At 37.5% G+C, this 243,793-nt stretch overlaps 6 protein-coding genes across 13 annotated transcripts; 3 read left to right on the top strand and 3 right to left on the bottom strand.

Annotated features, from left to right (window-relative positions):
• The first annotated feature begins 1,262 nt into the window (after positions 1-1,262).
• On the top strand, positions 1,263-32,830 carry LOC129240999 (purine nucleoside phosphorylase-like). Of its 2 annotated transcripts, XM_054877107.1 has the most exons (3): positions 1,263-1,733; positions 26,958-27,092; positions 31,248-32,830. In XM_054877107.1, exons 1-3 carry the CDS (start codon positions 1,618-1,620, stop codon positions 32,119-32,121), a joined length of 1,125 nt encoding a protein of 374 aa, XP_054733082.1. In that variant the 5' UTR covers positions 1,263-1,617; the 3' UTR covers positions 32,122-32,830. The 2 variants fall into 2 exon arrangements, with proteins under 2 accessions (XP_054733082.1, XP_054733084.1); XM_054877109.1 differs by lacking the exon at positions 26,958-27,092.
• On the bottom strand, positions 12,928-13,741 carry LOC129241000 (uncharacterized). Its single transcript, XM_054877110.1, has 2 exons — positions 13,012-13,741; positions 12,928-12,952 (listed from the first exon to the last, which is right to left on the bottom strand). Exon 1 carries the CDS (start codon positions 13,737-13,739, stop codon positions 13,068-13,070), a length of 672 nt encoding a protein of 223 aa, XP_054733085.1. The 5' UTR covers positions 13,740-13,741; the 3' UTR covers positions 12,928-12,952; positions 13,012-13,067.
• A 7,972-nt stretch (positions 32,831-40,802) lies between the features above and the next one.
• LOC129242875 (purine nucleoside phosphorylase-like) lies at positions 40,803-42,059 on the top strand. Its single transcript, XM_054879771.1, has 2 exons — positions 40,803-40,962; positions 41,023-42,059. Exons 1-2 carry the CDS (start codon positions 40,925-40,927, stop codon positions 41,903-41,905), a joined length of 921 nt encoding a protein of 306 aa, XP_054735746.1. The 5' UTR covers positions 40,803-40,924; the 3' UTR covers positions 41,906-42,059.
• A 7,046-nt stretch (positions 42,060-49,105) lies between these two features.
• LOC129241483 (supervillin-like) lies at positions 49,106-153,195 on the bottom strand. Of its 2 annotated transcripts, XM_054877826.1 has the most exons (9): positions 152,827-153,195; positions 148,106-148,264; positions 61,908-62,049; positions 57,991-58,534; positions 57,711-57,868; positions 55,558-57,573; positions 55,360-55,476; positions 55,157-55,287; positions 49,106-50,399 (listed from the first exon to the last, which is right to left on the bottom strand). In XM_054877826.1, the coding sequence occupies exons 2-9, from the start codon at positions 148,259-148,261 to the stop codon at positions 50,160-50,162; spliced, it is 3,504 nt and encodes a 1,167-aa protein (XP_054733801.1). In that variant the 5' UTR covers positions 148,262-148,264; positions 152,827-153,195; the 3' UTR covers positions 49,106-50,159. The 2 variants fall into 2 exon arrangements, with proteins under 2 accessions (XP_054733801.1, XP_054733800.1); XM_054877825.1 differs by lacking the exons at positions 148,106-148,264; positions 152,827-153,195 and adding an exon at positions 71,169-71,428.
• On the bottom strand, positions 102,543-109,834 carry LOC129241485 (uncharacterized). Of its 6 annotated transcripts, none has more exons than XM_054877829.1 (2): positions 108,728-109,834; positions 102,543-103,996 (listed from the first exon to the last, which is right to left on the bottom strand). In XM_054877829.1, exon 2 carries the CDS (start codon positions 103,605-103,607, stop codon positions 102,561-102,563), a length of 1,047 nt encoding a protein of 348 aa, XP_054733804.1. In that variant the 5' UTR covers positions 103,608-103,996; positions 108,728-109,834; the 3' UTR covers positions 102,543-102,560. The 6 variants fall into 6 exon arrangements, with proteins under 6 accessions (XP_054733804.1, XP_054733806.1, XP_054733805.1 ...); XM_054877831.1 differs by having other exon boundaries at positions 102,543-103,965; XM_054877830.1 differs by having other exon boundaries at positions 102,543-103,961.
• Positions 153,196-208,288: 55,093 nt separating the features above from the next.
• Positions 208,289-212,857, top strand: LOC129241482 (uncharacterized). The gene is made up of 2 exons (XM_054877824.1): positions 208,289-209,094; positions 212,377-212,857. Exons 1-2 carry the CDS (start codon positions 208,711-208,713, stop codon positions 212,785-212,787), a joined length of 795 nt encoding a protein of 264 aa, XP_054733799.1. The 5' UTR covers positions 208,289-208,710; the 3' UTR covers positions 212,788-212,857.
• The last annotated feature ends 30,936 nt before the right edge of the window (positions 212,858-243,793 follow it).

Below are 243,793 nucleotides of genomic sequence, written 5' to 3'. Positions count from 1 at the left end.
AGGAAGGCCTCCTCTGCGTTGGAATGATCAGGGGGAGAATGACTTGGTTTCACCTGGTGTGTCCAACTGGCGCCGGTTAGCACGAGAAAGAAACGACTGACGCGCTTTGTTAAACTCGGCCAAAATCGCGTAAGCGGTGGTCACGCCAATTAAGAAGAAGAAGAAGAAGATTGAGAATCGTTTTATGATCGCAGCTCATTTTTTCCACCATTTAACGACTGTTTGGGTAACCGTTCTCATTCAAAAGTGATTTGAGACGTTCTTCATCGAATTCAGAAGGCCTTCCACTGCGGGACGTGACATCGATGTCAAAGTCTTAATTTTTGAACTTTGAAAACCATTTCCGTGCTGTCGACTCGTCTATGACACCTTCTCCATACACGTCGCAAATGTAATGGGCTGCTTCGCCAGCTTTTTAACTTCGATGAAAAGCACAGAAGAGCAGGTGTCGAAAATGTTCCATTTCTAAGCTTCACAACTAAATAAAAATTACATAACTTAAAGATACAATTAAGATAGTTTTGTAGAGCAGGGCGAGTTCTATCGAGTAAATACTTACCATTCGCCAAACAGCAAACAAATCGTTGTAAAATAGCAGAAAATATAAAAACGCTATGAAATTAATTGTTCCTCAACCCAATGCATACATGCGTATCTAGCCATCCGTTATGTGAATAAAATTATAAAGAAACTAAAAAGAACTTACTGGACTTCGGAAATGAAATTATGTACTTGAATTCGAGAAATTTCGTTATGCGCAACATTATTCGGTTACCTGTGTAAACCTAAAACTACACTACAACAGTCTCTTTTTCAAGAGTCTCTCTTTTAACTCGTAAATTACGCTCAGCTGTATGTATGAATACGTAGGCTGGTTCTCTTTTCTCTTAAAGCCAACAAAAATCAACACCAAGGAGATAAGAGCGCGTGAACCAGTGAGCGAAGTAAGAAAAACTAAAGTGCAAGAAAAGTAAAAGTCCCTATCACCTACCCAATATTTGTACTGTATGTATGTATGTATGCATATATAAGTACGAGTATAAGCAATTCATAGTAAGTGTACTCGTATATGGTTTGTATTGACAAAGTCTTAAGAACAGTTTTATTTCCACCTGCTTTAATAGATGTTTTTTATAGAGTTGTTTTTTGTTGTTTTTTTTTTTCTTCCATGCAGCACTGAGGTTGTCAGCAATCCGTATGAGTACGCACATCGGCTATCAACACACAGCGAGCATACATAAATTGCGCCGACGAGCGGAGCTGACGATCATTTAAAAACAAGCCTTTAGCCGGTGATCACCGAACAGCTCAAGCAGCACGCAAACAAATATTTATTTAGTGAACGCCTATCAGATAGGAGCAAAATATATTTGTGCATAACACAGAGGAATAGGTTATCGAAACGATTGTGAATTAAAAAACAATAACAATTAAATCATTAAAGTTCAGAGTTGTTTTTTTATAAAAGGGACATTACACCTGCTTCAGTAATAACGGTGAATACATAATTAAGTGAAACTACAAAGTAATTCTAAATCAAGCAGAAACCACCAGAAAGCTGAATAAACGAAATACGTATCACCTTATAAAACTAACAAAAACTAACAACAACTCACAATGACTGGTTTCAACCTGAAAGGCAGCAGCCTGCTGAAGAGCAAAGCCATCAATGGCAACACCAATGGCGAGACTAACGACAGGAGCAACAACTACATTGCAGAAGAGTGTCCCAAGTGAGTAAAAGAATAAATTCCAACTCAAACAAATGGATGTGTGCACAAATATGTGGAACAAAAACAAAAACATACCAAATCATCGAAAGATGTAGAAACTAAAAATTAATGAGAAAAGTATAACATTTACAATTGGAAAAAAACTCAAAACGCACAAAAAAAAAAAACAATAAATTACGTAAATTATATTAACCTGTTTGCAAATTGAATATTAGCTTAGAATACAAGAAAATAGCTTTCGATGACACTGGAGGGCCAAATCAAAAGTATTTGATATTCATGTGAATGTTGGAAGTAGTGCTATTTTCTTCGATTTGGCGCTGTTTTTAAACACGAAAACTCATATAAGTTTACCAAAATGTCGCGATTAATATTTTCAATGCTTTTCATTTAGCCAAAAAATTTTTTTCTTAACTAAAACTTTCCGTATAATTCAAGCAGCCTGAATTCGTTGTAAATACGAAAATCTAATTGATTTTCGGATGAAATCTTTGAACTGAAAGATGTTTAGATGTGTCCCTCTCTGACTACGCATTTGGATTTCTATTGTTTTAGAGAAAAGCTGTTTATAATACTGCTGAAATAATTTGTATTCTATACCCACAGGAAGTGGATGCCATTTATTATGAAACCAATTTTTTTTTTTCATTTTCTCTATTTATTGAATCTTTCTTGTATAAGAAAGGGCTTCCAGTCTCCGATTCTTCCTAGCTGGGAACCGGAAAGTCCTAGTTTCCAGTCTCTTTTAAAGCTTTCGTTATCCCGCATGTCGATTGTGCAAAAATTTTTTTTCGGTGTAATAACATGGATGGATGGAAGCAGCCGAAAAGGATGAGTTCCCAATTTTTCTTAAAGCTTCCGTTGCCCCTCACGACGTTTGTGTGCGATTTTTTTATATGATGGAATTGACTGGAGAAAGCCAGAAAGACCTAGTTTCCAGTCTCCCTTGAAACTTCCTTTGTCTCACGACAACGTCTCTTGACGATGAGGCCGTACTGAAAGCCGGAATTCCGTTGCCTTCGTGGACGGAGTCTACCTTAAAGCTTCCGCTATCCCTCATGTCGATTGTGCCAGATTTTTTTTTCGGATATAATAGATGTAGATGAAGGGAACCAAAAAGGATAAGTTTCCAATCCCTGATTTTTCGGAGCTCGGAGCTGGAAACTCCGAGTTTTCAGTCTCTCTTAAAGCTTCCGTTGTTCTTCACGTTGTTTGTGTGCAATTTTTTTTTTATGTTATAGAATTGGAAGGAGGAAGTCGGAAAGGCCTAATTTCTAGTCTCCCTTGAAACTTTCTTCAACTCACATGACGATGAGGCCATAGTGAAATCCGCAATGCCGCGATTCCGTTGCTTTTGTAGACGGACCCTCGTGCGAGATGAGATAATTAAGATAGTCATCTTTTTTCTCAATCTTGTGTAATCTGCATTTAGGGGTAGATTTTGTAGGTCTTCTAGCTTTTGTAGATACCTTTTGCACAACGGTGCTATTTCATCGGCTACACGAGGTACGCAAATGTCTCTGTGAATCTTTGCATGCTTTATATACCATGGAGCTCCCGTAATTATCAGCAAGGCTTTAGATTGCGCTCTCTGAAGTTTTTCGATATTTGAAGGCGTAGCAGTTTCGCACATTTCTATACCATATGTCCATATTGGTTTTAGCATGGCTTTGTGTAGTAGCAGAGGCAATGCTGATTTCGAATTAAGCATCCAATATAGGTTTTTCATTTTAAGCTTGCTATTAGTCCCTCTCTTTTCAATATGATTCCGCCATGTGAGTCTTCTATCTAAGTGAATTCCAAGATGTTTGGTTCCATTTATTTTGTGGTACATTCTGAAAGTTTGCAAAACTTCATTAACAATAGCCCTGCCATACACTTTTTATACGTCCTTGTAAGAATTTGAATTGCACTTTCTCTTGGTCACAACTGGGCAGTTTTGCCGAGTTCGGAATTGAACTAATTTTTTTTTTTTATTCTGAGCGTGGTAATTCATGTTGTGCCCCAACTCATTTTATGGAGTTGTTACGCCATAGTCCGGGTATATGAAATGTCTCGTCTCCTTATTCAGCTGATGTGTGCTTAACTCTTTTCTTTTCGTTTCGCATATCGTGGCCAAGAGAGAAGGAAATCGCAAGTTATTGCAGAATTAATCTTTTTCAATCATTTTTCTTTTGAGGTAATTCATATATAAGGAGCGCCAGAACTCCAGTCGCAAAACAGCTCCTCAATAAGAAGGTCGTATAGAACCATGGTTTTCTTGCTGCCACCTTCTAAATTTGGTCTATGGTCAAACAAAAATTAGACAGCTATTTTTTTATATTTGAATGCTTTCAATTTTCATGGAAAAAATACACTTTTCCATAAATTTATCACGAAATGTGTATAAATCGATATAATTTAATTTCTCTTCCAAAATGTCCAAAAAATGTTAACGAATTAAAAAAAAGAGATTTCTTGATTTTCTTGATGGCACCTTATAAATTTGTTTGACCAAAAAAATTATATATTAAGGGTGGTTAAGTGTTAAGGGCCGGTGTTAATTTTGATAAAATACAATTTTACCATACAAATTATTGTCATTTCTATTTATTATGATAATATTGGTATAGCTCAATTACGTATGAAATAAAATATCGGCCAAATAGCCACCACGGCTTCGCCGGCACACCTCTATCCGATGGTTCAAATTTTCGATGACGCTGAGGCATAGGTTAGGTTAGGTTGTAATGGTTGCCCATAGAGTAGGGCCCACTTGGACGAAATAGTTTGGTTCGTCCTTTGTGATACCATTGAAGGACAAAGAAGGGGGAGGAAGGAAAGGGATGGGGAGTGGTGAGTGCTTGTGTACTACGAACGGTGACTAGTCCGCGGTTGTGTTAACCTCATTATGCTGCTGATGTAGTTCATCAGATCTTTGTTATCAACACCTGCTATATCAGCAGGCGCAGAAAAGAAGTGAGAACCAAGATACCTGAATCTTAGTCCCGCCAAGGCTGGGCAGCTAAGGAGCAGGTGCTGAGATGATTCCACCTCATCGTCCATACAGCTGACGCAAAAAGGACTCGAAGTAATTCCGAGTCTCACGGCATGTGTACCTCGCGGACAGTGCCCCGTGATGATGCCCACGAAATTTGAGAGATGACATTTTGTCATCCCCAGGATATCCCTCGAACGCCTCCTATCCAAACGTGGCCAGAAGGACTTCGCGACCCTATACGTTCGTGTACTTGCCCAGCGTTCGCTGAGTTGGTGCATAGCCCATCCTTCCAGGAGTAGAGCGCAGGTTGTCAGGGGGATCCCGATCCTCTCCTTTCGCGGACACATTGTCTCACAGGTCCCTTGTCTGGCCAGCTCGTCGGCTTCGCAGTTTCCTGCAAGGTCACTGTGACCAGGTACCCAAATTATCTTTATATCGAAGAATTCTGATGCAATCGAGAGTGAGACCAGGCATTCCCTGACCAGCTTCGAATGCACCATAATAGAGCCTAGAGCCCTAATGGCCGCTTGGCTATCGGAGTAAATATTTACCTTCTTAACAGTTATTACGCAAGTAAGTAGCCAGTCAGCTGCTTCTTTAATTGCGGCCACCTCTGCTTGGAACACACTGCAGTGATCCGGTAGCCTGAATTTGAGTTTGATGGGGAGCTCTTTGCAGAATACTCCTCCTCCAACCCTACCATCCAGCTTCGAGCCATCCGTGAACAGGTTAACGAGGTCCTGTCCCCAGGTGTTGCCCCCGCTCCACTCCTCCCTTGGTGGAATATGGGTGGAGAAAGTTCCGCTTGGACTTAGAGAAGGCACACACAGGTCCGTCGACGAAGGCATGAACTCAAAGTTTCTGAGGATGCTTGAGTGCCCATATGTGAGATTGAGCTTATAGCCCAAACCCCTCAGTCTAATTGCGGTACGAGCAGCGGCAATTCTGCCTGCGATGTCTATAGGTACCACATTTAACATTACGTTAAGCGCCAGAGTAGGAGTAGTTCGAAGCGCCCCACTGATTCCAATGAGTGCAGACCTCTGGACTCTCTCTAGCTTTTTAACTGATGTCGTCCTCTCCAGTGAGTTCCACCAGACAGTGACGTTGAGGCATAATTGAGCTTCTATGCCGTTAATGTGCCGAATTATCTCATCCTTTAGCTCTTGCATTGTTGCTGGTTTATCGACGTACACATTTTCTTTCAAATTACCCCAAAAAAATAAGTCCAACGGTGTCGTTGACGTTTAGCTGTGGTTCACATTCAACATCGATCCTTGAAATTTAACCACCCTTTATATATAATTGGCGCTTACATCCTTTTTGGGTGTTAGGCCGAGCTCCTTCTCCTATTTGTGGCGTGCGTCTTGTTGCTGTTTCACTAATGAAGGGAGCTACAGTTTTAAGCTGCTCCGAACGGCAAATGGTGTTTTTAAGAGGAGCTTTTTCATGGCAGAAATACAATTGGAGATTTGCCCTTGCCTGCCGAGGGTGACCGCCATTACAAAAAACTTATTCTTCAATTTGGTGCTTCACGGAGGTACGAACCGACGTTCTTTCCAAATTCTAAATGGTAGTCACGCACTAATTCATACGCCTACGGCGACGCCAAAAAAATTTAGCTGTTATTTTTTTAATATTTGAATGCTTCTAATTTCCACGGGAAAAATACATTTTTTTATAAATGTAGCACAAATGTTTATTAATGTAAATTTTTTAAATTTTATCAACAGAATCAAAGTAGTGATATTTGCGAAAAAACAATAAAATTTGGAACGTGTATGCGTTACTTTTCGAAGAAGTGAAAAAGGTGAGAAAATACTTTTCACATTATGCTTTCGAAGGTCCACAACGGTCAAGTTTTGGTTGAGTTATTCAAATTTTCTTGAAACTTATCTTCAGAAAAAAAAAATCAAAAATAGCATAAATTATCTCATTAGTTTGATTCTGCTGATAATTATCGTACAATGCAGATCTTTTAAGCTTCAACGCTTCTATTCTCTGAGATTATTTTTTTGGACAATTTTTTTTTAAATTAATTTTATTTTCAAGTGAAACTTAATATTTTTTCGAAATATTTTAGGGGAAGTGAATGTACGCTGAAGTGAAGCAACCGAATATGCACAGAAACATACACAAATTTAAATAATTTTATGATCAAATAGCGCAAGGTGTCGTTATTGCATTCTCATCATAGTCAAATTATTTATGCTCGCGTTAGGACGGTCTCTCAGCAAACGAAAAACTATACGAGTATGTATGTGTGTATGCATGTATGTGTGTAAATTGTACGACACATTACCATGCACGTATTTCGGTCATGTACGCTCACATACACTTTAGATAAGCCTACACACATACAAACGCACATATTTGCATTTGAAATTGTACTGCTTATGCATTCGAATACAAAACAATAACACCACAGAGAGTGACAAGCGAACTAAAGACTGATGTAAGAGAATTGGTGCAAATTGTGACAGGTTTTTCTTTAATACCAAAGTTGTTTGACCACAAAATACGTTACACACAACGGCTTCTTGTTTCTGCGTCTAGATAAGGTGCAAGGTTGTAACAACTGCAATTGGCTTTAATATCTAACAAACTCGTACGTATGCATGTATATATGTACATACTATATATAGGCAGGTGGGCTCACAAGTGATTTCTATTTTGGTGACTGCGCGTTTTCCGAATCAAATCTCTTGCGCGAACGTAGGATTCAAAAAAAGCTCTCAGACACAAACAAGGCTGGCAGCGGTCAACAAAAAGTTCGTCTGTTCGTAAAATTCCATTAATTGATTCACAGTACTTTAGGAATATAATTGAAGACTTTTTTCTCTCTCAAGTGTATTTCACTTTAATTGATTAGGCACGAAATTTCGTAAAATTTAGCAAGCACAAGTTCCCCTCCCACAATCACAATCACGCATGATAGTTTATGATTTTGATATTAAAAGTTGAGCTGGCTGAATTTCATTTAAGTAAATTTTCAAGCAGCGGATTTATAAGCAAAACTCCTCGCCTCGTTTTTTCGCAGCCTGAATTTTACGCATATATTATTCACATGTACAAGGCCAAGGTACAGGTAAAGGTATTTAAAGGAGTTTTTTTATTCATAAGACTTACGCTATAAAAATAGGTTGACAAGTATTTTTCCGTTATACAGGGTGTTGTTTTCAGCTGCATGAGAACTATCTATTTCGATAACTATGGTTTGTCAGCTGGACTGCTCGAATGGACCATGAATTCGTGGTCGCGATGGATATAGGCCGTATTTCGAATTCAAAAAATAAATGTCATGAAATTATTTACCAGTATTTCTATTTTGTATTATAATTTTAAGTTCTCAAGCTTTTAAAATACTAAATTTTTATCAATATCGGTACATAAGCAAACCTGCTAAAATGGAGATTAAGAATATACATACATGGCCGTCGAGGTAAATCCTGAAAACATTTCGAAAGCTCTGGAGCAGTAGCGTTAAGTCTAAAACCGCTGATAAAGGGACATATTTTTAGTGTATTGTTTCCTGATTGACATTGGAGTGCCGGAGTAAGTGCTAGTGAAACGATGAGTCGAGAGCAGGACAGAAGAGCTGCGATACTAGAATCATTTCACGCCAGAAAAAGCCCTAAAGAGGTAATTGAGTGGTTTGGCTACAAAAAAACGCAAGTTTACGAAATTGCAAAAGTTGCTGGAAGAGAATATGTGTTTCAGCAGGACTCCGCACCTGCTCACAAAGCAAAGAAGACTCAGGCTTGGCTCCAGAATAATCTACCCTACCACTGGTCACCAGATTTTTGGCCACCTTCAAGCCCAGACTGCAATCCTCTTGATTATTACGTGCGAACGAATTCGCGAACAATTTGAAAAGTATACACAAGACAACTGGAGCTTCATCTACACAGATGTATCTAAAACCAATAATGTTGCCACATTCGCCGTAGTTTCCAACACAGGGTTAATCATATCAGGTGGTTGGCTCTTCGGTGGAACCTCAGTCTTCACAGCCGAAGCACTGGCAATCAAAATAGCTATTGAATATGCTACAAAACTGAAGGGGAATTTCGTAATATGCACAGACAGTTTATCATGCTTGAGTGGACTCCAAAGCGTAAACACCTTCAGTAGTCTAATTCAAAATATTAAAGCAGCACTAAATACTCATCATAAAAAGATCAACTTATTATGGGTACCGGGTCATGCTGGGATCCCAGGTAACGAGGCAGCAGATGCGGCCGCCAAACAAATCCATCTCCAACCCTGCCTTACTTTTGCAACATTTGAAAAACACGATTCGATTAGGACCGTTGCAGCATATATTCAAAGTGAGAAAGATAAGAATTGGAAAGAATTTTCAACCTGGTACAGCAAAGTTAAGCCCCACTTTCCAAATAATAACACTCGGAGCCAAACCACTACCTTTATACGGTTACGCATTGGGCACATCCTCTTGACACACGAACACCTCCTCACAGGGAAACCCAAAAACACATGTCCTCGGTCAACGGTCGACCACTTACTAGATGAATGCCCCAATCTCCGAAGCCACAGGATCAAAATATTTGGCGACATTAAATCCTCCGCACTTCTTGAAAAACCTTCTTCTGAAAACATTCACAAAATATATAACTTTCTGAAACAATGTAAGTCAATAAAGATTATTTAAACTCCATAATTAGAACTAAATCAGCACAGGTATTATATATTTAAAGAAAGAGTCGTAAGCCCTTTCAGCTAGTACTCCTGATATAAGCATTTTGATATATCTAATAAATAATAATAATAATATTAGGCGAAGTAAGAACTTATCTACGGTTTGCTCCTTGTTTTCACAATGTTCTTTTTTTAATTTTTTTTAATTTTTTTATTTTTGTATTTTTGTATATATTTTATTTTGGTATTTTTTAACTAAAAGGAACAGTAATTTGTTTTTGTTTTTTTTTCATCGACAATGAAATTAGCACAACAAATAGGAGGAGAAGCTCAGCCAAAAGCACCCACCCCTCGTTGCGCAAATTGTTATTATTTCTATTAAACTGGCCGAAATTTCTCATAACGCAAATTGAATAAAGAGAGTACACCAACACACATACACATTTGTTGCTATTTGAGCAAGTATACAGTACGAGTACACAAAAACTGTCCTCCTAACCTTCGCATACTCGGAATTTAGTTATTCGTATTATAGACTGAATGTTCAAAATAAAAACAAGCTTTGTCTGACGCAATAACACAGGTTTAAAGGAGAAATCTACTGCTACATACATACATACATACATATGTATTTGCGAAATGTTTATCAAATGTCGCGTTAATTGTGTTACCTATTCATAAAAATCTACAAATTCGAAACAAACAACTAAATTACAAAAAAAAAGAAAAAATTGTATCTATGTGTATGTAGATGTGCGTACGAGCATAAGTACACATTTGTATGTATGTTATATATATATTATTATCTATTTAAATAAGCCCCTGGTATATACATACATACATACACACATACAAAAATGTAGCCAATTAATTTGATTAGTGTGCATAAAAAATTACGCTGATAAAAAATAAATGTCGGCCATTGATGTCACGAGCAAAAATGAAGATGAAAATTAAAAACAAAAAATTCAAACAACAAAAATCTACAAACAGCTTTACAAAAATAACAAAAAACTACAAACAACACAGTTCACAATACATATGCACATCAAATATGGAGCAGAGAACGTTAAATATAGAGAAGTCTCACGAGCTACGAATGGTGTGAATTGTCAAAAATGAAGTCTAACCGCGGCCGTGGTTTAACAGAGCTGAACTCTAACCGCGGCCGGGGTTTAACAGAGCTGATTGCAGTGAATTCTCTCTTCCTACATTGGCTCTGCACACAGAGAACGTTCTCTGTATATCATAACGTTCTCTGCTTTTGCTTCTGTAGAAAATCAAATTGACGATTAGCCGACGGCATTTTGCAAAGAATTTGCTTGTTCATTTCTACATATGTTCCCTTGATGAATGAAAATTTATTCAACTAAATGATTATTGATGAATAATTTGAATATTTATTATATGCGCCAACATTTCAAATCAAAGTAACTTTAATATTTTGATTTAATTTAAAAAAATGCACTATAAAACGACCTCTCACATCTTGGTATGTGCATTTTAGTAAATTGAAAATTATACAAATTTGATGAAAATTTTTACATACAAGTGCTTTGGTATTTTGACATATGTATGTAAATATATGTATATCAATATATACATACATATGTATATGTATTATGTTAGCTATGCTTGTGCAAAAGTTCAATTGGATCTTGAATTCTTATAGTGTTACATATGTATCATATTTACATTTGAATATGCATGCATTTGTTCCTTTGCAAAAGAAATTTTTTTCAATTTAGATTTATTACTTGGAATAATATATGTATGCATTTTATAGATAGTATAAAACTTTGAAATTTAAAATAAATAACAGAAAACTTCAAAGAAACGTATGTATTTGCATATACATATATATTTGTTATTTTTGGACAAAAAGAAATTGGGCATTGTTATACATACATTTGTTTGAAATAAAATTGACCGACAGCATTTTGCAAGGCATTTGAGGCATTACGTTTTTATTTCCGTTCTGTAATTTTTCATCCACATCCTATTGCAGGAGGTATACAAGCATGGTTTGTATACAAGTTTTGATATTCAAAATAAATAAAAGAATAATTTTAACAAACCCAAGATATCCTCCATATTTACATATTTTATAGGATAAAAAAGCATATTCGTATGTTACCGTACGTATGTATATTTGGATTAGTAACAAAATCTGTTTAAACTGTTTCTTACTACAAACATATGTATGTACATGTATGCATACACATGTAAGAAACAATTAAGCAAAAGTTCAATGTACTAAAGCAACCATGACCTACCTCACGTATTGGCATATTGATGCCCTATTGTATGTATGTCCGTACATACATATACATATATTCTCGACTCCCAGCAAAACTATGCTTATTAGTATATACATACATATGTATGTACATACAACAGCACACACAAAGCACTGGCTTTATGCCTCTGCACGCGTATGTTTCCAAAGCTAAAATTATAAGCCGAGCGACTGCAAGAACAAAATACATTCATAGGCGCTGTCGCAGCGGTCAGATTTTTTTAGTCGCAACGACGCTGAAAAATCCAAAATATTCTATAACACTAAGTTCGAGCTCATATGCTCATATGCCCATATGCCAATTTTCTCGCCAATTCGAAAATAGTCAATATTGTAATATTTCGCGTTGAATTATTTGCCAATATTTGGTAAATCTTCAATTTTTGTGAAGTCGAGTGGCCGCGGCTCCGTACATATGTATGCATCAATATATGTATGTAAATATGTGTTCTAAATTCTCGACAGCAATAGCAAATCGAAATATTCTGTCGCAAGTGCTCGCAGCCTCATATGTACATATGTATGGCTATGGCAGTTTGTATGCATGTATTTATGTACTATATATGAGTGTTTTGCTTTTGCACGTCCATAGGAACAATTTTTCATATGCAGATATTTATTTTATTGAGCTGAACGAATATGTGTATTGATATTCTAATGAAATCCTGTCGAATTGTATTATTGGTATATGTTTCTTTAAGATCCTCTTACCAAATAAATATTATTACCTTAAGAAAATGAAATACTAATAAGTTTTTTTAATTTTAATTTTTTATTTTTATTCACAGAAATTTATGTATATGTATATATATTACAATGGTCTAAATAATAGGTAATTACATTTCCTGAAATGAAAAAAATATATAATTATTTTTATTCACAAGTAATTTAAGTATTCTTATATGTATATGTATATATATTACAATGCTATAAATAATAGGTATTTACATTTCCTGAAATGAAAAAAAAAAAATATAAAATTTTGAAAGCACGAATTACGAAATTGTTCTCATACTATAACAATTTCTCACACGACTTCGATATTGACATCGATTAAGTCATTGCGATTTACCTGATTTTTAAAACACTACTCTCAATCCATCATGATTAAGAAAAAATTGTAGTGCTTTAAAAATCTAGGCTCGGGTGCTAGCTGAAAGAGAAGAAAAAATAAAAAAGAAACCTGTAAAATAGACTAAAAAATAGAAAAAACCTGAAACGGGAAAATTCCTGTAAAATATATAAATAAAAAAAACCTGAAATATAGAAAAGTGGAAAACCCTGAAATAAAAGAATAGGTATCATCATATGCAAAAGATAGCTAGTAGATTATTAATTACCTGTGTGAACGGCGAATCTCTTTTCGTGGGGCCCTGGCTTACAACCTACTTATAACCTACAGCTTTTTTAATTTATTTTGTAGTTTTCTTTCCTTGACTTTATTAACCTCATTTCGCAAGAGCCACTTTGCATTCTTGAATAAAAGGACAGTTAAGAGAAAATCTAATAGCTTCTCGCGATGATCTCTACACTCGCCAGATCCTACAAACCAGTCGGGAAACACTTTTTGTGTTTTTTCTTTTAGAGCGGACAACATTAAACACCTAAGACCTGCAATGTGGGCATATTTTGCGAAGAGCTGACGGTACCACACCATTTGGAGTCGACACACTTCGAAAACCCTGTCTTCAGGATTGACAAGCCTTAAATCGCTGTCATCCGTGAAGTTTTTTGATCTTATCAGGGCTTCTGAATGCAACTTCAGCTCCCCTTTTGTTTTCGTCATGGCGTTCGTGCACTTTTCACATTTTAACTTGCACAGCATTTTCTGGTAAATACCATAGCCTGTGAAGTAACGCTGCACTTGTACCTCAGCTTCATTACTTTCTTCAGCAAAATGTATGTCTTCCACATCAATCTCTTCTAAAACGAGATCCTCATTTCGCTGGTCTCCTACCTCTGTCTCAAGATGACGATCCTCGGGGCCTATATACCAATCTAAATTTAAATCGTCATCATCTGTACAATTAGAACCTTTCTTCTCAAATCTCTGGCGTAAAATTTTCATTGAGATCAGTCGCGCAACTATGTATTTGAAAATAAATTTGAGGGAGCTGTGCTCAATGAAAAGTTCCTCGCATAACATTTGCATCGCTGAAATCGTTATGCGGAAACCTTCGATGCACTGCACGCGTGCGTTTTCCGGCAACTGGAATGACCGCAAAAAATCTAGATGTTCATTCAATCTATCAATTTTTTTGCTGTCACCCCGCCTAATCGGACATTTTGAAGGATTTTTCGACTGGAATCTTTTTGCATCCAATTCATCGAACAGATCATTCATTTTTTTAACGAACATCTGTGTGGGCTTAGCGCATTTTATCACGTACTCGTCACTGCCTAATAAATTTTGGGACAAGGCCATGTCGATACCAGAGGCTACCGAATTGCTCAGGACCTGAGTCGCGCGTGAAACGCTCATTTTATCCATAAAATTGGGATATATATGGGCCTCCGTTAGTTTCGGACAAATTTTCAAATGGGGATTCATTTGATCTATATCAAACAATTTTTCAATCACCTTGAAGCTTGTCACTCCATCTGATGTTAAGATGTCATATTTCATCAAGGTATTTCGGACGGACTTTATCAAGTGACAGTAATCGAACATGCAAAAAATTTTTGTGCCTTCGTGCACGTAAAAGGGGCTATCCTCATAAATCCCCAAAGATTTAAAGATACTACTGTTGGAGGGCCCTTGATCGCAAACTATACCTTTCAAATTTAACCCCATTTTTTTTAGCTGTGCGACATTTTTGTCCAAAATGGACATCAATGTCTCCGTACGTATACCACCACTGGAGATATAATACGAAAACACGTATTTCCATTTGGAGCACAATCCCTTAACCATAAAAAATAAACATTTATTCCCAATTTTGTTTTCGCGTTGACCTTCCCCATGGTCTACAAACCCATCGATAACATCTCTAGCTTTATTATAGCTCAAGTCCGACTTGATGATAATTTCATCGAATAATAGAACGCTTATGCGTTCGGTGTCGGACATATTTGAAACAATTTTTTCTAAATTATCACAGACATTGGCATCGAACCCCGGAACAACATATTTGATGGGGCGCCAACGCGAAAGGGATGATTTATGGGGCAAAGCAAAACCTAGATCGTCACGCATAAACGTATATGCTTTGGAGGACATATAATTGATGTTTTGGGCCAATGTCTTTTCCTCCTCGCTATAACGATTTTTTTGGCCACTGACGATCATTCTTGCGAAAGTTACAGCATCACTGCTTGAAGTTTCTTCCGCAAGAACTGCACGAGTACACAAATATTTATATTTTTGCAGTAGCTTCTCATTTTCTGCTTCTAACTCTTGAATTCTTTTTTTTAATTTTATTTCATTGCTCCGATAATAACGAGCAGCCTGAGCAAATCGTTCGCTACTGCTTGTGATTTCTAAGTCCTCACAGATGTTTTTGTTTTTGGGTACCTGCCTTGTTTCCTCTAGCATAGAATATTTTTCGAATTCTTCTAACGTGAGATCATTTGCTACACCTACACCTACTGTACGATTTACGTACACTTTAGTAACGGGCGGGCAAACCCAATCAGAGCCAGTACTAGGTGAGCGACTTCTAGTAACTGGCTCTAATCTTAAAGATGGAACAGCCCCATCTAAAACTTTATAACGAGTTACTTGCTCTGGACTAAAGTGGCGCTTACAAACATATAGCTTGTCAGAATCTGCTGGTTGCACGTTGCAAGCCAGGGCCCAACTAATTCGAGCCTCTCCTCGTCGAGGAAATTCATACAACGTATGACCCTTTTCCACCACGCATCCTACCACGCAACAGCTCCGTTGCTTTTTTGGAATTGTACAGCTGTATGTAGGGTCATCGTCGTGCCCTATTAAGAAAATTTATTTTATAATATAATATAAACGTATAATAATTCAAAGAAGGTTATAGGCATGTTTTTATGATGGAACTCCCTTCCCACAGCCCCCAGGCCGCGCCACCACTCTCATTCATCACTAATAATCGAATATTGCTGAATGTACTTTAAATCTCTTCCTATTAGTCCCTACTCCTACTACTACTATTTTTACCTTACTTTCCTTTTAATACTTTATCTTTACTACTATCTGTAATTTTAATTTTAATTTTGATTTTACTGTTTATCTTTTTATGTAAACTATTCTTAAGGTCAATCATTGTAAAAATAACCTATGGTTGTATGTTTTGACTTAGTAATAATAAATAATAATAAATAAATAATATTTGCTTAAATTTAATCTAAAAACTCTTAGTTTTCCCTATTTCCCACTATTTATAGCACACTCTAGACTTCACAATCCGCATAAGCTGTTCAAATGCAAAGTTCAAAAACGGTTTGAGATAGAAAATTAATAAAAATAATTTTGCTTGATATTTTTCTGATTGGTTGTTTTGATTTTATTCAACAAGGCATAGTAACGGATGCCGGGTATTGTTATATTATGGTTATTATATTAATAAAAAATTATTTTCTATGAAATATATGCACATACACATTCAAAAATAATTTAAATTTCTTAACTTCCTCCACTTTCCTGCCTCAAAACTCTAATGCTACCAGTTAGCAAACCTCACCCTCAATAAAACCTATCCACCCTAATATTATATCAAATGTATGCAATAAAACCTATCCACCCTAATATTAATATATATCAAATGAATGCAATACATCAGTAGGTATGTGTGTTTGATATTATTGTAGGTTCGCTTTAGCGAAATATAAAAACACACATACCTACTTATGTATTGCGCAAAAACTTACCTAAACGAAGGGTGGGGATGGCACCCTTTTTCAAACATTGTCCCCCCACAACACATGCCTCAAAGTGTTTTACACACACAAATGAGTTGTGGGGTGGAAGATGTTCCGTCCTGGCAATATGCAAATTCTGCCTCCATTTGTCTGCTAATATGGGGTCCTGTGGGAAAGAAAATAATTTCACTTCACTGTTTTTTAAACAACACCCGCGCACACGACACGTTCTGCTCATTTTTAAATCGAAAAAGTTTAAAAAAATTCGGAAAATCGAAAGCGTTTGAAAATTGCGCGACGTCAATCAAAAGTTTTTCTCAAACTAAAGTTCATTAGACTCTTTTGGTTTGACATGGAAATTTTGGCGCAAATTACGCAAAATCAATTCAAATTCAAAAATGAATTTTCATGCAAATAAAGAGACAAAAAGCACCTGTAACCTAACTTTGGCACAAAACGGAAAGTTTCCAAAAGACAAGCTCTTAATTCTCAAAAGCTGTTAAATTTCTGCAGTTGAGCATATTTCTGTTAACGTTCTGTGAAAAATGTCGCTCAGATGTCGCTGTTGTGTACCACGCGCGCAAAACGAGTACCCCTGAAAAGTGCTGCCATTTAAGTCATTGAGACTTCTCTATATTTAACGTTCTCTGTATGGAGCATCAAGAGACAAAAAAAAGTTAGTGTGACTACGCAAAAAATTAACAGCAAAATTCAATGTTTGACATTGTCAATTTTTTTTTTTATTCAGAATTGCCTATCGTTCGCAAAGGAAGCTGATTTTTTATATCTCCTTTTCTTCTTTTTATATCCTCTTCTTCTTCATTTAAAAATATTAATTTGGGGAAAAATAAATCCATCTTTTTTCTCGGTAGATGGCTGCAGTGATTGATATCTCGTAAAGTATCGATCAAACAATTTAAAGTTTCAAGGTGAAATTTCACATTAAAATTTTTTTTTTGTTCCATTCAGTTTAGTACACATATATATATATACATATGCATATGGCCAAACACCCCAAAAGCGGGTGTCCATATACATATAATTGGCGCTTACGCTCGTTTTGGGTGTTTGGCCGAGCTCCTTCTCCTATTTGTGGCGTGCTTCTAGTTTTAGTTCCACAAATGGATTCAACTACAGTTTTAAGCCGACTCCGAACGGCGAATTCTTTATTTTATGAGGAGCTTTTCATTCCAAAACTACACTCAGAGGTTTGCCATTGCCTACCGAGAGGTGGCCGCTGTTAGAAAAACTGTTCTTCATTTTCGTGATTCATTTCACGGATATTCGAACCAACGTAGCCGAAATCCGAATGTTAATCACGCACCAACCATTCGACTACAGCGGCCACATCACACATACGTACATACACACATCTTAGAAATATAGTTACCAAAAAACTTACATAGCTACATTGTCGATTTTTTGTGTTGTTCGAATACAAACAACAAACGGCTTTTGTAATACAATTTTCTTTCACATCGCATTTACTATTCGCGTTGCATTACAGAGTAGACCCCAGACATTTATGTAAATCAAATTTTGTTTCGGCCACATTGGTGCTGCAACAAAAACTGCTCGCCGCTATGCCTGCTTGAAGGTGTGTCCACTCGGACGACCAATGCGACTGGCTATAAAAGTGGGTGTGTGGCTGATAAACTTGTAGTTTTATAGTCTACGATTACATGCATATGTATGTGTATGTGTACATATGCACACATATAAGCTCTTCCACTTGTGTTTATTATTGTTTATTGATTTTGTTTATTACAATTTATTTTCAGTTCTTCGATTAAAAGTCGAAATTTCTCTTTCAAGTCTTAAAAAAATAAATGCCAATGTTAAACAGTTTTTTTTCAACTATTTTCATCTTGTTTTGTGTACTTTACCTGATCTGATATGACCTTATCAAATGTTTTAAAGTTAAGTGCATTATAAATGAAATATTATTGCTTCCTTATCTTGGCATATGACAATGATCATGAACTTTTATAAAATTTTCGGGTACGTACGAGTACATATGTACGTATATATATATGTATGTATGTATATGCCTGTTCTTATATAAAGTAATATATACAGCTGTGAACAACTAATCAGAGCCATGACTTTGCCATATGAATTTTGTTTAATTCTATCGGCGCGCTATTGTTCACAAGGGCATTATAATTTTGTTCATACGAACGGGATTTAAAGTGCTCATGTTAAAAATGAAGACACCAATTTTTGAAAAAAAAATAAACAATTTTTTTCAGCATAGTCTCCTTTTAGATAGGTACACTTCTCCCAACGCTTGGGCCATTTTTTTAACCCCTCCAAATAAAAAAGAGGTTGTCTGTAAAGTCGGTTTACTGACTATAGTTTAACGTCACAATGTCATAAGAAAATACTGATGGAATGGTTGCAGTTTTCAAAAGAAAATTTTAATTTTATTTGTTTGATAGATATTTTGTATGGATATAGAGAAGGAGGTAATTGGAATCGCAATGGAATTGATCAAGTTACATTTACACAAACGTGGAAAATTACAAAACATTTATCAAATTCATGAAAGATATGTTCAATTTCGATTGTGATTCAGACGTTAATAAGTCAACATCATCGATTTGACTTTTTCAAGACTTTTCCTATCATCGTCCCATTCTCAACAGAGAAATGGTTCATTGCCATGCACACAGGAAGAAGGCATATGCAAACACAAATATGTGAATTTATATACATATGCGCATATACATACATATACATGCTCACTCAAGTAGGAGAGAGCCAAATGTTGAACGTTGCCGAATGCGGGGGCCGATTGTGCCTCTTTGCCCTTTCTTTCCGCGCTCTCGCTTGCAGTTAAGGCAAGGTAACGACGCATGTGCAAGATAACGACGACTGAGCAAGATAACGACACATTTTTTCGATTTTTGTCGATTTTTCCACAATACGCCTTTGTCTCCTCGGCGATGACTTCCGCGTTTGAACTAAATTTTTTTCCCGTGAACCATTTCTTCATATTAGCGAACAAGAAAAAGTCGCAGGGAGGCAAAATGGGTGAATACCGGGGCTGCGGCAGCAATTCATAGCGCAATTCATGCAGTTTGGCGGCGACGACTCCGGATGAATGAGCTGGTGCTTTATCGTGGTGAAACAGCAGCTTCTTTTTCGCGAAATGCGCTCGTGTCTCCCTCAATTTTTCGTGAAAGCGTTCCAATAACTCACTGTAGTATTTTTGTCCAGTAATCGTTCTATCTTTTTCTAAAAAATCCATGAGGATGATGCCGTTCGCATCCCAAAAAATCGTGGCCATGATCTTTCCGGTCGATGGGACGGACTTCGCCTTCTTTGGAGCAGATTTACCGGGAGAAGTCCATTGTTTTGATTGTTACTTAGTTTCTGGTGTGTACTGATGAATCTAGGTTCCTTCAGAGGTCACCGCTCAATGCAAAAATCGCTTCGGATCTCGCTTAAATTAATTCAAACACTGCTTCGAAGTTAACAGCCGCATCCGCTTGTTGTCCACCATGAGCAATTAGAGGTGGCACCTATCGGGCCGACAATTCTTTCATCGCCAACTTATCATGTAAAATACTAATTGCCATTCCGGTCGACACACCTATCAGCGATCAGCGATCAACGAGAATCTTGTCGTGGAGTTTTTAAATGATTTCCTCGGTAACCACGTCTGCCGGGCGTCATCGAAAATGGATGTTCGCCCACGTTTAAATTCGTTGAGCAAATCTCTGATCTAACTGTGGTCATAGATGGCGAAGCGTCCCCATACATAGCATCCAATTTTGCTTTTATCTCCTCGCATTTTTTTCCAACCAAAAACAAAATGCGAATTACCGAACGAGTCTGCTTAGCAAAAATCACGAAACAAGTCGTACTCGAATAGCTGACAAATCCTAACTAATTTATCCATCAGTCTGAAATTTGTTTTGCCGTCGTTTGTTGGATGGCAGCACACGAAGCTAACGCCAACTTCCCTCAGGAACGCCCTCTGTCATCAAATACGGGTACTTATTGAACCGCCCTCGTAGAAAATTTTACAACAAGAAGCAAAATATATTTTTGTGAACTTTCAAAACTTTTGATTTTAATGAAAAGCATAAATAAAATAAAAGCATGAATTCAAAATAAATAATTAAAAGCTTGAACGGTAATAGGAAATTGAATTACCTTTAATTAGACATATCACGCGTTTTACGGATTCTATTAGAAATATTAGAAATCTGTGTAGTCTACCTATTTTTCCTTAACCCAAACCGGTTTTTGGCGATATCTCGGAAACTGTTTAACAGAAAAAAAAATTATGTGGTATTTTGTACTCAACGGCTGATTTTACAAAGAAATAGGCTTGGGTGAAAAAAAATGATTAATTATTTGTAAACCAGTGTAATTGGCAATTTATTTCAATTTTAGCAAATTCGTGCCAACTACTTGTGATTGCATATAGAAAAATTGAGACAAATAAAAGTGTCATTTAAGAATGTTGATATGAAAACAGATTTATGCACATACATACATACATACATACATATGTATGTACATGTGTGCATGTATGCAGTTTGTTGGTTGAATCTGAGTTTTGTACTTTAATTGGATTTGATTGATGCTCGTGCAGTGTGACTAGTGCGTGTCTTGCTTTACTGTACCCTGGGCTGCTAATGAGATTGGGCGTGAGCAGAATAAAGTGTAAGCGATGCGTCCTAATAGTCAGCAATACTTGTTGTTGTTACTTTTTCCATTTACTGCTACAATTTAATTTTTAAAATTATAGTAATAATAATAATTTCCATTTGTGGAACAACAACAAGGCGCACACCACAAATAGGAGGAGGAGCTCGGCCAAACACCCAAAGAAGGTGTACGCGCCAATTATATATAGTATGTACAATATATATGATATAATAACAACAATTTATATTAATTTAAATTAATTTAATAGACAGAAGCAATTTCAAGTATTAAATAACGTTTGAGAAAAGCACAAAAAAAGAAATTAGCCTTTGAACATCTCTGGTTGGTTTATTAAATAATACGCGTATCTAAATCATCAGCATATAACTATAATTGATGTGTACACCCTCTTTGGGTCTTTGGACAAGCTCCTTCTCCTAAATATCATATTTGCAATGTGCGTCTTGATATTTTTTCACTAATACAGTTATTCGTCGCCTTCGAATGGCAGCAAGAATGATAGGAAGAAGATTGCGCCCATCAGAGAGTACGTGACGTCACGTTTTTCCAAGTTGTGCAGTATTGCCAACTACTTGCTCTTCCCAATAAATTGAGTGCTTTTTTATACCGAAAAAGCGTAAATTTTGAAGTTTCGTGTTTGTTTCTTTTTTAAAGCTACCGCAACTTTAAGTTAAAAAAAACTATAAAATTTGATATTTTGAAAGTGAAAATTTAATTTTTTGTTCCTTTTAAGGTTATGTTTGAATATTAAATTATTAAAATTTCTTTCAACTCTTCTTAACATTGAAAACCTTTTTACATATTTTAAAAAGCGTTCGAATTAACTGAATGCGAATTGAAACCATAGAGGTGTAATCGTTTCTTCCGGCTATCAAGCCTTAGTGGGACGTAGGGCATCAAGAGCTGTATTCATTGTAAAAATAAGCCACAAAATACCAGAAAATACTAAAGAAACCATGCTGACATTTTTACAAAAAGAGTACCTTATCTAGTTACATAACCTCAAATTTAGCAAAAAAGTCGTTCCCTTATCAAAGAGTCTTTCTTAACAAAAAAAAAACTCATAAATTAAATTGTATATAAGCATAACACATTTATTTAAAAAAAAAATACGCACATTCTGAGGACAATTTGTCACACATACAAAGTTCTTTAAGTAATTCAATAAAAATTTTCTGTTTTATTTCCTTTAAATGGGCATTTTAGTGCGTTTTTATATCCAAAGCTAGGCAACACTACAGTAGTCAGAGAGAGAGTTGAGTGCCGAAAGCAGAAGAACACCCACAACACCTGCAATCGCGGGCAATGCCACCAGATGTTAAAAAAAAGTAAAGCTAAATAAAACTGTGTGAATTATTTAACTAATTATTAAAAAATGTATATTTTACAAAATTATAAACATTACATTTTAATGAAGAAACAACTAAAACTCTGAGACTAAATAACAAAAAAAAATGCTAAATCAAGTTACGAAAATATTAATCTGGCCATACTGGAGCTAAAATCACGTAACTCGTTGTCAAATTCGCTGAGAGCAAAGTAACGGGACCACGATAGGCGCCATCTCATTATTATTTCCCTCAAGGAATGGCAGATGGTTTTTTATGAGACCGTTATTAGAAGAAAACTTGTTCTCCAAGTTCTCCCTCTCCCTCTCTCTCTCTCTCTCTCTCTACGCACTTCCGAATGCTAGTCACGCCATAATCCATTCGGCTACGGCGACTGCATAATTAACATATCGGACTGTAACTTCCTTCCTTCCACACCATACATGCATACGAATGACTGTTGGTACGCCCCGCTACTTATTTACATAATCTTCCCCATGACGTGCTGTTATGTCAACCAACTACATACATATATAAAAAGCTAATATGTCATTTTCCGTTAGACGCTTTATCAGCTGAATAATAATACAATCGAATATCATTTTATTTTGATTCTTAATTAACACGCAATTCATTTAAATTATATTCAAATTAGATTGTTTTACTATACTTCCTAAGCGAACATGTGTAATTCTCCTTACTTACATACGCTCCATTCCACAAAAAACCGCACTTTCTTGAATAGAAATAATGTGTAACGTGCTATTTTTGACAATTATACTTATATAGGGTTTGATTGAAAAGTAATGAGCCTTATTTTTTTAAGCAGTTTTATTAAACCTTTTGACTTATACAACTAATATTCTTCAAAATAGGGCCCTTGAGCGTCAATGCACCGCTGGTAGCGGTCCTTCCACTGCAGGAGTCGAAACGCCTCCCCTTCAGCTTTCTTGTCAGCCGCGGGAACAAGAAGAAGTCCGGAGGGGACAGGTCTGGGCTGTAGGGAGGGTGGGGAAGCACCGGTACCCCCATCTTGGCCAATGCAGAGGTGCAGAGGAAGGCGGTGTGCGCCGGTGCATTGTCGTGATGAAGGGTCCAATTGTTGACGAGGTCGGGCCGAATCCGGGCGACGCGTTTTTTCAGCCGAAGGAGCACTTCTTTGTAAAATGACGCGTTTACAGTGCTTCCTGGAGGTACAAACTCCTTGTAGACGATGCCTCGAGAGTCGAAAAACGTTGCTCCAACGATCGCTGCATTTTCGCCACTGCAAAATCCTAACACACTTTTAAAACAGCTTTCACGCGCGGAGCGATGTTGACTGCACCGCTGTTGCCAGCGAACTGGGACCAGTTTCTAGTGGAAGCGGAAGGTCCAGCGATCATTTTCCCCCACCAGCCGATTCGGTTGATCGCTTGGCAGACGCTCCGCGCGGGAAAGCTCATTACTTTTCAATCAAACCCTGTATTTGTACCATTATTTACCTTCAAATATTTATTGCAATTAATTTTTTAAATCATTCGCAGTTTTTTCCATTTGAGTAAGAAAATACTTTTTTGCTACCATTTTTACAAAAAGGATTTAATATTTTCCACTTTGTTTATGTATCTTCTTAAATACAACCTTTTGTAAGGGCTTGTCAAAAATCGAATGTGACTAGTGAGCAAACCTTTAATGATTGAATCATGACCGATTATGTGTTCGTAAATAGATCGAAGCTTTGAGAATATTTACGTTTATAAACAGAACTTCAAATTGTATTGCGACTGCAAAGTCAGGGAGGGAAAGTTGAACGAAAAAAAATTATGAGTTGCAACACTTTATTCGTATCAATATTGTCTATGTAATTGGAATTTCAAATAATTACAGTTTGGTGCATGTGTTTGTACATTTGTATGTATGTATAGAAAATTTGTTTTCAAAACAAATCAGTTCTGACCTTCGTACACACAACACCAGAATAATGAGCTATAATTTGAGATTTGGTGTATTATTACATATTACCTATGTGCATATGTATGTAGATGCGTCGCTGTGTAATTTTGTAATATTTCAAGGAAACATACTAGCAAACATGTTGAGTTAGGCTACCTAGATCGTCGCTGATACACTCTTCGTCAAAAGCATCTTCCAACTTTAAATATGATGGTAATCGTTCAGCAGTGGCTAATCTTATTTCTGAACCAACTCGCCGAAAGCAGCTCTTTGAGCTTCTGCAGGCTTTTTTCTGAAAACAAAAACGAAAAAAAAAATAGTATTGCGAAAGGCTACGTACTGGGTTAGGGCCACGCAATTTATTCGCCGAGTAATTCGCTGTATTTTTTTAAATATTCATTATTTTTTTTTATAAAATTAAAGCCCATTGTCTAACAAAACTACAGTCTGTTACATAAGAGCGTGGTCACAGTTAAATAATAACAACAATTGATTTTTCGACAACTCGCAAATTTATTGATAATTTGGTCGTCAATACTCAATGCAAAGTCTCAAAACTCAGTAGCAAGTCCAATCTCCTGCATTGTCAATTATGGCCTGGCATCGGCCGTCGGGGCATACTTTCTACTAGTTTTTCTGCATATTCTACCGGAAAATACCTCCAAATTTTCTGAATTTGTCGAGAAAGTTGATCTAAATTATATGGCTTGCGACTGCGAAGCTGAATTTTAATCGAAGCCCACACATTTTGTATGGGCTTTGCATCCGGTGACTGAGATGGCCAATCTAAAGTGACAACTCCGTTTTGCGCCTTCCACTCCCGCCTTCGAAACGCTCGACTCCGATGTTTCGGATCGTTGTCCTCTTGAAGGATCCAGCTTTCATTTTTCTTGACATACCATTGCTTAGCAGATGGTTACAAAGCCTTTGAAGCACTCTACTGGTGGAAGTTGTCCAGGCGTGTTTGATGCTCGGAAATGTCCAGAAGGAAGATTCATTAGAAAAAATTACGTTGCTCCAATCGCGGTCCAAGTTTTCCTTCGCCCATTCTACTCGTTTTTCAACGTGTTTTGCACTCAACATTGGTTTTTCCAAAGTACTGCGATATTTTAGTTTATTGGCAAGCAAGTGCCTGCGAATCGTTCCGTAAGATATGTCAACACCTTTTGCTTTCAATTTCACAGCAGCTCCACGTAAAGTCAACGTTGGATCTTTCGAGAACAATGCGAGAATCTTTTTTTCCACTTTTTTTGAGACTTTGCTTGCACTTCCGCGATCAGGAAAATCATCAACGTTACCGACATTTTTATAGCGATTTATTCACTTGCTAACGAATTGCTTCAACTTTCCCATTTATTTCGCAGCAGCAGTTTGCATTCATTTGGGTCCTTTTTCATGCAAACATGGCAAAATTGCCTCAAAGCGAGAGGCGGAAACAGCACTCATTTCGAAAAACCACTAAATTTGGCAGACAGCTGACTTGTTTCAAAAAGCATGAAGGACTGAGGTGCCCTCTATAACATAGAAAAAGAAACAGGAGGCTCTGTAACAGTGACCACGCTCTTATGTTACAGACTGTATACACAGTAGAAACTCGATACTTGCGATACAATTTTTTTCCATTGCCTGGCCAGTATTTGTGACATTAAAAATGTTTACCTCGATACTTGCAACGTTTTTTGTTTTGGCTTTTTTCTTTGCTTTCCATGTCATTTTCGTAATGATGTTTTTTGAATTGAACCAGTTGAATGATTTTAGGGGAGGCATCACAGTCTAATTCATTTACTGACGAAATGACAGTTTTGCGTTGACTTTTGCATGGTGTGGTCTCATGACGGCAAAGAGGAAATTTACGCCGCTTACAATAAAAGAAAAAGCGGACATTCTGAACAAATTAAGTACAGGAAATTCCATCAATGCATACAAGATAGGAATTACAAACAACGATAGCTGCAGATTTTGCAATGAACTAGAAGAGAGGGAAACGCTAGAACACCTTCTATGTTCCTGCCCTGCATTAGCTAGAACCAGATTAAGGAGCTTTACAATATGAGAAGTTAGAGTACCTCTCGGCGATAGAGCTCCAAAGTTTACTTAGATTCGCAAAAGACGCAGACGTATTGTGAAAATGGACGGATCCAGAATAACGCAACACAGATCCCCAATCTTTACGTGTCTCGGCGTTTTTTGTTTTTGTTTGATCTCAGAATTTGATATTTTAACAACAATACACTACACTATAATTATAACAACAATAACAACAAAATTACAGGAAAAACTCCACTAAAATGCCTAAAGCACAAATTTAAACGCTCAAGGATTAAAGCAAATCCCACAAACACGCATTCACACACACACACACACACGTAAACGTACACTAAGCAACCACCAACGCACGCAATGAATTCATTTTTTCTCTGCTGTGCCGCCAAGCTTCTTTGCAAGCGTCAAGTGGAAAATCAAATGTTTTAGTTTTGTTCACATGATCTCTTTTGTTGTAATTCCAGTGGTTCCACCAACTCAACGGCCGTCATCATCAACAACAACAACCAACAAAATACTTCAAATATTGTGGATAATCCCGAATTAGCAGAGGCTGTCGCTGTCGAAAATCGTATCAAAATGGTTATAAATGAAGAGAAGTTCGTAGTCAATGTCAAAATTCTTCCATTTTTGTTCTAATATATATAATTTTTGTTCTGGAGCTGTTTTGTTTGTTTGTTTTCTTCTTTTTTTGTTTGTTTTCTTTTTCTTTTTTTTCTTATTTTTTTTTTTTTTTTTTTTTTTTGTTTGTCTGTTTTTTTGTTAATTTTTTTCTTGTTTCTTATCTTTTTTTCTTGTTTGTTTTCTTTTTCTTTTGTTTTTTTGTTTTCTTCTTTTTTGCTTGTTTTCTTTTTTTTTGTTTTTTTTCTGATTTGTTTTTTTGCTTGTTTTTTTCTTGTTTCTTATCTTTTTTTCTTGTTTGTTTTCCTTTTTTTATTTATTTTTTGTTTTTTTTCTTTTTTATTTGTTTTCTGTTTTTTTTTTGTTGTTTTTTCTTTTGTCTTTTTTTCTTGTTTTTTTTCTTATTTGTTTCCTTTTCTGTATTTAACTCAGTAGCACACAAGTTTTTCTCATTTATAAAACCCTTTACCAAACGTTTCCACTTCATTAATTGTTTATTTAAAATGTATCCCGTCCTCCTTAGAAGATCTCCATTTATTGTATGTACATTAGGGCGGGCCAATCTTTTTTCGACATGCTGTCTAGCAGTTTCGAAACTCTACATTAAATTCTAAGCAAACAAGTCCGATAGAGCATAGCTCTTAAGTCAATTTCGAGGCCACCAAATTTTAAAAGAGGCCAACTTTAATGATAAAAGTCAACATGAAGAAGGGCCCGAGCGCCCTTTCTTAATTGTTGAATAACTCGAAAAGTATTTGTCGGATTCACTTCAAATTTTCACACAATATTTTTAAGATATTATACTTTAAGAAAATGCGAAAAGAAAAGTGAAATTTTTTGAATATTCTGAATACCAATAACCCCTTAAATTTTGTATAATTTCAAAAATAAATTTTTGACATTTTTTTCTAATAATTAATTTTAATATTTTTTAATTTAATATTTTAATATTTTTTAATTTTTAATTCTAATATTTTTTAAATTATAATTTTATTATTTTTTAATATATAACTTTAGTATTTTTTAATTTATAATTTTAATATTTTTTAATTTATAATTTGGTTTTGTTTACAATTAACACATTTTTTACAATAATTTTGGTTTTTTTACTAATAATATTAAATAATTAAATGAAATACTCATTTTTACTTTAAACAGTAGGTGCCTTTTTTTACTTATTATCTTCATGCCACAACTTTCTCCCAAATTTCTCATGAATTAAAGGTAGCTTCTTTTAAAAATTAGGTGGCTCGAAGTTTTTTCCCCTTTTTTCCTTCGAATTGTATGCACAGTTCGTATCTGCTAAGCAAAATGTCGAGAAAAATCGTGTCATATAAATTGACCCACCCTAATGTGCATATGTACTTAAGTTTACGTACTTGTTTTTACTGCCAGCTGCACTCTTAGTCTTTGTCTTCCATTAAACCAGTACTAATTAGTTTCTGAATATGTTTTATGAACCAAAAGTGCTTTTTTAATCACATTATTGGCGTATTTGCTAACATCCTGCTATTGCGTATCTATAATCTTTATGGTCCTCATGTGCTTGTTGTTTACTAATTCAAATGAATTTTATTTGGCCGAAATTGCTTCGGTACTTTTTATAATTTTTATGATTTTAGTGGTTTTTCGATAGTCGAAATTATGCTGATTTGCAAATTCTGAAAGATCTGCTGAAATGTAGTTTTATTTGCAAATTTCACAATCCTCCCTTAATCTTCCAAATCTACTACGCCCTCTTCAAAGTAATCGCTCCCTTCTTACGAAAATACACTTACAACCAATGTTTTCTGAAACTCTCGAATCAGTTTTTATTTCGGTTTCCGAAGCGAGCTGCAATTTTCGTTGAATCTCTTTTAAGTGCTCAAGACGGTATTCGCGGGGTGGTTTTTTTAGTTTGTTGCATGTCCAGAAGTCGCACAGAGTGAAGCTGAGTAAATAGGGTGACTGTGTTGCGAAAATCAAGAGTTGACTAGCCACAAGTGTGGCCTTTTTTTTGCGAATAGCCTCACGCAACTAGCAACTAGCAGCAAAGGACGCACGCACCCAGATAATGCATGAATGTATGGCGGCTGCCGCAGCCGAATGGTTGATGCGTGACTACCATCCGAAAATGCTTAGGTTCGAATATCCATGCACGAAACAGCAAAAATGATAAAAAAAGTGGTTTCTAATAGCGGTCGACCTTCGGAAGGCAATGCAAAAGTATGTAATTAGCTGCAACAGTATCGGCACCATATCTGGGGGGGAATAAGTTCGTAGCATTTTTGCCGAAGATTTGATCAATATGTTAATCAACTATATATTCGCCGTGGCTCTTTACAATCTCTTCCCACCTCTCGACCAGAAGCCGCCTTTGCTGGTGTTAACAAGTTGTTGAATCGAAGATAACGCTCTTCAAATGGTTTGACAGAGAGCGGAAGAGCGCAAAAGATGGTAATGGGTCGGTGCAGGGTCTGGAGAATATGGCGAGTGCTAAAGGACCTTCCATTCGAGCTCTTGGAGTGCGGCTTTGACGACTTGTGCAAGGAGTATGGTGAAGGAGTATGGTTTGACCATGTCGATCACGTCTGTTTAGTCGAATAGCCTCAATCACGCGGTGTAGCTGGGCAATGTAAAGCTCCTTGCTGACCTTGACATTCTTTTCGAGCATGTCCCAGTGCACCATGTCCACCATGTCCACCTCCCAGTCCCACCAAACATATATCATGACCTTCTTTAGATGAAGATCCGACTTGACTATCGGCTTCTATCGTATCTCCTGGAGCCACCCACTCCTTTCTTTGCTTCATATTGATGTATAGGCACCATTTTTCATCTCCTGTGATGGTTCGGTACAAAAAGCGCTGTTTATGATCGCGTGTTGCTCGATGGCGGGCAAGATGCTGAGAAGCAATTTGAAGGCGATTTTCTTAGTTTTTTTTTTTCATTGAGCTCGTGAGGACCCAGGCTCCTAATTTTTCGGTAAATTTTATGAAGGTGATTGGGAATCGTTTTCTGATCGCAGTTCATTTTTTCCCCCAATTCAACATTGGTTTGGCGACCATTCACCTTCAAAAGTGATTTGAGACATTATTCATCGAATTCAGAAGTTCTTCCGCTGCGGGACGTATCATCGACGTCAAAGTCGCCATTTTTGAATATTGCAAACCAATTCCGTGTTGCAGACTCGCCTATGAGAACTTCTCTATATACGTCGCAAATGTCCCGGGTTGCTTCGGCAGCTTTTTGACTTCGAAGAAAAGCAAAGAAGAGCAGATGTCGAAAATGTTGATTTTTGCCTTCTGGGTATTCCATTTCTAAGTCAAAAAACTGATAGAAAATTAAATAACTCAAAAATACAATTAACACAGTTTTGTAGAGCAGAAAGAGTTCCATCGAATTAATACTTACCCTTTGCCAAACAGCATACAAGTCGTTGTAAAGTAAAAGAAAATATAAAAACGCTATGAACTTATTCCCCAACCAATAGAATACCAAGTTGCAACATGGACATACCAAAAATTTGTTTTCATCAAAGACGTCACAGGGGCACTATTTGTTATTTGTTGAAATATTTTGATTTAAAATGTTAGATGACTCATCTTTAATTAACTCCAGAACACTTAGTGTGAAAATAGATAAAAACATATGGCACTGGCAGAGGCAGTGTGCATGTCTTCAACATATAAAGGAACTAATTGGAATGATAAGACTCTGTTTTCTTGTTGTTATGATGGAAAAAATATTGAAAACATCTTTTTTTTTACTTTTTTAGCGCGAACATTATTTTCGATAGCCAAATACGTAGATGGGTATGTAGAATATTGGAGTATTTTTTGTTGGCATAAAAATTTCGAATTTAGCGCCAAACAATTACTCGCTATTGAACGTCCAAAACAGTTGTGTTGTTAACCAATTACTTTTATGGCATTTATTTACGCGCATAAATTCATATTTTTATTGCATAGACAACTTTTTGAACCAGTACGAAAATGTTATACCATCAAAAGTTTACTCGTACCTCAGCGTGCATTACATCAAGGTTTTTTTGTTTTTGTCTACTCGTAATTTACTTTCATACGGATGCAAATTATCCGCTTAACATTTTACTTATCACACCACCTTCAACTTCTCCTTTTCTCTCATTTCAGCTATTCATACGAGCTCATCAAAGAGGTGGCGGATTTCTTTTTGGAACGCACCAGCATACGTCCCAAGGTCGGCATTATTTGCGGCTCGGGTCTAAACTCTTTAGCCGACCACATCACCAACACACAAGCCTTCGATTACAAAGATATACCACATTTCCCCGTCTCCACAGTGGAAGGTCATGTGGGACGCATGATTTTTGGCTATTTGGAAGGTATGCCTGTGGTGGCCATGCAGGGACGTTTCCACTATTACGAGGGCTATCCTTTGGCCAAATGCTCCATGCCTGTGCGCGTTATGAAATTGGTCGGTATACAGTATCTATTTGCCACAAATGCAGCGGGCGGTCTTAATCCCAAATACAAAGTTGGTGATATTGTGATCGTGCGCGATCACATCAATATTATGGGCTTTGCTGGCAATTCACCACTGCAAGGACCCAACGATCCGCGCTTCGGACCACGTTTCCCGCCCATGACCAACGCCTACGATCGTCATCTGGTGCGCAAGGCACGCAAAGTGGTGCGTGAGATGGGTATTGAAAATGATGTACATGAGGGCGTCTATACGTGTCTGGGTGGGCCCAACTACGAGACGGTAGCCGAATTGAAGATGTTACGCATTATGGGCGTCGATGCGGTTGGCATGTCGACTGTGCACGAAGTGATCACAGCCAGGCATTGCGATCTGACAGTATTCGCATTCAGTTTAATAACGAACAAGTGCGCGACCGATTATGATAGCAGTGAAGAGGATGCAAATCATGAGGAAGTCGTGATGGTGGGCAAATCACGTCAGTCCACTTGTGCGGAATTAATGTGCCGTATGATACGCGATCTCGCCGAGGAAACGTGTCTGAAAAATGGCAGAAAATGAACGAAGCAGATGAATGACGTCGGAGCAAGGATAATAGTGTATTAAGAAAAGGAGAAAGTGAGAGAGATAAAGAGCAAGAGAGCAAGAGATGAACTCTAACTGCATACGAGTATGTGTGTATGTCTGCAAGCACTGGTAACTCCTAAATATCATATTTGGACGTTAATCATAAGTAGTCTATTAGTTTAGTAGGTTTACGCTATATTTTTAGTTTTAATATATATTTCGGCGTTGTGTAGATATGTACATAGTGTACGAGTATGTGTGTATTCAAATATTTGCACTTAAACAAAACACGATTATATTTTTACATCTTTTACATCTCTGTTATATGTACGAGTATGTATGTATGCATTTACAGGAGAACGCTGCTACTTTTTAGTAGTGTATTTTGTTTTTATATTTAAGGGGGGCAGCTCCTCCAGACAACGAGTTTTTCAATAATTTATGAGTATTTATTATCTTAAAATAAATTACATATTAATACGAGTATTCATTCTTAAATGAATACACAAACATTTGAGTTTAATAAAAAGAAAATGGCGGCGCTACAGCTGCTCAAACGTGGATCCTTTAATTTGCGCCGTGGAATGTACAGCCTCTTGCAATCAGCCAGACAAAAATTTTTCATTAAAATAAGTTATTCCGCTTTGCACTTATCTATTTTTAAGAAAAGAAAAATAAAGAAAATTTTAAGTGAAAAAGAAAACCATTAAACTTGTTTCTATAAACAAACTGATTAAAACAACATTTTTAGTAATAATTAATATAAAATTTGAGGTCTATGCAAATGCCAATATGTTAAAGAATATTCCCGCAAAGTTTTAAGTTGTGTCAGAAAAACGGAACCGCGATTATTCATGAAGTATAAAAGATATATTTATATTTTTTTTTTACAAAACTACGAGTCGTAATTTCTCAAGCAAGTAGCCTTCATCGTTGTCGAGTATAGCCTGTCATCTTCTCGGCATGCTTTGAACCAGCTTTTCTGCGTAGCTCGTCGACAAAGAGGACTAGATTTAGCGAACTTAACGCACGAGTTGCTTTAAATCATGGACTGGCCTTCCGGCAAGATGCGTTTTCATAGTTCCCCACACATTTTCAATGGGGTTGGCATCTGGGAGCTGGGAAGGCCAGTTCATTACTGTGACACCATTTTCTTATTTTGTTGTTTCTCATTGTGTTTTCAAAGAGAGCAGTGGTTTTGATGATGTGGGACGGTAGGATACGTTCGCCTCTTTCAGTCGATGTTCGATGGTTTTGATACTCACATCTATTCACTTTTTCAGCAAGAACTGATCGAGCTTGGCGTAGTCTCAAAGAAAGGTCCCGCTTAAAAAGTTGGACGATCATTTTATTTTTATACACCCTATACCGCTGATTTCATATCACAACCAACTTTTTTGATTTTTTTCACTTTAATCACTTTTGCAGTCGCGGCGGAAGATAAGTTCGGCTCTTTCGAATGTGTGCATAAAAATTCCGCCTCGAAATGCTTCGCGTACTTCTCACTCATTTTGGTTTGGTTGCGTTTACGGGAATGTTTCGAACGACACTAACCAGAGTTAGCACTGAGTGGGACTATTACGCAGCAAAAAGCAGAACGAAATATATATATCTTGAAGTAACAAAAAAAAATCGGTTCTTTGAGAAGCGCACGGCCTAATTCTATTAACGAGCCTGTTAAGACTGTAGTGGTATTTAAGAGCCAGATCAATGAGTCTGGTAAATTTGCTTAGCACCAAAATGGCTGCACATGAAAAGTAATCATTAGAAGATCGCATGTTCCCTTTTTGCATTACGCGCGTTGCTGTTTATATTTGTGGCCTAACAATGGCGAAATGAGCATTGGTGGTTGGAAACGGTTTTTTTTTTTTTGTTTTTCCAATAGACTTTTGCATTCGTTTGAACCAATTTTCAAAGCACTTTATCCAGCCACGTTTCCAGTGCGTTCTTTTTGAAAATTCTATGAGATCCAAGGGGAACAGAACTCTTTTTACCACGCGAATATCAGTTAAAATTTTATTGATGCCCACAGATGCCTCAATCCTAAGGTATGTTGCGTAGTTGATTAGATGCGAAACTCTTTTTCTAGTGAGCGCCCTGTAAAAATGCGCATTTTTTATAACATTCGTCAATGATGGCAAACCGGGAGAAAACCTGGAATAGGTATTTTAAAAAAGAATTTGAAGAAAAAAATGGACATTTTCAGTTTCCACACCCACCATTGAGGTTAGTATTTAAGGCGCGGTTGCCCTTAAAAACTTATGTGTATAATAAAGACCTCGTATAATAAAACTAAGCACTTTTTAGTATAAAATACACAAATAAGCAAAAACTTCAAAAATTAATATTTAAAGGAAACTTTTCAAAATTGAAATACAAAAGCAAAGCGCATTCATTAGAGGTGGTGACACTAGACCAACAACAATAAGTCTATTCATGTAAAAATAATCCAGTAACTTGCCGATAACTTAGTTTCCGAGAACTCTCTCTCAAAGAGAAAAATTAAAAAAAAGTACATCAACGCTGTCAGATGAAGAACATTCCATTAGCATTTCGCAAATTGCAATTCGTATTAATTTTTACTTTGCGATCAGCTGTTTTTCTCACTTGCAAATTCTTACAAGTAAAAATTTAACCAGTAAAAACTTGCAACTTTCCCTCAAAATGAAATTTCATTTTGCTCTCTCACTTTCCCCTAATTTGCAAGTTTTTTGGGTACCTGAACACCTAAACGTAATAATTTGTAATGAACAGATCTAATGTTTTGTACGTTTGTTTGCTACCACCTTTCATTGGTTTTCGCGATTATCTCTCTTCTTCTCATTTGGCGCGATAACCGCTTACGCGATTTTGGCCGAGCTTAACAAAGCGCGCCAGTCATTTCTTTCTCGTGCTAACCGGCGCCAGTTGGACACACCAAGTGAAGCCAAGTCCTTCTCCACCTGATCTTTCCAACGCAGAGGAGGCCGCCCTCTTCCTCTGCTACCACCAGCTGGTACCGCATCGAATACTTTCAAAGCCGGAGCGTTTGTATCCATTCGGACGACATGACCCAGCCAACGAAGCCGCTGGATATTTATTCGCTGCGCTATGTCTATGGCGTCGTAAAGCTGATACAACTCACCATTCCATCGCCTGCAATATTCGTCGTTGCCAACTTGCAAAGGTCCAAAAATCTTGCGCAGAATCTTTCTCTCGAACACTCCAAGCGTCGCTTCATCGGATGTTGTCATCGTCCAAGCTTCTGCGCCATACGTTAGGACGGGCATGATGAGAGTCTTGTAGAGTGTTAGTTTTGTTCGTCGAGAGAGGACTTTACTGCTCAGTTGCCTACTTAGTCCAAAGTAGCACTTGTTGGCAAGAGAGATTCTACGTTGGATTTCAAGGCTGACATTGTTATCGGTGTTAATGCTGGTTCCTAAATACACGAAGTCCTTTACAACCTCAAAATTATAACTGTCAACAGTGACGTGGGTGCCGATACATGAGTGCGCCGAGTGTTTGTTTGAAGACAGGAGGTACTTCGTTTTGTCCTCGTTCACCACCAGACCCATTCGCTTTGCCTCTTTATCCAGTTTGGAGAAGGCAGAACTAACAGCGCGGTTGTTAAGGCCGATGATGTCAATATCATTGGCATACGCCAACAATTGTACGCTCTTATAAAATATTGTGCTTGAGCGATTAAGTTCTGCGGCTCGTACAATGCTCTCCAACATCAGGTTAAAGAAGTCACACGACAGCGAGTCACCCTGTCTGAAACCTCGTTTGGTATCAAACGGCTCGGAGAGGTCCTTCCCAATTCTGACGGCGCTGCTGGTGTTGAGCAACGTCATCTTACATAGCCGTATTAGTTTTGCGGGGATACCAAATTCAGACATCGCGGCATACAGGTAACTCCTTTCCGTACTGTCGAATGCAGCTTTGAAGTCGACGAAAAGATGGTGTGTGTCGATTCTCCTTTCATGGGTCTTTTCCAAGATTTGGCGTATTGAGAATATTTGGTCGATGGTGGACTTTCCAGGTCTGAAGCCACACTGATAAGGTCCAATCAGTTGATTGATGGTGGGTTTCAGCCTTTCACACAATACGCTCGCTAGAAACTTATAGACGATATTTAGAAGACTAATCCCGCGGTAATTGGTACAAATTGCAGGATCACCCTTCTTATGGATTGGGCAGAGCACACTTAAATTCCAATCGGCAGGCATGCTTTCATCCGAACATATTATGCATAGGAGCTGATGCATGCGCCTTACCAGCTCCTCGCCGCCATGTTTGAATAGCTCAGCCGGCAGTCCGTCGGCGCCCGCGGCTTTGTTGTTCTTTAGCCGCGTTATCGCTATTCTCACCTCGTCATGATCGGGTAGCGGAACGACAATTCCGTCGTCAACGATTGGGGTATCGGGATCTTCACTTTCTCGGTGACATGCGCAACTGTCACTGTTTAATAGGTTCGAGAAGTGTTCCCTCCATAATTTAAGATTGCTCTGTACGTCAGTCACCAGTTCGCCGTCTTTGTTCTTACAGGAAAACGCCCCGGTCTTGAAACCTTCTGTAAGCCGCCGAACTTTCTGGTAGAATTTTCGGGCGTTGTTCCTGTTGGCCAGCATCTCAAGCTCTTCGCACTCACGTGATTATCATATTAAGAAAATATCTGTCAGATTATAATAAAAAAAATTTATACGAACAATATTTCGGTTTTTTATTATCGTTTTAAGTTCTCAGGCTTTGAAAAAATCACCCAATAAATTGCAAAAAGGAGACCTTCTTCTTCATGTGTGATTCAGTGATTTTTTTAATTTTTTGAACTATTTTACTATTTTCACGTACCAAAATGTACCCGAGATGTAAATAAACGCCATGTTAGAGTTGCATTTTGGCTATTGTAAATTAGTCAATCAAATTTACTCAAGCGCAGTTGTATGGCAAAAGAGCCCATAGCCCCATGCAAAGTATGATTATTTAGAGCTTTGCTTTTAGAAATTTGCTTTTTCATCTGTTTGTCAGTACAGTTGCTCCACTTCTGTATACCAATTGGATGGTGCATTATATCAAAAAACTTGATTATCATTAAACCATTGGCATATGTAAGTATGTATGCCTTTTTCTTATTGTAGTGAGTATTATTTGCCCAATTGTGTTATTTGCAATTTTATGAATATTTTTCGTGGTGCTTAAGCAAAAATATTGTTAAGGGATTATTTAATTATTTAAACATAAATATGTACGACTAATATAATATACATACGAGTACATTTTTAAAATACATCCACTAATATTTGTATGTACGAATTTATTAGAAAGGGAAAACTGTTTTCGAGCAAATAAATTTTTATTACATAAACTAAAGTTCTATCAGCATTTTGATTATTTAAACAGCTTTTTGAATATTATTTTCACTCGTTTCTCTTCATTCCACTTCATTTAAACTATACATATTAGGCATAATTCAAAAATAAAAATACATGGGCTGAAAAGTACCGTGCCTAAGCACGTTTTTTTTCGGTAAAAATTTGCTTTATTCATCAAAGTAATTCCCATATAAAAAAACCCAGTTATTCCAGCACCGCTCTAATATTTCAATAGCACTTTTGTAGAACGATTTATCTTTTGCCTCAAAATATGCCCCAGTTTCAGCCAGTAACCTCTTCATACGAACCACCACCAATTTTTTTTTTTTTTTTTTTTTAATTCAGTTTCTACCACTTCTACCACGTTAGGTATAAAATCTACCACCAAATCCACCACCAAGGAGATCAGAATGCTGTGAAGAAAGGAAGGAAGAGGAGGTTCTACGTTACCAGAATTACCCGGGTTTTTCTCGACCAAGAGCTGCCGACCCAATAAACCAGCCGTATCTAGTGAACCGTATCTCAGGAGGGGATGTGTATTTGTTGAAGGCAACGGAACGATGCCTGATTTACGGTTGTATTAGCCTCTTTGTACTACTGATGAAATTCGTCAGGTTTTTAATATCCATGCCTGCTATATCAGCAGGCGTGGCAAAGAGATGAGCGCCAATATGTTTAAATCTTAGCCCCGCGAAAGCAGGTCAGTTAAGGATGAAGTGATGAGATGATTCCACCTCTTCCTCCATGCAACTGACGCAAAAATTACGCGAAGTAATTTCGAGTCTCGCAGCATCTATACCTCGCGGCCAATGTCCTGTAAGGGCACATACGAAATTCGAGAGCTGAGATTTTGTTAACCGCAGAAGATCTCTCGAGCGCATCCGATCCACTCGTGGCCTTGCCCAGCGCCCGTTGAGTTGACGCAAGGCCCACATCTCCAGGAGCAGACCGCAGGTAGTCAACGAGATGCCAATCCTCTCGATTCATAGTTCTTTTATAAATCGGAGAAAATACTATATATTTGAAATTTTACGAAATGTTGGAAGAAAATTATTGTACAATAATTTCAATGGGACTGGTAAAAGGTGTAGAAGTGGGGTTTATGTAGGAACTCAGTAACAATTTGCTGTTCGAGTTGCGCTATCTTTGCTTTGGACGTTCTCTGCCTATGCGGTTGAGTATTTTACTGCCTAAAAGTATGCTGCATTTGGCAAGAATTATGGCTGCTGATCTCTACACATTGCCTCTTTAGGGTGACACTAAATATTATATTAGGAATAGTTGATTTTAAATATTTTCCTATTTTTCCTACCTTTCTTATGACTCAATGTGAATGTCAATGCCAATATTGAGTTGATTTCATTATGTAGCCCTTCAAGTGATATTCTCTTCATAAATATTTTGATGGTGTAAAAAGCAGAATGATATAAAAATTAATAAATTATTGGGTTGGGGGATGAGTTCATAGCGTTTTTATATTTTCTTTTGTTTTACAACGATTTGTTTGCTGTTTAGCAAAGGGTAAGTCTTCACTCGAACTCTTTCTGCTCTACAAATCCATTTTAATTTTATTTTTGAGTTATTTAATTTTTTATTAGTTTTGAGGCTTAGAAATGGAATACCCGGGAGGCAAAAATCAACATTTTCGACAGCTATTCTTCCTTCCTTTACAACGGGGTCAAAAAGCTGCCGAAGCAGACCGGGTCATTTGCTACGTGTACGGAGAAGATGTCATAGGCGATTATACTGGACGGAAATAGTTTGAAAAGCTCAAAAATTACGACTTTGATGTCGGTGGCACGTCCCGCAGCGAAAGGCCTTCAATGAATTCGATGAAGAACGAAGGAGAACGGGCGCCAAACCAGTTATGAATTGGCGGAAAAAATGAACTGCGATCATAAAACGATCATTCTCCAACACCTTCTTTCAATGGGATTTACTGAAATATTGGAAGCCTGGGTGCCTCACGAGCTCAACGAAAAAAACAAAGAAAGCCGCAATCAAATTGCTTCTGAGCACCTCGCCAGCATCGAGCAACACGCGATCATAAACAGCGCTTTTTGTACCGAATTGTCACGAGAGATGAGAAATGGAAGCAAAGAAATGAGTGGGTAGCTTCAGGAGATACGATAAAAGCCGAGAGTCAAGCCGGGTCTTCATCCAAAAAAAATCATGATATGTGTTTGGTGGGACTGCGAGGGCATGGCGCACTGGGAAATGCTCGAAAAGAATGCCACGGTCAGCAAGGAGCTCTACATTGCCTAGCTACACCGCGTGAATTACGCTATTCGACTGAAAAGCCCTAATCGACATGGTCAAATAATACTCCTTCACGACAACGCCAGGTGCCATTTTGCACAAGTCGTCAAAGCCACACTCCAAGAGCTCGAATGGAAGGTCTTTCAACATCTGCCGTATTCTCCGGACCTTGCACCAACCGATTACCATCTTTTCTGCTCCCTGTCAAACCATATGAAGGACGTTACCTTTGATCCTGAAAACTGGCTCAACAACTTCTTTGACACCAGACCAGGTGATTTTTGGCGGAACGGCATCAAAAAATTGAACGATCGGCCAATAATGCCGCTGCTCGGAAAGACACACCAATCAGTCATACGCCTAGGATGCATTGACTTTGTATACCTCGGGTGGGGCTTTCGAGCCCTAAATACGGCGCTTTTATATGTTATCTGTCCACTCATCCGTCGAGTAGAAAATGGAACTTTTTGTCTAGGAAAATTGCCATCATTTTCCAGTTACTCCAAAGTCACTACTGAAAATTGATTGGTTGGTCATTATTTGCCTTCAATTTCTGAGTTAATTGAATATTTTGTGGCTTTCGTACAGAAATCTCCTCAGGCTGGTGCGGCTAATGCTGAGTTACTAAAATCTTGCGTTAGTGGATGTCCTTACGTTCATACCAGATTATCAACAACAACAATCGTATTCTCGTATAATAATGGGCTTATCTTAAAATGATGATCATCATTAATTGCTATAGCGCGGACCGCTGGACGCATAGTGCCAGCACAAATGATTTCCATCGGTTTCGGTTTTCAGCTTTTGCCTCAACCTGAGCCCATGTCAGGTTTTCCTCTATACAATCAAGGGCATCTTTGCATGTTGCTACATCGCCATGAGCCTTGGAAATATCTTGAAATAGCGCATGTGACTTTTTCCCACCAAAGGGTGATTTTTATAAACAGACCTTTTTTCTTGCTAACGGCCTTGGTCTATCTGCACTCTACCCTTCATGCCACTTTCGTCATGGATTCTACTTGTTCGTTATGGCACATTTGTATCCAAGCATTTGAAATCAATTTTTTCACTAAATTTCAGTAGCAAAATATTTCCGTTTCTTTTCGAAGCTTCTCTTCTCACTAAATATCAGTAATTATAAACTAAACTAAATTACCTGTGTACCATTCCTCCGTTTCCCATTCACAATGGCAATGTGCTCGGCAGCCAAAAGCGATGATGATACGTATGCAGGAAAAACAAAGAAATTATACAACAAGAATGTACATAAATTTTCTTCTTTTAGCATCACCTATGAACAGATCAAAAGTATGGCCGATGATCTCCTGTCGCGCATTCGAATCAAACCTATTATCGGTATTATTTGTGGTTCTGGTTTGGGTTCACTAACCGAAGCGATTACGAATGCCGAAAACATAGAATATAAGGATATACCGGGCTTTCCCGTATCCACGGTTGTCGGCCACGCTGGCCGCCTCGTCATCGGCATGCTGGAGGGTTTGCCGGTATTGGCCATGCAGGGACGCTTCCACTACTACGAAGGCTATCCATTGGTGAAGTGCTCGTTGCCGGTGCGCGTCATGAAGCTGATGGGTATTGAGTACTTAATGGTGACCAATGCTGCGGGTGGCATTAACCCCGGCTATAAGGTTGGGGACATTATGATCATACGCGATCACGTCAACTTTGTTGGCTTTTCGGGCAACTCGCCACTGCGCGGGCCGAACGATGAACGCTTGGGACCGCGTTTTCCGCCCATGACCGATGCCTATAATCCGGAGTTGGTAAATCGTGCCTTGGGCGTAGCGAAAGAGATGGGCATACAGGACGTGGTAAAAGTGGGCACATATTGTTTTCTCGGCGGCCCCACCTATGAGTCGATCGCCGAGTGTAAGCTGTTGCACACGGTGGGCGTGGATGCGGTGGGCATGTCAACTGCCCATGAGGTGGTTGTGGCTCAGCACTGCGGCCTGAAGGTGTTCGCATTCAGTCTTATCACGAACAAAGCATCGCTGGACTATGAAAAGAAGGAGTATGCCAATCATGCGGAGGTGGTTGCGGTGGGTAAAAGTCGGGAGAGCACTTGTCGTGAACTGATGTGCCGCATGATCAAGTCCATTGCAGCGGAGAAAGGTGCGGCTCGTGGCGCCTCGTGCGGTTGTGTGTGAGAAAGGAGGTATGGAAAGCAAGTGGATTGAATAAAAAAATTTAATGTTTCACCAGTGTAACTAATTTTGATCAAATAACAGCGGAATTGAAAAAAAATGCAACATATTGACTGATTTTCCAAATATAATATACGAAATAGACTACTTTCACGAATGTCGATTTTTTCTTTAAAAGCAAGGCAAAGGATAAAGCAAATGTGGGTACCGGATGCCACTATTAGTCCGGGAGCCAGGGGTCATTTTGACCTCATCATTTCATGCCGACTGATTTTAATACTGAAGCCAGACGCCATCCAATGGATGACGAAACCAACCGTCAGCTGGTCCAGTAGCGGTGGGTACGTGCGTGGGAAGCAAGAAGGTTCGTACATCTCGGCGGCGCGCGGAATTTTCAATGCTTCGGCTGATGGTCTTCCCACCGCTATAAAGGCAGCTGACCATCATTAATATATTTTCATGTGTCATAAGAAAATACTGATGGAATGGTTGCATTTTTCAAAAGAAAATTTTAATTTTATTTGCTTGATAAATATTTTGTATGAATATAGAGAAGGAGGTAAATGGAATCGCAATGGAATTGATCAAGTTACGAGGGGTGCCTTTTATATGTCGGGATTTGGCAACCCTGGTGTCCTGGTGAAGAATGATCCGTCTTTGGCGACTGGTTTTCCTAATTTCTTGGAAGACAACTGGCAAACAAATGGTTGTGTACCACTCAGAATTTACTGTTCTGCGTTGTTCTAGTGGTACGGTTGCGACATGTCCAGTTTTTCCGAAAAAACAGGCGACCGTTTGCTTGGAAGTGGTTCGTGCGCGAACAACTTTTGTTGGATTTGGCTCATCTTGAAACACCCATACAGTCGACGGCTGGTTACTTTCGGGCTCTTACGCGTAAATCCATGATTCATCACCTGTCACGATGTCATAGACGTGTTTCGAAGCGCCGCGATCGTATTTTTTGAGCATTTCCTTCGACCAATCGACAAGAGCCTTTTTTTGAGCGATTGACAAATTGTGTGGGATCCAACGCGAACAAATTTTTTTGACAGTCAAATGTTTATGCAATATTGAATGTGTGCTGGTCCCACTAATGCCTAAGATTGTCTCAATCTCACGATAGGTCACATGACGATCTTGCAATATCAGTTCACGCACAGCATCAATGGTTTTCGGAACAACAACTGATTTTGGACGACCTTCACGAAGATCGTCTTGGAGTGAACTACGACCACGATTGAATTCACCATACCATCGATAAACACTGGTCCGTGATGGAGCTTCATCGCCAAAAAATGAATTAAGTTCATCCATGCAATGTTGCTGAGTTAATCCACGTCGAAAGTTGTAAAAAATAATCGCACGAAAATGTTCACGATTTAATTCCATTTTTGGACAGAGATGAATCTTTTAAGTTACTGTAAACAACACAAATAGCGCTGGTATTTCAAAACGTTCTGAGTACGTAAAAGCCAAAAAATGTCAAACTTTGCGATACAGCTGTCAGTTGTCAGATTGCAACACCAGGGTTGCCAAATCCCGACATATAAAAGGAACCCCTACATCAAATACAGCCAGCCATTAAAAGCCTCTATCAAGTGAACCGGATACGAACAAAGAAGCACCGCAAATTTGCTTATAAGTAAATATAAAATTCCATCATTTTTTTTAAGAAACTCATCAACTTTATTCAAGTGTAATAAGCAATGCCGGGTGGGGCCACAAATCGAGTTTTGCCTTTGAACGCAATAACAGTTAATTATAACAAGAATTTAAGCAAACTGAATATACCATATGAATGTATGTATGTATGCATGTATGTATGTATAATTTAACTTAAATCTTTTAACATAAAATATAATAAAATAAAATAATTAAAATAATTTGAACTAAAATTCGGGACGTATTAAAAAATACATTTACAGAACATAAAAAACTAATACGTACATACGGAAAACACGCACACACGTGTAGAAAATAAGGTAAGAGCACATACATATACGCGAACGATATTGGCAATATTAAAATCAGGGTTAGTAAATAAACGAGTGCAATTTATTTCGTCAACATTGGTGGAGATAAAACAATTTTTTTTTTGGTTTTTGTTTTTTTTTTTTTTTGCAATAATGTAAGCTGTACAAATAAGCAATTAAAAATATGTATCTAATTAAAATATGCACAATCGAATATGGTGGGTATGCAGTGGGTGAGAGGATGACTAAAAATATGTGCACGCGTTTATGTAAGTTTGTATACATACAAATAAATAATAGAAATGCTAAGTTGCTATGAAAAATCATTAAGGGTGGTGGCCAGAGGTCTAGAAATTTCAAAAAATCTATTTCTTGTTTTTTCGATATTTCGAAAGTACCGTTTCTTAAGAATATACTGTGAAATTCTCATGCGGAAATTCCCATTAAGTAGGCAGCGAGCGGTTTTTGTTGTTGTAGTAGCATACACATTCCCCATACTTACATACAGGGAATGCTGCTGGAGTGACAGTCCTTGGCCGGATATAAAGCCGGGTCGTTTCGGTAACGTTGAACCGACTGTCGTGGAAACGAAGCGGTCACGCGCGCTCCTGTATCTCAAGCTTTAAGGGGTTACATACGTCCAGAAATTTCAAAAAATCGATTTTTTTTTTAAGATTATTATTTTTTATAGTTTTAGGCGTATTCCTGTGGAAGTGGATTGTAAAAAATTCCCAATAGATACAAAGTTATGGTAGAAAATGTAACTGCCCGACGACAGTTTGATGCGCACAGGTAGCTGCACTTGAAAGTTTAAACTCATTTTTCTCGAAACACTACTTTTTTCGGCACGGTCTGCTTGATAACTCATACAGTTTTTAGTATTTTTAGATGCGGTTTTTGTTTTTAAATATTCGAAAGTGTTTTCTCTATAGCTCGTCTTGCCGGATTTTTGATATTTTTATTAAAAAATTTTATAAACATAATTAAAGTGTGACATTTATGACGTAAAACACATACATTTTTTTTAAATGCTTTAACCCTTTCGGACCTATTGGGACACATACGTCCCAGCAAAAGTTTTCTTATAAGTAAAGTCTAAATTTTCCATTAAAACGCATTGAAAACTGTCCCGTCTGGTACAGTGAGGTCCGGTAACGGTTTTGTGTTTTTTTATGCTAAAATAGTAAACAGACGCCGCTCAGTTTGCTGCTAAACGTGACTGTGCTTGAATCAATTTCTATTTTCTTGTGAATATTCGATTTTTTCAGTGAAAATAAGTGTAAAAAATAGTAGGTTTTACTAAAACTAAGTTCGAATTGAATCACCGTAATTGGGTTAATTAATGTAGCATTATTTCAGTTTCTAAGTCTTATTTCAATTATTTTTATTTATGGGATCTATGTGTCCCGTTAGGTTTATTTATTAGTATAACTATGTCCCGTTTAGAGCTTGTCGACATTCGCTAACCTTTCGAAATTTTTATCATATTTAATCATAAACCTGTTTTGATTTAGAAAAACTTTGAAATATGTCGAGAAAATTAAATGAAAAGGATATATTGGCCCAGCTAATGGAGTGTGACGAATCTGGTGACCTTGGTGACGTCAGACGGCAGTGACGATAATTACGAGCCCTCTGAAGAGGAAAGCTTCTTATCAGAAAAATCTAGCGAAGATAATGATGTCCATTGTGAATTCATGGATTTTACATTCAGAGCTACGTCGTCAAAAGATGCCGTTGATTGATTTTATAGTAATTTTGGCAGAAGAGCTGATTGCCGAAGGTCAGAAAACGACCGCCAATATTCGCAGTGGAAGGTCTGGTTACATTTCCAAAAAGAAAAAGACTTATAGAAAGTCCGCTACTCATCTGCCAATCGAAGGAAGCACAAGACGACGATGCGCGGGTTGTCGCCTCAAAAATGTTGAAAGGCGTACTAAAACAACATGTGAAGAATGTGAAGTTGCACTACGCAAGAATTGTTTCGCTCCTTATCATAAGCATTGATTGCTATAATATCTGAATGCAATATAATTTCACTTAACTTTTGTTCAAAATGAAATATATGGTAATTGCACTTAAGGGGGGGGGGGCTGGTTTATGAGGTCTAAAAATTGCATCTCTGCGATTTTTGTTTTTTTTTAAGGAAAAAATTAATTTACCACTGCAAAGTTTTTTCTATCTTTTAATGAACATTTAGAAAGTATAAAAAATTTTTGTACTGGTTAAGGGGGTCTTCTGGTCTCGAGGCCCTGAAATGAAGGGTTTTTTTGGGGATTGATTGTGACAAATTCTGTGAATATTTAAAAAAAAATTTTTTTTTATTCTAAAGGTACATGTCTTGGCTTTTAAAAAATGGTTTTGACTTTGAAAAAAATTAACACCCGCGACCTTGAAATGGCGCTGAAGACGTCCACCTCCAAACGAAAAAATTTTTTTTTGCTCATTTTTTGAACTTTAAAAGGTTATAAAAATGGAATGAAAAAAAATTTCAAAAATCGTACACGGGGAAACTTAGCGGTAAGTTTTCCGAACCTTTTAAGACCAAAACCATTGAAATCGGAGTATAACTACTATGAAAAGTGTGACCAAAATGCTTAAAAAACACGATTTTCGGGGAAACGCGTTTAAAGATAAAGTTTATGATAAAACGGCCGGAGGAGGGTACACTTCGGTGCCCAGAAAAATGTGAAAAAATGCGATTTTCAAAAAATCCTTTCTGTGGCATATTCTCGCATACACATACAACAAAATTATGCAAAAAAAAAAATCGATTTTTTTTTTCGCTGGAGACCAGAAGACCCCCTTAAAATAAGTTGAAAAAAATGTTTAACATAGAAATTAGTAGAGCGCTGCAACTCTGGAGTTTCCAACTGGCGTACAAGATACAGCTCGTAATTATTATCTAAAGCAAAAAATTCAAATGGATTTCTAATTATCATGATTTTTTATTCTAGATGAACTAAGAAAACTGAGAGAAATTCCAAAATTTCAACTTTTGGCCTTCTCTTTTTGCTTTTCTATAAAAAAAATTCACTTCAACTTGGTATAAAAATCTTGAAAAATTTTTTTTTTATCTATTTTGTTAGTTCAAATAGAAGAGAATTTAATACTGAAGGGAACAAGCTATGATTCATTTCAAAAGGTTCATTAGTTTTTTTTCATTCATGTACGCCAATTTAAAGAAATCATAAAAATGAAAAGTCGAGAAAAGAAGATAAAGTTTGTACTATATCTGTCCGGTCACAGGGGTGTACTTCCTTTTCAGATTTTCTATTTTCAGGACCTGTACTGAAGCTAGATTTATCACTAAACTCGAAATGTTCCGGTTCGAAAGGGTTAAGTTGCAAAATTTTTCGAAATTCAAAAATCCGGCTCAACAGACTATAACAACTATAACAACTTTATTTTACAAGATTTTTTTTTACTTTTTACAGATCCAGCAACATTTCAAGGAGACGTGATGCAGACCGTGGAGCAACTTTTTTTCCATTGTACTTTAGGGCACGTGATTTTTTATATACTAATTTTTCAAAGAAAAATTTAAATACATTTTTTTATAAGGTTTAAGAGGAGAAACTAGTTGAGACTAATCAAAAAATCAACTTTTTTTATTGCATAAATCGTTAGTATAACTGCTCAAGAATATTTGGTAAAAATTTTAAAGCGAAATTCGCATTATTCCCGATTCTATGAGCACTTAAGTGAGCGCCCGTCGGTTCAGCACCGTAGCGCTTACTATACGATGCTTTATTTCAAACGTGTTTTTCTCGAAACGACGTTCTTTTCAACTGGTGGGCATTCTAACTTAAAAAGTTATGGATTAATCGTTCTAAAACTTTTCGGGATTTTTTCTTTATTCAATTTTAATTTTTATGAACCTAATTCTGGGATTATATTACGAGTATTATTTAAAATATGGTTTTTTAAGCAAAATAGTTGAAAAAATATGGTATAAAAAAACTACTTTGTGTTCAAGCACCTCAAAAGCAAGCAATTTTCAATATTTTTTCTATCACAATTAAGTTCATATTCTTAGAAAACATGTTTTGAACGAAAAAAAAAAATTATTGTAGATCACAGAGAAAAATTGCAATTTCAGGAATGCCCACCAGCAAGAAACTCGGATGGCAATCGTCCATGGACAGCACGCTCTAACGCCACTATTTCTGGCGGAAATGGCTTGAAAAAATTTAAAAGTGTACTTAAATATATTAATAAAATATCCTCTAAACTTAAACAATTTCTGATTATTCCTTCCGTGTTCAAAAAATTCTCGAAAAACTCCAAAATTTCAGCCTGCTAAACTGGTTTCCCCCCTTAAGTACTAATAAACAATGTATACAATTTTTTTACATTTATTTCTATTGTTATCCCTTCTAAAAACAGTTTTTCTTTTAGCGCATTTTTGGCGCTACTGGACGGTATGTAACCCCTTAAACTCATTTATCTCGAAACGACTTTTTTCGGCACGGCGGGGATGAAAAAAAATTCTACAGAAGCACTGGAACTTTGACTATGTTGTTCGTCGGCAGTAGAATCATAATTTTATTTAAATAATTTCCTATTTTTTACACTAAAAAACTAGTGAAAAAGACCCGATTTTATGAACCTTTTTTCAAAAGCGCGCCATTTTGTCAATTTTTATAATACTTTTTTCGATTTGTTCTATTTCCGACCATAACTGCACTCTTTCTGATTAGGAATCTTCTTGAATTTTGTGTTTCAGTTGAGCAGAAGTCTCGCAATCACCTACGCCGTCCGGGCCCGATTTTTCGAGAGGAGCATTTTCAGCGTAATTTTTATAATAATAAATATTGTTTTTAAAATAAATAAAAAACTTTTTTGTATGCTCAATACATAGATGTAGTAATAAACACAAAAAGTTGAAATATCGTTTTTTAATTTTTAATGGCAAAAAAAAAACAAAAATCGTGAAAATAGGTGAAATTTTCGCGCTCTAGACCACCGGATCCACTTAATGAATTTTTAAAAAGTATTATAGGTGATTTTTTGTTGTTGTTGTTGTTGTTTTTTTTTCTTTGTTAAAGTATGAGTAAAAATATGTGTTTCTTCAGCAAGATATGTATGTATGTATGTATATGATAAGCATGTGCGGATAGACATTTTAATTTCTTTTTAGATTTCATAAAAGACGAGTTTTAGTTATGTTAAAATATTTTTTTTTTCTTTTTTTTTTTTTTTGAATTTATTACTTTTGCTTGAATATCTCGTCCCCTTAGTATTAAAATAGCCTATAAATTTTTTGATGTTTTGAGAAAATGAATTTCAAACTTTTTGTCGAAAGTAGCTCTCACTCAAATCTCGTTATGTCTGTAAATATTTATCATTTTTTGACTGACGTTTTGAGCCACTTTGTGGAACTAGAATTTGACAAAATTTTGACCACGTATAAAATCGACGATGGGGAATCCAAAAATTCAATAAAAAAAATAATAGCCTATGAGCACATAGGCTATTATTATACTAAGGGGACGATCTAACTGATGGCAGCAGATAAATCAGTTTGTTTAGTGTCAATTTTTTCTTTGCTTGAACTTTTTATGGCTTCATTTTAGCAGCTTACGTATTTATGTAAAATAGCTACTGCTCGAAAATTTATATATGTATGTGTGTGTGCACATTGCCTATGTAAAATTTTATCAAAAAAGCCAGTGCAGTGCGTGCGCATGGCTGCAGATATGTGTTCACATACGCGCGCGCGTGTGTGTGTGTGTGTGTGTGTGTAAGCTAGTTCATATGTATTTGTAAGTGCATACACATTTTTTATACGATTTTGTTATAATATAAATACGAGTATATTTTTTAATTATGTACGTAGATGAGGAGGCCTATATTAATTACCATAGAATCAATCGTGCGCATGTATACGCATATGTATGTATGTATGCATGTACATATGTATATATGTTTATAAAATATGTAAAAAGCTAATAAATATTTTTTGTTTGTTGTATATGTACATATGTATATGTATATGCATATATCAAAAATGATTGTGTGTGTGCTTTCATGTGCGACTGCGTGCGCGTCTGCTTATTGCATTACAAAATTTAGAATTAGACGCGTAAAAGCGTTTGCGCAAGCAAATATTTTAGAATATAAAACTGTTTTCCCTTTTTTTGTTTTTGTTTTGTGTTTTTAGTATATTTTCCTTTTCTAGTCTTTAAGTATTCACTTATTGTTCTTCTTTTTAAGTTTATGTTTCTGTTTCTGTTTTTTTTTTTTTTGTTTTTGTATAGTTAAAATTTAAGTAAATATATCTAAAACAAGCCCCGCTCCTTCTTCAGATTGGTTTGCTTCCATAATGGCATCTGTTCGAATTCGGTGGTAGTCATGCCAAGCGCCGACTGGAAGTCCTCGGCATTCAGATACAATTCTAAGCGCGTCGGATCAACACCCTCGGGCAGTGGACGTCCCTTCAATATGGCTAGCGGGTATTCTGTTTGCGTAAGTTCTTTCAAAACATCAGTGACGGGAGTGGGCTCATCGGTGCGGCCATCCTGAAAAGCGAATAGAATTAAATATTTGAAATTAAAATAAATACAAACTAATCAAATTAAAATAAATAAAAAATTATTTATTTATTTATATGCAAGAGTAATATGTGACCTGGTCTAAGAAAAGGTACCTTACGTGCGAAAACAAGTTTTCGAGAAAACAGCAGTTAAAGTTTAAACTTCTAAAAACCCTTGCAACTTTTTTAAATATTAATATTTTTCAATCCGGTTCGGCTTATTTTCTTCAGCATAGATCACAGTATCAATAAAATCACAGAAGCAGTGAAAAACATTTTTTTTATAAATAAATAAATAAGAAAAAGTTAATGCAAATCGCAGAAATCGTTTTAAAAAATAAGTTAGCTTTTGTATTTTCGTATTTGTACTTTTCTTTTTTTTTACTTTTAACAAACTTTTAAACAAATTACGACTTTCTGGTTTTCACCATTTTAAAGAGCCTTCCACACACTATTCGAATCAACAAAAAAGTGAAAAATGATTTTTTGACACGTAAGGTACCTTTTCATAGACCAGGTCACATATATACAATATATATAATTGGCGCGTGCACCCTTTTTGGGTGTTTGGCCCAACTCCTCCTCCTATTTGTGGTGTGCGTCTTGATGTTGTTCCACAAATGGAGGGACCTACAGTTTCAAGCCGACTCCGAACGGCAGATATTTTTTATGAGGAACTTTTCCATGGCAGAAATGCACTCGGAGGTTTGCCATTGCCTGCCGAGGGGCGACCGCTATTAGAAAAAACTTTTTTCTTAATTTTTTGATCTTTCACCGAGATTCGAACCGATGTTCTCTCTCTGAATTCCGAATGGTAGTCACGCACCAACCCATTCGGCCACGGCTACTAGTAATAGTAATTATGCACTGCAAGAGCAAACTTCTATTCAACATAGTCGAAAGGTCGTCTCACAGCTTACAATGCAAAGCAAAAAGCCGTCGGTCCTGTCGCGATACATCACACTCGCCAAAGAATTGACTCCGCTACTTATGAGAACACCAACATACCCTCAGCGAGTTTCCCTTAAATCCTGTTTCTAATATATAATAAATTATTCTGGTTAAAAAAATTTAAATAGCATCGGCCGAATACATACAGCCCTACAGCGAAGCTACAGAACCTTTTCGTGCAGAATGGGATTTCATATTCACTGACGGATCCAAATCGGACACCAGCACAACATTTGCTGCGACAAATAGCGACGGTGCCACAATTTCTTTTGGTGCACTGCCTACATACTGCTCCGCTTTCACAGCAGAAGCAGCTGCACTGCATAAGGCAGTAATGTTTGCCGCCAAAACGAGCAAAAAACATCTAATATACAGCGACAACAAATCCGTCATTGAAGCCTTGCAGAGCCCAAAAAACGATCTGTTACTCATCAATATGATAAGAAATATTGTAATTATATGAAAAGAAAGACGCAATAAAAATTATGTGGGTTCCTGGTGATGCTGGAATCAAAGGCAACGAAGTTGCTGATGAACGTGCAAATAAAGCACGGATGCAGCCATTACATTTCTTTAACCACCTCACTCCTAAAGACCTACGGATGTATGCGTCAAATTACTTAGCCGGAAAACTCACGCATGATTGGGCCACATATCATCACTACTACAAATTAAATAATCCCCCTTAGCTAAACTAAATATATAAAATTATTGTTACTTTCATCCGGCATAGCACAAAGTTTTTATTTGTTTTTTAATACTTAATGTAAATTATCTCTAAATTATCTAAAATAGTCTTATAAGTATAAATCTCAAACCGAAGGCCTTAGTAGCCAGAGTTCGTGTTAAATTTTAGTGTTTTGGTTGTTTATAAAAAACTAGCAAACCCGGCCCGCTTCGCTGGGCAAAGACATGGTGGGTCCACGTTTTGGCATATATTTCGAGACCCTAGTCACCAATAGGTATGAAAATTACCCCACATTAAAGCACTTATCGACAGCTTTCATTTGATGCCCATATTGCACATCCACAACCAAAGGTTACCCGGGCCCACGTTTTGACCTATATCTCGAGACCCCAGTCACGGAGCGGCATGAGAAATACTCTGTACTAAAGCATTCACCAACAGCTTTCAATTGATATCCATATTGTACAAACACATTCTAGGGTCCACGTGTTGGTCTCTATCTCGGGACCCTAGTCACGGAGCCGCATGAAAAATACTCTGAACTAAAGCATTCACCAACAGCTTCCATTTGATACCCATAATGTATATACACATCCGAAGGTTACCCGGGCCCACATTTTGACCTATATCTCGAGACCCCAGTCACGGAGCGGCATGAGAAATACTCTGTACTAAAGCATTCACCAACAGCTTCCAATTGATATCCATATTGTACAAACACATTCTAGGGTCCACGTTTTGGTCTCTATCTCGAGACCCTAGTCGCGGAGCGGCATGAAAAATACTCTGAACTAAAGCATTCACCAACAGCTTTCATTTGATACCCATATTGTATATACACATCCGAAGGTTACCCGGGTCCACGTTTTGACCTATATCTCGAGACCCCAGTCACGGAGCGGCATGAGAAATACTCCGTACTAAAGCATTCACCAACAGCTTCCAATTGATATCCATATTGTACAAACACATTCTAGGGTCCACGTGTTGGTCTCTATCTCGGGACCCTAGTCGCGGAGCCGCATGAAAAATACTCTGAACTAAAGCATTCCCCAACAGCTTCCATTTGATACCCATATTGTATATACACATCCGAAGGTTACCCGGGCCCACGTTTTGACCTATATCTCGAGACCCCAGTCTCGGAGCGGCATGAAAAATACTCTGTACTAAAGCATTCACCAACAGCTTCAATTTGATATTCATATTGTACAAACACATTCTAGGGTCCACGTTTTGGTCTCTATCTCGAGACCCTAGTCACGGAGCGGCATGAAAAGTACTCTGAACTAAAGCATTCACCAACAGCTTTCATTTGATACCCATATTGTATATACACATCCGAAGGTTACCCGGGTCCACGTTTTGACCATTTGCCCGGCAATTATTCGAATTTTTCTCACCTTTAAAACCTTCCCTAGACCTCCACGAATAATTCAAGACCAAGATAAGATAAATCCGTTCAGCCATTCTCGAGTTATAAGCGAACATAGGGACAGATTTTCACATTTATATATATAGATAGAAGATTAATTAAATTCAAATAAATAACTTCAATAACAATGTTTGTAGTCGCCGTCTTTCCTTTACAATTTTAGTGGCAGCCTGCAAGGTATTTGGCTCAGCATTTCCTGCATTTTGTGCTGTGTGTCTTAAAGGAAAGACCGGCGACAGCTATTTTCACAGTAGTCACGCCATCGAAACACGGAAGTCGAACAGCAATCACCAGCAGCAAATGGAATGCCATCGCAAATTTCATTGATTTCATTCACTATCAAAAAAAAAGTGGGGTGAGTAAGTGAATGTGTGCTCTTAGGACCCCGCCTTAGACCTCTACCTCGAAGCAATGTGGAAGCAGTCTCGGAGTTGCGGGATGGCGCGATTATTATGTATCTGCAGCAACTGCAAAGCTGCGCTCATGGCCTTAGACAGCCCTCCAACCACTTCAAGGGTAATTGAGTCCTGTAAATCCAGGCTGAACTACGTCGGTAGACGTAATATCCCGATGCTAACATGGGCCCTGCGGCACGTGGGTATCGCGGGTAACGATATCTCTGACACTTTAGCTAGGATGGGCTTGTTTGGCCCGGATCCCGTTCTGCCACTCCCTTCTGCAGCCATCAAAGCCACTGTTAGCAAACGGGTTACTTTAACTCACAAGCGAGCTTGACGGACTGAAAGAGGCTGCTGATGGACAAAACTGATGTTACCTGTCATGTCCGACCCCCAACTGTCGCAGATCCTCCTGTCATTAAGCAGAAGATACTATAGGCAGCTGGTTGAACTAATGGCGAACCAATATCTATGGGCGAATCACATAGAAAAGCTAAGCATCTCAGACAGATCTTTTCGGAGGTCGGGTAGATTTAACGAAAATTAAAAAGGGAATCCGAGTGCAGTACAATGGACTTAATAGTGTCTGAGTACTGTACTTGCAAGACTGGAAGACTATTTTTATTGAACGTGCATCATTTATAACCGGTCAAACTACAATTACTATTGCAATATTCTTTAAAAAATGTTGCGAAATATTTTAAGATCCTACAATAACAACAGTCGAAGCTTTTTAGAAAAAAACTGCTTATCACCGTAGGTCCTCTAACATCGCCAAGCGATTCAAAGATTTAAAAAAACAAAAACATAATAAGCTCATAAAACAAGTATTTCTGAGGTGAAAAAAGACTGTATTTCAAACAACGGTTCCGTGTAAAAAGGGGATCTGCAAATCTACATATTTGCTGCTTTTTACCAGCTCCTTGCAAGAAACACCAAAATGAGTTTTTCTTAATAGCGGCCGCTCCTCGGCAGGTAAGGATGGAATATTTCCGAGTGTATCTCTGCCATGAAAAAAAGCTCTTCATAAAAACCTTCTATTCGGAGTCGGCTTAGAAATGTAGGTCCCTCCATTTGTGGAACAACATCAAGACGCACGCCACAAATAGGAGAAGGAGCTCGGCCAAACACCCAAAAAGGATGTAAGCCAATTAAAAACGCATCCCTATACATAATTTTCATTAACTGATTCTTTTTCCTAGTTTTTTCAAAACGATTTTTTTTGCAGACGAATTATTATTTGCATTGCATTATAAAAGAGTCGAGCTTACCTGCATGTTGATTTCTTTGACATCCTCATGCTCGATCCAATCCGGGAAAAGAGCTTTAAAAGCCAGCGGCTCCAGGCCGGCCCACACAACATAGCCTTTAATGTCATGGAAGTCCTTTTCGCTATTTTCACCTAATTTGAAGAAAAGTAAATAGCTGCATTAGATTTCATGGATTCACATAATTGAATGCAAATCATACATACCGAATTTCGCGCACCAGTATGAGACAGCTGTCTCTAAAGCAGCGCGTCGCTCCGAGATCCAACGATTCACGCCAGCGCGATTCTCGTTAGTCGGACTGCTGCGCTCCTCGGTCGTAACTACGAAAATAAAGTGTATATATGCATAAAGAAGGTACAAATAAATGTAATGTTGCATGAGAATGTGAATTTGCCACTCACTTTTGAGATCTTCCAGGGGCCACCAGCCCATCCACAACCATATCTTATCACCATCGTCCAACATGAAAATCGTCGGTTGTCGTGTATTGTACAGTTGCGCCTGTGTGAAAGGATACGGGCTGTGCAAGTCCTTGCAACGCAGCGCGTATTGTAGCTCCGTCGCACTAAACACGCCTTGAGTGCTGGAAAATTGGAAGAGACGCGGTGTATATGCAAAATCTTTGGTTGTCTCTTTGAGTAAACTGTGATAAGCGGCGCTATCAAAACCAATCAACGACTGCGCGAACTCGTCGCCTTCACTGCCTTCTTCCACCATCTCCACCTGTACCTCCTTTACATTAGACACAAACATATCTTCCGGTTTCTCTGACCTCAAATGCTCCGCCGACAGTTCAGCCATTTCACGTGTATGCTTAGCGCTTTTGCACCCATGCCACACATAGATTACACCCTTATCGCCGTGAATAAGCAGCATAGAAGCGCGTGAACGCAACTGACGTGCATGACAGTCAACCTCAGCGAGGAGCGTCTCTTCTGGTACATTGCCGGTTAGCTGGTAGAGACGCCAAGTGTTGCGACGCCGCAAGCAGTCTTCCTTGCGTCCTCTGTGTTGGAATAGCAGCTTGAAGAGACGTATGAAAGCCGGTGTTTCATCGCCCTGTGCCACGCGCTTTTGTGCACCCTTCTCCTTGTCCAGTTCTACAGTGAGCAAAGCAGCGGCCCCCTTTTCATTTGCGCTAGAGTCGTTGCCCTGCCAGCAGAAATATACGCAACGATCACGTCCTACTGTGGCGCGGTTGGATATTTTACCACTCAACTCGCGCACCGTAACCGAGATCTGATACATCCAACGCACAATATAACTTTCGGTGGAGTAGAAGTGACCATAGCTACTGGATTTTGCGTTATCGAAATTGAATTCATGTATCTGCCATTTGTCGATGGATTTTGTGATGACATCGAAGTGACGCATACTATCGTTGTCATAGTAGAAGTTGCCACGTCCCAAGTTAGCGTTCTCCAACACTAAATTGGGCTCCAGGTAGGGTTCGCCTTTGTAGAGCGCTTGACCATCGAGCGCTTTCACAGCGTGCACACCATTCACCAGATAATCCTTTTCCAGGTCTTCACGCTCTACTTCCGGCCAATCGGAGAACTTCTCTTTAAACAGTGACGTTTCCATATTTTGTGTAATTTTGCCGAGTATACACCAATTGTCGCGTTTCTCGCAACGCCGCAAAAATTTATAAGAATCACGACTACCAACAATCGCAGCATAGTTGACGGGATTCACATAGCAGCTCGAGTAGTCCACAGTACCCGTATCGAAATGTTCCTGCGCTAGCTTTATGGCGGCTCTTTTGGCGTCTGTTGGCGCCGTTTTACCATTCCAAACATACATTTCGCTACCAAAATCGAATATGATTACCTTATTGGGATCGAGCATCTCAACTTTAGGTATGCAACCCCAGTATTTTTCCATCGGAATCAAGGAGTCATCTTGGAATTCATAGATTTTATTCGTCTCAATGAGACTTGATTCGAAAAGATCATCCTCATCGGCATGCCCACAGTCTGGTATTTGATAATCCTCCGGCTTGCCGAGCAGTTCCCAAAATATCTTCCAATGCATTTCATTTAAAAACTTTCCATCTGTAAGTATTACCTCAGCGGTAGCTGTGCAGCCGAGATCTTTATTCTCAACAATATAGGCGCATATCTTCTTGCTGCGCGCAATCTCGATGACATTGGCGAAAGACCCAACGTAACGGTACAGCTGTCCACCATTGATCAGTATGAAACAGTCGCCGCGATTGACCGACTTATAGGTGGGCTCGACCAAACGCGTCTGTACATGTGTGCGTCCTTTGACATGCAGAAGCATGAGTTTTTTGTACGGCACCCACATCTGGTTGAGAGGCAGCGAAGAGGACTTTAACGCAACTGATTTGAAGTCCTCAACGGAAGCTAGACCTGCGATAGCTTCGGCTGCCAAGTTGCTGCTGCGGTGGCCATCTAAAATGAGAAGCGCACGAAATAAAAATTTTGAGTGCGAAATTTTGCTTAACAATCAGATCGACAGACAGACGCTTGTCATACACGTTATAACCGTTCACCGGTTCGACTCACAAACTTCAGACTTGAGTACTTACATGACTCGAGTTTTATGCGCCGCATTTCACGTTCTGCTATGCCCGACTTCACTTCGGTATACTCAGAAGTGATGTCACTACGTTCGGCCAAACTCTTTAACGGATTGCGTGCTGCTCGCCTGCCCCTCGGCCCCTGTATGGTACGTTTTGTAACCAAACTGTAAGAAAACGCGCAAAGAATTTCGTTCAGATAAAGTTTTTATGTTTTCGAGTTTTGACTTTTCTATTTGTTTCACTCTGCTTTACTTCATTTCGAAATCAAACTGAGACAAGTACTCACCGCTGCGTCGTTTTAATGCTATCAAAATCCAAATCGCTCACTGTGACATCCTCACCAACCACACCACTTCTTTGTATTGGGGTTTGCTTTTTTGATGCAAAGAATTTCTCGAACGTCTCCTCATCATCCAACTTTGGCACTGCAACACGCGTGCCGAGTGCTGCTGTTGCTGTTGCTGCTGCGCTTTTTATGTTCGCCTTATTTTTGGTTTCTTTTTCATTACAGCGTCCATCCGTGTCAGAGTCAGAATTAGAACTGGAATTTGATGGCTCCCCATTGGGCCGTTCGGCCGTTACACTCAGACTGCGTTGCAGGAAACTGTGATGGCCATTGGTACCGTTAGTGCCGCCATTTGTATTGGTTGTAACCATCATCGATGGACTCTTGGCGAGCCCAAGTTGTGGTTGATTAGCACTGCGTACCACATGCATGGGACATTTTTTGGGATCGGCATTTTGGCCCCGTTCAAACTGTAATTCGATAGGCGATTGTGCTTTTTTCTGAAGGCGACCAGCGACCGTGAATTTGGATGCATCGGATTGCTCTACACGTAAGAGAGGACAAATTAATGCAATAAAGGCCTATTAGGGTACATTAGGTATTAACATAATTGTGAGGTAAATGTTTGTCACTATTACAATAGATGTATATAAAGGGTAATCCATGTAGTAGTTACTTTTAAAAATTCAAAAAAATTAATATAAACAAATACTGTTTTTTATTATTAATTGATTGATTTATTCGCAAGGGCAAACATTTCCATTTTTTGTGATACACGATTTCATTTACATGGCTGCCTCGGCTCGCTTTCGCAGTAGCGCATCCTACTAACCCAGTTTCCCAAAGTATTGGTAATGGATTCGGGTTCTATCTCATGAACGGTTGCTCGATATTCGCCCTAAGAGATTGAATCAAGGCGAATTGATTACTGATGGTGGTGCTTTCCCAAAACAGTTACTTTAATTTACGCAATTTTGATAAGTCTGACGTCAAGTCCCTTGCTAGTGCAAAACAAACGAACAAAACACAAAAAAGGAGGAGAAATTACGTGCTTGAAAAAATTCAGTGAATGGATTGGCAATATTGTGAAAGCACAAATTAATATAAAGTCTACAAATGCAGTGTGTTTGCGTTTTTATGCGGAAGACGCCGTGACAAGAAAGTATATTGCGTATGATTTTTTCTGTTTGGTTGTTTCCATTGCTTTCCCTTACTCTTCCTCTTCACCACAAACAAGTGATTCCGCTTTCTTTTGTTCGTTTATTCATGGGCTCTGACGACGCAGCAAATTCGGAGGGCGCAACCATGTATTCTATCATCCTTGAGCTTCAATCGCTAATGGAATGTGAGCATAACACCGGTCTTTCACAGAACCCCACAAAAAAAGTTGAACGTCATCGAATCGTGGCTCCGAAGTGGCCAATTGGCATCGCCAAGACAGCTCATAACACGATTACTAAACTTGGTGTGGGAAAGATTGATTGTGGCATGGGATGTCTGATTTGACTCGCCACTCTTCCAAGCCCAGCTGAAAAGAACTTGTTTATTATGCCTCTAAAGCGCTCACCGTTAAGCGAAAAGGCGTTTCCAGGAGTATTTTCAAAGGGAAATGAGAAAACGATGCCTTTGCTCCAAAATTTGCTTCAAACCCTTACACCCTGAAAATATATTGGTTTCCCGACAATCGCGTACAGGTCTTTCGATCTCCAGATACCGTTGTTTACATAGACGGCAAATACGCTTCGTTAGAAAAAATGACAGACTGCATGTCTGTTGGAATAGTGACCGTCATCACTTAGAAAGTATTTGACTAATCCAATTCAAGTAAAGCGCATTGTATGGCCTTATAATAATTATAATAATACGCAAACTTTTTTTTGCCTTATTCACTCCTCTCGGGAGCATAGGGCCTCGACAAGACTCTTCCATCGTACACGGTTCTGTGCTGTTGTTTTCGCACCGTCCCATGAGATGTCGGCACCTGCTAGTTCGCGCAGCGTCGAGCTTCTCCAAGTATTTCTTGGTCGACCGCGACTTCTGCTCCCTTCCGGGTTACAGTCCAGTGCCATTCTCGTGATACTATCTGGGGGTTTTCTCAATGTGTGACCTATCCATCACCACTTTCTGCGTTTGATTTGCCTAAGGATAGGTTACTCGTTCGTTAATCTCTACAGTGCGTCGTTACTGATGGTGTTTGACCAGAATATTCTGCAGATGATGCGGAAGGATCGTAGCCTGTGTGTGATGGTGTTAGAAACCAGTCATGTTTCGCTTCCGTACAACAATACGGACTTCACGGATGAGTCGAATATTCGTAACTTAGTGCACCTGGAAATTTGCGAACTCCCCCATACTGTATGCCGCCCTTGCTTTGCTTAGCCTGATCCACCATCTGTCGTGATGATGCAGCCGAGGTAGCATAAGCTTTCGACGGATTCCACCGTGCATCCGTCAACCAATATCTGCCTTGCGTTATTATGGTTAACTCTCATAGCCTTGGTCTTTTCAATGTTGACCTCCAGTCCGGCAGTGCGTGCCAGCGCGACTAGTTTGTCCGCCTTCGCTTGCATGTCAGAGGGTTTGTGAGAGAGGCGGCAGATGTCATCGGCGAAGTCCAAGTCCTCAAGATAGCTGGTGAAACTCCATAATACACAATATATTCAATAAAATGTATAGTCAACACCATTAGCTATAATGGCTTCATATCTTCGAGTCATATTTTCGATTAATCTCTGCGCAAGGTGTCAAGTTGTGGAGGTAATCGCCTCTAAATCAGCCGAATTTGCCTTCAGAATAGCTGGACCGTCCATATTCGTTTTTCCTCAAGTTTTTGCTTAACTATTGCCTAAATATTTTTAATAGGACAGCCATCAGGCGCCCGTGAAGGCCAATCTAACATTTCAATTCCATTTTGCTGTTTTCACTCTACACACCTTCGGCTTCGATACTTAGGATCGTCTCCATGTAAAATCTAAGATTGGCTAATTCTTCTAAACATCTTCGTAATTGACGGTAATAATGCTTTTTCGTAAATTTTACTCATAAAACCGTATTCAAATTGGCGGTAAACATAAATGAACCGCCAAATTGTTTTTCGAAAAGAAGACTCAAACAGGAACCTTAACTGGATGCTCGTTGCAGTTCATTGAAGTTGTCGATTATCAGCAGTACATCGGGACTGATATAGGCAACTATACGCCCAAAATAAAGATTCATCCGTGAATGTCATGCTTGCCCAATTCGGTTCTGAATTTGCTTGAACCCATGCAAGTCTTTTCTCTATGTATGATAATGAGAACAGCGGTTTATTCAATGTGCTCCGGAATTTAACGTCTTCTGCTCGTAAGCGTCATCGAATCGTGTCTTTGGATACATTTACATCATTGTTTCCTTAAAACTGCTTCTTCTTCACTCAACGATAAGTTCGGGTTTGTCGCAAAGAAATCAATGATGCTCTGATATTGCTTTGGAGAGGTACTTTTTTTTGGCCGAAGTCGTCAACTTTTTTATCTTCGGTTATTTATGAATGCCTTCAACGCTTTCAATTTTGCTGCAGATGCCCTAACATTTTTGGATCGTTTCGGTGTGTTTATAGGAACATTGCTTCAAATCGTTTTTCATACGCGAGACTCATTTCGTAAAAACAACGCACGCTTTACAAAGTTCTCACACAACTAACAAAATGCGCAAAGCGTATTGCGAAAAGGATACGCCTATTTACGGCTCTCTGAGCTGGATTTTTGCTAGTCACGCTTCCATTAGACAGTCTGTACCGCGGATTTTTTGTACTATTGTATTCGCGCAGAAACACGAAAATTAATTCCAACAAAAAGTTCAATTTTTAAACTCAGTATTTGAAATAAATGATAAATAAATTTGATAGAGTAGGTGCTTATATGCTAACTGTGATTACATACCTATACGATCTTTCCACTTCTCCGAAGAAGTTTTCAATTTGCCAAGTCTATCTGAAACTTTGCCACCTTCTAAGCAGGTCGGTATAAGAGGAGAGGGTGGCAATGGCTTGTCCGAGAGTGAGTGTGCCAAAGAAAGTGATTCCTGGAAAATAATAAATAATAATAATTACGATATGAAAGCAAATAAAAAGCCATTGAAGTGCCAAGCACTAAAATCAAACATGCGTATGTATGTATGTCGTTCGACGAAGATATTGATGTGGGTATACAAATTGAAAAATATGTAGGTATTATAACCTGCCATAAATAAACAATAGCACAGAGATAAATGAATCTCAAGTCAAAAACAAAACAACCCAATGATTCATCGAGTTTATTTAAAAGTACTCAGGTTTATTATTCTCAAAACTTATCAATGGGCGACATAATGAAATGCTTATCTAAAAAACAAAAACTAGTTATAATGTGTTCAAACTGAACAAGAAGTTAAGGAAATCAAAAATTTGCAAATAATTGTTTTAACAAAGGAATCAATGAGTCAGTCCAATTGAATAAACACTAGATTAGATTAGATTACATATGGGGTCTGCACTTCGACCTCATGGTCTTTTGTGTCCTCTATGTACTTATCACAGTACCTCATTCAGATCCAGTTTCCTTTTCCCATACCAAGAAAGGATAGGGATCCTATCAAAGGTGAGGCCGCAGCCTCTCTCGCCAATGCGTCTGTTATTTCGGTACCAGTTATGAGCCTGTGTCCTGGGACCCAAATTAGCCGGAAGCAATTGTGCGTCCCTAGTAGATACAGCTTCTCGATACACTCAAGGACCAGTGAGGAATAAACACTTAAAGCAAAACAACAGCTCATTTAAATGCGCGCACACATTAAAAGATAAAGTTGGTTTTTGAAAAAAATTTCTGTTTCTGAATTACTAAAATCGACTCTAGTTGGAAAACTTTCCTAAATTCGATTCGAAATAACTATTATCTGTACTACTTTGCTTATAGTAGAGCTGACCAATATCTGAACCAGGACTGTTTTAATTATCAATAAGAGTGAATAGTATAGGGTTTTCCAAACAGAGGTGTTATTTTGATATTCAAAGAAAAATGCAATTTTTTAATATAAATGATCGGATGTTTATTTCATTATAAAGAGGAAGATATGCCGTTAATAGTGGAGATAACACGGTCCGGAAACTTGTCCGTAAAAAAATCAATGGTTACGTTGCTTGTGTGGCACGTCGCGCCGTTTTGTTGAAAATAAACGTTGTCCAGATCAATATCATCCAATTCCGGCCATAAAAAATCGTTAATTATCTCTCGATAGCGCAATCCATTCACCAATAACACCTGTCGTCCATCTGCCACTCGGTTCAGTGTCCCATCGGCTTTGCCGCCGCAGCATGATTCGGCATCACCGTTCTGAGACGCTAGTGATGACGTGTTTCTTCTTGAAGTCCCATGCATCCATTCGTTTTCGGGCCATGAGGTCGACCGTATCTCCCCGCTGATCGCCAGAGAGAGTGCGATAGACCTTGGCCTTTAAATTTACCACAATGCTCCATATTTCCCTGCCATGCTGAAGAACACAGTTTGTGGCTGCCATGATTAGCCTTCTTCTGCTCTGCTCTATAATCTACTTAGCATTCGCTTGACCTTTGCTACTTTGGTAACCACATGCCGTGAATAGTATCAACATAGAAACTATTTTTTATGTTAAACTTTTTGCGTAAAATTTTGTAAAAAATACAGGTATATACCTATAAAATGAGACTTTCAGCTATTAGTACATAGATGTCGCTAGGAGTATTTTCAAACATTCCCAAATGTCTTGTTTTTTCGTCTGTCATCTGTCAACAATATTCAGTTCATTGTTTGTTACGTTTCATACAACAAAGCATTTTTGTCGCTTTTAAAAATGTCGAATTTCGTGCCTTCAAACTACGATTTGCGGACATCAAAAAACCACTTTAGAAATGCTGCTCTCCCGGTTCAAAAGGAAGTCTTTTTTGCATCGAATCGCTACGGGTGATGAAAAATGGGTGTATTTCTCTAATCGCAAGCGTAAACGATCGTATGGTCCGCCCGGCACCCCAGAATATGCCGATCGACGTCACAAAGTAATTTTTCTTGATGGCAATGCACCGCCACATCGAACCAGAGCAACCCGGTGACGTACGATTGGGATCCGCTGGTGCATGCGGCTTACTCACCAGACTTGGCGCCTTCCGATTATCATTTGTTTGCATCGATGGGCCACGCACTTTCCGAACAGCGCTTCAATTCTCACGAGGAAGTCAAAAAATGGCTCGATTATTGGTTTACGGCCAAAGACGGCCAATTTTTTTGGGGCGGCATCCACAAATTGCCTGAGAGATTAGGAAAATGTGTCGCTAGCGATGGCTATTATGTTGAAGATTAAATTTGTAACCATTTTTTGTTAATAAACATTTGAAATTGAAAAAAGTCTCATTTCATAGGTATATACCTAAATAGATAATTCACTAATTTAATAAAAACACACTGTCGTTCAGATGACTTTTCACATTTATTTTACGGATATTTGCGACTATTGTACGTTATCGCAACAATTAGCTGTGCCTCTTAACTGAGGTATATTAATTTATTTATAAATTACAAAAGTGCTCAACAAACTACTATTTTTTGTGCTAGAGCCTGGAAAAAACTCTCTTTGTCCCTCATAGCGATTCCAAGTGAAAAATATATCTGCTTTGCCCTAAAACAGGCAAAGCAACTAATAATTTTTATGCTTACAATGTAATTACTGTAATCTGAAAAACTGTTCACAGCTGTCATCCCAAATACCAAAGTGTTCAGCAGTATCGGCATCTATACATAAATACATACGTATGTATATTTGTTTAAGCCTAGATGTTTGTACACTTGGTCAGCATTCATTTTTGCTCTGTTTTGCGTGGGTCGATCGTGTGACCCAAAATTGTCAATACGCACACTTGCCATTTTTTACCAGACCAAATTTGAAATTCCGTGATTTCATATTAGAAATTTTAACAATAGCAACATACACATGCATACATATACGAGTATGTAGTTAAAGAAATGTGCAATGTGAAGGCGTAATTAAAAATAATCTCTTCAATTATTACATAAGAACGTCTGTAAGTAGTATTGCGAGGCATTTAAATACATCGGGTGTACAGCGCATACACGGCTGGAAAAGTTTTGAGTAGTAAAAATAAAAATTCAAAAAGTGTTGCTTAGCTGCATCTAATTGCAGACCATCTAAGACCGCAACAAGGTTCCGATCTCATGTGAACAGCGAATGCAACTTATTCTGCCAACTCGTCGGGGGTTTACGTTCCCAACAATACAGCAAGCTGAAGGGTGTCCTAGAATGTCTTTACCCGATTTAATACAAAAACTTGGCTGAAAGCTAAAGCCTGGTTAGCTGCTTGGCTATTTGAATAGATGACGATAAATGAACCTTTCAAACCTTCCGCAGGATTTGTGTTGGCGTAGATTTAGCTTGAAATACGATGGGATACACGCCAATCCCAATGCTTAGTTCGGCACCAGGCCCACATACATCTCTTTTCAAAATAACAGGAGCGCGACGAATTACGAAATTTTAACGTTTTTTTTTTTTTGTACACGGCAGCTGCGTTTATAGCGGTGGGAAGACCGTCAGCCGAAGCAAAAATGTATCATTGCGTTCAGCTGATGTATTTCCTCCCCTCTACGGCGCAGCTGAGTACTGCTTTTTTTATTCTACTAAATGTCAACAATACATGAAAAAAATTTCAGCCGGTATAAAATGAGTTTGTAGACATTTTTTTTCGACACGTTACATACCCTCCCACAAACCGCGGGTGCGCCAGCTGACGTTAACTTTCGTTATTCATGAAAGCTAAATCACGAGTATAGTTAAGAATTTAACGGTATAAAAACGCAGTTCAAAATCGGCCCCTGGCTCCCGGACTAGTAGCTCGACACGCTCCCATTATTTTGAGCATCCGTCAATGTGAGCAGGCACATAACTACACCCAAAAGTTCCAAGGATGTGAACACAAAAAGTGCTAAAGTTGCTGACATAAATGTGCACTATTTGGCATAGTTTTTCCCTGCAGGGTATATTCATACAAACAAATCAATTATTTCCAATTTTGATACTAATGCGCAATTTTATTGTGAATTAGTAACCCCTTAAGGGGTTTCTCATTTGCATTAACGATGTTATTTTTTCTTAACTTTTGTAAGTTCAGTTGTTATTCCATTTATGTTAATGCGTTGATACGCATGTAGATATGTACATATGTATGTCGGTATGGTTTTAGTCCTTATAGGGGGCACATTTGTGGCCGCTAATTTCAACGTCGTGCCGTGTCACCCATAAGCCTCCTCACCGCGCCATTGAAGGAATATCGCAATGACAACACAACAAAAACGGAAAAAATTAAATTATACATTTGCGAAATCGTTTATTGCAATCACTTTGCCTTAATTTACATAGCAAATTGCGGTTGGCAGCAATTATTATACTATATTTAAAGTGGCTATTTTTGGTGCGCTTTTCAATATTTCATTTAATAGCTGGTGGCAATAGATCGTTTATGGATATTCAGTGACATTGAAAATATATTTGCCGACACAAATACATATGTAAGTATATATTATTTATTATATATACGTAATTGCTTAATACTTTCGATTTTTATTTTTTTTTTATTAGTTTTTCTTGTGGGTTATTCCGCTACATTCATTGAGGTCAAGTATTTTACATATCGGCCTATGTCGGATGGTTGCAACAAAGTCGCTAAGTTAAATCAAACATTTCCACATTTTGTACAAGCAGTGCTGATTTTTTTGTTATAGTAATTACACTATTTGCCGCGATGTCTGAATTTGGTATCTCCGCAAAACTAACTAAAACGTCATTTACGTTGCTCAATACCAGAAGCGCGGCAGAGTTGGGAAGGTCCTCTTCAAGCCGTTTCATACCAAACGAGATTTCAGACAGGGTGGCTCGTTGTCGTGTGACTTTTTAAGCCTAATATTGGAAAAGATCGTGCGAGCTGCAGAACTTAATCGCTCAGGCACAATTTTTCACAAGAGCTTACAATTATTGGCGCGCTGTCAGTTCTGCCTTTTCCAAACTGGATAAAAAAGCAAAGCGAATGGGTCTGGTGGTGAACGAGGAAAAACGAGGTACCTCCTGTCTTCAAACAAACAATCGGCGCACTCGCGTATCGGCATCCACGTCATTGTTGACAGTAATACTTTCGAGGTTGTAAGAGAAGTCGTTTATTTAGGAACCAGCATTAACACCGATAACAAGTCAGCCTTGAAATCCAAAGAAGAATCTCTCTTGCCAAAAAGTGGAACTTTGGACTAAGTAGGCAACTGAGCAGTAAAGTCCTCTCTCGACGAACAAAACTAACACTCTACAAGACTCTCATCATGCCCATCCTAACGTATGGCGCAGAAGCGTGGTCGATGACAACATCCGATGAAGCGTCCCTTGGAGTGTTTGAAAGAAAGAGCGTAAGATTTTTGGACCTTTGCACGTTGGCAACGGCGAATATCGCAGACGATGGAACGGGGAGCTGTATGAGCTTTACGACGCCATAGACATAGTGCAGCGAATAAAGACCCAGCGGCTTCGTTTCCACGACAGTCAGTTCTACGTTACCGAAACGACCCGGATTTATATCCGGCCAAGAACTGTCACTTCAGCAGCATTCCCCGTATGTAAGTACTGGGAATGTTTATGCTGCTACAACAACAACAACTGGATCATGTCGTCTGAATAGATATAAAGGCTTCTCCTCTGAATGTATTCAATGCGGTACCAGCTGGTGGTAGCGGAGGAAGAGGAAGTCCGAGGAAATTCGGTTACAACGGAATGCAATTTTCATGAATGACAACATGCAACTGTGCAAAAAAAATCGAATTTAAAAAAATATTACCCAAAAAATTGTACCCAAAAAAAGCTAACACGCTGGTTTATTCTAAAATAATAAAACACAAATTGCGGTAAATGGTTTATTTGTCAAATTGAACAGTCACGTGAAATATATTCGACTTAATAGTAGAACTAAGAACAGGTGGAAGCCTCAGTCAGCGTGAAACTGTGACATATCAAAACTTAGAAGAAACTAAATACAAATATGAATGTTATATTTATATCGATAGGCGTCTTCGATTCCCCATGCATTAGTGAGTGGCGAATAGGTGAAAAAACCGGCATGAGTCAACATACGTAGGCAGCACTGGAAAATAGCTGCCAATAATGACATTTATTTCAGAGCATTCAGCATTGAGTATTAGGCGGCCGCCATAGCCGAATGAGTTGACAAAAATGACAGAAAAAGTTTTTTCTAATAGCGTTCGCGCCTTGGTAGGCAATGGCAAAGCTCTGAGTGTATTTTTGCCATGAAAAAGGTCTTCATAAAAAATATCTGCCGTTCGGAGTCGGCTTCTAACTTCACGTTCCTCCATTTGTGGAACAGCATCAAGCCGCACACCACCGCACAGGAGGAGGAGCCCGGCCAAACACCTAACAGAAGTGTACGCGCCAATTACTATTTTTTTATTTCTTACTTATTAAGTATTAGTAACCAGACTATAGTTGATAGCATTGAAAATAGTGAGTTATGACAGTTTTAAGAGCAGCCAAAACGACGGTAGTGGCAAATTTTATTCATTAACTTTGTTTTTGCTTTCACATGCAAATTTCGCATTAAGCGAGCAGAGTCCAAACATAGCAGGCAGAGAAGTTGCGAATCAAATACGCCTTAAATTCGTACTATTTTATTGATAGAAACATTTTCACAATTTTGCTTGTAAAACGAATAAAGCGAATTTTCAAGCTCTACAGCTGAAATTAAAGTTGAAGTTATAAGAAACATTTAAAAGTGAGGTTTTTGGTGATATTATATTTCAAACAGTTTTGGATGATCTCAGATGTGATGTTTGCCATAATTTTCTAGAGTTTCATACAAAATGAAAACTGTCAATATTAGATGGTGGTGGTCCACATTATGGTATCAAAACAGCACGTAAGTGTTACTTTAAGTGTACCTGGGGTACTCTTGCCATCTTAACTACCTACCTACCTAGATTAGGTTAGATAGTGCAGGCTGATCTGTAAAAAGATCTCACTTAGACCTCTAGAGTCCATTGTATTACCAGCGCAATAAGTCAACATTGAGGTAACAAAAGATTAAAAAATTACTGATACAAATACTTGGCGAAATACGCGCCTTATTAAGTTCCATAAAGGCCAGTAATGTGCAAAATGAATACCGATCTTGAGACAAGACGTGTATCACCTCTTACTGTCAATCGTACAACTTAAGGGGGTATTCTAGTGTAGAAATTCGAAAAAATCGTTTTTTTTTTTTTGATATTCTCAAAGCCTAACGTTTAAAGAATATGTCCTAAAAGGGATTTGTTAAAATTTTAATTATTTCTAGAGATATAGCTACTTTAGTCTCACGACTTCTAAACTGGCTCGGCTGGAACGCCACAGGGCGTAATTGCACCCAAAACTTTAAACGCGTTGTTCTCGAAACTAAAGAGTTGTTAAATTTCAAGAACCGATGTTGAATATGAACCACACCTAAACGTCAACGACACCGTTGGACTTCTTTCTTTGGGGTTATTTGAAAGAAAAGGTGCACGTCGATAAGCCAGCAACAATTCAAGAGCTAAAGGATGAGATAATTCGGCACATTAACGGCATAGAACCTCAATTACGCCTCAGCGTCATGCGAAAATTCGGACCATTGGATGGAGGTGCGCCGCCGAGGCCGCGGCGGCCATTTGACCGATATTTTGTTCCATACGTAATTGAGCCATACCGATATTATCATAATAAAGAGAAATGACAATAATTTTCTAAAACAAATGTATTTTATTCAAAATCAACACCGGCCCTTTAAACTTAACCACCCTTTATATATTTCAAAATGTTTACCTTGATTTCTCAGGTTCTACTTAACTGAATTACTTGAAATTTGGTGTGAGCCTTCTCAATATATATATCTATCGTACTTACTATTATTATAAACAAAATACAAATTTTTACTATTTTTAAAAAATTCCGAAAAGTAACAAAAAGTAGTAAATAAATTTATCATTTTTTCAGGGCAGCCGTAATTTGGCCAACAAATTTTTTTTTCGACTTTTTCGTAGTGATAACGATAGCACCTTTCATCAGGATTAATAGGCTTTTTTTTTGTTTCAGATTATGAGAACGCTTGCAATCGTGGTAGGTGTGGAGCGCTATTTTTTGTTAACCCCCCACTTCAACAACTTATAACTTTTTGAGTTTTTCGTTTTTTGAGATTTTCAATTTTTTCATGTATTTTTAAAACATTAATAAATATCTTATTAAAAAATGTGTAGTAAAAATATTTTTTATTTTTTATTTATAGCACCCGAAAAAACACCTCAAATTCATGCCTCTACACTAGAATACCCCCTTAAATCTCTCTAGCGGTAAAACTGTTAAGCCTAACCGGAGACTAGCTGCCTCACAAAATTCGAAACCCCAGTGGAAGAAAAAACAACAATAGCAGACGGCTGGTGATCTGGTAGCCGATCTACGGAAAATGGCGATCACAAACTGGAAAGGCGTAGTAGAAGATCAATCGGAGTGTAGCACTGTAGTTATGGAAACAATTGTCTGCACAAGACTGTAATGCTAATGATGACGTGCCTACTTATTTTCCATAACCTATCAGGAAAATCGTATATAAGCCCCGGGGGCTATACATTTTTTTTTTTTTTTTTTCATTTTGTAGCACTGAGAAATGAACACATGCATACAAGCAGGGTGGCTGCTTCAAATCAGTCCATCTTCGACGCTATTGAGAGTATACCAAGTATCAAGGCTCATTCATTAAAAGTGGCGGCACTAGATCAACAACAATGTTTTGTAAAGTAGAACACAAAGAATGAATTCGCCTAGTTTCATTCTGTGCTGACAGCCACATGGACACGACGAAAAAAAAAATCAAATCAGCTGATTTACCTGATTTATCTCCTTTAATAGATTCGCCTTGCTAAGTACCAAAGGCAGCGAAATGACATTGCATGTATGAGAAACGCTGTTTGTCGCTCATTTTTTATACTTCAAATGAAATTTTTACTTTTTGAGAATAAATGCTGTAGATTTTTAATTTATTAATTAATTAATGAATCAGTTAGGGTGAATTTTATGAAAGTAATACAAATAACAGCTCTTGAGATGCATTAAAAACTAATATTTACCACTTCAACCTTCTCCATGCTTCTCCTTTAAGTCACTCAAATAAGAATTAATTATTTAGATTTTTTTCTCCCACGCTTTACGTTTTAATAAATGCCAATCGGAGCGTAAAACTGATTTTACAATAATAATACACAAACAATTGTTTCATTCCCTTTGACACTGTGCAGTACTGAACGTAAGACTTCAAACACAAAAGCGTCACACCTGTGATCGCAGTTGATCGACGTCACGTCACACTTTTTGTGTTGATGCATCAAGTGCATTGAGCGCCATTGGTTAATTCATCTGTTTTTGCACTAAACTGTTTGCTTAAAAGTTAAATGCTATTTTTAATGCCAGCAAATAAAACCAAACAAAACAAATAAACAAATGACCGTTATACGAAAACACTTGTAAGCAATTCAAAAATAATATATCTATATATGTATATATACATATATATAAAAAATATTGCAATGAAAAAAGTTTGAATTCACTGTACTGTGGCGCGCTTATTAGATCAGCAAAATCCGGCTTGTGTGTGCGTGTGCGTGTGTATAAACCACGCGACGCATGCTAGAAGCGTTTGAATGGAGTTTCGCTGTTTAACTGCTAGAACGGTCAGTTGTGCTCACCTTCCCAGCTGGTTATTTGCTCTGTTTGTCGGTAAGTACTTACTGCATACTCACATACTCATACATACGTACACACATCCATACCTGCGTTCTCTCTGTTTGCATATCAATTTTGCCATGGAAATAATTCATTTTCGTAATCTTCGCGAGTGTCAAGTCTTTCAAGTGATATGGAAGTGGGGTGGTGATACCAGCCGATCAAAACATGGCTGTTTAAAAGTTAAGTTCAATAAAAGCCTGATAAGATAGAAATAAAAGCCTCAATGCAGCAACGTAACAAAGTGAGACGGCTGTTGATAGATAAGAGCGAAAAACATTTGGATAAAATAGAAGCACTTAGAGCGCAGGCATAGAGCTTTATGAACACTTTTCGGAGAGCTTAAATGTACGTAATTTGGATGAGTGACAGTGACAAAAACAAAATAGCAAATATAATCTCTAAAATTGCTTGTTTTTGTACTCGCATACATAACTGCGAATTACTTAATCATTTACACAGATGTTACACGGCTTTACTCCAAGGTATGTGCATACATATGTATGTATGTATAGTTGTATAACTGTACGAGTTTGTTATATTGTTGTATTGGCATTTATATTTATAGTAAGTGTTTGCAAATAAAACCAACATTTCAAATAAAGTACAAACCACACCTGAATAAGTAAGTGCCTGAAAAGTTAGGTAAATTATGTTTTAAGAAATAGTGAAAGCACAGAAAATTGCATATACGAGAGTATCTGAAGTACAAGACCCACGAGTTGTGTAGTTGGTGTTGCAAAAGTGTTAATTCTTGTAACTCCTCGCGCATTGTTGGACAGTCGGGGATGAAGAGTAAGATGTGCAATCAACCAAACTAGTGATTTGTAGTGGGGAAAAAATAATAGTTTTACAAAAAATATGCCTAAAAACCCTTTTATGCAAAATGAAACCAGAAATATTTCTTTCATGCAGACTTTTACCCTACAAGTATCTCTTTCTGGTTCTACAGAGGTATAGGTAAAATTTTTAAAAGAAATTTTTTCTAACTGCGAAAATAAATACTTGAAAAAGCTGTGAGTCATACAATCTTTTTTTAGCTAATATCTTTTTAAACAGTTGGTTTAAACAGCTGACGCACGTTTCGTGTTTTGTTTCATTGTCAAACATTTTCAGTTTGGTCTATAATTTAACCGTGAATCGTCTTACAAAGGAACAACGCTTACAAATCATTAAACTTTATTATAAAAATGCGTGTTCTGTTAAGAAAGTTTATCGCGCGCTTCTTCCATTTTATGGTCAGTTGAATCGACCCACTGAAGCGGTTATTCGAGCTATTGTGACTAAATTTAGAACCAGATTTACATTATTGGTCATCAAACCACCAACACTCTTACGTAGAGTGCGAACTGAAGAAAATATCGTAACTGTATCGGCCAGTGTTAATGATGATCATCAATTATCGATTCGTAGCCGTTCGCAGCAATTGGGCCTCTGTTACTCAACAACGTGGATGCGAAAGGATTTTGGTGTGAAGCCTTTCAAAATACAGCTGGTGCAAGAATTGAATCCGAACGACCTACCGCAACGCAGAATTTTTGGTGAATGGGCTCATGGAAAGTTGGCCGAAGATCCACTTTTTTATCGAAAAATTGTGTTCAGCGACGAAGCTCATTTTTCGATCAATGGGTACGTAAATAAGCAGAATTGTCGATTTTGGAGTGAAGATCAGCCAGAAGAATTGCAAGAGCTACCAATGTATTCAGATAAGGTCACAGTTTGGTGCGGTTTATGGGCTGGAGGTATCATTGGACCGTACTTCTTCAAAGATGCTGCGAATCGTAACGTAACTGTGAATGGTGAGCGCTACCGTGAAATGATATCCAACTTTTTTTTGCCCAAAATGCAAGAGCTTGACTTGCATGTCGCGTGGTTTCAGCAAGACGGTGCCACATGCCACACAGCACGCGTAACAATGGACTTGTTGAGAGGCAAGTTCGGTGAACATTTTATTTCACGTTCGGGACCGGTCAATTGGCCACCCACATCGTGCGATATAACGCCTTTAGATTATTTTTTGTGGGGCTATGTTAAAGCTCATGCCTACTCAGACAAGCCTGCTTCAATTAACGCATTGGAAGACAACATTAAAGCATTAATATGTGAGATACTGGCCGAAACATTGGAAAGAGTATGCCAACATTGGACTAAGCGGATGGACCATTTGAAGCGCAGTCGCGGTCAACATTTGCATGAAATAATGTTCAAACATTAAATTATATGGACCGTACTATCGATTTAAATAAAAATTGCATGCATTTTTCTGAATTTTACGTGTGGTTTTTTGAAAAACTTTCCCATAGCTCTTAAAGAATCAAATGTTTAATGCACTTATATTCGGCATATCGCTTTCCGAAAAGTAGGCGTTTTTACCAGCGAGGGATATGAAATAATGAAATAATTTAGTTCAGCAAAAATTTACAACTTTACAATTTTAGCTTTAAACTCGCTATGTAGACAAAAAGCGTTTATCGGTTAATACCTCTTAAATGCCTACACAGTTATTTGAGCATCAATAAAAATATAAACACTTTCCAGTAATGTGAAACTAGCAACATTTGTTGTATATAAACTATAGGGTTGGGGAATAAATTCATAGCGTTTTTATATTTTATTTTATGTAAACGATTTTTTTGCTGTTTTGTACGTATTCTCCGGACCTTGCACCGACCGATTACCATCTTTTTCGCTCTTTCACTCTTTGTCAAACCATATGAAGGACGTTACCTTCGATAACAAAGAGGTCCTTAAAAACTGACTCAACAACTTCTTTGACCCCAGACCACGCGGCTTTTGGCGGAACGACATCAACGAATTGGTCGAGAGGTAGGAAGAGGTGGTAAACAGCAACGGCGAATATCTGATTAACTTATTAATATAATTATTGTTTTTTTGTTTAAATAAAGTCTTCGGTAAAACCGCTACGAACCTCATCCCAATAATATCGAGGTTAGAAAATAAGGCCTATATTACATCTGAGCGTGCCCAGCTTCCTAGATGGTTCAAACAATGCTCCGAAGTTCTCAATCCTCCAGAGACTAACATACCATCGACCCACCTTTCTTCGACTTCTCCCACTAGAAATTACTCATCACTAGCATGATCCCCGCCTAGGCTGGCAAAAATTGAACATGCTAACAAAGAACTAAAACCCGAGAAAGCATCAGATAGCGATATGATTCCAGCCGAAATCCTGCTAGCCGCTGGCCCCATTTTAACGGTATGCTATTTCGGCCACTATTTTTGGCATATTGCTGACCTAAGGCGACCTTTCTCTATGTAAAATTACAGAGGCGTCACTCTAATAACCGTTTAATTAAAAACTTTCTCCAAACTCCTACTAAACAGAATACAAACACACCTGTTGTTGTTGTTGTTCTAGTAGCACAAACATTATCCATACTTACATACCGTAAATGCTGCTGGAGTGATAGTCCATGGCCGGATATAAATCCATGTTGCATTGAAAAAGGTGAAAAAGCAAAGTGTAAAAATAATCGTGTTACCTCCTAACAACGAAACAGTTCAAGAGCCCAATGAAAAGTACTGGAAGCGAAAACATACACCAAAAAGCAAATGAAGACCAAGATCGAGGAGAATAGATGAAGTACAAGAAAATTCAGACCGGGAGAGTAAAATAACGGACCGAGTAGATGGAGGTCAAAACTCGTAAGAAGCCGTAGCGCCAAATGATGATGATAATGATAGGTAATACTACAACAAAAAACATACAACGCAAAGTTGAAAACCTCGTACAAAATTTTTCAAAATTCCATCAAAACTTTAACTTTTTTAATCAGAATTTTGTGAATTTTTTTTTTGGTTTTGCAGTTGTATAGGCAATTGAATTTCACTACAAAAAAAGCAAATTTAAAATGACTACGAAACACAGATGATTTTTGACAATTTTTTTTGTCACCCCTTTGCTTTCATACAAAGTAGATACTCGTATTTGTCTATATGGCAGAAAGAACAACAACCAAAAAATTCAAATTTCGAAAATTCTGGTTAATAAGGTCAAAGTTTTGTGGGAATTTTGAGAAATCTTGTACAAAGTTTTAAGCTTTGCGATATCCGGGTTTTGTTGTTATATGAAATATATATTTATAAAAAAATAGTGATACGAAGGATTCGTAGGAGTACTTGGGATAGTGGTGCTTAGGACAAGTATGTAGAAATATGTTCTTAACTGTTGTTTATCTCATTCACTTTTGCCTGAGTAGTTAGTCTGCCAATTCTCACCCACTCACAAAAGCACTTGTTTTCTATTCTGAATCATTTTCCCATCATGGGAATTTCAGACGATTATTTAGCATAAATTTGCTACTGCTTTAGAAGCTGGTACTCAAAAGGTATACGAGTATGTATCATACATTTAAATATTTGTTTGTGCACAAAAACCCCAAAAAGGGAAGCGTAGCTATAAATGTGTCAGCAACGTATTGGCGCAACCTTCCGTTTAAGGGAACACTTTAAAAGAGGAATACAATTCAAAGATTCGGTGTAAACACGAAATGAAAACAGGTTATTTTTTAAAATCAATAAGATGATACTTTTAAGGAAAGCAGACAGTTTAAGACAAAAAAAAAATCGATGACGGATGCGAAAGCGTCTACTACACCAGTATGATAAATATTTTATTTTATACACCAGTATGATTAAATATTTTAAATGATTTTTGAAGGAATGAAACACTTGCGCAGGATATATCGTCCCCTTAGTATAACAATAGCCTATGTGCTCATAGGCTATTATTTTTTTATTGAATTTTTGTATTCTCCATCGTCGATTTTATATGTGGTCAAAATTTTGTCAAATTCTAGTTCCACAAAGTGGGTCAAAACGTCAGTCAAAAAATAATAAATATTTACAGACATAACGAGATTTGAGTGAGAGCTACTTTCGACAAAAAGTTTGAAATTCATTTTCTCAAAACATCAAAAAATTTATAGGCTATTTTAATACTAAGGGGACGATATAATCTAGATTTTAGCTTGAATTTTTGGAATGAATGATTTGAAATTTAAACCAAGTTTTTTTCTTCTACATTTATGAAATTTACCTTCGGTACCAGCCAAGATACATTTATATTTATATACGAGAAATGTGTTAGGTATGAAGACACCATTTCTTCCCAAAAAAATTTTATTTTTCAACGTAGTTCCCTTTTAGAAAGATGCACTTCTTCCAACGCTCCGGCCATTTTTTAACCTCTCCACAAAATAGGATTTGCTGAACTCTCCAAAATACGTCTTTGGCTTCCTCGTTTGAACTAAAATTTTTTTCCCGCGAACCATTTCTTCATGTTAGCGAACAAGAAAAAGTATCAGGGAGCCAGATCGGATGAATATGTGGGGTGCGGCGGTAGCGATTCATAAAGCAATTCAGTTTGGCGGCGACAACCCCGGATGATGAACTGGTGCGTTTTCGTGGTGAAACAGCAGCTTCTTTTTCACCAATGCGGTGGTGTCTCCTTCAATTTTTTGCGAAAGCATTCCAATAATTCACTGTAGTATTTTTGTCCAGTGATCTTTTTACCTTTTTCCAAAAAATCGTTTTACCGCATCCCAAAAAATCGTCGCAATGACCTTTCGGCCGATGTTGCATTGTTTTGGCTGTTGCTTCGTTTCTGTTGCGTAATGATGAATCCAGGTTTTTTCAAAGGTGACAGCTCAATGCAAAAATCTCTTCGCATCCCTCTTAAATTGCTCCAAATAATGTTTCGAAGCCGCATCCGCCTATTGTCCACCATGAGCAATTAGAGGTGGCACCTGTCGGGCCGACAATTCTTTCATCGCCAACTTAACACGTAAAATATTAATTGCCGAACCGGTCTGGTCGCCACACCTATGGCCGCTGTTACTTCGTGCACTTTCGTTCGTCGATCAGCGATAATCATGTCGAGGACATTTTGAAAGATTTCCTCGTTAACCACGTCTGCCGGACGTCCTGGTGGCTCCTCATCAAAAACGCATGTTCACCCACGTTTAAATTCGTTGAACCAATTTGGGATCTAACTGTGGTTATAGATGGCGGGGTGTCCCCATACACAGCATCCAACTTTGCTTTTATATCTCGCATTTTTCCGCATCCAAAAACAAAAAACGAATTACCGAACGAAAAGCGTATTAAGATCTTTTTCCATCTTACCGAAAATCACGAAACACGTCTTACACGAATAGCTGCCAAATCCAAACTAACCTCTCAATCAGTCTGAAATTTGTTTTGCCATTGTTTGATAGACGAGAGCACACGATGCGAACACCAACATCCCTCAGGAACGCCCTCTGTCATCAAACACGGGTACTTATTGAAGCGCCCTCTTAGTACATACATATACTATAATTGGCGCTTACTCCCTTTGTTGGGAGATTAGCCGAGCTTTTCCTGCGATTTGTGATGTGCATCTTGATGTCTTTTCACAAATAGAGGGGCCTAACGGTATGTTAGATGGTTCCTTATGAAGAGCTTTTTCATGGCGGCAACAAAAGGTATGGAAAGGCATAAAATGGTGTTCTGTTCAGAATGTTTAATCTTATTAATTTTTAAGTATTATAACCCATTTTTTTTAATTATTCAAGAAAATTTACAAATTACTTTCATAAATAAATAATAATAAACATAATAATAAACAAATAAATAACAATAAACTTTCTCGTCCATAAATATTCAGATCTCAAATCGATTTAAAGATAAATTTGAAATCATAATTAGTATTTTCATTTTTATATTAATAAATTTTATATCTCAATTTGAGAAAAAGCTTGATCTCAAAACCGGTTCTTTAACATATCTGAATAATAATTCGAAACGTTTTAAGTAAACTGCATTTTTTTTTTTTTAATAATTTCATTTAATTTTGCCCTTAAAAATAAGGTAAAGCCATTATAAAGGGTGATCAAATTAAAGGTACTCTTACCAATAGGGGGTGATAAACAAAATTTCCGTATTTGGACTGAAGAGCCACTTGAGGCCCTTTAAAAACAGCCATTACCATCCATTGAAACAACAACAGTTTGGTGCATCCTATAGGCTAGAGAAATCAGCGGCCGATATTTCTGAATAGCGAACGCCATCGCGTCATGATAAACGACTTTTTGATGCCAGAAATTGGCGGCATTTGCCATACAGCTCGTGAAAAAATGGATTTACTGCATCGTGGTTTCGTTGAACAGTTTATTTGTGGGGGTATGTTAAGTAGAAAGCTTTGTGGATAAATCAGCTTCTGTTGAGGCAGCGAAAGCCAACATTGCTAAAGTTATTCACGAGACGCCGACCGAAGTCCTCATGCGCTCAGTTTTAAGCTGACTCCGAGAACAGCAGATATTTTTTATGAGGAGCTTTTTCATGGCAGAAATACACTCGGAGGTTTGCCATTGCCTGCCGAGGGGCGACCGCTATTAGAAAAATGTTTTTCTTAATTTTGGTGTTTCACCGAGATTCGAACCGACGTTCTCTCTGTGAGTTCCGAATGGTAGTCACGCACCAACCCATTCGGCTACGGCGGCCGCTTATCTTTAAAAAATAAATGTCCTGTCATTGTCTACACAAAAATAATAAAGATTGCCCAATTAGTTTGAATTTTCGTTGTTTTATTTCAATGTGAAATCCGATAACTCTACATTGATCACCCTTCACTTGCAGAGGCGATGATGCTTCGGGTGCCAAACGACAGCAAGTGGGACTGTGAACACAAACCAAACTTGGGTTGGGCAAATCATGAATCTCTGCCAAGGGAAAAGGCCATTGCTGAAGTTTATTGGCATCTGCCTAAACCGAAAAATCGTAGCAGAGAAGATGCAAATTCAAGCAAAGATATAAATTATATATAAATGACAAAAGATGCTTGCTTCACTGGGATAGGTATTACACGTGGCATTACAGCCTAAAAAAAATTCAAAGCCGCAAGCCAAGCCTATATTTGTTTACAGGTACCCAGAGCTTCACACCCTTCAACCAAATGTAATACAACAAAATACGTACGTGATTATGCAAATTTTCAATTTGCTTGGCTTGTGTTCATGCATGCACTTACATATGTACGAGTGTGTATGTGTTTGTATAGTATATTTGTTTTTCTTTTTTAACTCGCGCTTTATTGCTCACTCTGCAAAAAATGTTTGTCCAGCAGGGAATGCGTTGAGAGTATTTTAATTCATTAGCCACTTTGCCATGAAGAAATGATGATTCATAAAAATTTACTGATAAACAAATAGCGAAATTGATGGCGACTGACCAGTGCTTATTGGGACAACACAATACATGCATACATACATTTTTATGGCATACATACATTTTTATGGCATACATACATTTTTATGGCATACCTACAACGGCACACAAGCAAAAGCTCTATTCATTTGGCTTTAATATAAAAAAAATTACATATATAATAATTTTTGGCAATGATTGTCGCTTTTTTTGATTAGAGGTGCGATTGAATGCGATATTTTGTTGTTGCGCCTACATACATTCCTATACATACACTAGTCATAAAAAGTTAACGTACAGCTGCATTTACATTTTACTATATATTGCTTTCTTGTACAGAAATTTCCAAAATAAATCAAAAATGATTTGGTACAGTTATACTAGCCACAGCCTTAAATATGCTTTTCCGCCAAATATGTTTTTCAGATGCTTACTGTGGCAACGCTTGATAGTTATTTCGAAAATCTGCGATCGCTATTGCAGAAAATTTAGCGTACATCATTACGTACGAGACTTCCCCTGTTAAATTTCGCGATCGCTCTTCAAAAATTTATAAAATAAATACGTCTATAGTAGGCCGGGTCGATTTGTGGGGAGGCAAAAAAATCGCCCACTGCTCTGTGAAAATCATATTCTAGGGATCAAAATAAGAAACTTTGCCGAAGGAACCATACCTCCAAAACGAACTCTGATGTCCCCCAATTTGGGTCGAACTTTTGAGTTTCTTTTGTCATGTAAAGGCCAAAAATGGTGATATTTTGAAATGATTGTATGGGGAACCCCCCAGGGGAGTTCCAGGGGGTGTGCCACTGGCATGGGTGGATCGGCCGTCCAAAGTTAGTGGGGGTCGGTCATACATTTGGACTCGATTGGAGCACTCTAAATGGGTCAAAGTGGAATTTTTCGTTCGACCCGAATTGGGGGACATCAGAATTCGTTTTAGAGGTATGGTTCCTTCGGCAAAGTTTCTTATTTTGATCCCTAGAATACGATTTTCACAGAGCAATGAGCGATTTTTAAATCGACCCGCCCTAGCGTATAGGTTACTACAACTATAACTGTGCTAATAAATACACTTTTCATAAATTTGGTAAAATGGCTCCAACACGAAAGTCAACAAGCTCTGCCGAAAGAGACATCATTGTCAAATTATGGAATGAAGGGAAGTCTTTGCGTGAAATTGCCGAAATAGTTGGCAGAACTCATTCTACAGTGCAAGGAGTTATCAAAAATTATAAATGTAGAGGTTCCACTGCATCAAAGCCGAAATCAGGACGCCCAGAAAAGTTAACTGAGCGGGAAATACGATATACCTATTATAAAAGAAGTGCAAAAGGATCCAAAAATATCGGCTTCCAAAATCGCAAAAAAACGTGCAGGAAATACTTAATAAGACCATTTGTAGTGATACTGTGTGCAAGATTTTAAAGAAAACAGGTTATCGTAGTCGGTTCGCACGCAAAAAACTGTTTGTATCATTTGTAAACAGACAGGAACGCATCGGTTTCACCCAGGAACATTTAAATAAGCCGATTGAGTTCTGGGAAAAGTTAATTTTTTCGGACGAAAGCAAGTTTTGTATATTTGGAATCAAGGGACGCAAGCTGGTATGGCGAAAGCAAGGGACTGCCCTCGACAAACAAAATCTTGCGGTCACAGTAAAACATGGTGGTGGAGGCGTAATGGTGTGGGCAAGATAGAGTTTATTGAATCTACTATGGATAAATACTTATATTTGGACATACTTAAATTAAATTTAAAGCAGAGCGCTACCAAATTAGGTTTGGGGAATACTTTTGTGTTTCGATCCCAAGCACACTGCTGATATGATGAAGCTCTGGCTACTGTATAATGCCCCCAAAACAGCTGTGTATCCCATCACAATCACCAGATCTCAATCCAATTGAGCATTTGTGGGTCTTGTTAGAACGTAAGATTCGCCAACATGAGATAACATCAAAATCGAGGTTAAAGGGCGTAATTATTGAAAAATGGAGCAAAATAACTTCGAAAGAAACGTCAAAGCTAGTAAAATCTATGCCAAAGCGCCTAGCAGAAGTTATCAAGCGCAAAGGCTACCCCGCAAGCTATTAAATGAGTTATTTTCAGTTTCACTGTCAATGACTTAACTTTTATGAGCAGTGTACGTTAACTTTTTCTGAATTAATTTTCGTATGTATTTTATTTTTGTTATTGTTGTTGGAATTAATTTAAGTTTATAATTTGTATTTATCCTTTTACTCGTACTGAAAGACTGAACTCTAATATGTAATCTAAACTTATTTGTTTATAATAAAATGCCAATATGCATTATTATTTAAAACTTGTTTCCATGTAAATATAGTGTATGTACGTTAACTCTTTATGACTAGTGTACTTATGTAAATATAAATGATTTTAGTTGTGCGAGTTCATGCGAAATATTGCCAACTCGGAGTTCGGTTGACGCATTTATTTACTGATGAAGTTTGCACAAATATAGTTTATTTATATACACACATACATATGTACATATGTTAATACGATACTGCTATTTATTTAATAATTTGCATGTATACATATTTATGATTTTATTGAAAGTGTTAGCGAGTCGGAGTTTGGTGCAAACACTTTTTTTTCAACTGATAATTTGAAAGATAACAGTTTGTTCAGAATAACAAAAGGGTTGCTATTTATGTTTTTGGCCTTGGGGCCTTCTAGAAATGTCAGGCGCCATCTGACGCGAGGCATTTAGAAGTTAACTGTATGACATCCTAACAGGAATGAAACTTAGGTCTATGCATATGAGCCGGAAACCAAACAACAATCGACGGTATGGGTGTTTCAAGACGATCTCAATTCAACAAAAGTTGTTCGCGGCAGAAGCACCTCGAAGTTGTTAGTCACCTGCTTTTTCCGGAAAATCTTATCATTTCGCAACTGTATCACTAGAGAAACTTCAAACAATCAATTCTGAGTGGTACACAACCATTTGCTTGCCAGGAGAATTTTCGAAAAATTAAGGGAAACCAAACGCCAAAGACGAACCAACTTTCATCAGGGAAGCCAATGCGATCTGTCGCATATCGGCACAAGAGAGTTTTTGAGCACTCAAAACAATGAATTAATGGGGCATTCGCCTTGATTTGGCATCTTTTTGTTCCGGAACATTAAAAATAAAATTCGAGGTCAACTAAAGAAGCTGTTGAAGCCTTTGGAGGTCTTCTTTTCTGGGTGGCAAAAGTGCTTTGAAATTCGCCGAAACTCGCCAATTGCTAGCGTTCTTAACCAAATCTCATCTTTTATCCAGCTTAATTTTTTTTTGTCTTTTGTTGTTTTCATTGGCGTATGCCGATTGATATTGACATCATCGACCTTAACAACCGCGCTGTTATGGTAGTTCTGCCTTTTTCAGACAGGATAAAGAAGCAAAGCGAATGGGTTTGATGGTGAACGAGGGCAAAACGAAGTACTTCCTGTCATCAAACAAACAGTCGGCGCACTCGCATATCGGCACCCACGTCACACTGTTGACAGTCAAGATATCGAGGTTGTAAGAGACTTCGTTTCGACCGCTGTAGTGGAACGGGTTAGTGCGTGACTACCATTCGGAATTCGGAGAACGTAGGTTCGAATCTCCGTGAAACACCGAAGTGAAGGAAAAGTTGTTTCTAACAGCGGTCGCCCCTCGTCAGGCAATGGCAAAACTCCGAATGTATTTCTGCCATAAAAAGCTCCTCTGGGCCAAACACCCAAAAAGGATGTAAAAACCAACATTAATACCGATAAAAAGCCCAGTCTTAAAATCCAACGTGGAATCTCTCTTGCCCACAAATGCTACTTTGGACTAAGTAGGCAATTGAGTAGAGGACTTTTCTACTCTGGCAATGTCATTGACCTATGCTCCAAGGTAAACGACTACCTCGCCAGCCTTTCTCCACTTTCTCCTTTTCACCACCTGGACAAAGGAGGTCAAGCTACAACTTAAGTTGAAAGTCGATGATACACAAATTCCGACGGTTAACAACCCCAAACTATTGGGAGTTACCTTTGACAGCTTGCGCTCCTTCTCAGCGCATACAACCGCTATTGCAACTAAAGTACAGAATGGCAACAAGGTTCTCAAGTCGCTCGCAGGCAGCACTTGGGGCAAAGACAAAGAAATGTTGCTGTCGACTTTTAAAGCAATAGGCCGACCGTTTCTAAACTATGATCCGCCTGTCTGGTCGCCTGGAACCAGTGATTCGCAGTGGAGGAGGCTTCAGACCTGCCAAAACACTGCAATAAGGGCCGCGACAGGATGTCTTTTGCTGTTACCAATACAACATCTACATGATGAGGCCCTAATGCTGCCTGTTACGGAGCATAACAAAATGCTCAGTAAGCAGATTCAGCTAGGGTGTTACCGCAGGCCTCACCCATGCACGCACCTACTCGAGCCTGATCCACCTCCCAGGCACATCAGAAGGCATTTCCTCAACTACGCGGACGAGATCTCAGACAAAACAAACAGACAGCTACTGGATCGGACAGTGTACAGACAGGCCATAAACGACATTCATCGGGAGACTCTCACCACCTTCTTAAGCTCCCGACCCCCGAATGCCGTTATCGGAGTCCAACCACCACCAATCGCAGACGAAGAGCTCCAACTTCCCCGAGAGTCCCGCGTAACCTTGGTACAATTACGTTCTAGATATTGTAGCAGGTCAAACTCCTACTTATCCAGAATCGACTCCGACATACTAAACATATGTCCAGCAAGTGAAGGCACCCCGCACGATACAACCACCTTTTCACATGCCCCATTAAACCCACTCATCTAACACCCCTCTCCCTCTGGACCCAACCCGTCGAAACAGCTAGTTTCCTGGGCCTATCGTTAGATCAGCTAGACGAAGACGACAGGTGATTACGCTATACTGACAGGGCAAAGGCTACAACAACAACAACAGGACTTTACTACTCAACTCGACGAACAAAACTAACACTCTACAAGGCTCTCATCATGCCCGTCCTAACGTATGGCGCAGAAGCGTGGACGATGAACAGATCCGATGAGGGGTCACTTGGAGTGTTTGAGAGAAAGATTCTGCGGAAGATTTTTGGACCTTTGTACGTTAGCAACGGCGAGTATTGTAAGCTATGGAACGATGAGCTGTATGAGCTTTACGTCGACATAGAACAAAGATCTAGCTGCTACATTGGCTGGGTCGTGCCCCACGAATGAATACAAACGCTCCGATTCTGAAAGTATTTGATGCGGTACCAGCTGGTAATAACAGAGAAAGAGGAAGTCCACCTCTGCGTTGGAAAGATCAAGTGGAGAAGGACTTAGCTTCACTTGGTGTTTTCAACACTACGCCGGTTAGCACGGGAAAGAAACGACTGGCGCGCATTGTTAAACTCAGCCAAAATCGCATAAGCGGTTATCGCGCCAATCAAGAAGACGAAGAAGCTTCCATTAGCCTTCTAAAATCTTGCTTATAATCTTATTTAATTTGCGTTAGTAATCTGTAAGAATTTGTTGTTTATAAGGTTTGTTGGTTTAAGTGATGATTCATCCAGAATCCAACTAGCGCTACCGCACCATTGTGTTTTCACATAATCGCTACCAACTTGTTTCATGACTATATGTATCCAGTCTGTGTGATTCAGGAACCTTATTAGGAGGTTGTTGACGTCTAAGCCAGACAGTTGCTCGAGACTCTAGAACAGAGGTTTGCCCAGGGTTAACATTCTGTCCTTCCATAGGGCAGGGCATCCACAGAGGAAATGGAAGATTGTTTCCTTTTTCTACGGTTTTTTACTACTGCGACTGTTGTGAGGGATGCCCATTTTGGGTGCTTGTTCCGATACACCAAAAGCCAGTTGTGACTGCCGTCTCCAGGCATCCCGTCGTTTCATGTTAATAACATTGACGTTTGTTTGAGGTTGTAGGTGGGCCATAACCTTCTGCTAAGTTGTTCATAAAATTCATAGTTAAATAAATAAATAAAAATTGTTTCAAGCGAATGCAGAAGTGTATTGACTTCCAAGGCGAATAGTTTGAAAGACAAAAATGCCATTTTGATGATAATTTTATTGTATTTTCATTATGGATGCAAATTACAAAAGGCAGCCCGCTTATGCCAGGATCGTCTTTATCGAAGCATGGCCGTACATCATTCATTACTTTGAGCCTGGCAGTAGATCATGAAATCTCTAAATAGAAATTTGTAAAGTTCTGAATTCGTGAATTCGTGAAGTTTCTTACATTAATTAATGAATCATACAGCAGAGTTAAATATAGGCATGGATGTGGTACTACATAAAGTTCATATGCCTCTGTTTAATTTCCGGAAAACTAAGTTCAAAGGTTTCTTTTCAAATTGCATACAACTTTATGCATAAGTTTATGAATGTACAGTCGTTGAAAAATACTTAAGAACGATACCCAGTGACTGGTTACGCAAAATGCTGTAGGATTGCTCCAAATATATTATACTTTATTTTTTACTTACTTACCAGTTCCAATATAAAATAGAGAATAATTCACAAAAGTTTGGACGAAGACCGAATCGTTCTTAGGTAGATTTCTCCTACTAAAACGCAAAAAATCAATGCGAACCCTTCAAGAGAAATACATAAATGAAAGCATTTTAATGAATGTGGCCACAGCAAATATAAATGAGCACAAAATGTATCGTAAACTGTACTTGATAAATCCCCGGTTGGATACCTCTTTTAAAACCTTCGGTTGGGCAACCGGGTCTGGCCTTTTTTCATTTCGTATGAGGATCCTTTTTCAAAAGTTATATCCATAAATCGATAGAATATTAAATTTTAGGAAGTTACCTGGAAGCTCAGCTCAAGTCGTTAGCTATAATAGAAATATGTTTAATTTACGTCCAAAGTCGAAAAGTGGTGTGCGTCTTGATGTTGTTCCACATATGGAGGGACCTACAGTTTCAAGCCGACTCCGAACCTGCAGATATTTTTATGAGGAGCTTTTTCATGGCAGAAATACACTCGGAGACTTGCCATGGCGTACCGAGTGGCGACCGCTATTAGAAAAATATTTTTCCTAATTTTGGTGTTTCACCGGGATGCGAACTTACGTTCTCTCTGTGAATTCCGAATGGTAGTCATGCACCAACTTATTCGACTACGGTGGCCGCTAAATAATAGTATAGACTAATTTTTTATGATATGAGGCATGTTGTAGACTTTCTCTTGAGGCTGGTGAAGGTTATGGGATTTGCAATTATTTCTGTGACAAGGGGGTTTGAGTGCGATTGGAATCGAGAGTTTTGTGATGTGGCATATTTTCGTATTTCTTCAATTATTGTAGGCACTTTGAGATCACGATGAATTTGTGCATTTATGTTATAATAAGAGGCGTTTAAGATCACTCTGAGAGTTTTCGACTGGAATCTTTGAAGTATTTGCAGTCAAACGCCTTGAAGTTAGCTGCAGTGCCCCAAAGTTGGATGCCATATGTCCATATCGGTTTCAAGATACCTGAGTGAAGTGAGAGCTTACTTTCGAGAGAAACATGGGAATTTCGATGTAGTAACGAATATAGGCTTCTGAGTTTTATTCCTAGAGCCTTCCGTTTGGTGAAAATATGGGTTTTCCATGTAAGTTTGCTATCAAGATGCATGCCGAAATATTTTGTGACGTTGATTTTGGGGTATTATTGAACTTGATAACTTGACGGGTGGGAACATTTTTCGCTTTAGTGTAAAAGTGACGTGGGAAGATTTTGTCTCGTTTGGCTTAATGCGCTATTCTTCCAACCGATGAGTTGGGTAGGTACCATAGGTGACTCAACAGTCTCCCTCTTTGAAAGGTCCCCACAGCTTCTGCAATAGAGGTTAAATGGTAAACCTAAGTAAAGGGTTCTCCAATAACAGGTGTTATTTTGAATAGCCCGCTATTCCGGTAGATGTTACTTTTGAAGCTATCATTTTTTGATATTTGATTATTTTGATATTCCATTAATAAAAATGGAACGACACACGCTTAAATAAGGCATTGAAATTATTAAAATTTACTATAAAAATGGCGAAAATTTAGAGACGGTTCGTAAAACTCGAACATTTTTGGATCATCGTGAAGAATCTTGTCGGACCGCAATACAGAAATTGATGAAAAAAATCGAACTGTTGGGGCAAGTTAGTGATGTGAAGAATAAAACCCGTGCACGTCGCTCAAGAACAGCCGAAAATCGAAAATATTGCTGTTGTAGGCGAAAGTGTTGAAGAAAACCCAGGTTTGTCCATTCCTCGTCATTCTTTGGAATTAGACATTCCACAAACGTCATTACACCGGCTTATAAAGTCCAGTTAACACAAGAACTCAAGCCGGCCAAACATTAACATCGTCGTGCCTTTCCTCACGGCGTCGTTGAAATGCATGAAAATGTTCCGGAATTCCATCGAAAAATCATCTTGAGTGATGAGACCCATTTCCACATCGGTGGCTTCGTCAACAAGCAAAATTGTCGGATCTGGGGCTCAGAAAATCCAAGTGTTATTGTTGAAAAGCCTCTCTATCCTCAACGTGTGACTGGTTGGTGCGGTTTATGCTACGACGAAGTCATTGGCCCTTACTTTTTCGAAAATGAAGCTGGCGCAACAGTTACGGTGAATGGATTACGCTATCGAGAGATGATTAACGATTGATATGGACAACGTTTATTTTGCAACAAGACTGCGCTACGTGCCACAACAAGCAACGAAACCATTGACCTTAACACCACTTAATGGAAAACTCTTCAGCTTTTCCGCCTGTGTGCCGATCGTCCAATGGCCGGTAAACACAGCTACGAGTTTAGAAATTAAATGGGTGATGAGTTATTTTATCAAGTCGTTTCTTTTGTTTGTCATCTGCGAACGTTCCGACTATTGTTTCTTCAAAACCTGGTAGATCGTAGGTGTATAGCAAGTATAAGATGTGGCTCATAATACTGCCTTGGGGTACGCCAGCCGAACTTTCACGTAGTTCAGACTGTTCTTCGCTTCGCTTGACAAAGAAATATAGATTTTCCTGGTAGAACTTAATAAATATGTAATAATTTATTTTATAGAGTAAGCCATCATGCCAAACCCGGTCAAAGGCTTGAGATATATCGATAAAAGCCGCAGTGGAATATTTTTTATTTTGTTCAAATGCTTTGTTTATGCTGTTTATGAGTCTATGGACTTGTTCGATGGTACTGTGTGTTTTTCTGAAACCGAATTGGTGATTTGGGATTATATTTGGCTCTTCCATTATAAACATCATTCTTTTGAGGAAAAATGATTCCATTACTTTAGAGGCAATAGGCTGATGGGCCGATATGTTTCGACTTGTTCAAAAAGTCCGGCCAGAACTGGGTGTCCAACGGAGGGTAAAGCATGCGCTCATATGGTTGCCAACGCAGCGTTCTTAAGTATTTTACAACGGCTGTATGTATGGTGCAAGTATGCGCAAATATATTTCCACAAGCGAGTGTGTGCGCATAAAAGGGAAGCACTTTGTAGCTGGCTTGAATGCAACTGCATATCTGCGTATGTATATATGTATGTATGTATGTATGTGTGTGTGTGTGTGTTTGTAGAGATTCAGTATAAACTGCAAGCCTTTTTATCACTGTAGCCCCACTGAAGTGGAGTTGATGGCGAAGTACGTAAATTGGGTTGAATTAATTGACAAACATATGCAAACACTTATAATACACGTACACACACACAATATACATACACATACACGTAAAGTAGGTTGTTGGTGCATAAGTATTAATGGATGCACTGGATGAATGGACGTTTAGTTGGCAAGCTAAATAACTAACCGACTGGTTGGTTGATTGACGAGTTGACTGCTTGATTACCGCTTCATTTTACATTATTATCATTATTTTTATTTTTATTTTCAACGTCAATTCATTACGATATGGTTGTTTATAAATTGGTTGCAATCGCAGTTTGTCGCTTATTATTACTATTTGTTTTCGAGTGCGTTTGTTTGCCTACGATTATTTGCCCAATGATTGGGTATGCATGGGTATGGGTGGACGATGTATGATATGCGCGCACATAACTATGCATGCTTGATGGATGTATGTGCATGCGTATGTGCGCGGTACGCCTAATAGTGAGCCACAGCGAGAAGGCGGAATGCAACAAGTTGAAGTTAAAGTTCATTGGCTTTTGCACTGACTGTCCACAATAACAAGAGATATCTTCTCTTCATCACTCTGTGCATGGGGTGTAGGCACACTTACATACATGTACATATGTATATGCATTTAGCAATATGCGCGTCTTCAATATGTTTAGCTGCAATTTGTTGCAACCACGATTCGGTGGAAATATTTGCGGCGACTTAAGGCAGAAGAACAAACTTTTTGTTTGCATATTTACTTATTTGGAAATCACTCGGCCAACGCACCAACGCGAATGCCAGTATAAAAATTAACTGATAAGAACCGCATCCTACTTTCCCACAGTAAGAGCTGTTGCATAGAATTAGTCATTATAAGAATGCCACTAAATTTTATCAAATAAAATCAGTTCAGCATTGATTGCATACGCTTTTACTATACAAATAACAACACCGAGTACGGTTATCTAGTCTTCAATTGTAGTTATTATTCTTAAAACAAAAACCAAAAAGCAAAATAAATAAAAAAATTTCAACCAAAATCAACAAAAACCAAAAAAAAAAATTAAAAAAAAAAAACATATTACAAAAAATAACCAAAATTAGACCAAAATTAAAAAATAAAAATGACACAAAAAATTTTAGTTTCGAAATAAAGTAAATATAATAACTAATTTGAAATAAAGCAACGAAAATCCAAATTGATTGGGCAATCTTTTTTTATTTTTTATTATTTTTATACAAATAACGCCTGTGAGTACGGTTATCTGGTCTACGACAGGAGTTATTATTCGTAAAACAAAAACAAAAAAAATTATTAAACAAAAACAAAACACCACACAACAAAACGAAAACCAAAAAAAACTAAAAAAAATAATAATAACGCCAAAAAAAAACATTATAAAAAACGAAAATTGAAATATGAAAATAACAAAAACCAAATAAAATAACAATGAAACCAAAAGCAACATAACATAAAAAAAAATATTCAAAAAAGAACCAAAATAAAACCCATTAAAGCATAAAAATGGAAAACAAAATTTTGAAATAAAATAAATAAATAAATACAGGGTTTGATTGAAAAGTAATGAGCTTTATTTTTTTAAGCAGTTTTATTAAACCTTTTGGCTTATACAACTAATATTCTTCAAATAGGACCCTTGAGCGTTAATGCACCGCTGGTAGCGGTCCTTCCACTGCAGGAAACATTTTTTAAACTCATCCGCCGGAATCGCGTTCAATTCGGCTGTCACAGTTTTTTGGATCGCCTAGATGGAGTCGAAACGCCTCCCCTTCAGCTTTCTTTCCAGGCGCGGGAACAAGAGGAAGTCCGGAGGGAACAGGTCGGGGCTGTAGGGATGGTGGGGAAGCACCGGAACCCCCATCTTGGCCAATGTAGAGGTTCAGAGGAAGGCGGTGTGCGCCGGCGCATTGTCGTGACGAGGTCGGGCCGAACCCGGGCGACGCGGTTTTTCAGCCGAAGGAGCACTTCTTTGTAAAATGCCGCGTTTACAGTGCTTCCTGGAGGTACAAACTCCTTGTGGACGATGCCTCGAGAGTCGAAAAAGATGATCAGCTGCATTTTCGCCACTGCAAAATCCTAACACACTTTTAAAACAGCTTTCACGTTGCCAGCGAACTGGGACCGGTTTCTAGTGGAAGGGGAAAGTCCAATGATCATTTTCCCCCACCAGCCGATTCGGTTGATCGCTTGGCAGACGCTTCGCTCGGGAAGGCTCATTACTTTTCAATCAAACCCTGTATAATAACTGAATTGAAATAAAACAACAAAAATCCAAATTGGTTGGGTAATTTTTATACAAATAACGACTTCGATTTTTTGGTCTTCAACTGGACCAAATAAAAATTAAAAAAAAAAAAAAAAAAAAAAAAAAAAAAAAAAAAAAAAAAAAAACATTTAATTAGAAAAACAAAAATTAAACAATAAACCAAGAGCGCTGTGCCAATGTGCACTTTTCCAAGCGGAGATGTATGCTATTTGTCTATATGCAAAGTTAAACTTCGACAGAAATGTCAAGAATGAGCGAATTGCCATTCTGAGTAACAGTCAGGCAGCACTCATGACCCTATCGTTCTGTGAGATCAACTCCTCACTATTCTGTGAGTGTATCGAGAAACTTAATCTACTAAGAACGCATAATTGCATCCGATTAATTTGGGTCCCAGGACACAGAGGTATAACTGGGAATGAAATAGCGGACGCATTGGTGAGAAAGGTTGCGGCCTCGCCTTTAATAGGACCGGTGTCCTTCCTTGGTATAGGACCACAACAGCAAAGAGAAGCTTAGGTGTGAAGAGCTAAGGCTCAGGGAGGTTAGCTAGCTGGCCGCATACTATGGAGCTACGCAAGGCGAAATCCTTACTGGGTGGGTACAATCAAAAGAGGTTTAAAAAGCTCATAACCCAAGCATAAACAGAGAATGCTCACGGGCATTCCACAAGCGACTGCAAAATCATCTGCACCTGATCGGGATGTGGTCTACGGACTCTTGTCGCGACTGCGACCAGAAGGTTGAGGTTCTGCGCAAGGCACGTTGAAACATCTTGGCCAATTGCAGTCAGAAGAAGGTCACATACGCTCAATCCAACCCAACTCTATTCTGAGTTTAATAAGGGAACTGGGTCGGGATGAGGCACTGTGATGAATAGAGAGCACAAAAGACCATGAGGTCGAAATGCAAACCTCCTATAGAATCTAATCTAATTTAATCTAATGTACAAATTTTGATGTTAAATATTACGTAAGTACAAGTTCGGTAAGCATTCCAGTAGTCTCGGCTATCTCATTCACTCTCAATCTTCTGTCTACTAACAAGCTTTTATTGATTTTTTTCGAGTCGCCAGCTGTAACCTAAACGGTGCTTGTGCGACATTTTTTAAATACAGAAATTTACTGCTTGATGGTTGTATGTGATGTGATGATGACACCTTCAGTGTTAAACCTGATTCTGCTCGGTGATTGGCCTTTCAAAGAAAAGTATTTTATATGATAAGGTTAAGTAACGAAAAGCAATGAAAGTGAAAAAGCACGTAAGCTAGCGAGATAGTTTCTCCATTAGCTGATCAAACGTATAAATACTAACAAAGCAATCGATCTTAAAGTTCGTAGTGGAAACTTGCACGAGATTTTGTTAGAGAATATCACTAAAAAAAATAGTTTTGTTGGCGCCAATTCTGGATCAGGATCAGGAAAATGTGTGCTCCACCCTCATAAGCAATAAATCGAATTAAGAATTCATGAAATTTTTATTGGCAATCAATATCAAATATCCAATTGTTGAACGAAAGCACAATTCATCTAAGATTTGCTCTATGAAAAATGCACAACTCTTTGACATTTTTCCCCTTTACGCCGCCACAGTTCACACAATAAGTTTAACGATTTGCTACGCCCATAACTTGAGTACTTATTTGGTATCTACTTCGCATTTTAGTGAGAAAGTATGCACTCGCGCACGCAAATTAGGGTGGGCTACTTATTTCGCCACCCATCTAAAACAATTTCTTAAATGGAATTAATAGGAATGCTTCAATACTACCTATAGCAATAAACACTAATATGGGCTAAACGAATAATGAACTGTTTACATTTTCAATCCCAAGCCGAAAAATTGAGAAAGTTTAACTCTGCTGCGACTCGCTTCAGGCCAGTTGGAAGGATCGGGAACAAACGTCCAATTTCCCAGCCGAAGCACCCGTTCTAACTAGCTAGAGGGACCTCCAACGCCAGAACACTCCCGGGGATAAGGCCGCTCCCTGAATAAGATATCTCAATTTCAAGATTCGGCAACTTAAAACACAGCATAAGCGCACCACTTGAAGAACTGCAACTTCACTTCTGGTGTGAGTGAGCCCCTTTAGTAGTTGCACTTCCTCCAACCCGAAGAGAAGATCGAAGTCAAACTACAGCTAAAGGTAAAAGTCGAGGACACAGCAATAACAACTCAAATTTTGGGTGTCAACTTCCATAGTTTTCTCTACTTTTCAGCACATACAACCGCAATTGCCACTAAGGCCCACAACCGCAACAAGGTTCTCAAATGGTTAGCCAGTAGCACTTGGGGCGAAGACAAAGAAATGTTACTGCTGACATGCAAAGTAATTGGCCCGCCGGTTTTGAATTATACTGCGCCCGTCTGGTCACCAGACACTAGCGCTTTGCAGTGGGTAAAGCTACAGATCTATCAAAATACTGCTATTAGGACAGGCACGGTATGCCTCCTGATGTCTCCCCTGCAAAACCTTCAAAACTAAGCTTCTCCCGGTTAAGGAACACAGCCAAATGCTCAGCAAACTGCAGAATCAGACCTGCCGTCATTTGCTACGGTCAGAGCCAACGCCCAGGCGAGTTATGAGGCATCTGTTCAAACACATTGACGAGATCCAGCACAAACACAACTACAACTACTGGAGTGGACAGTATATACACAGATGTTAAACGACATTCATCGCAAGGCTCTACGACGTACAGCTTCAGCTGCCTCATGAGACCCGCGTTACTTTGGCTCAATTACGGTCTGAATATTGTAGGAAGTAAAAAACCCGATAAACTCGGACGATAAGACCGCATTGGCATCCTCTATTTCGGTGTTTGGCCGAACTTCTCCTCCTATTTGTGGCGTGCGTCTTGATGTTGCTCGACAAATAGAGGGACCTACAGTTTTAAGCCGATGAGCAGCCGAACGGCAGATATTTTTGTATGATGAGCTTTTTCTTGGCAGAAATACACTCGGAGGTTTGCCATTGCCTGTCGAGTAGTGACCGCTATTAGTGGTTCACATTTTGATGTGAGATTCGAACCTACGTTCTTCGAATTCTGAATGGTAGTCACGCACCAACCCATTCGGCTACGCCGTCCGTAAAACTTTTCCCGGATTAACTATTTACTCCTTCCACGGCAGGTTATAATATCTGAAGGCCTGAAGTAATTCGGCAATATCCTCTCTTTTTCTGTGATTCCGCGCAACAAGCTCTGTTCCACATATAATATTTCCACTTTTTGTTTTTTTTTTTTTGTTTATTTGGACTTAGTTTAATATAACAAAGTCAACTGCGAAATATGTAAACAAAGCACACATTTTTGACATAAGTGCCCAAGGCGAATTAATCAGCTGTTCTACCGATATCACCTTCCATAGATACGTCTCGTTCATTGCTATCTGAACAACGATTGATTGAAAGAATGAGTGCATGCGTGTGAAATGAGTGAGCAGAATGCTGTTGCCAAATACAGGGTGACATGGAAGCCGGAATTACTGTCAAATACTTGCTTCGGCAAAATCTAATAATCCATCATCTTTTGTTTCGATTTATCGCTTTTGATTGTAAGTGATTTATCTGACTATACAAATCACGTAACCACCCTAATGCACACGAATGCACCCATATAAACGATTGTATTTAGAATGAATTCTTCACAAATTGCTTCCATGTCTCTAGCCATTTCGCTCCGCTTGTTATTATTTATGGATTTATTAGCGCGTAGCGTACATACTTTAAATAAATTAATTTGCGTCAATTGAGAAAATAAAAGATAATTTAAAATTGAGTGCACTCGAGCACACTCGGGTACTTTTTCGCCTTTAGTACTGGTATCTTGATTGGAAGGCATGAGTAACTATTTATATAAATAAAATATGATAATTTACCTTTGTGAAGCACATTCGGAAAAGTTTGTTTTTGATTATTTTCAATGTACGGCAAATTTAAAATTATACTGATTTTCAACAACGTCCAAGATAATTCGTGATTAATTTTTGAATTACAGTAGGTTCTGTTTTTATGCGGTAGATACGTTCCGCAAGAAACAGCATAAAAAAAAAACAGCATAAAAAAAGCTACTAGTTCTATAGTAAAACTATAGATACGTTTCAAATGCTAAAACCGCATAAATCTGAAATAATGTAATAAAATCGCATAAAAAAGGGCACTAGTCCCATATTATAACTATAGATACGTTCCATAGGCCGCATGAATCTGTGATGAGTTTTTGCTTAGCTGGTTTAGAATCTTGTTTATATGTACAATTCCCGATAGGTCGACATGCATTTTGTAATTTAAAAAAAAACCGCACTATTTCAAAACCGCATAAAAAAAAGCCGCATAAAAACAGAACCTACTGTATATGCAACCAACTGCACTTGTGTCAAGAAAAAGATTTTGTAGAAACATTCGCGCTTCTGCAGCCACATACCAACTTGATTAAAAAGTTCGCGGAATATATTCGGAAAATTCAAAATACAAATGACTATAAACTGCAAATTTCAAGCCGACGCAAAGGCAGAATTATACAAAAGACTAGATTCAATAGAAAAAAAATGTGGCTTTACAAAAAAAAATTCAATCATATGCCTTATAATGGAGGCTTAACCTTAATCAACACCAAATGAACGTCTCTCTTGCATCGAACTGTCACTTTGCTCTCTCAGTTTCTTTGTGCTGAGATTATTTGTCGCCATCGGAAAATTAGGAATTATAATCGCAGAAAAAACCAATATTTTGACTGAAGTAGTGGGTTTCAGAAAGCTGTGTGTACAGTGGGTGCCGCATTCGCTAACAATGGAACAAAGACACATTCGAATGCGATTCAGCACCGACTCAGCAACATAGCTTTCGAAAGGATAAAGTGGACTTTGTGCCTCGATTCAAAACAATGGACGATACTTGGATCTTTCACCATGATCCTAAATCAAAACAAAAGGCTAAACAGTGGTGTGAACCGGATTCTTTGGTTCCCAAACGAGTTCGTGCTCAGAAATCGGCTGAGCAGGATTCTACAATCCATGCATTACAGTTCGAATTGTTGGAACATCCACCCAATTCACCACATTTCGCTGCTAGCGACTTCCATCTGTTTACAGACTTAAAAAAAACTCATGTGTAAAAAGCGTTATTCCTCAAGTGATGAGGTCATAACAGCTACTTAAGCGTATTTTCCAGCACTCCCAGATCCTAACTTCATGGCTGGAATTCATAAATTGGAATCTCGTTGGAACAACTGTACTGACGCTCAGGGAGACTATGCTTAATAATACAGTTTAATTGTGTTTTTCTTAACCGCGTCGATCCGCAAAATTTATTGAACCATCGAGCTATTGACAGGTATAAAAAAAATTTAAAAAAATTATGGATGAGGTGCGACGATTTGAAAGTGGATTATGCAGGAAACGAAAACGTTTTGTTTGTGACCTGCATAGAAAAATCCTCTCTTATATTAACTTTTATGTATTTTCAATACAGTCACGAACGCGGTGATGCATTGATTCAAAATGGAAACGCAGTACGCCACATAAAAAGTCAACGAATTAGATGGCTAGGGCACATTTACACAATGGCCAAATGGAGAGCTGCCAGTATAGCGTTCCATGGGCAAGTGGTAGGGTCGAGGGAGAGGTCGAGGTCGAGGGAGACCAAACAAACGCTGCATTGATGAGGTCACAGTCGACTTGCGGAAAATGGGGATCGCAAATTGGAAAGGCGTAACAGAGGATTCATCGAAGTTGTTGTTGTTGTAGCAGTATACTTACCCCTGTCGGTGTTCTGTAGACGACCGGCCGTCTTCGTCTAGGTCATCTAACGGTAGGCCTAGGAAACTTGCCGTTTCGACAGGTTGGAACCAGAGGGAAAGGGGTGTTACATGATGGGGCATGTGAAAAGATGGTTGGTGTCGTGCGGAGTGAAATTGAAATTTGAAAAGGTCGAGCCAAGGAGCACCAGGAGATTTGGTGGCTCCTAAAACACCCTGGCTAAAAAGCCCATTGTATTTAAAGCTCTGGAAAGGGGGTTGATAGTCAAGGAGGGAAGGAGAAAAGTATCAGAGAATGAGATAGGAAAGAATAGAGACAGAGATAGTTAGTCCTGTGAGAATTTTCCAGATTCTTTGGTAAATCTGTAAATATCCTCCAGTTTTAGAGAACGAATGTTACTCATTCTCATGACATCGGGACTCAAAACTCGTAGCCGGGCTCTAGCAAAAGCAGGACACTCACAGAGAAAGTGCTCAGTGCTATCCGCCTCCTCCAAGCATGACAGGCACACTGGGTCCTCAATGATTCCAATGGTGGTCATATGCTGACCCCATGGGTTGTGTCCTGTAATGATACCGACCATCAACCAAATGTCTTTCCTTCTAAGTTTTAGTAGAAAATTTGACAGTTTTCCGTTCGGACTTGTCCCAAAACACTTTGCAGTTCTGCAGCGTTCTAGACCGGACCATCGTTCTTTATGCAGATTGCCTACATAATCGCTGATCCAATTCATGATTCTCGCAGAACTGATTCCGATTATTGGCTCTGGCCCCTGTGGGGGCACCGCTAATCCACGGTTGGCCAATTCGTCGGCGATTTCGTTTCCTGTCGTGCGGAGTACTTTCATATGCTGGACATATGTTTAGTATGTAGTTTAACATGCGACAGTATCTAGAACGTAATTTTGCCAGGGCTACAGGGCTAAAGAGGGTCGCCGTGGACGGGGGGGGGGGGGGGGTGGGGGAATGTTGTAGGTTCCTCGCAGTGAATAAGCGAGAAAGGCAGGTGAGGTAGTCGTTTACTTTGGCGCACAGGCCACCAATGTCATTGCGCGACGACATTATCGTGCAATCGTCGGCGTAGGAGACCAAGGAAACTCCCTCTGGTGGCTGAGGGAGCTTCGCTATGGAAAAGTTGAAAAGCAAGGGTGAAAGGATCGGAGTGGTACTGGTGATGATGATCATGATGATGACATGCATATTCAGTGACTTTTTGACCGACCTACCTCCATCGCAGTCTGCCAATAAAATTAAAACCACAAATCAATTTGCTATTTAGTAATTAGTTGACTTTCGTATTTATTTACATTTAAAAATATGTTAATACTCGTACTTAATATATATATCTATATATATTGATCGTTTACGTATACAATTTAGTCGTTCGTGAGATACTGGCATAAGGTTTCAGTTAAGTGAAATACTCTGTACTAATAAAAAAAGTAGCTAGCTGAGATTAGTTCATTGCATTGCTAGGCTATTTATTTAATAATTCGTATAAATATTACAAAATAAGTACTAATCATTCGCATACATCTACAAATATACATTTGAGTACAGTTATGTATTACATACAAGCGCCGTGCATATAAGTACAGTGTGCCAAGTGTTGACAATATCCATATTTGACAAACGTCGCAGTTAGTAGAAAACTTAGAGTATGCACAAGAACTTAAGGGGGAAGTCTACTGTGAATTTTTCAAAAAATCGATTTTTTTTTTTATTAGCTTAAAAAATACTTTGAACCCTCTTAAATAAGGTACAATATGTGTTACAGCTGGCTAAATTTTTCTTCGTTGAAATTTCGACCTTTTCCCGAAGCGCTCCAAAGCGCGTACCTGCGGCACATGAAACTTTAAACGCATTTTTCTCGAAACTAAGTTTTTGTATACGGTGTACACGATATCTCGAGTTCTGATAAATGAATCAGCTTAAAAATTTAATTATATATTCTCTGTAATACTGTCTCTCGTCTGACATAGGATTTTTTTTGATATCGTTATTTGTTAAATTGTTATAAACAATAGTAACATCAATTTTAGGCAAAAAAAAGAAAAAAATTTCAAGAATTTTTTTTTCAACGCCAAAATTTTTTATCGACATAATCCTACGTCAGACGAGAGTCAATATACATATGATATGATAACAATATTTTGTTTTTTTGTTTTAGATCACCGAAACGTAAGATTTCATGTACACCGTTTAGGCACCTAAGAAAAGCGGACCTGCGCTTGCAGAAGTGCCACAACGGCCATTTTGAATATTTTGACTTAAAATTTTTTTTTCAAAAACTTAAATATATAATAAAGATAAGAGTTTAAATAGATTTTATGTACGAGCAATATTTTGTTAGAAATAAAATCCGGAAAATAAGCCTGTTTTTTCCCTTGTCACAGTAGACTTCCCCCTTAAAGTATAACCTTTTTTATGCAAATTTATTTTAATAACAAAAATTTGTTTCTAATAACAAAATTCACATAATTTTTGAGTTATTTATTTTTTTTTTATTTTTTTTAACTTTATTTTGTTAAAATGTTTTTCCAATGTAGAAATCAGATTTTTGAGCTTTTTGTCAAATATTCGGTTGGGGAATAAATTCATAGTGTTTATATATACATAATTGGCGCGTACACCCTGCGTGTAGCGCCTTCGACTAAAATACCCCTAATCTACTTAAGGGGTTATATACCATGCGTTGGACTAAAAAATTGGACGAAAATTTTGTATGGTATATTCTAAAAGTGCATCATCTTAAAAATATAAATTCAAAAAATCATAAAGATCGGAGCACTAGAACGAAAGTTACAGGCCGTGGAAGCGCGCAACCTTTCTTGGAACGAGGCTTAGCGCAAAACTTTAGACGGGATTATCTCGAAGTCGTGTTTTTTGAAAATTACCGTCGCGCTGATCATTATTTATCAAAAACTATTTGACCGATTTGCATACACTTTTTTTTAATTATTCGAAGTTACAACCTCGTGAATATGAACGGTTCACTTTTTATAAATATTTGCATAGTTCGCTGGAATTAATTTTTTTTTTTTAATTTTTCAACTCCTCAAAAATCGTTTTTTTGGTGCAAAGCGAGAAAAATTTTTTGTTGGATAAATAAACCGTTCAGATTCACTAAAAAACATTTTTCTACAATAATCGTTTATTTTTTTTTTTTGATTTCAGTTGAGCTGCTTATGCGCTACCGTGATCACCTCAAGCCTAAACGGCTAAAAAACGGCGTTTCGGGGAGGGGCGATATCAACAATAAATAATAACATTTTTTTAAATAAAAACACCAAAATGTATTCTTCGAGAGTTACCCTTCAGTATAATAAATGCCTCATTTGAATAAAAGTTCTAAAACATATTTAAAAAAAATTATGACAATCGTCCATTTTTTCGGGCTCACAAGGTATATAACCCCTAAAATTTTGCAGTCAGTCAAATTCCTTGCTGCAACGCACGCAACGAACCCATTGTGACGGGCCTATTAGGCATTAGTGAACTTGACTGTTTGGCGGATTTTACCCGTAGAAGTGCTCATGGTGTCACTTTTCACAAGCAGCCTTATTTTGAACAAAAATATTGAAAGCTGAAAGAGTCTAGATTTTTTCGTGCAACATCTAGGCGCTTTTTCCGCAAACCCCTTAATTTTGTAATGTCTTCAAAAATTTCGAAATATGCAGAGTTCGAACTAATAAATGCGTTCAAGCGAGTGACAGCCAAAATCGAGACAAACTCATACAAACAATTGTCAATTATGGATATGTAAAACCGGAATTGTCAGCACTTGGCGCACTGTATATACTCGAGTGTAAAAAAAAAGCGGCGTTTGCTATAAAACAAGCGATTGCAATAAAACAGGCGATTGCGATAAAACAGGCGATTGCACAAATTCAACACTTATCGTGGCATTTAAAGCTAAATATGAGAGTAAAAGTTACGTCGCATTCCACGAGTTTAATGTCTAGTTGACACAAATTATTACTTAGACACGACTAAAGACCACAAAAGACGACTTCCTCCTATTGGCTTAATGGCTAAATGTCAGTTAACTTGTTTTTTTTTTTCTTCTTTTTTGTTGTGATTTTAATTGACCTGTTGTCATTGAAGTACACGTACGGTTTCTTTCATATACTCGCTTGAATATATATGTACGTATATGTACATACATACAAATGCATTAAAAATACAAGTAATAATAATTACAAATTATGTTCATAAAAAGATTTACGCAATAATAGTCATAAAACTTAATTGGATATTCACAGTTTTGCATGGAGTTCCCTGCTTTTACAAGCCCATACAAATACACATTTAACTACAAGCAACTAACGTCATTGGATACATAGATAAAATGAGATAAAAATAAGAAAAATAATGTATCTCGAAAATTCCGCAAAAATTTGCGCTGACTTCTGACTGACGTTCGGCGGACTTGTGTGACTCATCGTTGGGGCCAGCTGCAGTTGCAGCTGTTCGCCGGTTAAATCGCTGCGGCGCACGGGCTACATAATGTGACGTTGCTGTTGTTTTTGTTTTTGTTGGTGGCGAGGCACTGCTTGCATGGCACTTTGACATTTGGTTGCGACTACTAACCGCCAGCTGTCAACTTTTACGATGCTATATTTCTTAAGGCTAAACTTCCAACTACATACATACACACATACAAATGTATACCGAATACACACACACACACAAACGTGCATATCCAGTATTTTCTACCACTTTGAAGCGCTTGCGCTTACACATTTATCTCATACATATATAAACCCTAAATAAGCACACACCCGTTACAGCTTGCATATACTACTTCACAGCCCCAAACAAACTGCATGCCTGTGTACGAATATGTCTCTTTCCTTTCCTTTACGCTGCCTTTTCAAGTTGTGTTGAGCACAGTGAAAAAATTCTCAACACGCGCCTCATCCTTCGCACTGCTTTCCTCGTTCAAGAGATCACTGATCGAGTATGCGGAGAGCGGACGTGAGAGGCGACGCTGTGAAAGTATATCATCGATGGAGGTGACTGGCGGCAGTGTCTTGCAGCCGGCATAAATGAAATTCTCGTTTTTCTCTGCATTTCGCGCGATGGCAGCAAAAATGTCCTCCAAACTGGATTTCATATTAAGCTGTGGGCGGAACATCACCGGCGATGCGAGTGGCGAAGACGATAGCGGCGGTGAGTCGGAGAGTGGTGATGAGGCAGCTGGTGAAGCTGTCGATGGCGTAGTGGAGGTGCCAGCGCCATAATTTAGCGTATTTGACGCTTCGCGGCGTGTGCGTCGTGGCGGTGATTCGCGCATCCAATTCTGTTCTTCATCCGTGTTTGCTTGCTGCAGCAAACTCAGTGAGTTCTCCAGTTGCTCCTGTGAGAGGAGCTGTGAGAGGCGCGATGCATTCAATGTGGTGGGCTTTGGTGGTGTTGGCGCTGCTGCGGCTATGTTGTCGTCGTCCTCCAAACACTGTAGGGTTGGTGTGACACGGTTGATTTTCTTGCCCAACAGCACTGGCGACACGGTCACTGTGGGCACATTCTCGAACATTTTCGCAATTTGATTGACGTGCGTGTTCGTTTGTATGGAGGCAGGTTCTACCTGCCGTTTTATATGATTGGCGTTCGTATCCTGTTTGGCGAAGTGCGCTTCTGTACTGCCCGCTGTACTGTGACGTTTCGGATAGACGCGCGTAACGGCCTTGCGTGGCTTGGGCTTGGGCATAGCCTCGCCCAAGGTGTGGCAGCAAATATCCGGCGCATAGCAGCGATGGTATTTGTGACGATTGGCCTCGTAGTCGGCATTAGCGAAGGCCTTGATGCGTCGTATGGATTTCGGTATAAGAGTGAGAAAGACGAACGCGTAGAAGAGGTAGGGAAAGTAAGCCCAAAAAGTCTCCAGATATGCGAGGTAATCGAGGTAATTCAAATCCATGGCTTTTATTGTGGATGGTTGTGATTGGTATGGCGGATATAAGTATATTTATGCTTAGTCTTTTGTTTTTTGTATTAGGAAACGTTTCTTAGTTCAAGTATTCCTTTTTTATCACAAATGCTTTTTATAAAATTCGCAAAGCTACAGTTTCTCTTTAGAGTTCACTTTTTCAAAAATAATAAATTTTGCACGTTTACAATTCGCTGAAATAGAAGGGCGAAGTTTTCTTTCATTATTATAGGGGTTTTAAGTGATGGGCTGTGAGTCATTGGTTGCACTTGTAGTTCATTGTTCTACACGAATCGTATTTCTTGTTGACCAGCTGTTATTACTGCACTGCACAACAGGATTAAACTTTCTCCAAAATGAAAAGGTTATCGCAATGGAGTCTGGTAGGAAGGACAGAAAATGTGCATTGCAACTTGCATATATAGAAATTTTAACAAAATCGTTTTTTTTTTTTTTCATTGTTTGCGATTTGACTTATTTCGCGTATTTAAGTTACATTTTGAGCGTTGAGCTTATAGAAGAATTTCTTGGGATATATTCTACTGTCACATTTTAACCCGCACATTTTAAAAAAATTCAGACGTCCACTATCAAATTGCCGATTCAATTTTTTTTCTGTTTTGTCCGCTCTTCCAGAATCCATTGTCGGAACCTTGTTATTTTATTAAATATTATTATTGTTTTTTTTTTTGCCTTTTTTGTTGTTTTTTTATTATTATTTTTTTTTCCTTTTTATTCATTTTTTTTAAATTATTCTTATTATTTTTTTATATTTCTTTTCTATTTTTTTATTTTTATTTTTTTTTATATTAACTTCTTTTATATTTTTTTTATTTTTATTTTTATTTTTATATTTACTTCTTTTAGATTTTTTTAAATTTGTTTTTATTATTACTTTTATTTTGTTTATTTCTATTTCTTTACGTTTATTTTTTTAATTTTTTTTTATATTTATTTCTTTTATATTTATTTTTTTTATATTTATTTCTATAATGTTTTTATTTTTATTTATTTTGTAATTATTTTTATTTTTTTTTATTTCTATTTGTTTACTCTTATTTTTTTATATTTATTTTTATAAAATTTAAATTTTTATTTTTTTCTAATTCTATTTTTTTACTTTTATTTTTTTCATATTTATTTTTTTATATTTATCTTTTATATTCATTTTTTTACAATTTTTTTTTTACATTTTTTTTTACAATTATTTTTTTTTATATTTATTTTTTTTTTATATTTATTTCTTTTATATATATTACTTTTATATTTATTTTTTAACTTTTATTTTTATAATATTGTTACTTTTTTTTTTTTAATTTTATATTTTTTTAATTTTATTTTTTTTTTTATTTTTTTTTTTTAATTTATTTTTTTTTTTATTTCTGTTTAACTTTTATTTTTTTCATATTTATTTTTTTTATATTTATTTTTATAATATTTTTTTTTTTTATTTTTATTTTTTTTTACTATGTTATTGGATGCAAGAAGTATGTCAAGTTAATGGGAATTTTTTTAACGAATTTATAATTAATATTTTTTGATTAAAGTTATTTATATTTATATTAATATTATATCAACAAGTGTAGTCTTTTTTTGCATTTCACCAAATATGCACATACACACACTTATGGGCAAAATAATTGAACCGCGATTTGGAGCAGTTTCACTTTGGTTTTATTTTTCTTCTTAATTTTCATAAATTTTTTTATATTTTATTTTCATTCATTCTTCAACAAATACCATAGAAATCAAAGCTTCAAACTTTGTATAGGATTTATAAAAATTCGAAAATTTTTTATCGAAATTTCACGCTTTTGAATCAAAATTTACAAAATTCTATTCGAGCATGCAGTTGTATAGCCCAGTAAATTGTAGAAAAGTGCAAATTCACCCTACTTGATAAAAAAGTGCAAAATCTCGCTGCTTCTTGATAATTTTTTGAACTGACGTTGTTGCGCACTTTCTCTAACAAAACGAATGCACAAATTATTTTATTTATTTATGATATGACTATGACATTTGGTGTCGAATGAACCATATTTTGATAAAAGACTAATTAAAAAACAAACAAAAAAGATAAGTGCTCAAAACTGATTCTATTATTTGTCCATAATAGTATATTTCGTTTCAATTGAATTTCATAACAAATGTTCTATGTTATTTGTTTTCGTTTCGTTTAAATCAATTCTATTTGAAAATTTAATTAAAATAAAAAATAAATAAAAAATTTTATTTCGTTTAAATAAATTTCACTTTATCAATAACATATATTTCTATATTTAATTATTTTTTAATTGACTGCTCTCAAACGACACTAATCAAGATATCGGAGTGAATATATAAAGTATGATCAGATTGGAGGTACTTTCTACAATGGGGATCACACGTGATTACGGTCAAACTAAATACATAACTTTTCTCAGTATTCATTGGCATTTGATCATGGAAAGGTTTACGCCTCAAGAACGTTTACTCGTTTAATCGTACAATTTGCATTACGAAAATCGACGCTCTGTTGTTCACCGCGCGCTCGGGCCAATTTATGGCGATCAGCGGTCAAGCCCATTTTTGGCTTGACATGGCTACGTCAATAAGCAAAATTGCCGTTTTCGGGCTGAAGCGCAACTCGAAGGCAATCAAGAACAGCCATTTCATCCATTGAAAACAACCGCTTGGTTCGGCCTATGGGCTGAAGGAAACATCGACCCATATTTCTGCAAAGACAAGGCTGGCGCCAATGTAAGCGTGAGTGCCGAACGCTATTTCGCCATGTTAAACGACTTTTGGATGAACTGAAGCCCGTGATCTGCAAAACATTTGGTTCCAACAAGACGGCGCTACTTGCAATACAGCGCACAATGGATTTACTGCGTCGTCAATTTACTGCGAGAGCAATTTTCTTTCGTCAAGCACCAGTGGATTGGCCACCAACATCACACCTTTGGACTTCTAGTTGTGGTATTGTGCGAAGTCTAAAAACTTTGTGGATAAACCAGCTGCAATTGAGGCTTTGTAAGTCCACTTTACTAAAGTTATTCACGAAATACCGACCGAAATTCTGCAGCGTGTCGCGAGTCATTCAAAATTAAAATTTAATTTAATACCATTTTATAATTTTTTTTTTTTTTTCAATTTTTTTTTTTAATTTTTTTTTTTGCAATTTATTTATTTATTTTTTTCTCAATTCAACTTTAAGTTTATTTTGCATAAGTAAACTAATTTCGCTATTACTTCGGTTTTATTAAATTAAATTTAATACCAATTTATACTTTTTTCAATTTATTTTTTTTTTTAATTTTTTTTTCAATTTATTTTTTTTTTTTTTAATTTTTTTTTTCAATTTATTATATTATTTTTTTTGAATTTAGTTATTATTTCAATTCATTTTACGTTTAATTTGTGTTTTTGCTTTTTTTTCTTTTTCAATTTATTTTATTTATTTTTACTTTATTTTTTTATGTGTTTTATTTTATTTTTTACAATTCAGTTTATTTTTTTTTATTTTTTTTCAATTTATTTTATTTTTTTCAATTCATTTATTTTTTTTCTAATTTATTTTAAGATTTTTTCTAATTTATTTTTATTTCTTTTTTTCAAATCACTTTTAGTTTAATTTGTAATAATTTCGTCATTACTTATTGTATTTAATTTAGTTTAACATTATTTTATTTTTATCTTTTTTATTTTTTCAATTTTTTTTTATTTTTTTTCTTCAATTCTCTTTTAGTTTAATTTGCATTAGTAAACTAATTCCATTATTATTTCTATTTTATTAAATTTAGATTCATGTTTTTTTATTTTTTTTTAAATTTATTTTTATTTTTTTTTTCTGCAATTTTTTTTTTAATTCATTTTTAGTTTAATTTACTTTAGTAAACTAATTTCGTTATTATTTCGGTTTTATTAAATTCAGTTTAATATCATTTTATTATTTTTGTTTTTCAATTTATTTATTTTTTTTCCAATTAATTTTTCTTTTTCCAATTTATTATTTTTTTTTTCAATATATATTTTTTGTTTTTTCAATTCCCTTTTAGTTTAATTTGTAATAATTTCATAATTATTTATTTTATTTTATTTAATTCTTTTCTCATTTTGTTTATGTTTATTTCATAATTGTTTTTCTTTTTCATTCTTCTTTGTTGATATGAAGTTTTGATATCCGTCTTTTGTATTTCAAGTTATAATATAGCAAAATCTTTTTGTGTCTATTAAACATTTTTGTTCCAATTTAAAAACTTATTTATTATCGGTTGCTTCCGACTTTTTTAAGCAAAATCACAGTTGCCGCATCTTATGTCACAGATGTATGGGCTTTGTTCAGAAAAATAAAAGCGTTTCTAGCAATATGAAAAACATAGGCAACGACTCAATCGACTGGTTTTTTATGATCAGTTGTTGCTATATCTTAAAAAAGTGCTTTTAATTAAGTGAAATACTTAAGGAAAGTATACATTTTTAAAACTGTTTCTTTTGGTTACATAAACCTCCGAGCGTAGCAATTTGAAAATGTCTGCAACTTATACAGCTTGGAATCCACTACAGAACTACGAAATTTCGCAGCAAACTTTGATATTTGTACGTGCGCGCATTCTAATTCTACCGGCATAAGAATATTGCAAGATTGAAATGCATTCAACCGAAGTGTGTGTGTGCATGTGTGTGAATAGTTGAAAACGGAAAAAAGTCTAAAAACATTAATCAAGTCGAAAATTGTTGCAAGCGCATATAGGCATTTGCCAGCAGTCGCATCTTCAACCGTCCGCCCACATGCTGATATCCAATTGCAAGCAGAATTATTCACAAATTTCCAAATTTACAATGTCGCAGAGGAGCAATTCGAGGCGACAGCGTTATTTTTTTTTAGTTTGTTTTATTAATAAAATGCAACAAATCTGCACATGAATTCAGCGGCAAAACGATTTATTCAAAAATATTAAAAAAGTAAAAAATAAAAAAAACACGAGCGGAAAATAGTTTTTTGTTTGTGTCGCTAGATTTTGCCATTTTAATATTGCTTCAGGCACATTAAAATTGCCTACAATGTGTTGCGATATTTTATTTTATTATTTTCACATTTAAATTTCATATCTTTATTTCCTTTAAATTACTTTGAGATCAAGATCAATCCAACTGCATTTTTCCTATTACATTATTATTTTTTTATTTGTTTTTTTTTTTCTCGTTTAAAACGCGTTCTGCCGCCGCGTTTTACGGTCGTTATGTCTCGAAATATCTGCGTTAACTAAAATCTCACTACAGCTGCACAGCTTTACTTTGCCCGGCTTTCGGGGAAGGTACAACAATGACGCTGGCAATGCGGAATCGAAAACTAGCCAAATACGAGTACTGCACACAAGCACACACACACACATGCACGAGTTTGAGCACAACGTAGCTGCCCACCAAAGCTAATGGCGTGAGTTACTGATTAATGTTTGGCCCACTCTCACCATTCGCGCCCAACGGCGTGATCTACGGTATGCATTCGTGGAGAGCGTAAGCAATGTTCTCAACTAGGCGAGATCTTCCCAATTGAGAAGCACAATTCACTTGCTCTTGACTACTCTGCTACTCACTCACTCACAATTATCATATTTAAATAGTGTAGTGTGTATATATATATGTGTGTGTGTGTAGTTTCGTATACAACTGTTTTATTTATTCGCAAATGAATAATTTGTTTTCAAAAATTTGTATTATGTTTGTTTTTTTGTTAGTATTTTAAATGCCGGAACAAAAGCTGGCAAGTGCACAACGAAGCTTTGTAAATACATTCAGCGCACACACACATCAGTTTTTTTTGTTTTGTTTTTTGTTTTATATTTGGTTTAGTGGTCATCTTTAGCACTAAAACTGTCGTGGCCAACACCATGGCTAGGCTGTTATTATTATCCGTCTATCTTTGGGTTGACGTATTCATAACTCAACAACTGCGTTGCTACACACAGCTGTTTGTGACAGAAAATCATGCACATAAAGGGTGTTCGAAAAAGGAAAATATTTAAAAAGTTAATAACATGGACCAAACAAAACAACAACAGAAAATGACCTAATAAACATGAGTCAGCAAACTAACGGCTCTGGTGTTATGGCAAGTTATTTTTTTTTCTTAGCTTCTTTAATACTTTTGCATGTCTTTATTACTCTTTATTTATTCGGGTATTATTATCATAGTCGGCTGATGCTTTGCTAAATTATTTGTGATGAGTTCGAAAAAAATTATCCATAAAATTATACAGAGATCTTCTCACGAACTATCAAGCGTAAGTGTCGTACCAACCATCAATAAATGTTCTTCAAGACTTTTACTAATTCAACATCCGAAACATAATTTCGAACTCAACAATTTGACAAGTTTTCGTTCTGTGACTGTTTCTTTTATCAAACAGAAGCACAATTGAACTCACTATGGAGAGAATAATAAGGTGGTACCGCTACTTTGCTCCCAGCGAATTTGAGAGAATCGCTGTGTGTGTGACATCGAGCTTATGCAATTTATTCGTGCATTGTTTGTGTCTTGTATTCCTCTTCTTGCATTCTAGCTCGCATTTACACATTTCTCTCATGCAACTGCAACTACAATGTAACATCACACAATATCTGATGGGCGCAATATTTTTTCTATCATTCTTGGAATTAACCGGCATGCATTTCTAGTAGAATCGTGCTAATGGTATTGTGACCGAAGTGCGTCGTCTTTATGCTGTGGCATATCTAAATCGACCGACTCTTCTCTGCCTCTCCTGTCCTCATTATTTATCTCGATGATCAAGGTCAGTATCTACTTCTGGAGCACGGCGTTTCAGCCTACTTTTCTATAGACGTTGGAGATATTTACATAAAACTATTTTTACATAGGTATGTGGCCCGCAAGATCAGTTGATTTACACCTTCTGGATTTTTTTTTTTTTTTTTAATATTTAAAAACACGAATCTATGGTCATTTTGTAAATAGCCTTGAAAGGCTGCAGCTACTCAAAAATAATAATAAAAAAAAGAAAGCACAGCTTTTGAATTGCTAATCGTGCATTTGGAAAGAAATCAACACACATTGACTTAATTCATCTAGGACTTAATTCTTCAAAAGAGGGTAACAGAGCAAATGGTGTATATTAGGATGGCCAAAAAAACACAAAGCATGGGTTCACATAAAAAATTTATGAAATTATTTTCTCATTTTGTGTCATTTGGGAAGGTAAATTAAAAGCGGAGATTAAATATTTCTATCCGTAAACATTTTATACCAAATTTACGAAAAAGTGCCTTTTTCTTATGGCGATTCAATATTAAATTTGAAGGCATTTGCGGCAGGCGTACCATTCCCATGGCAGCCGGTTCTACGTTGCCGGAATGACTCGGGTTTTTTCGACCAAGGGCTGCCGCCCCAGTAAACTAGCCCTGTCTAGTGAACTGTTTATCATCAATAAAAAAAGAAAAATCAAAAATTTAAACAAGTGACTCACTTTGTCGGCCATAGAAAAAATTTAAGGGGCAGCAACAAGAACATAATTTTTTTTTCGACCACTCTAAGCAAGGGTGGTTAATAATCAAGGGCCAATGTTGAATGTGAACCACACCTAAACGTCAAGTTTTTTTCTGCATTTAATTTGACATTTTTCAATTTCAGACTAATTAATTTAGAAACAAGGAAAGATACACAATCGAGCAACGCGTTAAAGCTATTCAGGCTTATTATGAAAACGGGCGTTCAAATCAAAATGCATATCGCGCACTTCGTGATTTTTCGGTCAATTTAATCGTCCGAATGTGCGTACAATGGGAAAAATTGTGCAAAAGTTTGAGCAAACCGGGTCTGTGGAAGATGTGAAAACACCAGTGCATGCTCGTACAGCTCGACTTGCAGAAAATATTGCTGCTGTTCGCGATAGTGTGGTTGAAGAGCCGTCCACCTCAACTCATCGTCGTGCCCAACAATTGCACCTCTCACGCTCGTCGTTGATGAACATTATGCATAAGACTTGCATTTACACGCTTACAAGGTGCAATTGACTCAAGAACTAAAGCCTCTTGACCATTTCAAGCGTCGTCAATGGTCAGAATGGTGGCAGGAAATGGCAACATTGAATGACCAATTTTCGAAGAAAATCATCTTCAGTGATGAGGCACATTTTCACCTCAGTGGATTCGTCAATAAGCAGAATTTCCACATTCGACCGAATGATAATCCAAGAGTGATTGCCCGAAAACCAATGCACCCACAAAGAGTGACTGTTTGGTGCGGTTTATGGGCCGGCGGCATGATTGGGCCGTATTTTTTCCAAAATGAGGCCGGTCAGGCAGTTACTGTGAATAGTGTTCGCTATCGTGAGATGATAACGAACGTTTTATGGCCCGAATTGTATCGATTCTGTCCAACAACAATAGGAAGTTAACAGGTGATTGGAAATAAATGTTTTGGAAATCCAATTTTGGTTTCTTTTGGTCCATAATATTTTGGCCTCCTTAAATATTTCACATTCTTCCTTTAACACCCTGTATATGCAGCTAAGTATGATAGTATGCATTTGTTCTTTTATACACACAAGTTCATATGTATATAGGCGCGCGCACACACGTACATATATATCTTGGACACGCTTTGTTGCATGTACCAAACAATATTTAGCATTTCTATTCATATCAAGCGGTTATGATGCACCTCGGTACATACCATACATACATACATACATATGTATATCTCACACATTTACATATATTTATGTATATGTACTTCTCTAGCATGTCGACTTATGCATTTAAATATTTGAGATGTGATATACCTGTGCAATATCATAAATTCTATTCAGAGGCCGTTGATAAAAAAAAGTTCTAGGATATTTTTAATCAGTTTACAAATTAGTTGACTTTTACCTAAGTAATACCCACATTTTGGCACTGCTGCAGTAGTAAAGTTATTAACTCAATTTTTTTTATGTACAGGCCGTCACTGGGTGCTCCTTTCTTCAACAGCTCGACCGCCTGGGACTTTTTGATCAAGGTGGCATGCACGGTAGGTATATACCTATGAAATGAGACTTTCAGCTATTAGTACTTAAATCTTCCCAAATGTCTTGTTTTTTTCGTCTGTCATCTGTCCACAATATTCAGTTCATTGTTTGTTACGTTTCATACAACAATGCATTTTTGTCGCTCTTAAAAATGTCGAATTTCGTGCCTTCAAACTACGATTTGCGGACATCGAAAAACCACTTGTGAAATGCTGCTCTCTCGGTTCAAAAGGAAGTCTTTTTGCATCGAATCGTTGTGGGTGATGAAAAATCGGTGTATTTCTCCAATCCCAAGCGTAAACGATCTTATGGTCCGCCCGGCTACAAGCCAAAAACAACGGCCAAACCAAATCGCTTCGGCCGCAATACAATACTGTGTGTTTGCTGGGATCAGGGTGGTATGATTTGGTACGACCAGGTGAAACAGTTGACGGACGCACGCTACCAACGACAATTGACCGATTTGAACAGCGCTATACACCGAAAACGCCCATAATATATGCCGATCGGCGTCACAAAGTAATTTTTCTTGATGACAATGCACCGCCACATCGAACAAGAGCGACCCGGGAATTGGTGGAGACGTACGATTGGGATCCGCTGGTGCATGCGGCTTACTCACCAGACTTGGCGCCTTCCGATTATCATTTGTTTGCATCGATGGGCCACGCACTTTCCGAGCAAATCATTTCAATTCTCACGAAGAAGCCAAAACATGGCTCGATGATTGGTTTGCGGTCAAAGACGGCCAATTTTTTTTGGCGCTGCATCCACAAATTGTCTGAGAGATGGGAAAAATGTGTCGCTAGCGATGGTTATTATTTCGAAGATTAAATTTGTAACCATTTTTTGTTTATAAACGTTTGAAATTGAAAAAAAAGTTTCATTTCATAGGTATAAGATAAATTGATTTACAGAGTCAGGGTTGTTATTTAATAGACCTATCAATCAACCGTTAAAATTTGTAAAAAAAAAACTGTATGAAATGGAAAAGATTGCGATAAAACTGAATAGGAAACGTTTCTAGACATATCTTAAACGATTTATGTACAGTGCCCGGGGAAATAATAATAGCACCAAAACAAGCAGTTCACTTTATTTTACAGAAATTTGGTTTGCAGTTACCTTTCTCTTTTTGCTCTGACGGTCTCTCTGATTTGGGAGAGCAAAAAACAGAACTAAAATGATAACGGTTCTTCTCAAAAGAAGCAAATTGTCATTGGGAAACACGCGTTTTTGTTAGGAAAGGTGATTTTTTAAAAGACAAAACAGATAAAACATCTAATTAAACATCTAAGTATGGGCCGCGAAAAGCATTGAAACAGCAGTGAAGAAAAAAGGACAATTATTAAAAAAAAAAATGCTTGAGGAGGGCAAACCCTTCGCCGAAATAAGTCGGTTACTGGGCTGCTCAAAGAAAATGATTAGTAATGCCAAGAAATTTGTCCAAAAAGTAGTCTCGTGAACGAAAAAAATGAGCCATTCAAGCCAGCGACGGAGCTTAAAAAGGACCTAAATATTACTGCATCTGTTGAAAACATTCGCACTCGACTGAGAGAAAATAATTTTAGCGCTTGTAGTGCGAGAAAGGGTTCCGCTTTTGACCGTTAAACACGCAGCTAAACGCTTGAATTTCGCTAAGCAACACTCCAATTGGCCAGTGTAAAAGTGGAGAAACATATTGTGGACAGATGAGAGCAAAATCGTGTTGTATGAAAGGACTGGTTCTCGTAGTTACGTTAGGAAACCACCAAATGAAGAATCTAGACCGATGTACACGAAAACAACCATTAAACATGGGAGTTCCAGGAGTTATGAAATGGGCGTGATTTCCTTCTACGAAGTAGGTCCGATTCATTGGATTAGAACGATCAGGGATCAGCATGGCAACGTCGATATCCTGCCAAATGTAATGCTACCATATGCAGAAGATGAAATGCCATTAAAATGGGGCTTCCAACAGGACAATGAGCCCAAGCACACGAGAGAAAAAACGCTAAAACATGGTTTGGGGGCAACACCATCAACGTCATGGAATGGCCCACACAGTCTCCAGATCTCAACACAATTTAGAGGATTTGTGGACTGATGTTAAAAAGACACTTCACATTTGCAATCCAACTACTAATGTGGCGCTTTGGATGGTTGTAAGGGAAAGTTGGGAGCGAATTCCGATTACTAGATGTCAGGATTTAGTGGATTCTATGCCAAGGCGCTGTGCGACTGTAATTGCCAATAAAGGGTTCTCAACAAAGTATTAACGCATTAGTTAAATTCCATAGTTATGGATTAAAAGTACTTTTGTTTTACATTTTTTTCGCCATTGTGATTGAAATAGTGGCGTATGGCGCAGAAGCGTGGGTGATGACAACATCCGATGAAGCGACGCTTGGAGAGTTCGAGAGAAAGATTCTGCTCAGGATTTTTGGACCTTTGCACGTTGGCAATGGCGAATATCGCAGGCGATGGAACGATGAGCTGTATGAGCTTTACGACGACATAGACATAGCGCAGCGAAAATGAAAATCTAGCGGCTACGTTGGCTGGGTCGTGTCTTCCGAATGGATACCAACGCTCCGGCTCTGAAAGTATTTGATGCGGTACCAGCTGGTGGTAGCAGAGAAAGAGGAAGGCATCCTCTGCCTTGGAAAGATCAGGTGGAGAAGGACTTGGCTTCACTTGGTGTGTCCAACTGGCGCCGGTTAGTTCGAGAAAGAAACGACTGGTGCGCTTTCTTAAACTCGGCCAAAATTGCATAAGCGGTTATAGCGCCAATTAACAAGAAGAATATTGAAATAGTGATATTTTTGTTACCGCCTTATTTTGAATGGAATAATTTATTAAGTGAATACATTTTGAAATAAGCAAGAAATATGGGGTCTCTTCGTATGAAAAATATGTTGATAGATTAATTAATTAAGCGAAATTATTGTATGTTCAAAACATTGAGTTCTTTTCAAACATTAGTACACCTATTACTGACATTATTTCACCTATTTTTTACTTTTAGATATAAATATAGGGTTGAGGAAAAAGAAATGTCGTATTTGTGATCGAAATTTGACGCTTTATTTAACGTACTTAGACTAATCCGATTCAAGCCAAATATGCCCCGTTTTGTTCGCAAACTTGTTGCCATTTAGAAGGCAACTTCATTATCCCCCCTTTAGAAAACCCCGCCTCCTTATTTGCAAAAAACTCAGACAACCAGTTTTGCATGGACCGGAAGAGATGATAGTCACTTGGTGCCAGGTCCGGAATATATGGTGGGTGCGATAGGACATCCCATCCGAGCTCTCGTAGCTTCTGGCGGGTCATCAAAGATGTATGAGGACGAGCGTTGTCCTGGTGGAACACAACACCATTCCTATTGATCAATTCTGGCCGCTTCTGGTCAATCGCCTGCTTCAAACGGTCAAGTTGCTCACAGTAGAGGACCGAATTAAGGGTCTGGCCATAGTTGAGCAGCTCATAGTGGATAATTCCCTTCCAATCCCACCAAACACACAGCAAAACCTTCCTGGCGGTCAATCTGGGCTTGGCGACGGTTTGGGCCGGCTCGCTGCTTCTCGATCACGATCTTTTTCACTCGGCGTTGTCGTACGTGATCCACTTTTCATCGCCAGTCACCATCCGCTTCAAAAATGGGTCAAGTTCGTTCCGTTTTAGCAGAGAATCGCAAGCGTTGATTCGGTCCAAGAGATTTTTTTGCGTCAACACGTGTGGCACCCAAACATCCAGCTGTTTTTGGAATCCAATCTTCTGCAAATGGTTTCAAACGGTTTTGTGGTCTACACCTAGTTCCTGACTAATCGAGCGAATGCTCACATGCCGGTCTCTTTGGATAATTTAAACGAGTCTATCAGTCTTTACGACGATTGGCCTACCAGTACGGGGTGCATCTTCGACATCTACTACACCAGAACGAAATCGATCGAACCAACGCTGTGCTGTGCGAATCGTTACAGTATCAGGCCCATAAACTTCACAAATTTTTGCCGCCGCCTTTTGAATTTTTACCTCTAAGGTAGTAAAAACGTAAAACATGACGAATTGCTTGCTTGGTGGACTCCATCTTTGACGCGCTATAACTTAAGCCTGCAACGTACGATCACAACACTGTCAAAGAGACACTTGTAGTACAGATTGTCGTCTTCAAATCGCAGTTTAGTGTGATCGGATGCAATAAGTACAACGCACGATATATTTAAATATCGCGCTCAATTGACAAAATACAACATTACTTTTTCCCCAACCTAATATGTAGGTACGTAAATATACCGCTCTTTTGGGCTATTTTAGAAAATTTCAACATTAACTTTGTAAGTAATTGGCCTAATTCAATAGCCTTGTGACAAATTCTTTCTAAAAATACACACATACACACATATGAATGTAAGATTATCAGAGAGAGAGACGCAAGGTGCACACATCCACATATAAACTTGCAGGTATTTTCGGCACATGCGAACACTTTGTGGGTAAGTATGTGTAAGTATTTATGTTTGCTTCTTCTCCTACTTTTTTCTCCTACCAGACGAGAAGTATTTATTCTTTCCTACGTGAACTATGCCACAAAAACTGTAAATCAGCGCCCGCTCGCTAATTCATTTCAAATTATTGTTGTGCTTTTGCTTTTCAACCTCCCTCATTATCATTACAATCAGCCTCATCCTCAGTCAGGCAGTTTGGTTTACGTGAGTGCTCCAACGGTAGCTTTACGTCGTACAAGTATTTTGCTTTGTTTTGAAATTTTGTTTGTATTTATTTTTATTATCAGTGTCATTTCGTTTAATTGCTTTAAGTAAACGGTGAATTTGTTGTTGCTGTTAAACATTGCGAGCCAGTTTATATGCATTTATATTTGCATAAGAAGTTTATTTAGTTTAGAATTAAGAAATTTAAGTAGGTCATTATGGACTTGGGCCGCATATCGTCGCTGCGGCGACACAGTCAGAGTTACATATGTGACTTCTGTACATTTTTGTATTACAATTTTTTATTAACACTATCTACGGTTAACATTTCTGCATTTGCCGTTTTTTTATAACTCTTTTGGTTTGGAAGTGATCAACAATTTTGCGCTCGCAGTACTAAAAAATATTCTGAAAAAAAGCAGTCAGTTTTTGTGCTCTCCTGAAAAGTTACTGCAAGGCAAGTAGTAGGGGCAGGGATCTACTGCGCAGAGCTAGGCATCAGGCAGCCATTTAAGCTTCCTGACCACTGCATTATCTTTCAAGCAGAAGTCTTTGCTGTAGGTAAGGCTGCAGAAATAGCATTCGCAAAGACATTAAGCAACTCCAAAATAGATATATACACATAGTAGAAAAAGTCTGCGTTCACCTATGCAAATATTCTTTGCATTAGAAAAAGTTCAAAACAATAAATATTTTAGTTTTATTTAGTTCACTTAAACGTAACTATCACATATATTTCGCTACCAATAACAAAATCAAATTTAAAATGAGATCACATAAAATTAAAAAGGCCATTCAAATTAAACGGAAAAAGTTTGCGTTCACTTCAATAATAATAAAATAAAAGGCTTAAGATCATAGAAATGTTTTAAAATTAATAGCGCCTTTTTAGTTTGGCTGTTATTTCTGGACTTATGGCTTTCCATTCCTCTTTAAGCGCCTTCTTAAGGATTTCCTTGCTAGTTATTGTACGCTCTCGTATTTTTTTTTCTAGAACGTTCCGTAAGTGCTCAATGGGGTTAAGGTCAGGTGATTGTGGGGGTGTGCGAAGTTGTTTTGGAACATTATACAACAACCACAACCTAACAATCTCTGCTGTGTGTTTCGGGTCGTTGTCCTGTTGGAAAACAAATCTTTCACCGAAACCCAGTTTGATAGCACTTTCTCTCAGATTCGTTTTTAAAATATCGAGATAATCATATATGTTCATTATCGACTCAATAAACTGTATATTTCCAACGCCCGAACTAGCCATACACCCCCATATCATGGCACCTCCTCCCCCATGCTTTACCGTAGGTACCAGATATTGCTTTCCAAGTGCCGTTCCGTTTTTCCTCCAAATAATTTTACGACCTTTTATCCCGAAAATGCAAAACTTGCTCTCATCTGCAAAAATCACACTATTCCAAAACTCAGGTGGCTTGTTTACGTATTCCTTGGCGAAAGCCATCCGCTTAAGTCGATTTACTCGCGATATGAAGGGTTTTTTTCGGGCCACTCTGCCGTGAAATCCGATTCTTTTTAGAATTTTTCTTACTGTATCTGGATGTACTTTCTTTTGGTATTTTACTTCTATGTCTTTTGAAATTTGGCTTGCTGTTAATCGTGGATTAGACTTCACAAGAATAGTTATGTTGCGTTCTTCTCTTTCCGTCAGTTTTTTGGACGCCCAGAACGAGGCTTAGACTCCAAACAATTCGTTTGCTTGAAGTTGTTTATCACTCTTTGGACCGAGGAGTATTGCCTCCCAACAATTTTCGCGATTTCCCGATAGTTCTTACTATTTTGCCACAAACTTACAATGATTTTCCTTTCACCAATATCTATTTCTTTTCGCCTTTGGTCCATAGTAACAAAAAATGTATTTCTAATATCATTTTTTCCCTCTTTAGATTTGTTCTTAACCGCGTCAACTACATGAACGATTTAAAATTAAATTTAACGTTATTGTCATGCAAATAATCGTCACTATTCGAAATGAACACACACTTTTTCTGCTCGGCCTATTAAAGCAACTGTAGTACAATCCCGTTATCTGAACACGACGCAGCTCAAACTCCAAAAAATTTTGTTCATACCCTCTACGAATAATTTTCTTTGAAATAAGTGAAAAGAAATAACTGAGAGTTTTAAGATAAACACGTTAAATTATTTTAATACTTTATAACAGTGGGTGAAAGCAGACTTTTTCTACCATGTGTACGTTGACTGTCAAGCTGCGATAAAGGCAATAAACTCATATGAAATTTCATCCAAAAATGTTCTAAAAAGCAGGGAAGCTATAGACAGATTAGCCGCAAACAGACGGTTGCATATCTATTGGGTACCCGGGCATAAGGGCATTGCCGGAAACGAAATTGTAGATGAGATTGCCAAAAGCGCTGTTTACAGACAATTGTTTTTTTTTTTTGAAAAACTTTCCTATAGCTCTTAAAAAATCACTCTTTAGAAGAGAGGGAAACGCTAGAACATCTTCTATGTTCTTGCCCTGCATTAGCTAGAGCCAGATTAAAATGCTTAGGAGCTTTACAATATGAGAAGTTAGAGTACCTGTCGGAGATAGAGCGCCAAAGTTAACTTAGATTCGCAAAAGACGCAGACTTATTACAAGATGTCTACTACAAAGAAACGTAAGGATCTAGCTCCATCTGCCAACACTAAGGATCAATAGGTCTATGTGATAGCTTTCAGCCAGCCAGGTCAACCTAACCTAACCTACTGCAAGGCACATTTAATGGCACAGCGACGAGTCGTACATATGGACATATAGGATATCTATGTATATATCCCCTAGTACAGAGTACTTAAATACATATTAGGACCGCACATATTTCAGCTATTGAGCCTCATTTTTTATTCCCACGACATTTGTTGTATTAATTTTTGTTTTTGCTACGCAGAATAATTTTCATTTTTTCTTCAATTTTTTCTTCTTGTAACTATTGTAACTATTTTTTTCGTAATTTAATATACTTATTTAGGTTAGCTGTAGACTCAGATAGATTCGATGATCAATAGGGTACTCACACAGCCCACAGAAAACTGGCCCATAGTGATCGTAAGCGAGTGAATGGTGTATCCGAGGCTTGAAATCCTAAACGAAAAGTACTCACGAGCTTAAGGCCTAGATGATGCCAAAACTCCTAACACAAATAGTTTACAAGATTTATGTTGTAAGCTAATTTTAATAAAAAAAAAATTTAAAAAAATGTACTTTTTTTTCAAATTTAAGCAAATTTCTGATTCTCTGATCGGCAATATAATTCCATGCGGAGTAGAGCGTAGCAGAATCGAGGCAACGATTATGCGATACCGAAAATGCTGTGTAATTACACATAAGCTGCTGCAGAATACTCCCAACGTAACACCCTGAGACATGCTGAGGCTATCCCCACCGCACAGTGTCCGAAATAAAAAATTTCAAAAAATATATATAAAAGCTACCCTAATAGTTTGTTATTCAAATTCTCTATATTCTACTACTGCCAAGGGCTATTCTTGGACTCCAAACTGAGCTGGAAACTGAACAAAGAAGAACGGATAAGGAAAGCAGAAAAGCTTTGGCATTCCTAGTATGCATTACCAGGCGAAAAGTGTACCGTTCAGCCGTTAAATTGAGGAAACTGTTATCGAGTTGACAAGACATTTCAGAACTTACAGGTTTCTTGCGCTTTTTTTTAGGAAGAAATTGTGTAGTTTCCCTTTAACAACGGTCAAGGGGACACCGATGTCTGAGAAGGGGACAGCTGAAACCGGTTCTGTCGACTCCTTCATGACAAGGTCATCGGCAATTTCATTTCTCTCTATATTCCGGTGCCCAGGAACCCAGATAAGGGAAATGTTTTCTGCACGTTCGAGACGTTTGAGTTCGTCCTTACAGGAGTTCATCAGAAGTGAGCTGCAATACGGTGATGACAGGGCCTTGGTCGCAGCTTGACTATCGGAAAAAATATTAATGTCGAAGCATTTTGCATGCTTGCAGGATCGCGAAGACCTCTGCTTGAAAAACGCTGCTCGTTTCCGGCAGTTTAAAGGAGAGCGAAATGCTGGCTGATTTATATAAAGTAAACCCCCGCTCCCACTCCAGATTCCATCTTGGATCCGTCAGTGAAAATAGAGGTACCTATATCCGTGCCGATTCTCCCCTCCTTCCAGTCTTGCCTGCTCGGAAAGATGGCTAGCACAACCCTCAAAACACAGTTTGCGGAAGGAGAGATCAGTGCGAAAAACAGAGAAGAAAGGGGAGATCTGCTTGAAGATGCTACTATGTCCTACAGGAAGTTGTCTCCAAAGGCCAATATCCTTCAACCTAATAGCGCTTTGAGCAGCAATGGATTTAACCAGCAGATCCACAGGAAGTAAGTGCAGAAGTTTAGTTTTTAATTTTACTATTGTAAATTTTTTTTATTTTCATTTTTGCACTTAATTATTTTCATAATTAATTAATTTCATCAAAATAATGCCTTTTTTAACACATTTTTTTTATTTTATTTCAGATTTTATTTTCCCTCAAAAAAAAAAAAATAAAAAGTAAATAATAATAAAATAACTTTGCAATATGCCGCACTGCTATTATTGGGAACACAAGTGTACATTTAAATTTTTGTTTTATTCATTTCGTTCTCACTTATTTGTGTAATTATATTTTTTTCTTCCTTTTCTAACTTGTTTTTTTTATTTATTCAGGCTTATTTTATTTTATTGAATTTTCTATTAATTTATTTCATTTTTATTTTCATCTTTTTTTTTTAAATTTAGTTTATTTGAAATTACATCTCTTTTATTTAGTATTTTATATAGTTTTTGTTTTTTGTTTTTTAATTAAATTTTATTTTACTTTTTTTTAATTTAATTAATTTTTTTTTTATTTAATTAATTTTTTTTTTTTTAATTTTATTTCCTTTTTTAACTTTGATATCAATTTTATTTATTTTTTTTTATTTTATTTTTTTTTAATTTTATTTATTTTTTTTTTGTTTTTGTATTTTATGTCAATTTTATTTTTACTTGTCTTATAATTTTAATTTCAATTTTATTTTTTTTATTTTTATAATTTCAATTTTTCTCTGTTTTTTATAACTAAATTTTTTTTATAACTTAAATTTTATTTTTTTTTATAATTTCAATTTTTTTTATAATTTTAGTTTAATTTTCTTATTTCTTTTTTAATTCTTTTATTTTATATATTTCTTGTTTTTTTTTATTTTAATTAAATTTTATTTTACTTTTTTTTAATTTAATTAATTTTCTTTTTTTTAATTTTATTTCATTATTTTTTTTTTTAATTTTAACATCAGTTTTATTATTTTATGCCAATTTTATTATTACTTTTTCAATAATTTTAATTTAAATTTTATTTTTTTTTTTATTTTTATAATTTCAATTTTTCGCTTTAATTTAAATTTTATTTTTTTTATAATTTAAATTTTTTTTTATAATTTAAATTTTTTTTTTTATAATTTCAATTTTTTTTTGTATAAATTCAATTTTTTTTTATAATCTCAATTTAATTTTTTTTTTCTAAAATTTCAGTTTAATTTAATTTAATTTTATTGTATGTCCAAACAAATACATACAAACAAATGTTAGTCTTGTACCTAATTCTACTTTTTTTTTGTACTTAATGCACTTTGTTACTTTATTTCTCATTTAATTTCTTATTTGTAGTTTCATATTAACAACTGCACAAATATTTCTCCAATTTCACGCCAGTGAAAGAATGAACTATTAATCATCTGCATTTAATGAGAGATGACTTATTATCATTGATCCGTCAAAGTTTACTTCCGCCATAATAATAAAAGAAAACACAACGAAAAACAACAAAAACATGCCTCTTTGGGTCTCCGTGCAATTGAGTCGATTGGTTTGCGTTTTTCAAGGGTAGCACTTAGTCACTCGCCACTTTTTCTCAACTGAAATCGCGCTAAATTCATGCGCTTATCGCTACAAGCTGCTTTGCCCGCATGCTTACACGTCGTGCGCTCTGTGCGATAACAAACCAAAGCAATGCGTACAAAGGTGAGCTCAGAACTAAAGTATACGCTTTCAAGCTACAAAAACAAATTTCAAGCTCTTCACATTATCGACTACCGACGAGTTGTAAACGTGTCAAGCGTTCGTACTTGACTGAACGTATGAAATCGCAGCAACGAATACGGCGGCGAGTAGAAGCAACAGTAGAAATTCCAAAAGAAAACAAAGAAAGCAGAAATTGCAGAGCACTCAATGGAACAACGCACTCCAGCGGAGAAAGATGAAAGTACGAAGAGCGGCAGCAGACAGGCATTCACGCTCCCACTCGCGAATATTACAAGAGGTTGAGCGAGGATCACTCACCTGCACACATGCACACATAAAACACGCGAGGTACAAGCAAACATGTATAAATAAAAGTTACATGGACGATTAAGGCAATGAGTCAGAAGCACATGCGCAACATGCCACATAGTCCACATCGTTGAAGTTGTTCGAAAAAAGGCAGCAGAAATCTTGAAAAAGGCGACCGAGCAATTCGTATACAAATAATAAAACAGAAATAAAAGCGCTTGCATTGAACAGGATTATCGCTTTCGGTGCCCTATTGCATTTGTATGCGTAAAAAATGCAGAAATGTCAGGGAATGGATGCTGCCGCATTAACTATGCGACACGAACGCCAAAAATAAAAATAAAAAAAGAAAATAAAAACAGAGTCACGAAGCATAAGAACAGTGAATCATCTGTTGCTCATATGGAAATTTTATGCGATTTTATAAAAATGTTTTGGTTTTTTTTTGGTTTAATTTTACTCTTTATGCTTCCACTTTTTATGCGATTTTATAACATTTTTTTTGTATTTTACTCATTTATGCTTCCACTTTTTATTTTAGTAATTTAACAGGAGTTGTTCGATGTTCTTGTTTGTTGTTCTTTGTTGGACGCGGGCGGTCAGTGGTGCGAGTTCACAGTAGAGTTCTCGTTGTACTTCATTTTATAACACAGATAGGCATAACTACCAATATGACAGATAATTCACGGCAGTTTACGTGGCTGTTGCTCTCTAACTGCGAGTACCAATACAAATTTCGGGCCAAACCTGGCCGTCGCACAATGCCGCCTTAGTGAACAAATATTGACAATTTCATTATCGATGAAGGGGGGAGCCTGGTTTACGAGGTCTAAAAATTGCATCTCTTTGCGATTTTTTTTAAGGAAAAAATTAATTTAGCACTGCAAAGTTTTTTCTATCTTTTAATGAACATTTAAAAAGTATAAAAAATGTTTGTACTGGTTAAAATAAGTTGAAAAAAATGTTTAACATAGAAATTAGTAGAGCGCTGCAACGCTGGAGTTTCCAACTGGCGTACAAGATACAGCTCGTAATTATTATCTAAAGCAAAAAATTCAAATGGATTTCTAATTATCATGATTTTTTATTCTAGATGAACTAAGACAACTGAGAGAAATTCCAAAATTTCAACTTTTGGCCTTCTCTTTTTGCCTTTCTATAAAAAAAAAATTCACTTCAACTTGGTATAAAAATCTTGAACATTTTTTTTTTTATCTATTTTGTTAGTTCAAATAGAAGAGAATTTAATACTGAAGGGAACAAGCTATGATTCATTTCAAAAGGTTCATTGGTTTTTTTCATTCATGTACGCCAATTCAAAGAAATCATAAAAATGAAAAGTCGAGAAAAGAAAATAAAGTTTGTACTATAGCTGTCCGGTCACAGCGTAACTACCTAACGCTCGCCTACCTTTGGCTTTGTATCTGCGGAAATATTGAGAATTAGACTTTGTGTGAATATTCTAAAATATATTAGGAATGGCTTAAAACGAAAAAAAAAAAATTGATTTTTTTGACCTTATAAACCAGGCTCCCCCCTGAAGTCAATGTTTTTGGTGTTTTTGTAGCGTTACGAGATAATTGCATAGGCGAGTGGCAAACTGAGTGGGACAACTCGTCCAAAGGGCGTTGGACGTACAGATGTATTCCCAACCTAAAGCTTTGGTTAAAGAGCAGGGTACAGCAGGAATTTCGGTGAAGACAAATGTTACTGAACTCAAATGATTTCGGGGAATGGCTATGAAAAGGCTTTTGATAAGCCCATACCTGGAGAAAGCAGACCCAGCTCGAAATTGCAGCCCATAACAAGAGCTGGAGAGAGCTAAAATCCCTAGCTTTGGATAAAGAAAATTGGAAGGTTTTTATAGGAACATAGCGCCAGTGCCTTGCAGAAATAATGGGAAAATAATATAAGTCAACTCAGGTTTTTAGCCACTTAAAACTTTCACTTATTTGAGTATAATTGTATGGGCTTTATTATGGCATAACGTAGAATTTTAGAAAAATTGAGATTAAAGTGAACTGAAATTTTTTCAAATTTTCCGCAAAACTTAGAATTCTCTACAAATTCAGATTCAAGAGTACAAAATTTAATTGAAATTTTTTAAATTTTCAGCAAAACCTAGAATTTTCGAAAAATTCAGATTAAAGAGTACAAAATTTAGATGAAATTTTTCAAATTTTCTGCAAAACCTAGAATTTTCTAAAAATTCAGATTAAAGAGTACCTACAAAATTTAAATGAAACTTTTTCAAATTTTTTGCAAAGCCTAGAATTTTCTGAAAATTCAGATTAAAGATTACAAAATTTAAATGAAATTTTTTAAATTTTCTACAAAATTTAGAATTTTCTAATAATTCAGATTAAAGGGCTCAAAATTTAGATGAAATTTTTTCAAATTTTTTGCAAAACCTAGAATTTTTTAAATATTTAGATTAAAAAGTGTAAACTTTAATGAAATTTTTCAAATTTTCTGCATACAATTTTTTAAAACTTCCTTCATACAATTTTCCAACAAATCGGATTAAAAAATTTCATGCATAGATAAAAATTTGTTTAATTTTTCTAAATTTTTTATTAAGTTTGAAAGTTACTTTATATCACTTTGACTAATGCATGAAAAATATTACAAAAAAAATCATTTAACTATAAAAAAAAAATTTTAAAATTTATGCCAAAAAAAAACTCAACCTGCGCTAAGTTCTGATCGCCACTGCACATAAAAGTACTGCGACAGCAGACACAGCGCCAGACAGATAAACTTGAAGTCACTTACATTATTCAATGTTGTCCAAACTGGAATTGCATTACGCTTGTGTACACACACACACATACATACATACACACATATTTTGTACATAACTCTATAATTGGTTCTTTTATTCAATTTGATAAATGGACACTTGAAGTCGGAGTTGAAGAATAATTTTTACAACTTCAGCCTTAAGCTGAGCTACTGTTTTCTAGGCACAGTTGCTTGTAGCTGATATTTTTTCCTATGTATATACATACATATATACCTACATACACACTTATGCACGAGTGGTTATTTGTATAGCATTATGCTCATTTTGACCATGCCCTGACTTGACTGTTGGCTACTGTTGGTTATTAAGTTGCCAGTCAATTTTTTTCGATGCTATTATTGAATGCTCGCAATTTTATTGCTTTACTTAGAGCTGCGTTTGGTTGGTCAGTTGTATGCGCATGCGCGGTGGCAAATGCCAGCGGCTGTTGAGCGTCATCATCACTCAGACCGACCACTTATCGCTGCTGGTAAGTCACTGTACAGAAGTTCCTTTTGTTTTACAGAAATGTTCGTTGATCGCCGTTAAAGTGGTTTTCGTTTTTTATTTTTTTTTTCTTGTTATTCATTTTTTTTTCTTGTTTTCTATTTTTGTTCTTGTTATTCATTTTTTTTTTTCTTGTTATTTTCTCTTATTTTTTTATTGTTGTGGTGTTAACACTGAATCATCAGAAATACCTTTTGTTCGAGTTCGGAATTTTTTCATTTTATTGGTATTTGCATCATTATTTTTCTGCTTTTGTTATTTACTTTATTGAATTCCAGTCCGACATTAATGTTCTTGCAATCTGTTTTCCTTTGATTGGGTTCACGCTCGCGCTGTATCTGAAATCTGTTTCTTTTTCTTGTTTCTTCGCTGGGCAAATCGTGATTCAACTTTCGTTGTTGTTTAAGTGCACCTTTTTTGTTTTGTTTTTGTTGTTTTAGTTGTTCTGATAAGCTCATGCTTCTGCGAATGGTTGTTTTAATTATATTTTTTATGGTTATTTCATTTTTAAGCTGTGATTGTACACTTTTAAGTTTACCAACACAGCTACACTTGAGCCCACATAATCAAGTCACGCCAACTTTTTACAGTATTCGCACTTTTTACAATTTCATGGTAAATTTTTTTCGTAAATTTTTTTTAATAGTTCCTTGTATTAGAAAACTCTTTTAAATTTAAGTTCGAAACTTGGCACAAAATTCAATAAAAATGCAGAAAATTATCAGAACCTTTAGAAAATCTCTGGGTATGTAGTTTTATAGCCCAAATTATTTTTTATCAGAACCTTTAGAAAATCTCTGGGTATGCAGTTTTATAGCCCACTCAAATTATTTTTTATCAGAACCTTTAGAAAATCTCTGGGTTTATAGCCCACTCAAATTTTTTTTATCAGAACCTTTCGAAAATCTCTGGGTATGCAGTTTTATAGTCCAAATTTTTTTTTTATCAGAACCTTTAGAAAATCTCTGGGTATGCAGTTTTATAGCCCACTCAAATTTTTTTTATCAGAACCTTTAGAAAATCTCTGGGTTTATAGCCCACTCAAATTTTTTTTATCAGAACCTTTCGAAAATCTCTGGGTATGCAGTTTTATAGTCCAAATTTTTTTTTTATCAGAACCTTTCGAAAATCTCTGGGTATGCAGTTTTATAGTCCACTCAAATTTTTTTATCAGAACCTTTCGAAAATCTCTGGGTATGCAGTTTTATAGTCCACTAAATTTAACTATAATAAAGTGTAAGTTTGAAGTCCATCGTTGATTTTTCACAATTTGCTTTGCATGCCATTTTTAGAAACTTTTTCCCTACAAATTAGAAATTCGGAAGTCTTAATTATGTGACCACAAGTGTATGCACTTTCTGATTCTGAAATTTGAGATTAAAGGTTTTAATGTTTCTGATTTACTATGGGCAGTGATGCGAATTCTTAAAAGTGAACTGGAAAAGTTTATGCTATGACAGACTAAAGATCTTAGATGACGAAATACGAGAAGACTTGAACTCTTTTAGTTGAACACTATAATTTAATCTGCATAATTTTAAAATTAATCAGTATATATATATAATTGACGCGTACACCCTTTTTGGGAGTTTGGCCGAGCTCCTCCTCCTATTTGTGGCGTACGTCTTGATGTTGTTCAACAAATGGAGGCAACTACAGTTTCAAGCCGACTTCGAACGGCAGATATTTTTTTGAGGAGGTTTTCCATGGCAGAAATACACTGGGAGGTTTGCCATTGCCTGCCGAGGGGCGACCGCTATTACAAAAACACTTTTTCTTCATGTTGTGTTTCACCGAGATTCGAACCTACATTCTCTTTGGAGTCACGCACCAACCCATTCGGCTCCGGCGACCGCCATTAATTACATTAATTATCTCCTCATTAAGGGGCGAAGGCACTTCCACTTCTGTTGTTTTTTTTTTTTTTTCTTTTTTTATATCGCAAAGTGCTAGCTCCGGGAAATATAATGCTAAGCAAATTTTATTTCCATCCGAGCATCGTTACTCCTATTTTAAAAAATTGAAATTGAAATAGAACTACAAAAGTTTCTTTCCACGTCTCGTCTCCAGTAATTACGCGTTTGATGTACGTTGGGTCGGTCAGGTCCTTTGGGACCTACTTTGCAGCAAGACGGCGCAAACCCAAGTCATTAACTACAATGGCCTGATAGGATCCATAAGCAATGTTCAAGTCCTCTGCCAGCTCTCGGACGATCTGATGGTTAATTTGCGATTATTGACCAACTTTTCGTTCACTGTATTGATGTTTTCATCAGTTTTGGGTGTCGACTGCCTGCCACTACATTCGTCATCCTCGATGGACTCACGATTTCTTCTGAAGCATTCATGTCACTCGTAAACAGCTGTTTTCTTTGAAGTATCATTAGCGAAACAGTTATATAAATTTCTTTATAAAATGTTTGTTTGTAACGGAATCAATGGAGTCATTAAAAGTTCGCACTCATATTTCGTGACTTGCGCGACCTTTTTAATTTTCTGCTCCCCTTTGAAGAAAACTGTGTCTGAGTCTCATCGCATGCTCTTAAATACCTAAGTTGAGATGGTAATTAATAGCAGAAAAAACATGGATGCCGGAACATAGATGCCTTATCACTGAAAGCCTTAAATGTTTAGGAAAAGCCGGAGGGAACAAAGTTCTACATCTAATATTTTGGCAAAATATTTCTTTTAAATAGATGTAAATATGTATTTATCTTCTTTTTTTTTTGAATTTTTTATGCATGTACAATATTTTCTGAAATACCTGAAAGTCACACCTTTTATTGCTTGCCGGTGAAGCCTTCTTGCATACTAAATAAATATTTGCCATATATTTTTGTCAAGTAGCGATCACCGGTAAGCAGATGTGTGACACCGATAATTTCCAAAGATATCAGAAGGCACCTGAAATTTCGATAAAATATGTAAATGTATGTATGTAAATATTTGTACTTCGATTTATTGCTGTGAAGGTGTGGTTTAAATTGCTTTTCGTTAAAATTTTATTGTTTCACCGAATTGAACGCGACATTTGAAATTTGATAAAAATTCGTTAAAAATGTATGTAGGAATTATACTAACTTATTTATTATGTAACTGCAAGTGAACCTATAAAAAAGAAAACAATTCAAAATATTCTCAAAATTCTTTTCTCAATCTGGGAAACTAATAATTTTGCAGAAAATTTGCTAAAAGATTCATCGTACACTGCATAAATGAAGGAGCCTGGTAGGCCATCTCTAGACAAGGGGCTATAGATGCACGGGTGAACATACAAAGTATTGATTCACAATTCATTTTTTCAAACATATAACTACCATAACATAAAGCTATGTAAAAAGATTTTATTGAAAGCTGTATTTAAGGTATATATTGTTTTGGTTTTTTATTATTTTTAAACGGAATAATTTTATTTTCTACTATTAACTACTGAATTATTTTTATTCGTAAAATAAAACCAAAGATTGAAGGAAAGCCACGACAAAATACATTTTTTCTTAAGGAATATGTCAGGATTTCGCTAGATTAGAAGTTGTCAAAACACTTTCTTGACAAACTGTACAACAAACTCACCACAGCTGATTAGTTGATTTTTTTTTTTCTTTTTAATTCGACATGTCAATACTGGCTTTAATCTGCCTTGACCGCCCTGCAGCAAGCAATACGGCAGTTAACCGGCTTTATTATTTAATTTTCCTTTTAATTATATTTTCTTTTTTAACCTTAAATATTATGTAAATATGATTGCTTGTAAAAGTTTCCTGCAAAAACTCCAATTAATTGCAAAAATCCGTGAACATAAAACTAAATGTATTGTCAAAATTAAGTCTTAAAATGGCAATCGATGCGTGGATAAACTCTTTAGACATTCGCTGAAAATTTAAATGTAGCTTCTGCTCAAATATGAACGGGACGGTATCAATAAAACGGTCCGTGGATGGCATATGACAAAAATAAATTTTTTGTTTTTTGGTAGGACTGTTATAAGCTTACATGGCAAATTTCAGCGTGATATGTCACATAGTTTGTTTTCTGTGCTACTGTAAACAAGTCAAGCTCGAGTGTGTTCTTCGAATTTAACGATGGAAATTCAAAGAATTTGTTTGAAATTTTGTTATTCCAACAAAATTTCGGCTTCAGACGCCTTAAAAATGTTGCAGACAACCTATGGGGACTCTGCTCTATCGCGTGCACGTGTTTTCCAGTGGTACAAATCGTTCAAAGAGGGCCGTACATCGGTTGAAAACTTGCCTCATGAACGTCGTCCAGCAACATCAGTAAACGACGAAAACATCGGAAAAGTAAAGGAAATTGTGCTTGAAAATCGCACAAATCGCAAAATCGGTTAACGCTGAATATTATTTAGACGTTTTAAAGCGTTTGCGCGAGAACATTCGTCTTAAAAGGAAGGAATTGTGGGACAACAAGTCATGGTTCTTGCATCACGATAATGCACCAGCTCACACATCACGTCTTGTTCACGATTATTTGAACAAAAATAATGTTAATATCGTTCCGCAAGCACCGTATTCGCCTGATATGGCTCCATGTGACTTTTTCCTTTTTCCCAAGCTCAAGTTGCCGCTCCGTGGAAAACATTTTGAGACAATTGAAGTCATAAAAGAGAATTCGAAGAACACACTCGAGCTTGACTTGTTTACAGTAGCACAGAAAACAAACTATGTGAGATATCACGCTGAAATTTGCCATGTAAGCTTATAACAGTCCTACCAAAAAACAAAAAATTTATTTTTGCCATATGTCATCCGCGGACCGTTTTGTTGATACCGTCTCGTTCATATTTGAGTAGAAGTTATGTCAGACACAATTGTGAAGGTGGCGCAAAATTAATCAACCAATTTTGTTTTCGAATAACTTTTTACCAATAAAAAAAAATATTTTGAGTGATGGAAATCTTAATTTTGATCTTGCCGCGCTTCATTGCTTGTCTGTTCTTTTACTGCAGCTGTATAGTTCGCAAGTGTCAAATATGATTTGATATGATTTGCATATTATAAATCTGCCGATAGGGTGACTGATTTTGCGCCATCTTGTAGAAATATTAAAAAAAAAGATATAACAAAATAGGATACTTTTACGTGTTTGTACACTTGTGTTCACAATAACAGCAGGGCAGCCTCGGTAGTCTAGCGTAAGTGCACTAGCTTGCCATCCCAGAGGTTGTGGGTTCGAATCCCACGTAAAGAACGGCCCTCGCACTTTTCCAAACTTACCTACTTTCCTAGTTTCTAAACAACAACAAAAAAAATAAACACAAAAAAAAAATTCCATTCCTCAACCCCTAAAAACCGTATCCTTCCAATCCTTACTCCCGCAGAAAAAGTCAGCACCTTACTTGCATTGTAGCTGCTAAAACAAGCAAAACAAAAAAAACATTGCCTCAGTGGCAAGATCAGCAAGATCAAGCGGGCAATCGCGGTAATAGCGCAGACACACCAAAATTTAGCGAAGTTCTCAACCATCTGTGCGATACTTCTGACAGACAAATGTGAAACACAGCTGGCGCGCTTAACAGTTGGAAGGCGTTGTTCCTAAATAACGACAGGTGGGCATTCCCACTATTTAGGACTGGTAGCGGCAGGCTAATCATCTAACCTGCCAGAAAGCAAAATAGATTAACGAAACCAACGCAAGACTGAGTCCTATGCTCCTGAGTGGAGTGAACAAGGAAAAAAAAATATTGCAAAGTTGTGACTATTTATTTTTAAAATTTTTTTTTTTTGAAGATGTAAAGTTTATACTACAGCAAAAAAAACGTATAACTCAAATTTTCAAACTTTGCACAAAATGCAGAATTTGCAAAATTCAACACTTTTTTATAAAGTTTTACCACGCTTTTAGAAAAATAATTGAATAAAGCTATTCAAAATTTACGTTAAATTTTGAACATTTTTCTCAACGGCATTTTAAAATTTCAAACTTTTTAGCTAGCATTTTTCGGCAATTTCTGGGTATGCAGTTTCACAGCTCATTGTGGCCAGTTTCAAGTGGCTTAAATATTTACATTGATTTTTGATCATTTTTGTTATTGGCGGTGGTTTTTTTCTTCTTTTCGAATTTTTATAACAAAAAACCAAAGAAATTTAAAAAAAAATTTTTTAAATAAAAAGTTTTTTTAATAAAAATAATAAAATATATGCCGCACTGCCGTTATTGCGAACGCAGGTGCTTTTGTATGTGTTAGTTGTATTTGTAAGCATTTATTCTTGCTACACTTTGCGGTCTTCACACTCATTTGGCTTGATTTGGCTTGACCTGCCAGTGGCAACAATTTATTTCACTTTATTTCCAATTTGTTAAGCTTCCAAGTGCCGCCACGTTCCGTTAATTCAATCACAGCAAGCTTCTGCGGCGAGCTTGTGACACTATGTTGTATATACACCTGTGTGCAAAATAATAGCAGCGCGATAAGTTACAAAGTTTTTACTATTTTACTTTTTTTTGAATTTAACTTTTGTGTGTTATAAAAATACGTTATATGGAAGAAAATTCATAACACAGCCAACAAGAAAAATGATCAAAAATTAACGTAAATTTTGAATCACTTTTTCCAATTATTTTTCTAAAAATTCTGACTAAAAACTAAGCTTTTGTTAAAATGTGTTGAATTTCGCAAAATTTTGTAAAAATCGGGTGTACACCTAATTCATTTCATATTTGTTACTAACCTCATATCTATTTATGTTGTCAATATTTTGACAGTGACAGCTATTCTATGTTAAAGCACGCCAAAAAATCAAGTAAATTTGATATGTCACAGTGAATATTAGTAAACACACAAATGTTTTTTTATTACAGTCAAAATGTCAAATTACGTTCCAACAAAACGACATTTGCGAGGAGGTTTGCTTTTGTTCTTCAATTTAAAGTAAAGTGCAACAGAAGCACATCGTTTACTCTCAGAAGCCTATCCTGAATATGCTCCAGGGGATCGAGTATGTCAGCAGTGGTTTGCACGATTTAAAAGTGGCGCTCAGGTCCATCAAAAAAGTTTGAAGACGAAGAATTGTAGGCATTACTCGATCAGGATCCATGTCAAACTCAAGAAGAACTTGGAAAAACATTGGAAGTTACTCAACAAGCCATTTCTAAACGTTTAAGGTACTTGACCACCTTATAAGTTTCAAAAAATTAAATTTTTTTTTTTTACATTTTTTCAATCCTTATACTTTTAAAAATCATCACCTGAAACTGTTTTTTTAAATTCGAATTCTAACAAAGTGAAATCAGTGAAAATGTGCAGGCGCATCCTGCACTCATTACTTGCTGACTCAGCGGAAAGAAAATAGCAAGTTTTAACTTTAAACGCGTTTTTCCAGAAATTACTTTTTTTCGAATGGCGGACACTTTATCTCCGAAACTGCTTAGCCGATTTTAATGATTTTGGTCTTGTTTTATTTGTTAAGATGTTTTGTATGCCAATTTACCACATTTTGCAAAAAAAAAGTTAATAAAGTATTGCTTTTTAAGCATAACATTGTGAAAAACAGGGGTGTTTTCTTAACTTTTTTTCAAACATCCGCCATTTTTTTATTATTTTTTTTTTGTCAGTTTGTGGTAAATTCTCACGCAAGGAACCTTCCTTTTGAAAACTTTGTTTCTCTCTTTTGTTTTAGAATTACCATTTCTAAGATTAACTGTCCGCCGCAAGACATGATTTTCTTCAGGCCTCGACTTTGGCGCCTCCTGGATATACATATGTTAAAAAAAGAAATTTTAATAAATCAATTTTTTTTTTTTGTATTATATAAGCTCTAAATAAAAATTAAAAAAAAAATGTATTTTAATATATTATACAGAACATGAAAAAAAAATTATTGAATATGTTGTACTTTTTAGCTTTCCAAGGTGGTCAAGTACCTTAAAAGCAGCCGGATACATTCACAAACAAGGAAATTGGGTGCCACACGAATTGAAGCCGAGAGACGTTGAGAGACGATTTTGCATGTCTGAAATGCTGCTTAATCGCCACAAAAAGAAATCGTTTTTGCATCGTATTATCACTGGCGATGAAAAGTGGATTCATTACGACAATCCAAAGCGTAAAAGATCACAAGTGAAGCCAGGCCAACCAACCAAATCGACACCAAAGCGGAATATTCATGGTTTGAAGGTAATAATGCTCTGTATTGGGTGGGATCAGAAGGGAATGATGTACTATGAGCTGTTAAAATCGGGTCAGACGATCACAGGAGAGCTATACAGGCAACAATTGCTACGTTTGAAGCAAGCATCAGCCGAAAAACGGCCAGAATGGGCGACCAGACACGAGAAATTGATTTTCCATCATGACAATGCTCGGCCACATGTTGCAGTACCGGTCAAAAATTATTTGGAAAATGCCGGATGGGAAATTCTACCTCACCCGCCTTATAGGCCAGACATAGCTCTTTCTGATTACCACTTGTTTCGGTCGATGCAGAATCACCTTTCTGGAATACGGTTCACCAATGTTGAAGGTATTAAAAAATGGTTTGATGACTTTCTCGGCGCAAAAGATGCGAAGTTTTTTGGGATGGAATGCATAAATTGACTGAGAGATGGGGAAAAGTTGCCGCTTCCGATGGACAATATTTTGAATAAAATATTTTTTCAATTTTATACTTAAATAAATGTTTCTTTTTAACAAAAAAATACGAAATTAATTAGTTGTACAGCCAATACATATTTTTTAACTATTATTTAAAGTTTCAAATCTTTCAAAAATTTTAGAAAATTCAACAAACTTTGATCAAAAGTTCAAACTTTTTAATCGGCATTTCTAGAAAATTTTCGAGTATGCAGTTTTAAAGCCCCTTTACTGTTAGGTGGATAAAAAATCACGTTGATTTTTGATAATTTTGTTTGCAGGCAGTCTTATATATTTGCTCTAAATAAAAAAAAAAATTAGGAAAAGTCGCCATATGGCATAAAATGCATAGCACAGCCAACAAGAAAAACTATTAAAAATCAATGCCACTGTATACTGGCACTTTATGATACCAAAATTGAATGGACTACCCAACTGCATACCCATAAATTTTCGAAAAATTCTGACTAAAAAGTTTGAAATTTTTTTGCAAATTTGTTAAATTTTTTAAAATTTTACACCAAGTTTGACGCTTTCGATTACAAGACTTTTATTGTAGTATCAACAATATTTTTATAAAAAAAAGAAATAAAATTAATTACATAGTCATAATTTTGCAATATATTGCGCTGCCACTATTGTGCACACAAGTGTATATTTTCTTGTAATTTTGTTGCCTTTTCTTCAACTGTTTTTTGTTTTTTTGCTTTGCTCATTTTACTTGTAACCTATTTTTCTTTGAGGTCCAACTATTGCCTCGCTATGCCATAATGAGACACAAATTGCTCGAACCCATGCGCCCCTACCGCGCCGCTACTTTAATTACGAGGGTCACTCATTACAAAGGCGCTAAATATTATGTTGTCATAGTGACTTGGCTTCCAAGTGTTCGAGTGAGTCGGCGCGATGCCGCTGAAGTGTTAAATTTCTTAGGAGAAGATGTTACTGGTAGCTACGCGCTCGTGCATGTATATGTGTATGTATGTATGTATGTACAAGTAATTAAGACTTCCTTCAAAAAAACAAAAATGTAATATTATACAACAAATTCAAAGTACATACATACATTTGTATATATGCAGTGATGTAGTAGCAAAAATAGAAAGACTTTTGAAGCGAGTGCCGCAACTGACCGAGTGACGAAGGAAGGTCTTCCGCGGTGGCCCAAAGAGTCAAATGAGCTTTTATATTGCCTTAAACGACCGTTTGCTCCGGTGACACTCTTTACGTTAGATACAGCAACGCCCAAGTAATTAGCAACGTGCTTTTTCTAATAGCGGTCGCTTCGCGGCAGGCAATGAATGGCAAACCTCCGATTGTATTTCTGAAATCAAAGAGCTCCACTTAAAAAAATCCTCTGCCGTTGCGCGGCAAAGCAGTAGTTCTATTGTAATTTTGCACTTGCTTTGATTTTTTTTTTTTTTTTGCATCAAAATCGCTAAGAGCCGGTTAACGGTCTGATGTTGGCCACACCTCTGCATTGTGTTCGTCGAGGCAGTCATGGAATTATAAAATGGAAATACAACAGGCACATTTAATAACTAGAAAGTAGTTCCATTGTCATTTTTCGCTCGCTATCTTAAACACTTGAAAGATTTGAACAAAAATTTATCCACACGGATTGAATGTCAAAAAAAGAGGTACGTTTCGAGGATTTTTTGCGCATACCTAATTTGGAAAATTAATATATGTAAATAATTGGCGCGTACATTTCTGTTAGTTATTTGTTCGAGGTACTCCTCCTTTTGTGGCGTGGATCTTCATATTGTTCCACAAATATAGGGACCATTAATGATAACCAAATCCCCTCTTGCCAGCTCATGAGCGACCTCATTTCCGATAATTTTTCGCTGACAACGCAGTTAAATACCGAACAAAAAAGAAAAGTCCAATGCTCTACCGACACGTGACTAGAAGTTGACTAGACGAGGAAAACGAAGAGACGATCTCGCACCTTCTGTGCCATTGTCCTGCTCTATCCAGAACTAAGTTTACCATTTTAGGTAGACAATTTTTTAATGAATCGGAAGATCTCAGTTCTGCGGAAATCAGGTGTCTTCTAAAATTTGTATGATGTACACACTGGTTTTAGGAAGTTCCCAGTTCCGCAAGTTCCCCACGCGGCATCACACTGGGCTATGAGCCTGAGTGTGTTCCACAGGGCAACCGCTTTAACCTAATCTAACCTAAATATCGAGCAAAGTTTTGCTTTGGTTAACCAGTCCCGATTTGTTTATGAAGAAAGCTAGAGCCAAAATGCTTAGTAGGCCGACTTTCTAAATAGCTGGACTTGAAAAACTGTATTCGAAGGTGCGGAGTTAGACAGCGATAGCGATTCGGAAATATGTCCTCCGAAAAAACCGCGCATTCAACCCTGCCTCTAAGCTTAAAGTCAGCATCACTAGCTAAATGAATTAAACGGGTGGTTTTTTCAGAGCCCAGCTCTTTTTCCACAAAAAACTACTCAGAATTTTATTTGATATGGAATACAAGTACGATTAACCCATAGGTGCTCTATGTCTTTGACAACCCCTGGTGAAATTTTCCAAAGAATCCTTTTGTAGAATATATTCATCCTTGAATACCCAGTTTAAGAGAGCTTTTGAACAATTTTTGAAAAAAAAAATGGGATACATAGTCACATAACGGTGGGATTTAACGGGTTGAGATGTTCTACAAAAAAATGTAACATTAAATTTTACGAAAAGTCTTCTAAGACGAAATTTAAGAAAAATCATTGTGCCTCGTCGGCACACCTCCATCCAATGTCCAAATTTTCGATGACGCTGAGGCATAATTGAGGTTCTATGCCGTTAATGTGCCGAATTATCTCATCCTTTAGCTCTTGAATTGTTCCTGGCTTATCGATGTACACTTTTTCTTCCAAATTACCCCAAAGAAAGAAGTCCAACGGTGTCGTTTAGGTGTGGTTCACATTCAACATCGGCCCTTGAAATTTAACCACCCTTTATTTTTATTTTTATTTTTTTTATTATTTTTTTTTTATTATAATTAATGCGATTTTTAATGCGGTTGCTAAAGCGACTTTTGGTTTGGCATTTTCAATCAATTTGCACTTTCTAGAACTATACGACTTCCTTTGAAATGGGATCGTAACTATTTGTAAAACATATGCGCAGGGCGATGCTAATTAGTTGGCCGTAGCTGTATAAATATAACAAAAAATCAAACTATATTACCTTAGCAGCTCTTGCTTTCGGCACATTAACCTTTCCCTTACAGATTTTATATTTTAATTCAACTTCAGTTAAAAGCTTAGTTAAATTGCAAAAAACAAAAAAGATAATCAAAAAAATTTTTTTTTTATTTATTTTAAATATTAATTTTTCTATGCTTCTGCATTTGCCATTTTGCGAATTGTAATTTCGCACTTTAAAATAAAAAAATATGAAGAAAAAAATATTAAAATTAAAATAAAAACCTAGTCTGCTCGCAGTGACAAAATATATACACATACATATACAAGTACATACATACGTATGAGTGTGTATGCGAGTGTGCATGTGTTTAAGACACCGAGCACGATTTACAAACTTTTTACTTTAGCCTCGATTCGTTACCGAGATTTTTGGAGCTTGTTAATGTTTTATTACGCGAATAAGTAGCACGCGACGAACGCAAAATGATGCTTTGAGAGCGCCAAAAAGAAAAACGATAACGCATGACAGTTATTCATGGCAGAATGAAACATTTATAAGGAATTGAGGCAAACCTAAAGCAGAAATAAAATGTGAATACTAAGAAGCATATAATATATACATATATAAGTATGTATGCGTGTATGGGTGTATAAAGAAGAACGGTACATTTAAGAGTTCAGTAAACTGTGATGAGCCGATTATTTTTCGCGATAAATAAAATTTAAAAAAATATTACACAGAAAGGTAATTCAGATTCTATCAAATGATGTATGAAATGTACCAAAAATTAAATAGTTTAAATTAGAATGAGTACTTGAAAATATATGTAATAAATATTACAAAATAAACTTAACTGAAATCGGTAACTGATAAATTTTGGGAGAAATTGAACTTGTCAGACACTGAAAAATCCTCGATTGATTCCATGTTCTTGACTGAGATAAATTTTTCAGTTACCAAAAACGTTCCTATTTCCTATAGCTATAAAATATATTTAGCAGGGGTCCCAAGATGTAAGCTACATTTAAATGCCCAAAAAAAATGTTTGTAATAATTTCATTACTATTTATGAGTTCACATACCCCAAAATAATGTTGTGATATTATTTTATATTTTTTTATTGTTTCTAGCCGCATGATCGTCACTGGCCAATGGCTCATTACTATTTTACACACATACGATTCGTTTGCCGCCGAAGTTGGTGCTACCAAATGCGGCACGGTTGTAGTTGCTTGGCTTGGTATTGCCCAGCGAATTGTCACTTGCTGGTCATTTCATTATAGCTGATGAAAATGAAAGCGTTTGATTGATATGAGTGAACGTGCAGTGAACATTTCTAAATTCAGCGATGTTGTTTTTGAAAGTGAATTTACGTTGTATTGTATTTGGCTTTCAAGTATGTTTTGGTAAAGGTTGAAGGTAGGAAAAAAGAGATAATTGGTATTTTTATTGCTGTCTTAACTGCATACTCCAAGCACTATTCACTGATAAAAAAAAAGTGAGAATTAAAAAGGGAAGGGCAAGGACTTGAACTATTTGAACTTAAGCAAAGACTAAAGTTTACATACAGCACACATATAAACTGATTTGATTTGAATAATTTCTTACGAAAATAGAATTTACTCTTCTATAAAAAACCATACATATCCAAGTTTAGAACTAAACTAACTGCAAACTGCAAACTTTGCAAACTTTGCTAACGAAATTAGCATTTAGTTCTAGAAAGTCCAAATTGATTGACAAATCGCGGAAATGCATTAAAAATCGCATTAAATACAACAACAAAAAATTAATAAAATTCATCAATAATTAAACTCGTCAAATTTGTTCACTATTGGAGATTAATTCGAAAATCAGTACGTAACCAAAATTCAAATTCCCTACTTTGTGGCACGAATATCCCTCCATCTGCCTGATTTTGAAGCATTTCTAGGCTTCGCGAGAGGCTGTTACTTTTTTGGCGCGTAGTAAATTAGAGCAACCTCAAGTCCAGCGCGGTGCCTATTTTTTTGAGAGTAGGTCTACTATTTTGACTCTAGCTTCCTTCAAAACTAAAGCGGGACTGGTTAACCAAAGCAAAACTTTGCTCGATATTTAGGTTAGATTAGGTTAAAGCGGTTGCCCTGTGGAACGCACTCAGGCTCTTAGCCCATTGTGATGCCGCGTGGGGAACTTGTCCTTACCTCTCCTAAAACCAGTGTGTACAACTCAAAAATTTTAGAAGACCCCTAATTTCCACAGAACTGAGATCTTCCAATTCATTAAAAAATTGTCTACCTAAAATGGTAAACTTAGGTCTGGATGGAGCAGGGCAATGGCACAGAAGGTGCGAGATTGTCTCTTACTATTCCTCGTCTAGACAGCTTCAAGCCATGTGTCGGTAGACCATTGGACTTTTATTTTTTGTGCGGTATTTAACTACGTTGCAAGTCAGCGAAAACGCGGTCGCCCATGAGCTGGTCAGTGGGAATTTGTGTCGATAAATTAAGAACTTACGACTAAAACGACAAACATCTATTGAATATGTTTTTTTTAAGTGTGGAGTGGTGAAAAAATGAGTTCATAACCTACAAAAAACGAGAAAAATCGGGCTGGATGCGCAGCAGGTTTATACTTTTTATTATTATTATTTTATTTTTAATTAATTCTTTTAGTTTCAAAGTGAGTTGCGGTGTAATGAACTTAAAAAAAACACACTTAAGATTTTGATCTCCCCAGTTTTATTCTATTATCTATTATTATTATTATTCGGAGAATGTTTCGAATCTCGGTGAAAGGCCGTAATGCAGAAAAAGTTTTTTCTTATAGTGGTCGTTCGTCTCTCGGCAGGCAAAGGCAAACCTTCGAGTGTATTTTTGCCATGAAAAAGCTCCCTATAAAACAAAAACTTATTGTAATTTTTAAAATTATGAGCAAACACAAACTTCGAAGCGTACCTGGTTTGTTTTTTTTTTTTTTTTTTTTGTTTTTTTTTAATTTTCACGCGTTCACAGTGGTGTTGCCCCTTAAAAGCGCACGAACATCTGAAGCAAATATTATAGTAAGGCAAATATGTCTGGTGTAGCCTAGTCTGATTTATGTGCACAACACTGTGAATCGTAATGCCTGAAAGTATGCAACATATATTAGAGCCATGGCTCAGTGCAGCAAACACTGCGTAGAGAGACGTTTAGCAACGCATGTTTCAGCATAGGCCACCACTGTGTGGTGGATGTTGAGAATAAAATTAATAAACAGTTGCATTGCGCGCTGTGTTGTGTTGTGTGAAATTTCGCAAGCAACATTTGACAGCAAATCCCAGTAAACGAATCGAAATAGTAAAATTTTCAATGAAAAAAAAGTTATTTGAAGACGCCACTTGCTTAGTGGGTGCAGAAATGGTGGCATTGTTGATTGAGGCGCTGAAAATTTCCTTCTTCCTTTGCTACAATCAAAGCACGGAATCGTGACAATAAAATAAAAGTTTAGCATATTTTAACACCAATGTACCAAGGGTGGCGCTAAATTAAGCATCCAATTTTCTTTTTAAATACATTTTTTATTTATTAACTTTTTAATTTAAATTAAAATTTTTTAAATTAAATTTTTTTATTTATAATTTTTTTATATTTAAATTTAAATGTTTTAAATTTAATTTTATTTATTATTTTTTGTTTTATTTGGTTGGTTGGTTGGTTTAAGGGTGACCCCGCATCGGAGTGCCACATAGACCGCAAGTTGGGTCCGTTGTGTTGCCCTAGAGCTCATTATGTTATATGATTTCACCACCTAACCGAGATTTTATTGTTTTTATTGTAGATTTTGGTCATTTTGTTTTATTTAAATTTAAATTTTTTAAATCTAATTTTATTTATTATTTTTTGTTTTACTTATATTTAAATTTTTTAAATTAAATTTTTTTATTTATAATTTTTTTTATATTGAAATTTTTTCAATTTAATTTTATTTATAATTTTTTGTTTCATTTAAATTTAAATTTTTTAAATCTAGTTTTATTTATTATTTTTTGTTTTATTTAAATTTAAATTGCTAAAATTTAATTTTTTTAAATAAAAGAATGATTTTGAGTGATGGAAATCTTTATTTTTTAATCTTTACGCGCTTCATTGCTTGCCTGCACCCGTCTAGCCCAGAAGTGTGAAATATGACTGGCTTGCGCTGCCATTTGCAAAAATTATATTATAAATCTTCCGATACATATACAGTGCCTCACGAAAGTATTCGGAAATATTTTTTCTCGGTTATAAAATATCAAAAACTCCATTTACTTTTTATTTGTCGCTCAAAAACTAATTCAGTCATTTCCTTCATTAAAAAAAATATTTTGTTTTTGTTTTTTTTTTTTTTTAAGCAAAAGCGTAAGTAAATAATGCATTGATTTAAAAAGTATGTGAACGACGCCATTTTCAAAAATTATAAATCTTCCGATACATATACAGTGCCTCACAAAAGTATTCGGAAATATTTTTTCTCGGTTATAAAATATCAGAAACTCCATCTACTTTTTATTTATCGCTCAAAAACTAATTCAGTTATTTCCTTCATATATTTTTTTCAAGCAAAAGCGTAGGAAATTTGGATTTCCGAATACTTTTGTAATACACTATATATAAATTGGCGCTTACACCGTTTTTAGATATTTGGCCGAGCTCCTCCCCCCTATTTGAGACGTGCGTCTTGATGTTGCTACACAAAACGAGATTTTAACCGAAAATCTACCGATACGGTGATTAATTTTGCGCCACCTCGTATAGCCCAACCGATACGATTGTCATCTTTTGAAAACTCACAACTGTCTTTAAATCATTTGAAATGCTCGATGAGTAGATGTACGCGATAAACATCGCATCGCCGGTTGCCTCAATTGAGGCGTCTCGGACGTGGTTTTACTTAATTTGTAAACCAAATTCAATATTAGCTCTTTGGTCTAAATTAATTTTTCGGTTACGGGCTCAAAAGTACCGCCAAATTAGAGGCAATAACTCAGCTTCTGTTAAACCAAGTGCCATAAAACTTAGACAACTTCGACCAAATCCATGATGGATGTGGAATCGAACGATCAAAAAGTGGGTGCCCCCGGTTGCTGAGATATGAAATCATTCCGGGAGCTTTTGTGACAGAGACGCGCGTCTATTGGCAAAGTGTCGCTTCCTCTTTAAGCTAACAGCGCCTACGGCTTCTTCTGCCGCTTGTTTTAAAAAATATATCCGCATTGACTGCCATACAAAGCGTATGAAGGCTTAATCAAATAGAAATATAAGTTGACTTTTACTTATCATACCTTTGCGCTAAGAAAATTTGAAGTGGGGTAACAGAAAAGTATTAAGCAAGAAAAGTGAGCTAATACGAATTCGGAATGCACACTCACAGTCGTTACAGTCTGACGATTTGGGAGACACTTTTGCTTTCAGCAAAACGTTGAATGCTTACACCTGTGTGCACAATAATAGCAGCGCCACATATTACAAAGTTTTGAATCTTTATTAATTTTTTAATAACTTTTTAAATTTCTATGACAAAAATATAGTTTATTTAAAATAAAACCTAAATTAAAAAAAAAAATTAAAAAAAATAAAAATAAAAAAAAACAGATTAAAAACCAAAATTTGAAAAAAAAATAAATTTTAAACCTTTTTATTTTAGTTTTTAGAAAAAAAAAATTGCGTATGTAGTTCTGTAACCCAATCGCTTTTTCCGAATTCCATTCCAGCGAATGTTCGGCATTTTTTCATATGGAGAAAATGCACAGGGCCGTTGCAAAAAAAAATAAAAAAAGTTGTCAAAAATCAACGTGATTTTTGAGCCACTTCAAAGGGTTACATACGTCCAGAATTTTCAAAGAATCGATTTTTATGGATTACGGGTGCCATGAGTACCACCTCCGGCGATACCCTAAATGATATGCTTGATCTGCTTCCCTTGGATCTTAAGATACAACTGGAAGCATTAAAAACAAAATGTAGGTTCAATAAATATGGTCGAAGACGGAGCTTCGGTATGAAGACGGAACTTCAGGAGACACAAAAGCACCTAAGAACGACTTTACACCCATAGTTTCATTATGGAAGGGAATTTCATGTCATGCAATGGAGTAATCCAGCGTGCATACAAAGAGGAGATATTTTCTTTACCGATGGGTTCAAGAATGAAATCGGTTCTGGAGCTGAATGGTACTTAAACGAAAGTAATAAGCAACATTACGCAATGGGAGGAATGACAACTGTTTCCCAAAAGAGCATTTTTGCCATGCTGAAAGTAGCAGAATGGAGAATCGAGAGGAGATGGAGCGCTAAACAGATTGGAGTCTTTAGTGACAGTCAGGCTGCGCTAAAGGCTCTGGCGAACGCAAAGCAAACGTCAAAGATCAATCAAGAATGTAAGAAGAAACTTAATTCTTTTGCAAGACAGAATAAGCTCGTACTTATATGGGTTCCAGGACACTGCAAGGGAATGAAATTGCCGATGAATTGGGCAACCGTGTATCAGCGGTTCCCCCACAAGGGCGAGAGCCAATAATCAGAATCAGTTGTACAGAAATCATGAATTGGCTCAGCGATTATGTAGGTAATTTACATACCATAAAGAGTGACGTTCTAGTTTAGAAGGCTGCTGAACTGTAAAGCGCGTTTTGGGACAAGACCGAACAGCAAACTGTCGAACTTTCTTCTAAAACTTTGTAGAAAAGACCTTCGGTTAATGATGAGTGGTCGCTATAATTACAGGACACAACCCATGGGGTTAGCATATGACCACCATTGGCGTCATTGAGGACCCGATTTGCCTGTCTCGCTTAGAGGAGGCGGATAGCGCTGAACATTTTCTCTGTGAGTGTCCAACCTTGGTTAGATAGGTAGATTTTTGTATGACGTTTACACTTCGACCTCATGGTCTTTTGTGCTCTAGCCTTGGTTAGAGCAAGGCTATGAGTTTTGGCTTCCGATGTCATGAGAATGAGTTCTATTCGTTCTCGTAAGCTGGAGAACATTTTTAAATTTACCAAAGAATCTGGAAAATTCTTACAGGTCTAGCTACATCTATGTCTCCACTCAATCCTAGATAGATACCTATGAAATGAGACTTTCAGCTATTAGTCCTTAGATGTCGCTGATGTTTTTTCATCTGTCATCTGTCAACAATATTCAGTTCATTGTTTGTTACGTTTCATACAACAATGCATTTTTGTCGCTCTCAAAAATGTCGAATTTCGTGCCTTCAAACTACGATTTGCGGACATCGTTGATTTTCTGTTATCAATTGAAGAAAAACGCTTCTCAAGCTTATAGCTTATAGCTTCTCTCAATGCTTATAGAAGCTTATGGTGAACATGCTCTAAGTAGAGAACAGTGCTTCAGGTGGTTTGAAAAATTCCGAAGTGGTGATTTTAGCGTAGAGAACGAGGACCGTGCCCGGCCACCGAAAAAGTTAGAGGACGCCGATTTGCAACCAAACGTTTGAAAGGCATGGGCATGATTTTAAAGGTCGGAAGATGGGTGCCGCATGAACTGACTGAAAGGCAGCAAGAGAACCGAAAGACCACTTGTGAAATGCTGCTCTCCCGGTTCAAAAGAAAGTCTTTTTTGCAACGAATCGTTACGGGTGATGAAAAATGGGTGTATTTCTCCAGTCCCAAGCGTAAACGATCGTATGGTCCGCCCGGCCACAAGCCAAAAACAACGGCCAAACCTAATCGCTTCGGCCGCAAGGCAATGCTGTGTGTTTTCTGGGATCAACGTGGTATGATTTGGTATGAGCTATTAAAACAAGGTGAAACAGTTGACGGTGCACGCTACCAACGACAATTGGCCGATTTGAACCGCGCTATACACCGAAAACGCCAGAATATGCCGATCGCCGTCACAAAGTAATTTTTCTTGATGACAATGCACCGCCACATCGAACAAGAGCGACCCGGGAATTGGTGGAGACGTACGATTGGGAACCGCTGGTGCATGCGGCTTACTCACCAGACTTGTCACCTTCCGATTATCATTTGTTTGCATCGATGGGTCACGCACTTTCCGAACAGCGCTTCAATTCTCACGAAGAAGCCAAAAAATGGCTCGATGATTGGTTTGCGGTCAAAGACGGCCATTGTTTTTGGCGCGGCATCCACAAATTGCCTGAGAGATGGGAAAAATTTATCGCCAGTCTCATTTCATACTTATCTACCGTACTTCTGTTACTTCTCTCCTTTCCTCCTTGGCCTACTCTACATTTTTATTTTCCAGAGCTTTGAATGCAATGGACTTTTTAGCCTGAGTATTTTAGGAGTTACCAAATCTCTCGGTGCTTCTTGGCTCGACTTTTCCAAATTTCATTATGAATTTCCAACAGTCAAAACTTAACATATGCCACTTTGCTATTATTGTGCACACAGGTGTAAGTAATTAGAGCAAATGTTTAAAAAGTAAGCTTGAAAAAGAAAGAAAAATAATAGCAATCAAAATCACAAAGCTAGCAATAAAGTGGTTTGTGATGCATAAATTTGCGCACGCGCCATCGCACGCCCGACATAGCTGCTAACATACACACGCACACATATATACGAGTATGAGTGCACATGTATGTATATGATATGTCACTGCTACTGCGCACAAGCCAGCACAACAAAAAAAGGAGCTGGTTTTATTGTTTTTTTTTTTGTCTGCTGCTTTTATTGCAGCGGTCGGTCTCTGTTACTCAGTTGCTTTTAGTTGCCGTTACCAGCATTCAGCTTTTCATGGGCGTCGTTAGTGTTACAGTTTCACATGGCATGCGCCACTTATAAGCCTGTGGGAGGCGAAAGGGGTTGGCTCACACAATCATCTCTTCACCCACCCGCCACACTTGACTCAGTGCGCCCGATCTACCAACAAATCGCATGCGCAATACGAATCGGTTACATAACTGTCTGCCCTTTGTTTATTGTTATTTGTTTTGATTTGTTGTTAGTTTGTGTTTTCGTTTTTGTTTTTATTTATCTCCCTATTTCTGGTATTTTGCTGTGGCTTACTGCCGCATTTACCGCATTCACATTAGCCGTCATGGCAACAATGCGCTAACGAGGCATGCAACATTCAAACGCACCGACCTCACCAAAACCATGTATACGAGTGTGTAAGTATGTGCATACATATTTATGTACGTATGTTTGTATACATATATACAATAATATAAAGTTGGCCACCACACCGTGGCAAACCGCAAAAACTTGTACTTTTCTTTCATTACCACATTTCACTTAAATGTTTACTTTTTCGCGTTCCTCGTTTATTTTTTTCTTTTCTGTCAATGTATTGTTTAGTTACGTACTCGTTTATTATATCGTTGTATCTTACTTGCATATGTTCATATGTATTTATATTGCGTAATAGGCAACAAATAATGAATTTTGACTTGGTAGTGGTAAAATATTTGTTTACTCACATTGACGAGATTTTCGCGTCGTATTTCATCGACTTCGTCACGTCGTGATATCCTTTTCTTCCAATCGTCCTCGCCGCTCTTTTGTAAAGCCGCTAACCGATCTGCGATCGAACCCGTCTTGCAGCCAACTGCAATTGTGCGCTGATCGGGACCCATGACCTGCAGTGAAAGCAACAGAATTCGTTAACAACTAGAAAATCGAAAATCTTAAAAACTAAAAACTAGTTGAATTAGATTGGGTTGAGGTGCCTGCCTACATTGATGCTCCATTGAGCGGACCAAAAAAATAGTCATCCTTGTCGCAGCAAGGACATACATACATACATAATCCATAAAAATTAGTGATAGAAAAACTATTCGTGTTTCTTCCATTAAAAAAATAAAAAAACAGTGATCTAATTCTCATAGAAAGGAGCAGATGAGAAAATCTTTGGAGAAACGTAATAAACTTAATACACGAAGAAATTTGGACACCATTGACGTTATGGAACAAATCGACGTGAACAATATGATTCAGCAGATGACCAATTTGCAAGTAATGCTCCAGAGTATCCAGGCAGAAAATGCAACATTAAGAACCCGGATAAATCAGATCCAAGTTAACCCAGCAATGACTCCACAAGTACGATTGGAACCACTCAACATAACTTATACCAATCCAACCGATATCAACCTGGACGTTTTTAAAGCACTACCGGTATTTGACGGCAACATTTTCAAATACCGCGTATGGAGGGAAGATGTCTCTAGACTTATGCATGGAATTAGTAATCATAGGAATTCCAACAGATACGTAGAAACTCTATCAATTATAAAAACTAAAATACAAGGTGCAGCAGCTAACGTGCTGACCAACCATAACACAATATTTAATCATTCAATATCAATCATTCAATTAATCAATAAATTGGACTATACCTATGCCGATCAACGACCTTTATATACATATGTTGCAGGACGAGATGAAGAGACTCACACAAGGTAATTGTAAACACAATTTAAGTGAATTCGATGACAACGTGAATAAGAGCCCTAAGTGACCAGAGCAATGACTGATGAGGCAACACAAGAACCGGTAGGAGTCTTTAAGGATGGAATAAATAACTCATATGTATATTCGTTCTACCCTATACGGAAATCCTATAAGGGATTTAGAGCATGCATTTGCAGTAGCCCGTACCATAGAGCACAATGACGAACATCGAAAGTTACGTCTAGGCTATGCACAACAGAACATTCATCCAACCAACAAAAAACACTACTATGAGAAACAACAGAACACATGGACACAACGTCTGGAAACACAAAATTCAGGCAACCAACTCAGCATCAAAACAACTTTTACGACGTGAATAGAAACAATAAAAATTGGAAAAGACGACGAGGTAACAGTGGCCAGTTCACCACTCAATACCAAGAACCAAAACTCATGCGTCACAACAACTTAACATCCGTAGAAGACAACTCTAGCACAATTGTAATTAAGGGGGGAGCCTGGTTTATGAGGTCTAAAAATTGCATCTCTTTGCGATTTTTTTTAAGGAAAAAATTAATTTAGCACTGCAAATTTTTTTCTATCTTTTAATGAACATTTAAAAAGTATAAAAAATTTGTGTACTGGTTAAAATAAGTTGAAAAAAATGTTTAACATAGAAATTAGTGGAGCGCTGCAACGCTGGAGTTTCCAACTGGCGTACAAGATACAGCTCGTAATTATTATCTAAAGCAAAAAATTCAAATGGATTTCTAATTATCATGATTTTTTATTCTAGATGAACTAAGAAAACTGAGAGAAATTCCAAAATTTCAACTTTTTGGAGGTTTTAAAGAAAAAAATGCCTTTCTATAAAAAAAAATTCACTTCAAATTAGTATAAAAATCTTGAAAAAAATTTTTTTATCTATTATCTATTTTATCTTTAATACTGAAGGGAACAAGCTATGATTCATTTCAAAAGGTTCATTGGTTTTTTTCATTCATGTACGCCAATTCCAAGAAATCATAAAAATGAAAAGTCGAGAAAAGAAGATAAAGTTTGTACTATAGCTGTCCGGTCACAGCGTAACTACCTAACGCTCGCCTACCTTTGGCTTTGTATCTACGGAAATATTGAGAATTAGGCTCTGTAAATTTGTGTGAATATTCTGAAATATATTAGGAATCGCTTAAAACGAAAAAAAAAAATTGATTTTTTTGACCTTATAAACCAGGCTCCCCCATTAAGTAAGTAAGGAAAGTAAATTATAATAGATACAGGTGCAACCCATAACTATATTAAAAAAAAACTTTAAAATTTAATATAACCAAAAAAGTAAAACCATTACAAGTGATGGACAACAAGGTCGTACGGTCACAGTAAGATCCTCTTACAGGAACCCTCGCTGCTCAAGCACAGATCAGACTACACAGTCCCCGACCTAAACTTCAAGAAAGGCTTTACGGTACATTTTCCACCGAGAGCCGAATGGAGCAAAGGGAAGGTGATTGGAAGAAACTATATCGAAATCTATACCGACGGTTCTAAGATGAACTGTGGCGTGGGAGCTGGCTTCCATTCTCACGCATCACTGCAATCTTTACAGGCCATTGGAAAGTAGAGCATCATGCAGCTAGACTCAATCTACCCCTCAATCCTATCCGCAGGAGATGTCAAGCGGAAGGTGCGAAGGAAAGTCTTTTCCACTACTTATGTGAATGTCCAGGGCTAGCTAGGGCAAGACTCCGCTCCTTTGGTAAGCCTTTTCTGCAGCAAATTAATGAGATCTCAGACATCGAGATAATGAATTTGCTGCTATACTTGGACCTCATGCATTTGACTTAGAACAACAAAAAACAAAACAAAAAAAAAAAACATCATTATACGAGGACGGTGGTAGTAAAACGTTGCCGGTCACTAATTAGGATTATTTCACTGGAAATACTCAACCACTTCAACAACAACAACAACAACAATGGATTTCAAGGGTAATAGTGAGCTTGCCTTATATTTGACTAGAAAATCACAACCAGCGATTGTTCGTGAGCTCGAGCACTTGAAAGTGAATAAAGTTTTTGTTTATCGCACCATTACACCATTACAATGGCACTGGTAGCATCGCGAAACGTCATTGAGGTGGTCATCATAAGACTGCAACGTCACGTGAAATGTTTCAAAAAGTAAAGGAGCGACTTGAGCGAAATTCCCGACGACGTGCCCATCAAATGGCGAAAGAACTGAAAATATCTGACTGTAGCATCCGCCGCATACCGGAAAATTATCTCAAAGTCAAGCCTTACAAGATCCAAAAGACGCATGATCTCACGCCAAAGCAGCAACAAGTCAAACTTGAGAGAGCGAAGGAGTTGCTTCGCTTGGCCGAAAGCGGTCGATTTCCGAACATTGTGTTTTCTGACGAGAAAATTTTTCAAACTAAGCAATTCGTAAACTCCCAAAACGATAGGGTTTATTTGATCGACCGCTCATATGAGAATTTGAGTCATCGATTGGCCACCAGGAGACAGCACCCGCCACAGGTAATGTTTGGACCGCTGTAATCGCAGATGGGCGCTCTCCAATCGATAGATGCTCTTTATCGAGCCTGGCGTTAAGGTAAATGCAATATTATCGGAAAAGTATTTTGGAGTTTGCTTTGAAGCCGTGGGCAAACAAACATTCCTGTGACAGACCATGGCCGTTTCAACAGGACTCGGCACCGTCTCAGAAGGCTCGAGTGAACCAAGAATGGCTAAAAAACAACGTTCCGAACTGCATAACGTCCACACAATGGCTCTCAAATTCACCAGACGCGAATCTGATGGATTATTGTCTTTGGGCCATTTTGAAGAGAGAGGTTCGAACTAAAAGATTCACCAGTCTCGATATTTTATACCAAATTTACGGAAAAGTGCATTTTTTTTCAATGCATATTCAATGGCCACAGGACCACGGGAAAATACCAAATAAAAAAGTATTTAAATATAGGTGCCTAATTTCTTGACTCACAAAACAAGCTTAGGAGGTAGCTTAAAAAAATCTTATGTGGGACATCTTAGTGCCAATAAAGGGTGTTTCAAAAGTGACGCCTGGATGTAAGTAGTGAATAATCTAGACGGTGCCTCTTTTTATGTCATCTTTGACATTTTTCAAGTAAGCAGATGTACAATTTTACACGCCAGATAAATAAACAACATTACGTAAAATTCAAGATTTTTTTTGGTGGAAATAATCATTCGAATGAGTCGGCAATTCAAAACAAATTTCCAAGAAACTGGTTCTGTCAAGGACAGAAAAAGGACTGGCAGGCAGATCAGAAACAGGACGTTCTATTGAGAGTATTGCTGCTGTAGCACAAACTGTTGTTGAACAACCTTCAACGTCGATCGATAAGTCGACATTCACAACAATTGGGCATTCATGAATCGACAAAAAATTTTACCTGTAGACCTGCTCAGCCTGTAGACCTGCTCAGGCTGTAAACCTGTCATTTTCCACATATAACTCTCATGTGCCGTATTTTGAATACAAATAGTAGAACCCGAAAGAATCTAAATTTTAACATTTTTTCATTTTAAAACATCTCGGCGCGCCTTTTGAACAACCCTTTACATTCAATACCAGCGTCTTAAAAACTCAAAGGTTGCCGATATGGATCGGCAAATTTATGATTCATGCATGCATCTGTATGTATGTAAATGTGTAAGTATTTTATTGCTACATTTAATTACTGATGATTCACACTCACCTGCGTCAAACTACGCCTGAGACCGCCTTGTAAGAATGCCGGTAAAGCGGTGGGATTACGCGCTTGCGCGGCCTCACCTTCTTCTGCGCCTGCTTGGAGGAGTTGATGTTCTTGTTGGTGTAAATTTTGTGCGCTTTGTGCGTTTGGTATGCCACTGAGATTCAATTCAGCGCTATATTTGTGTGGTGCTCCTTCTTGTTGTTGTTGTTGCTGTTGTTCTTGTGCTTTGTCTACATGCCGCAACTTGACGAAACCGCTGCTACCAATTGGTGGCAGTTGAGGGCCAATGCCGATGGCTAAGCCGCCAGTTGGTGGTGCTGGTGCTGACGCAACAATGGCAGAGTGACTTTTACTTTTTGCGATGAGATTGGCGCTGCAGGGAGGAGAGAAAAAGGAAGGTTTATTAGAAATTAAATGCGGAAACTATTAGCAGTGATTTAACAAGAAAATGAATATGTAATCGCATCGAATTGCATGAAAATGAAATGGAAAATTAATATTAAGTGATGGGGAAATTCGTGAAATTGTCGAGAAGACAAGACACGCGAATGTGGCAGTTGAAATGCGTGACGACGACGCTAACACGTAAAGTGATAAGAAATTTTCCAACCAAATTTTTTAAAAGCGTTTTTCATTTTCTCTTTTTTCCTCAGCGGTGGCAAGCAAATCACGAAAGACTGGTGGTAACTTGCAAAGCGAGTTGAGTCAATGATGCAACACATTTTAAGCTAGCCAGTCATTAGTTTGGAACACGCCACAGTGCGGCGAGACCGAAGACCCACATACATCACAAAACTTCCTACTACGCCCCAAACCGTCAGACGAGCACAGTGACTGACGACTAATGAACACTTGCAATTGGTAGCTGAGCAGCTGTTGCATTATAATTTTTAGTTGCAGCAGGCGTATAAAGAATGACTACAACGGATGATATAGCAGAAGGTAGGGAGGGAGGGAAAACGCTGCGCTGTGCTGCGCTTTAAGACCCGAGGCACAACAAACTTAGATGAGTTGTCTTCCCAAGTTCAAGAACTGCTTCGATTTGTTGAAAAAAAGGCACCAACGACGCTAATGCGGAAATCGTGACCATGCAATATTCATTGTACGACAGCAAAATGCGTTTAAGCGCCAAAGGGACACGGCTTTTCTTGCCACAATTGAGACACACACATGCGCACACGAGTTATATGGAGATGTGTGTGTGTGTGTGTGTGTGATAGATAAGTGTTTGTATACAACTCACAGTTGGAAGAATACAATACCCTGTTGGAAATTACTCAACTAGTGAGGCAGCTTTTTAGTGCACAACTGGCGCTATTTCGATAACGGCGAAACTAGTATGCAATTGACTACATTTTAACTAGTTGAAGAAGGACACTAGAATGGAGCGCTTATAAAAAAATGTACATACATATTGCTTTGCGAAAATCAAAAATAATAAATAATTGAAAAATCAAAACAAAAGTGCCTTACGCTGCTGGTCGGCGGCAGTCTGCGTCGAGCCGCGGTATGTTAAAGAATAACTTTTTAACATTAAGTTTCAGTCCCAAGCCATGTCCGAGAAAGATAAAAAAAACAACGTTCAAGAGTAAATTTATTTCTTAAGAAATAAAGCAACAAATCTTGGGTCGCCTTTTGAAAGGAGATAAACCATCTCACATTGGAAAAAGTCTTAATTTGAATGAAGCAACAGTCCGGACTATCAAGAAAAATTAAAAAGAAATAAGAAGTGCAGTGGCTGCAAAATCATTGGCATCCGCAAAACGTGCAGCTCAACTCGCTCACGGACGTCAATAATTGGGAAAATGGAAAAGGCACTTAGCATTTGAATTATTGATTGCTTTCAAAAAAACAAAATTCCATTAGATGGCAATATAATCAAACAAGAAGCACTAAAAATTTACAAACATCTTAAAAACAACGAGAATCCTCCTGTCAACCCAGATTTTGTGGCAAGTAAAGGTTGGCTCGAAGAATCCACAAAGCGTTTTGCAATTCATAGCATAACAATTCAAGGAGAATCTGCGGCGGCTCATCATGAAGCCCCTATACGACGCATCCAGAAAAACTGAAAAACCATTATATTGGATTGGCAACTAAGTAATTGCGGATTTTTTTTAGAAAATCAAAGACTATTTTTTCATGGAACTAAATAACTTTATTCTGTAATGTACTCGTATTACCAATTTTGATCAATGACCTTTTGCCATCTTCCAGGCAGCAACATAATCCCACGTTCATAAAACTTCTGGTTTTTATTGGCAAAAAACTGAATCAGGTACGATTTGACATCTTCATCATTATTGAAAGTTTTAACCATTCAAGGAGTTTTGTAAAGATCGAAACAAAAAGTAATCAGATGGTGTAAGGTCAGGACTATATGGAGGATGTGGCAAAACACCCCAACCAAGCTCCAATAGTTTTTGCCGAGTGCCCAAAGATGTGTGAGGCCTTGCATTGTCATTATGGCATACAATACTTTTTCGATTTGTCAATTCGGGCCGTGCCGCTTTTCTGCAACTGCACTGTTTAATTTTGTTAGTTCTTCAATGTAGACATCAGAATTGATCGGTTCGGTTGGGTGGTAAGAGTTCAAAGTAGACAACTCCTTTGTAATTTCACCAAACTGATAACAAAACCTGATTTTGATCAATATCAGCTTTTGATGTTGTTTGGGTGGGATCATCTGGCCTGGTCCACGGTCTTTTCCGCTTGATATTGTTGTAAACAGCCCATTTTTCATCGCCAGGCATCGTTTTAAAACTGGATCGTTTTCATTACGTTTCTTGAGCAAATCGCAGCCGTTAATGCGTTGCGTTAAATGCGTTTCATTAAGCTTCTCTGCAATCTCACGTGTTGTACTGTGACGATCCGAATCGATTATTGCTTTGATTAGGGTGTCATCAACTTCAACTGGACCACCAGAGCGTTTTTCATCTTTGAGTGAAAAATCACCAGCACGAAATTTGGCAAACCAATTTTGACATTGTCGTTCTTTTAAGGCTTCGTCACCATAAACAACACATAACTTTTTATGCGCTTGCGATGCGGTTTTCCCTTTGCGGAAATAAAAAAGCAAAATATGACGAAAATGTTCCTTTTGATTTCCCATTTTTCAACGAACGCCAAACGAAAACTACGCAACTGATCCAAAAATATTTTTACTGATTCACAGCTGAATTGCCAACTATCAAATAACAAAATGTGTTTTACATTTGTACTACGTCTGCAAACATAAATATTCAGCTGAAGTCATCTATGAGTAAAATCCGCAATTACTTAGTTGCCAGCACAATAGAAGGGCAAGGATAAACAGCAGATCAAGTTTTCAATGCCCACGAAACTGGACTTTGGTGGAAAAAAATGCCCAGTAGAACCTTTATATCGAAAAAAGAAAAAACAGTACCCGGATTTAGGTGTCTAAAGATCGTCTAAAAATCTTAGACCGCGTCTAAGAACCTAACTGCGCTGTTAGTTAGTTAGTTCTGCCTTCCCCAAACTAAATAAAGAGGCAAATTGAATTGGTTTGGTGGTGAACGAGGACAAAATGAAGTACCACCTGTCTTCAAACAAACGGACGGCGCACTCGTGTATCGCCACCCACGTCACTGTTGACAGTTATGATTTAGAGGTTGTAAAAGACTTGTAAAGACGTTTATTTAGGAACCAGCATTAACACCGATAACAATGTCAGCCCGCAAATCCAACGTAGAATCTCTCTTACCAACAAGTGCTACTTTGGACTACCTAGGCAACTGAGTAGTAAAGTCCTCCCTCGACGAACAAAACTAAGACTCTACAAGACTCTCATCATGCCCGTCCTAACGTATGGCGAGGAAGCGTGGACGACGAACACATCCGATGAGGGGTCACTTAGAGTGTTTGAGAGAAAGATTCTGCGCAAGATTTTTGGACCTTTCCATTTTGACAACGGCGAATATCGCAGGCGATGGAACGATGAGCTGTATGAGCTTTACGGCGACATAAACATAGCGCAGCGAATAAAGATCTAGTAGCTACGTTGGCTGGGTCATGTCGTTCGAATGGATACAAACGCTCCGGCTCTAAAATTATTCGATACGGTACCAGCTGGTGGTAGCAGAGGAAGAGGAAGGCCTCCTCTGCGTTGGAAAGATTAGCTGGAGAAGGAATTGGCTTCACTTGGTGTGTCCAATTGGCGCCGGTTAGCACGAGAAAGAAACGACTGGCGCGCTTTTTTAAATTCGGCAGAAATCGCGTAAGCGGTTATCGCGCCAATTAGGAAGAAGACGATGAAAGATTATCTAACACTCCTTTTGTGCAGTAATGCAACGATGGACCCTTGCAAGTTTATAGATCTTTAAATCCTCGTGCACTTAAAGGCGTAAATAAAAACGCCTCACCGGCATATTGGAAAGCAAATTCAAGAGGTTGAGTAACTGGAAATTTATTTAAAGATTGGTTTTTAAATTGTTTTGTACCAAACGTTGAATAAATATAAATAAAAAAGAATATATAATAAATCAAAAAAATTCCAGTTCCTGTTCACTTACAGCTGTAATCAAATCACAAACCGAATGGGTTGAAAAAATTTAAAAATTGTACACTTCGTTGGTGAAAGTTTTCGTATCCTTTCAAAACTAATTTAGGTTTTCAGTTAACTTCACGAAATCTTCACACAGTTTTTCCAACTTCAAACTATTTTTCATGTTCACATTTGTACTTTGGGAAAACACGACTGCTCCACACAGATCACGAAACTAAAATATATTCAAAAATACTTGCAAGTCCTAGGTAAACTGTAAGCGTCTAACCTTCGCTCAAATGAAGCCTTTACTCGATTCACAAATTAAAATAAATGAACCAGAGCGACCTGTAAACAGCCGAGGCCGCATTTCATGAGCAGGTAAATGTATAAGTTTTCGGATTTGTTTGTTTAAAAAATTTGTGATAATTAATTTGATATTTTTGGAACGAGACTTAGCGGCTCTTCTTCTCTTACAAGTAAACAAAAACACGCAGCGAAGTACTTCAGACACATTTTACTGATAACTGATTGTTAGTTTTTTCAGGTAAATATGAATCTGTTACACATACACATACACAGATGTTGCAGATAAATAGATACAGTGGTGGGCAATTAATAGCAAGGACCCTCAAGCAGGTAGCAGCATTTTATTACAAATAATCTCAAGTGTCAATCTTTGTTTACATACTTTAACACTTTCGGGTGCAAAAACCAAAATATAATACATTGTTGTGGTTGTTTTTGTGCTACTGCTCATTTTAGGTTGATCCCTTCCAGTGTAGCCAACGTAAGCTGCCAGTTGCTTCATCTATTCACCACTCGCAAACGCTGCTAAAATCTTTATGGTATTGTAGCTTTTGTGGCATAGCAATTTATTAAATTTATAATGGCAAGAAAAAAAACACGGAATAGGCCTCTGCACAAAGAATTGAAAAAAGTTGAATTTCAAGAAGGAATGACACAAAAAAGCATTTCTGCAATTTTGTTCATTAAAAGAAAGGAAGTGCACTTCGTTCACCGAGGCGGCTGGATTTTGATTCATTTGAAAACAATAAATTGAAGTATGGACACCAAATTTTACTACCGATCAACATTTTACAAAATTTAATTTAAAAAAATATTTAACTATTCTACCAGTGGGCAATAGCGGCATCTGATTTTGGCCACCACTGTACAAACACATCCCAAAGGGCACTCCTCAACTGGCTCTTACAGCTCCTTAATGCCATGACAGTTATTTGTGGTCAATCGATTCTTGCATGTACGAAGCATTTTTATATTATACGTACAGTCATGTGCATAAAAATTGGGATACCACCAAGTTAGTTAATTGTGAAAGCGAATGCTAATGTTTTGAGCTCCTCCTTCTATTTGTGACGTGCGACTGGATGTTGTGCCACAAATAGAGGAGCCGACAGTCATAAGCCGACTCCCAACGGCAAATGGTTATTTTATGACGAGCTTTTTCATGGCAGAAATACAATCGAAGGTTTGCCAATGCCTGCCGCGCTATTAGAAACAAATTTGTCTATTATTTTGCTCATACACGGAGATGCGCACCTACACACTCCCACCCATGAAATAAATATTTTGTGTGTTTTTGATTCATACTAATTTCGTATTCAATTTACGCTTCAAATTATCAACACTTTTGGTATTTAACGCTACGAAGAGGATATCACAATGGCCATTGTCTGGAGTCGGAATGATGCCAACAGGCTCTTTGTACAAAGATTTCGTTTGAGGAAACCCCTAGTGAAATTTTATGGCAAAGATTTTTCTAGAACATTTTATCCCTCTAGCGACCTTCAAAATACGGTTTTATTCGGAATTTCTGAAAAAAGGGCCAAAACGATTATTTCGTAATAGAGCTAATGGGTTAAAATCTTTTTACCGAGTTATTCTTCGTAAAATTTTACTAAATAAGTATGCACCTTAAAAATATATTATTCTCTGATATGCATTTTCACTTTTTTTCATTTATTCTAAAAACACTAAAGAAAAATATTGCAAATTTAAAATGGCTATAGCAAAGGAATTTGACCAAGGAATGCACGTTCCCACTACAGTCGGTCAAAGACTGTCACTTCAGCAGTATTCCCCGTATACGTATGGGGAATGTTTATGCTGCTACAAAAACAACAACAACCAAACAAACAATTACAAACTTTAAACAAACAATTTAAAAGTAGTGCCAACCAGTGGTTGCTTAGGTTGTCAAATTATCTACTTGTGTAAAACAGGCTGTACAACAAAAAAGCAAACAAAGTGAAAAAAATATCGCATGTCTGCATTGCAATTATACAAAAGCATAGAAATGAGTAGACACAAATTGAAATACTCCCACTAAAGTAAAACAAAAAAAAAATCGCATGGTTTACAATTTGAAGGTTGCACGAGCCATTCACTTAAGTTCACAAACATGCATGTTAACGAGGATTGATCTGCTGTCATCGTTTTATATTTCGTCACTGTCACTCTTTAATGATTGCTGATTTGCATTTGCTTTCGTTGCCAAGTTCACTTTTATGCCGAATAAATCCCCTATGTTGCCAGGTTGATTTAGTGGAAAAATAATGAAGGAAATAAAAAAAAAATAATAATAAAAAAAAGAAATAAAAAAAAAAAAAAGAAATAAAACAAAATTAAAAAAGGATTGAATCAAGATAAAAAAGGAACTGAAAAGATTAACAACAGAATTGAAACAAATAAACAAAATTAAAACAAAAAGTTTCAAATAATAAAATTAAATATTAAAAAAAAAGTTTCAATTAATAAAATTAAATATTAAAAAAAAGTTTCAAATAAGTTTGAAGTTTGAAAAAAGATAAAAAAATCAAGCCGCAAATAAACAAATAAATTGAAAATAGAAAAACGCAGAATCTACATTTTTTAAATGTTCCATTGTAAAACAACATCTAGGCGAGTCTTTTGAAAGACCCTTTGCGTTAAAATAAAAATTAAGAATATATTGAAGTAAAATGAAATAAAATAAGATAAAATTTAATTAAATAAAAAACTGAAAAAACCATAAAATAAACAAAATTAAATCAAGTTAAATTAGATTAAAAAAATAAAAATAAAATAAAATAGAAAAAATAAAATAAGTTCCAAAGCCATTACCCTCAAAGCACTGTGGAAAGAATATCCTCGAAACGTTGGTGGGAGAGGAATCATTAATATAGCGCGTCTACACTTTTCGCAAACTTTAAAGCTACGTACATATTTTCTAAACAGCGAGTCTTACCTATTTAAAGCTATCGCTATGGCAGATAATGGCTTTGCCCCGCTAAGTCTGATGGAGTAGGATTTCCCAGTACCTGAGGGGGTTAAATCCCCAGCAGATATGATCGCAGCATGGAAGGCAAAAACAATACATGATCTCGAAATGGAATGGATAGACGCACAATCATCCAATTTATGGTTGAAAAGAGGGAAACTATTTTCTGAAACAGAAAATTTCGCAATCGCTATCCAAGACCGAGTTATTCCAACAAGGAATTTCCGAAGGTCGATACATGGCGAGGCAATTGAAGATAGGTGACGAAGGTGCGGCACTTACGGTGAAACAATTCACCATGTAATTGCTGGATATAGCGTACTTGCCCCCCGTGAATATGTCATGAGGCATAACAATATAGCAAAGATCCTTCTCCAACAACTTGCGATAAAATATGGTCTCTTACAAGAAGAAGTTTTGTATTTTAAATATCAACCAAAGACCATTGGAAAATGTAAATTTTAAACTGTACTGGGACAGATTTATATCCACAGATCAAACCGCAGCTGCCAACAAACCTGACATCGTCTTGTTCGACAAGATAAGTAAAGAAATCGAAGTAATCGATATAGCGGTGCCTCTTAATCGCAACATCCAAAGCACATACTCCTCCAAAATATCGAAGTATGCAGCTTTGGCCATAGAACTTAAAGCGATGTACAAAGCGAGGTAAGTGCATATAATTGCAATAATTATATCTTCCACTGGATTAGTGCCTAAGCATCTAATAAAAAACTTGAAGAAGTATGACTGCCAACACCTTTTAGAAGGCATGCAGAAGTCGACCATACTGGGCACATGTGCAATAGTTCGAAGATTTTTAAATAATATATTTAAGCAATAGCAGTTGCATGGGCGTAGAACTTGGACTACGCGCCACCAGAGCACAATCCCTTGAAAACTTTATCCGGGATGTGCAATCTCCGGAGATGGATTAAAAAAAATAACATAAAATAAAATATAATAAAATGAATGAATGGATGAATAAAATGAAATAAAAGAATATAAATCAAAATAAAATAAAATTAAATTAGATTAAGAAATTTAAAAAATAATGCAACAAAATAAAATAAAATACAATAATGCAAAATAAAAAATTATATCAAATAAAAAATATTAAATAAGAAAATTAAAAATTAAATAAATAAAAAAAAGAAAAAAAAAATCATAAAACAAAATGAAATTAAATAAAAAACTGCAAAAAGAAACAGAAAAAAACGAATAAAAATAAAATAAAAATCAGATCAAAAATCCAAAAAACAAATATTAAACAAAATGAAATTAAATTAGAGCACAAAATTTAAGAAAAAAATGCAGTAAAATAGCATAAAATAAAATAACGTTAATTAAAAATAAAAATTAAAACTAAGTAAAAAAATAAGAGTATCAAAAACCAAAAATATATTAAAAAATTAAAAATATAATAAAAAAAAAAATTTTAACTAAAATCAAATATTTAATTTATTTAAATAAAATAAAATAAAATTAAAAATTGGAAAACAATAAAATAAAACCAAACCAAAATAAATAAGATTAAAATTACAATAAGAAATATATTAAATTATTTAAACTAAATTAAAATTAAATAAAAAACTGGAAAACAATAAAATAAAATTAGACTAAAAATTAAAAATATTGGGTAGTTAAATTTCAAGGGCCGATGTTCAATGTGAACCACACCTAAACGTCATGTTTTTTTCTGCATTTCATTTGGCATTTTTCAATTTCAGACGAACTCAATTTGAATCATGGAAAGATATATAATCGAGCAACGAGTTAAAATTATTCAGGCTTATTATGAAAACGGGCGTTCAAATCAAAATGCATATCGCGCATCGTGATTTTTTCGGTCAATTTAATCGTCCAAATGTACGTACAATCGGAAAAATTGTGCAAAAGTTTGAACAAACCGGGTCTGTAGAAGATATGAAAACACTAGTGCATGCTCGTACGGCTCGTACTGCAGAAAATATTGCTGCTGTTCGCAATAGTGTGGTTGAAGAGCCGTCCACCTCAACTCGTCGTCGTGCCCAACAATTGCACCTCTCACGCTCGTCGTTGATGAACATTATGCATAAGACTTGCATTTACATTGCTTATAAGGCGCAATTGACTCAAGAACTAAAGCCCCTTGACCATTTCAAGCGTCGTCAATGGTCAGAATGGTGGCCGGAAATGGCAACAGTGAATGACCAATTTTCAAAGAAAATCATCTTCAGTGATGAGGCACACTTTCATCTCAGTGGATTCGTCAATAAGCAGAATTGCCGCATTTGGGCGAACGATAATCCAAGAGTGATTGCCGAAAAACCAATGCACCCACAAAGAGTGACTGTTTGGTGCGGTTTATGGGCCGGCTGCATCATTGGGGCGAGTTTTTTCCAAAATGAGGCCGGTCAGGCAGTTACTGTGAATAGTGTTCGCTATCGTGAGATGATAACGAATTTGTCATGGCCCGAATTGGAAGATATGGATGTGGACGATATGAAGTTTCAACATGATGATGCCACTTGTCACACAGTTAACGAAACAATGGCTCTTTTGCGCGAAAAATTTGATGGCCGAATAATCTCACGTCGCGGCGATGTCAATTGGCCGCCAAGATCATGTGATTTGACACCGATGGACTTCATTCTTTGGGGTTAGTTGAAAGAAAAGGTGTATGTCGATAAGCCAGCAACAATTCAAGAGCTAAAGGATGAGATAATTCGGCACATTAACGGCATAGAACCTCAATTATGCCTCAGCGTCATCGAAAATTTGGAACATCGGATGGAGGTGTGCCGCCAAGACCGCGGCGGCCATTTGGCCGATATTTTGTTCCATGCGTAATTGAGCCATACCAATATTATCATAATAAAGAGAAATAACAATAATTTCCTAAAAAAATTGTATTTTAATCAAAATCAACACCGGCCCTTGAAACTTAGCCACCCTTTATAATCAGAATAAAATCAAATAAAATAATATAAAACAAAAGCAAATTTAAATAAATAAAAATAAAAAAAAAAAATTTAAATAAAAAAAGTAAATAAAATAATTAAAATAAAAAAAATAAAAAATAGGAAAGCGTATGCAATAAAAGAGTAAAATAAAACCACGTTTTAAAAATTATGAATGATAGGAATCAAATTTAAAGATAACATTAAATTAAAATTAGCCAGGAGAAGGAATAAATTAAACCAATGTTTCTCAAAGACGTTTGATTGACAGGCTTTGTTTCTCTCTTTACGTCAAACCTTTCTTAATTGAAACTCGAACTGCCTGAGAGTGAGGTTATGCGCGAAACTGTCACGAATTGTTCGTTCAAATGCCGAGTTAAAGCCGATAATAGTTCCGTGACTGGCGCATACCAGTTTTACACACATCCGTCCTAAAATATCAAAGTCCTAAAATATCAAGTTCTTCAAAAAATCGTGTTTCTGATGCTAAGTTACAAAAAAACCTGTTCTTAACCGCAAATCAAGGAAACAAAAGAGTGAGGGAGTGTGAAAAACATGAGAGCAAAATAACCGCGTTTAGAAATCCCATGGAGGCATTGATTGCATGTACGAAAGTTTGCATTTTATCGATGGCGGCAAGATCAATTTCGTCATTTGGTTTTATGCAGAGATTTTCCTCAGCAGAAATGTAGAGCTAAACACAACCTAGTTCCCCAACACAATTGATTAGTACTATGCGCACCGTTGAGGAACCAGGTTGGGTTTAGCTCTAGATTTCTGCTAAAGAAATTAATTAGTACTATGCGCACCGTGTGCCTAGATCCGTTAGGGAAAATTGTTCGAGTAATTCGATTGTCATGCTTAAGGCACTCAAAGTATCATAGTAATTTAGCATCGTTGCATGAACCCACAGAATGGCATGTTAAAGACTGAACGCCAGGTCTTGTGACAAAGAGTCTTCTGCTTCACTGAATCAGTACTCCCTAACAGGAAAGCTGTGGAGATCTAAAGAAGACGCAAAACCGCTTAGATTTGTACCCTTTCGCATATTTTCTTTACGCTGGCGGTGCCAGCTTTTACTTCAGGAGGGCGTAGTAAGTCGGACCGAAAAAATTTCTCTACCGAAATTCACACAAGATGGAGGTCTTAGTAAAAACATTGAGAAACAACAAAACAAGAACATGGAACTGGCCTTCTCAGTCCTCAAACGCCAACCCCATTGAAAATGTGTGGGGAATTAAGAAAACGCATCTTGCCGGAAGTCCAGTCCACGATTTAAAGCAACTCGTGCGTCAAGTTCGCAAAATCTGGTCCTCTTTGTTGACGAGCTACGCAGAAAAGCTGGTTCAAAGCATGAAGAAGTTTGCCAGATGAAGACTAGACGGATATTGAGTAATTGCGACTCGTAGTTTTGTACATACTCTCGTCTAAAAAAAAAATTTAAATATATATCTTTTATACTTCATGAATAATCGCGGTGCCCTTTTTCTGAGACAGACTGTATATCATAAGTCTGCTCCTAATTCTAGATAAAACTAATATATTATTTATTAATAGGCGGGGGCAGCGCTTATGGTACGTTAAGTGCTGTCTACCACCGATAACTGGAACGATTTTCAGCACGCCGGACTTCTTCCTGGTATTTCGCCTCCACAGCCGATTTTTTTTCAACTCAGAAACTCCTACTCTAGCGTTTTATGTCTACCGTTAAACTTTCATCTCTCCTCCTGGCTCTCTCCATATGCTGGAGAAAGTCTTCGTTAGCCCCTTACCACCATCTCCGTCCTTCTTCTGTACTTCAGATATCCGATACGACATTGGGAATAGATATAGAAGTTCATTGCGCCAGGAGAGGATTCAGTCAGAGTTCTGCCGCTAGCCAATTGGATATATACAATTTAAGGGTTTCTGTACTATTTGAAAGTTTTTATGTATTATATGTTAAAACAAATTTTTTGCTAATGAAATAAAAAATAAACGTGACCTACTTCCACATAGTATTTCTTTATACCCTTCAAATTGTTGCGGAGCATACAAAAAAAAAAATAAAAAATAAATAAATAAACTTCCTCCGTACGATTTCTCACTCATACAGGCTGTCTACTCAGTGAATCAGTCAGTCAGTCATTCAGTCAGTCGGTCGCTGGCTAGCTGATGGCAGGTCACTTTCCCATTTTGCGGTCAGTTGACGGTTTAGCTGATTGCTGGCATGGTGCCTGCCTGGTGCCTTCTAACTTGTCTGCTTACTTTGCGCCATCACATAAAATATTTATTCGGTGTTTATATATTTTTTTTTTTTGCTTTTTTGTCTTTGGGTAGTGGGCTGCAACTGCCACACAGAAATATTGGCGCGCATGCGCCGACCAACACACAACTTGGTGGCAATGCCAAACGCAGAGAAAGAAAAACTTGTTCGACGAAACTTGTTCCAGCTCGAAGTGGAGTAGGAGGACGAAGGCGACAACGATAACTGCGTGACACGATTTCAAAATGCTGCACAAACAACTGTTGATTGATGAGACGGGGGTTGGCGGTGCAAGGCGCTGGTCTAAAAATTGCCTGATAAAAAATTTCGATGCATCTCTTTTTGTTTATTTGTGGAAAAGTGCTGAAACTTGCCGACAACTCGACATATGAAATACATGTCATACATATACATATACAAATAGATACAGTGCGGTTCATTTGATTAGAGGCAATCATTTTTATGGAAGAAAATGGGTTCCAAGGGTTTCTGATAATTCAAGTCAAGACTGTACTTTGCTCGAAAATAAAACTGCATCGAAATATTGGGTTGGGGAATAAGGTGTCATAGACGAGTCTGCATCACGGAAATGGTTTGCAAAGTTCAAAACTGACGACTTTGATGTCAATGACACGTCCCGCAGCGGAAGGCCGTCTGGATTCGGTGAAGAACGTCTTAAACCACTTTTGAAGGCGAATGGTCGTCAAACCAGTCGTAAACTGGCGGAAAGAAATAAACGGAAGTCATAAAACGATTCTCAATCACCTTCATTCCATGGCATTTACCGAAAAATTGGGAGCCTGGGAGCCTGGGTATCTCAAGAGCTCAATAAAAAAAAAACACAGAAAGTCGCCTTCAAATAGTTTCTCAGCATCTCGGCATCGTCGCGGGAGATGAGAAATGATGCCTATACATAAATATTAAGCAAAGAAATGAGTGGGTGGCTCCAGGAGATACGCCAAAGCCGAGAGTCTAGCCGCATCTTCATCCCAAGAAGATTTTGACATGTGTTTGATGGGACTGGGAGGGCAAGGTGAACTGGAAGTGCTTGAAAAGAACGCCACGGACAACAAGGAGCTCTACATTGCCCAGCTACATCGTGTGAATGAGGCCATTCGAATGAAAAGACCTGATCGGCATGGTCAAACCAGACCAGACCTTCACGTCAACGCCAAGCCCCATGTTGCACAAGTCGTCAAAGCCGCCCTCCAAGAGCTCAAATGGAAGGTCCTTTAGCATCCGCCATATTCTCTCGCATGAATAGAGTCACTCAGTTAGCCTACATTATTTGCCCATTAAAGCTGTGAAAAGGGATCGCTTTTTAAGAATTCATTGCATTTGGTCGAAAACTTCTCAATTCTAATAAAAAGGGAAAGCAGAAAGCTTTAACAGATCGCGAAAAATGACAAATCGATATCTCGACCTCAGAGCAACCTTCCAATCGCCAGATTGCCAAAAAATTGGCATTGCAAATGTTGTGGATCTTCACGTGAAACAAGTTGCCGCCTCTGGTAAGAACTACAAAGGCAGAACTGTGATGGCTTTGGAATCGACGAGCAATTCTAAATGCGCCACATTTGAAGCATACAAAATTATAAAAAAAATCACATTTAAGTAAATTTCGCAAAGAACGCCGTCTCGATTTTACACTGGACCACATGGCTTGGAGTTTTGTTACAAGTAACGAACCCGTTGAATGGAAAAAAGTAGTATTTAGTGACGGAAAGAAGTTCAATCGGGATGGACGGAATGGGCACAATTATTATTTGTATGACGTGAGAAAGGAGGAAAGGTACCTGAGTCGACTTCACAGTCGTGAAGGTGGTGTTAAGGTATAGGGAGCAACATCGTACTACGGCGCGTTCAAATTGAAAATTGTGGTCTTCGAAATGACGGCAAACAGCTCATAAAGCTCCGTTGGAACCATCTTTTCCCGAGCTCTGTGAAACATTTGGTCCTATTAATTTAATCTTTCAACAGGATAATGCACCTGCACACACTTCGAATGTATTCAAAACTGGAATTGCGTCCCAAAACATTGAAACTTTAGCATGATCACTTTATTCTCCAGATCTGAACTTTCTTGGAAAACTATGGTGATGGCTTGCTCGTAAGGTTTATGAGAATGAGCACTAATTTGAAGAGAAAAATTCTTTAATTTGAATCGGACTGGCCTGAAATTTCATTGACTTTTTGGAAAATGTGTACAAATCTATCCATCAACGTATTTACGAAGTAATTTATAAACAAGGTGGCAGCACAGGCTATTGAGCTTGAAATAATAAATGTAAAAGAATGTTAGTTTTCCTTATTTGTTTACTGCTTCCATTCAAGTGAACCGGACTGTATAAAAGAGTACACGTCCACCAACACGTGCCCACTTTGCAGGCACTTGGCTTCGTTGAAAATGAAATTTGGGTTAAAGTCAGAGCAGCAAAGTGCAGCAACAACTAATTTTATAGTTTTTATTGACTGGCTCAAAGTGGCCAACAAGCAATCCAATGCACTGCACTCGTCCAGTTGGCAAGTAATTAAGCCACATTTCGCGCATATTCAAATAAATTGCATAATTATATTTTATGAACGCTTGGGCGCATGGACGTTTGCATGTGCGAAACTTGCTTATCCTAATGAAAAGCGAAATTAATTGGAAAATACATCTACGAACGGGTAACATGTTTGCCTGCATAGTCAGCGAATGGGTAAGTGACAGCGACGTCGAAAGTGCACACATACACACACCTTGCTAATGTGTGTGGTAACCCACTGGTACCGCACGTACCATCGGTTACGGAGCGGTCGTGATAATTCGACACCGTATGTATGCCAAAATGTGTAAGTGGAAAACTTAATAGTTTAATAGTTTTTGTTGCGCTTTAACTGGTTGTAAACGAGAGTCAGGCACCAGGAAGAGTCAAGCATCATCAAGTCATTTGTGCCCAGTTAGTGGTACAACATGAAGGAACACGGAATAGCCGTCAGAGTATATACTTAGTTAGATGATAATCATGTTGTTGGCGATAGTTGTGGGGGTATGAGGAAAGTGCCGCGAAATCGCGCTAGAAGACGCTCCCGGTTCAGTAATGCGGGAGTGGCTATCAAAGTTTACATCAGCAGCAATCGTAAATTGCCAACCGCAAAAACCGCAAAGGCCACAATCACGGAGCAACAAACAAGCACTCACATCAAGTAAAATTGGTTTGCGAAAATCGATGTGCAGCGAAAAATTTTCCATCGGTTATGGCACAGTGTGTTGCACTGAGATTTCCGGAATGAGGAGCTAAGTGTGTCTAATTAAATGAAGTAGGTGTTTCTTCCTTTAGGACAGGTTAGGTTGAAGCGGTTGTCCACTGTGAGACACACTCAGGCTCATAATAGCAAATTGGTGGTGAACTTATCTCTCCTAAAGCCAGTGTGTATTTTTCATAAATTTCAGAAGATCCCTGAACTAACATCTTGCAATTTACTAAAGAATTTTCTACCTAAAAAAGTAAATTTACGTCTGGCTATATCAGAACAATGGCACAAAAACGGTGAGGGATCGTCTCTTCCTCTTGCTCATCTAGACAACTTCTGCAGAAGTCATGAAAGCCGAATGCTGAAGGAGATCCTCAGATGTTCGGAATATATACCTCCGCAGACTCTGCCCTCGAACTATGAGCCAGCTGTGTATACATGGATGGAGTCACCTTGTCTTATATCGCCCAGTTCCCACTCTTCTCTCAATGAGGGGTCGTGAACGCTGTAATTGCAAGTGTAGGTGGGAGTGCATAGTTCATCTGTGCGGGAAGCTCCAAAATGCCAGCCAGGGTTTTGCAGTGCCGTAGTCTGTGTTTGACCACTTACTCACTATTACTTAAGTCAGAGATCTTTCATAAAGTTTATTTATCGCATCAAAAAAAAAAACAAAGATTAAATTTAAAAAAAAAAAATAAATAAAAATAAAAAAAAAAAAATTAAAAAAAAAAAAAAATACAAAAAAAAAAAAACAATAAAAATAAAAATAAAGGCATTTCTTCATAGATCTTCAAAGTGGGCTAAAAAAAGCAGAATTCCCTACATAATCAGCAGTAAATTTCAATTCTTACAGATCGTTTTTCAATAAATTAAAATAGATAAATTATAATAAATAAAAATAAATAACAAACTGAAGGATCTAAAACTGAACTTTAGTAAGGTAGTTAAGCTTCGAGGCAGCATTGCCATTCGGTTTTTTTTTTCATAACTGTGAATTTCCAAAAAGAAAAAAAACTTCAATTTCTGTCCCTATCCAGGCAGCTGTGGAAGTAAGTTGCTAAACTTACAAGGTGGCGCAAAATTAGTCACCCATTTTGGTTTTTAAATAATTTTTCTACTAATTAAATAAAAATTAATTCGAGTGATGGAATTTTTATTTTAACCTTTACTCGGTCCATTGCGTGTCTCCTTGTATACTGCAGTTGACTAGTTCGCAAGTATCAAATATGTTTGACGTACCACGTCATTTTCAAAAATTATAAATCTTCCGTAAGGGTGATTAATTTGCACCTCCTTGGGTAAGGAGCATACAATTGCCACTTTCTTTTCATCACTTATTTGCTCACTAGAGAATTCCGCTGTTCGCCAATCAAACAATTTTTCTATGAAAGCAAACAATTTTTCTATGAAAGCAACAATAGAATGTCGATGTTTAAGCGACTTTGTTTATAGTCGCTTACCTTACAAGCGTCTGCTTAGGCCAGTACTGCCAAGTATGAGTAGGGATACTTTATTTCTTATAGGCCTCTTCTATTCGCCACTTCTCTGCACGCTAGCTCTCTGCTCGGCTAACTTGACGAAAAATTTGCTGTCAAAGCCACAAGAAGGTTATCGAGCAAGACTCGCCGCTATCGAATACCTCCAAAGACTGGCATAACTCACTATTTTACAAAGAAATGTAATTTCAGGCAGCTCTATTCCAGCGTTGCCAATATATGTTCATTTATACTAGTTGCTTTATCTATTCGCCACTTGCTAACGCTTGGCAAACAAAAGAGGCCTTATATTTTGCATTATTCGGGGTGGATGCTTTTAAAGGCAATGGAATTACATAGAAGTTTGAGTGGCATATAGTGAGAAGCGAGCTGCTTGTCTTTTGACCGTGCGAAAGGCAATGGTATTACAAAACGTGCTTCTTCTTTATTACAGTATTAGATCCTTCTTTCAACAATTTTTATAAGTTATGCAATTCGTTTGGATTATATTGTATGTAAAAAATATTAGTTATCGATAGAGCTGGATACCCAACACTTATTCCAGCATTTGAGAGGGCGTTCGGGTGGTCTCGTAGTCATCGGGGAAAGCCGACGCATTACTGATTTAGCTAACTGTTGTCGGGCATGCGTAGCACGTGATTTTTCCATTCCCTTATGGAATGCAATGCTGTCAAGGGATTCAAAGAATATTTTTTGTTTTATTCACTACTCGCCAGGTGGTTTGTGGTGAATCGAAACCAGCTAATAAAATAAAAGTAGGCAAGGGTAAACATTTTTATGTTGATTTTTATAGCATAAAAATTGAAAAATTAAATTAAAATAAAACTAGAATAACTTTATCAACATGCTGTAAGTGTAACCAAAAGAATCGAAAAATTTTACAATTTTTTTTTTTTTTACTTTCTCCCACATATCGCTTCACTGTGCTTACGCAATTTTGCAACATGGAGAATCGTCAAAGCTGTGCCCCATGCTTTTGTATTTTTAGCAAGCAAACAACTACTTACCACATATTTTGCTACAACAAAATACCCGTAAAATACACAAAGAGGCGCATGTTTGCGCTGGCTAATAGTAATCGCACTGGCTGATGGCAATTCAATGGCCATTTTCATGATTAGGCTAAAGTGAGGAAAAACATGGCCTTAATAAGCATTAAGTGACATGCCACAAAGAGACTAAAGAAACATCAACATAAATATGCAGCGTGGGTGTGTGCATTTTAAAAATCACATATTTAGACTCACACATACATAGATATGTGGGAGCACACGTACATGTGCAGACGAGTATCGCCCACGTGCGTCGTTGTGCAGGAAACAAGTCAGGTGAGGCAAACAATGTCATGAATTGTTTAGTCTTCAACAGAGTCTAATTGACTCGCTAACTGACAGGGTGACGCTAATGATATGAAAATATCTACAAAGTATAAGCAATGTGGGGCCATCTTAGCTATATGAATTTGTGCTTGACTACCTGTCGGTAGAGCACGGGATTGAAACCCATTCTTTGCATGAAACAACAAATGGTAGAAGGGATTTTCTTTCTAATAGAGATCGTCCCTGCCGACCTCCAAATGTATTTCGCTCCTAATAAAAATCCATGCTTGTTTCGGAGGCGACATAAAACTGCAAGTCCCTTCATGTTGTAGAACAACATCAAGGCCCACACCACAAATTGGAGTAGGAGCTCGGCCAAACATCTAAGAAAGGATGTGCGCGCCAATTATGTATAAGTATGTGTGTACATATGTATGTGCAATAAATGTAATATAATAAATAGAATGTTCCGAATAATCTCGCAAGCAAGAGGTCAGTTTTGCTTCAAATTGCGAATGTTTTTTTTTTTTTGGAAATTAAAAATAGAATAAAGTAATTTGAATGGCCTAACAAGCACGCGTGACACAGCGACGATGGTGGCAATTGGCGGGCAAGTGCAATTAGCTTAGCTAGGTGTGGTCGATTTATGGCGTACAAAAGCTATCTATAGAAATTTTGTGCAAAGTATCTTTCTCTACAATCAGCAGTAACTCAGGTTGAAGGAAATCGTTCTTTTTTGGTTCTCTGCTTTTTCATTTTTTCTGCTTTTGGTTTTGGTGTTTTTCATAGATAATAAAAATAAATTAAACCAAAAATTTTACACACAAAAATATTTTTCAAATAAAAATTTATTTTATATACATTTTTTTTCGCCTTGTCCTTTTCCAAAATTTATGATATTATTCAAAAAACAAAATCCAAAAAAAAATTCTCCAAATATTCTCCAAAAAAAATTTTTTCACCAAAATATGTATATTTTTTTCTTGTTTTCCTTTTCCAAATCATATATTTTTCCAAAAAAAAAAAACGAAAAACACAAACAAAAAAAAAAATTCCAAATACTTTCTAAAAAAATTCCTTTTATTCCAAAATATATATTTTTTTATTCTTTTTCTCTTCCAAAATATATATTTTTTCAAACAAAAAAATTTTTCCAAATATTCAAAAAAAATTAAATTTTTTCCAAATATTTTTCAAAAAAAACTTTTTTTCCAAAATGTATATATTTTTTTCTTCTTTTACTTTTCTAAAATATAGATTTTTCCAAAACAAAAAGACAAAAAATTTCCAAATATTTTTTGAAAAAATTTGTTTTATTCCAAAATATATGTATGTATATATATTTTTTTATTCTTTTCTTTTTCCAAAATATATTTGTTTTTAAATTTTACAAATATTATAAAAAAAAACAGACTTTTTCAAAATATATACATAGTTTACTTGTTTTGCATTTCCAAAACATATAATTTTGAAAAAAAAAACAAAAAAATGCTCCAAATATTTTCCAAAAACAATTTATTTTATTCCACAATACACAATACATATATATTTTTTTATTCTTTCCCTTTTCCAAAAAAAATTTTTCCCAAAATAAAGTTTTCAAAAACATTTTTTCCCCAAAATGCATATATTTTTTTTTCTTTTACTTTTTCTCAATATAGATATATTATATTTTTCTACAATAATTGTGTTTGAAAATTTTTTTTCAAAAAACATGTACAGTAAAGAGTGATCAGATTAGAGGTACTTTCTACAATATGGTTTTTTTGATTCATCACACGTGAATACTGTCAAACTATGTAAATACATCATTCTTTTCAGCGTTCATTGGCATTTCATCATGAAAAGTTCACGCCTTCACAACGTTTACATATCGTGCAAATGCATTACGAAAATCGACGCTCTCTGAAAAGTGTTCATTGCGCGCTCAGGCCAACTTAGCGATGTTCAGCGATGAAATCAATTTTTGGCTTGCCACGGCTACGTCGATAAGCAAAATTTCCGTATTTGGGCTGAAGTGGAATCTATTGGCTGAAGCCGTTCAAGAATAGTCATTACATCCACTGAAAACAACCGTTTGGTGTGGCATGTGGGCTGAAGGAAACATCGGCTCATATTTCCTCAAAGACGAGGCTTGCGCCAATGTAACAGTGAATGGCGAACACTATCGCGCCATGATGAAGCACATTTTGATACTGGATATTATAGTCCATGATCCCCACAATATTTGGTTCCAACAAGACGGCGGACGGCGCTACTTGCCATACAACCCATGAAACAATGGATTCAAATTTATCTCTCGCTTCGCACCTGTGGATTGGCTACCAAGATCGTGTGATATCACACAACTTTGGACTTCTATTTGTAAGCAAAGTCTAAACGCTTTGTGGATAAACCAGCTGCAATTGAGATATTGCAACCCAACAATACTAAAGTTATTCACGAGATACCAACCGAAGTTCTCCAGCCAGTTGCGAGCCATTCAAAAATTGTTGTTTACGGATGGTCGAATTACGGCGCAGTTGCGGCCGATATTTGAAAGGGATTATCTTTAACAAATAAATGTCATGTCAAAAATAATAGAGTTTGTCGAATCAATTTGAATTTCCCTTGTTTTATTTCAATTTAAAATCCGATACTTCCGAAGTGATCACCCTTTGTTTTATTCTCAAGAAATTATTTTTTTTTTTTTTTTTTGTTATTTATGTATTTTTTTACGTGGAGACTAATTATAAATAATTAATCCACTAAAAAAGGCTCAAACTACTAAGGCCTTCAGTTTAAGCAAATTTATAAAAAGTGAAAAGAACCTTAGATATTTCACTTTAAAAAGCTCTATACCAAATTTTCCAGCTTTGAAAGTTTCGAAATTATATAATTCTTTCCACAATTTTTTCATTCCACTTCTTATTATACTGAAGCCTACAACTTAACAAATTTTTAAATGAATTGACGATGATGTCCAAAATATTGGATCACTTGATGTGGAATCGCTTTTAGGCGTTTTGGCTCTCACTTTTCATTGCATAGATCCCTACAATCGATTCTGCTTTACCGAAAAGTGAACTATATCTAACTTCAACAGCGTTTCCAAAAAGTGTATGCGCAATCTTTTATGTTGTTGCAACTAACGGGTGATTTTTTAGCTATTATCTTTTTAAACCGTTGGCTTAAACAGCTGACGCACGTTTCGTGTTTTGTTTCACTGTCAAACATCTTCAGTTTGGTCTATAATTTAAACGTGAATCGTCTTACAAACGAACAACGCTTGCAAATCATTGAAAATTATAAAAATACGTGTTCTGTTAAGAAAGTTCATCGCGCGCTTCTTCCATTTTATGGTCAGTTTAATAGACCCACTGAAACGACTATACGAGCTATTGTGACTAAATTTAGAACCAAATTTACATTATAGGATATCAAACCACCAACTCGCTTACGTAGAGTGCGAAGTGAAGAAAATATCGCAGCTGTATCGGCCAGTGTTAATGATGACCGTCAATTATCGCTGTTCGCAGCAATTGGGCCTCTGTTAATCAACAACGTGGCGAAAGGATTTTGGTGTGAAGCCTTTCAAAATACAGCTGGTGCAAGAATTGAAGCCGAACGACCTACCGCAACGCAGAATTTTTGGTGAATGGGCTCTTGGAAAGTTGACCGAAGATCCACTTTTTTATCGAAAAATTGTGTTCAGCGACGAAGCTCATTTTTGGATCAATGGGTACGTAAATAACCAGAATTGTCAATTTTGGAGTGAAGATCCGCCAGAAGAATTGCAAGAGCTACCAATGATCCAGAAAAGGTCACAGTTTGGTGCAGTTTATGGGCTGGAGGTATCATTGGACCATACTTGCTGCGAATCGTAACGAGAACTGTGAATGGTGAGCGCTACCGTGAAATGATATCCAACTTTTTTTGCCCAAAATGCAAGAGCTTGACTTGCATGACATGTGGTTTCAGCAAGACGGTGCCACGTGCCACACAACATGCGTAACAATGGACTTGTTGAGAGGCGAGTTCGGTGAATATTTTATTTCACGTTCGGGATCTGTCAATTGGCCACCCACATCGTGCGATATAACGCCTTTAGATTATTTTTTGTGGGGCTATTTTAAAGCTAATGTCTATTCAGATAAACCTGCTTCAATTAACGCATTGGAAGACAACATTAAAGCATTTATATGTGAGATACCGGCCAAAACATTGGAAATAGTATGCCGAAATTGGACTAAGCGGATGGACCATTTGAAGTGCAGTCGCGGTCAACATTTACATGAAATAATCTTCAAACATTAAATTATATGGACTGTACTATCGATTTAAATAAAAATTTCATGCATTTTTCTGAATTTTACGTGTGGTTTTTTGAAAAACTTTTCTATAGCTCTTAAAAAATCACCCTTTACATGAACCTTCATCAAGTTTCGATATCAGCGGCGGTGGGATTTTTTCGTTTCGCAATTTTTAACTACTTTTCGTCTGCAAGTCCTTGAGCTTCTCCTTTCTTACCTTCAGTTTTTGCTTAGCGGCATTTCAATGAACCATTTTCTATACTGAGCCCTGTTTAAGTATGCCCGTTCTGCTTTTCTTCCGAGGTTGGTTGCCTTAATTTGGGCCAATTTGAAAACACATTGAAGCAAAAGGGTGTAAATATAATATAAAACAACAATTTAGCGCAACTTGCCGCACAATCAGTCATGCTACACAAGCAACTTTTCACTAACTCATTCACTCTTGAACCGCACCTATACCATAATAGATATGCTTATATAATACACACACGCACACACATACATATCTACCTACTTGCATTTTCAGAATCCTTTCTTTTCCTCTGCATGAGTTGTGTGCCTCGCGTCAGTTTCGTTACACTTTGTTGAACAACAACAATTAAATCAAACGAAGCGCGAAGTTTTCATTCTCCATTTTCCAACTTGCATCACCGGCCCACCAGTCATCTGGCTAACTAACTAACCAACCAACCTGTTAACATTGTTATGTAATATTTTATTTACAGCAAGCCTTTGTTGTTGTTGTTGGGTTTCAGTCACACATGAAATACACTTGCACTGCACCCTCACTTGTTACCAATAATTGCATTTACGCTCTAAATTAGCACAAGTTTAGGAAGCGTGCGAAAAGTTCACCCCCCATTCTCTGACTCTCTTCTTGAACATGGAAGTTTACGCGTTGCATCATTGGGATAGATATGTGATGCCAGGTGAATGTTGCAAAAGCTCCATTCATATGGCAAAGTGTTGAATTTTAGTTACCACCTCAACGGCTTTGGTTTTGTGGCTGCGAAGGTGTTGATTTAGGACCGGTAATTGTCGCCTGCGCCAGGCGCCATCAGCTGTGACGGTGGTGATGATGTTGCAGTTTTATGGTTTCGGGACGGAGTAAAGCGCTTGAAAACTGAATTTGTTAGACAATTAAATGTTAGCGGGCCACGCCTTCAAAGGGAGTTCACGAGCTGTCGATATAGACTCACTATGATGCCCAGAAAAACGCCCGTTTGTATATGGCCCGTAGAGGATTCCTGGCACAGTCTCTCTAAATACTACTTACAATATACTCCATTTTGCATGAGTTTTTGAGAACATATTTAGAAAGTTTGAAACTATAAAGTTGCCTTTTTTTAAATCGTACAGGGCATACATTCTGATAGCACTTCTAAATATCGCAAAGACTGGAGAGTGGACTGTTCTTTAGTCAGATCGCAGAAGTCAACTGCCTACCTAATGTAGTTCGGGTGAAATAACAGTTTATTAATTTTCTTCAGGTAAATGGCTCGACGGTCTCCCGCAGCGAAGAAAGAAGAAGTCCTGAAATCCAAATCGGGACATTAACCTTTGAAGGTGTTCAACTCTTCAAATATTTGGGAGTATTAATAAAAAATGACAACAGTAGTTACGACGCAATACAAGACAGAATAATGGCAACAAAAAAACAATGCATATTACGCCCACACAAAATTGCTGAAGTTCAAACTGCTCACACGTGAATGTAAACTCCGCCTTTACCAGTCAATAATACTACCGGTGCTGTCCTACGGCTGCGAGTGCTGGACATTGACAAGCAAAGACGAAAGTAGTTTAAGAGTTTTCGAACGAAAAGTACTCCGAAGGGTGTTTGGCCCCATACGCTGCAACGATGGAACGTACCGAATACGCTACAACGATGAGTTGCTAAACTTATGCCAGGGAGAAGACGTCGTGAAATACATTAAATCCTAAAGGCTTCGATGGTTAGGGCACAATCTTTTTTACCAACGAATTGTCTAATGACACGAGCACGAGGACGTCCAAGGTTAACCTAGCTTGACCAAGCCATAGCCGACCTGAAAAAGCTACGAGTTAAGAGCTGGAGATCTGTTGCTATGAACCGTGCAGATTAGAAGCGGATTGTGGATGAAGCTAAAGCTCACCCTGAGCTGTAATCGCTACTTAATGATGATGAAATGTCTCGGCGGGGGGAGTGCATCTACCTGCTGTTGAGAAGAGTCTCTTTAATCGTTTGAGTCCCAAGCGGCGTGATGAGATTTTACATCGAGAAAACCCAATGCACTTCGAATTTTGTGGACAACTGGCGTGCGTTACCGATTGTTGAACTCTCATTTACTGAAACAAGTACATAAATAGGTACCAATGGAATCTTCCTACCAATGGACATATTGGCCTTGTGAAGCAGCCCCACCAGCAGTAGACACCACAGCCATGCTGTATCGTTTGATTGATGCCAGTTTGATGCCAGTAATACTGCTTCCCATCCGAAGCGGTTAATACGGGTCTCATCAGACCAGATCGCTCTTTTCCAGTCGTCAGCACTCCAGTGTCTGTGCTTTTTACAGAATCTCAAACTCACTTTCGCGTTTTTGTGAGATGAGTGCTGTTTTTGTGGCTTGATGGCGGCCTCCAACCCAGCGCTCTGCATGCCGTCCACTAACTGATGGGCTTTTTAAACTTTTGCGCGACTGTTTTTGATATTTCAGCTACTTGATTAGTCAATAATCACTCCATGTCTTGCGCATCGCTGTGCGTAAGCAGATTGAGGCGTCTTTTTGTAACCTTTGGAGCCTGTATATTCCATCGTTTAAGAACATTAAGTGCAGTTTGATGGCAAATTTCCATTTGGTTCTGCCAATTTTAACATACGAATGACTGGTTTGATGGGAAGCTCTTCTGAATGGCTATAATATCTTTAAACTGCAGACGGTGCAAAGAAAGCCTGTGGAGAATCTGTACCGAGCCTGTTACCCCTGTCTTCACTGACAGCTCCAAGATAGAAGCGGAAATTGGAGGAGGGGTTTTCTCTAAATCAGGCAATTTGTCTATCTCCTTTAAACTGCTGAATACTGCTAGTGTTTTTCAGATAGAAGTCTTTGTGATCCTGCCGAGTGCTTAGGGAACACAGGAGCGAGGGAGATATCTACATTTTTCTCGCTAGTTAGGCTGCGATCGAGACTCTGACGACACTATGGTGCATATCCAAATTGTTCGACTTCTGTAAGGAGGAGACCAAATATCTTGCGTGATGCAGATAACTTTTCTGTGACCTGCTTCAAGGACATAGGAACATAAAGGGAAACGAAATTGCTGATGAGCTTGCCAGGAAGGTGTCAACTGAATTGGTTTCAGAGATCTCCCACCCGGTCATCGGCATCCCTCTGACTGTTATTAAAGGGGAATTGCACAACTTATTGCTCAGAAACGCACAGATCAGAAGGAACTCCGTTTCTTGCTAGGGTATTTCGAAAATTCTATGGTCCCAGTGCAATTAATAAAAACAAACACTTTTCTAATAGCGGTCGCTCCTCGGAAGGCAATGGCAAACCTCCGAGTGTATTTCTGCCATGAAAATGTTCCTCATAAAAATATCTGCTGTTCGGAGTCGGCTTGAAACTGTAGGTCCCTCCATTTGTGGAACAACATCAAAACGCACACCACAAATAGGAGGAAGAGCTCGCCCAAACACCTAACAGAAAAGTGTACGCGCCAATTTTTTTTTTTTTTTCAGTGCAATAGACACAGGCCGCAAATAGTACTGGACATCCACGACATTCAATTTCCACACTTGTAGTTACGGTCATTGGGCGATCGACACTCACGCATAAAAGTTGGGTTTATCATTTAATCCCCATTGCAGTAGCTGTGGGGACTTTTCAGAGACTGTTGAGAACTTTCTCTGTAAATGTCCAGGTTTGGTAGCTAGACGATTAAGGTCACTGGATGCTCATTTTTTTGACAGACCAGAGCAGTGCGCCAACATAGACCCCATCAATCTTCTCCGTTGCATCACCAGCTCTGATTGGCTGTAATCTGTATTTGCCCACTGGAGGTCTCATAATGGTATTAGTGCAATTTGGGGAGCGCCAGTCCGGTTCACCAATTTCACCTACCTACTCACGTGATTGAAAAGTTGGAAATTTTGATAGCAATTTCATGAATTTTTCTGACTTTCGTACGAAGCTTGAAGCTTTTATTTATATGGATTTTGTTAAAAAATTAACTATATTTTTGTTGAAAAATAGTTAAAATTAAATTTGAAAAAAAAAATTTGAGTGAAAAGTTGGAAATTTTGATGGCAATTTCATGAATTTTTCTGACTTTCGTACGAAGCTTGAAGCTTTTATTTATATGGATTTTGTTAAAAAATTAACTATATTTTTGTTGAAAAATAGTTAAAATTAAATTTAAAAAATTAAATGCGAAAGTTTCTCATCACAAATGCTGCTGTGTGTGTGTTTTTTTTATCGTCGGCGAGTGTTTGTTTATATCTATGCCGATTCTTTTATGATTCTGCTACAAGCAACCGTTATAAATAAGTACCGGTAAATTCAGGGGCAACTGATATGCAAAACAAGCTACGACTACATCTTCACACGCAACAGCATCCGTATGTACGAGTATGCGCAATATGCCATAAAAAGCACTTCCAGACACTGGCTATTATCAACAGTTGCGCAATCAGGCGGCAACAACCAGCCACCAGCTTACATACACATACTCTTGACAGTGTGTGTGCGTGTGTGAGCTGCAAGTGGATGAAGTTCATTGCTCATTTGACTAGCTTACAGTGCAGCTGCATCCACCAGACACCACTCACTCCACACTTCTCCTCATTACCGAGCCTTAACGACCCATTATTAGTCGTTCACTCCCTGCTGGTGATTGTGGGCGCATTGGTCCCAGAGTTTATCTGCAGTTTGGTTAGTCGTTCGTTGTTGCTTGTTTTGGTTCATTAAGAGCTGTTTCCTACATTTTTTCCGAGAAGGTGTGCCAGATAACACCAGCAGCTAAGCTGAACTCCTCGTTTTGCCATTACACTCTTCCCTTTGCGGTTGCACAGATTTTCTCTTTGTACAAAACAAAAAATGTTCCATTGGTCTGCGCTATGTAGCAAAATCTTCACTACAGATTGCACAGTACACGGGAAATGCATGAATGAATAATGAATAATGGTAACGAACATTGATTGCCAGAAGGATAATACCTACTCGCCACATGTATGTATGTATGTGTGTGTGTGTATGCAAATCCCTGTGCAACTTTGTATGCTTGGGGATACGGACTTAAAGCGCTGTAATTGAAGGATATTAATGACATTCGCGAAATCTTCTGCGATTGAAAACAACGGCGCGCCTAAGGTAGGCAAAAAAGGTGAAAAATTGCAAATTTCAGGCTGCAGAGATTTCAAAATGTTTCCTTCTTTATTTGAATAGGCTTGCTGAAATGGAGACAGAGGGTGAGCCTTCAGCGACTTCTGACGTATGCGCAATTCCACCAGTCGTTCGAGACTTTTCAGCATGAAAGAAGTCATGCTGATGGGTCTAAAGCTTTTGGGGCTGGTGTAGTCGTCTCTTCCAACCTTTGGGATGAAAGCGACCCTCACCATCCTCCAAGAGCGTGGTATGTAGGCCAGTGCCAGCCATGCCGAGAAGATTTTCTTCAGGGCTGCTGTCACGGACATAATTGCATTACTGGATCAATAAATACTTGGAATCATATATATAATTGGCGCTTTCAGTCATTTTGGGTGTTTGGCCGAGCTCCTCCTCCTATTTGTGGCGTGCGTCTTGTTGTTGTTTCACAAAAGGGAGGGACCTACAGTTTTTAACTGAAAACAAAATGGTTTAACGAGGAGTAGCAGGTACTCTGCTACTGTGGTATCACAATGGATCGGCAACGGCCTAAGTGAGTTGGTTTAAGGACCGACAGCCACTTCTACGTACCCACCCACCTGCCTACCTGTGATGCAGCGACCGAATAAAGAGATCCAAGCTGTTGGCGAAGATTTATAAAAATATTCTATTTTTGTTGAAAATTGTTTTATTTATAGAAGAGCTGTGAACTGGTATTAGTGCTTTGGTGAGTTTATGTTGCTATGGTTAAAGACTGGAATACGTCTTCAACACTTTTTACCACGCACAGTCCGTCACCTATCCTCGTAAAATCGCCAATTAAAAAGTCAGCTTAAATTTAATTCAATTTCATGTAGAGCTAAGCAAAAACAACCATGGCAGATTCTGTGAAATTTGTAAATAATTAAAAGCGCGCAGAGTACAATAAATCACGTTTAAGCTTGGAAAAAACCATAAACCGTATACATAAATATGTGCGTATGTTTGTATTGAATTGCATTGAGCACGAGCGTAAAGTGGCAAAGCAACGACAAAAAATAATAAAATATAATTGTGCAAATAAATATTGCATTAAAAAGCGAAACCACAAAAACAATCAACAAAAAAAAAAACGAAATAATGAAATAAAAAAGTGGGGACGCACTACATTCGAGCCGGACCGAGCTTTATATACTAATTTTTGCAATCATCAGACGGGCGGACGGACGGAAATTTAGATTTAGTATACCTTATGATCAAAAAATACCGGGAACCGCGCACGTGGGAACAGGACCATATTTTTTCTTATGTTGGTAGGACTGCAAGACACACATCTGTCACTTTTTAGCGCCTTCGGATCATTAGTTTCTGCCTGGCCGGCCGAAAAAGTGGGCAAACAATTCTTGGATTTTGCATGATGATAACGCGCCATCGCACCGAGAGCAAATTGTGGATTATTTGGCCAAACACCAAGTAAATACCATCGTGCAAGCACCGTATTCACCTGATATGGCTCCGTGCGACTCCTTTTAGTTTGCCAAGTTGAAGTTGCGCCTTCGTGGCAGGAGATTTCAGTTGATAGAGGAAATCAAAGAGAATGCGACGAAAGAGCAGAAGACCATCTCTTCGTCTGCCTACCAGGGGTGCATGGAGGACTGAGTTAAACGTTGGCACATGTGTGTGGCTTCAGAAGGGTCATATTTTGAAGGAGATAAAATAAATTTGCATGAAATTTAACTCTGTTTTGTTTTATTTAAACATTTCCGGTGCAGTGGTGGCAATTCTGTTACGTCTTTATCGAGATACTCGCATGGGCATCGCGACGCTCATTTCTTCAAATTGTACCCAGTGCACTGAATTAACAGAGTGTCCGCTTGAGAGAGAGTTATTTGTTCCGAAATTTATAGAAAAAAATGTTCGCCCAAGGTAGATGATGCCCGTCTAATAGAGGTGTCCGTTAAGAGAGGTTTCACTGCATATGCCTATATTTATCTCTATTTGTTACATACAACCGTTATGGGAACAAAATTGTTATACCCTTGAGCACAAGTGCGCGCGGGTATGAAATTTGTGTAAACAATGCAAAAAATAAAAAATTGAATAAAATAAAAATGGAGCAATGAATAATAAGCGAATTAAGAAAAAATTGTGCAAAGATACACAAACATTCATAAACACATATAATGGCATGAGAGTCAATATAAAAATAGTACAAAAAAAATTGAAACGAAATAAAAATTGCGCTAAAAAGAATAAAAGCCATAAAAACCGTCTTCAATTCAATAAATATTGTTTGCAAGAGCTATAAAATGTATTTTAGGTAGTTTATAAAAATTACGTAAAAAAATTTGGACTCTCTGAAAAGGTAGAAAACTTATATATACTTTGGTTCTACGAAAGAGTCTTCTCCTATTTTTTGATAGAAGGGTGGTTCAATGAGTGCCTGAAAAGTAAAGTGATTGAAAAAATTTCGTTTTCAACCGAACTTAAACTTAAAAACTGTGGAATTATTGATAGGATCTGATGCTAATCCTACTAATCGGGAAAAGACTACTCAAACCCTAGGTAAGTTGCAGTAAGGGTATTGCTTAGAATTTTTCATTTGGCATTTAAAAAATAATCTACAAGGTGGCATAAAATTAATCATCCATTTTAAATTTTTTGTTTAAACAAATTTTTTGCTAAACAATTTGGCATTTAAAATAATATGCAAGGTGGCCCAAATTAATCATCCATTTTTAATTTTTTGTTTAAACAAATTTTTTAATAAATAATTTGGCATTTCAATTTCGGACTTGACACACCCAGTGTTGGGCGGGCGTATGACGTGCAAAAGTCAGCGGAATATACTTGGATATAACCGCAGACGTTAAAAGAGCAGCAACAAAATTTATGTAAGCCAAAGTAATAACCCTCTTTACAAAAAGTCAATCGAGGCGTGCAAAAGTTCAACAACAACAACCAAAAGGAAAAAAAACGCACAAAGCAAATTAATCACCAATCGGCTCACGTACAGCGCTAAAAGCGAATGCTGCACATAAAAAAACAAACACACAAACACAGTTGTGTTTACGTGTGTGTGTTTGTGCAGCAATTACTTTTGCTGTCAATTCATTGTTGTCACGCTGTTGCCAGCATTATTGAAAGTCCGCTTGTTGTTGTTGTTGTCAGCATCATCATTTTTGTAATTGCCAGTGCTGCAATTGCTTTTGAAATCGCAAGTAATCGGAGAGTCGTTGATGCGCTTGCGCACTTATCTTTTCAATGTCAGCCAGTGTCAACGCTTTGAGGCTATCATGCATTTCTGCGTACATACATACACACCAACCCTTACCCCTCTCACGCACCCGCTACCTCATTCACTCACTCATTCATGCGTTGCGACAATTAAACAGCCGCTGCTTTGTGTGCGTAACTCAACCCAGGTCTTGACGAATTCCCACGATCAGACTCGCAGCAGCAGAGCGGTGATGTGCGTTGTGCGCTCTTGCCATTTGCCATTTGCAAAGCTCACCTTTGCTCAGGAGTATATTTGCGCAGTTCGGTGTGCCACTCGCATATTTTTCATTTTTTTTTTTGTTTCTTTTCTTTTCTTTTGCTAAGCCTCCTTTACAAAGCATGGCTTAATTGCTATTTGATTTGTTGCTGATGTTTGTGAGTGCAGACGACAATGAGGCTGAAAGATGATATGGTACAAAGATCAACTGCCAAGGCCTATTTTACGAGTATTATTTATGCTCGTAGTCAATTAGAAACACATACATACATACGTACGAGCAAATATGAAGCGTTCGCTATTGGCAATTGATTTTTCTGGCTGCTTGTAATAAAACACTCTTTTTTTACCCGTAATTGACACTTAAAATGCTTTAACGATTTTGGCCTAGTTTATTTTTCTCACTCGGAAGGAGTTACCAATCTTCAGAGCAATGAGTCGGTCGGTGTACACCAGTCGCCGCTGTGAAAAAGTTCGTTAGTCTAAATGCCATAAATGTGTTTTGGCGCAGTCGATCAGCTTCAGTTATTCAGAAATTTCAGAATACTTTTGCGAAAAACTTCTCAATGGCATAGCACAGGTTAGGATCAAAATATAACTTAGGTTATGATGCCGAGAGAATAAATAAGAGCTACTTGTTTCCTTATGTAAAGATATAAAAACAGGGTGGTCCGCATTAGAGCACTAAGTGGGATCTTGCGGTGTTATCCCCCAATTCATTCTCAGATTTTTTTTTTTTTTTTAAACTCTTATCAGCTCAGAATTTTTTCCTTGGGTTAGCGTATTCAAATCCGTTGCGTGTACGCTTTCCCATTTTGCCAAAGAAGTTCATGATAGTGATTTTATTAAAAATTGTCCCTCTTGATATGAAATGATCGCCAGTTTTTTTTCTTAAAAATTGAGCAGCGGAGATCAATCAATTCTGAATGACACACCATCATTCGTTAGCCAAAAGTACATACTCGTATATCGAAAGAATAAAGGTAACCGAGCGCAGAAATCGAGTTATCATTCGCCACGTTAATGCGAGCTCTCACTCAGCGGCTCAGACAAATACGTTTTTGAGCATTCAAAATATTGAATTCATGGCTCATCCACCGTACAGTCCTGAATTGCCATCAAATAATTTGCTCTTATTACAGCAAAACAAAAATAAAATACGAGGTCAGCGTTTTCTCACCATTCTGATGTATTGCAGAAAAGGTGGCAACAATAAAATCAAATGTTTTGGTATTACCTCAATTGGATAGGAAAAAAATGCGTCGAAACTTGGTTTAAGCGTGAATTGAACTATGGGTAAAATTAAAAAACAAAACAAACACATTTGTAAACTAGGCAGACTGAGGTTCAGTGCACTAGACAGTTACTGGCCTCCTATGCTGACGATTGTTCTATAACTTGTGTTCCAAAGTTTATTTCACCAGCCTTTCAACTTCCAATTTCCCCCCACTAAATCCTCGGCGACCCTTTTTATCACCTGGGCAAAGAAGGTCAAATTACAGCTAAAGGTGCAAATTGACGGCACACCAATACCGACCGTTAACAATCTCAAAATCTTGGGCATTACCTTCGATGGTTTTCTTTCCTTTTCAGCCAACACCACCGCAACTGTCACTGAGATCCAAAACTGCAACAAGGACATCAAAGCCGGTTGGACTTGGCGCAAATACAAAGAAATGTTACTGGGGACATTAAAAGCAATTGGGCGGCTGGTTCTGAATTATGCTGCACGCGTCTGGTCGCCGTAGCGTCCATGCAGTAGACAATGCTCCAGACCTGTCAAAATAGTGCATTCAGGACAGCCACGGGGTATCTCCTGTTGTCCTCCCTGCAGCCCACATTCACAACGAAGCTTCCCGGTTATGGAGCACACAGCAAAATGCTTAGCAAGCAATTTCTACTTGAGTGTTTCCGCCGCAATCACTCCTGCAGACATTTGTTAGAGCCTGAGTTAACTCCCAGGCGTGTCAGGAGATATCTCTTTAACTACGCCAACGAGACGGCAGGTGAAAACACAACTACAACTATTGGACCGGACAGTATATAGACAGACGTTAAACGACATTCATCGGGAGACTCATACCACCTTCCTAAATTCCCGACCCCCGCATGCCGTTATCAATGACCAACCACCACCCATTGCAGACGAAGAGCTTCAGCTGCTTTGCGAGATCCGCGTAACTTTGGCTCAATTACCTTATGGATATTTCGTACTTGTCAGAATAGACCCTGACATACTCAATATATCGCACCCTAAAAAGGGTCACAACTCAAAATGTTCCTTCTGCTCAAATATGAACGAGACGTTATCAATAAAACGGTCCGCGGATGACATATGGCAAAAATAAATTTTTTGTTTTTTGGTAGGACTGTTATAAGCTTACATGGCAAATTTCAGCGTGATATGTCACATAGTTTGTTTTCTGTGCTACTGTAAACAAGTCAAGCTCGAGTGTGGAAAATTTTGAGTTGTGACCCTTTTGTATTTAGGGTGCGATATGTCTGGGATGCGAAGGTACACTGCACGATAATAACCACCTATTCATATGCCCTCTCAAACCCTATCACCAAACACCCCTAACCCTCTGGGCCCAACCTCTCGAAACGACACCTTTCTTGAACCTACTATTAGATGAATTAGAAGATGGCGATAAGGCCGCACTAACAGGGCCAACAGCAACCAATATGTAGGGCGCATAAACGTTAAAATTTAGGCTTCCTTTACGCAAATTTTTTGTTTTGTTTTTTATTTAGTAAAAAAGTTATTCACAAACCAACCTGGATTATTAATTTCGCGCCACCTTGTATAACTAATCAGAAAGAGTGACGTCATTCACTACGTTTAAACATGACAAACGTCGCCCTCCTGCTGAAGCTTATAGATCAGTAGGACTTACTTCGGATGGAGGTTGAGAGAGGGCTTTGGTTCTTAAGCTTTACCAAACGAGCTGCTACTTACTACAAATCCGGATGTTGCAATACCCACAGAAGTAGCAGCTCATTTTTTAAATTTTATTTTTTTAAGATGGGAGTAATTAAATCATTAAAATAATTAAAAATAAACAAAAATAAAAAAAATTATTGAATCAAAAATTTTTCAACTTGCTTTGTTTTGTTTTTTCTTCAATGTTCAATGTGTTTTTTTTTTTACATTTTATTAAATACATAAATTTTATACGAGGTGAAGTCCAAAAGAAGTCCAAGTCTGAGCTAAAATAGAAACGACAAGAGCTTTGTTCTGAAAACTTCGAGTTTATTTATTCAAAATAGTCCCTTCTGGCCTCGATACTTTTTTGCGCGATCTAAAAGCTTTTCGGAAGAGTGTTTCAAGTCATTGACCGGAATAAGGATGTCGGCACGAGCCTTTTGTTGGATGGCCTCTACGGACGCAAAACGTTTTCTTTCAAGGCCAAATTCAATTTTTCGTATAGGTAGAAGTCACAGGGAGGCATACCAGGCGAAAACGGTGAGTGATTGATGGTTCAAATGCGATTTTTAGTCAAAAATATCAGTCACTAGAGTGGATCGATGAGATGATGCTTTATCATGCAATAAACGCCAGCTTACTCTTTCGCGGTATTTCGCGAATTCGACAAATGCGATGCAACAAACGCTAAGATAGAAAATTGCGTTAACGAACTCCCGGTGTACAATTCTCTTGGTATCGAAAAAAAAATGAGCATCGACTTGATTTTTGACTTCTCGAAACGCGATTATTTGGGTGATGGCTCGTCTGGGGCCTTCCATTCGGCACTTTGATGCTTAGTTTCAGGTTCCTGTTGGAAACACCACGTTTCATGACCAGTTACAATGTTGTAAAAGAAGTGCTCGTCTTTTCTCGCCTCTTTCATGAGGTCTTTCGAATGTTGAATTCTGATCAATTTTCGGTCCTCAGTTAAATTGTGCGGAATGAAACGTGCACAGACCTTTCGTAAGTAAAAATGCGATGAATTGATGTTTTGGAGATATTCAACTCCGATGCCACAAATTTCAACGATGATTTCGGTTCGTTTTTCATAAATTTACGAAATATTTCAAAGCGGTTTTCGGTGATTACTTATTTTGTTCATTGTCATTTATGTCCTCACAACCATCTCTGAAACCTGTAAACCACTCATAAACTCTGGCACGAGATAGACAATCATCACCATAAACTGTTTTCATCAATTTAAATGTTTCGGTAAACATTTTAGCGATTTTAAAACCAAATTTGATATTAGCTATTTGTTCAAAACTCATTTTTGTACCGATGACACAGACATACTGACATTATAGACGCAATAACTTCGCTTCCACTGAGCCGAATGTCACCAAGCTTTCACTGAAAGTCAGCTATGGATGTAACTTCCAACGCACTAAAAAGATGGCGCCATCAAATACATTTTTATGACGCCAGCCTTGTTTATTTTGGACTTCACCTTGTATATGGTATATAATTGGCGCTTACATTCTTTTTGGGTGTTTGTCCGAGCTGCTCATCCTATTTTCCTTGTTGTTGTTACACAAATGGAGAGACCTACAGTTTGAAGCCGACTCCGAACGGCAGATATTTTTTTTGAGAAGCTTTTTCATGGCAGAAATACACTCGGAGGTGTACCATTACCTGCCGAGGGGCGACCGCTATCAGAAAAAACGTTTTCTTCATTTTGGTGTTTCACGCAGATTCGAGCCTACATTCGACGAATTCCGAATTGGTTACGGGTAAATAAATTTGCTCCATAAAAAAGACGAAGCCCGATTTCTGTCTGATAGCTGACACGGCGAATGAGAAGAAGTACTCGTAAAAGAAGTGGCTCGTACCTGGTGATTTTCCTGCAGGGTATCTATAGACTTTTTTTGTGTACAATTCTTACATATAAAGTAAGTGAATTAAGTCATAATTGTGACGGCTTTGCTATTTATGTATGTATGTATATGTCGTACTGTACGTTCAAGTTCAAGGTGTGGCTCACTTAACGGTTATGTTTGTGCAACTATGATTTTTTGCCTCTTTTAGTTTATATTTTAACAAGCAAGCAAACCGCACAAAAGCAGTCAAAATTAATCATAGCCAAATTTTAATGATGTTGCAATGCCTGGAAACAATCAATCATCAGCAGAAAGCTAACTTCAACTACAACAACACTACATAGTGAGGTTAAGCAAGCCATAACTGATTATGTAATAAGAAAATGAAGCAATTTTGAAAACTTCGCAGTCTCTCTAAATTTAAGAATGGCAGACTCACTGGTAATTTAAAAGGCAATTAAACACCTTTACTTTCCGTGCGCTAATTTTGTCTGACTAATAATAGATATAGGAAATGGTATAACCCCCAAAGGGGCAGTTCAAGGTTGCAAGAATCATTAAGAAAAATTATGTTTGTTTATTTTTGCACACTCTTTACTTCATACGCAAAAAAATTTACTATTCAAAAAAAAAAAAACCGAAATGATTTTGATTGAGACATAGAAATCTCTATTTTGACTTTTCCGCGCTCCATTGCTTGACTGTGTACGGCAGCTGTCTAGTTCTCAATTATCAAATACGATTGACATACGACGCCATTTGCCAAAATTATAAATCTTGCGATAGGGTGATTAATTTTGCGCATATTAAGTTGCATGTATGGATGTACGCATATTAATTTGTAAGCCAAATTCATACTCTTACTAATTAAACTATTTTAGTTTCATTCATTAACTTAAAAAAACACAAGGCTACCTAGTTTGCTTACCACAAGAAAGCCTTTACTTTACGATATAACAGTAATTATAGTGCGCCATTCACTTGATTTTTGTAACCGCGCGCACTTGGTCACAAGGGTGTTAAAATTTTGTTCACATAACTGTTATGTGTAACAGCATAAAGGAATACAGTAGCGGACAAAAAAATAGGGCACATAGTTGTAGTGACATTAAGTCAATGTAATATTAGTAAATCGAAGTTTATTATACATCCAAGCAAATATTTATTATGATAATTACATTACTCTGCTTCACTTCAACGCCTCTTATTATTTGTTATGAGAAATGTGAAAAATACAAAAATGGATGTAGTTGATAAGGCCACAGTTTTGCCTTTGAGATCTCAAAAATGAAGTATATGCAAAATTAGTGAAAAATCAAGTTTCCTCAAAACTTTTGTCGGGAATTTTCTTCCAACCGATGCGTAGACCCGCTCCTTAAAACGCAAGTCTAGTTCTTCTTCTTCTTCACAAACAAAAAAAAAAGCCGCATTGAGCGGATTAGCATTCAGGACTAGTTCAATAAAGCTGAATATATCGGGAGTCAATTTCAACAACCAAATGGAGCTGAAATCAGCGCGCGAATGACCGAGCTGCCCATCGCCCAACCGAAAAGCCTCTTTTTAAAGTTAGTAGGCTTAAAACTGTAGGACCCTCCACATAAAGACGCACATGAGCTCAGCGAAATACCTAACAGAAGTGTACGCGCCAATTATTTATTTTTATAAAAACCATGCCCGCTTTAAATATGTCAATACAAAAAAAAAACAAAAAATAAATAACTAGCATTGTCTATGAGCCAGGCAGTGATGGTAAATGATTTTTTGAAAACTCCCTACACAGCCCAAAAAAATTCCCTACTTTTCCATACGCTTACAAAAAAGTTTCCCTACAAAATTCGCTACATTTTTTTCTCCTGTGTTTACACTATAATGAGGCACTTGCAACGTCAAAATTGAATTATTTGCTTAAGTTTTGGACTTGATGCTATTTTGACACTTATAATAAAAACAAATTTTATTTCAAATACATACGAGTATAAGTATACATATTTATTATGTTATAAACACAAATGTAAAGAAAAATTCAGCAAAAAGACTAAAAATTCGACTTTTTCATTACATTCAGTTTTGCAAGGCAGAGTTTTTATTTTTTCAGAATCCGGCACGGTTTCTTTTAAGAGTGGGATTAAATGGTTCACGACTTGCAGCGCGACATTATACTCAGCGAAGAATGTGCTAAGTCTTAATTCAAAATTTCTGGAACCATTTGGTTAACTCGATTTTTTCTTAAAAACATCTGTTTATTTTAGGTGTCTTTTTTATTGCCTTCATATTTTTTTGGTGCATTTCTGATTCGGCGTGCTTTTGAAAATCAGACTTGCCGCAGTTCAAAACTTTGTCGCAGCAGCGCATTTTCATTTGAATGGATCGTTAGCAACAGCTTCCAACCAGCCACTAAAATTGCCACTTGTTATTGAACTTTTGTTTCCGATACTTGCATTGTTTTTTCTGGTGTTCCTCCGAAGAGGAGGAACTCATATATTAGGTATATAAATATATATGTGCATTTTAAATATAAAAAAAGCTAAAACTAAATTATTTGTAAACGTATTTTTGTTTTAATGAGCTTTTCTAATTTTACCCGCTATTTTAAATTTTTTTCTGTCTTTCTTGAAAATTCCTTACATTTACGGAATTTAACAAAATCTGTCCTTCTTTTCCCTACACCCACATTTTTCGACAAAAATCCCTACATGGGAATTTTCCCTACATTTACCATCACTGGCTCAGCCAGCACAAATTAAATTATACTAAAATGTGCGCGGCATCGAATTTAGCGTCTTATCTTATTTATAAATTTTCTTTTTTGTGAGTCATTTAATTTTTTTATTTTTACTTTTTGAATTTATTATATTTCTTTTTTATTTTATTTTATGTTTTTTCAGTTTTCACTTTTACTTTTCATTCTTTTATTTTTACTCATTTTTTATTTAATAATTTTTTTTTTGTGATTCATTTAATATTTTATTGTTTGTAAAGTAATTTTTTTACTTTTACTCATTTTTATTTATAATTTTTTTTTTCATTTAATTTTCATTTAATTAAATTTTTTTTTTTTAATTTTTTGGACTTGTTTTATTTTTTCAGTTTTATTTTATTTTATGTTTTTTTTTTCACTTTTCACTTTTACTTTTTAAAATTTGTTTTTTATTTCTTTTTTATTTATTTATTTTTGTAAAATTTTTTGTTTTGTTCTGTAATTCATTTATTTTTGTATTTTTACTCATTTTTATCTATTAATGTTTTTTTTTTTTACTTTTGGGATTTATTTAATTTTTTATTTTCTTCAAAGTATTTTTTTTTTATTTTTTTTTATTTTTACTTTCTGGATTTATTTTAATTTTTAAGTTTCATTATATTTCTTTATTTATTTTATTTTATGATTTTTATTTTTTTTTTTTTTTTTTTTTAATTTTTTTCACTTTTAATTTTTTTTTCCTTCCTTCCTTCATTCCTTTTTTTATTTTTATTCATTTTTTTGTTTCGTTTTGTAATTCATTTATTTATGTATTTATTTCTACTTTCTGGATATGTTTTTTTTAAGTAAATTTTTTATTTTATTTATTTTTTTTTTTAATTTAATTCTTTTTATTTATTTATTTATTTTTTTTTAATTCACTTTTTTTTTTAATTCGCTTTTTTTTTTTTTTTGATTCATCCTCTTTCACATTTGTTGAAGTCGCTTAACAGAAAATGTACGAAACAATTTTTTAAAGCTTAACAAGTTCCCGCATTACTATTTTTATGAACACAACTATGAGCTCAAGTCTGCGCCAGTGATGACAGTTGAATGTACTCTATGTAAAAACACACTACTGCGTTGCCATGACATTCGCTACGTACACATGTATGTGTGTATGCAAGTATGTATAGCCCCCCCATCAGATGTTAGGGCAGCTTTTAGGGCTTAAGTGCAAAGTACCTTTACCTCTTTGCTTCTACAAAAAACGCCCGTTTCATTGCCACCAATGAAAAACATGTATGTATGTATTTATGTATGCACACAGTGCTTGTACTCGTAAATGCTGTTGCTACAAAAGTGTTGCGGTAAATTAACCTAAGACAAGACAAGTTGGCATCAACTGGAAGACTGGTTAGAACAGTAGCAAATGAGCAGTAAAAAAAGAAAAAACCAAAAATAGAATAATAAAAATATAAAAATAAAAAACAATAAGAACACTAGCATGAAAATAGTTGGGAAGCAATTAAAGAAACAAGTGAAGCACTAACAGAGAGACAAAGAAAAAAAGGCGCTTGTGGCTAACGAAATATTTTGTACTCATAAGACAGTTTCGTCTTTGTTGTCTGCTATTCTGTCACACTCGATCTTTTGCCTTACAAATATATTAGAGTTCGCGCTGAGCCAGCAAAAGGTGGCATGCCACTCACAAACAGACATACATACATATATGTGCACGTCATTAAAGTGAGTACTCTTTGTAAACCGCTTGGCTGCCTATGACCGATGCAGTAGAATTGTTGAGTCACACAATTGCCTGATGATGTTTATATAATATAATATAAAAAAAAATACAAAAAGTAAAAAAAAACTGTATAAAAAAATATAGGTATATATGAAAAAAAAAACGAATTAAAAATTTGAAAAATATGAAAAATAAAAACTATATATAAAAAATTAAATAAAAATAAAAATTAAAAAAAAAGTTTATATTGGGTTGTTGAATAAATTCATAGTATTTTTACAACTCCTTCTGCTCTACAAATCTATCTTAATTGTATTTTTGAGTTATTTAATTTTTTATTAGTTTTGAGGCTTAGAAATGGAATACCCAGGGGGGGCAAAAATAAGCATTTTCGACATCTGCTCTTCTTTGCCTTTTGTCGAGCCTGAGTGCCTCACGAGCTCAACGAAACAAACAAAGAAAGTCGCCTTTAAATTGCTTCTGAGCACCTCGCCAGCATCGAGTAACTCGCGGTCATAAACAGCGCTTTTCGTACCGAAACGTGAGGGAGATGAGAAATGGTGCCTATACATCAATAAGAAGCAAAGAAAGGAGTGGGTGGCTCCAGAAGATACGCCAAAGGAGAGAGTCAAATCAGATCTTCATCCAAAGAAAATCATGAAACGTATTTGGTGAGACTGGGAGGGCATGATGTACCAGATACCACGGTCAACAAGGAGCTCTACATTGCCCAGCTACATCGTGTGATTGAGGCTGTTCGACTGAAAAGACCTGATCGACATGGTCAAATCATACTCCTCCACGACAACGCCAGGCCTCACGTTACACAAGTCGTCAAAGCCGCACTCGAAGAGCTCGAATGGCAGGTCCTTCAGCATTCTCCGAACCTTGCACTGACCAATTATCATCTTTTCCGCTCCCTGTCAATCCGTATGAGAGGAGTTATCTTCGATAAAAAAGAGGCCCTTAAAAGCGGTCTCAACAACCTCTTTGACACCAGTCCAGGCGATTTTTGGCGGAACGGTGTCAACAAATTAGTCGAGAGGTGGAAAGAGGTTGTAAGTAGCAACGGCGAATATATAATTGATTAACTTATTGATAAATTTATGGTGTTTTGTTTAAATAAAAGCCTTCGGTAAAAACGCTACGAGCTTATTCCATAACCCCATACATTAAATTGCACCATTCTAAACTAGGTAAAGTTATAAACTGAAGGTTACAATTGAAAATGCTTTGTAATATTTGTTGCTTTTCTTAAAATCGCTGGTCTCTATAGTCATTCATTTATCACTCCCGAACGACTACGGATAGCAAGCCTTTAGTTATGTTAGAAGGAAAATTTTGTTAATTTCCTATACGACTTTTTCAGCAAACGTTTTACAGATCTGTGACTTACATCTGGGCTATTCGTGAGCAGCATTGACAAAATCCTTGTTGAAGTGAAAACTTCTTTAGAATCGTTGGGAGTGATTTGAGATTCGATGAAACGAAAAAGCGACACTCTTGGCTACGAAGCGTTATATACGTATATGTGTGTGGCTGCGTACTGCTGAGCCACGCTAGTATAGTGAGTATTGTAGTATGTATACTACACTGCCTATTACTTGCTTTGGTGTTTAGTTCAACCGTCATACGTATGTATGTTTGTATGTATGCTAGTATGTATGTGTGCGCGCCTGCGGAGCCACGGGACCTATACTACACTACCTAATACTTGCTTAGACCAAGCGTCCTACGAATGTTTGTGGGTATGTTAGTACGTCTGTGTAATATACGCGTTACGACGCTCATAATAGCAACCGCGTGTGCTGTATTACGTCCGTATTTTTATATTCGTAAATATTTTCATTTTTAAATATTTACAGCAAATATGCCGAAAAATAATGCAGAAAAGTGTCGTGAATATCGACAGAAAAAAAAACAAAAAGAAAATAAAAACCAGATTGAGCAATGGAAAAACAGTTTTAATTGTGGCAATTTATATTTCACCGAATCAATCAATAAATAGCATCACGGAATCCATTCACGAAAATTAAATGAAGTATACACCAGAAATATCGCGGATACTTAGAAAAGATTACGATAAAGTTCCAATGATTTTAAGTGGCGATTTTAACGTAAATTTTGCATTGGACACAGCGGTTCTTTTAATTGACTTTCTCAATACAACATTCAATTTAAAAATGTGTAACAATCGCACTGAATCGACAACACGATCAAAAACAACAATTGACGCGGTATTTCAAAGATATGTTGACAACATCGAAACCAAAGCATTTGTATCACATTTTAGCTATCATAAGCCACTCGTATCATTTGTTGAAATTGAAAACATTGAGGATGAATAATAATAAAATGAAGAAAATAAAATATGAACTTTATAGCAATATTATAATGAACCTATAATTATCTTGCTCCTAATGCTGCTTTCGTCTCATTCTCTCTCAGTTTGTTTTACGGAAGGTTTCACTTCTATCGCGTTTAACCGTTAGACTGGTATTTTTTTACTTACTCTTCCCGCAAAATCTGTTTCATAACACAGTACATGAATTTTACAAAAATATCGCTCAACACGAAAAAATCCATTTTTATATCAACCTTTAAGATACAGTAAATTAAAAAATTGCTTTCCATAGGAATCGACCTGAAGAATTGCACGAGGGTTGACTTTTATATTTTGCTCCATTGCAACAATATCGTACAACGAGTTCCAATGTGGCCGTCGATCCTTCTAGGATGAATTTCATGATACGTAGCATACATTCAATATTCCATAAACATTTGGTCGTCAAGAAGATTTGCTCTCCTTAGATATCGCGCAATTTGACAATCGCCTAAAACGAACTCTTGTCGATTGGTGCATAGAAATGTTGAAGAAATTCAGTATAAATCGTTATCATTTCTATATATAATTGGCGCTTACACCCTTTTTGGGTCCTCCTCCTATTTGTGGTGTGCGTCTTGATGTTGTTCCACAAATGGGTGACAAATCGGTATCATTTATTTAGAGCAAATTTACGCCAAACTCTTCGGTTAACTCTTTCACCGGTACTCACACACTCAAACACACACTAAAAATACCCGGATAAATGTTTACCTGTGCATTATCTCGAAAAAATGAATTGCCCTTCCGGGATTTCACGCCTTGTAAATGAATTGGCCGCGTGCATGTGTAGTACAGTTCATGTACAGTCCAATCTACTCGTATAATTTGGCTTATCCGTTTCAAAAACGAACGTGACTAAGAATTAGGAAACTTGCAAAAGAGTTGTATGAAGTGAAAATCGCCATCAACAAATAGCTGCTAATAAGTACTTCTATAGAGTACAGGCACAGCAAATTAACGGCACAATCATTAGTGACAGATGACGCACCACCCAATACCCATGCCATCATTTTTGTGCAATAGTCAAAACAATTTGTAGCATGCACCATCATTGCATTATCAAACTCCACCATGGTGCTTCATATCTACGAAATTAATAATGGAATGCTAAACAAAATCAGGTTGATATCAAAACAAAGAAAATCAGAGAAACCATAGAATGCGAGTAAAAACATATTTCCTTTACAACAAACAAAAAAAAAACATTAAATATAAAACGTGGAGAATGACCGAATAACGATTTTTAAGGTCGAACCGAAGCCGAACCGAACTTTCTTGGTGGAGGGTATTCAGACCGTTAACCGGCTCTCAGAAATTTTGATAGAATCAGCTGATTTGTTGATGAACAGGGAATGTGACAGCGGTTTGTTTACGATAAAATTGAGATTGTGTTGGTGATATAAGAAAAAAGACAACACAGCCATTGCTCATGTTACTTCGTTGCCGATTGAACATTGCACAAAAATACAAGTAAAAACACTCTTCTGCTTACTACTTTTTGACAGGCGCCCTCGGTGTGAGTTTGACAGGCCCGACAAGTGTGTGATAGTGCGAGTGCTTGGACTTTTTGCTTGAGCGTATTGGCGATGTCGCTTTGCCGAATTATCATACCATTTTTGCGGTAACAAATGCAAAATAATTTGTTTGACTTGGAAAATTTAGACTTTTTGGTACATACAATTTTCTATGAAATTTAATCAATTTTTTTGTAACCATGCTAAATAGAAGAACGTTTTGGAATCAGGTGATCTCAGCTGTAGGCATTTTTTGACAATAGATCTGTACAATGCATCTGAACCACGACTGATGGCATACGCGTGACGTGGCAGCTAAAGTTACTCTCACAATTTTACTTCGGATGGCCAAACCTGGTAATCCATCGTCCTTGCCGAACTACGGCCTATAACAGCGGAAGCCGAACCGTACATTTGAAAAGGTCCAAGTTATAAAAAACAAACATTTCTTGAATATTCAGTATTTTTATTTTAAGAAGACGCAAAAGAAAGTACTTAAAATTCAATTGAAATTTATATCAATTTTTAGTTCACAAAGATAACAAAAAAAAAAATTGTATACGCGTGGACATGTAAAAATTATTTAACGCTCATATTCTAATAATTCTTTTCGTAATGTAAATATTAGTGTGAGGAAAAAGAAATCCATTATTTTCTAGGTAGATGGATCTACAGATCGATACCTCGTAAAGTATGGATCAAGCAATTTAAAGTTTATGCTCGTTGTCAAGGTGACATTTCGAGCTAAAAACATTCTTTGGCTGGTTTTTGTTTGTGCCATTCAGTTTTGAGTTACAAGATGTTAACAAATGGAGGTCAAAAAAGCGAAAATTCGATACATTTTATAGTTTTTCCTTGATAAAAGCGAAAATGCAAGCCAGGTCGTTGAAATTATGAACGATGCCGATACTGTAAAAGCGAATTACGTACAATTTTTGGGTCGTCGATTTCGTTCAGGCATTTTTGATGTTAAAGAAAATGTTGATTATATCGAAAATGTCGATAAAATCACACAAATAATCGCAGGAGAGCGGCATGTTAGTAGTCGCAGCATTGCCCAGCAGCTAAAGATCGACCATAAAACAATTTTAAACCATTTGCGCAAAAATTTAGATTATCAGCACTTTCCCCTTCCTAGCGGCATCGGCTACCGATGAACGATTGCTCACCAGCCACACTCGATGGACAAGCAGAAACTCGTAGATATTTAAAACGAAGTTGCAAAAACTAAAAGTTCGCACGATTTCTCTACAAAAAAATTTAAAGAAATGTCTTCTATTTTGGTCGAAACCGAAACGAGACCAAACTGAAATTTCGTAGCCGCCTATGACCGAAGCCGAAATCGAAGTTCGGTCGTTCTCTAAAATGGAGTAAGAGAAAGCAAAGGATACGCCAGGCGGTGGTACATATACCAAAAAGCAAAAGTCTCATCAATTCAAGTAGCAAAAGATTGGGGTAACTGGAGGTTATTCGTTTTGTTGGAGTGAAAACAAGGTAAATGCAATTTAAGGGGTTGCAATGGTCTTGCTCTTAGGGTGAGTGGGTGTCCGGAAAACCGCGTGTTTTCTTTGTAAACTTTCCGGTGCACAAACATTATACAGTGAAGGTTTACAACCGCCTGGCAGCCGGCATGCAAAGTTTCGAAGGTCGATAATGTAAACAAGCACAAGCAAGTGAAAATAATCAGCAGAGAGGAAGAGAGAGAAAGAAGTGATGAGGAATTTCAGCGCCAGACAATGCACAACATGCCAGCCAGTAGCCGGCAGACAATGGAAAAGTGAAAAGACTTGCATGAACTCGAATGACACAGCACAGCAGACGCACACTTTGAGGGTGGATGCCAACTGAAGTTGAAACTGCATGGCTGGCCTCCGCACCATGAAATGGGAAGCTGGCAAAGCTGGGAAGCTGGTAATTGGGGAAGAGCAAAGCTCTTCTGAGAGATATTGCAGGCATATTTGCATATTTTTTAGTGAATTTAAAATGTTGACGTTACGTTTGTTGTAAAAGTTCTACTTTTGATGGTGAAATAAGTCGGTAGGTAGCCTATTTACTATATAGTTGAGCCTATCGTCAAGGAAACTAAGTTTTTCGCTTCAATGCCGACTGCTACGATTGATTAACTAGCTGTAGCTAAAAAAAGAACAAAAACAAAAAACTAAATGAATGCCCTTTTGTCATGCTTCACAGCGAAATTATGGAAATTGAATTACTCAAGCAACTGGTTTCGTAAATGATACCATTACAGCTACTGTTGTTAAACTGCAAAACTAACTGATAGGCTGGTTGACTTGCTGTATATGATTGACGAATATGACATGACAGGCGCGCGGCCACAAGTTTTTTATATCGTTTACAATTTGTTGAATTTAATACGATTAAAATTAATTAAGATCGATCATATAACTATCAACAAACAATCAATACAATTGACAATTGAATGACAACAAAGGTGGCAAGATAATGACTTTGTATAGCTACACTGCATAATTTAATCACCTTGAATGGCAGATTACCATAATACTCTCGTACTTAAAAGCTGCTTATATCACAAGCAACTAATACTCGTATAGGGTTGTCTAATAAGGATGAGCCGATTTTGACAGACTACAGCGGGGCAATCCGTTATTTTGGCGGCGTCTGTGGCATTCGTTTTTTTTTTTGTTTTTGTCACTGATGCAGTCACATTATAAAGAGCAAAACCTTTATTACGAACGATTTGAGGTTCTAGTCGGGGTTTCGAACCTGTGTAGGCATAAACCCATTAAAGCAGAGAGAGCGGATTCGCACACGCCGTTGAATGCAGTATATCGATGCTTAAACGTATTCCATTCTGTCAGTTTGATAGGATATGAAAGCACCAAACATAACATAATTAAACATAACATAATAAAACATAATTAAACATAACACAGCATAGAAATACATAAGGGCCTTTCGAATTTTGCAAAGGATTTCTTGGTAAATCTGTGCTTAATAAAAACTTTTTTTTGTTTTATTTTTGTGGATAGTCATATATATAGATATGTATGTACGTGCATAGCTAATAAAAATATTGAGTGTACGTAAAATTTTTAGTATTCCTATAATTTTAACCAAAAAGAAATAAAGACATTTTTATTATGACTCATCAGCAGAAATAACCCTATCTCTGTTTACCCATGTGTGTTTTAATATTAAAATTTATTAGTGTGACTATTAAATGAAACATTTAGCTAAACATATCCACACACATACAAACACATATCAGGTATTTAAACACTTCAACTTTTACTATACATACACACAATGTATTTCGTGATAAGGTTGTTTGTTTATATTGTATTTGTTTTTTTTTTTCACTTATGAACACAGCTTTCGCTCGGCTCTGCGGGTTTCTCGGGCAAATTTTTATCTTCAGATGCCTTTAACTAATTTTCATATGAAAAGTTTGCGCTCCTATTAGTTAGTAAAGAAAATTTGTATACTTATATCGATATATATATCATATGTATGTTATTTCGGCAAAGATACCATAAAGAAAACAGCCGCTTACGAGTGGTATAAATGCTTTAGAAAACATCATGAGTCCATCGAGGATGACGATTGTAGTGGCAGGCCATCGACATCGAAAACTGATGAAAACATCAATAAAGTAAAAGAAAAGTTGATCAATAACCGCAAATTAACCATCAGAGAGCTGGGAGAGAACTTGAACTTCGCTTATGGATCTATTCAGGGTATTGTATTTAATGATTTGAGTTGGTCCCAAAGAACCTGAATTTCATGCTAAAAAGGGGAATTTTTTGATATCGCCAAAGAAATGATTTCCAAGGCTGGAAATTACTGGAGACGAAACGTGGGTTATGAGTACGATATGCAATCTAGACATCAGGCGAGTGAGTGGAGACCTCCGACGGAACCAAGACCTAATAAAACTACGTTGCTTTCAGTAAAATAAGAAGGCAACGCGCATGGTTTTTATTGACTAAAACAGTATTATAGACCTTTGCATGGCAGTTAATAAAGACTAATAGTTGTGCTTTATGATGCGTTTGAGTGAAGCAATTTCGTCAAAAAAAAAGGATTTGCGTGTAAACAACTTCGAGGATTTTGCACCGTGAGAGCGCATAGTCGCACAGTGCTAAACTTATACGTGAATTTTTGAACAAGAATCCTACTTGCATTGTTATCCAGTTTTATTATTATTCAATTGAAGCCAATTTCCCCTTCATAGCCGTTCTCTTTGTTGCTTATTTATTGTTACGTCACAACCAGAAACTCTCTTCCAAATGTCGCAAACTTGTAATCTAACAGTTTTGCTTGCTACATACATACATTTTTATCTGTATAGGTAGGAATGTTTACACAAGTAATCAACCAAAAACGTGAGATGCGCTGGGCAAATAAAAATATTTGCTAATTTTACTAATAACCTGAATAATAAAGACAATAGGTAACTACTGTAACTGGTGTTCCCATTCAGTAATAAAAATATTTAAATATTTCGAATTGTATTTTATTTAAAACTAAAATCTTTGGGGTTTTATGTGGTTAGGTTAAGTTAATACGGTTGCCCAAGGAATGAGCACACTTGGACGAAGAAAATACGGTTTCGTTCTTTGCGGTACCATAATGAAGGAGGTAAGGTGAGAGAGGAAGAGCGATGGGATGCGGGGAGAGGTGGTGTTGGGATGGTTAGGAGGATGGGTTTAGGGTGTGTGGATTACGGACGATGACTGTGCTGCGTTTGCGTCAACCGCTTTGTGCTACTGATGAAATTCATCAGATTTTCAATGTCAACGCCAGCTATATCAGCAGGCGGAGCAAAGAAGTAAGAGCCAAGATGTCTGGATCTTAGCCCCGCCAGAGCAGGGCAGCTAAGGAGAAGGTGCTGAGATGATTCCACCTCATTCTCCATACATGCATCGCAAAAGGGACTTGAGGTAATTCCAAGCCTCACAGCATGCATTCCTCGCGCATAGTGACCTGTGAGAAAACCCACAAGATTCGAGAGCTGATATTTTGTCAACCTCAGAAGCTCGCCCGAGCGTCTCCGGTCCACACGTGGCCAGAAGTATTTCACGACTTTACACGTTTGTTTACTTGCCCAGCGCTGACTGGGTTGGCGCGATGCCCATTTTTCCTGGAGCAGACCGCAGGTAGTCAGGGGATCCCAATTCTCTTCCTACGCGGGGAAATCACCTCACATGTCCCTTGTCTGGCCAGCTCATCCGCCTCGCAGTTTCCCGCAATGTCGCTGTGAATTCGGACGCAGTCGAAAGAGAAGCATTTATTGACCAGTTCCGAATGCACCGTCATAGACCCGAGGGCCCTTATTGCCGCTTGGCGGTCGGAGTAAATATTTACTTTCTTGACTGTTAGTACGCATGTGAGCAGCCAATCAGGTGCCTCCTTGATTGCGGCTACCTCTGCCTATAACAAACTGCAGTGGTCCCGTAAGCTGAATTTGAGTCTGATGGGGAGCTCCTCGCAAAAGACTGCTCCGCCAACCTCTTCTTCCAACTTCGATCCATCCATGAACAAGTTCACTAGGCCCTGCCCCAAGTGTAGCCCTCCGTCCACTCTTCCCTTGACGGAATATGAGTGGAGAAGGTTCCGAAGGTCCGTTGGACTAAACGAGGGTATACATTGATCCGTTGACAGAGGGATAAACTCGAAGTTTCTAAGGATGTTTGAGTGTCTATAAGTGCGGTTGAGCTTATAGCCCGAGCCCCTCAATCTGATTGCGGTACGTGTACCGGCGATTCTGCCTGCGATGTCTATGGGTACCACGTTTAACATTGCGTTGAGCGCCAGAGTAGGAGTCGTTCGAAGCGCCCCACTGATTCCAATGAGTGCCGACCTCTGCCCTCTCTCCAGCTTCTTAACCAATGTCGTCCTCTCTAGTGAGTTCCACCAGACTATGACTCCATATAACAAGATAGGCTTTACAATAGAATTATATAGCCAAAAACAACTCTAGACGAAAGGCCCAACTTTTGCCAATTGCGCCTTCCTCACTCTTTCCTCAATATTGGGCTTCCATGTAAGCTTGCTGTCAAGGATGATACCTAGGTACCTCACCTTCTCAGAAAGCATGCATTGTTTTATAGCTTCAATGATCTATTAACTATATAAATCTGCTAATAGAACAAAAAATGTTCCATATCGCTTAACGTTATTTACTTCCATGACTCATATGCCGTATTTGTTTTAGTGCAATTAGGATGACACAGATGGCAGTTTTATCTCCAATTGTTCACAGATTCAACTTATTACGAGCGCCAGCGTAAACTAACTTCTATCCATATCGCATTTCCTATCAGGGGCGATGGTGTAAATATTGAAAGAGAATTACGCATGATTAAGACGCTAACATAGCCTGCAGAGCACTAGAGTACTTGCGCTGTTATTTTAACGTCACGATTCTGAAGATCTGCAGAGTAGCCGCAGAGTGAAACCTAGTGAGAAATTAATCACAAAAAAAATAACCAAAGGGAAATGAAGACGAAAGCAATTAGCCAAGCAAGCAATTGGCATGCACCCTTACGAGGGTGCATTATAAAATATTTACTCTGAAAAGCAAGAAACCTTTTGAGATGAGTTGAAATCATGAGAACATAGGATTGCAGTGTTGCTCCGAACTGCTCCGCTTTTACAGGTAATCCACATCATACATGTCGGTTATAAAATATGGCTTAGACAAAGTTAACAACGAAGACAACGAAGAACACACAGTTTTGACGGCAAGCAATTAGGGCATTCACGAGAAGTTACTAAACTTGGAATGTTTGACAAAATCCACGAAATCGTAATGGACGACCAACGAGTGAAGGTGTGTGAAATACCTGAGGCTATGACCGTAGCCCATTTTTAAGAAAATTTCCGAAATATTTGGCAGTAATGCAAACCCTATAAGAACAGTGATAGTCAATTGGTCAATATATATGATAATAACACATGGGCTGAAAAGTGCCGGGTCTAATACATAGATGGCACTAGTTTTATTGCATTCATCTCTGTTTCAGTTAGTACTAAACTTAAAAAGGGAGCTGCTATAATTTCATGATATTCCATTGATCGCGGCCGCCGTAGCCGAATGGGTTGGTGCTTGGCTACCATTCGGAGTTCACAGAGAGAACGTCGGTTCGAATCTCGGTGAAACACCAAAATTAAGAATTATGCAGTTGGTAAGTTATTGGGCTAAGAATGACGTACTTTTGCTATTTCAAAAGCCATGAACCAAAAAGAATTTCGTGTTTTAATTTTACTTTGCTTCTGGATGGGAAAAACAACGTTTAAACGAAGTAATGGCTTGAAAAGTGTTATGGGGTTTCCACTCCATATGAAATAACACTAAAACGATGGTTTGCTGACTTCAAAAGTGGTCGTAGAGACGCCGATGATGCATAACGCAGTGGACGTCCAAATGAGTGGACGTCAAAAAAATCCACAAAATCGTTTTAACTGATCGTAGAGTGAAGTTGCGTAAGTTAACTGACATCGTAAAGATATCAAAAGGACTTATTCGCTTTATCTTGCACGAGCATTTTACTATGAGAAGGCTTTGTTCAAAGTGCGTGCCGCGTTTGCTCAGTGTTGACCAGAAACAATACAACGCACCGTGTCACAAGTCAATCAAAACTATGCCAGACTACATGAACTGAAATTCGAAAGGTTACCACACCTATCGCATTCGACAGATTTCACTTCTGGCGACTACTGGTTGTTCGCAGACCTAAAAAAATGCTCGTCGGTAAGAAATTACGTTCGATTGAGCCAAAGATAAATCGTTCTACAAAAGTGGTATTGAAATATAAGAGCGGCGCTGGAGTGCTTACGTTGCTCTCGAGGGAAATTACGTTGATGAATAAAGCTAATTTTGAACAAAACAAAAAAACTATTTTCTTTGTTAGGTCCGTGACTTTTCAGTCCATGTGACCATTATACACTGTTGGTGGAAATATTCGGCAATGCTCAGAGCAAGGTTTTTATTATATTCTCGCTGTCAATGTGACAATTGCGATGGTTGTGAGATTTTGCAACTTCCTCTAACTTACAGATTTTGTTGACAACTACGCTACTGTTTCTTTGTAGTCAACCATGAAGTAAATATTCCTCGCATTTGAGAACTGGTGTGACATACATCAGAATTGATTCAATTTTTTTTCACAATTATCACTAATCAAACTTGGCGTAGGTATGAAAATCGAATAATTATATTTTCCTGCTTCATTTTCTTAACATTTCATAAATAATAATCTCATATTTCCCCTATATTCGAAGTCATGGCGCGACATCAATTATTACATATTTTGCGCTACCGCGAATCTCGCCCGTCATACGCCAAACTGATCGCTCCACTTTTTGGATTCCACTTTGCATTTACGCATTAATTTGATTTGCTCTGTTTGTTGCGTCTTATCAGCGATCGGAAATATTTAGTTTTTAGTAATTTTTCTGGGGAGTGAATACTCATAAGGGTGTCAAATACTTGCCACTATTTGCAGTGCTGAAGACCTTTTAGGCTATTTAAATTACTAAATTAAATTATAAAATTAAAATAATTATTTATTTTAAGTTCTGTCATTATTGGTTTCAAATTTTTTTAGGTACAAAATAAGAGTCGTAGTTGTACTAGTTTATATCCACATCCAAAATATTGGAAGCATTCGCTTATGCAGTAGTTTTCATTATCCAATTTTTATAGAGAAGTGGATCAACTTCGTATCTATGCAGGAAATGTATAGGGAACATCCCCCGTGGAAAATTAATACTGAAGAAGATCAAGAGCGTCTATGAGCCAACATGATGATTGTCTGAGGAAGGGCAGAGGATAGGTTAAATGGCTGCCCTAGCTTGGGGCCCACTTGGACAAATATTGGTAATTCGTCCGTTGTGATGCCATACAGGGGAGAGCAGAAAGGAGAAGGGAAGGAAGAAGGAGCCTTGGAATTAGAGACAATGATGGCCGTGCATTTTACGACGACGCCGACGGTGGCTGATTTACGTTCGTAATTAGCCGCAACAAGCTACTGATGAACTTCACCAAATTTGTAATATTTAGACCCGCTATATCCACAGGCGTAGCGAAAACATGAGAACCCAGATGCCGAAATCTTTGCCAGACGAGGACAGGGCAGCTGAGAAGGTGTTGAGATGATTCCACCTCCTCGTCAAGACAGCTTCTGCAGAAAGCACTTGAGGCAATCCCAAGTTTCACGGTATGAACACCTAGCGGACAATGTCCGGTATGGATACCCACCAAATTCGAGAACTGGGACTCTGTTAGCCGCAGGAGTTCTCTCGAGCGTCCCCGATCTACCCGCGGCCAGAAGGATCTCACGACCTTGCACGTTTGCGCACTAGCCCAGCGATCGCTGAGTTGACTCGCCCATCTTTTCAGGAGCAGATCACAGGTTCTTAAGGGAGCCTCAATCCTCTCATTTCGCGAGGGAACCGTCTCCAAAGTTGTCTGTCTAACCAGCTCGTCAGCCCAGCAGTTACCCTCTATGCCGCTGTGACCGGGAACCCAAATGAGTCTGATGTCGAAGTATTCGGATGCAATCGAGAGAGAAGCCAGACATTCCCCGACCAATCTCGAACACACAAACTACGAGCCCAAGGCCCTAATTGCCGCTTGACTATCGGAGTAAATATTTACTTCCTTAAGGGTAATTACCGAGGTAAGCAACCAATCCACTGCTTCCTTAATTGCGGATACCTCTACTTGGAAAACACTACAGTAGTCCGGTAGCATGAAATTGAGTTTAATGGGGAGCTCCTTACACATTACTCCCCCACCAACCCTCCCACCCAACTTCGCGCCATCCGTGAACATGTTTGCCATACCTTGCCGCCAAATTTTGCACCCGCCAACTCATCCGTTGAGGGAATATGAGTAGAAAAAAGTCCGCTCGGACCTAGCGTGGGTGTACAGTGATCCAGCACCATGGGGATGAGCTCAAAAGAAAGGGCAGAACAAACATCGAAATAATAATGTTCTGAATGTGCGTCCGAACTTACGGTGACTTGCATCAAAACTGAATGTAAATGCTGTAGAAAAAATTTGTAAGCGCACACTGATTTCCGGATGAAACGCGGGGCAAATAAAGAAATAGATTTTCCAAACTTAAACTCTTAAGTGGAAGGCGACGAAAAGGAAATTGCGGAATCGCTCCCTTAAGATAATTGAGTGAATGAAATGGGATAATAGAAAATAAATTGAATTTTATTAGAAATGGATATAAACTACCACGCGGTTTACTTTTCAGCTCACCCTCGTAGTATTTGGATGTAAAGTGAAACGCCAGATATTGCGCCACGAAGACGCAAATCTGTCTATTCGATGCTGTTAGAGAGTGGAGTTCGCTATTTATTGACCAACGCTTCGACCCAACCAGATAAGCACTGATAAGAGTAGGCAAAATATTTCAGCAACTATTATAAAAAACAGACAAACAACTTATCGGTTGACATAGTTTTGCGAAATTCATACGACGAGCCACAACTTGCCCGCCGCTGCAACTTCATCAACACCAAAAGTTTATTAAAAACCGCAGACTTGGCGAACGCAGTCATCCCGTTGGAGGCAACTACGGCCGAAAAAATTACGAAATTGCGTAATAGGCAAAAACGGGCAGTGCAAAATGTTAAAATTGGCAATAGCAGTTCTTATTTTCGCCGCCGGCCTGCATTTGGCGATGCCACAACTGCCGCCCAGCGCAGCGCTACCATCCCACCAGGGTTTGGCACGTTTGCTATTCACCTCGCGAATTACGGCGCTGAATCCGCAGGTGTCGGTGGCCTGTTTCACCGATTACATAGCCCATTCGAGTGCCATCGCCAAGGCCTACAGTCGAGACTACAAAAGTTGCCTGCTCGAAGCGAGCGAGGAACACAAACGCATTGATGGTGAATCGGTGGTGGAGCGGCGCGAAATTGTGGAAGCTTCGGAGACAGTTTGTAGAAGTTTACGTAGTTGTAATGAGCATAACAGTACGTTGGAACTGTTCAACTGTCATACGAAAATTGTGAGTAAATTTGAATTTTTAGAATGGCAAATATTTTTAGCTAAAAGAAGGAAATTTGAGATCTGTACATTTTACACGAAAGTTTTATGCGCAAGAAAGTGAGATCAGTCTCGTTGAGATCTTTAAATTGCTAAGCATAGGACTAAATTACTATAGTAGCCTTGTAAGGCTTGAAGTTCTTACTTATTTTATAGAAAAATTAATACCTATTTTACTCTCGAATCGTTTGCATTTATTGATAGTTTTATCAAAAACAACTTTCGAAAATTCTTAAAGGGCAAACAAAAACAAAATACCCAACCTAAGTACTATGAATATTCTAGGAAATATCAAGCACACATACGAGAATCATGAGATGCCTAAATTTACCTGTAGGGACACGTTGAAAATACCTACTAGTCCAGGAATGCCAGAAGTTTTCCGAAGCAATTTATGTAGTTCAGTATTGGAGTTCAGTTCAGTTATCGGACAAAATCTCAAGTGGTTTTATTTCGGAAGAAGAGCGATATAGAAGAGTAAAAAACGATGATTAGCAGTTTACAGTGGTGGGACCACTCTTGAGGATTCCACCAGTTCGGAAAAGCTCAAAGTGAATAGCTTGAATGCAAAGTTTTCGGTCCCTGATATCTACTAGCTCCCATTTTTGATGCTTATCAGAACCAGATATCTTGTAACGCACTGCTGCAGTTGCAGGCCATATTCCGTTCATGCGCAGACCTGAAGCAAGCATGCGTCCTCAGCACAATATAGTAGTTCGTCCACTCATAAAAAAGGTTTTCCAGTTCGCCTAGAAAGAAAGCATTCGCTTAGAGTGGTGAAGAATTGCGTGTTTCTACAACAGAGTCCATTTGAGGCACCCTATTAATAGCCATCTTCCAAGTGATCTTTGGCCGACCGCGATCTCCGCTACCTTGCGGGTTACAGTTCAGTGCTATTCTCGTGGTCTGGTGGTTTTCTATGCGTGTGACCTATCTACAGCGCGTCGTTGCTGATGGTATACGGGTAGAATATTCCATGTTGATGAAATATCACCTCTGTGTGATGCTGTTGGATACCAGCCATGTTTCACTTTCGTACAATAATACTGACTACACACACGAGCTGAATATTCGCAGTTTAGTGCGCCTGGAGATGTGCGAACTCGCCCATACTGTATGCATTCGCTCGACATCTTAATCTACTTCGCCGTCTCTCGTGATAGTGCAGCCGAGGTAGCAAAAGCTTTCGACAAATACCTCCATTATAGGTCTTGATTTATTGTGATTGACTCTCATAGCCTTGGTCTTGGCGAAGTTGACCTTTAACCCGACAGGGCGTACCAGCGTGCCTAATCTGTCCGCCTTCGCTTGCATTACAGTGACTTTGTCAGAGAGGAGGCAGTTGTCATCGACGAAGTCCAGGTCCTCAAGATGTCTGGTAAAACTCCATACGATGCCTCCTTTACGCAGGGTCAATTAGAAGCTGCTCAAACCTAACTCATAACAAAGCTGGCTGTGCCGATGAGTAGTTTTTCTAGTACCTTCCAAGTGGAAGCGAATGTTGTCTGTTAATGAGCAGAGATGAAATCAGTAAGAAACCTCCGCAGTGAGCGAATTGCCATTCTTAGTGGCGGTCAAGCTACACTCAACACTTTGTCATCCTTTGAGGTTAAGCTTCATTTGTACTTGAGGGCATCGAGAAATTAAATTTACTAGGAATGCACAAACTAATTTAACTCATATGGATTGCAGGATATATGCCAATACCTTGGAAAAAACTAGCGGATGCACTGGCAAAAGAGCATGCAGCTAATAATAAGGAAGGAAAAAGTCTTGCTGGCAATAGGGCAATAGACCTAAAGCTAAGAGTAGATGTAAACTGGCACTAAACTGTAGGGCTACGCCACGTACGGTCCTTATTGGTGGCAAGCACCGCCTAAGCTTCTCTGAGGACAAGCTGAGTAAATTCACTGGTACACTCACAGGTCCCTGCAGATTGCACAGGCTCGGGATATAGTCGGCGACTGGCGTCGTTTTTGTGACTAGTCCATATCGGGAAATACAGATCTTGGCTTGGTATGGCCAAAAAAAAAAAAAACGCACACACATATACATACGCTCAGCTCAATCCAGCTCCATTCTAGGTTTATGGAGGGAATCGGGTTTGGATAAGGAACTGTGATGAGTAGAGGTCACACCGGATATTTAGGTCGAAGTGCAAACCTCCATTTCATTCATTTATTCATCCAATTAAGTAGCCACCTTCGCTTATTGAAACTGATTTCTAAGCTTCAAATCATGATTGTCACATTTGCGATTTTTAAGTAAAGAATTTTGTGAAGTTACCATAAAATACCTGCAATTCTAGCTGCGCAGCGGGCAACATTGCTTTCATTCCTTCGTTTCCGATGGGCTTAGGTATTTAAGCTTTCAAATAGGAAAAGTGTAACGAAACTTCGCTTTTTACTCAATGAAGTCTAGTAGGCCAGATGTGATTTTATCACTGAATCCAGACCTTCAATAGCTACGACGTAAGTGGCCCGCTTCAAGAAAATTTGGCGGAGGTTTCGTCAATATCCCACACTTACTCTACGTATTTTAAATTTGTATGTGTGCAAGGCTCCTTTTATTATTTTCTAGTTAACTCAACGCCCTTTAATGAGTAATTTCATAGTAAAGTTAGCTTATCTACAACATGTACGTCCAAGGATGATAGAGTACCATGTTTGGTCATCGCCAGAATGAAATATTACAAGGTTTGACCACCCGAAGCAAAAATGTGAAAGTAACTTCGGCTGCTACGTCGTCGGGGATTCGGCAGCGCAATTCTGCTCTCGCATTTCTCACGCATTCACACACTCATCCAATCAGGCACTGGGCGAGACGGCAACGAAGCGGTGAGCGGTGGTTGCGTTGATTTTTTTCTTATACCATCAATTAAATCTCAGTTTTGTCGTGAACAAACCGCCTCTACCCGCTAACACAGGTGGCGTCAGCAAATCAGCTGATTCCTTCAAAATCGCTGAGAGCCGCTTAATGGTCTGCTGTTGTCACGCCTCTATATTCTGTATATGGTGAATTAATTCAGCTTAACGTCTCACTCGAAGCTAAGGCACATTTTTGAGTGGTATAAAAGACAGATATTTGGGTACCAGGCAAACACTTAGACCTCTTTTAGCTATCTTTGTACAAATAGATTTACATAGAAAATAATTTAAATTTAAAAATATCCAGCTACTTGTGCATTTAACCGCCATCTTAACTTAACCTGACCTAACCAACAAAATCTTCTCCACATCTATAGGGCACCAACAACACAAAATCCACGTATAGCATTTCGGGCAATGCCTCTCAGTATGCCACTGTACTGCAAGAACGTTATCGTCTAATCGATTTGCATCATCAGCAATGTGGACACGACGCCGAACGAAAATATGTAACAGATACGGCCAACAATTACAACTACTTGCAGAGTTGTCTGGATGGGCGCGTTAAGCCACGTCCACTACCCACTACAGCAGTGCCAGCAATAAGTTCAACAACAACTACCCCCACCACCCCCTCCACGACCACAACTACAACCACCGAAGCACCGGCGCTATTGCAATCATCCACCACGATAGCACCGCCGGTGGTCATCGATGAGCTGATGACCACTGAGCAAAATCAAGGCATTCAAGCACAAGTTGCACAGCTTTTAAACTTGTTAAATTAACCTCCGGTAGAATTAAGCGATTCTTCGGGGGTTAGGTACAAGGGGTGACAGGGATGGCAGCAATTTGCAATGCCTTAAAAGTTGAAATTGTAAATGAGAAAAAATAGAAAAATGAAATAATAGATTGTAAATGTGAAAGAAAATACTTTTAGCAAATTTACATGAAAATCATGGGTTGGCATTTCAGTTAGTTGTTTTTTTTGCATATTTTTTTTGTAATTTGTTTATCGCTCGCAAAATTTTTACTTGAGGGCGAAATTGCTAAGCTTTGCAAATATTTTAGTAATAGAACGCCGACGGGTTTGCAAACAATATTTGCCTATGTATGTGTGCGTAGTAAGATAAGTAGTCTTCAAAGCCTTCTAAAGCCGGTTGCGGAAAACCAACCACCTTTCACAATGCACAGCCAAGGTACAGCAGGTCAGAAAAGAATCAACTTCCCTTTTTCGCATTGAAAGTAAAATGCAAATATTTGCTATTCCAATCAACACTGCACTGCATGACTCAGGTGCATGCAGCCCCAACCTCAGTATTGGCATTCATACCCCACAATCGCAAGCGAGTTTTCAACATTTTTTTTTGCGAATTGAATTTTTTGCACAGCCTATAAACTCCTCTGCATATTTTTAAAAAATTAGAGGGATAAACAAAGACGCGTCCACTGTTCACAAAAACTACAGTGTTGTGCACAACCTAAGCACTGATTTTTGCTGAGCCATTAGATGCAAAGTTAAAGTTTCTCTGAAATTTACCATCATCAAATAAGTTTCCGTAACATATTTATGGTAATTTCCTTCCTTAGGCCTAAGAATTAAAAACATATTGAAATTTGTAAATGAGATTAGATTTTATTGGCAAGTTTCAAACAAAGAGCTGCGATTGATTTTTGTGTTAAATCTGGTTGACCTTATGAAGAAACGTAGTGAACGCTTCAAAAACTGAATATTTGAGGATGATTTTTTTTTTATCTCGCATGCAATTTTACGAATGGCACAAGCGATTTCAATGGAGTAAAGAAACGCTTAGTGCTTATGAAAGACCAGTTCGTCCAGAGTGTGAATATACCTAGAAAACATCGAAGAATTCTAAAAAAGAGATTTTAGCGAAATGAATGGGAGATTCCTCAGCGAACAGCGTAGCGCATTTTGGCTGACCCTTCAGGTCTTCGCAAGCTCAATTAAAGAGTTGTGCCACACAAGCTGACATACGAGCAGAAAATATGTGGATTAAAAGCAGTGAATGTATTCACCTAATACGGAACCCTGCGTCTCTTGTCCATGCCAGAAACTATATTTGCAATTTGACCATTTAAACCGATATGACCAGCATCCTAAACGACATTCCTAAAAACTAAATATGCCCATTTAAGATAGCAAATCGACTACTCTTTCCCTAAACCCACCTTTGGCAGGCTCTTCAAGACCGTCAAGAAGAGAATGGCAAATTTAAAGACCATGGAGAAGAGAGGAAACAAATTTTTACACGGTTTATTTTAAAATATTCTGAGACTTGGCATAATAATTTGTGGTATGCAATTACCATTTTTGACGAGTATTTTACTGACTCTAACGTTTTCGGAGCTGCCTGACTATTCGAGTAAATATACACATACTTCCCTCATAGTTAGGGATCTTTTCTTGAAGAGCAATAAACCCTCTCTTAGGGCGATAGTGATTAGGCAAGCGAAAGATGTGTAGTTTTTCAGAGTAAACTCCTCCATCAACCTGCTCATAAAACTTAGATACTTCGGTAAATATACTGACTCTTTTTTCGTCATACTCCGCTGCAGTCCCCTTTAGAGGCGAATTTTAGGGTCAAGTACATATTTATTAAAATGACGTTCTACGCTGTTACAAAAATCTGTGGTTGCTGGAATAGTGGGAGATTTGTCTAATATAACCGACACAGCTCGGTTTCTATTTAATGGCCCCTAAATTATTGGGTGACTTGTTTAAAAATCTAAAAAAAAATTCTACGATATTTTTATAAAAATCTACCAACCTGCTAATTCTTTTCTTAATTCTGCCACTTAAAATAAACAAAAAGAGAATTTTTGTGAACACATATTTCGTAACTCACTTTTCTTAGCTGTCGAATTTCGCATTTTCAAGGCTAAATGTGACCCTAAATTGAATTTTATGTTTGGCGTGTGACTTACCTGTAAAGAGAAGAAAAAAGAAAAAAATTATATTTACGTTTATTTCATATTTCCACAGATATAAATAGGCATTAAAACGCGCAGCAAAAGTGTCCAAGCCACGCAGATACCATTTTGTAACATTTTGTCACATGAAGTAACTTCTTAAAAGTAGACTTAGAATAAGAACAAACAAAGTCTAAGCAAGAAGAATAAGCATTAAATTGAGCTGGGGTGTAGGGGAGGGGGCCCAGTTGTGACGCGGGTTTTGAAAAAAATTAAAATTTTTTCCTCAGTTCCGCAAATTGAAAAATGAAGAAGTTTAACATTTAACTATTAACCAAACGCAACTTTTCTCCAAAGAAAGTATGTTTATTTGAGTTACTCAAAAAATTTTGGGACAAATTTTTTCAGGATAACTTTTTTTAGGACAAAAAAAAAGTGGCCCAGTTGTGACGCACCTCAAGAAATTTACTGGAAATGAGAAAATATGAAAGGAATGTCACACCAATTGTTGTGATTTAATGATTTATTTATTTTGAAGGCTTTCAATGGCAAAAATAATGAAAAATACAAAAGAAAATGTCCTTCAATGGCCATAAATGACAACGATTTTTATTCATCATCGTCATCTAAATATTCCTAGTCGTCGTCCACGTCACTTTCGCAGTGTTTGCAAGTGAAATAACTTGCCTGCATGTTGGCGCACTTCAAATGAACTGGACGCTTGCATACATTGCAATTGATCGAGTTGGCAGTTGGTTTTTTTTAAACAACAACAAAAATGTAGGAATTCGGCAGTTCTATATGATCGTAGTGCAAAAAAAAGGTGCGTCATAACTGGGCCACCCGCTGAGTCACAACCGGGTCACGATGCTATTTTGTGTATGACAAGCAAGTTTTTTATAGACACCACATAATCACATAAATCCATATATATTAGAATCACAAAATATACGGCAAATACAATATTTTGATGCATTACACTCGCCTTTTCACTGTTAATTTCACAAAATTTTGGTACTTTGAAAAAAATCAAAATAACTTTTTCGCACGATTTTCAACACGATGTTTGGTGCGTGTATACACAATGCGACTACTAACGTTGGTGTCTGCACAAAAACTGCTGAACGTCAAACGAACATGATTGGCAGGGCTCAAACTGTCATTTCCATACCGCATGTCAAAAATATTTAGCTGCGTCACAACTGGGCCTGCGTCACAACTGGGCCCCCTCCCCTACTTCTAAAAGCGGCATTCATTCCATAAGCAGTTTTAGCAACACCCACAAATAACAGTTCATCACAACGGAGAATGAGTGAGGCAACATTAAAACGAAGATAGATAGAGCAGATACGAACGATCTATTGAGCCCACAAAATTTTCAAAAACACAGTACATCCACAACAGAACACACCTAGACTCCATGAACATGGGATTTATTAGTAAGCAACAAGAGCATGCGATTAACGAATTTCATCGAGCGCGCAAAAGCTCTTTGAACAAAATCTAATCTATTAATTGGAGACTGCATGAAACGGTCTCCAAACAAATAACGCGTAATCTAACAGTTTGAGAGTAAAAATAAATAACTAATTAGCGCTTATACCCTTTTTGGGTTTTTGGCCGAGCTTCTCCTCCTATTTGAGGTGCGCGTCTTGATGTTGTTTGAGAGTATAAGGATCAGAAAACAAAGAACTATTTCGCTGAATAAAGCCAACATTGCGAACGATTTAGAAACAATATAATTTGTGCGAGTGGTGAAGTGGTGCTTGGAGTCAAAATAGACACTCAGAAGCTTCAAGAAATATTACCTAAATTGAAGTTGCCTAAGGCACAGAGTTTACTGCGCCACCAATTTTTTCACACATTGATAGGACGTTGTCAATAGTTGCCTTATACAGGGCTTGATTGAAAAGTAATGAGCCTTCCCGCGCGGAGCGTCTGCCAAGCGATCAACCGAATCGGCTGGTGGGGGAAAATGATCGTTGGACCTTCCCCTTCCACTAGAAACCGGTCCCAGTTCGCTGGCAACAGCGGTGCAGTCAATATCGTTCCGCGCGTGAAAGCTGTTTTAAAAGTGTGTTAGGATTTTGCAGCGGTGAAAATGCAGCGATCGGCGGAACAACGTTACTCGATCAAATTTTGCGTAAAGCTAAATAAAATGAGTATTATTGGGCTACTCAAGGAGGCTTACGGGGACCAATCTCTGTCCAGTGCCCAGGTAAAATGGTGGCACAAGTCGTTCAAGGAAGGCCGGGAGGACGTCGAAGACGAACAGCGATCAGGAAGGCCTTCGACGACGCAAACAGACGAAGATGTGAACCGGGTTCGTGCATTTTTCAACATTGACCGTCGTGCTAGTCTACGTGAGATCAGTGAAGATTTAAACCTGTCCCCTCCGGACTTCTTCTTGTTCCCGCGCCTGAAAAGAAAGCTGAAGGGGAGGCGTTTCGACTCCATCGAGGCGATCCAAAAAACTGTGACAGCCGAATTGAACGCGATTCCGGCGGATGAGTTTAAAAAGTGTTTCCTGCAGTGGAAGGTCCGCTACCAGCGGTTATTGACGCTCAAGAATCCTATTTTGAAGAATATTAGTTGTATAAGCCAAAAGGTTTAATAAAACTGTTTAAAAAAAGCTGCCTGCTTGTAGCAATAAGTAGTTAGTAGAGGTTTTAGCAAAATCTCTGTCCTTGCGAAAAACGTCAAAGAGAGTTGTGTCGAAGAACTCCGCATCAAAAGAATTAACATTCAGATAATTTTGGGATCGGACGAAGTATCATACTTGCGAACTCAAAATGTAGACGGATCCAGATTTGGTTCTGAATTTCGAAGAATTTTTTTTATATTAAATACTTGTTTAGCGACCTCCAGAAGTAGAAGCGTTTTTTAATTCGTGGTTGAGGCTGACGACTTTTTTGAAAAAAAAGAATCAAATGATCGGAGAGAAATATCTGAAGGGCAAATATTTGATGTCAGCAATTTATGGTATCCGGGAATCCAAGCCTAAAATTGATGTATTTAATATCCTCCGAATTTGTATATTAGCTTTTTGTTTCTTTTAGCGTAAAAATATTCGTGACAGCAGCATAGTTTCCGGATGGCACTTGGATTGGCACAAATTTTGATTGATTTCAGCTGTCTTGGATATTTTCCATACTGCTTAAAACTTATTCAGAATGTTTGTTTTACCACCCAGCTTCAATTAAACGAAAGATTTCTACTTTTAAGGCGAGTGCACTTACAAAATTTAAGATATCTTGAATTACTATTTTTACCTACAGCCAAAACTAGTATAAAGTCTTCTAATGTGGCATCTAAAGGCTTTTTACGAGTATTCACTTAAACACATTTTAAAAAAACTTTAAGTATCGCACTTTTTGTCTCTACTTACGTAATGATAAATCGGCGCTCAAAGAAAAATATGAAATAAACCACGAACTATGAGTTCATGATTCATTACTTACAAAGTCTTAAAAATTTGAACGCATACACATCAATGAACTTCGACATTGGATTCATTGGAGAGAAGATAAGCTTTTATGCCATAATTCATTTATCCAATGCCCAATGCAGCTTTTCGTCTGGCAAGTACCAGCGCAGACAAAAAGTGTTATTGAAAAATCTAAAAGATTAACAGCAAACGCAGTTAAATACCAATCGAAACATAACAAAAGGTAATTAATCTTCATTGAAATAAATTAGAAACTAAATCGATTCATTTGATAGCTGTGGAGCGCCGAAGTGAACTTTTAGGTGGTAAAGCTGATGGAAAATCATGACCGACACTAATTTCGAAATGTAATGGAAATGACTTAAGTTAAAGGAGAAAAATTAATTTGTGGTTCTCTAATTTTTAAAGATGCCCACATGAGCTCTTTATTTATCGATTGTGGCATTCGTGTTAACGTACAACTTTGCTTCTGCCAGTCTACGACAGATGGTCGCCGTACGCGTAGTAAGCGCTAGTCCAAATAGACAGACAGACATAATGGAAGGACATATCGTGAAAATATGAACGCTTCATGCGGTGGAACACTGAAAAGAATCGAGGTTTCAGAATTCAGAAGGGTACTAAATAAATACGTGGCGCCGGTATCGAATGCAAATCATGCGCTTGGTTCGATCATTGATGGAAATATCATCACAGTGTCAAGAAACATGCGCATCGAAATCAGCAATCCTGTGCAAAGATACTATCACTGGGTCGATCTTGGACTGCGAACAGTATATAAAACTGGTCTTTAAGCAGCAGTTTGAGAACAAATTTATCAAAAATAGAGATTTTTTTTTTGTGGGTAAGGTAGGGTTCAAAATGGCTTCACACATGACTACAGCGTCGTCACTGCGTCGAGTGGTGGGCCACTGAAACCCGTCCCTCCTCTTCTTCTGGGGAGACACCCTTGCCGGGACTACTTTGTGTATTATTACGGGAGGGCCCCGAACGGCATCCAGAAAGGACCAATTCTATTCACCCACGTCTGGGCCCACCAAATTTGTAGCCAGCTTTCATGCTATCGGCTCATCTTCTTGTATCTCTATCTGTGCGGCTTCGCTTTCTTGCACTGTGTAGAGGTCTATCTTTTTTTTCGTAGTGCGTTCTCGATGTATTTCTTTACCGTGTTTCAGCTATCCTCGCGTTCGAGCATTTTGCTGATTATGTTGCTCGGCGCAATGTCGGCAATCTGCACACTCAGAGCATTTCTTTCCGCGAGCCATCTATCACGACTAAAAAACATGTGTTCAGCGTCATCGTTCGACGCTTCGCAGTATATGCACTTGGGATCGCTTATCTTGCGCAATTGGTGCATGTATCTCCGGAAGAATACATTTATTCCTAGGCCATGAGATCGACGGATATCTCCCCGCTGATTACAAAGACTGCAGCGTCAAAGACAGTACGGTAGGCTGAGGCAATTTTGAGTGCCGCTGTACGTTGCACAACCTCCAGTGTTTTGTGCTTGACTTTGCAGTTTACCTCAATTAGCCTTCTTTTGTTCTGTGTTGGCCCACCGATGTTTGCCATTAATCTATCTTGCATTCCCGTGACCTTTGCTGCTTTAGTAGCCGCATGCGCCTAGAAAGTAAGCTTGCAGTCAAGTTGAATACTTATTTCACTACTTTTTGGGTCACTAAGGACTTGTCGCCTATTAGCGTGCTGATCTGGAGTGGCATGTGATCTCGTATCATGGGGATGACTTCGGCCCTTATCATAACTTGGTTCAGCTTCCTCCTAGCGTCCTCAGTGTCCCGGGCTGGTATGACCGCCGCTATATCGTCCGCGTATCAAACTAGATATGAATCTTCTAGCATTTCTATGCTCAATATTTCGTCGTAGCTCAGATTCCAGAGATCGGGACCGAAACTAGATCATTGAGCTGCGCCAGACGTTACCGTTTTAGTTTTCTGCCCACCTGGTGTGTGTACAGCAGTTCACGATCACTCAGATGACTCTGGCGAATCTTTAGCAGTATGCAGGTATTATAATGTCTATCCATCGTTAGCTTTTACAGGTTGCCAAGACGGTGATACGGGATAGATAAGACGTATTGAGACGAAAATAATCAGCCAATTACGAGAAGCTATGCATAATATACCTATGTCTACATCCCACAACATGGCTTTGAAATAAATAATTGGCGCGCACATCCTTTTTGGGTGTTTGGCCAAGCTCCTCCTCCTATTTGTGGTGTGCATCTTGATTTTATTCCACAAATGGAGGGACCTACAGTTTTAAGCCGTGGCAGAAGGAATGGAGGAACCCCATGAACGGACGATGGACGTATCGATTGATTCTGAATATCACAAAACGGATAAATCGAAAGCATGGACAGATAGATTTCTACCTGACTCAAGTAATTAGTGGGCATGGATGCTTTAAAGCTTATCCGCATAGATTTAGGCATGAAGACGAGACGTACTTCACCTTTTGTGACAGTCTGGTTAAAGATGCAGAGCATGTTTTTTTGTCTGCTTTTTTAGTGGGTGAGTCGAAAAACAAGTCTCACACTCGGCTTTCAATGCTGTTTGCCACCTCCATAAAAAAAAAACTTTTTTAAGCCGACTCCACACAGCAGATGGTTTTTTATGAGGAGAAATACACTCGGAGGTTTGCCATTACCTGTCGAGGGGTGACCGTTATTAGAACAAACCAATCATCTATGCCTGCCGCCGTATTTTCAGACTCATAAAAACATATTATTGACCAAATAGTAAACTTTTCGGTGGCAAATGTTGGCATTTACGCTCCCATTTCGTGGCTAGGGCTATTTTTAAGAATAGAGTAACTGTGGCAGACTTATTGTATCGCTGCGTTATGTCGTGAGTTTCTTATCCAAAATACCAAAAACAAAAACGCGAGTATTTTAGCTGCCTTTGCAAAGAAAAGAGCAGGTCCAATTTAATTCTGATGGAGTTACCGCTCGCAGTTAGTATTTTTTGCGTAAAGGGAACAAGTTCCATAAGTCATGAGTTCAAACGAACCAAGGCAAAGTCAAGTGTCCCCAAGGAAAAGAACAAAAAAGAAAAAAGAGTATACAAACTCAGCAACTACAAACAATGGGCCAGAGAATAACAGCAAATCGAATTGCGCATACAACGAGTTAGCCAAAGGTGCAAGATCACCAAGCAACAATTGCCGATTTGAGCATAGATAAAAGTAAATAAAAGTAAATAAAAGCAACAACAATGGGGCATAGATGAATAGGTAAATAATTGTAAGCGCTGGTGATCAAAACCAGCATACGCCAATATAACTTACGCATACATACATCCATACATCTAGGCGCATACATCTCTAAGTAACCATATATGTATGTATGTATGTATGCACATGCACGAAGTCATGGTCATGATCATTTTGCAAGCGCCGAACATTTATGTATGTTAGTGTGATTTCGATTTGGTAGGTTCGTATGCTCAGCGTAGAAAAAACGTTGCCAGGAGGCGACTTTTATGGACATGAAACACCAAAACACAGACTGCGGAACTGAAACAAAGCGGCGGCTTTCAAAAACAGCAAAAAACGAAAAAAAGGAAAAAAAACACGAACAACAACAAGCCGAAAAACAGCTTACAAAGCCGCTACAAGTGGTTCAGTTTATAAATTAATTAGTTTTAAAAAAATTAAATTTTTTTTTTTCAAAAATATTTTGCTATTTATAGTAATTGGAAAATACTTAAATCCATGGTAATGCTGCTCAAAATAATATTTCTAAAATATATAATAACGATTTATGTAGTATTTTTATTTCAAAAATTGATTTTTAACCACCTCTGACGCACTGTGCCGCACTGGTCAGCAAGTGAGCTGTTTGAATGGGGCCGCTAAAAAACAACGCAGCCACTTGTATTTATACAAATATGGGCTACGAAAGTGGCACGTTGCCACTTGCCGCCAAAAATGGGCATATTGAGTTTTTGTTTTGTTAATGAAAACCGGAACGAACAAAGCACACGAGGGTGACTTAGTAAGTCGTTGGAAACGGTATTTCTAATATGCAAAGGGCGATCAATTTAGAGGTATCGGATTTTAAATTGAAATAAAACAAAGAAAATTCAAAATGATTGCGCAGCCTTTATTATTTTTGTGTAGAGCCATTCATGACATCGAATTTTTAAAGGTAGTCCTTTTCACATGTTGGCCGCAACTGCGCCGCAATTCGGCCATCTCTAAACACCAATTTTGAATGACTCGCGACTCGCTGGAGGACCTCGGTCGGTATCTCGTGAGTAACTTTAGAAATGTTGGCTTCCAATGCCTCAATCGCAGCTGGTTTATCCACAAAGACTTAACATACCCTCATCGATAAAAGTCACACGATCTTGGTGGCCAATCCACTGGTCCGAGACGAGTGATAAATTGCTCAACGAAAAGGCGACGCAGTAAATGCAATGTTTCACGGGCTGTATTGCAAGTAGCGCCGTATTACAGGAACCCAGTGGTGTGGAGATCACGCGCTTAAATTTCTGGCATCAAAAAGTCGTTTATCATGGCGCGATAGTGTTCACCATTCACTGTTACATTGACGCCAGCCTCGTCTTTGAAGAAATATGTGTCGATGATTCCTCCCGCCCATAAGCCGCACCAAACGGTTGCTTTCAGCGGATGTGATGGCTATTCTTGAATGGCTTCAGCCCAAATTCGGAAATTTTTCCACATACATAGCCATTAAGCCAAAAATTGACATCACCGCTGAACATCGCTAAGTTGACCTGAGCGCGCAATGAAAGTTTTCAGAGAGCGTCGATTTTCGTAATGCATGCACGATATGTAAACGTTGTTGAGGCGTAAACCTTTCCATGATTACATTTCAATCAACGCTGAAAAGAATGGTGTATTTAGTTTGACAGTAGTCACTCGTGGTTTGTCAAAAAACCCTATTGGAAGAAGTACTTCCAATCTGATGAGCCTTTAAATGCACGCATTTTTTTAATGGCTATAAATCTTTGTATTCTTTTTTACAGTTTCACGATATTTTTTACATCGCTCGACATTTCATAATTTTGCTCTTTTATTACTATTAATTGCTTTCTTTTTTTCTCTATATTGTTTGGTACGCTCGGCGGCCCATAAGGCACAGATTTTCCAGTAGGGATTTCCATCCTAAATAATCTTATAAGACTGCAATAGAATTTTTGCAATTTTCTGGCACCTATAATTATTCAAACTGTAAAATAGTAAATAAAAATCAATAATTTGCAATGATAAACGATAAACCTTAGACACGTTTCATGCACAACTTCAAAGACCTGGTGGAAAAATCAGTTTTGCTTACAAGAGGACAACATAAACAAAATATACATATTTTGAGCAGCCCTCGTAGGAAGTGATAACTGATGGACTGGATAGTAGCAAAACAACATACTTTGTATACCGGCGCATACAGACCAAAACGCATTTGCTGTTAACTGTATGTTTACATATACATTAGGGTGTCCATTAAATTTCAAGTTCGATATTTTTTTTAAAGAAGAAAGATCTAGCCGACGACAGTTGCAACTATTTGCACCACAAATAACTTAGAAAGTGCAGAACAGATCTTAAATTCTGAACTCAGCTTGCCGGACGTTCGCTGCCATGAGCAAAGTTTTAAAAGAGGTAGAAAGAATCTCATGACACCTAAACTAGTTGCAGCTTTAGATCGATGCCAGTTAAGCATTAAAGACTCTGTTTACTTTCTTACTGCGATGGTAGAAGTGCTTGGTCTGAGTAGCGATGATTTCCCTATTAACAAATCCTCGATTCAACGAATTCGTACTGAAACTAGAAAATCAAGGGCAGAAGCAATAAAATCTGACTTCCAAAACAATGTACCCAAAGTAGTCACAGTCCATTGGGATGAAAAACTAATACCCGGGTTGGATGTACGAAGTTCAAAAGCAGAACGCTTGCTAGTTATTGCTTCGTTTGACGATAGAGAACAGCTTCTTGCTGTGACAAAACTATAGAGGTCTTCTAGAAAACATTAAGCTAAGGCCGTCTCAACAGCTTTCGATAAAGTACAAACAATGTGCTGCGACACAACAGCTTCCAATACTGGCCGTTTGAATGGAGCTTGAGCTATTTTGGAGCAAACTTTAGGCAGAGAACCGCTGCTTTTTGTCTGTCGTCATCAATTTTATGTAGCTGGCTTTGAAACCATGTTTATGAATTCGTCCTTAAAGTTGTCGTTGAGCAAATTACTAGTAGCCCGGATATTCCGATGTTCAGAAAGTTCAGGGAAAATTGGAAAAACATCGATTCTAGTAACACTGAACCATCTCTTAATTTCGTAAAAGAATGTGTCGCCGAGACAGACATTCAAGCTTTCTTAATATTTCATAGGGCAGAATTAGACAAAGGTTTTGTTTTCAATTTCTAAAGCTTCTATAAGCAAGTTTGTTAATCACTTGTGGTATTTATGTGAAGAGACACTCATTCTATCTCTGTTTGATGAAATTATCTAACTTTAACAGGGGCAAAACCTCAGATTTTAGCAAACGCTATGATCCGTCCAAGGAAGAACTGGCTCAAATGTTGTTTGGTAAGTTAAATTGACTTTTTGTGATATTTTCAAATCCTTCGTTGATTTTTTTTGTTTTTGTTATTTAACTTATTTTTCTTTTTTTTTTTTATTTCGACAAAAACACTGGATGATTTCGTATCGGAGAAGAACAAACAGATCGGCGGACATTTTTCTAAAGGAAGATGCATCTTCTTGGGATAATAATGCTGCTTTTCCGAAAGAGTGGAGTCGTAACTCTTAAGCGGTTTTTACACCGGTGAGATGTGTGACTGATGAACTTTGGTTAGGTTAGGTTGAAGCCTGAAAGACATTACAGTAGTCGGGCAGCCGTAAACTGAAGGAGATCCCCAGATGTTGGGAAATACCCTCCGCCCACTCTGCCGTCGATCTTTAGGTCATCTGTTTATACATGAATGGACTTGATCTGTATTACATCGTCTCGTTCCAACTCTTCCCTTTAAGGTTGGAGGGTCGTCAAACGTTGTAATGGCAAGTGTAGGCTGTAGTGCATAGCCCACCAGTTCGGGAAGCGACGAATGAATGAACTTAGTACGCAAAAGTTCGGTTTATCTTAATATCTACGTCTCTTCAGAAATCGATAAAAAACTTTAGATTTTTACACTGGTGAAGAAAAATCAAAGCACAAAATACAAATTCCTTTGCAAAGCAACGTGCATTTGATTAAAAAAAATTGTTCCTTATTTATATGAAGAAAACCGGAAAAGACAAAATAAAAAAAACATAAGAAAAAAAATTATAATTTTTTTAATAAAAAAAAAATTTTTTAAATGTTATAATAATAATTTATAATAATAAAATTTCAAAATAATAATTTTACAATTCTAATAAAAAAAAAAAAATAAAACATTAACATAAAAAATAAATAAAAACAAATATTTTTTAAAGCAATAAGCTAAAGCCGTTTAAAAAAAAAAAAAAATAAAAACATTAACATAAAAAATAAGTAAAAACAAATATTTTTTAAAGCATTAAGCTAAAGCCGTTTTTTATTTTTTTTTTATTGCGCCTTTTCCGGCGTTTCTTCATATAACAAATGCAATTTATAAAATAATAATTTTTTTTTTATTTTTAAATTTTTTGATTACGTCTTTTCCGGTTTTCTTCATAAAACAAATGCAAAGTCCAAGCATTTAAATATAATATTAAATATAAAGAAAGATATAGAGAGAGGTATAGAGATAAAGTTACGAGGGGCAAAATACAATTGAAATTGAATAACACCAACCAATTGCAATGTGAATTGTTCGACCACGGACGCTAATAGTTTTTACAAGCACGCGAAAATACCACATAAACTCCGATTCACTAGGCAGCTTTTACGTTCCTATTGGTATCTACAGCCACACGAATCGACTTGCTCACCAAGAACTTTGATTGGCGAACCATAAAAAAAGTGAAGCTACAAAATTAACACGCTTCAGGGTGATATGACGGCTTCGCATAAACTAAAGTAGACCGACATTGGAAGGATCAACATAGAGAGCAGAAGGCGACCGGAGCAGATAAAAGTAATAAGTAACGCATGGCATTGGAAACACCTGAGCACAACAAGTGTTTATTATTATTATCATTATTATTACGTCAAGTTTTGATTGGAGGCCCGAAGACGGCACGGCACGCCATCACCTTGCTTACACACTTCGAGCGATTTGCAGTCATGGAGCTGTGGTGGTGCCGGTGCTAGTTGAGCGCGTGCGCAACGACATGTTTGGCCGTAGATACACACGACTGCAATGCCAAAAAACTGTTTTTCAAACAGCTGCACCAATTGAGTTGGTATTTATCTGCGCTAACTACAAATAGCGAATTTACACAGTCAGAGCCACCTTATACGCATGCGCAATAGAGCGCCAACGGCAATTGCATTGCGGATAGGCGAATGGAAAGAATTTCAAATATTTTTGCTTTTACAGCCATTCAGTATTTGTTTCTTTTCGTCTACAAAAGAGCTTTTAGCTTTGTTTTCTATATGTATGTGCGTGTATGTATGTATTTATGTGTGTATGTATGTCTCCATATGCGAAAAGGTATATTTACGTTGTTAAAAGATACTGCATGTAGGTGCATGCCAGTCTACGAGTTTAATAAGTTGCAATTAACTGTTGGCCGACGTCGGTGCCAAGTGGAGATTTATACGATAATTGCAAAATGTAATTGGCTTGGCCAGCCAATGATGATGCTGTGATCTTGACAGAGCTGTAAAACATACGAAATTGCCGTGGTTCAAGGAAAGATCGGTACAAGTTGGCGGAAGTCAATGTCGTGAGATGGCATTAGATGCGCACACGCTTGGAAGCAAAATCATTACTGCAAGTACAATGTCTTGTTTTGATTACTTAGAATTCTATATCTATCATTGGTTATTCACGGTTTTTAATTTTATATTTTTATGTGTGGAATGGTTAGAGCAGAGTAATGGAACGTGGATGGCAACATATAAACCCACACACAGCAGTGTTTGTGAAGCAAGAAGAGACTAAAGTGAAGAAACGGCGATTAATTTGAACTTCGCTTCTTGCGAATTAGCTACCGGTGGCAGTCTCATGAGAGGAGATGCCAGCAATACACCCTTTTTGGGTGTTTGACCGAGCTTCTCCTCCTATTGTGCTGTGCGTCTTGATGTTGTTCCACAAATGGATACCAACTATACCAACTATTTTTCGGTATATAACTAATATTCCTATGACGATTTGAGACTAACAGATTCGACCTCGGCTGGCCACAATTATAAATACTCTATACTTAATCCTGCCATAAGTTCTGTAACAAGTTAAGTCCGTTTTAGATATGAAATTATAATAATTTTTTTAATGCTAACTTTTATTTAAAGATCTAGCGGCCACATTGGCTGGGTCATGTCGTCCGAGTGGAAACAAACGCCGCGGCTCTGAAAGTACTCTGCGGTACCAGCAGATGATAGCAGAGGAAGAGGAAGACAGACCCCCCGCTACGTTGGAAAGATCAGGTGTAGAAAGACTTGGCTTCACTTTGCGTGTCCAACTGGCGCCGGTTAGCGCGAGACAAAACGACTGGCTCGCTTTGTTAAGCTGGGCCAAAATCGCGTAAGCAGTTAACGCGCCAATCAAGAGAAAGAAGTTTGGTTTAATCACGTAAATATTCTAAAACACAATTTTAATTTTCATTCGAAATGGTCACCATTTGCTTTTACACAAATCTTCAACCGATTAGGCCATTCATCTATTGCAGCACGTGCGGTTTCCATGGATATTAACGTCGCTGCGCGAACCAAAGATTGTTTGAGACTCTCCACATTTCTGTGAGATCTTCGACAGGCAATGTTCCCCAATGCTAACTAAACAATTTTGTTCTTTATTTATATGAAGAAACCGTAAAAGACGTAATAAAAAAACATAAGAAAAAAAATTATAAGATTTTGAATAAAAGAAATTTTAAAAATTTTATAATAATTTATAATAATAAAATTTCGAAATAATAATTTTATATTTAGTTTTAATAAAATTTTTTTTTGCATATTTTTTATAATTAAAAAAAAAATTTTAAACAAAAAAATTTAAAAATTTTAAATAAAAAAATTTTTTTTTTTTAATTTTTAAAATTTTTTTTTAATTTTTAATATTTTTTTTTAATTTTTTTTTTATTTTTTTAAATTTTTTATATTTTTTTTCTTTAATTTTTTAAATTTTTGTTTTTAATTACAATTTTTTTTTTAATTTTTAAATTTTTTTTTAAATTTAAAACATTTTTTTTTTTATTTTTTTTTTACTTTTTATAATTTTTTTTTTAATTTTAAAAATTTTTTTTTTAATTTTTTTAATTTTTTTCTTAAATTAAAATTTTTATTTTTATTTATTTTTTTATTACGTCTTTTTCGGTTTTCCTGATTGATCCTGTTTAATTTTTTTATAATCTCTCGGATTTTCTTCCACAAGCAATTCATTTTTATATGACATAAGGCGCAAGAAGTATTTCACCGCCCAGGCAATGTTCCCCAATGCTAACTAAAAAATATAGTGCAATAGATTCACATCGAGGTACTTCCGGACGACCAATCTTCTGCAGCTTTGAACCCAGGAACATTCTTTTTAAGCCACTGCTGGGTGGTTTTTGCCTTATGGGCTGGAGCGGAATCTTGCTAGAAGATCCAACGCTTTCCATTGAAGAGAGTACTGCTCAACTGCTTCACCACGCCTTCTACGACATTCTCCTGGCGCACTTTTGCCCTGGTCTTAACCCCTTTTACGCAGAAATGAATAAATGTAACGCCTTTACAAGACACTCCCCACCAAAACATTGCGGAGGCTGGATGGTGTCCCCGCTGCACCCTTGGAACAACATTTGTTCCGTCTTTAGAAGTTTTACCATCGTTTTTGTCGGTTTGCTTATTAAAAACTTCTTCAACAGTGAAAATTTTCTCATTTATTGAAAGATATTTTCATGGCCGTTGATCACGAGCCACGGAAGAAGTTGCTTGCATCTGTCGAGTCTAATTTTCTTCAAGCGCGTTGTCAAAAGATGGCCAGTTGAGCAGCGGAAGGCATTCATGTGGCGATCAGCTCTTATTAGTCCTAACATGGATCTGGTCGATACTTTCATTACCCTGGACATGATTTTCTGCTTTCTTAGGGGATTTTTGCAAATTCTTTCTTGAATGGCTGCTTTTTTCTATTACGGCTGCACTGGTTCGAGCCGGGCGAGGACGACCGCTTCTTTTTCTGCCTATCACTTCAGACGTTTGGGAAAAAACGATTGATGGTGCGGTAATAATACGAAAATTAAAAAAACTCACTAATTTTAATTTAATCAGAATTCCCAGAAAAAAAGTGCAATAAAGTGCAATAAAGTGCAAGTTTGAAGTCGTTAAAAATCGGATTGATATCCTATAATATTTCCCCTGGCGGTAGTGCCTATTTTCTACAAATGAAAAATTTGCGTGCATTTCTCGTGCAGTTGGAATTAAAAGGCTGTAAAATTTTAAATCTGGATGCATACGACTTTTGTGGGACAATGAAAAAAAATAAAAAATTAAAAAAAGAAGAAAATAGTCAAAACTGATTACTGAGCATCCCCCGTTTCGTTGCGTGGTATAAATACTACAAATTTTTTAACACTGATACTATTAGTTGAAAAATAAATATCGGGTGTTCTTTTAAGAGCTTGAACACTTCAAATGTAATACAAAACGCAAATATTGTTGGAATGAATGTTTTTTTTTTGTTATAATTTGGTAGATAGTTTCATGGCATTTTTTCATGGTCCACTCGTGCAGTTCAATTTTCGACCACTTTTTCCAATAAATCTGGCCGTATGGCGTAACTGGTGGCTTGAATATTGCAATAAATCGATTGCTGGAAAGTTGCGCCATATTGTTGTCGCAAAATGTCGTCGATGTTTAGCTGATTGATTTTTGGAAACAAAAATTTAGTCATAGATACTAACTCACTCGATAGCGTTTGCCAGTCACTGCGGCGGCCGCTCCTTTCTCATTTCGAAAGAAATAAGGGCCAATGAAGATGCTAATGAACTTCCTGATTCGATTTTTTTTTTTTTTTTTTTTTTTTTTTCAAAGTAAATTTCCACAATTCGGAAGTGTTGTTCTGGCCCTCCACGTTTCATGATGGATTGCCGAACTTTACAGAATAGAAATGTCAACAACTTTTGCCATCCATAGTTATGGATATCGACCTTCTCATGCAGCTAAAAAACGCACCCGATATATCACTTCAAAATTTTTCCAATGTTTCCTGTACACCTGACTGTGCAGCACTCATTTACCTTAAGTGTTCGGCAACCAGATATCTACGTACACACATACGCGTACATATGTGGAGGGAAAGCAAATAAATTTCGCCCATGGCCCACTCTCACAAACTCAACTTGAATTTATGAATAATTGCATATTTCAGCCGAAAGCAGTGATCAGACGAATAAAGCAAAATAAGAAAAATCTGAACAGAAATCCATTTTGAGACAGCAGTAAATGGCGGCAAAAAGGCAGCGGCGACCCACACAACTGTTGGCCACACAGAGAGAGCCGCCCGATTGCGAAGTGGTCTACGAAAGCGACGACAGCAAAGCCAGCAAAGAAGGCAGTTAATATGCAGGGTCCATATGTCTTGCATTAAAAAAGAAACGTACAAAACTGCTGCACCGACAGCCGGCCGGCCAAGCCAAGCAATGCAACAGGCAGATGGAAACTTCAGGTGCAAGTGCACCGACCCGCACAGACTTTATCGGAAAACTGTGTAACATTAAAGAATATGCGAGTATGCGCATAAATCAAATAATATACTAGAAAATCAAACATAGGTTCATACAAACATACATACATACACACATATAAAAAATAAAAATAAAAACTAAACCATGAAATGTTTTCGCTGAAGTTAATTGCTGGTGCAACTGGCTCACACTCATACCTGCACACGCACACAAGCCACAAGCCGTTGGTAGTTGTGCAGACTGGTTGTGCGAACTTTGAGGTCCAAAGGCGACAATAAACCCGTTTTACGCCACCACAATCTCAATGCAATAAGATCAGTACGAAGAACCAGAGTTGCAGCAGCAGCAGGACCAATGAAATAAGCGCAGGTGGCTTTGGCGCAATAACTTCGCTATGTGGGCTATATGTGGCAAGGAAAGTTTCTGTGGGCACGCGTGCAGTACCACGCGGGCCGATATTCAAATGGTATAAGCTATGTGTGAATTCTTTTTCTACAATTGAAAGGCCCTAGCAAGCCATTACATTTGGAAAGAACCTCTTCTTGATGTTAACTTTGAGGGCCTGGATTGATTGGTAGTTTACTGGCCTAGACCTGCCACTTTAGCGACACCCCTATGAGCGATAAACATAACCTCAAATTGTTCATAACAAAGCCCTATTATTTCCTCAATCGTGCAACTTGTCATGGTGATTTGGCATCGGTGACTGAATAGTAAGCAAAGTATGCGATAGCCGCCGTCACAACAAAAGATGACTGCCACAGCATGTAAACATCGACCTATCGTTAGTAGAAAACCATATACAGTCATGGTCAAAATAATAAATACACTACTTTGACCAGTTTTGAGTACTTTTCTGTTTTTTTTTTTAAGTTTCATTGATTCCAAAACACAAAAAACCAGTACATTCTGCAATAAATTCTAAGGTTGCCTTTGCAACACTACGTGTGATGAGCTGTAATTCGATATTTTCATCGGTATTTTTGAGCATAAAGTTACAGACTCGTATAACTTTTTCACTTCAGTTTTTTGTTCTTTTTTCAATGAGTAAAAAAATTCGTCTCGCCCAAAAAATGGAATTAACTCGTGAGTCGTCTTCTTCTTTTCTGATTTTCACATCGATGGCTACGTCAATAAGCAAAATTGTCGGATTTGGGGCTCAGAAAATCCACACGTTACTGTAGAGAAGCAAATGCATCCACAACGAGTCACTGTTTGATGCGGTTTTTGGTCTGGCGGCATCATCGGGCCATTTTTTTCGAAAATGAGCGAGGAGCCGCGGTTACAGTAAAAGGCGAGCGTTGCCGTGACATGCTCAACGAGTTGTTTCTAAAAATTGAAGAGGATGACATGGACGACATTTGGTTTCAACAGGACGGTGCAACTTGTCACACTGCCAAAGTTACACTCGAACAAATCGCATCTATGCATATGAGCCGCAAACAAAACAGCAATCGACAGTTGGGTGTTCCAAGACACACAAGGCATAAAACCATTTATTTGCCAGAAATTTTCGGAGAATTCAGGCAAACCAACCGCCAAAGACGAATCATCCTACAACATGACAATGTGAGCTCCTGTATATCGGCTCACACAAACAAGTTATTGAGCACTTGAAAGAACGAATTAATTGGGCATCCGCCTTATAGTCCCGATTCGCCACATAATGATTTATTTTTGTTCCTGAACATCAAAAATAAAATGCGAGGTCAACGTTTTGCAACGCCTGAAGAAGCTGTTGAAGACTTGAAACAGCCCTTTTTCGAGTTAAACACTTCTGAAAGGGAACAAAATTGGTTCAAGCGAATACAGAAATGTATTGACCTCCAAGGTGAATATTTTGAAAAACAATGACGCCATTTTATTTATTACTTTACTGTGTTTACATTTTATGAAGTTAATGCGGACAAGTAGACTACAATCCTTTCAAAAAAAAAATATTTACTTTATGTCCTAAGATATTTACAACTAAACTCGCTTTCCCTAACAACATACAGGTTAACCTTGGACGTCCTCGGGCCCGGTTCGTTAAGAAGTTTGTTTTTTAAAAGGGCTAGAAATAATGCTTATGGTTAAACCGCTTACATAGACAATTTCTAAACCATTTCTCCTGGTTGAGGTTAACCAAAATGCTTTCTCTCGCGTATCAAGGCAAATCTCATTTATCTCTGATTTGAACGGTTTAGGTGTATCGGTATATCACATATGAAGCAGCTGATTTGCTGACGTCGCCTGGGATGCGACGGTGGTTTGTTTACGGTAAAACTGAGATTGTGTTTGTAAATTTTTTTTTTTTTTGAAAAATAAGAACGACTGATTGGACGAGCTGTATGAGCTTTACGACGGCATAGACATAGCGCGGCGAATAAAGATCTAGCGGCTACGTTGGCTGGGTCATGTCGTCCGAATGGATATAAGCGCTCCGGCTTTGAAAGTATTCGATGCGGTACCAGCTGGTGGTAGCAGAGGAAGAGGAAGGCCTCCTCTATGTTAGAAAGATCAGGTGGAGAAGGACTTGGCTTCACTTGGTGTGCCCAATTGGCGCCGGTTAGCACGAGAAAGAAACGACTGGCGCACTTTGTTAAACCCAGCCTAAATCGCGTAAGCGGTTATCGCGCCAATTAAGAAGAAGAAGATTGGACGAATGTGTGAATCCCTGTGAAATGAGCGGGCAGACTCCTGCACTCAATTTTGCTTAGGATGACCAAACTAAAAAAACGGTGCAATTTTATCTGGAAACGATACTAGCATTTCTATGTAACTATCTCCAACTTTTTATCCAGTTAGCGATCTCTTTCTGCAGCTGAACACTTTTAGATCATGAGGCTCAACTAACTCTTAGTTTTCTTGATCCAGTGACAAAAAAGGATACGTACATCTAGAAGGCTAACTAACTGATTTTTTGTTTATTATTAGGACTATGTTTAAGTTCGTGCGGTTTTTTTTCGAAATTTGAAACTTTATTGACGTAAAATGGTTACAAATTTAATATTCAAAGTATTGTCCATCGCTTACTACTACTTTTTCCCATCTTTCTGGCAATTCACGGATTCCCTTTGTGAAAAATTCGGTCGGTTTTGCCGCAATCCACGAATCGATCCATTTTTTGACTTCATCGTAATTACGGAAGTGCTGGTCAGCCAGGCCATGTTGCATCGATCGGAAGAGATAGTAATCGGATGGCGCAAGGTCTGGACTATACGGCGGGTGGGGTAGGACATCCCATTTGAGCGTTTCTAAGTATGTTTTGACCACTTGTGCAACATGTGGCCGAGCATTGTCATGTTGCAAAATAACTTTGTCGTGTCTATCGGCGTATTGCGGCCGTTTTTCTCGCAGTGCTCGGCTCAAACGCATCAATTGTCGTCGGTAGACATCCCCCGTAATCGTTTCATTCGGTTTCAGTAGCTCATAATACACAACACCCAGCTGGTCCCACCAGATACACAGCATAACCTTCAGGCCATGAATATTCTGCGCCGACGTCGATGTTGAAGCATGGCCAGGGTATCCATACGTTGCCCGACGTTTTGGATTGTCGTAATGGACCCACTTTTCATCGCCAGTCACAATTCGATGCAAAAAACCATTTCTTTTGTGCCGTTGAAGCAGTTGTTCGCATGCCATAAAACGGCGTTCAACGTCTCTTGGCTTCAATTCATACGGCACCCAATGGCCTACCTTTCGGATCATTCCCATGGCTTTTAAACGTTTGGAAATGGTTGATTGATCAACTCCCAAAGTTTTTGCAACCTCTTCTTGCGTTTGAGCCGGATCTTGATCGAGCAATTCCTCCAATTCGGTATCCATGAACTTTGGCGACGCACCCTCGCGTTCTTCGTCTTCCAAGCCAAAATCACCACTTTTAAAGCGTGCAAACCACTTCTGGCACGTTCGCTCAGCTAGAGCATGCTCACCATAAACTTCCACCAAGATACGATGACTTTCGGCTGCTTTTTTCTTCATATTAAAAAATTCCCCGCAAAAACACATTATTTGGCACGAAATTCGACATTTTCAAGTGTGGTAAAAATATTGTTGTTTACGCTTCAAATAAAAAACTTATACTGACGTTTGTGCCTTACGACAGTAGCTCTCCAATGAATGTTTGGAAATGTGGATCGATGGAATAATAATCAAGTTACGCCATCTGTTGTAAAACCGCACGAACTTATCGATAGACCTATTAATATTATAATATAATATTATCATTATTATTGTTGTTGTTATTACTATGCTACTGTCATAAAAGCCGTAAATGTATTGAAGAATAAAAAATAATTGCGCAGATAGAGTGTTTTTTATTTTTGTTTTCATTTCTGAAAGGTCAATTTCTGAGATGCGATATGGACAAAACAGCTCAAAGCTCTGTTTCCATGAAATGCACTGCCTAAATGCCAGCTTTTATCTGTTGAGTAACCGATAATACAGCTTCGTATTGGTTTTGCAAACATCGATTTAAGTAGGTGCATTGCAGTTATTGTTTTTGTTAGGACTTCTTGTTGGACTTCTTGCTGTTATGCAATTACTCATTCAATGCGGCATTTCCTTGTAAATCCTGAGATTTCGTGGACTTAATTTGGTAATTTCGGAATTATGAGTATTTTCGGGATTATTCAGTATTTAGCATTCACGTCATCGTCATCTTGGCTGAAAATTTGATCTATTGCATTTATCCTCTATAACGGTTAAATTATTCGGACTAGTCCCACAAAGGGCATTTAATAAGTCTTTACCTAAGCCGAAGCTATAACGATTTTTCAATAATAACTTAAATTGTGTACGAATTGCTGGATCACGGCAAGAGGCTTTTTCTGTGTATATGGTATGTCAAAAAATGAAATCAACACTGTCACGATAGTCACGATAAAATCCTCTAGCTTAAGTGGTTCATCTTTTATGCGCTTATAAAGCTATCAACTGGTATTTAAGGCCCTCGCCTCATTTGAAATGGTGTTTTTTGTACGTATGTTTAAAAGCGTGTAAAACGGAAACGAAAAAACATTTTCTATTTTCGTTTTCAGTATTTTATTTCTTGATCCATTGTTAAAAAATAAAAAAACAACTTATGGCCATACAATATTCGTTCAGCCCTCAAAAGTTCGAAGTTGTCTGCCTTCAAAAAATGGTCTTCGCATGGACATTGTGTAAATTACGATTATTTGGAAAAAAATGTTAGTATTTTCTACGGAGCTTTAAAGTCAAAAAAGGGTCAAAAAACGGGTTTTCATCTTTGAAAGTCCGCCATTTTGTGAATTTTTTGTTGTTTTTTTTTTTAAGATCGTAGTTCACACGACAACGATATTCATACTGAACAAGAGCCTTTTTGATTTCAGACATCTGTGAGTGCCGGAGTCCGTATCGCCAGCGACATACCTTTTTTTGGAAGACCATTTTTTGAATTCCGACAACTTTTTGAACGAACCTCGTATGGCTAAAACAACAAAATAAAACAATGGATCAAAAAATAAAATGCTGAAACCCAAAATAAAAAATCTTTTTTCGTTTCCGTGTTACACGCTTTCAAAGAAGCACCGTTTAGAATGAGGCAAGGGCCTTAAACATGGCATTGTCCTATGATATCTCAGTTGCCAAACTATGCATCTGCATAAAAAAAATAGTCAGCCGCTGCATCAACATCATCGTCTAATTCTCATTTCGTTCATGCTGAACATTCAAAGCGTGCCTGGTTATAGCGAAAGCAGAATATTTCTTGTGCACACACCTCCAATTGGTTCTTTTGTAACTAGTATAATGCTAGTCGCTCTCGAACTAGTATGATTTCTTCAACCAAATACCAGTTCATGAACGTCTACTGGGTAGTTTGCCTTTTCACTGAAGTGGTTATTTTGCATACATACACATTCACATACGTATGCCCACAAAGAAGGATACAATAAAAAGCACCACCACAGCTGCTAGGAAACTAAGCATTTGTGTTGCTGACATTTGTCGAATTGCATGGCGCTTGAAGTGATTTCGAAGAAGCCATTAAAAATCGATTTGTAAGTGGTCAAGCATTCTGCTGAGTAACTGGTAATAGTTATGCACTTGCGCAGGTACTTTTGTTTAAAGGCATAAAAAATGTATTATAATATAGCAACAATAGAAAGTGTGGAAATTAACTTGTTAGACAAGAATTTATGTATTTCCTGGTCTCATGATAAAATAATTGCAAAGCGATAAAAAATGTCGAATGTGAAGATAACTTCCTGGGCATACAAAAAAGCACATACAAGACACAGGTCATATGGTGACCGGTTCGAAGCTCAGTTCATCTGTCAGTAGACTGGAGCGTGGGAAACGGACTATTGCTTTTGGAATGGATGTACAGGGTTGGCCATATTAAACTGACCCATGTGATTATTAAAAAAATATGGAAAAAGAAACATTTTTTTGTGTTTCATTGTGAAAAACATTTAATTTAGTTCAAGGAGATTCGTTTACATCACTTTTTGAATATGATATCGCGCAAGTGGTCGCCCTTAGCTCGTATAGCGTAATGTGCCCGTTTTTCTGCGTTTTCCATAGTTTTGGCCAGCGTCTCGGCCGATATGGCGGCTATTTCCCGTCGGATATTGGCCTTAAGTGCGCCTAGTGTCTTTGGCTTGTTGACGTAAACCTTAGATTTCAAATTACAGTAAAAAGTTATAGGGTTACTCAATGGGTCAGTTTAATATGGCCAACCCTGTACATTTTTTGAAAAGACAGCGAAAATATATAAATTATATGAGATCCCTATTATCTAACTTTCAGTCTGATCTTTTTCGTCAGTAAAGTGCAAAGTTTTGGAAGTTTAAGGAAATGATAAAAAAAACTGTTTTCTAAATGCGGTCACCCTCGGCAGGCACTGGCAAACCTGCAAGTGTATTTTTGCGATGTAAAAAGATCTTCATAAACAAGCGTCTGCTGTTCGGAGGCGACATAAAGGTGAAGGTCCCCCGATTTGTGTAACCACATCAAGACGTATAACACGCATCGGACCAGCAGCTCGAACAAACATCCAATAAAAGGTATAAATCAGTGGCGTACCGAGTAAAATAACGTCTGCCATCAAAGAGTTGATTTTAAAGAAGAATTCAGTGTGCGTTTCAAAGGGAAGAACAGGTAGAAGTTTGAAATAGCAAATGTGCTGGATAGAGTCTTAAGAAAAACTGCCCGCGAAGCTCCGAATGGAGTTTAGGAAAATTCGTTTCAAAAGTTGAGTGACCTGGACTATGCGGACGACACATGTTCTCTCTCTCATTCACTGTACGGAACGAAGAGAAAATTTGAAGTTCTCGTTAAAATCACAAGACTGGTACGGTAAACATGTCCAAGACAAAACTCAAAACCTCTACCCATTCATTTTGGTGCCGACACTATAGCAATTGATGCCGTTGAACGGTTCACTTGTCCGGGCGAGTGATAGCGGAGGATGGCGGTGCAGCTGCTGACGTAGGCTCATGCATTAGCAAAGCTCGCACAGCCTTGTTCAAGCTGATGAAAATCTGGAACTCGAATGTTATATCGCGAAACACCAAACAAAGGACCTGCAACACAAACATCACATCAGTCCTTCTCTACGGCCCAGAGACATAGAAAGTCAGAGACGCGATCTGCTGTAAAATGCTCGTTTTTATTAACAAATGTCTACGCATAATCTGCCGAGTTTTTTGGCCAAACACCATTTCAAATGAAGACCTCTGCGCCCTCACAAATGGGTATATCCATCAACTTAGAAAGCAAAAGGGGAAAATGTAGCTGGATTGGACATACGCTTGGAAGAGACTACACCGATATTGCGAAAATGGCGAGTGGAATCAACAAGGGAAAAGAACGCGTGGTTGGTCAAAGATGCACAGAGGGTGCGAACGGTGCGCTCTGAAAGCGGGAGGTTTGGTTCCTGGAGTCAAATGAGGAGTTATGCATATGACAGCAGAAATATCTAATTTTCACAAGGTTCGCCGTGAATTGAAAGCATCAGGCGGCTATTAGAACCTGTTGCAGCACGAGGCAAGGACCTTGATATTTCTGAGGGTCTTATCCGTCTATGAAGATTATCGGTATAAATCTTAAGCTCTTACATCTTTCAGCAAGACTCTGCTGCTTCACACAAAGCGATGGCGACACAAAATGGGATGAAAATTGACATGAACACATAGCACCTAATTCATGGCCGCCTCCGAGGTCCGTCCAAAAAGTACCCGTGTTTGATAATAGAGGGCGTTCCTGAGGGAAGTTTGAGTTAGCATCGGGTGCTGCCATCTATCAAACGACATCAAAACAAATTTCATACTGATTGAGGCCATAAGCATGTCCGGAATGGTAATTAATATTTTACATGATAAGTTGGCGAAGAAAAAATTGATGGGTGCCGCGAATGCTCACATGCATCAACAAGCGGATGCGGCTGTTAACTTCAAAGCAGTGTTTAGAGCCATTTAAGCGAGATCGGAAGGAATTTTTGTGTCGAGTTTTCACCGTTTATGAAACCTGAATTCATCATTACACACCAAAAACTAAGCAACAATCAAAACATTGGATTTCTCCCGATGAATCCGTTCCAAAGAAGGCGAAGATAGTCCCATCGGCCAGAAAGGTCATGGCAATGATTTTTTGGGGTGCGAACGGCGTCATCCTCATAGAAGTTTTAGAACATGGAAGTACGATCACTGGACAATACTAGTGTGAGTTACTGGACCGCTTTCAGAAAAAAATTGAAAGCGTCACGGCCGATTTACCAAAAAAGAAGCTGCTGTTTCGCCACGATAACGCACCAGCACAGTCATTCGAAGTTGTCGTCGCCAAACTGCATGAGTTGCATTATGAATTGCTGCCCCATCCCCCGTATTCACTCGATCTGGCTCCCTGCGGCTTTTTCCTGTTTCCCTAATATGAAAAAATGGCTCGTGGGAAAAAAATTAATCCAAACGAGAAAGTTATCGCCGAGACAGAGCCGTATTTTGAAGAGTTCGACAAATCCTTTTTTTTGGAGGGATTAAAAAAACGACCGGAGCGTTGGGAGAAGGGCATCTTTCTAAAAGGGGACAATTTTTTTAATAAATAAATTTTTTTTTTGTTTAAATGGTGTCTTCATTTCTAACACAAGTACTTTTAGAACCACCCTCGTAACTAGGTATGTGGCTTTGTTGAGCGTGAAACCAGTAAGTATCCTCATAACATCATTTCTTCTCTGAAGCCTGCCGTTAAACCTTTATAGGCAATATGAATAAGGAACATTCGGGTTTGCAATCGTTTCAGCAACCCGATCGAGGAGGCTATTGCAGCTATTGAAAATTTTATTAAATGATTTTTTAGAAAAGTTATGATTTTATAATAAATTAATGTTGTGCAAAGACTTCGGGGAGAATTCGGGAATTCATTCGAATCATATGTGGGACACAGTTAATTGGGTGCGGTATTGCAAAGCCGGCCGAGATGAATGAAATTCAGTCTTAACGTGAATTCATGAATAACATGAATAAGTCATACCTATGAATTGTTATTTCCATAATGATTTTATCGATAAATTCACTATATAAATGAATATGTAAATATCAATAAATAATATACAAATATTACATATACATACATAAATACGGAACGTACTTGCCAACAGTTGTGTCGCACATAATTTTTTCCACATCCCTCTTTTAAAGTGAATTTCATTTAAAATGCAAACCTTCCAAATTTACTCTCCTTTACCCTAAGCCCAACCACAAAAATGTCATACCTCGGCATTACAGCCGATAAAATCACAGTGGGTATTAAATTTCTTTCATTGCAGCGAAATTTGGTTTTCTCGGTTTTTGGTACTAAAAAATTATCGCAAACTTATTCAAACTTTGTTAGTCATGGCGGCCACAGAACAACAGAAAATAAAAACTTTTAATTTGAAATTTTGTAACGCATTTAAATAAGAGTACACAGATACATAAATAATAAACTTATTTTCCAATGACTGCAGAATTCGCGCGCGTCTTGTGGTAAAAAATGTGAAAATGTCACGTTTGAGTGAAGTCGAAACCACCGACCAACAGCCACAAAAATTCTTACAAAACAACACAAACCAGCAGCAATAAGAAACGGGCAGTGGTGGTGATGGCAGTCAACGTGTTTGAGCATCAAAATTCAACAACATTTCAGTACTTCAATGCACACCAAAATCAGCCACACAATGTAACCGAAGACTGGACGCGGCAGCGAAGCCAAGAAGTTCACTTGAACATTTAATAGATTTCATTGCACTTCAGCTGAATTGAAGAGGCTGCAGCACTGCATTCGCAACGTCTGTGCAATATCTCTTATAAATATCTTGCACAATTTCCTTCCCCTCCCCCCTTTGTGTGCTTGCCGACCAGCACCGCCAACCTCACAACATTGCATTTAGTTTATTGTTTGTCACTCCAATTGTCTGTGACGTTGACGGGCGCGTCAAATGCTATTTTCGTTGGCAATGCTGCATCACCATAAGCACCATGAAAGTATGTATTGTTATTGTTGTGTCTAGAATAACTTGGACATTACAAGTGTCTGTCGCCTGATGTTGCATAAATGGCGTTCTTGTAATTTGACAGGCTGACAGAAAATCGCAACTGTTTTGAATTACATTAAAGCAGCGAATAAAGGCAGGAAAAGTGAATGCAGTATACGAAAAGCATTGCATTTGGAATAGAAGGCAATCCCTGTAGGGAAATTCACTTATTCTTAGATGGCTTAGATCCTTATATGGCTTTTATTGACCGCCTTAGCGTCTCTCTTCACTTGGTTTCTGCAACGCAGATAATCCATCTCCGTTCATATGTTGTCACAGGAGGGTAGTGTATCAAATAAAGGGTTTTCCAATAACAGGTGTTATCTATCGCTATCGAGAGATGATTAACGATTTTTTATGGCCGGAATTGGATGGTATTGATCTGGGCAACGATTATTTTCAACAAGACAGCGCTACGTGCCACACAAGCAACGAAATCATTGATATTTTACGGGAAAAGTTTCCGGACCTGTTATCTCGCGAAGAGGTGATCGCAATTGGCCACCGAGATCTTGTGATTTAACACCTTGAGACTTTTTTCTTTGGGACCACGTGAAAGAGAAGGTCTACGCCAACAGCCCAGGGTCGATTCAAGACCTCAAAGATGGAGTTCGTGAGGCTATTGAGGACATAGAGCAGCCACTTTTCAATTTGGTTATGGAAAATTTCATGAAAAGGATATTGTCCTCTAAGCGTGGTCGGGGTGGTCATTTGCCTGATGTTATTTTCCACTATTAACGGCACACCTTCCTCTTTATAATGAAATAAACATCCAATCATTTATATTAAAAAATAGCATTTTTCTTTGAATATCAAAATAACACCTCTTTTATGGGAAAACCCTTTACTATTAGAATCGTAACTTTTATTTCCATGCCCCATAATCTAGCCAGCAAAGCTGCTGTCGACAAGCTTTTACAAAACGCTAACTTCGATGTATAGAATGCCGAGTTGTGGCCAACATTAAACCGTTAACCGACTCTCAGCGAATCAGCTGATTTGCTGACGTAGACGGGGTTATGACAGTGGTTTATTTACGATTGTGTTTGTGATATACGAAAAAAATCAAAAGAGTCCCCCCACCCACCAATATTGCTTCGTTGCCGTATGAACAACGACTCATTGGACGAGTGTGTGTTGCTCAAGGCCCGGTGACATTACGAAGTTACTGTCACAATTTTGCTTCGATTGGCGTACAGATTTGGCCATCTATCATCCTTGAAGCTATACGGTGTTGACATCATCTTTATTTCTACGCCAGAAACAAGGAGAGGTATGATGAGATTTATCAAGTGTGGTTACCTGGTGGTTAAAGAAACGACTGGCGCGCTTTGTTAAACTCCGTCAAAATCGCTTTAGCGGTTATCCCGCCGATCAAGAAGAATTTTCTCACACACGCCGGGGGAGTCACTTTGCCTGAAAATTCTTTTATATTAGTAACAAATAACTCAAGTAGGTTTTTTCTGATGCTGACAGAGCTCATAATTTCGCGCAACGCCAATTTACAAATCCGTATAGGTTTTAATTCAGATATGACGGCATACAAGCAACTCTTCGTGAGGTTTAAATTCGAATGTAAACTTCTTCAGGCTTAACTTCGAAAAGCAGGTGGTGCAGACCAAAAGTCTTTTCCAGACTTTGATGAACACTGATGAATATCTGATTAGTTAGAAATTGAACCGCCATCCTGGTAACAATCAATCGATCTTCGAATGGAAATGGTGGATCATACTTGAATTTCAGCTGGTGTTGCTGGGTATACATTCGTCCGACCCTATTCCAGTTTAGGGTTGGTACCCGATCAACAAAATACTTGAAAAATGATAAGACAACAGTTCGGTAAGGGAAAATCAAAGTTCAAAAGAAAATTCCTTTACACCCTTACATACATACTTATACACATACACTTGATGAATATGCAACAATGGAAATTTCTAAGAGACTGACTTGCAGGAAAGACTATAAGTGCAACATAGTCATTCATTGTACTTACGTACTTACTTGCAAATACAGCCACAAGTAACAATAGTTGAACAAAGAAATCGATAAATGCTCCACCTCCCGCTCATGAAATTTTTTTTGTTGTGGAAGATATGCATCTTTTTGACGTATGTATTTATTGCG

Source organism: Anastrepha obliqua, chromosome 3 (assembly GCF_027943255.1).
Source record: "Anastrepha obliqua isolate idAnaObli1 chromosome 3, idAnaObli1_1.0, whole genome shotgun sequence".
NCBI lineage: Eukaryota > Metazoa > Arthropoda > Insecta > Diptera > Tephritidae > Anastrepha > Anastrepha obliqua.
Note: the sequence above shows the minus strand (reverse complement) of the source record. Positions and strands in the feature narration are given on the sequence as shown.

Bases quoted from the DNA above. Each gene is read 5' to 3' on its own strand.
- LOC129240999 (XM_054877107.1), top strand. From the start codon at position 1,618: ATGACTGGTTTCAACCTGAAAGGCAGCAGCCTGCTGAAGAGCAAAGCC. The intron at 1,734-26,957 runs GTGAGTAAAAGA...TTGTAATTCCAG, and splicing joins ATTGCAGAAGAGTGTCCCAA to TGGTTCCACCAACTCAACGG. The intron at 27,093-31,247 runs GTTCGTAGTCAA...CTCTCATTTCAG, and splicing joins ATGGTTATAAATGAAGAGAA to CTATTCATACGAGCTCATCA.
- LOC129241000 (XM_054877110.1), bottom strand. From the start codon at position 13,739: ATGAAAATTTTACGCCAGAGATTTGAGAAGAAAGGTTCTAATTGTACA.
- LOC129242875 (XM_054879771.1), top strand. From the start codon at position 40,925: ATGGCAATGTGCTCGGCAGCCAAAAGCGATGATGATAC. The intron at 40,963-41,022 runs GTATGCAGGAAA...TTCTTCTTTTAG, and splicing joins GCCAAAAGCGATGATGATAC to CATCACCTATGAACAGATCA.
- LOC129241485 (XM_054877829.1), bottom strand. From the start codon at position 103,607: ATGGATTTGAATTACCTCGATTACCTCGCATATCTGGAGACTTTTTGG.
- LOC129241483 (XM_054877826.1), bottom strand. From the start codon at position 148,261: ATGGGTCCCGATCAGCGCACAATTGCAGTTGGCTGCAAGACGGGTTCG. The intron at 62,050-148,105 runs GTGAGTAAACAA...ATTATTTTCCAG, and splicing joins GACGCGAAAATCTCGTCAAT to GAATCACTTTCTTTGGCACA. The intron at 50,400-55,156 runs GTAAGCTCGACT...TTCGCTTTTCAG, and splicing joins TCAAAGAAATCAACATGCAG to GATGGCCGCACCGATGAGCC.
- LOC129241482 (XM_054877824.1), top strand. From the start codon at position 208,711: ATGTTAAAATTGGCAATAGCAGTTCTTATTTTCGCCGCCGGCCTGCAT. The intron at 209,095-212,376 runs GTGAGTAAATTT...CCACATCTATAG, and splicing joins TCAACTGTCATACGAAAATT to GGCACCAACAACACAAAATC.